Here is a 258,233-nt window from a genome sequence, read left to right as displayed (position 1 = left end):
GGGAGTGGGGCTGGAAGCCTGTTTCCATGAGGAAATGGTGGTTTATTTTTAATATAACCTGGATAAAAGGGGGGGGGCGCGGGCTGCTTCCAGTGTTGTGCTAGGTTTGCTCTAGCTGCTATGAGGATGTGTCCGAGGACATAGGTTTTCTCGCTCGGGAGTTCCTGTGGATATACTTGGAATAGAGCTAGGAGTGGGTCAGGGGCTAGAGTTAGTTGTAATACTACCGAAATGAGTCCAAAAACTTCACTCCAGTATGCCTTGAGTTTATGGCAGGACCAGAAAATGTGGTAGATGGAGCCTATATTTCCGCATTGTCGCCAACACATATTAGAGCACGATGGCCAGAAAGTGTGAAGGCGATCCGGGGTTAAGTAGAGGCGATTTATCAGTTTGATATGCATCTCCGTGTGATTAAGGCAGCGAGACATTGTATAAGAAGATAGGAATATCTTCCGCCATTGAGGGCCAGATAGCTGAATGCCTAAATCAGATTCCCATTTTTTATGGGCCGGAGATTTGGTGAGCTCTGCAGGGGTTATCAGAGAATTATACCAGAAAGAAATGTCCCCTCTGGATAGTGTCTGGGAGGGGCGGGATAGGATCATCTGGTGGCGGGGGTCTGCAGTGGGAGAGTTAGCAAAGTGTGAATTCCACCAGTGTGCCACCTGGAGGTAGTGGAGGTATTCATGTGGGGGGAGGGAGTATACTTCTTGAAGGTAGGGAAACGGTCGGATTGAGTTGGCGTTGACTATATCTCCTAGGGCCGTAATTCCCCTTTGTTTCCAAAGGTTAAGGTTGAGGTTGGGGACTAGTTTCGCCACAGTTGTAATGGGGAGGGTATTGACGAGGGAGGTGGAGGCACGCAAGGTGGACAGTAGTTGGTCCCATGCGAACAAAGTAGCAGACGTTGTAGGGAGAAGGGAAGATAAAGGGGGCCTGGTGTGTTTTGGGATCTTGAGGAGGTCACGGAGGGGGATATCGGGGGAGTGGTGTTGTTCGATATCTACCCATGCCCTATGAGTAGGAGTTTCAGAATAGTGTTTGGAAGGGGCAAGGAGGCAGGCTAATTGGTATTGGGATAGATCTGGGAGGCCCAGCCCCCCATACGCTCTCGGGAGTGTCATTTTGGAGCGGGCCAAAGTAGGGGGCTTGGCCGCCCAGACATACTTTGTCAAAATAGAGGTCGCTTGTTGGAGGGCTTTTTTAGGAAAAACATAGGGGATAGTGCGAAATAGATACATTAGTTTGGGCAGAAGGGACATCTTAAATGCCGCCATCCTGCCCATCCAGGAAATTTCATAAGCCGACCAGGATCTGGATAATAATGTAATGGAGGCAAGGAGGGGGGTAAGGTTAACGTCGAATACTGATGACATATTGGGTGGGATGTGGATACCTAGGTACTTTATGGAGGTAGTTTGCCAGTTATAGGTGTAGGAGGATTTCAATTGGGGGAGCTGGTCTGTGAGGTTAATTGGCAATGCATCAGTCTTGGAAGTATTGAGTTTATAGTAAGATGCGGCGCTGTATGCAGTAAGTGTCTCGTGGACGTGTGGGAGCGTGTGAATGGGGTCTGTCACAAATAATAGCACGTCGTCCGCGAAGAGGCTTAATTTATGCTTGTTGGGGCCCACCTGAAGGCCGGGGATATTGGGGTTATTGCGGATGGCCGTGGCCAAAGGTTCGATAGAAAGGACAAATATTAGGGGTGAGAGTGGGCAACCCTGCCTTGTGCCGTTGGAGATACGGAAGGGGGAGGAGAGAAAGCCATTACTGAACACCCGGGCCGAGGGGGAGCTATATAGTGACATAATTGATGATAGTATACGATCCTTGAAGCCGAAGCGAGACAAGACTTCCTGCATATACCGCCAGTTAAGGCGGTCAAATGCCTTTTCGGCATCTAATGAGACTAGGAGAAGGTCCTGATTAGCTGACAGGGAGTCTATTAGATTAAAGACTCTCCGGGTATTGTCCGGGGCCTGGCGTACCGGGACAAACCCCGTCTGGTCCGGGTGTATCAGCAAGGGTAGGTAGAGGTTGATTCGGGATGCCATTAATTTGGCGAAGATCTTGATATCACTGTTCAAGAGGGCTATTGGGCGATAATTTTGGCACAAGGCAGGGTTCTTACTGGGTTTTGGGATAGTGATAATTCTGGCTTCTAGGAGTTCAGGGGGGGCGCGTCCGAGCGAGGATAGTTCATTGAACAAATCAGTAAGGTAGGGGGAGAGCAGATCGCTGAATGTTTTATAGAATTCTGTAATGAACCCGTCCGGCCCTGGGGCTTTATTGCTAGGGAGTGTCTTTATAATTGACTGGACCTCTAAACGGGACCAGGGGGCATTTAAGGCGTCTAGTTGGTCCTGGGAAATGGTGGGTAGGTGAAGGCTCTCAAGAAAACTGTGGATTGAGGCAGGGGTGGGCTGCGGCGTGGAGGGGTCGTTGGAAAGGTTGTAAAGGTTAGAATAATATTCTGCGAACTGGTTGGCTATGTCTTTGGGGTTTAGTATTTTCTCTTTGTTGGGGGCTGTGATATATTTAATGCGGTTTCTGGCATGCTGGGCGCGTAGCTTCCGAGCTAACATTCTTCCCGATCTGTTGCTGGCTAGATAGAACCTATGTCTTATTCTATTTAAGGCCGCTTGAGTACGGGTGAGGAGTAGTTTCTGTAATTGGCTCCGAACTGAGGCCAACTCTATTTTCAGGGAGTTAGATGGGGTAGTTTTGTTTTTGGCATCTAATTCCGCTAATTTATCTTCTAGGGCCTTTTGGGTTGCGGCAGCATTTCTCTTCAGGGTTGCCCCTGCCTGAATTGCAGCCCCTCTTGTGACCGCTTTAAAAGCGCACCAGTGGTTAATTACTGAGGTGTCTGATATTTTATTGTTGGACATGTATAGATCCATAGATTTTTGGATAGTGCTTTTAGCAGCTGGGTTAGAGAGTAAATGGGGGAACAATCGCCAGGGTCTGGGGGGGATTTTAGAGGGGTGGAAGTTCCATTGCCATACTACTGGGGCGTGGTCAGACCACGTGATTGGGAGAATGTCAACTCCTACGGAGTGCTGGAGGGACCACTTGTCGCAGAGGATATAATCGATTCTCGAGTAGGTGTTGTGGACTTGGGAGTGGAAGGTATATTCACGTCCTGTGGGATATGTTGTTCTCCATGTATCATATAAATCGAACTCAGAGAGAAGATTACGGAAGGCTATCGATTGATTGTCTGTGTAGGATTGGTGGCTAGATGGAAGTTGGGATTTATCCAGGCGAGGGTCTAACGTTAAATTGAAATCCCCCAGTATTATTAAGGCGCCCTTTGTGATTTTTTGTAACAGAGTGAAAAGTTTACGAAGGAAGGCCACTTGATTCGTATTGGGTGCATAGATGCATACTATTGTCATAGGTCTATCCTCCAGAGAGCCGGTCAGAATCAGGTATCTACCGTTCTTATCGGCGGTCTGGGAGCTACAAATGAAGGGGGTATTTCTATTGAACAAAATAGCTACGCCATTACGTTTAAAGGGTCCATTGGCATAGAAGGCGGTCGGGTAGTTGGAATCCTTAAATATGGGAGGTCGGGAGGAGGCAAAGTGAGTCTCCTGGAGGGCTACAATATCGGCCTTCTGTTTGTGAAAATATGTCAATGCCATTCTGCGCTTGTGAGGGGAGTTCAGCCCCTTGACATTCAATGACAGCAACTTAGGCATGGCATGGAGTTAAGTAGCGCGGAGATGTAGCTTCTGTATCTATACCGGTACAGCGCAGTGAGGGAGGGGGTAGGTGGGAATAGCGCAGTCCATGGGAGGGGGGGAGGGGCTTGAGAGGAGTAGTGTATTGACAGGAGGGGGGGAGCAGGGATAGGGAAAAACAAAAGGGTCCAGTACCTAGGACCCGCACAACTACTGCAGGGGAAAAGAAAGACATTTTCATGCAGTAGTATATGGAGAGATTGGGGGTGGTGGCCTGGCGACTCTGGTTATAGAGCTAGGGGAGATATTGGCCACCCCTCCAGGAACGACATAATTAACTAAGCAAACATTTGATATATATTATAAGACATAGCATATAAGTATAACAGTCCACCTGAAAAGGAAAACAAAGCTCAGGGGGAGCAACATACTATAACGGGGGTTGTGTCCCGTCAAGGCTACTTAAAATAGTGGAGTAACAGGACCCCAGCCAGTGGGGCACAATGACCTATGTAGAAAAACGAAGTCTTGAACAGGCTAACAAACTAACATTGGGCTGCTACAACTGTAAGCAGCAAAGTCCCAGTGCACGAGAACCCGCACCATTAGTAATAAATGAAAAAAAAACAATACTTAGCAATGTAGCCTCGACCCGCAGTGGGGAGGTGGTGGAGGTCCTCTGGCATGGGAAGTCCATCATTAGGAAAGGAAGTGGTGACCGACAGCTAGATCTCAAGTATCTGTCCAATCCTTACGAAGTGGTTGTGGGCGCTTCTGCCCCTGCTGGGCGGTGATGGAGATATCCCATTCTAGTAGGAGTTTCACACCAGCGTCTAGGGATGATATGGTGTAGGTGGTGTCTTCATGCATGATGATTAACTTCACCGGGAACCCCCACCTGTACCGAATCTCATGGTTTCGGAGTGCCGTGGTGATAGGGGCGAACGACCGTCTGCTGGCCAGAGTTGCGGGGGAGAGGTCTTGGAACACCTGGAGGCCCCCCAGCGTGTCTGAAAGCTTTGCGTCTCGTGCCGCCTTGAGTATACGTTCTTTAACTGTATAGAAGTGCACTCGGAGCAGAGTGTCCTTGGGTAGGTCGGTAGAGATCGTTTTGGGTCTAGGCAGGCGGTGTATTCGATCAATGAGGAGATCTTTGGGGTCGACTGAGGGGAGGAGCCTACGGAACAGTGCTATTGCATAACCTTCAAGTTCAGCGTTGGTCACCGATTCAGGAATGCCTCTGATTTTAATATTGTTCCTTCTGGATCTGTCTTCCAGATCTGCTAGTTTAGCTTTGTACTGGTCCATCTCAAGTTGCTGGCGGTCATAGGATGATACGAGAGCGTTGTGAGAAGTAACCAGTTCCTCCATCTTCTTTTCCAGATGATCTGTTCTATCACCTATTGCCACCAATTCGGTTTTAACCTCCCGAATGGCCAGTTTAAGGTCTCTGGCCAGTTCGGCCTGGAATGCTGAGAAGACTTGGCATAGTGACTTCACCGTCACTGGTTCGTCTGATTCCGCGTCTATTCCAGCTAATCCAGGAGGGGGGCTGGGCTCTGATGGGGCATTTGGGTGATTATACATTTGTTTCAGAGGACTTGGTTGGTGTTGGGGGGTTTGTGGGGATTTTCTAGCAGACATGTTGATCTTGGTGGGTGCTACTTCTCTAGGCCTCTTTGGAGGCATGGCGGTAGCTGGCACTATTTGAATGTATGTGGGGAAGTAGAGATCGGGCACTGTGGGGGTTCCTTTGGCAGGTGTGCTTTCACATAGGAGTTACCTTGTCGAGGTCGTCACAGAGGGGCCGCCATGCGATCAGTGTGGTCACATTAAGCTCTGGTGGGTGATTTGGTAGGGGGGGGAGTCCAAAGATAGGGAATGGGCGCAAGGTAAGCTTTGTGGAGTCCGGTCCCAGGAGAGATTGAGTAGCCGTGGTGTATATTAGGTCTAAAGCCTTTGGTGATGGCAGACCTAAATAAGAGAATCGGTGGGCCCCCTGTCTGTGAGGGAGGCAGGGTGTATTGGGGCACAGATTGAGGTCTGTTTGTCTGGGCCCTGGGGAGGGAGAAGGTCTAAGTGCCCCCACCTGTGGGAGACCCAGGTTAATGATAGGGGTCTGAGGGGGAAGGTGGCGGGCACCACGTGGGCGCCTGTGCTGGTTGGGGCTGGTAGCTGGTGCCTCCGATTTGTGGACTGGAGGGGAAAGTGTGACCTCTGGTACATGTACCCTTCGGGTGGTGGGGATACAGCGCCTTCGTCTGAGACTCACCGGGGGGATGACGCGTTGATGGCGTCGCGTGAACAGCCTCCGTCCCTGGCTCCGTCGCCCAGGTAAGCTGCGTGTGGGGAGGATGCGGCTATCGGGGCTGGGGTCAAGCGTGCCGCCGGCAGAGGCGTCAGTGGTCGGTAAGGGGGGAGAGCGGGGTTCGCCTGTGGCCGCGTCTCCGTTCGCGCCAACGCGCCGCCTCCGGCTCCAAACTCGAGGCCCCGGCTTCAGATCCCGGACCAGGCCGCAACCTGCGACAGTCCTTAAAAGGACTGCCCGGCTCCGCTGCCGTGGACCGGGGGTTGCGGTGGGTGCCTCCCGCACAGAAGAAGTCGGTGGGAGATTCAGGGGGGCTTTAATGAAGCAGGGCAGGCTATAAGGCTTCAGGTGCTGCAGGAGCTCACAATGGCTGCGTCCTCTCGGCTTGCGTGCCAGGCCACGCCCCCGGTTATCAGCTTTTTCAAAGGTATCAATCCCTCATATGTTGACCTTATTTATACCTAGCCCAATATGGCCGCTGAAAGCTGCAGCTGTTCCTAGTAAGCCACATACACTGTTTGAAATGCTGAAAAACCATTGTATCAATTAAAACAGAAGGCAGACTTGTTTCCTATGGGGATAAAAGCCCAGGGGCTACGGCAGTTAAGGCACCAGGGGTGTTATTCAGAGCTGAACACAAAGCACATTTTTAGCATACGGACTAAACCATGTTGCCCTACAGGTGGGGTAAAGGTAACATGTGCAGAGAGATTTCGATTTGGGCGAGGGGCCTGATTTAGACCAGACCGAATGGCTGCTATTTTGCAGGCCGGGTGATTATCGATAGACTGTGCATGCTAACCACAACACCAAAAAATCAAAACAAAACCTCTCAGGCGCTCCTGTTCTGGAATATCATAGAATTCTCTCTCCCAAGTGATATGGAGATAATATGGAAGGAAGAAAAAAAGTGCAATAGTGAAGCACGTTTATGAACCTCCTTTTCCCCTTTAATACACAATAAAATGCATAATCCACTGATAAAACATAACATCAACAATATCACAATAAAGTGCTATGTGCAGTCACGGTGTGATTCTGGGCAGGACACGAGCCAATAATTACCAGATAAGTTGGGAACTGGTGATCAAACAGTTCCTAATAGCGCATGCAACACAGTTATGTAGTGGTGTTGACACTAAATCCCGTCAGGTATCCGGTCCCGGGTCCTCCGTACTCCGTCTGTCACAAGCTCACAGCAGGTATGCCACACTCTCACCAACGCGTTTCGTCCTGTCCATAGGACTTTTTCAAGGTGTTACCTGTAAGCAATGTTCCTGCTTTTATACCCTGCTCCCGTGTGCCGGCTGGATCCTAATCAATGAAATACTACAAGTCCCATGATCCTTTGCCGGCACACGGGACTTCCGGCTTGCACGTCAATGCAAACTGGGTTACCTAGGAGAAATTGGCGTCCTGACGCAGCAGGACGTCAAACTCCGTCATCTCACTTCCGGTATTTGCCCCGTCACTTCCGGATTCCTTATATTACAGCCGATGGCGTTCCGGTTTCCATGGCAACCGTAACTTCGCTTTATACAGCTTGTACTCCCCGGTGCTTGGCGTCTCAACCGCCGGAACTGGCCTTCCGGTATTGATTTCAGCCAGTCCGGATGGTGGCAGCTGGAGGCTTGTATATACGCACTCGAGTCAGTTGGTTTGTTGTAATTCATCGTATGCACCTCATTATTCTCTATATATATATGGATATATCTAAAAAGTTAATTTTATTAAAATCTTTTTCAAACGTGAATTCAATATTAAAAACATTTGTTTAAATATACGTAAAAATCTTCAAGTAAAACCTCTTCAGATAAAAATCACATTGTCTATATATCTTTTCCAGAGCACCAGGTTTGCCCCAAAGGGACAGTGGTTCCAGATACACTCCTCCTCCCACTGTCCCATGAAGATGTTTGCATAGCTTGGGGCAAACCTGGTGCCCATAGCCGTGCCGATGTTCTGGAGATAAAAATATCATTAAAAAGGAAATAATTATTTTCTAAAATGAACCGAACCCCTTCCAATAAAAATTGACGTAAGGGTACTTCTAGCTCACTGTTTATGAGGGCGCAAGGCTGTCCTGCAATAAAACCCTGCTATTTTTTTGACCGGTGGCCGTACGCAAGGGGATTGATAGAAAGCAGGAGTTTGGGGGGTGGAAACTGCACATTTTCTGGGTCAGGGAAAACGCAGGAGTACCCAAGCGGTGAAAGTGAAGTCGTGTGATGTTAAGGATATAGTGGGTACACACTGAATGTTATGCACGTTCTTAACACAATGGTATAGGGTTTACAGAGCTTAAGGAATCAGAAGCTGATTCAGGTGCCTTAGATCCTGCTAAAATTGGACTTGGAAAGTCAGTAAAGCCAACTTTGAATCGATTTTGCCATCTTTGAAGTCGCATACAATTTCCCTTGAATCACCAGCAGCTGGATCATATAGGATACACGATACCACTCTTAAGGGGTGTACACACGGGGCGATTCTTCTAAGCGATTTTGACTACATTGTCAAAATTGCTTAGGTTTGCCTGAATTGCCCCAAGTGTATACCGAGGGCAATAGTGGCCCGCAGCGTTGCTATTGTGAGATGGGTGTAAGGGCGGTGCGGTGTGGTGCCTGCTGCCGTGCAGGTGTCGTCGGACCACTTACCTGGCGCCGCACCCTCTCACCTTCAGGCCGTGCCAAATCACGGTCCTGGAATTCTCCGGCACCCGGACACGAACACCTAGGAGGAAGGAGAGTAGGTGAGAGCGGTTCCTCCTTGATGAAGACCGATGCGCCCTCCGTCCCGCGACGTCTCTACAGAGGCACCCTCCGGGCTCCGGGAAACATCATCATCGGCGCACTGCCTCAGAGCCCGGAGTGTCACCTATTGGCACTTGCGCACCTAGGTGAGGCCTTGACCTTGCACGGGGTACAAGGTCCGCGTACGCCCTGGATGAAGGAAGGAAGGGAGATAGGCAGGAACACACAAACAAACAAGACGACACTCACCGTCCTCACTCTTGTACTGCGTCCGCACTCTTGTACTCTAACCCACGGTTCTCCTCACAGGTCCCTGTAAGGAGACAAACACCAGACCCGTGCAGAGCCTAACAAACCTAAACGTGGCACGACTACATAACTACAACACAAAGCCCTAGAACTGACTAAGTGTGTGTGGTGCAACACAACTATGCAAATCTAAACAACTTTGCTCTGCACGGACAACATACAATACAGTACAAGACCTTACCAACCAGCTGCTCCTTTAACCTCTGCCTGTATTCAGATGTACTCCCTTCCTGGCTAGAGCTGGCCAGCGTATGCTCACTCTAAATCAGTACCAGTTAGCTACTTCAATCCCTAACTGACGGCTCAGGCCTAGTGCCTGTCTGGGTCCACAGGCCTAGTGCCTGACTGGGGCACAGGCCTAGGGGCCTGATTCAATTAGCCCCCCGAACTATGGAGGGCCTCGGGCCTTACGCCCGGCTACGGTGCAACGGGCCTAATGCCCGGCTAAGTGGGCCACGGGGAGGAGACTCAACACAATACAACAGGGCCAGGAGGGCCCAACAATCACGTGGCCACGGGCCAAGAGGGCCCGACTATAAATCCCACAGGCCGGAGGGGCCTGAATGTACCCACGGGCCTAGTGCCCGACTCCCGGTGGTCAAGGGTAGGGGGTAGGTGGCCTGGGGCCGCCTACCTGGGGTTGGGAGAGGCCGCAGGGGGGAGCTTCCTCAGCTCTGATGCTTTCCACCCCCGCTGGCCTCTCCGTGCGCGGCAGCCATCTTCCTTCTTCTGCCACTGGCCTGTCCTGGCCAGCGGCGGCGCTGCTTCTTCTGTTCTTCCAGGAGTCGCCGGAGATCTCCCTTCTTGATCCCGGCGTCTTCTGGCCTCTTCAGCGGCCGCCGGAACTCTGGTCTCCGCCGCCGCTGTCTGCTGCTCTCTGCGGCGTCTTCTATCTTCAGCCGGGGCGCTCCTGCGCTCCGCCGGCGTGGGACCTTTCTGCTTGTTCGCCTCCCGGCGGCGTCTGACGTCAGACGCCGGGGGCGGGCTTTAGGACGGCGCGGCGAGCGCGGATTGGCTCGCCGCGGCCGTCTGTCATTGGCCGCCGATTCGGGAGCCATGATTGGCTCCCGAACGGCGGGAGATTTAAAGTGACGCGAGCGGCGCTTCGCCGCCCGCACTGTCAGCGCTGGGATCGGTGCATTGATCCCAGCGCTGTTCCTCCTCATCGCTACCTGCACTATTGGCACAGGGATCAGACAGCTGATCCCTGCGCCGGGGGAGGTGGTGTCCCGTGGGGGACCCAGCCCTCCCTCTCCTCGTCCCTGCTGCTGCTCCGGTGCTGGGAGCAGGGGAGCTGTCCCAGCACCGGGGCACACCATCACATTTCCCCCCCCTTTTTCCTTTGTAGTCCCTACAAAGTCCTCCCTCACCAATATCCGGGGGTCAGGGCATTCTGAGGTCCTCTCAGGGAAGTAGCCTTCGGGAGCCCAGTCTGGACCGACTGTGACCCCACTTTCTTCCACTGGCTCCGGACCAATCTCCGTCCCTCCTGACACTACTCTCCGGATCCTCTGGGGAAGTGGCTGCTTGTTATGGCCATTCACCATAGGCCACCAGGGAGAATCCTCTTCAATGGGTGCAGCGTTCACCCATGCTTCTTCCTCCACCTGGTCTGGGTCGTCATCGCGGGCTCCATGGGGTGGAGCTGACCACCAACCTATGGCAAATTCCTCCGGGGCATCTCTTTCCTCCCGGGCAATCGTCACCATCGGACAAGCTTCTTCATGGGGCACTTCCAACGGTTCCATATCTCTGGGAACGGTCCCTCCCATGGCATCACCATCCTCTCCTTCCCCTTCCTCCATCGAAGTCCATCCTTTCAGCAGGGGGTCTTGCGCCAGGATCTTCTCTTCCTCTTCCCCGAGGGCGATCGACTGCGAACACTGCTCCACATCCTGCAAATCTGGTTCTTCAGGCATGGCTAACACTTCAGAGTCTGGATTCTTCTCCCCAGACTCCGGCGCCAGGTGCCGACCTTCTTCCTCAGCGTACTCCCTCTTTTCCGCTGGCACTTCACGATACCCAGGGCACTCCTGTTCCAACCGTCTAGGTTGAGGACTCTGCCAACCTCGGGAACTTCTGGGCTTCTTTGCCACTGGGTCTTCACGCTCTTCCTCAATGCGTGGTTGCTTCACCTCCTGGTCATTCACGTCCGCCTTCAACGGGAACGAATCTTTTCCAGAGGACTTCTTCTCTGGGCACAACATCGCCATGGTATCTTCACAGGTGCACTCATAAGTCCAGCGTCCCTGCCGCCAACATTCCAAGCAGGGGGGCTTCCACGTGAACTCCGCTGGTGTTACCATGACCACCTTCTTCACACGAGCGCCTCTCTTCTTCGGGGCTGGCACCGACGAAATAGGCACCTGTGAACTCGCTTCAAACAGGCTCTTCCGCTCCATTTCTCTGGCTTCTTTCTGTCGTTTCTGGACTCCGCCATCAGGGGTCATCCACTCTTCATCCATCAGGCCCGAGTCCCCGTGTTTCCGTCGTTGCTCGGTCTGTGGCCTCTCTGTCCACTTGGTCTTCGGCGGCCAGTCCCCAAAAGGACAGTCCGGACGCAGATGTCTCGGATCTTCACATAACTCACACCGGCCAATGTCGTCTTCACTATACGGCTCCTCCCATGGGCAGCCATATTCCTTGTGTCCATACTCCCCACAGAGCTTACAACGGGGCTGTTTCTTCACCGGAACCTTCTGTCGACGCCTTGGAACGACATCCTGGACCTTCTGGATTGCCTGCTGGCGGACTTCTTCTAGTCTTGTCAGCCATCTGTCGTAGGGACAATCACTGGTGAGGTGTCCGACCTGTTGGCACGTCCTACAGGGGGTGACAGCAGCCTTCTTGCGCCCCTTCTCCCGGCGCTCTTCTTTGGCTCTCTGTATCGACCGTTCCACCATCATCCTAAATTCTTCTCCTGTCACAGTCGCCCATCCATCGTCGTCAACCACAGGGGCGTGGATCGGTTCCGACGCAATCCGCTGGGGGGTCTTCCTGGGGACGTTCCACATCGTGTCCGCAGTGCGTATCCTGCCGACTACGCCAAATGTGAGATGGGTGTAAGGGCGGTGCGGTGTGGTGCCTGCTGCCGTGCAGGTGTCGTCGGACCACTTACCTGGCGCCGCACCCTCTCACCTTCAGGCCGTGCCAAATCACGGTCCTGGAATTCTCCGGCACCCGGACACGAACACCTAGGAGGAAGGAGAGTAGGTGAGAGCGGTTCCTCCTTGATGAAGACCGATGCGCCCTCCGTCCCGCGACGTCTCTACAGAGGCACCCTCCGGGCTCCGGGAAACATCATCATCGGCGCACTGCCTCAGAGCCCGGAGTGTCACCTATTGGCACTTGCGCACCTAGGTGAGGCCTTGACCTTGCACGGGGTACAAGGTCCGCGTACGCCCTGGATGAAGGAAGGAAGGGAGATAGGCAGGAACACACAAACAAACAAGACGACACTCACCGTCCTCACTCTTGTACTGCGTCCGCACTCTTGTACTCTAACCCACGGTTCTCCTCACAGGTCCCTGTAAGGAGACAAACACCAGACCCGTGCAGAGCCTAACAAACCTAAACGTGGCACGACTACATAACTACAACACAAAGCCCTAGAACTGACTAAGTGTGTGTGGTGCAACACAACTATGCAAATCTAAACAACTTTGCTCTGCACGGACAACATACAATACAGTACAAGACCTTACCAACCAGCTGCTCCTTTAACCTCTGCCTGTATTCAGATGTACTCCCTTCCTGGCTAGAGCTGGCCAGCGTATGCTCACTCTAAATCAGTACCAGTTAGCTACTTCAATCCCTAACTGACGGCTCAGGCCTAGTGCCTGTCTGGGTCCACAGGCCTAGTGCCTGACTGGGGCACAGGCCTAGGGGCCTGATTCAATTAGCCCCCCGAACTATGGAGGGCCTCGGGCCTTACGCCCGGCTACGGTGCAACGGGCCTAATGCCCGGCTAAGTGGGCCACGGGGAGGAGACTCAACACAATACAACAGGGCCAGGAGGGCCCAACAATCACGTGGCCACGGGCCAAGAGGGCCCGACTATAAATCCCACAGGCCGGAGGGGCCTGAATGTACCCACGGGCCTAGTGCCCGACTCCCGGTGGTCAAGGGTAGGGGGTAGGTGGCCTGGGGCCGCCTACCTGGGGTTGGGAGAGGCCGCAGGGGGGAGCTTCCTCAGCTCTGATGCTTTCCACCCCCGCTGGCCTCTCCGTGCGCGGCAGCCATCTTCCTTCTTCTGCCACTGGCCTGTCCTGGCCAGCGGCGGCGCTGCTTCTTCTGTTCTTCCAGGAGTCGCCGGAGATCTCCCTTCTTGATCCCGGCGTCTTCTGGCCTCTTCAGCGGCCGCCGGAACTCTGGTCTCCGCCGCCGCTGTCTGCTGCTCTCTGCGGCGTCTTCTATCTTCAGCCGGGGCGCTCCTGCGCTCCGCCGGCGTGGGACCTTTCTGCTTGTTCGCCTCCCGGCGGCGTCTGACGTCAGACGCCGGGGGCGGGCTTTAGGACGGCGCGGCGAGCGCGGATTGGCTCGCCGCGGCCGTCTGTCATTGGCCGCCGATTCGGGAGCCATGATTGGCTCCCGAACGGCGGGAGATTTAAAGTGACGCGAGCGGCGCTTCGCCGCCCGCACTGTCAGCGCTGGGATCGGTGCATTGATCCCAGCGCTGTTCCTCCTCATCGCTACCTGCACTATTGGCACAGGGATCAGACAGCTGATCCCTGCGCCGGGGGAGGTGGTGTCCCGTGGGGGACCCAGCCCTCCCTCTCCTCGTCCCTGCTGCTGCTCCGGTGCTGGGAGCAGGGGAGCTGTCCCAGCACCGGGGCACACCATCACATTATCGCAGCCCCGCAGACAGTGTAGCTATCGCCCGGCCAAACAGACACTGCATGCAACAATGTTTTAACTAGACACTAGTGTGTAGCGGCATCGCAATAAAAATCATGCAGCCTCCAGCCAGAGTGTACACCTCTGGCCTTAACACTACTAGTAGTGCACTCTCTGGCAGCTGCAAGGGGATGCAGTCAAAATCCCGACGGTAAAAATCCTGAATGGGTCATAATACCGACAAGGACAAAATCCCAACATTTAAAATACCGACAAGGACAAAATCCCGGCATTTAAAATCCTGACAAGGTCAAAATACCCACATATAGGCCCTTATTCTGATTGACGCGGACTTTACCGCATACTTTCGGATCGCGTGTTTACGGCGTCTGCGCATGCGTGGAGAACGCAACGCGCATGTGCCACGCCTTGACTCGGTACCAGTTCGGCCAGATCCCGTCCAGAACTGTTCACCGCTATCATTCGGGAAATAGGGGCGTATTATGGGCGTCATGCGGAATGACACATGGGCGTAGTTTCAAAGTGGGCAAAACGGGGAGGAAACATGGGCGGACACGGGGGAGTACACTTATGTTGGGGGGCGTACATTCGGAAACCACTCCGAATGCACGCGATCAAAAAGGGCAGAAATGTGCGGTGTCCACAAGTGTACTATTGCTTTGCGGACACCACTCGTTCATGCGCTAGGCGAACGTACGCCTAATGACTACAACCATTAACACTTGAACCCAATAGAATCTACTCCTTTACTCATTACTCACTAATAGGCCGCTTGTCAGTGCTTTAATTGAAACCATTGCTGCTTCAAGGAACCCTTCCTAAACACCCACATATCCTGTACTTGTCAGACACTTTCAAACTGCTAACAATGGACATGACAGAATATTAATACTAGCAATACACATGTGTATTTGACATGTACTCATGAAACCACACATTTTGGGTAAAGTAAACACATTTATTTATATTCATGTCACAGTCAATGCCAGTGTGATGCAATGACCATAAAATAATACATACAAACAATAAACAACATGGCAGGAATGCCGCAAAATAAATACCGTATATACTCGAGTATAAGTCGACCCGAATATAAGCCGAGGCACCTAATTTTACAACAAAAAACTGGGAAAACTTATTGACTCATGTGGGACCCTCACTCGAGTATAAGCCGAGGGGGGCTTTTTCAGCATTAAAAATGTTCTGAAAAAGTAGGCTTATACTCGAGTATATATGGTAATAATACAAAACAAATATAATTGCACACAGATGGACTCCAGCACCTCCTATGTGCCACTGCACATGCAGCCAGTGGGAAATGAGGAGGCTGCTGGCCCTTCTACAGCAGGGCAAGCTGCACCTGACCATTCAACAGCAGGGCACCCTACACCTGGCCCTTCTGCAGCAGGCCAACCTGCAGCTGGCTCATATGCACCATCAGCAGAATCATTTGGAACACAACCGGGGACTTCACAAGATAGTACCATGGCCATCACTTTAAGTACAGCTGACAGTAATGGCAGGCAAAAGAGGGCAACAGGGGAACCACAAAGGACATATGAAGCAAGGGCTCAGCTGGTTACCCTCAGCACGTGATTGGACACAAGAAGCTGACACACACAGCACAATGGAAGATTTGGGAACACATAACGGCGGAGATTAATGCAGCCACAAGTTCATTTCCGACCACGTTTGGCCTTGGTAGGCTCCTTGGCCTGTGCAGCAGCTCTTCGGGGACGGCCAGATGCTGGGGCAGGTGGAGCAGATGATGTGGAGGGGTTGGCTGGTCTACCCCTCCTGCGAGCGGAGCACCATCTGCGGCTCCTTCAAGCAGACCTGCAGGACCTCAAAGACCTGCTTATTTAATTTATAATTTTATATTTTTTTATTGATGTTAATTGTCTGGTTAAATAAATTCTTTATGCAAGTTCACAGTTGTTGGTTTTATTTGCACTTTAAATAGTATATGTGTAGATTGGTTATAATCTTTTACACAGGGTGTAATACAAACCATTGCACTTACATTGCTGTAAGGGTTAATGTGTGCAATGCATGTGTTAGGCATGCTTGTAAGGATATATTGGAATCTAATTGATTCCAATTCCAAATAAGCAGTTTTTTATGAGGATAGGTAATTGAATAAGTGGGTCATGTGATGTATTGCAGAAGATACTTCATAGTGGGTTGTTTGGCGTAAATACTCCGCTTACGTGCGGTAGCACCGCTTGGCTCCCGTTCGGATGCGGTATTCCCGAGCATACTCTGTAATACTCTGTAATACCGTGCCGAATCGGAGTGTTTCTCCCGCACACGCATGGTTTGTATGTCGTCCGTAAACACGCCCTGTTCTTAAAGAGTGAGTCCGTCCGAATGCGGAGGACACGTGGGCGTTTCTACGGACGATGGCCGCATGCGGCAAAACACCGTTGCGTGCTGACCGCTCCGTAAGAATGCGGGAATTTCCGCACAGATCAGAATAAGGGCCATAGAATTTACAGGTGAAACTGTCAACATGACTTTGGGTTGACAGTTCAACATGGGTTTTTTCACAGTTTTTTGACCCGACATGTGCCGACAGGCGGTTTTTCATGCCCTACCATCCACTAGGGCATGGTGGGAGAATAAAATAGTGTGCCCGAAGCATTGCGAGCGAAGCGAGGGGCTGCGGTTCACCTCCAACTGTATCCATGTCGACATTCGGGTCAAAAACTGTGAAAAAAACCATGTCGAAACTTGCGACCTGTCGACCCAAAGTCATGTTTGACAGTTTCACCTGCACATTCTATATGTCGGTATTTTCACCATGTCGGGATTTTGTCCTTGTCGGTATTTTAAATGTCAGTATTTTGTCCTTATCGGTATTATAACCCTTTTGGGATTTGGACCCTGTCGGGATTTGGACCGTCAGGATTTCATACCGAATCCGCTGCAAGTGCTACAGTTCTTTAGCTGGCAACCTAGAGTGCTACCAGAACTAGAGCCGGCTCTGAGTATTATGATTGTGGGCAGAGGACATTTCTGCTGCTTTCTGGTTAAGTTGGTCAAATAAAAGCATGCGGATTTGATCAGTGAGTGTACTAATAGGAACACCCTGCGGCTCCCGGGATGGGTAGGTGTGCTGCGGTGTGCAGAGCCCCCCTGGATAAGAGCACAGACGGGTAAACAGCATACACACACTGTAGCCGGGAGAATATAGTGAGGGCATTGCCAGTACTACACAGTTCACTGCAGTGCCTCTGTTCCCAGCAGCACCACGTGCTCGCACTTCCTGGATACGTCACGGCCGTACAGCACTCTCCGATTGGCTCCCCGGACAGTACGTTCTCCGCTGGCAGGATCGCCCCGTGCCACGTGGTGCCCTCCGCGCTCTGTTATTGGCTAGAATACGGATTCCCAGGCGCTGGAGCTGTGAGGCCTGGGCTGGGACACCGGGTGCTGGCGAACTCTGGGCACCGAGTCAGCGCGGAGACATGCTCGCTAGAAACCCCCACAAGGCCACCCGCCCTTCTCCGGCCGCCCATGGTGAGAGCCCCGGGGGCCGGGAGGAGGCGGATGCAGGTGACAACACGGAGGACCTCCATATTGTAAAGTCTCCCAGTGACCCGAAGAAATACCGGTTAGTATAGCAGGCTTTTATCTTGTGCCCTACTTCTGTCGTCAATCTTCTAGCCCCTGTCTACCCCCTGACGTTACTCATGTTCACTTCCCTTTGACAGCACTCTTCTAAGTGTGCCTTCTACCCCTGACGTCACTCTTCTAAGTGTGCCTTCTACCCCTGACGTCACTCTTCCTGCCATGACTTTCTTCCTCTGATGTCACTCATCCCGCCCCTGCCTTCTTCCTCTGATGTCACTCATCCCGCCCCTGCCTTTTTCCTCTGATGTCACTCATCCCGCCCCTGACTTCTTCCTCTGATGTCAATCATCCCGCCCCTGACTTCTTCCTCTGGTGTCACTCATCCCGCCCCTGACTTCTTCCTCTGGTGTCACTCATCCCTCCCCTGACTTCTTCCTCTGATGTCACTCATCCCGCCCCTGACTTCTTCCTCTGATGTCACTCATCCCGCCCCTGACTTCTTCCTCTGATGTCACTCATCCCGCCCCTGACTTCTTCCTCTGATGTCACTCATCCCGCCCCTGACTTCTTCCTCTGATGTCACTCATCCCGCCCCTGACTTCTTCCTCTGATGTCACTCATCCCGCCCCTGACTTCTCCCTCTGATGTCACTCATCCCGCCCCTGACTTCTCCCTCTGATGTCACTCATCCCGCCCCTGACTTCTTCCTCTGATGTCACTCATCCCGCCCCTGACTTCTTCCTCTGATGTCACTCATCCCGCCCCTGACTTCTCCCTCTGATGTCACTCATCCCGCCCCTGACTTCTCCCTCTGATGTCACTCATCCCGCCCCTGAGTTCTCCCTCTGATGTCACTCATCCCGCCCCTGCCTTCTTCCTCTGCTGTCACTCATCCCGCCCCTGCCTTCTTCCTCTGCTGTCACTTTTTCCGCCCCTGACTTCTCCCTCTGATGTCACTCGTACCGCCCCTGCCATGTCCATGATGCCTCTTACTGGCATCACTCATCGCTAAAGGTGCCCATACATGTTGCGATGCACACTCCCACGCACATCCTATCGCACAGATCAAAAAGTATGTGCTGCACATACTTTTTGAACTAGATCCCGATCGCATCGCATCACATGCAAATGCGATCTAGACCAAAATGCATGAAATGATTGCACCGTGTATGGGCTCCTCCACTCTTTGGGTGTGTTTAGCTTTTGTTTCTGTCTATGGGTCTCTCCATCCTGTTGGAGTGTAGTATATACAAGTCTGCAAGGGCAGAGCATGCTACTAGGGATGATCATTGATTGTTTATGACCGATGTTGAATGGTGTTGTCATCGATGGGAGAGAACCAGATGGTTGCCCTTCATCGATGGCACAAAATTTTTTTTTTTTTTTTTTTACAAGGTGCAGGGACACTTACAGTAGCATAGCTCCGCTCCTGACAACTGGGAAGCCCTGCTCCCATGCTGTGATTGGCCCGTGGGCCATTCACTGAAAGAATAGGAATGATCATCGGTGGATGAAACAATCAATGGTCTCCCATGTTTGGTGACTATCGATGGCCCCTCGTCGTTTTGCCATCGATATTGGGCACACCAATGTCCATCCCTCATGCTACCCCTTTTTTTGTAAATGTATTTATAACTCGTTAGTGTTACAGAATAATGCACAAAAAGGTTTCAATCCACTTAATGTATATATAACACTCCTGTAATTCTACATGCCTGTTATAGAATGGGAAATAGTTTAATCTCCGGAACCACAATTAATTTATTTGTATTTTTTTTTCTACCATTTACTTACCTTTATGTTATGCATAAATACAATTTGATTGACAGCTTTGAACAGCCTAGTTTAAAACTAGTTACACACCAGACAGATAAGAGGAATGTTCCATGAATTCACACACCTATTGTTCTTCTCTGAACAATAAATGTTGTTGTGGTGAGTTGTTTGAATGTTCTTTGTTGGGCCGATCTTGCACACACTGCATTTTGTGGTACTCTATGGATTCATCGGGAATGACAAACATTGTGCAGCACTTTTGATGTCGGGTTTGTGAACAACCGTTATCTCCGGTGCTGAGGATATACTGTGCAATGATCCGACCAACCAATGAAGAATTGGCTGATTGGCCCAATTTTTGCACAGGGTTTACCTAGCATAAAGCTGGCCATACATCTGTAATTGATAGGGGCAATTTGACAATGTTGTGATCATTGCTCAAGTCTAAACCATTGCTAATTAATGGGCTTCCCCAATTGATTGTTTTGCGATCAAAAATTGATCACGATTGCAGATTGGCCAACATATTGGTCAGTCTGCAATGGATTGCATGTGTAATTGCTAATGCTTGATGGCGATCGGTTATCATTTTGACAACCGTACAATTGCTTACAATGAGATGCAACCCCCAGTATCCAGTGCGGCGAGCCCCGTGAGGGGCGGCGGTACGCGTCCTCCAACCTATCCACGTCGGCGTGGAGTTGATTTTAGATAGTGTGGCGAGCTGACGCGGATTACTTCACATGTATTCCGCATCCCCTCGCGGGCCTCGCTGCGCTCGCCACGCTTTGGGCTCGGTGGCTCGCTGCACTCACCACACTATTTAATTTCAACTCCATGCTGACGTGGATAGTGGGGGTAAGTATTTGTTAAGTATAAGCGCTGTCTAGGTGTTGCGTGACTGTGTGATGATGTGTCCGAAAGAAATGAAAAGAAGATGAATTTTAATTATTATTTTTGGATAACAATCCAAGTCAAATGTGTTAGATAAATATATGTTCTTAACCTAAAAAATCGATTCATTTAAATTCATCTTCTTTTCATTTCTTTTTGACACCTCATCACACAGTCACGCAAAACACCTAGGCAGCGCTTATATTCAACAAATACTTACTAATGAATCAGCTTTTTTGGTTTCTGACTGTTGGAGGAGACTAATCACATGGAGCAATCCAAAACTAACATGGGGATAACACCTGATGCAACTTAGTATTACTGTAAATGGCTATGTCATGATGACGTATTACTGAAATTCATCTCCTCCATAGAATTTAGTTTGGATGAAGACACTTACAGTGCCTACCTTTTTGATGTTCCCCATTTCTGCTCCTTGTTTCACCAGTGTATTAGGTGTAACATTGACCTTGGTGTTTCTCCTTCTCCTATCACCTAAATCCCTGCAGGTTTATTAAGCTGGACAATGGCCTTGGAGCATTGCTCATCTCTGATATGACATCGCCGGGTAGCGCTGCCACCGAATCCTCGGATGATGAAGACAATGACGATGACGAGCAGTGGGAGACTGAGGATGACAGTGAGGATGAGAGCGAGGATGGTTCTGAAGATGACGATGATGATGAAGAAGAGGGTGACGAGGAAGATGAACATGAGTCGGACAGCCTGTACACCAGACACAAGAAGGGCTGCACTGAAAAGCTGGTACTGTTTATTGGTGATACTTTGCTGATTTCTGATGACGTTCTATGCATGCACTGGAGCACAAATGTGTTTTACATTGGGCATCGCTCATCCTCATTACAGGCTGGTGCGTGCAACCTGAGCAGAGTTTAATAGGACGTGGGGCATCCATGATGACCATTTCACGTGTGTTGGTTCTTCTTTCAGTAGTGTTCATTCTAGCGCTCTGCATCTTCCAAACCCCATGCAGTTCCTCTTCCCTGCATGGGGGGGGGAGGGCTCTCTGCTCTGGTGCTTCTAGTACAAGTCCTGTCTGCGGTATCCGGTCCCTGGGTCAACATTATCTCGGTTGAAAGTCATTAGGTCAACCACTTATGGTCAATAGTGACTAGGTCTACACCTAAGAATGGTGGACAAAGTTTAAGGTCAACATGGACATGGTCAACATGAGTTTTTTTCATGTGTGTGATTTTTTTTTTTTGTTTAGACCAACTAGCCCATGTTGACCTAGACACCAACAAAAATGTGAAAAACTTTTGTCGACCATGTCAACCTTGAACTTGTGTCGACCTAGTCACTGACCTAGCGACAGTTTTAGCATGGTCAAAGGCCAAAACTGTAGCAAGGTGTGCTGGGTTGTGTAGTTCAACAACAGCTGGAGGACCAAAGGTTTCCCAACCCTGACCTAGCAGAAATTGTTCCAACAAAACAAACCCCCTGCACTAATATGTTCTTATTTGCTGGGGCTCGATGTTTCTCTGCGACATGTATAAAGCATTAGGGTATGTGTCTGCTTTATCTACAGTCTGCTGCTGCCCTTTGCATTGGCGTTGGAAGTTTCAGCGATCCGGAGGACCTGCCGGGATTAGCACACTTCTTGGAGCATAGTGAGTGTCACATTTGCACGCCGGTGCTAACTTATGTTCATTAGAAACAGCCACTGTCATAGTTGCCACAGTTTTTTTTTCTCATATTTGGTGTTTTACTAGTTATATGTGTAAGGCAGAATGAGTCCGGAACTCCATGGACTTAGTTATATAAACTATAGGTTTATGTGCAGCACATTCAGGAATGTTTTGGACCTATTCATTCCTTTTTTCACGCTGAGATATTTAGACTTCGCTCCATGTGGAACCTCCTTAAGTGGAGCTGCTGAAACTGCATTCTCTGGAAATTGAAAGTTCTCTTCCCAAAGGATTTCTACGCAAAACTGAACAGACTTCAAAAGTCCTTGTAGTGAGAGGATCTTGTCCTCCTGAGAAGAACACCCATCGCTGGCCATAATTGAACAGAAGAGCCAGGGGAATACTAGGAAGGTGCCAGGTTAGACTGCTTGCTGTTGCCAATCCAAACATGAGATTGTAATGACAGGGAACCTGTAGCAAGGCCTGGATTTTCAGATCATCCATATAAGAAATGATATTAATTCTGCTTCAGGACCAATTCCTACTGTTCTTCTGGGACTGGAACCAGTAACTGGAGATCAAGGACTGAGTGTCTGTTAAGTCTCTAGGATGCAGCAATACTGTCTTGGGTGGGGACTTCAGGAGATGTAGCCCCAGGTGATTTTCACCCAGGTGTGTGAGGTTACATGAAATCACTGGTCCTGGAAGAGAAGCACACAGGATCCCATCACAGCAGTTCCTGAGTAGACAGAATGGCCGTCCTATTGGCTGTTTGTCTTAAGGCTTCCTCCTTGCTGACTTCCAAGAGAGCATGACTTTGCTGAGACAACTGACAGATAAATTATAGATCCAATAAGCTGTTAACGGCGGTGTCCTCCAGGTACTTAGAGGTTTCATGGATATGCTCCACCAGAGTAAGCAAAATCTGAGCAGGGCCTAGCAGTTCACTTAACCTGCAAAAGGCGGTTCTGGTGCCAGTCATGGTACTGGTTGGAGGCATAGGTAGCTCAGTGTATATGTGCGGTGGCAGTAACTGGGTCAGAACACTGGTGTTATATCCCACAGTGGGAGTGGCCTATGGGCCTGAGGGGATTTTCCTTATGCAGTACTGGACAACGGTCTGGCATCCTACATTCCTTGCTGCTGGTGACCCTAGTTTAACCTAATGCTTGGGCTCCATGCTTCTGATCTGTTGGTGCACTTAATGTGCTCGTGCCTTTAAAGGTGTCTAGTTAAGGCCATAAAAAATATGCACGTAATCGCAGGAATAAGCCATCCTAGGTGGGAAGATCCTGTAAGTAATAAGTAGGCTGTTTTGTTGTTGTTTTTTAAACTTAATTTATAGGTTTGGTCATAATACCTTTTTACTGTAATGTGTATACATATTTTTGTATTACAATTTGTAGCTTGCAAAATAAAATCTAGAAAAAGACCATTGTCTAGGACAGTGGTTCCCAACCTGGGGTACTAGTACCCCTGGGGGTACTTGAAAATAATATTGGTAATGGCGGACGATGAAAAGGTCTTTTGATGGCTGAAGAAGGCCCATTGCCATGGAGACAAACCTTGTTGTGTCATATGCCTGACCAGCAATCCACTGGGAGGTTCCCATGCTGCCCTCAGACATCAGCAGTCATCTACCCAGCACTGACATAGGTGGAGGAAGCAGCGGCATTAATCCTACCGGTGTTAGCGAGATAATACACAACCAGTGTCTAGACACAGAAGGGCATGATTCCTTGCTGTATACTACTCCGCTCCTCCTTAATATAAGGACATGCATAAGGATCCGCATGCCGCTAAGTACTGTCCATATTTCAAAATGAGAGGGGGAACTTATCAATGAAAAGCCTAATCAAGGGGTACGGGAGAGAAAAAAGGTTGGGAACCACTGCTCTAGGAGAATTCGTTTTTAATTAATGGTCTAACCGTTTTTGAAACAGAGTTTGTGAGTGCTTTGGGTAGCCAAGGGTATAGAGCGGAGCTCTATAAATCTATGCATTTTCTTGTATTGCTACAGTGGTTTTTATGGGCAGTGAAAAATACCCAGATGAAAATGGCTTTGATGCTTTTCTTAAAAAACATGGGGGCAGTGACAACGCCTCTACAGACACAGAACGCACCATATTCCAGTTTGATGTACAGAGGAAACATTTCAAGGAAGCCTTGGACCGGTGAGTTTCCTTACTCATCCTATTGGGGGTCACTAGAGACATTGGTGTATATTATAGTGTGGATCCAGGAGTGCAGGCATTTAATATCTAAAACATGTTTGTAGCTCCTCCCCAACTATACTGCCCGCAGCATCCTTATTGGTTAAGAGTGCAGGGGCTATTTATTCACTTACCTTAGAATTACTTTATTTTTATTTAGATTGATTTTTCTCAATTACTTTTGATCGTAGAACTTGTGTTTTTTATATTTTTTATCACCCAACCAGCACTTTTTTTGTTTTTTTTTTACTTTTGTGTCTGTTGAGAGTGACAGTGTTTTTGTAGCGATTGCACACTAATACTAGAATTTTGTAGAAGCTTACAGTACAGCTTTTAAACGCAGTAGTGGACAGGAAACCAATGAGTTTTATTTGTCAAAGGTTTGGTTTACTGCACAACCTTGATCATTCTAGTGAAGACACATAGTACTAATGGAATAATTACACATTATACATAAATATCTGACAGCCTTTCATGTTACAGATTATAATTTCTAAATGACACAAAGTGGTATCCATTGCTGTTACTGAGGTTTCTGAAAGCATTAATGAGTATGCTTATACACGTGCGTATAGTGTCATATATCATAGTTATCTGTGAACTGGTGTCTACGCAGATGGGCTCAGTTCTTTATCTCCCCGCTGATGGTCCGTGATGCAATCGAGCGGGAAGTACAGGCTGTGGACAGTGGTAAGATTGCCCTTCCTTCCATCCCTCCTGCCTTCCTTGTGTCCCTCCCATAGAACCACTTAATTATGAATGATCCCTATTTCAGAATTTGAGCTTGCTCGGCCGTGTGATTCTAATCGCAAAGAAATGCTTTTTGGGAGTTTAGCAAAATCCGGTCATCCGATGGGCAAGTTTTTCTGGGGTAAGTACTATTAAATGTATGAATCCCACAATAATCCTTGATAAATTCTTGGAGGCAGAACGTTTGCCATCACCAATCACATTCCTTTTGCCATAAAGCATTATATGCGTACAAGTATTCGGATGCCGCAGGACTTCTGTACGGTTAGTAAATATTTATACAAAGTCTGTTCTTTTTTTTGGGTGCAATATTTAACTAAACTTTACAATTAATTGACTTGGCCGTACTCTATTTATTTATACTAAAAGATCAGTCGCTGTGAGCAATGCTGGCCATTTTTTAGTGACAGCAACGTTGACACAAAGACGGGTATTCAATGCTGCAGCGAGCGGCCGGCGAGGGGGTTAAACAGCGAGGATTGCAGAAAACCAGCGATCCTCGCTGTTTAACCCCCGCGCCGGCCGCTCGCTCTATTCAACGTTCTGGGGAAATCCTCGCCGTCAGAGGACGGCGAGAATTCCCCAAAACAGCGAGACCCGTGGCTACCGCAGAAAACTCACAGTTTTTAGCCGCGAGTTTCGCTGCTTCTCGAGCCGCATACAACAATTCTCCCTCACTCAAAAAACGGAGCGAGGGGGAATTGGCGTATGCGGAGGGTGTGTTGAATACTGTCAGGGTGAGTGGTGACAGCGAGCAGGAAGCCCTGCTCGCTGTCACCACTCGCAAATAGCATTGAATACCTGCCTCAGTGTTAAAGGTGAATTTGTTAAAGAACCACTGTTGGCATGGTACAAAAAAGAAAGGCGCAAATAAATGGAAAATCCTTTTGGTCAGGACAGGCAGCAAAAAATTGGAGGCCAGAAACACAAGACTATGACCCTGATTCAGCTTGGCTCGATAAGCAGCGAAAATCGCTACTTAACAAGCATTGAAACGCCGCCCCGCTGACACATTTTCTTCTACGATCCCCATGGCAGCCATAACACTGGGATGTTCCCTTCCCCCACAGAATTAGACAGGATAATTTTTCTCTAGGACCGCCCACCTTGGGGTATAATAGCCTCCTCTTCCCCCTCCTCCATGTCTTTTTTCCTGTCTCCGTTAGAGTTAGGACAGAGTAGGCTGTTATGTTTTGTTTAAGCAGGGTTACCTCATGCAGCATGGAGCTGAAGGGGTGGCTCCCCGGGGAGAAGAAGTGCCTAACTAGCTTTAGCTAGGTTAGTGCAATGGTTCCTGCCTGTATACGCGAGGTGAATAATAGTGACAGTCCCACGTCTGAGCGGAGGTACCTGTAGTGAGATGAACACAGGACGCCAGCGGGATCCTTGCGGCATGGTGAAGCTGGCGCGCGCTCCACGTGGAGTGGGGCAGACCGGCTGGAAGCCGCGTCTGCACGCTCCGGATACATCAGGCAGAAGGGGCGGAAGTGTGCGCGCGCGTCACTTCCGCCTGAAACGCCGGGGGACGGGCGGTAAATGCTTCCCCACGGAAACAAGGGGAAGCATATTGGTTCCGCTTGGCCATCCTGAATGAAGGTGAACCAGGGAACTGAGGGTTAAGGCGCCATATTTAAAGGCGCAGATGGACAGCGTGCCTTACACTGATCTCAGTGCCTGGCTGTCTGACTGCTGTGTACATCATGGATGAGCCTTCTCCCCATAAGCCGGATAATGCCCCTCAGAGGTAAGCCCTTGGTTTTTGTGGGCATTAGTTGTTTTATTTGTAGCGTTTTACTACAGAATAGTACTTAGTAATTTCTTTTTTGTAGTGTGCCTATAGAAAAAGGATGAGGATGTACCTGCTATTCCTAAGAAGAGAACAGCCAAAAAGAAATTTATACAGACTAATTGCATGTCATGTGACAAGTCATTTGCATCTGCCCAGAAGAAGTCTCTATGTGGAGAATGTGAGACCAGACAGGACAGATTAGAGAAGAAAGAAAAGAAGTCAGATGTTCTTAGAGAACTCATGGACTGGATGAAAGAATCCTTTGTGTCAAAGCAGGAGTTTGCTCAGTCACAGACCCAGAAAAGATCCAGAACCCAGGCAGAGTTTAGCCAGGAGGAGGATACAGCTGAAGAGATAGAGGGTGATAGAAAGGATTCTACAGATGAAGGTGAAGTTGAAGATGTAAGATCTTTTAATTTGGAGTTGGTGGAAAATGTATTAAAAAACATCTATAAAGCAATGAATTATAAGGAAGAACCAGGCACGTCAGAGAAGAACCCCCTATTCGAAGATAGGGAGAAGAAAGGGAGAACGTTCCCGGTTCACAAGATGGTCAGGGAAACCATTTCCAAGGAATGGACGAATATGGATAAGAAACTGACTCTGGGAAATCGTATTGAGAAGATGTATCCGTATAAGGATGATGAGTTCCTGGGATGGTGTTCTATCCCGAAGGTGGACGCTGCTGTAGCAGAGCTGACCTCCAAGTCTACTATCCCGGTGGAGGACGCAGCAGCATTCAAGGACTCAATGGATAGAAAAATTGAGAACGGACTTAGAAAAGTTCATACGGCCTCAGCTGGGTCTCTTAAAGCTACGGTAGCAGTCGCGTCGGTGTCCAGGGCCCTGAGGCTGTGGGCGACTAACCTACAGACAGATATAGAAGAAAGAATATCTAAACATTATATATTGAAAAGTTTGGAGGTGATGCAAAAATCCATAGATTACCTGTGCGAGGCCTCCCTGGATTCAGTGGCCTTTGCGGCGAAGACTATGGCAGCAGGGGTAACCGCTAGGAGGGCCCTGTGGCTAAAACCCTGGAGCGCTGACGCGAATTCCAAGAACAAGCTGACCACTCTGCAGTTTGAAGGGAAATTTCTTTTCGGCTCAAACCTGGACGCAATGATACAGAGACTGTCAGGAGGAAAATCTGTACGTCTCCCGCAGGACAGGAAGAGTCGCTTCCAGTACCCCAGCACGACCAAGCAATCCTATAGGGAATCTAAGAGTTATAGGCCTGGTAGGCCCTACTATAGGAGAGGTGGAGCAAGCACTTCACGGCAGGCCTTCCGCCAGCCCTTTCGAGGACGCTTCCAACCTGACAGAGGAAGATCATGACTATGCCCAAGAGGCAGTGATAGGGGCCAGACTCCTCCAATTCAGAAGCCAATGGGAGAGTACCATATCCGACAGATGGGTACTGAGGATAATCCAACAGGGTTATCATATCGAGTTTATGGAAATTCCACAACAGAACAGATTCCTGACGTCCAGAGTACCTATAGAAAAAGAAAAAAGGTCAGCTTTATGCTCCAAGATAAGTCAACTACTGAAGCAGGGAGCGATCGAGTTGGTACCCAAGATTTACCACAAGAAGGGATTCTACTCCAACCTATTCTTAGTAGAAAAGAGCAGTGGAGGTTTCAGGACGATCCTGGATCTCAGGGACCTGAACTGTTTTATCAAGAAAATAAAGTTTCGCATGGAGTGTCTGTCATCCATAGTGACGGGCATAAGACAGGGCGAGTACTTAGTGTCAATCGATCTCAAAGACGCTTATTACCATATCCCGATTTGTACGGAACACAGAAGGTTCCTAAGATTTTATGTGGCTGGTCAGCATCTCCAATTCACGTGCCTCCCCTTTGGGTTGAGAACATCCCCAAGAGTCTTCACCAAAGTCTTGATTACGCTGGTAGCGGAAATGAGAAAGCAGAAGGTCCAGATCTGGCCATACTTGGACGACTTATTGATAGCTGGGAGCTCAGTGGACGAGCTGAAGCAAAGCCTGAACCTGGTCACAGAGACACTGCAAAGCCACGGATGGGTCATAAACAGAGACAAAAGCCAATTGATACCAACCAGAAATATTCTTTTTTTGGGGGTAAGGATAGATACCAGAAATTATTCTGTAGCCCTATCTCTCGAGAGGTGCATGAAAATAAGGGAGCTAATTCTGGAAATCCTGCAAGGAACGAAAATTCCCCTAATAAAAGCAGTACAGTTATTAGGAATGATGGTCTCCTGTATAAAAGTCATTCCGTGGGCACAGTGGAATTCGAGACCGCTTCAGTGGTTTCTTCTGCCCTTACTAAAAAGAAGACTAAGGGACCAGCATATGATAAAGTTATCGAGCCAGGTGAAGCAATCCCTTGGTTGGTGGATCCAAGACTTGGAAAACAAGACTTCAAGTTTGGAGAACCCACAGTTCCTGGTCCTGACCACGGACGCCAGCTTAGTGGGGTGGGGAGGTCACCTCAAAAATATGTCGGTCCAGGGAACTTGGTCCAAAGAAGAAGCAAGGAACTCTTCCAATCTCAGAGAACTACAGGCAGTCTGGGAAGCTATGTGTCAACTAAAACCCAAGATTCGGGGCACACATCTGAAGATTATGTCCGACAACGTGACTGTAGTCGCTCACATAAACCATCAAGGCGGGACCAGAAGCCTGAAACTGATGAGGATGTCGGAAGAAATTATGAAGTGGTCGGAGAACAACCTAAGGTCAATCTCGGCAACTTATATTCCAGGCAAGAAAAATGTCATAGCAGACTACCTGAGTCGCAAGACTGTATTGCCAGGAGAATGGGAGTTGAACAGCGAGGTCTTTCTGCAGATAACAAGAATCTTTGGAACACCAGAAGTGGACCTGATGGCCACCTATTTGAACAGAAAGGTGAGCGAATTCTACGCAAAGTATTATCATCCACAGGCGAAGACGTTAGACACTTTCTCAATCAAGTGGGTATTCAAACTGGGATACCTGTTTCCGCCATTCCCAATGATATCCAAGGTATTGAAAAAGATCAGGGAAGACCAAGTAATAGTGCTGATAATTCTTCCACATTGGCCAAGAAGAGCCTGGTTTTCCAATGTCTTGAGGATGGCAATACAAGGACCGTGGCAGCTGCCCAGCAGGCGGGACCTTCTTCATCAGGGACCTATGCTGCACCCAGAACCGGCGAGTTTACAACTAGAGGCGTGGAAATTGAGCGGCAGATTCTGAAGAGACACAATTTGTCGCCCCAAGTAATTGAAATGATGCTGAGAGCCAGGAAGAAAGTTTCGTCAGAGGCCTACTATAAAACCTGGTATAAGTTTATCAGTTGGGGACGGTTCAAAGATAACTGTATGGACATTCCTACTGACCAAGTATTACAGTTCTTGTTTGAAGGTTTCCAGATGGGTTTGGCCACAGCGACGATTAAGGCGCAGATATCGGCATTAAGTGTGTTACTGGACAGGCCTCTAGCAGAAGAAAGAATTGTTAAAAGGTTCGGCAGGGCGATGAAGAGGATCAGACCGCCGATTAAATCGATTGTGGCCCCCTGGGACCTAAACCTGCTCCTGACGGTGCTAACAAAAGATCCTTTTGAACCGCTTGAAGATTGCCCGCTAAAATATCTAACTTGGAAAGTGGTATTCCTAGTAGCTGTGACTTCAGCACGACGGGTCAGTGAGCTTCAGGCACTGTGGATGGAGGAGCCATATTTGATAATCTTCCCTAATAGGGTAGTATTACGGACACATCCAGACTTCGTTCCCAAAGTAGTGTCAGCTTTTCATCTGAACCAGGAAATAACCTTACCTGATTTCTATCCTCAGCCTAAAGGTAGAGAAGAAGAGGCGTGGCACACGTTAGACCTGGTGAGAGGGATAACGTTGTATCTGGAGAGAACAAAGCCTTTCAGGTTAACTAAGCACCTGTTTGTGATTCCGGAAGGAATAAAAAAGGGTAAAGCACCTGTGAAGCAGACCATATCTCGGTGGATTAGAGAGACCATCTTATTCGCTTATAAGAAAGAAGGCAAAGCACCACCTTCCATAGTACAGGCACACTCTACCCGGGCAGTGTCTACCTCATGGGCGAATAAGGCGAAGGCGTCAACAGCTGAGATCTGTAAGGCAGCAACATGGTCATCTATTCATACTTTCTCAAACCATTATTCACTCAACGTTTCTACTGCCCACTTTGGGACGCATGTGTTGCAAGAAGCCCTTACGGGTGAATGACTATATATATATATATATATATATATATATATATATATATATATATAAAATATTTCATGCAGTATCTAGCCCTCCCGTGTGTTTACTTGGGTATGTCCCAGTGTTATGGCTGCCATGGGGATCGTAGAAGAAAGAGTCGAATTATACTCACCGATAATTCCTTTTTCTTCCTAGAGATCCCATGGCAGCCACTGGTTTGCCCTCCCTATGTTATATATTTTTCTCCAGGACCTATTCGGAGACAAGAAAAGACATGGAGGAGGGGGAAGAGGAGGCTATTATACCCCAAGGTGGGCGGTCCTAGAGAAAAATTATCCTGTCTAATTCTGTGGGGGAAGGGAACATCCCAGTGTTATGGCTGCCATGGGATCTCTAGGAAGAAAAAGGAATTATCGGTGAGTATAATTCGACTCTTTCAAACAAGGTGCATTCAGTCCGACTACAGGTGGCCTGAAACACATGATCTGTTGGTAGATGTTGAGGACCGGTTTGGCCACCCGAGGCCTCCGATTTGAGCTTGACGCCCCTGTACTGAAAGCTGCAGACACACTCTGTCTAGATGTGTAAATAATGTGCTGGTTTAGATCAGTGGTTGTCAACCTCTGTACTCAAGTACCCCCAACAGTGCACATTTTCCAGGTCACCCGACAGGTGCAATCATTATTCAGACACATTTTAAAAGATCACATGTGGAGCTAATTATGTCACTTGTGATTCTGGCCCTTATTCTGGTTGGTGCGGTAATATCCGCGTGCGTTCGTGCCGCCGATGTTTTGTGTCTGCGTATGTGCAGAGGCGTCTCTGCGCATGTGCGAGCGGGGCGTACGGCCAAATCCCGCATGAAATGTGAACACTCCGAACAGGGGGTGGAGAGGGGCGTGAAGGGCTATTTGGGCTCATTACCATATGCATACGCCCGGCGTTTCATGGGCGTTCCCATGCAAACGCTGGGCGTACGTATGGTAATGCGGCCGTGACGCACGTGTAGGGGACGGACATATGACATTGCCGGATGTCAGCTGCCCGCCCAGATCCCTGCTTTTGCATGGAAAAATGCCAGAGTGGTCTGAGGTTGCGGGAGCTGGTGGAGCACACGGTCCTGCATTCGATGGTCTGCGACCATCGAATGATGGGGGAGGTTCCCTGAGATGGAGGAGGCGTATTCCGTGAAAAATACACGTGCGGTCCGTTCGGCCAGCTTCTTACCGCGTACGGACGGAGTTGGCGATCCGTATGGAAGGCGGGGTTTCGCACGCACGGTCCTGGTCGCATATTCGGATCCGGCCGCACCGATCAGAATAAGGGCCTCTGTGAGGAGATCTGAAAAACGTGAAATATTGGGGGTTTAGATGCTTAGTTTTGGTATTATTTTCCCATCCTTTCTCCTTGGACATGTGTTCTACTACTGCCCACAGTGTTCTGTTCAGATCTTTCACTTCTTCTAACAAGACAAACGCACATAACGTATATTGAGACTCTCAATGTTTCAACAGGAAATGCTCAGACTCTAAAATACAATCCCAAAGAGAAGAATATAGACACCCATGCCCGTCTCCGAGAGTTCTACAAGACCTATTACTCTGCCCACTACATGACGCTGGCTGTGCAGTCTAATGGTACGTGGCACTGGAAATATGGTCCATAAACTGGCCTGTACTCTGTAGGGCTATATGGATAATATGCTCCTATTCTTTATTTTATTTTTTCTCCCCATTAGAAACCCTGGATAAACTGGAAGAATGGGTCCGGGAGATCTTCTGCAATATTCCAAATAAGTACGTCCTGTATTATTGGACCTGTTGTTTGCAGAGTGTTTGCAGAATGGGTCCTGGTTCTTGTTTGCAGTGCTCCCATAGATGACTGCCATGGCTGTGTGGGGCATAGTAGGGAGCAGAGTGGGTACCACTGTACAACTATAGGTGTATTGTCCCTGGTTAGTAGGCATGCAGAAGTCAGGGCACCATACAGGTTTTCCCCATGAGTATGAACACCGGCCATCCAGGTATGGGTCATTAGGTCAACCAAACAAATGTTGACTTGCTTTAGGTCGACAGGGTCATGAAGTTGACACAAGCATTAGGTCGAATTTGGGAAGGTCAAGATGGGTTTTTCACTTTTTTTTTTTTTTTTTTTTTTGTCCTGCATGTTGACACAGTCAACATGGACATCGTATTGGTGCACCGCATCCCCACCCATGAGGACCTTTTGATTGTCGACTTTCCCAATGTCGACCTAAAGCTATGTTGACCTATCGACCTTCATTGGTCGCACCTATTCAACCTAGTGACCGCATACCGGCCATCCTGCGTCACCTGAAGGTTGATGTGTTGGACGATGATGCGCTCTCGGCTGGAGCAGGGGATCACCGAGCTGGCGGGGATATCTATATACACCAGACGTCTCATGCAGCATTTTAAGATTATCACACTTTATTGTATTCATTTTTTAACGGCATTACATTTCCTAAACAAGTAAAGGTTTTACACTGAAATGCTAATTGTAGAGCAATGTCTGCAGCACTAAATCTATCTACTCTTTTGTCTTTCTAGTGGATTGGAAAAACCTGATTTTAGCCACCTGACTGACCCCTTTGACACCCCCAGGTTTAATTCGCTGTACAGAGGTATGGGATGTGCTATCATTTTGGTTGGTATTCTAGGTTCCTGTCCAGTTCATCGTCTCCGGGTGATGAAGACACGTTAATGTTGCATCCTGCATGGAGGCTGTAAGGCCTTTAGTCGGATGGATAACTAAGTTGCCTGCTCGGCCTTATCACAGTGTGGCTGGATATATGTTGGATGTGGCTGGTGCGTTATCACCTTCTACTTTATCTCCACTTTGGCCCTGATTGCAGTACAAATTTGTGCTCAAAATGGGCAAAACCATGTGCACTGCAGGTGGGGCAGATGTAACATGTATAGAGAGAGTTAGATTTGGGTGAGTTATTTGGTTTCTGTGCAGGGTAAATACTGTCTGCATTATTTTTCCACTGCAATTTAGATTTCAGTTTGACCACACCCCACCCAAATGTAAATCTCTCTGCACATGTTACATCTGCCCCACCTGCAGTGCACATGGTTTTGCACATTTTGAGAACAAATTTGTACTGCGATCAGATCTGAATAAAAGCCTTTATCACTTCACCAGGCTTAATACATCTGCCCCGTAATCTGAGTTTGCCAGAGTTTGTGTCAATCATTTACAAGGCCTGGTTCGGCCAGTGGTGCTTTTGGTGGTATGCCTATCCCATAACTCTCCACTAGTGCTTAACTGTAAACCGTCCTTCCCTACCCATAACCCTCCACTGCCCATCCATGCAGAATGTCAACAATATGAACACATTACCTTTTTGCAAATGCTGGCTTGTTAAGTGTCGTCATTTAAGCCTTCAGAATATTATGAATGCCGACATAATGAATACATTCACCCCCGCTAAGACAGTCTAGAGAACCTTGACACTCAGGCGGTTGTTGAACTACACATCCCAGTGAAACCGTTTTAGCATGGCCAAAACACCAAACTGTTGCAGGGCATGCTGGGATGTTTAGTTTTAAAAACCCCAAGTGTTTCCATCACTGGTCTAGAAAAAACAATGTCGTTTACACCGGTGGTCTGGAAGATGCCCGGGCAATTATTATTTCTCTAGTTCTCTGCACCGGACAGCTGATTACATTTACACCAGCAGTGCCCTATGTGCCGACTAGTTCTGGGGAAACCTATTCTTTGTACGTCTCTGTTATGGTGCACAAACATTGACATCTGACATAGTTCAGCCTTTTTCCTTATTCAGTTTGATTTCTTTTTCATTACCTGATTTGATGATGTACCTGTGCTTATATAAGGTTTTCATAACTAAATGTTTATCTTGCGTCCTCTTGTATCTTCTCACTGCAGTTGTCCCTATTAAGAAGGTTCATGCCTTGACTATCACGTGGGCTCTTCCTTCCCAGGAAATGTATTACAAGTAAGACATTTCTTTTGTTGGGTATGGGTCATTGGGTTGACCCTATTTAGGTCGATCACTGAAGGTTGACACCTGAAAGAGGTTAAAAGGTCAAGACAAGCATTAGGTCGACAATGGGAAGGTTGACAATCAAAAGGTCAACATTAGTTTTTCACGGTTCTTTTGTCCCGAATGTCGACATAGTTAACTTGGACCGCGTCCCCTCGCATGGCTTGCTGTGGTCGCCATGCTTCGGGCACACTTTTATTCTCCCACCATGCAGTAGTGGATGGTAAGGTATGTAATACCGCCTGTCGGCACATGTCGGCTTTAAAATAAAGAGTGAAAAATTCACATCGACCGTCCTATTGTCGAACGAATGCTTCTATCGGCCTGAAGATGCTATGCCCCTTTTGTCCTGCTTTCTGTCCATCTGGGCAGTTCAGGATTTTGCCACTGTAGGGATCCTAGAGCATGTTTCTGGCTTGTGTAAAGATACACCATAAAACCAGGGTTAATAATATTACAGCCTTTGTGGTAGGGCTGCATGAACCAGGCCATTCTCTGGGCAGGAGCCATGTGATCTCTGATCCTGGTGAACCTTCTTGTTCATCGCCAGACTCTAGAAAGCCTGCGCCGTGTTTGCGGTATCTCCTGGGCACCTCTTACTGTTTATACAAGGTGCAGGCACGTGGTTCGGCTCCACATCATTGCGAATACCTAATAATAGTGCATTTTTGGGTACTTGTTTCCTAGCACGGCCACACCGATTTGCATCGGGGTGGTCGTGTCGGAAAAATCGACTAAGTCGCATCGCATGCGATGCGATCGACCCGATTTTTACATTGAATCAAATGTGAATAGGGTCCCTGGGACCCTATTTTACATTGGATTCAATGTAAAATATTCCCCAGACCCACAAATTTTACCCACTCAACGCCGCCACCCCACGATTGACGCCAACTCGAAGCGTGGCGAGCGGCGGCGGTGCGCGTCCTCCGACCTTTTCATTCCCCTACTATCCACATCGGCGTGGAGTTGAGAAGATAAAGTGTGGCGAGCCCCGCGAGGGGACGCGTATACCTGTGAAGTTATACGCGTCCCCTCGCCACGCTTCGGGCTCGGTGGCTCGCCACACTTTATATTCTCAACTCCACGCCGACGTGGATAGTAGGGGTATGAAAAGGTCGGAGGACGCGTACCGCCGCCGCTCGCCACGCTTCGGGTTGGCGTCAATCGTGGGGTGGCGGCGTTGAGGGGGTAAAATTGGGGGTCTGGGGAATATTTTACATTAAATTTAATGTAAAATAGGGTCCCAGGGACCCTATTCACATTTGATTCAATGTAAAAATCGGGTCCATCGCATGCGATGCGACTTACGCGATTTTTCCGACACGACCACCCCGATGCAAATCGGTGTGGCCATGCTAGGAAACAAGTACCCAAAAATGCACTATTATTAGGTATTCGCAATGATGTGGAGCCGAACCACGTGCCTGCACCTTGTATAAACAGTAAGAGGTGCCCAGGAGATACCGCAAACACGGCGCAGGCTTTCTAGAGTCTGGCGATGAACAAGAAGGTTCACCAGGATCAGAGATCACATGGCTCCTGCCCAGAGAATGGCCTGGTTCATGCAGCCCTACCACAAAGGCTGTAATATTATTAACCCTGGTTTTATGGTGTATCTTTACACAAGCCAGAAACATGCTCTAGGATCCCTACAGTGGCAAAATCCTGAACTGCCCAGATAAACAGAAAGCAGGACAAAAGGGGCATAGCATCATCAGGCCGATAGAAGCATTGGTTTGACAATAGAATGGTCGATGTGAATTTTTCACTCTCTTTATTTTAGAGCCGACATGTGCTGACAGGCGGTATTACATACCCTACCATCCACTACTGCATGGTGGGAGAATAAAAGTGTGCCCGAAGCATGGCGACCACAGCAAGCCATGCGAGGGGACGCGGTCCAAGTTAACTATGTCGACATTCGGGACAAAATCAAGTCCATCTCATCTTGTGCCATTATAATGGCACAAGACCGACGCGATGCTCCCGATTTTCAATGTTAAAAAATATTTTAACTTTGAAGCCTATGGCAAAATCGCGGGCATCGCGTCGGGGGCCATGTTAATGGCCGCGACCGATGTGATGCCCCCGATTTTGCCTTTGACGGCAAAATGGACCTGATTTCAAAGGAAATCGGGTCCATCGCGGGCATCGTGTACCTTAACTTTAAGGTACACGATGCCCGCGATTGTGGCCGTTCTAGGAAACAAGTACCCATTTTTGTGACACTGTATTCTGTAGGTGAGCATTTAACAAGCTCTAGGTCTCCTTAACATTCCAACTCCTAATGACTTGTGATTTAATTCTAGGGTGAAACCTCTTCACTACATTTCCTGGCTAATAGGACATGAAGGCAAAGGCAGTATCCTCTCTCTCCTGCGTAAGAAGTAAGTGTCATAGGAGTCCCCTATGTGATGTGCCTGCTGTAGTGCTGCGGTTCTTGTACTAGATCAGGCATCAAGGAACAGCAGATCTGTTTCTGGTGGATGCGTGAATTAGTAAGGGTGTTTTATTGTTAAGTTCCTACACTCCGCAGAAGGGCAAGCTATAGATATGAGCAAGGTCCCCCCCATAATTTCCCACCACATGCGCATTGCATATCACACAAGATTTTTAGCAGAACCTTAGTTGAAAGTTCTCCTTTGTGTGACAAGTGACTATATGTATCAGATGGATGTAGATTCTGGACTGAAGCAGTATATTGGATAGGGGATAGGGGTGTTTAGTGAGGAAGTGGTTTGTAGTGAGGGGGAATGTGGGAAAGGGAAGCGGTGGTGGTGGGGGGGATGTGGGAAAGGGAAGTGGTGTTGGTGGGGGGAATGTGGGAAAGGGAAGCTGTTTATTAAACAATGAGAGCAATGCAGCAATTATTGTATGGGGTTGGTGTGTTACGCAGTGTAATCATGGGGTGGGGGGAGAGTGATGATGAGTGAGGACATGAAGGCACTTTGGGTAGGAGGAGGTAAGGAATGGGGAATATAGTACTTTGGGTGGGGGGAGTGGGATGCTAAGTGGGGAATGTACTTTGTGTGGGGGGAGTGGGATGCTGAGTGGGCAATGTACTTATATTGTACTTTAGGTAGGAGGAGAGTGTGATGAGGAATATTGTACTTTGGGTAGGAGGAGAGTGCGGGGAGGAATGGGGAATATTGTACTTGAGGTGGAATGCGGGGTTGGATTATGAGTTGGGAATATTGTACTTTGGGTAGGAGGAGAGTGTGATGAGGAATATTGTACTTGGGGCGGAAGGGGGGTGGGGGTAGTGTGGTGATGAGTGGGAAGCATTGTACTTTGGGTGGGAGGGGGGAAGAGTAATGAGGAATGTTGTACTTGGGGTGGGATTGTGAAATAATCTAAGGGCAGTGGCATTTTGTTAGAGACCTACATGATGGGGAGGGATCAGATAGTAAAATATTTGTATCCATGTTTGGGGTTTGTGTTGGTTATTTTGTTGGGCTGGCAGTTACAGTGGCTGCTTGGGCTACATGTCAGGTACCCTTTGATCAGCAGATGGTCTCGTACTGTGCCCCCTGTGTCAGGATTTCTTGCTCTCCCCCCTCAGGTGTTGGGCGCTGGCTCTGTTTGGAGGTAACAGTGAGACAGGATTTGAGCAGAACACCACCTACTCCGTTTTCAGTATTTCTATCACACTGACTGATGCCGGATATGAAAACTTCTATGAGGTACGCACCAAACCTGCACGGATGCAGCGGTCAGGGGAAATACACTGTGACCTAATCTGTACACAAAAATAAACGGGATCGTTAGTACTTGCCTTAAATACTTGTCCGAAAAGATGTTCGGTAAAAATACCACTAGGTATAGGGCAATTGTGCGCAGATAATGATGTCTGGTATGAAGCCAAGCTTACTGATCAGGAAGACCTGGTGGCAGATATGTACAACATTGCAAATAGGCGAATATACTCCTCTCTGTGCATGCACTCTGGCAGCATTACAGCTGAATTACCTTCATATAATGTAGTTATTGCGACCTTAAAAAATATGGGCAATGTCATATTGCAGGCTGGGACATAGAACCCTGGGACTTTGAGATTCAGAGTTTGTACCTAGCAGTTAACTTTATAGGGTTTTCATTAAGGTGCATAATTAGCACTAAATAATAATTGTTCTTATCTGTTTCCATTGGTTACTTTGCATAGACTTATCTGACCACTGATTGGTTGGTTTGATGCAGTGCAGATTGTGCTCTCCAACACAGTGAGGACAAATGAACCATGCTGAAACAACATGGTGGACTTGCACCCAATATAATAAGACCTACATTTTTTTTTTTTATAACTTTTGAATTAAGATAAATCCTGCGCCTTAAAACAGTATGTGTGTGAAATACGGTCACCCTCTCGCATGCATCTGATATAAGTGAGTCTTCCTTTCTCGATCTGCCTCTTCAATCAGATTTCCCTTTGTCATTTATCCTCTAGGTTACTCACATTGTCTTCCAGTATTTAAAGATGTTGCAGCAGCTGGGCCCACAAGAGAGGTAACCAGCAATTGTCTATGCCTGACAGCCTTCTGCTCTCCTATTCTGTGTTCTGTCTATGTGACGTGCGTGGTCTCCTGCCGGAATACATGTTGTAATGCTGATCTGTTTGCTGTCAAACAAAATAAATGTTTGTATACAAGTTACACCTACCACTTTCTTTGTTTTCAGCCTAACCTCCCCCGCCTGTTTTACAGAAAACCCCAATGTATTAACTTGTATCTACATCCTTAAGTGTTCATGGCCTAAATCTCAGCTTCTGCACTTTTAGGATCTTCCAGGAAATTCAGAAAATCGAGGCCAATGAGTTTTACTATCAGGAGCAGGTACAGTAACGGACGGGGTTGGGGCGCAATGTGTGGGGTGGATGCCGTTCTGGCCTTACACTCCAGGTATTGTTGGCTCCTCCTACTCACCTGTGCCAAGGGCAAGTGACAAAAAGTTGCGCTGCCCAGTTGAAGGGTGGCTTCAACTGGCCAGCGCAATGGTTTGTCACTTGCCCTTGGCACAGGGGGTAGTGGCTCATACTGCAAAGATGTTTTAGTTTAAATTTTTATGTATCTGTGCTGTACAATACTAATGCTGTAATTGTATACAGTGCAGGAGGTGGATGGGGGTAGTATGCTGTATAGTACTAATGCTGTCATTGTATACAGTAGGGGTGGTGGTAGTATGCTGTATAGTACGAATGCTGTCATTGTATACATTAGGTGAGGAGGGTGGGGGTCGTATGCGCTATAGTACTAATGCTGTCATTGTATACAGTAGGGGTGGTGGTAGTATGCTGTATAGTACTAATGCTGTCATTGTATACAGTAGGGGTGGTGGTAGTATGCTGTATAGTACCAATGCTGTCATTGTATACATTAGGTGAGGAGGGTGGGGGTCGTATGCGCTATAGTACCAATGCTGTCATTGCATACAGTAGGGGTGGTGGTAGTATGCTGTATAGTACTAATGCTGTCATTGTATACAGTAGGGGTGGTGGTAGTATGCTGTATAGTACCAATGCTGTCATTGTATACATTAGGTGCGGAGGGTGGGGGTCGTATGCGCTATAGTACTAATGCTGTCATTGTATACAGTAGGGGTGGTGGTAGTATGCTGTATACTACTAATGCTGTCATTGTATACATTAGGTGAGGAGGGTGGTGGTAGTATGCTGTATTTTACTAATGCTGTCATTGTATACAGTAGGGGAGGTGGGTGGGGGTAGTATGCTGTATACTACTAATGCTGTCATTGTATACAGTAGGGGAGGTGGGTGGGGGTAGTATGCTATATAGTACTAATGCTGTCATTGTGTACAGTAGGGATATGGGAGTATGCTGTATACTACTAATGCTGTCATTGTATACAGTAGGGGTGGTGGTAGTATGCTGCATACTACTAATGCTGTCATTGTATACAGTAGGGATATAGTAGTATGCTGTATACTACTAATTCTGTCATTGTATACAGTAGGGGTGGTGGTAGTATGCTGTATACTACTAATGCTGTCATTGTATACAGTAGGGGTGGTGGTAGTATGCTGTATACTACTAATGCTGTCATTGTATACATTAGGTGAGGAGGGTGGTGGTAGTATGCTGTATACTACTAATGCTGTCATTGTATACAGTAGGGGAGGTGGGTGGGGGTAGTATGCTGTATACTACTAATGCTGTCATTGTATACAGTAGGGGAGGTGGGTGGGGGTAGTATGCTATATAGTACTAATGCTGTCATTGTGTACAGTAGGGATATGGGAGTATGCTGTATACTACTAATGCTGTCATTGTATACAGTAGGGGTGGTGGTAGTATGCTGCATACTACTAATGCTGTCATTGTATACAGTAGGGATATGGTAGTATGCTGTATACTACTAATGCTGTCATTGTATACAGTAGGGGTGGTGGTAGTATGCTGTATACTACTAATGCTGTCATTGTATACAGTAGGGGAGGTGGGGGGGGGGGGGTAGTATGCTGTATAGTACTAATGCTGTCATTGTATACAGTAGGGGTGGTGGTAGTATGCTGCATACTACTAATGCTGTCATTGTATACAGTAGGGGTGGTGGTAGTATGCTGTATAGTACTAATGCTGTCATTGTATACAGTAGGGGTGGTGGTAGTATGCTGTATAGTACTAATGCTGTCATTGTATACAGTAGGGGTGGTGGTAGTATGCTGTATAGTACTAATGCTGTCATTGTATACAGTAGGGGTGGTGGTAGTATGCTGTATAGTACTAATGCTGTCATTGTATACAGTAGGGGTGGTGGTAGTATGCTGTATAGTACTAATGCTGTCATTGTATACATTAGGTGCGGAGGGTGGGGGTCATATGCGCTATAGTACTAATGCTGTCATTGTATACAGTAGTATATCTTACTGCATTTGTAGGGTGTTCATATATAGAAATATAATGTATAATTTTGTTTTCTAGACGGACCCTATAGACTATGTGGAGAGTATCTGTGAGAACATGCAGCTGTTTCCCAAAGAAGATTTCCTGACCGGTGACCAGCTCCTCTTTGAGTACAGTCCTGATGTGAGTGTGTGTGTGTGTGTGTGTGTGTGACACAGGAGAAAGCTGAGTGTAATGGCATTTCTGACACTGGTGGTAATAGCATCACATACTATGTTTGCACCTGGTGCTTGTGTTGCTCATGCTTTGTAGATATGAGAAAAAAACAGCACAAACACCCCCCCCCCCCCCCCCCCCCAAAAAAAAAAAAAAAAAAAAGGTTATATACTGTGTAGACAGACTTGGCAGCATTCTATCAGTATAAGAACCGCATACAATTGTCCCTTGTGCTTTGTTATTGCTGGGAATACTTAAGCCCAATAAGGGTCAGTTTCTCCTCAGCGTGGATCTTTAGCGCGTTCGCTCACGGAGGCTTCACCTGTTTGCAGTCTGTGGTTAGGGTCAGCCAGATAATAGGCTCACCACAATAGGCTGACAGATGTGCCGTCAGCAGCTCTCATCTCATTGAATCAGCCCTCAGGTGGGCGTTTCATGTGCGGTAAACTTTAAAGGGTTCGGTACAAAACCCTGGCTGTCTGTGTGCCAACTGCCAGGATGCCGACAGTGGCATCCCATAAATCAAAGCCCTGATGGCTCTTGGTAAGTTTAAACCCTATTCCTCCGCTAGTGCTTAACCCCCTCACTTACCAGCAGAGCCCGGCAGAATTCTGACTGTCGGTATCTGCAGCGCCACTGAAACATGGCCTAAGAAATATAAATGTGTTCGTCCTAATCTGGTTATAATGTTTTTTTTCCTTCCAATTAACCCACATTGTTGAATTAACAACTTCTCACTCCCCACATTCTCCTGTGCTTAGATAATTACAGACGCTCTTAGAGTCCTAACTCCTGAGAAGGCAAATCTGCTGCTGCTTTCTCCAGCCAACGAGGGCAAGTGTGACCTGAAAGAGAAGTGGTTCGGTACCCAATATAGCATCGAAGGTAACTCTTGTAGAAGACTCTGCGAGACCAGAGACCCCGTTACTTATCTCTTTACACATCAGCTGTTCTTATTGTAATGTATGATTTTGTTTTTTTCCGCAGACATCGATACCAAATGGAAAGAACTTTGGACCACTGACTTTCTTTTAAACCCTGACCTTCATCTTCCCGCAGAAAACCGGTACATTGGTGAGTATTACAGGGACTCTGCGGTCTCTCTAAGGCTCCTTCCCCTATGGGGTTTACAGTCCTCTGATGTCTTTTACAGCCACTGACTTTTCCTTGAAGAGCTCGGACTGCCCAGACACGGAGTATCCTGAGAAGATAGCGGACATTGAGCAGGGCTGCCTTTGGTACAAGAAAGACAACAAGTTCAAGATCCCTAAAGGTAAGATTGTGGATAGGTCTATGGCCTGGGGTAGTCAACTCTAGTGCTCGAGAGCTACCAGCAGTTAACGTTTTTTTCCAGGTCTGCTCACAGAATTGCAAGTGAAGTAATTAGTTCCGCCTCTGGATCTTTTGAAATGTGTCAATGAGTAATGAGGGCACCTGTGCTCATGCTAGGTGGTCTGGAAAACGTGATCTGCTGGTAGTTCTTGAGGACTGGAGTCAGGCTACCCCTGTCTTGTGCACCCTGCTGGTACTTGACAGAGGGCCATAGAGGTGTCAGTTTGGTGTATATCTGCTTCCGGCATATAACTGTTCCAGGAACCAGGCGATATTCCGTGCCTTGCACCTACGTGTTGTAAAAGCTGGGTTCCTATCATTGTACAGCTTTCACAGGGTCTCTATGGGACTGTAACCATTCACACACCTGCACGATGCGGACATCAGTGGGGTAGAAACCTGTAGTTTTATATAGAAAGTTCTACATTGAGCGCAGCAGTGACCCACTGCAGTTCTAAAATTGTTTCTTCCTGTTTCTTTCCAGCTTACATCCGATTTCACCTGATTTCCCCGTTAATCCAGCAATCGCCTGAAAAGTGAGTTACGTGTTTTTGCTTTATTAGGGAGAAGTGTTCCGTGACCACAGGATTCACCAGTGACACTGACTTGCTTAGGATACCATTGCTGGAAATCACCCAGGCATTTGGTCACATGTTGTTGGAAGTGTTCCGATGTCTGTGTGGGGACTGTTTGTTTACCAAAAACCATGGGGTTGCTGATCTTTCTAGAGCTTGCAGCACCCCTTATATCACAAAAGACCTACGATTTATGTCCTTATCGGGGCTTATTGTGGGAAATGCCTGGTGTCACATGGGCGCTGTGAACACCGGAACTCTACAAAGGGGTTGAGCGTGGAGGGCACTCTCCTCCCATCACACCGCAGCGGTGAAGCTCTGAATATAACTGCCAAGGGTAGGGAATGCCGACTGACGTTTTTAAAGCACCGCTCACACCGTGCCTTGTAAATGAGTGGTAGATTTATTAAGCTCGATGAAGTGATAGTGTCTGGGTTTTTATCACCGACCAATCAGCTCCTACCTGTCATAGTTCAAACCAAGCCTGTAACTTCAAAGTTAGTAGCTGATTGGCCGGTGAAAAAAACCAGACACTTTGTCACTTCACCGAGCTTAATAAATATGCCCCTGAATAACTATTTTTTTTAAATAAAAAAGTCTGCGTTTGGTCAGCATCCCGCACCTCTGTATCACAGCCCAACGATTATCTGAGATTTGTCAGCATTCCCAATTAGCCAGGTAGGAACATTCTCCATCAGACCCGTCATCCTAGGATTGATGGATATCAAGACTTTTTGTAGCTGGAAAGCAATAAATGCAAAACGCCCAAAAGGCAGCACTCTAATACCAGAACAATAAAGCCACAATCTGTGTGGATGTCAGAGTCTGTCCGTTGAATAGATTTCTACAGTTGAAAAAAATTATTTGTTTTGCGGTTTTATTAAAAGAATTGGAAAACCTACATATTTGTACAAGTTTAATAGATAAACGTTTTTATTATATCCGTGTTACCTGCAGTATTATCATAGGTATGAGAGTTCTATTTGACATATGGGCAACCAATTGGTTACTATCTATGATCTTCTAGAAGGGGCTAAATAAAAAAGTATATATATTTTAGTTTTTAGTTTTGGCAAATAAATAATTTGCTGGTATTGCGTGAAAAGTCCCTGGAAAGTATTTGCCTTATCTCATAGGCTCCTTATCTTGTGTACAGCATCCTCATTACCAGATGTGACTTGGTGCTGTAACTCTCAAAGTGGGTTCCTATTGGTGGCAATTGTCTTGCCTGAGCTTGTTCCTGCTTTTTGTTGTTCCAGCTTGGTCCTGTTTGACCTATTTGTCAATATCCTGGCGCACACGCTGGCAGAGCCGGCCTACGAAGCAGATGTCGCTCAGCTGGAATACAAGTTGGTGGCTGGGGAACATGGCCTAGTCATCAAAGTGAAGGGATTCAACCACAAACTGCCTGTAAGTATGATTTGCCGCATCCTCCTGCCAATCACAGCGGTAGGCCTAGACAGTGGGTACCTGCTCTGACTGGGCAGAAGTCCCTTTGCTGGAAGAGAGTGGGGAAGTCAGTGTTACCCTAGTCTCCTGATATGTATCACCGGAAGCATCACTCCTTCATAATATATGATGCCATATCACCTCTGGTTCTAGCTTCTCTTCGAACTGATCATTGACCACCTGGCTGAGTTCACGGCTTCTCCCGACGTGTTTGACATGATCACCGAGCAACTCAAAAAGACCTACTTCAATCTTCTCATTAAACCAGAGAAGCTGGGCAAGTGAGTGCGGGGTTGTCTGGGCAATATATGTTGTGCAAGTACTGTACTTGATTCAAAAACACTATTGGTTTGGCACACACGTTCCCTGTCTTGTTGATTCCAAATATTCTGTATTAGAACCTAGAACATGTAGCGTGAGTTAAAGGAGAACAGGGATTATATTAAATAGTTCCCCTGGTCTTCACTGTTGCATCCTGCAATATAGGGCTGTATTCAATACCGCCGGCGAGGGGGGTTGTTCCTCACCGTTTAACCCCCTCGACGTATTCTATGTTCCGGGGAAATCCTCACTGTCCTCCCCAGAATGGCGAGGTTCGCAGCAAATGCAGTGAGCACGCTGTATATAGCGGTGAGCCTTGCCATTTTGACAGCCAGCGGTGGTGGAAGTGGCAAGTGAACGGGGTGAGTTGAATATTGAGCCGAGAGCTATCGGCAGATGTAGAGGCTGGACACTTCCCAAATGGTGCATTTCTGAAAGGTGGCCTCTGATTTAGCACTTTATGCAAAAGCCTTAAGAGAGAAAGTGGTGAGAGATAAAGTACCAAACAATCTGCTTTGTATTGTGGAGATATTACCCATAGCAACCAAACACACTTTACTTATCATTGATCTAGCAGCTTCTACAAGTTAATGTCTAGAATCTGGTTGCTATGGGCAACATCTACACTTCTTAACACTTACACTAAATATACCCCTAACGGTACAAGTGAGATGTGTGCTAGGTGCAATTTGACCCTCTTCTGTCCTCACCAGGGATGTGCGACTCCTGATCCTGGAGCGTAATCGCTGGTCCATGGTAGAGAAATACCTGACCATACTGAAGGGCTTACGCCTGGAACAGCTCCTTTCCTTCTTTGACCAGTTTAAATCTCAGCTGTATGTGGAGGGATTAATCCAGGGCAATCTGACCAACAAGGTGAGTGTGCAGCTGCTGCAATGTTTCTAGGGCCACATATTGGTGGCTGCGGGGCAAACTGTTCCCATTAACATCAAAGCTTTAAATGGGTCGTTCTCATTCTCACGTATACTCTGTGTGGATGGAGGATTGGTCCCGGGTAATGGCAGATATCTGATTAGGGCTGAGCCGCTGTTTGTTATCTGCACCACTATCACTATCGTTGCCATTTTGATGTAGCCTGTTCTATTTTTCTCCCCCCACCTAGGATTCGGCTGAGTTCCTGAGCTATGTTGTAAGGTGAGGCTGTATACATGCATGTTACACAGTAGGGTCATACAGCAGTTATGTATTGATTCTCCTGATCAGTCCTATCACAGCAAACCATGTAAAGCGGTGTTGACCGAGCACAATGACTCTAAACAAACAAGTGATACTTATGGTTGTTCATATTATTATTCATGCCGAGACCAGGGGATAAGGTTTAGAAGGTGTAAACCTCATAAAGGCTCCGATTCTACGGAACGCACATCTCAACACAGTGCAAGAAGCTCCCACTCCAAAATCCTGCAAAAACAAACTTAAGACTTTCCGGTTTACTCAGTCATTTCCATAATTCCCTTAAGTATAGTTTATGAAGAGCTTTTCTGTACTTCATTGTTCCTGTACTGTGTTACATTCATTCTATCTGTTAAGCGCCTTGAGTCCTATTGGAGAAAAGAGTGCTATATAAATAAAATTATTATTATATTTACATGTAAGGACAAAAAGCCTGATGCCGACTCCCTGAGCAGGGAATTGGGAAAGACACCTAATTATTAGAAAGGGAACACGAGGGTTTTAGGGCGTAAACCGGTTCAAGGGTTTTCTAGGCTGCCCTATTGGTAATACATAACCTCGTCTAGCATGCACCTACCTTACGGAATTGAACAGGCTGTATAACAAATCTCTTGTATTTTCCTTTGCACTAATTAGTTTCATTCATTAGTAAACTGCAGTTTGTGCCCCTGAAGAGCGCAGTACCGGTGCAGTTCCAGGTGGTGGAGCTGCCGACTGCTCATCACTTGTGTAAAGTAAAGTCGCTGAATAAAGGAGACTCCAATTCCGAGGTCACCGTGTATTACCAGGTGAGACCACGTCCTGCCACCGTCATAGGTGATGTCATGCTCTTGATGGCAAATGGAAGCCTTTGTAACTTTCCTACTATGAGATCTGTGCTTCGCAATGAATTGTCTTGTATTTAACCATGTTTTATATTTTGCAGTCTGGTGCTAGGAATCTGTGGGATTACACACTGATGGAGCTGCTAGTGGTAGGTATCTCAGCCCGCTTCCTTGGACCTACATAAACAGTGGTCAGTGACTGTCGTCAGCCGCTAAGTAGTAGCTGTGATCTCATAGCAATTGCTATAATATAAAAAGTATTATAAGTAACGACTAGTAGTAGTATTAAAAATAAGTACTCATCTCTGAGGTGAAGTACCGCCAGTGACTACTCAATGGACCAAATTACTCCTTAGCAGAAAGTGAAGCAATTTTTGCAGGGACACTCATCTGTTTCAAACTTGCTCGATATGGAGAGAGAGAGCCGTGAAGACGGAGATTGGAGGTAGGAGCAGACCGGGACTGGGAGTGGAGAGTTTGTGGGCTAAAAACTGTCACAGCTCAAAGTGAAAGTACATTGCAGGAGCCGTCATTTTGATGGGTTTTTAACTATGTGTTTCTTAAAACCTGTACCAGATTGCACCAACTTTGTTTTACATTTCTGAGTATTATCAAAAAGGTACAATTAACCCTTTTTGTATGACTACTTCTTCAAGTATTCACAAATGTAAATCAGCCAACAAACAATATTACAGGCATTATACCGATCCTTGTAACATTAATGACGGCAATGACCTCCCATGTTTGCCCCAGGCTCACCAGCTGAAAGAGTTGGGACCTTGTAGTCTTGTCTGACTTGCTTGAAATGGCTCATCTAATACTCTACCTCACAGGTTCTCAAACTCGGTCCTCAGGACCCCACACAGTGCAGGTTTTGCAGGTCTCCTCCAGGAATCACAAGTAAATAATTAGCTCCACCTGTGGATCTTTTAAAATGTGTCAATGGGTAATACATGCACTTGTGCACCTGCCGGGTGACCTGGAAACTGTGCACTGTGTGGGGTCCTGAGGACCGAGTTTGAGAACCCCTGATCTACCTCGCCTAATTGCTTCTGAAATCCAGATGCCTTGACAGAAGTCTCTGCTCCCTTTCAGATGCACATGGAAGAACCTTGTTTTGACTTCCTGCGGACGAAGCAGACTCTCGGGTAAGAGGACTCGGGCGTAAGAGTTGACTGCGTGTAGCGTATGATCTGTGAATACAGAAACACATAGACCTGGCTTCTCTAACCTTTGACCTGAACTATAATTTCCAACATGCCTTATCAGCCTCAGACACACAGGGCATGGTGGGACTTGTACTTCTACAACAGCTGCAGAATAACAACACCAATAATACCTCACATAGGGGCCTGTCTCTGATTGGTCACATGTACATGCAAGTTATATGGAAACTTTCCTCCCTCCTCTCTCTAGGTACCATGTGTATCCCACCTGCAGGAACACTTCTGGGATCCTGGGCTTCTCAGTCACCGTGGAAACACAAGCATCTAAATTCAAGTGAGTGAGATGGATGTAGCCATGATTAGAACCGTATACACAGCTTGCGCTGACAGTGTTGTGTGTGTGTGTGTGTGTGTGTGTGTATGTGTGAGTGTATATAGGCACACTATGGGCCTGATTTGGACATGATCACAGCTGTGGGAATTTATTCATTAAGCCGCCGTGTTCTCTGTCATGCGTATATGCCGATGGTGAAGTCATTCGTATTTGGCTGCCAAGTTTGCCGGCAGCCAAACTATGCCAACTTTGAAGCGATATCAGTCAGATCCATGAGATCTCTCTATTATTCTGATCGGTGCGGATATATCCGCGTGCGTTCGGCCCGCCGATGTTTTGTGTCTGCGCATGTGCAGAGGCGTCTCTGCGCATGTGCGAGCGGGGCGTACGGCCAAATTCCGCATGATATGTGAACACTCCGAACAGGGGGTGGAGAGGGGCGTGAAGGGCTATTTGGGCTCATTACCATATGCATACGCCCCGCGTTTCATGGGAGTTCCCATGAAAACGCTGGGCGTACGTATGGTAATGCGGCCGTGACGCACGTGTAGGGGGCGGACATATGACATCGCCGGATGTCAGCTGCCCGCCCAGATCCCTGCTTTTGCACGGAAAAATGTCCGTGTGGTCTGAGGTTGCGGGTGCTGGTGGAGCACTCGGTCCTGCATTCGATGGTCTGCGACCATCGAATGATGGGGGAGGTTCCCTTAGATGGAGGAGGCGTATTCCGTGAAAAATACACGTGCGGTCCGTTCGGACAGCTTCTTACCGCATACGGACGGAGTTGGCGATCCGTATGGAAGGCGGGGTTTCGCACGCACGGTCCTGGCCGCATAATCGGCTCCGGCCGCACCGATCAGAATAAGGGCCATATATGTGTTAAAAAAATATATATATTCGGCATGGGATTCCCCCTTCCTAAGCATAATCAGTCCCGGTCTCTTTGAGCCGGCCCAGGTTCCAAACATGATATGTAGGGGGTCTCTGTATTTAACAACCTGCACCAGGTCCTGGTTCCAAAATACGGAGGACAGAAGATGCAGGGGTCTTCCCGTATTTTTAAAACCAGCACCGGGCTCCACTAGTCTGTAAAGTAATGCCACATTCGGGGGACATGTTTTATACCGGTTCCTGCAGCCGCGGCATTAACCCCCAACTAGTAAGCCCTGGCTGGGGGTCCCTGGGGGAGTAGGGATACCCCCCTCCCCATAATGAAGGGTCACCCAAGAGCGAGGGCTGAAGCCCGTGGCTATCCCTGGACCCCTGGGAGGTGGGTGCAGAGTGGATAGCATTGAAGTGTAAAAGATAGACTATATATTGTGTTTGACTGTGGAACTATAAGTCCCAGTAACACCCCCCTTGCTGGAGAACCACAAGTACCAGCACCCTTGAACATAAAAGTTTTATTGAACACTCAAACACACTTACACACATACTTACCCTTATTGATATTTACCTCTTTCTTTACTTTTACACATAGAGGGGTAGATGTAGGAAGCAATGATAAGGGAGGAGAAGTGATAAAGTGCCTGGTACTTTTTTTATCACCAACCAATCAGCTCCTAACTTAAGTTGTAGGCTGGGTTTAAAAAGGAACAGTTAAGAGCTGATTGGCCGGTGATAAAGGCACTTTATCACTTCTCCCTTATCACGGCTTCTTACATCTACCCCAGAATCATTGATACATGCCATGCTTCTGCAAACTTGGCTGCCAAAAGGTGGTTTATTTTCCATTCGTATTTTTAACCGATTTATCGGTTGACTTTGCCATATATACGAATGATGGTATACTCCCCTGTTGTCCTGGTGCCTTGTCTATTGATTTGTACTTGTGAGTTCTACTGTGATTATCATTCTAAATTAGCAAAATCGGACAATGTTTTTTGTGTGTTTTAGTAATGTCTGATTGTGGTATCCTCGGCCAAGAATGGCTGATTTGTAGCCATCCAATATTAGTAATTTTCTCCCTTTGTTGTCCAGCACAAAGCAGACTATGACAGTGGGTCTCTAGTCCGTACACTCACTCTCATGAGACCGCTAACACCCCAGCCCAAAACAATCCCATGCTACCAGGGTCAGGGGTCTTGTAAGGATGGCTACAGAGCCAGAAATTCTCTTTCAGCAAATTGATGAAGTGTCCAGACAGCGATCTGAGTACAGAATGTATTCATCTAGGAACAGCGGAATGTTCCGTGTGAAAGCTCCAAAATCCATCAATGATATTGATCTGCCTGTAAATTAGTGGCCGAGCTGTAGAGATACATTATATCTCGGCAGCAGAAGTGCTGGGTCAGTGTGTGGTCACAGACTGAGATGTGCAGCAATAACACAGCGTTCTGTTACTGTGCTGTGCACAGGAGACCCTGACACACTGTGCTTACATGCATATGCTGATAATATAGGTCTACCTTGCCCATAAGGAAGCTCCCTTACATTGTGGTATACCCTGATGAATCCAGTCTGCGGGAACATTAAAGTCCACACAATGTCCCACTTACTTTAGCATTGCCCCATATTTCTCCTCCAGCTTGGCTTAGCCTCTTCTATCAGTGTGGGCCCATCCTGAGCATGTAACATAGAAACATAGAATTTGACGGCAGATAAGAACCACTTGGCCCATCTAGTCTGCCCCTTTTTTTTAAACATGTTACCTCAAACCATATTTGATCCTTATTTTTTTTGTAAGGATATCAATATGCTTATCCCAAGCATGTTTACATTGTACTACTGTACAATTTACACATGCATGTGTTCCTCATGTGTCACTGCTGTTACTTTAGTATAAATACACTTTATATACAGTATGCCGTACACCAGGAATGGCTGCAGATGCTGCTGAAATTGCCATCCCTTCAGCACTCTGCCTGTCCCAGGCTTGTGGCTGTCCATTCCCACACCGTGAGCTGTGCTGCTGCATTTGTCCTCCTGTGCTTCGCCCATTGTCTCTGTCTGGGAAGGGGCAGTATAAAAAGGGCCGAGCTTGGTGGGTGGGCACCCATTGAGACGCCTGAGCCAGCCAGTGCAAACTCTAAGGACCAGATGTAATGCAGGTTCCTGGATAAGCCTTAGGATGCAGAGCAGGGATTCTTCTACTTCCATGGGAATCAGCATTGCTCACCCTGGAGTCCTCCGATCCAGTACTATTGAATCCGCCCTAGTCACTAGGCCTAGCATGGTTGTGTTGCTTTCTGGGGTTCTGCAGGCTCTCTAGGAGTCTCACTGACTCTTCCACCGAGGATGAAGGCAGGATGATGTTAAGCTCTGGTCCTCCAACTGGGAATGGGCAATATATTAGGTTCTGTCCGACATTGTGGGGTCAGTCCAAATGCAAATGGTGCAAGCTGATGTTTCAGCAGTGTGGCAAGGCTGTTTGTTCTGCGCCTCCTTTCTACTCATTCTTACCCCAAATTTGCACCATCAAGCAGAACAGCAAAACCACCTGTCTAAGGTTGTCTACTGTATGTCCCTCACGTGTCACCAAAACATCTCTAACCTGTCGAGGCATGGACTCCACAAGCTGTCAGAATGTGTCTGATTGTATCTGGAACGAATACATTAGCAGCAGGTCCTAGAAGTCCTGTACCTTGTGAGGAGGGGCCTCCATGGTTTACAGCACACCAAGGAGATGCTTATTGTGATTGAGACCCGTGAATGTAGAGGCCAAGTCTACACCTTGAAGGCTTTGTCGTCGTTCCCTACACAATGTTTGACAGGTGGCAGTGGACAATCACCTGCTGGAAGAGGCTCGGGCCATCAGGGAATACATTTGCCATGAAGGGGTGTAATTGGTCTGCTACAATGATTAGGTAGGTTGTACATGTCGGTCACATCCACATTATTGGCAGGACCCAATGTTCTCCAGGAGAACGTTCCCCAAAGCATGACACTGAATTCACCGGCTTGGCTTAGTGCATCCTGGTGCCATCTCTTCCTCGGGTAAACGACACACTGGCATCAGGCCTTCCACATAATGGATAGGAAAGCGTGATTCCTCAGACAAGGCCATCTTCCATAGCTCTGTGGGCCAGTTCTGATGCTCACATGCCCAATGTAGACATTTTCTGCAGTGACGTGGGGTCAGAATGGGCACTCGGACTAGTCTGTGGCTCCATATACCGCAAGCTGTGGTGCTTTGTGTGTTCTGACACCTGGCCATCATAGCCAGCATTCACTTTTTTGCAATTGTCTCTTCTGTGGGATAGGACAGACGGCCTAGCCTTCGCTTCCCTGGCGTGTGCCCACGACACTGTCACTGGCTCACCAGTTGTCCTTTCTTACCACTTTTGGCATATGCTAACCACTGCTTGCTGGGAACATCCCACAAGACCTGCCGCTTGTGAGATGCGGTCAACCAACAGTCTAGCCGTCTCACTTTAGGATCTTGTCCTAGTCGCTCAGTTCTTTACACTGACCCATTGCTCCTGTACCATCTAGAACGGATTGTCTTTACCGGTTGCTTAATCTATCCCACCCCTTGCTGGGCGCCATTGTAACAAAATAATGAATGTTATTAATTTCCTGTCAGTGGTGTTAATGTTATGAATGTGTCTGTGTTCATACAGCTATAATATGGGGGTGATTTATAGTTTACATACTGTATGCAGCCAGAGCAATACTGAATTCTAAGCCTGGACAAGGAAAGAATGAAAGTATATCTCCTAATATATGTAAAACTGGGCAACAGGAGTGGTCCCTGTATTGAACCTGGCATAAGATCCTGTGACTGTTGCAGAAAGTTGCTGCCAATGAAAATGAGAACGCAGCAAATTGGAGCAGGACGGAGCCAGAAGCTCCGGCAGATGATAATGAGCTTATTGATCCCGATGTTATTATAGAACATTTTACCTAAATCTATTTCCTGTACTGCGCGGCCGCCACTTGCAGAGGGCTGGGTTTGTCGCGCAGGACGCTGCAAGTGAGACCTTGTGAGAGTGTAGATAACACCTGGGAACCGCTTACAGGGCATTGTACATTCTGATAGTGGGGGAAAAGATCCAGATATTCTGCTGCACATAAAGCAGGAGTGACTGATATAGGGGCAGATGTACTAAACCCAGCAGCATCCAATCAACTTACAGACTGTTTGAAAAAATGACGGAGCCGATTGGTTGGTAGTTTACCTCTTTACTTTATCTCTCCAATGTTTAGCACAGTACATCTGCCCCCTTATTTTGACTCTTCTTCCCAAACAGTTAATTCTTGTAATGGAACAATAATTAGAAGTGTGCGATAGACTGCACAGAAAGCAATAGCTCTAGTGAGTGGGGGGAGAGGAACGGTCTATTTCAGGGATCCAAATGAAATCCAGTACGCATGTCTTGAGTGATTAACACAGTAGCTGTCCACTTGTTTCAGAGAGGGCAGAATTATCCCAACATTGCTGACGTTCTCGGCTGCACAGCGTAAGAACAGGAGAAACTTGTCCAGCCCTTGTTACCACCCGCAGGGCTTGTGTGTGTGTGTGTGTGTGTCTGCAGAGTGGCATATTTTATGCCACCGCTCACGGCTAAGGAATCTGATGGTTTGGGAGGGGCACTCGTGGGCCTTGTGGCCAGGGCAAGCCTTCAGAGACTCTTCAGCTGGAAAAAAATCAAATCCAGTCTTCTATCCAAATCGGGAATGGAAGATTACTGGGAACCACACTTTACACAGGCAAAAAACACGTGAGAACTAATTTCACAGATATGTTCCATTAACAGGAAGCCACACTGTAGTTCTTGCTGAAGGACACTTTCTTGGACTTAGCAGATCCATCACCAACATTTATATACACGAGTCAGCAAGTTCTAGCAAGAGTTTCAGCAATACCTGTGATGGTCTGACATACACCTTTACCCATAAAGAGACACTGGGAAGATCTGTTAGATTCTGCTTAGTAGGCTTCTGCTACTATACACAGCCTGCCATGTTATTTATCTTCTAGTATTGTGGACCCCTCTGTGCAGGATCACTAGATATTATTCTTGCTAGGTCCCTGTACCTATGTATCCCACCCGCTAAAGCAGAACGTTTTTCAAGTACCCCAAACGTACCCCAGGTGAGGAAAATACACCTGGGGTACTATTAGCCAGGCGGACTTGCCTAACACATAGAGCATTTTCTGTGATAGCTTACCAGCCACCAAAGTGTGTGAAGGCGTCATAATTGTGTCGGCTCTCTCCGAAATCTCCTCAGGATTCCTTCTGGTAAATCTCCAATCCATTGTTTCATGTCAGTCTAGGCCAGAGGTAGCCAACTCCAGTCCTCGAAAGCTACCAACAGTTCACGTATTCCAGCTCACCTCACAGGTGCACTCATTACAGACTGACCTAGTTTAAAAGACCCGCAGGTGGAGCTAATTACTTCACTTGTGATTCTGGGGCAGATGTATGAACCAGCGTTAACTGGGGGGGATTACGATTTCCCTAAAGTATCACTAGCGCACCTGACGTGCGCTAGTGACAGCCCGTCGAGTTACGCTCGGCGGGGCTGTCCCCTGCAATCCCCCCCCCCCCCAGGGATTACCGGCCTGGGTGATGTATTAACAGCCTTCAAGGCGTTAATTCACCCCGGCCGCTTCGCCAGCTCAGGGCTAGCGTTGTCCTATCCCCCACTGTGGGGACAATGCTAGTCCTGTGTCTGGCTTGGGCTGCGCTGGAGATCTCGCGGTTTTAGCGAGATCTCGCGCATGCCCAGAAAGCCGGCCAGGGGGGGGGGGGGGGGACTGCGAGTGCGCATGTGCGGGGCGGCGAGGGAGCCGATAAGGACAGCCGTTCACGCTGGGGATAACGGCTCTCCTTATCTGCCTAATACATCTGCCTAGAACGTTTGCCCGCTTCTCCACGTTATTCTGGAGAAGCGGGACTCGTTATTCGCCAAACGTTCTAGGCAGATTAATACATTTGCCCCTCTGTGAGGTGAGCTGGAAAATGTGAACTGTTGGTAGCTCTCGAGGACTGGAGTTGGCTACCCCAGGTCTAGTCGGAGCAACACAGACCATGCACACTGAAGATATGGATATGCACAATGTGTTTTTTTTATCCTTCCACACACTAGCTTGTGATGACATGTTATCTGAATCTATTGTAATTCTGTCCATTCCGGGGTCCCTGATATTGAGGAATTATGCTATTGCTTCATCTTTTTTTTTGTAAGTGGTGCAGTTTTTCTGATGGAACCATATCAATACAGCTTTAACATACACCATCGAGCCGATGGTCTTCTTGGGTAGATTTGTTGTATATTGGTATTTCAGTAGCTAGTGGTTGGAATAATGTGCCTCAGAGGACTAAGTCCTATAGACTAATCCCCCCATTCTGCAGGAGCTGGTGTGATGTCTCTGGACTAGAGACAAGAGGAGACTGAGTAAGGGTTGTGTGGCCTGTTGATGTTAGGCGAGTAGTTGTGGGTTATGTAACTTCTGTGTTCTTTTAATAAGTGGTGTATTGTTTTAGCTAATACAGTGTACTGCAGACTCTTATGGGAGCTGTATTTTCTTAGATTTCATTGATTGCTTGATTGTTTTTATATAAGTACCTTTAATATTGGTGTCTTGTGCCCTCGAAGCGCTGCTTTTTTTTCCCCACAACATATACAAAAATGTAACTTCTGTGATCTCTCTGCAGCTCCGAATTGGTGGACAAGAAAATAGAAGAATTTCTCTTATGTTTCGGAGAAAAAATTGAGAACTTGTCAGAGGAATCTTTTAAAACTCAGGTAACGTAAGCCGAAACCTTTATACACCGGCCAGTGCGTCACGAAATGCAGCGCGTGTCTGCGCACCACTGTAAAGAGGCTGAGCAGCTGTGCCGGACAGCGCCACAGTCTTCTGTCCACACTTGCCGCGTGTTTTGTAGTTTTGGTTCACAGACGGCGCTGATATTACACCAGTGCAGCCCACCTCACACACAAGACCTTCACCACAGGCCTAAAATACAATTGGTTAAGAAAATGGGGGTTGTGTGTATGGGCGCTTAGGTGATAAAACAATTAGAAAACATGATATGTAAAATACATACACAATATTGAAATCCACCTGTTTGACTCTGGGTCTAATATTCAAGACCTCAACCTAGTGAGACACAAGCCAATGCAAAACATAGTGCAATTCTGTTAGCATAAATGACAATTTATTAGTCTCACAGGACACTTACAAACAAACAGGGTAAATTAGCATGTAACCACCGACTGTGGTAAAAAAGTTCCTCAGATACCGAGATATTACCATCCGCAACAGGTCCCAGATTGGATTTAGGGTGAGTGAGGGAGAGGGTGCCGGCTCCTCTATCCTCCACTGATGCTGTGCTTCTGGAAAAATACCTGGGTTCTAGGCAATACTGTCACCAGCCTGATGCATTTCGGACCCTCCAGTCCTTCGTCAGAGGCTTGGTGACTGGCTGTGAATAACCTCTCTTTATACCCCTTCCGCCATTTAGACTAATTAGATGCAGGTGCCGCCGCCGTTTCTCTCACTCACCCCAATCAAGGAGACATCTGTGGAGCACATTTAACTTAGTAGATGAAATCCGGGATTCGGAAGCGGTTGCGAGTCGTGGAACGCACGCTGCGTTCCACTGAGACAGAGAACATCTTACTTACGGGATTCGGAACTTGAAACGAGGTTTGGAGCGCATCCTCCGTTCCACTTGACGATCTGCAGCTATTCCTCTCATATTTTTGAGATGGGATCTTCTGTTCTTCCTTCTAATGGATGTCCTTCATAATGATAATTTAATAACCTTATTCTGTGGGTCATTCATAATGTTCCACAATGTCCTCAATTATAGCGGGTTATTTAAAATATCAAGGGGGTATATAAAAGAGAGATAAAATATGATTAAAATACAGGGATAAAAATATGAGAGGAATAGCTGCAGATCGTCAAGTGGAACGCAGGATGCGCTCCAAACCTCGTTTCAAGTTCCGAATCCCGTAAGTAAGATGTTCTCTGTCTCAGTGGAACGCAGCGTGCGTTCCATGACTCGCAACCGCTTCCGAATCCCGGAAGTCATCTACTAAGTTGAATGCGCTCCACTGATGTCTCCTTGATTGGGGTGAGTGAGAGAAACGGCGGCGGCACCTGCATCTAATTAGTCTAAATGGTGGAAGGGGTATAAAGAGAGGTTATTCACAGCCATTCACCAAGCCTCTGACGAAGGACTGGAGGGTCCGAAATGCATCAGGCTGGTGACAGTATTGCCTAGAACCCAGGTATTTCTCCAGAAGCACAGCATCAGTGGAGGATAGAGGAGCCGGCACCCTCTCCCTCACTCGCCCTAAATCCAATCTGGGACCTGTTGCGGATGGTAATATCCCGGTATCTGAGGAACTTTTTTACCACAGTCGGTGGTTACATGCTAATTTACCCTGTTTGTTTGTAAGTGTCCTGTGAGACTAATAAATTGTCATTTATGCCTAACAGAATTGCACTATGTTTTGCATTGGCTTGTGTCTCACTAGGTTGAGGTCTTGAAAATTAGACCCAGAGTCAAGCAGGTGGATTTCAATATTGTGTATGTATTTTACATATCATTTTTTCTAATTGTTTTATCACCTAAGCGCCCATACACACAACCCCCATTTTCTTACACACTTGCCACGTCACAGAGTTGCAGCTATAGACGCCAGCTCTGGGCATAAGGTACCGTGCACTGCAACAGTGACATCCTACATAGAGGCCATGCTAAATACTATTCCCTGATGCTACTGGGGACGCTGCCTCCCAGGCTCCAATTGTAGTTTTTCCTTTTTTTTTTAAATTGGACAAAACTCTCTCTCTCTCACTGCAGGTTCAGGCCTTGATCAAACTGAAGGAATGTGAGGACACTCACCTGGGAGAGGAGGTGGACAGGAACTGGAGTGAAGTCCTCACTCAGCAATATCTCTTTGACCGCTTGGAGCGTGAGGTACGGAACTCAGTGCAGTTCTTCATACAGCGCTCTTGGAGGGAGCAGGGAAAGTTGCTCCTTGGCTGCCATCACATAGGGGATGGGGAACCTTCGGCTCTCCAGCTGTTGTTGGAATACACATGCCAGCTTGCCCTGCAACAGATTTAGCATGGTCAAACCGCAAAACTGTTGCAGGGCATGCTGGGATGTGTACTGTATTTCAACAACAGCTGGAGGGCCGGAGGTTTCCTATCCCTGACATAAGGTAACGTATGCAGCCTACAGTCAGGATTTAATAAACATTTGCCCGGTCCCTGAACCAGTTGGCAAACTCTGACCCCCTCAGACAAGTTACATTACATTATAGAACGGTCTCTACATTTCAGGTGGATGCACTGAAGACCTTCAAAAAGACGGACATGGTCAATTGGTTCCAGACCCACAGAGGCTGTGACAGGAAGGTTCTCAGTGTACATGTGAGTTACCCTTGTGTCTCGCTCTCCGTGATGCAAGGAATGGTACTAGCCAAGGCCCTGTGTTTAATCACCTGCAATTGCAGTCTCTGACGTACCGCAGTATTTCCAGGAGTGACTGCAGCCTCAACCATGTACTGCACTGGAATCAGCAGCTTCACACCCCGCCAGACTAACCTAAAACCAGCCAATGGGAGTCTGGGGGCTGGGCTTAGAAGTGTGCGAATCATGCTGCTGTATTCAGTGGTGCTGATCCCTGGGGGCACCCATCTAGCACATATAACATGTATGATCACATGGTGGTCTGTGAGGTAACACACATATGATGACTGGGGGTGATGCTAGTAGGAAGGCAGACAATCTGGCGTCTAGTGCAGGTCATGGTAACAGCCCTGAGGGGCAGATGTATGAAGCAGTGATAAGGAAGGAGAAGTGGCCCATGGCAACCAATCAGCACTGAAGTAACATCTAATTTGCATAATATAAAATTATACAGAGTAGCTGATTGGTTGCTATTGTCCACTTCTCCATTATTACTGCATCATATCTACCCAATTCTGCTGAGCCAACCAGTTTCATATTCGTATCCTCGAGCTGGATTTGCCTTGGGGGCTCCCTATAATAGTGAAACGGACAGTATTAGAAAGTAGTCTTCCTTCACTACATCCTTCTTGTTCCATGATCTGTCTGAACTATAGTTTATGAACACACAATTGGGCATATCAAGTAACTATTTAGGGAGGCTTCAGTTTCAAGCAGTTTTGACTTGAAGCCATGTCACCAGACCCAAGGCATTCCAGAGTTCACAGATGACATGTGAGGTCTGTGGTCACCTTCCAGGAAGTGGGAGGCAGCTCAATGCTGGGCGGTGGAGGCTGCGGTCACATGGGATGTGGCAACAACACCAAATGCTTAATGAGCATAGCTGCCATCTTTCTTCTCAGACTGCAGTTCTTTGGAACTTTGACATAGTCCCTGTGGTTCCTATTCCCACCATGTATACATGACAAAGTATAGTACTTTGTTTGGATGACCTGCAGAGAAGGAGACCCTTGATCATTGCCATAGTGGTATGGTCCATACCTTGTGGTGTAACTAATTAGATCATCAATGGTAATAAAAGCATATCTCTTTGCCTCATGATAATAAGGTAACTGTAATAAGGTAACTAAGGGCCATAGATAAACCCAACAGTACCTTCCACTTGTAATAAGGTAACTAAGGGCCATAGATAAACCCAACAGTACCTTCCACTAGTATCCAACTACCATGCAGCCACACTCACCCTGAAATTCCACTTGTCTCCCCACAGGTGGTTGGATTCGGTGAGAAGGAACCAGACGTTGTAGTCTCTCAGGCACCAGCCGGAGAACCAGAATCTGCTTATGGAACCATCACAAATCTGACGTTCCTCCCACCCTCTCCTCTCCTGGCAGACACGGTGCCAATCTTCGACATCCGCAGCTTTACCTCCACTCTGAAACTGCTACCGTATCACAAAATAATCAAATGAGTGCGCGGGACTCTGGTGTCTGGTGGTGGAGAGTGCAGTTACATCAGACTAATGTGGCTTTGCTGGGTGCTATTCAGTTTCCTGCATTTTCTAGATCATGCAAAACTTAAGAAAAAAAAAAACTACGAAACAAAAAACTTTATCAAAGTAGACAAACGTCTAGAAACCTTTTATGCTGCTGTTGGGCTTAATACTAGTTTGCAGTTATGTGAATGATTGATAAATTCTAGACTGCCTCTGTGTGTATTTGTTACATTCACATACAATGGCTTTCTGAGGCTGTGACTGAACTCTGTGTTTGGGTTATACCATCCAACCCAGGGGTAGGTGAGGTGCTGCATTCCTGCTGAGGAACGAACTATTGCTCTGAGCCTAATTCAGCATGACTCGTAATTTTGTGAGAAATCGCAGAACTACAATGCGGGGGGGACGCACAGTACAGGGCAAGACTGTCCCGCCGCCCAGGGCCCTGTTTGTGATGCTAATCGTTCAATCGCATTACAGAAATGTGAACAGTACAGAGCAAAGTGTTCACCTCTTTAGGGTAGCCCCCTGCTGTGGCGGTTGTTACCGGGCCACCATTTTTCCCAACGCAGCGGGTGACTATGACCTCACTTTGCGTCCTGCACAACTTCCCCGCAGTCATTTTCTTTAATACAACCGCAGTTCAGAAGCTTGTGGAAGCGCAGAAAGTAAAATAGCGATTACTGCAATTTTGTGGGGCTGACTGAATTAGCCCCTCTGTACAGACATGCTTAAACTGTGGCAGGACATGCTGGGATGTGTAGTTCCACAGCAGCTGAAATGTTGGACATTGCCTATTCCTGTCCTAACCTATACAGAACAGCCAAGACGAGGGAATGGTTAACGCCACTATCCTTGTGTCACACTTGTGTGTTTGACTGTCAGTACTAAAGATGCATTTTAAAGCTTTTTCAATTAAAGTGGACAGACGCCATTTTGTGTACTGAACTTTGTGTGTCGGACCTCGTTCATTTCCATTGAACTGACAGACTGCATATGGGTTTAGTAAACAAAATGGCTGCCTCTGGTTCACATTCAAGGTTTATTTATTGATCTTGTGCAGTGTTAGAAGATCATTTACATTTTATTAAAAAGGGGCTGCTGTGTAATATATATATTTTATATAACCCCTGCCACATGGGCTATTTTACAGGAGGCTATGAGTAAGTTATTTTTACTACAGAGCAAAGACATCATGTCATCAATACTGTTACCCATGTGTCGTAATTCAGGAATGTCTTTCTAATATCCATGCTGCAATAAAGTGATGCTTATTTACTATAAGAAGTGACTGCAGTTGATAATGATCTTTATACGGCGTATTTACTTGTGAGTCAGGTTCCTCATTAAACTGCACACAACATGAGAAATAATCACAGGATATTTGGTCCCACAATGTCCCCCTGGGCTGCCGGTGGAATCTGGCTTCAAGCCTCGTTAATTCTACCAAACAACCTGCCCCAGCTCGCTTCTGACTAGAAGTTCCATGAAACACCATTTATAGTATGGAATGATGAAGCAGGAGAGAATACCGCAGGAATTGGTGTATACAGTATCGTTCAGGTATCCAGTAAAACACTGATAGCTCAGCAATGAAGAAAATGCTATTTACTATCTCAATGTAATAATCAGACTGCAAACTAAAAGCTCCATACACACTTATTCAGATCTGATCGCAGTACAAATTTGATCTCAAAATGGGCAAAACCATGTGTGGGGTCCTGAGGACCGAGTTTGAGTACAACTGATCTAGAAAATCAGCAGGTGGTGCGAATTATGTCAGTGAGTGCTTACTGCACCTGTGCGCCAAACAACCCCAACTAAAGCACAGGTGACTGAAGCTATTCAACTGCGAGCATCGTAAACCCAGGACTAGCGGATCTCTGCTAGCACCCTGAGGTGCGCATAGAAATCCCGCGTCTTGGTGGTTAGTCGTCCGACACTTATGTAGGCAAATGCAGTTCACCGAAACGAATGCCAGGGGCTAAGTTGCTGTTAGCAGCATCTACCAACTTAAATATTTTACACAGAACAAGCAAATGAAGTGTTCTGGCACTCATCCCGGGAACTGGATTTCTCCACTGAGTAGATCACACTGCTGTCTAATCATTGACCCTTACATCATGAATAATGCAATAGGCATTGTTGCTTCCTGTGTGTCCAGAATACGGATTGGGCACCAGCAAGCCGCAGGAGTGTGTGTCAGAGCTGTGTATTCAGTCACCTGTAGTTTGATGCAGACGGGACTTGTTATTGTACCCCTGTCAGTCTGATTGTTTGGGCAGTAGCCAATAGCATCATCCCTATGACGTAGCTATACCTGCAGCCATGAGAATATACCCCAATGGTCCCCTGTATCATGCAGCCATAACACAGACTTTGTAGGTTAGTATGTGAAGAGACTATACTCATACAATGCTTTTTCTGGAATAGATTAGATTTTAATTGCAAATCATAAATGCAGATCTAATAAAATAATTTGCTCTAACATTTTATTATGAAATAAATAAATACAAAGGCAAGACCAGTTTTGGGGAGAAAAGAAAATACTATATATAAATGACGGGTTGGGTGGAAGAGACAGATTTACATGTTAAAGGTCTTTTATATAAAAGAAAGAAAAACTTTGGAGGAGCAGATGGCGGCGAGAGTAAAGAAGTTGTACAATTTGCAGAATTAAATGTTCTGTATCTATTAAAACGCCAGATTCGTATTGTATATACAAGAGAGACTGAAAAGATATTGTGAGATAGAATAGCAATTCCGTCCTGTAATCAGAGGAGACAGAATACAGCGCTGGGCAAGGTTTTGCTTTGCGATGCATTTTACATAGTTGCCCAAGCTAATTCTTTACATTAAGGTATACCCGGTGCCTAAGCTGGGGGAAGCGGCATTGTGTGGGCTGAGCCAATATAGGTCTCACTAGAGATGGCACAGAGGACCTCATGCCTCAGTGACGCCACTAGTTCCTTGGGATACCGATGAGAGTGACATCAGTGAGGCATGAGGCCCTCTGAGCTTCTACGGTTACCACTGCCAGCAAAGAGGACCTCCTGCCTTGGTGACATCACTAGCTACTTGGGATACCGATGAGAGTGAGGCATGAGGCCCTCTGAGCTTCTACGGTTACCACTGCCAGCACTGAGGACCTCCTGCCTTGGTGACATCACTAGCTACTTGGGATACCGATGAGAGTGAGGCATGAGGCCCTCTGAGCTTCTCCTACGGTTACCACTGCCAGCAAAGAGGACCTCCTGCCTTGGTGACATCACTAGGTACTTGGGATACTGGTGAGTGACATCAGTGCGGTATGAGGCTCTCTGAGCTTCTCCTAAGGTTACCACTCAATACAGAGGGCCTCATGCCTTACTAATGTCCCTAGTGACATCAGTGTGGCAAGAAACCGGATTCTCTCTTAAGGTTACCACAGCCAGCACAGATGCCTCATTTGTCAGTGAGGTCACTAGATTTCCTAGGGATACCTCTGCCCATGACATAAGCGAGGCATGAGGACCTCTTTGCTATTTCCTAGGGATACCACTAATTGCAGTAAGAGGACACTACTATGTTGTTGGTTCCTAAGAATACCACATAATGCATTAAGCAGCTCAGGTCTCACTGATGTCATTAGTTCCAAGTAAAATTTTAGGCTGCATGTTTTCCTTGTTTTATTGATCAGCCGACACAGCGGCTCCCCCCACTGTAGGCAGACAACATGTACACTTAAACTGGTACAGGGGGAAGTACAGGACCTTTACAGCAGCAAGGGTGGAAGATGTACACGATGCTGTCAGGTCACCAGCCTGAATTGTCACTCCGTAGAAGTCCAGTATCCCTGAGTAAGGAACCTCTGCAGTGTAAGCTCTCAGCACCACAGGGAGAAGCGGATCACCTGGAAATAGGAGAACGCCTTTCCTGTCCCGGCTGCAGATGATACTTATTTGCCCAATTCCAAGAAAAGGTTCTGCTACAATTGTCTTGTAAGTCACTTAGAGCTGGGGGGAAGGCTGGCGTTTCAGCAAGGGCTCATCGTACACCCAGCACTCGCCGTCTTCATGGAACAGCTGAGAGAAGAAGACACAAGTCAGTACTCAGAAGTCCTACTGTACCCTACAATAAGCAGGACACAAACCCTTCAGCTGCTTTCGTTTTCTAATGGGAAGTATTAGGTGCTGTATGAAATCCTACTGTACCCTACAATAGTCAGCACACAAACCCTTCAGCTGCTTCCGTTATCTAATGGGAAGTATTAGGTACTGTACGAAATCCTACTGTACCCTACAATAAGGAGGACACAAACCCTTCAGCTGCTTCTGTTATCTAATGGGAAGTATTAGGTACTGTACGATATCCTACTGTACCCTACAATAGTCAGGACACAAACCCTTCAGCTGCTTCCGTTATCTAATGGGAAGTATTAGGTACTGTACGAAATCCTACTGTACCCTACAATAGTCAGCACACAAACCCTTCAGCTGCTTCCGTTATATAATGGGAAGTATTAGGTACTGTACGAAGTCCTACTGTACCCTACAATAAGCAGGACACAAACCCTTCAGCTGCTTCCGCTATCTAATGGGAAGTATTAGGTACTGTACAAAGTCCTACTGTACCCTACAATAAGCAGGACACAAACCCTTCAGCTACTTCCATTATCTAATGGGAAGTATTAGGTGCTGTACCCTATAATAAGCAGGACACAAACCCTTCAGCTGCTTCCGTTATATAATGGGAAGTATTAGGTACTGTACGAAATCCTACTGTACCCTACAATAAGAAGGACACAAACCCTTCAGCTGCTTCCGTTATCTAATAGGAAATATTAGGTGCTGTACGAAGTCTAAAGCCCCGTACACACAGGGGAGATATATTGCTAGCAATATATGGCTGATCAATATATTGCTCAGTTTCTCCTTTTCATCAGCGACCAGAGATGGTTGCGGTGCCGCAGAGGTAATCAGCTGGCTCCTGCGACCAGCGATTAGAACGGGGCTGAAAACGGGAGCGCGCACCCGTCAATTTATCGCCGGGGCACACTCCCATCACTGGCAATATGGTCGCCTGCGACCATATTTCCAGCGATTTCAGCCCCTATCACCCCCGTGTGTACACAGCTTTACTGTACCCTACAATAAGCAGGACACAAACCCTTCAGCTGCTTCCGTTATCTAATGGGAAGTATTAGGTGCTGTACGAAGTCCTACTGTACCCTATAATAAGCAGGACACAAACCCTTCAGCTGCTTCTGCTATCTAATGGGAAGTGTTAGGTGCTGTACGAAGTCCTACTGTACCCTACAATAGTCAGCACACAAACCCTTCAGCTGCTTCCGTTATCTAATGGGAAGTGTTAGGTGCTGTACGAAGTCCTACTGTACCCTACAATAAGTAGGACACAAACCCTTCAACTGCTTCCGCTTTCTAATGGGAAATATTAGGTGCTGTACGAAGTCCTCAATCTATAAATAGAGTCTGCATGAAAGGTCGCTAATAAATATGACCAGTTTTAGGCCACCAGCCCTGGTTCGGGGACTGGATCAGAGTGACAGAGCTGCATAAGGAATAGGGGAACCTTACTGTACATTTCTTCACCTTCTGTACAAATGGGGATTTATCAAAACTGGGAGAGAGATAAAGCAAAGAGCAATAAAGTACTAGGCAATCAGCTCCCAGATCTATTAGCCGGAACTACAGTAATTACCAGCCTGTCAAAACGATGGAACAGCAAATCGTTAGTCAGCACTGGTGGCTGTGCGCACCCGAATGGAGCAAGACTCAAATTGTTCCGCTTGCCACCATATAGTACAACAGAAAAGAGAAGTCTCACATGTGCTTAAAAGTCCGTATGTATGTAGAAGGTCTTTAAAAGGATTCCAATTATTTTTCTTCTCTCTCGTTCCACACAATTAGGGTATATGGAGAAACCGACAAAGAATATGCACAATTATGTATATAATCACTGGCTATTTTTCTTCCCAGTGAGGTTTAGGAGAACAGAGAGTGTTTCCCAGGACTTCCAAAAAGATCCAAGATAGTTTATAGGGTCACCCCACTCGTGTATATATGGGACTATGCTCACATGTATGCTTACACAAGATAGGGTGTGTGAACTCTCATAGAGGTATCTTTTTCCAGATATGACTCCAACAATCACGATAAAAGCAATATTCTTTTAATCTTTAAAACCACAGCAGGGCAGGGACAATAAGATAACAGCCTTTATACCATATAAGATGTAACCCGGATGTTTGAATATGGTACCAGATGCTGCAAAATACTGCTCCACAAACTCTGCTGCTTTAAGAATTTGACCAGACACCCAAGCCCATCTTTATATATAGAAAGGCGCCCACTGTAAAAGACAGATTGGTATCCAGTGCATTGCATATGGATGGCAAACGCTTCTTACCCAGAAATAAAGGGTTTTATCGATGCGGCGATTGCAGGATGTGCAAGGCATGTAAAAGCTCAACTTCGAAATACACAGATTTTGACATTAATGGAATACCTGTTAAAGTCAGTGGTTTCATTACATGCCATACTAATTATGTCATTTATGTTATCGTATGCACATGCAACTTGGCATACGTAGGAAAAACCAAGCGCCAGGTGAAGATTAGTTGGGCAGAACATATACGAAATATTCTAAATGGGAACCCTAATCATCCTTTCTTTATGCATTTCAAGGAGAAACATCAGTGCAGAACAGATGGTATTAAAATGTTCAGCGCAATTGCATGGATTAAGGATGATTGGCGTACAAAAAATAGGGACATTCGCCTAGCCAAAACTGAAATGAGGTTTATATATGATCTCAAAACCCTAACCCCTAAGGGGCTCAATTGTGATTTTGAGTTGAGATGGTTTTTATGATTATGTTAAAATTATTCTGTATATTATTTTTATCATTATTGTTGTTTATATGTGTATATCTCTTATATATTTGGCTACATCTGTCACTCAAAGTGTGTCTGACTCTCTAACGCTGGGTGGAGCGTCTGACTCACACGTCTGACTCACATGACAGAGAACCAGCCCAGTGAGACACCCTCTGCCTCCCCATGTTACCCAGCAAAGACAAAGCTACTCACCAGACACACCAGGTGAGCGCCCCCCGCCGCCCCCCCTCCCGCGATTCGCGGCACCCCCCCCCCCCCCGCGACCCCCCTCCCACGATTCGCGGCACCCCCCGCGACCCCCCTCCCGCGATTCGTGGCAAAATCCCCCCGACCGCGATTCGCAGCCCCCCCGCGACCACCCCTCCCGCGATACGCGGGGCCCCTCCCACGATTTGCACGCTCCCCGCCCCCGCAAACCCCCCCCTACCGCAATTCGCGGCACCCCCAGGATCAAATGGCACATGCAAAATACTGACACGGCTATGGTCGACGATGAAAAAAGTTAACATGAGTTTTTTAAGATTTTTTTTTTCATTTTAAGATTGTTTTCATATTCATTCTCATTGGTCGACATTTAATGTGTTGACCTTTCTGTGTTGATTTTTTCTTGTGGCGATTTGCGGCACCCCAGCGACCCCCTCCCGCAATTCGCGGTCTTCCCCCCCCCCCCCCCGTGATTCGCGTCACCCACCCCCCGCGACCCCCCCCCTCCCGTAATTCGCGGCACCCCCCGTGACCCCCCCCCCCCCCCGCAATTCGCAGACACTCCCCACCTCCCTCCCCCCCTTCATTCACGGCAACCCCACGATTAAATGGCACATGCAAAACACTGACATGGCTATGGTCGACAATGAAAAAGGTTGACATGAGTTTGAAGATTTATTTTTCACTTTTTGAATGTTTTCATATTCATTCTCATGTGTCGACATGGACACCAATAAAGTGCCACACTTATGTCAACATTTACATGTGTTGACCTTTCTGTGTTGATTTTTTTCTTGTGGCGATTCCCAGCACCCTCCCGCGACCCCCCTCCCGCGATTCGCAGCACACCCCCCGCAATTCGCGGCACCCCCGCGATTCGTGGTCCCACCCCGTGACACACCCCCCGCGCGCGATTCGCGGCACTTCGCAACCCCCCTCCCATGATTCGCACCAACCCCCGGGCCCCCCTCCTGCGGTACCTTTCTGTGTTGATTTTTTCTTGTGGCAATTTTTTTCCAGTGACAACTATGTCCACGTCAACCTAGACATCATCAACCAAGACGTTGTATAATATACAACACCTGTTCTGTTTTACTGTAGGTGTTTTAAGTCAGATCTTTTACTGCTACTATTACTGTTTATGTAAATGCATTCTGAATGACAGCAACATCCTACCATCCTTCTACAAGAATATATAACCAACTAGGTGATTCATCACGCTCCGTGCCCCCCCCCCCCCCTCCCGCAATTCCCGGACCCCCCGCGCACCCCCCCCTCCCGCGATTCACGTCACCCCCTGCGCACCCCCCTCCCGCAATTCGCAACCCCCCCTCACGTGATTCACGCACCCTCCCATGCTTTGCGGACCCCCGCCCTCTCCCGCAATTCGCGGACACCTGCGCCCCCTTCCTCCCTTTATTCACGGCACCCCCCGCAATTCACGGCACCCCTAAGCCCCTCTTTAGTCCCCCTTATGCCCACACACCCCTATCACTACCCAGCCTCCTGTTTTCCTGTGTCGTGACCTCCACCAGTGGGGAGCCGCTGACTCAAAAACACCCTACTATACTATTGCACACACACACACACACACACACAAACATATAAACAACATGCACACACAGCCCCCTCCCCACCCACAAATGTCACTGTACCATCCACACTATCAATGTACATCTTACTCTGTAACCACGTTTTAATTAAACAAAATACACACCCCCTTCCACAAAATACACACCCCCTTCCACATCATATGCTCTCTATTTAACACATTTCACCTATAACTCAAGTTGCAATACAGGCATCTTTCATACAATTCTAACCATCTTTCTCATATACAAACGTTCACAAATTAAGGGGGCGCAGCCCCTTACGACGGTGTGAAGAGCGCCTAGTTATATGTAAATTAGGTGTGATGGGGATTTGACTTTTGGTACCTTGACTGCCAAATACGTTTTTAAACTTAGAACCATCATTTCTTAGCCTTATAGGGCATTTGCCCTTTCATGCGCCCATAACAAATATGGCGTTTGCATTATCAAGTCCGTATATACGGAACAGATAGGGATAGCCCTTTAGAAATATGGCCGTGCCTGATCTTAGGATCTGGAGGCGGACCAGCAGACGCAAGGCATAGTTGCCGGACGTCTGTTTTAGTGGGGACACGTCTATCCCGCAAATGGATATGACTGATACGTACTTCTGGTTCCCTGGGCTTTTATTCCAGGCTGTAAACGCCGGCGTGTTGTGGATCTGTGGACGCAAGCGGAGGGTCCCTACAGGACCGCATTGAATATCCGCCTATCTACTGATCTAAGAACGTCTGGTAAGCCACCATATACTTATGCACTTTAGCCATTGCACAGAATTTTTTTATATGGGAATTTTAATTTTAATATACCCTTGTTAATATGTATGAATTTGTTGGTTGCAGACACATTATCTTGAAAAAAGGCACCGCAGCGTGCCGAAACGCGTAGAACCTAGTGTCTGGTCAAATTCTTAAAGCAGCAGAGTTTGTGGAGCAGTATTTTGCAGCATCTGGTACCATATTCAAACATCCGGGTTACATCTTATATGGTATAAAGGCTGTTATCTTATTGTCCCTGCCCTGCTGTGGTTTTAAAGATTAAAAGAATATTGCTTTTATCGTGATTGTTGGAGTCATATCTGGAAAAAGATACCTTTATGAGAGTTCACACACCCTATCTTGTGTAAGCATACATGTGAGCATAGTCCCATATATACACGAGTGGGGTGACCCTATAAACTATCTTGGATCTTTTTGGAAGTCCTGGGAACACACTCTCTGGCTATTTTTCCCCAGTGAGGTTTAGGAGAACAGTGATTATATACATAATTGTGCATATTCTTTGTCGGTTTCTCCATATACCCTAATTGTGTGGAACGAGAGAGAAGAAAAAGAATTGGAATCCTTTTAAAGACCTTCTACATACATACGGACTTTTAAGCACATGTGAGACTTCTCTTTTCTGTTGTACCATTGTTTTTTGGGGTCCGGTGACCTCTTTCTGAAGTATTGTATGCAGCTCTAAAGTTTGCAGCGCCTGGAGTGGAATTCCCCTTTTTTCGAAAATGCCACCATATAGGCAGGTATTCAATGCTGTTTGTGAGTGGTGACAGCGAGCAGGTCTTCCTGCTCGCTGTCACCACTCACCCTGACAGCATTCAACACAGCCTCCGCCAATTCCCCCTCGCTCCGTTTTTTGAGCGAGGGAGAATTGGCGTATGCGGCTCCAGAAGCAGCGAGACCCGCGGCTAAAAACAGCGAGTTTTCTGCAGCAGCCGCGGGTCTCGCTGTTTTGTGGAATTCTCGCCGTCCTGTGACGGCGAGGATTTCCCCAGTACGTTGAATAGAGCGAGCGGCCGTCGCGGGGGTTAAACAGCGAGGATCGCTGGTTTTCAGCAATCCTCGCTGTTTAACCCCCTTGCCGGCCGCTCGCTGCGGCATTGAATACCCCTTATAGTGTCCACCAGCGTGCATCACACCTGGATTCTCTGCATAGAGCTGAAGCGCAGCATTAACCTTTTATTTTATAGGATAAGGGTTTGCGTAGAAGAGGTTTTTCTGCAATTTGGGGAAGCACCGGGTCACACACAGAGCCCCTGCCATTGCCCTCATTACTAGCACAAGAACAGCAGACATGCCTGTGCTGGCACAAATGTCCCTCCGACCATCAGACTGTTCAGCACGGGCACCACCACATCAGTAACTGTAGGTCTGGGCCTATGCAAACGTATCCCTAAACCATATTATGAATTCTGCACAATACAGCACACGTACAATGGGCTTAAGGCCATAACAGGTACTAACAGCTCAGCAGCTACGGTTCTACAAGGTCTGGTTGTACTCCTCACTGCCCTCTAATGGACACACAAGAACTAGGGCCATGCTCCCATCACTAGTGAAATGAGTGCACTCACCCTGGTCTCCCACTGTTGCTCGTTCTCTTTGCGTTCCCTCGCCTCTGCCCGCTGTTTCTCCTCCAGGCGGTGCTTTGCGTCTGTAGCAGCATCAATGTCTCGGATCTTCAGGTTTAATGTGACATCTTTCCACAACCTGGTAAAGGTTTAAATATATACGTAAATGAGAGGAGAGGATTGTGTCGCCCTCTACAGGTCTCAGGTAAAAACAAGTCTAGAGGTCTGCTACATAAGCTTGGATCACCATTTCCATAATAGGGGAACAGAGTGACACAGGGCACACAGAGTATATGGTTATATACAATATATAAACCAGTGAGATGTTCTCAGTAACATACTTGTGCTACAGTGAGAAGAGTCACAAGACATCCCTGTTGGTGAGGCCAGATCAGAGCGGTCAGGGTGTAGGTTTGGTGTTACTGCAGCAGGTTTATACAAAGACATTACTTGATATACCACAGCTATGTCAGTATAACACCGCAGAGGGCCACCGCCACATAACATCGCTATGTATATACCACAGGTATGTCAGTATAACACAGCAGAGGGCCACCGCCACATAACATCGCTATGTATATACCACAGGTATGTCAGTATAACACAGCAGAGGGCCACCGCCACATAACATCGCTATGTATATACCACAGGTATGTCAGTATAACACAGCAGAGGGCCACCGCCACATAACATCGCTATGTATATACCACAGGTATGTCAGTATAACACAGCAGAGGGCCACCGCCACATAACATCGCTATGTATATACCACAGGTATGTCAGTATAACACAGCAGAGGGCCACCGCCACATAACATCGCTATGTATATACCACAGGTATGTCAGTATAACACAGCAGAGGGCCACCGCCACATAACAGCGCTACTGTATTTATATACCACAGATATGTCAGAATAACACAGCAGAGGGCCACCGCCACATAAAAGCGCTATGTATATACCACAGATGTCAGTACAACACAGCAGAGGGCCACCGCCACATAACATCGCTATGTATATACCACAGGTATGTCAGTATAACACAGCAGAGGGCCACCGCCACATAACATCGCTATGTATATACCACAGGTATGTCAGTATAACACAGCAGAGGGCCACCGCCACATAACATCGCTATGTATATACCACAGGTATGTCAGTATAACACAGCAGAGTGCCACCGCCACATAAAATCGCTATGTATATACCACAGGTATGTCAGTACCACACAGCAGAGGGCCACCGCCACATAACATCGCTATGTATATACCACAGGTATGTCAGTATAACACAGCAGAGGGCCACCGCCACATAACATCGCTATGTATATACCACTGGTATGTCAGTACAACACAGCAGAGGGCCACCGCCACATAACAGCGCTATGTATATACCACAGGTATGTCAGTATAACACAGCAGAGGGCCACCGCCACATAACAGCGCTATGTATATACCACATATATGTCAGTATAACACAGCAGAGGGCCACCGCCACATAACATCGCTATGTATATACCACAGGTATGTCAGTATAACACAGCAGAGGGCCACCGCCACATAACATCGCTATGTATATACCACAGGTATGTCAGTATAACACAGCAGAGGGCCACCGCCACATAACATCGCTATGTATATACCACTGGTATGTCAGTATAACACAGCAGAGGGCCACCGCCACATAACATCGCTATGTATATACCACAGGTATGTCAGTATAACACCGCAGAGGGCCACCACCACATAACATCGCTATGTATATACCACAGCTATGTCAGTATAACACAGCAGAGGGCCACCACCACATAACATCGCTATGTATATACCACTGGTATGTCAGTATAACACCGCAGAGGGCCACCGCCACATAACATCGCTATGTATATACCACTGGTATGTCAGTATAACACCGCAGAGGGCCACCGCCACATAACATCGCTATGTATATACCACTGGTATGTCAGTATAACACAGCAGAGGGCCACCGCCACATAACATCGCTATGTATATACCACTGGTATGTCAGTATAACACCGCAGAGGGCCACCGCCACATAACATCGCTATGTATATACCACTGGTATGTCAGTATAACACAGCAGAGGGCCACCGCCACATAACATCGCTATGTATATACCACAGGTATGTCAGTACAACACAGCAGAGGGCCACCGCCACATAACATCGCTATGTATATACCACTGGTATGTCAGTATAACACAGCAGAGGGCCACCGCCACATAACAGCGCTATGTATATACCACAGGTATGTCAGTATAACACAGCAGAGGGCCACCACCACATAACATCGCTATGTATATACCACTGGTATGTCAGTACAACACAGCAGAGGGCCACCACCACATAACATCGCTATGTATATACCACAGCTATGTCAGTATAACACAGCAGAGGGCCACCGCCACATAACATCGCTATGTATATACCACAGATATGTCAGTATAACACAGCAGAGGGCCACCGCCACATAACATCGCTATGTATATACCACAGGTATGTCAGTATAACACAGCAGAGTGCCACCGCCACATAACATCGCTATGTATATACCACAGGTATGTCAGTATAACACAGCAGAGGGCCAACGCCACATAACATCGCTATGTATATACCACAGGTATGTCAGTATAACACAGCAGAGGGCCACCACCACATAACATCGCTATGTATATACCACAGGTATGTCAGTATAACACAGCAGAGGGCCACCGCCACATAACATCGCTATGTATATACCACAGGTATGTCAGTATAACACAGCAGAGGGCCACCGCCACATAACATCGCTATGTATATACCACAGGTATGTCAGTATAACACCGCAGAGGGCCACCGCCACATAACATCGCTATGTATATACCACTGGTATGTCAGTATAACACCGCAGAGGGCCACCGCCACATAACATCGCTATGTATATACCACTGGTATGTCAGTATAACACCGCAGAGGGCCACCGCCACATAACATCGCTATGTATATACCACAGGTATGTCAGTATAACACCGCAGAGGGCCACCGCCACATAACATCGCTATGTATATACCACAGGTATGTCAGTATAACACAGCAGAGGGCCACCGCCACATAACATCGCTATGTATATACCACAGGTATGTCAGTACAACACAGCAGAGGGCCACCACCACATAACAGCGCTATGTATATACCACTGGTATGTCAGTACAACACAGCAGAGGGCCACCGCCACATAAATGCGCTATGTATATACCACAGATATGTCAGTATAACACAGCAGAGGGCCACCGCCACATAACATCGCTATGTATATACCACAGGTATGTCAGTATAACACAGCAGAGGGCCACCGCCACATAACATCGCTATGTATATACCACAGATATGTCAGTATAACACAGCAGAGGGCCACCGCCACATAACAGCGGTACTGTGTGGCCATGGTACTAAGGAAATAAGTGACTGGCAAGGTCAGTGTATTCTGTCCAATGTCAAAGGTCATTCTATTCCCTTTAACATCTATTTCTACCCGCCTATTAACCAGTCATAAAGCATTACATCCCGGGTAGATACCACATGAGGGTGGTCACAGGAAAATGTACCTTCTAGATTCATAGTCCACCTGATCTTCCAATTTCCGAACCTTCTTCTTTACAGTAGGCATTTTCTTGGTATCTATAAAAACTGCATTCTCCTGTGTGAAAGTAGAATATACACACATGTAAAAAGAAGCATAAAGACAACACACGGAACATATTAATACACATAGCACAGTGCTTAGCAAATGTGTCCCCGGAAATCAGATCAGACCGATGTGCTCCTGCTGTTATTTCCCCACCTCGCCTGTGTAGCCCTGACCAATGGCTGCAGGAATGCTCCTTGGGGGGTATTCAAAGTTGATTCCGAGAGTTGGAACGTTTCAGTCGGAATATTGGCCAATCTGACATTAATTTGTCACGAGAATTCAATCTTCCGACTGTCAGAAATGTTTCCAGAGTAGGAATACAGTGGATTGTCGAATCCACGTGTATTTTGTTGAAAATGGCCACGGATCCAGTGCCCGTTTGACCATGCAGATTTGACTTTTTAAAAAGTAAAATATGCACAGGCTTCAATGAGGTCGGAAATGGTTGCATTGTATAGATGTGTGCTGAGATTTCCGACCGTCGGAAAAATATCGGCACACATCGAGTTCAGGCAGCTTGTATAAAGAAGAACATGTCTGATATGTACCACTTCCCATTCCTAAACCATACGGTATGTGCTCATGGTACCACCATAGCCTAAAACAACATGGCTGCAGTCAGGTCATGCAGGACAATATAGGTCTGCGGTAAGGGCCTTTTTTAAAAAATTATTATTAATTTATTTAAAATATGTATTTCACATCTCTCTCGCTATCATCTATATACTGTATATGTCTAGTGTCCGTGAGTCTCCAAAACCATGGCATCTGCTGGCAGAGAGTGAAACTACATCTCTCTCTCACACATGCACAAACGCAGAAGGTAGCAGACTAGCTTTCGAAGCTTTTGCTTCTAGCCGGCTTACTAGTATTGTATATGAGGGTTGTGATAAACCAGCCATAGTAAGGCATCAAACTATTCTAAAACATAAAAGTAAACGGAATTCTACATTTGTAACAATACAGACTACAGTACAGGTGCAGGTTTGGTGTTAGCACTAAAGGTCACCTGTAACCTATTGTGTCCCCTATGGACAAAAATAAAAAATTATAAAATAATAATACCCCTTTCAGATTTGTCTGAAAATTCCGGCTTTTAGCCGGCATTTGAATGCTGAGTCACTTTGCTGGGTACAGTTCTTTCAACATGGGACCTTTATTTGTTTGAAAGAGTCAACCCGGGTCGACATTCCCAGGTCTTACCCCCATTTTCTTCCCAGGTCTTAGACCTGGGAATGTCGACCCAGGTTGACCCTTTCAAACAAGATCAGGTCCATTGGTGAAAGGCAAATTACTGGGCAACAATGCTTGACCCGGTAATTTGCGTTTCAGTGTGAACGAGATATAATTTCACTTGTGTTCTACTGCAAGCTAATTCCATATCACAGATGTATCTGTGGTCATAGTAGAAGTGAGTGGGCCAGTGAAATAAAGCCATCCTGTTACCTTAGTGGGAAGGGGCCGAGTATCATGGCTGCACCCCTTTGGTAAGCTCCTGTTTGGGCACATGCAGGAACACACAGAATAGACACACCTTATACATAACAAATGTAGTGGACATGTCGGCAATTAGGACGCGCTTCCAGTCTACCTCACGGTATAATTTACATTTACTCCAAAATAAGACTCCTATTACTATCTATTACATTTCTCACCACCCTCATCTCCTCCCGCTCTTTTACTCTCCATCCCTTTATCTGTCTTTTATCCATCTCCTGCTGGATGGCTGGATCAGTCCATGGATGGGTTGACGACTTGTTTAAGAACGGGCGAATGTTTTGTTCTACTGATTGTTTTTCCCTTTTATCCCATGTTATTGTTTTAGCATGCCGCCTCCTCTGGGACTGATCTGGGACTTCTCGTCAGTCCTACAATAATATCTTTCATATCACCACTTAGAAAGTTCTGTCTCTAAACGCTTTCATTTCAAGTTTATTGATATTCGTTTGGAAAAGTTGAAAATTGTGGATTGCTCCTCATTTACTGTTATTGTCTCAAGAATAGACAATGGATTCAGACTAAAATATTGTGCGCTGAATTAGTAGCCCTGGTAACCACTTCCAAAAAGATGAAGAACCACTTCAAAGAAATTTTACCATACAGAGTTTGGCAGGTTTCCAAAGGCGCTTGGAAATATTCAATGAATTTTCAAGATGATCTACTCAAAAAGACAAAAAGACCACAATAGTGTAATATTGTTAACAATAAAATGGCGGCGTAAAATTATATTGATGTTGACTCGTACCAAATTCTTTGGTCTACATAGCAGGTAGACAACAGCACATAATGTGAGGGACGGTACACGTCACTATGGATAAAATCTTCCTTTTAGTCCCCTTCTTGAATAGAGTAGTGTCTCAAAAGGATAAGAGAGACATCATGGTGGAGTATATACACTTCAATAAAACATATTTAACACAGATGCACAGCGATCAGAATCACGGGACTCTCACCATTCAATTTTGTCCACAGGTTAATGTAGACAAAAAAGGCATATGTTGTTAATCCAAACAGGTGTCCCTGGATGCATATGGTAAGGAGTCCCCCGAGTCCTTTCACTGTTTCTCCAAATGACCACGGCCGACCGGATACAATACCTTGCCTTGATAAAGATACCACATATTCCTGATATGTAGACCAAAGAATTTGGTACGAGTCAACATCAATATAATTTTATGCCGCCATTTTATTGTTAACAATATTACACTATTGTGGTCTTTTTTATTTTTGGGTAGATCATCTTGAAAATTCATTGAATATTTCCAAGCGCCTTTGGAAACCTGCCAAACTCTATATGGTACTGTATGTTATGGTCTCAAGTTTTCGCTATTTTTATACTATGTGATTGATGGGGAACAATATAACATATTTTGAAAAAAACAAAACAAAAAATGTAGTGGACATGTATTAGTAAAAGCATATTATACACCAGTGGGTACATTGCTAGTGTTCACTCTAAGCTTGTTTTTCAGGGCGCTGCACCCTGCAATTTTTTTCAATGCACCCTGCCCTTTTGTGTGCAGTACTGTGCGCTCTTTCCCTGCCGCCCCCCCCCCCCCCCCCCTCCCCTCCAGCTGCAGTCTGCTGTGCTGACAGGCCGCAGAGGACTTTGGGCAATGAGCATGAAATCCCCCCCCTCCATGGGCAAAAAGCATGAAATCCCCCATATGTTCCATAATGTGTAATGGGCATACCGGTGTGTGCCATGTGTAATGGGCATACCGGCGTGTAATAGGTAATGGGCGTAATCCTCGTGCAGTGTGCAATTTTTTATATATATTTTTTGTTTCTAACATAAAATTTCTAATGTAGAATGTTCCCTGCTTGGTGGTCAGCACCTGCCCTGAAACAATCCTAGCGTGAACACTACATTGCAATAAACAATTATTATGCAAAGCCATTAGCTGTTGTAATTAAGTTCCATTACCCCATTTGCATATTTCGCATACATTACTCCGTTCCACTCTCCTTCCACTGAACACAGAGACTTCTTGTCGTTAGGCGAGCTGTATAAGAAGGAAGAACACACAGGAAATGACTACACACCTACTGATTGGAACTAGTGCTTAGCCCATAGCACAGTGGACAGGGCTCATGCATAGAATGTAATGTGCACTACAGGTCCAGTGTGACACCCCCTCCATCATGTGTGCTGCTCTGCAGGAACATAGACTCGGATAGCAGATAAGATGGCCAATCCAGGCTGCCCATGAGGGTCTCAGTGCTAGGGATCGGGTCAGGAGTTATGGTATTAGGGTAGGTTTATCATTATGAGTTAGGGGTTATGATTAGGTAGAGGTTTGGGGTTAGGATCAGAGGTTAGTGTATTAGGGCCAGGAATAGTTTACCCTGCTACAGTTAAACACAATGCGTCAGTAAGTCAGTGCTATACAGGGTAGGCTGCTACAGTTACATACAATGCGTCAGTAAGCCAGTGCTTTACAGGGTAGGCTGCTACAGTTACACACAATGCGTCAGTAAGCCAGTGCTATACAGGGTAGGCTGCTACAGTTACACACAATGTGTCAGTAAGCCAGTGCTATACAGGGTAGGCTGCTACAGTTACACACAATGTGTCAGTAAGCCAGTGCTATACAGGGTAGGCTGCTACAGTTACACACAATGCGTCAGTAAGCCAGTGCTATACATGGTAGGCTGCTACAGTTACATACAATGCGTCAGTAAGCTAGTGCTATACAGGGTAGGCTGCTACAGTTACACACAATGCGTCAGTAAGCCAGTGCTATACAGGGTAGGCTGCTACAGTTACATACAATTCGTCAGTAAGCCAGTGCTATACAGGGTAGGCTGCTACAGTTACACACAATGCGTCAGTAAGCCAGTGCTATACAGGGTAGGCTGCTACAGTTACACACAATGCGTAAGTAAGCCAGTGCAATACAGGGTAGGCTGCTACAGTTACACACAATGCGTCAGTAAGCCAGTGCTATACAGGGTAGGCTGCTACAGTTACACACAATGCGTCAGTAAGCTAGTGCTATACAGGGTAGGCTGCTACAGTTACACAAAATGCGTCAGTAAGCCAGTGCTATACAGGGTAGGCTGCTACAGTTAAACACAATGCGTCAGTAAGTCAGTGCTATACAGGGTAGGCTGCTACAGTTACATACAATGCGTCAGTAAGCCAGTGCTATACAGGGTAGGCTGCTACAGTTACATACAATGTGTCAGTAAGCCAGTGCTTTACAGGGTAGGCTGCTACAGTTACACACAATGAGTCAGTAAGCCAGTGCTATACAGGGTAGGCTGCTACAGTTACACACAATGAGTCAGTAAGCCAGTGCTATACAGGGTAGGCTGCTACAGTTACACACAATGCGTCAGTAAGCCAGTGCAATACAGGGTAGGCTGCTACAGTTACACACAATGCTTCAGTAAGCCAGTGCTATACAGGGTAGGCTGCTACAGTTACACACAATGCGTCAGTAAACCAGTGCTATACAGGGTAGGCTGCTACAGTTACACAAAATGCGTCAGTAAGCTAGTGCTATACAGGGTAGGCTGCTACAGTTACACAAAATGCGCCAGTAAGCCAGTGCTATACAGGGTAGGCTGCTACAGTTAAACACAATGCGTCAGTAAGTCAGTGCTATACAGGGTAGGCTGCTACAGTTACATACAATGCGTCAGTAAGCCAGTGCTTAACAGGGTAGGCTGCTACAGTTACACACAATGAGTCAGTAAGCCAGTGCTATACAGGGTAGGCTGCTACAGTTACACACAATGCGTCAGTAAACCAGTGCTATACAGGGTAGGCTGCTAAAGGTGGGCGGCTGGACAGCATGCGGGCACTGGCAGTTAAGCAGTCGCTGAGGACTGGCGGGTGGGCGGCGGCTGCACAATAGACAGCCGCTCCCGCCCGGGTCAAAATTCCCAGGTAAGCGCTTATTCCACAGCTTTTTACCTGGGAAAGACCCGTTAAAAACACTTCTAGTGACCAGGGTAAAAACAGTGGGTCACTTTACCTGGGATTTTAACCTTGTCACCATTTCCACTGACAAAAATCCCAGGCTGGCCCGTTCATGTGCAAAAACCCGGGATTTTTAGTTTGGTGATGAAGGGGTATAGGATGTAAAAGGAGAGGGTGCTGCTTAATTTGATAAAGGACACTTGTATATTGTGTGATGGAGTCTGTATATGGAGGGATGGAACATAGCATAGGAAAAAGCAGTGGGGCATTCCATGTAACTATGGAAATGTGTGGATTTTTTTTTCTCCCAGCAACATTTATTTTGGAAAATTATTATAGTACCAACAACTATGTAACAATGAGGTTTCCCTCCAAAAGTTTTTTTTTAACTAGTAGCATCATTGTTGCTATGGAAACCATCTTGCTTTAGGCTTGCTTCAGAGGGAGAACAACCTCAACTGTGCAACGTGGGTTTCCATTTGTCTATCTTTGTTTTGTAGCATCTTAACTTCCAAATTATAAGTATCTAGTGAGCCTTTTCATAGTAGCAGCTTGGCATTCTGGATAATTGCATCCATCTGTAATAGTATCAGATTACCTTGTCCATAGCAAAGAAACTGTAGTTCCACACATGTACACCTTGTTGCAAGCATTAGCTTCAACAGTTACAAATGTAATTTAGCGGAAGTTATGAAACATTTTGAAAAAAAGACAGAAAAGTGTGGGCAAATGTGAAAAGTACAATGTGGCCTCAGACTTTGTTAAAGTTGTCGATGGACCCTCAAATGTCAAAGTTAATGAACCAAGCTCGCTGACATCAACACCCAACTTGATTTTGAATCCATGACTACAAATGCCAAAACTAGTGTTCATTCTAGCACTCTGCTCCTTGTAAAATCCTTGCAGTTCCTCCTTCCTGCCTGGGGTGTCGCTGTCTGCTGTGGTTCTTCAAGAACAGTCTGGTTTGTATCTCAGTGCTGAGATACAAACCAGACTGTGGTAGAAACACCACAGCAGAGAGTGACACCCCAGGCAGGAAGGAGGAACTGCTATCACTTTACAAGGAGCAGGGTGCTATAATGAACACTACCAAACTAATAGAGGGAATACAGCAACTACACTACCTACTGGCTTTCTAACAAATGAAAAAGCTGAAAGTTCCCTTAAGTTCATATGCCCCTGCCTTCATAGAAACTGATGGATTTGTATATTTTGATTTGTTTAATACATATATTTGTATGAATATAAGCAAAGTGTAAGGTGAGTTACCTTACTGTAACGTGGGTTACCATCATTTTTGTTTTGCTGTTGATTTGTTTTTGTTTTTTTTGGTTATTTTCATATTCCATGCCTTGGAACCTCATCTGTCATATTTTTTATTTATTTACAAAAAACACATATGCTACAGAGGAGAGCGGAGATTTCTTAATTACTGATGTATGTTAAAAACCATGGACAAAACATGTAACGTGAGTTACCAGTAAAAAATCAGTCATTTCTTGAAAACTACTGGAAGGTTTAAAAATATTTTATGCTACATTTAGAGTGTGCCTTAATGTTAAATATAATACAAAATAAAAATAAAATCTTTCATTGTATTTTTTCTGTAACATCCAAATGAGGATACACTTCAGAGCCAATTTGTAATGCGAGTTACCATGGCATGACCCAGCAGCTGCTACATTGTAGCACTTCATATACAGATTCAGAGACTGAGGCTCAGTACACACACGCACACACACGCTTGCCAATCGTTCAATATGTTGCTCAGTGTGTACCCACCTCAGTCGCACACCCTACTCATGTGCCCTGGTGATATCAAATCTGCAGCACAACAGACGTCTGACACTATAAGAGCCCCACGGGACCTGCCACGTTGAGAGGGGCACGGATATAGAAGGAAACATCTGTACACAGGTTGTAATACTGAAGACCAACAAATAACGTTCTATAACTCACTAGATCTCTGCTGTGATTCTGTGTTTCTTGCCGCCATAGAAAGGTTTGGTATGGAACGTAATGGTTGCACTGTAGCCACTTTTGGAACAATTAATGTTGCACTCTCCTCCCAGCTCCACCCAAGGTACTGTCAGTATGGACCTGAACAACGAGGAGAGAGAGAGGTCATCAGCCTGACCGTATACCCCGAGCACTATGAACATCAGTTGTTACATGTACTGCAGTCAGAAAGCAAATTATTGCCTATCTATACAACCCCTTAATAACCCATGAAGAATATAGGGGCATATTTATTAAGCTTGGTGAAGTGATAATGTGCCTGGCACTTTCACCGACCAATCAGTTCCTAACTGTGAAGTTACAGGCTTGGTTTGAAAAATGACAGGTAGGAGCTGATTGGCCAGTGATAAAGACCAGGCACTTTATCACTTCACCGAGCTTAATAAATCTACCCCATAGTCACTGAATTATGTTACCAGCAACACGCTGCCATCAAAATATCAGTTACAGGGTTCAATCCTATCAGCCATAATTAGGCGGCAGCACTTTACGGTGTCCTGAATTTTGCACAAAGCTGCCCCAAAGGTCACTGAGCAATTTTGTGCGAATTCAGGCTGAAGCCAGCCCACGAGCATGGGTGCGGTTACTGGCATTAAAACGCCATGGCAACGGCATATCACAACGTTTGCAGGTAACAGGTTTGACACTTTAATCTATCCTCGAAACTGGTAGCACAGATGGAGAAGATGTGGGGTCATGGCACACACACGTACGTATACACACACACACTCCATTTACAGACTGAGAATATATTTTCCCTCATAAGCAAACACTATAAGCAGCTGTGCAGCAGTGTTCCTGCATACTGTAAGCCAGTGTTTCCCAAGTGTGTACGACCAATAAAGATTCATTCTTCATTGAACAAGTTGGTTAGTGGTAAAGCAAACAACATAAAACTTTATCGTTCAAAATTGTTCAGTGTGTATGCTCATTCTGTAGCTCCGTGGAGTTCAAAAAGGAAATCGTTAACTGTATTGCCGCCTGTCTTTATTGCATAGTGTGTATGTCCAGGTTGTGAAGAAATCCATACTTGAGCACAGGTGGTTAAATCAAACTGACTAGGATAATGAAGGATATTAATTCAAACATGCCCTAACATCCACCATCCCTTACCGCCCCCCTCCGCTGGCTACCGCATCAATGCTCTTACACAGGCATGTCCAACGTTGGCCCTCCAGATGTTTTGAAACTACACATCCCAGCATGCTTTGCCACAGTTTTGCTATTAGAGAATGCTAAAACTATTGCAAAGCATGCTGGGATGTGTAGTTTCAAAACATCTGGAGGGCCAACGTTGGACATGCCTGCTCTAACATATGTGATAAGTATAGTGGGGGTTGCGATAAGAAGCCCATAGGCTTCTATGGGGTATCGCCAGCCCCACCGCAGCGGTAACTTGTGTGCAGGTTTTACTTCATACCAAAATGCAGTAAAAACTCTGATAACATGGGTTTTACGGCATTTTTGCTTTGGTGCATCCCACCCCTGGACTGTTAGGGAGCCATGTGACCAGAGCTTGGGGACCACTCCTGTACGTACGTTTACTGACCTGCCGTAGCCGTTGGGGAAGGTTAGAATGTAGTGTTCATCGTAATCCAAACACGTTACACAACCTGTAGAGATACAAAGGGGATTTCATCAGGTGCTGTGCAGATTCCTCATATTTATGTCGACCTATTTCAGGTGTCGACCTAAGCCCTGTCAACCTTCAGTGGTGGACCGAATGCAGGTCGACCTTCATAGGTTTGACTTAATGACCTTTTTCCGTATTAGATCCTTATTCTAGATGCTTTATTACTACGCAGTATGGGGCAGTACGGATGGTGTAATGGTTAGCATTACTGCCTCACAGCGCTGAGGTTATGGGTTCAATTCCCACCATGGCCCTAACTGTGTGGAGTTTGTATATTCTCCCCGTGCTTGCGTGGGTTTCCTCCGGGTACTCCCGTTTCCTCCCACAATCCAAAAATATACTGGTAGGCTAATTGGCTCCTAACAAATTAACCCCAGAATGTCTGTGTGTGCGTGTACATGTGGTAGGGAATATAGATTGTAAGCTCCACTGGGGCAGGGACTGATGTGAATGTTCATATATTCTCTGTACAGCGCTGCGGAATATGTGTGCGCTATATAACTAACTGGAAATAAATATATAGTCTATGTCTTACCCTGCCCAATATTGTGCACACCAATAGACATTCCCAGAAACTTAGATTTCGTCCAGATGTGGGCATTGAACTGTATCCTCTTGTTGTAACATTCGGCGTAAAAGGCTGAAACTATAGAACATATAAAGCACACACGTGACTCAGTGGCATTCACAAGTAATATATGGGCAATCAATCTGCTCTCACCACCCGCCATGCCCCCATTACATTTCCCTGTGCCAGCTCTGCATATGTTCTTTTGTAGTGTAGGATGCTCAGCCTTCAGACATCTGGGTGGCGCCACCTAGCGGAATACCTCAGTATTGTTACTGAGCAGCACAGCACTAGGGGATGTCCATCCAGAGCTGGCCAGCACATTACACTGCCTAAGCACATCACCGTCCAATACTACCCTGGCCCAGGTACCAGAACACAGTGCAGCAGCTATTTAGGGACACATTAAGCTGTGGCCCTGAGTGCGGACTCTGACTGCTGATGGATCTGCTCTGAGATGTCACCCTAATGAAGATACCTATAATGGGTATACCAGCAGATACCTATAATGGGTTTAAAGAATTTATGAACGGATGAACTAACAGCAAATCCCTGTCCGGCAACATCTACGCCCTCCTCCCTATGTGGCTCCTGTGTAACATCGGTGTATACGGTCTATACACCTGGCTAGTGTCATCATTGGGTTCCTGTGCAACATCGGTATATCTGTGGCTGATTTTGACTAAGCAATTATGCTTAGTCAAAAGCTCCCAGTATGCCATCGGCCATCAGCAGCCTGTTCATACAGCCAAATAGTCACTGCAGTGTCTAGATAGAATATTTTTGCCTGCTGTGTCTATTCAACCGTGTGAAAGTGGCACCGCACATCGCTGTGCTGTGTACACATGGGGCAATTAAGGGAAACATTCTAAGCGATTTTGATCGTGTAGTCCAAAATCGCTTAGAACAGGGGTGGGAAACCTCCGGCCCGTGGGCCGTAAACGGCCCCCGTAGGCAGTTTGTGTGGTATGCCCACCCACCTGTTGGTCTGTACGGGAGACAAGGAAGGAAGTCTTGCGTCACCACCTCCCTTCCTTGTCTCCCGTACAGACCGTCGGGAGCGAGTTCACGCGACAGGCACCTGGCAGCAGGTAATCAGCGGTGGCCGGAGCATGGCACAGGGAGGAATAAAGGTACTTAAAAAGTTGAAAAATTTTGATATGGCCCCCGGAAGGATTTTATCCATTTAAAATGACCCTTGTATAAAAAAAGGTTCCCCACCTCTGGCTTAGAACAATCGCACTGTGTGTTCATGGCTTTAGACAAATGGGATAAAGGGTTAGGGTATTCAGGAGGTGGGACAAGGGGAAGGGAAGTATACTTACCTGATCCGTTGGGATGCTGGCGTCAGTATTCTGACCACAGGTATTCCCAGCCCACATAATGCTATATACTTCCAGGTGATAACACACTCTGGCAAGTGCTTAGATCTGACAGTTACCAGACAAAAAACCCACAATCATTAGCTCTTCCTTATGCAAACCTTCACAGAGCAGACAAATCCGTTCCCTGGAATCACTGCGACAGTGATTATTACTAGTGTAATACTCTGCAGATTATGGCCAGCCAATGTTTTCTAGTACAAATTCCTTTCACTTAAATAGTCTATTTTTATAAAGCAAAAGCCACAAGGGAAGAGAAGGGAAGTGGTAACGTACTTGGCGGATGGTGCGAGACCTGCTCGGACACAAAAGTCACATTATTTTTGGAAGCCCATGGAACTGGCCCTTCGGAAACTAAGTCCTGTGAAGAAATAAAGAAATGATTACAACAGTGCATGAGGGGTTCCCCGTGGGTAAATCCAGAATCTGATGACTAGATGTCACTAGGAAATAATTACTAACGTGAGTAAATAAATGCCTTTTACACAGAGATGTAAATTCAGAGGGCAGTATAATTGTGCGAGATGCTGTAGAAGCCGTGGCACCTTGCAACCAGCAAGCTCACCAGTTTTCCCCTGCACCACATAGATGGGAGATGTTGGGGCACCAAGTCTATGTGCATACACATTTACGAATCGTCTCCCAGTCAGAACCCACTTGTGATGTCATATTCAATCAGCTTGGTTTGCCCCCCCCCCAATCGCCGCAGGCTTACCTGTCTGCGCGTCCCGGCTCCCCTCCTGACTTCAATTAATAATTCTATGCAGACTGACCACGATAAAATGGCCGCCCCCATACCGCAGACAGTTTCAGAGAACGGTCTGCTTTATGGGGCGGCCATTTTATCGTGGTCCGTCTCCATAGAATAGCTTGAAGCCAGGAGGGGAGCCGGGATGCGCAGACAGGTAAGCCTGAGGGGGATGCGGGGGCTGCGGTGCTATAGTTACGCCTCTGTATTCAATGGAATCTGCGACTGATTTATCGTTTTGGTTGGTCAGACGCTGGACACACCGGTAGATGTAATAATAGATCTGTCTGATGTGATATAGGTAGGAAACCCATGGTTTGCAGCTACATCGGGTGTACACGTCACAAACAGTCCAGCCAATTGTTTGATCACAGGTTGTTTGAAGGATATATCGATAAGTGTGTTCAGTTTTTGTATTTAATATCGGAAACGATAAAGATCAGTAAGGTCGCAACATCTGCCTGACATAACCAGTCTGAACGCCATCTGACAGCGCTAATCTACACTTTCCTCATACACAGCAAATAACGGCTACAGCAAGACTGTATAACATAACTCACTGGCTCATCGCTTTCATGTCCCGGTAGATCCCAGTGACACTGGAAGACTTCTCCTAGGATTGGGTTATAAGGCTTCTTAGCAACAGACCCCTTCCTGCCAGCATGGAACGCAGACAGGAACCATCTGACCACCTGAATCATCCTGTCTTTGGGGTCTTTGTGGTCACCGATACTGAAAGAAACGACGTAGAACATCAGTAGCACTCAGCTCCCATACCCACAGACCAGTGTCACAGTTCAATAGGGCAGTGTATGGGTAACAGAACGTTGTATTGATAGAATGAAAGGAATAGGCCCGCCCACCTCCCTTGCACGCTTTACCAGTGCCCGCCCACCTCCCTTGCACGCTTTACCAGTGCCCGCCCACCTCCCTTGCACGCTTTACCAGTGCCCGCCCACCGCCCTTGCACGCTTTACCAGTGCCCGCCCACCTCCCTTGCACGCTTTACCAGTGCCCGCACACCGCCCTTGCACGCTTTACCAGGGCCCGCACACCTCCCTTGCACGCTTTACCAGGGCCCGCACACCTCCCTTGCACGCTTTACCAGGGCCCGCACACCTCCCTTGCACGCTTTACCAGGGCCCGCACACCTCCCTTGCACGCTTTACCAGGGCCCGCACACCTCCCTTGCACGCTTTACCAGGGCCCGCACACCTCCCTTGCACGCTATACCAGGGCCCGCACACCTCCCTTGCACGCTATACCAGGGCCCGCACACCTCCCTTGCACGCTTTACCAGGGCCCGCACACCACCCTTGCACGCTTTACCAGTGCCCGCACACCTCCCTTGCACGCTTTACCAGTGCCCGCACACCTCCCTTGCACGCTTTACCAGTGCCCGCACACCTCCCTTGCACGCTTTACCAGTGCCCGCACACCTCCCTTGCACGCTTTACCAGTGCCCGCACACCTCCCTTGCACGCTTTACCAGTGCCCGCACACCTCCCTTGCACGCTTTACCAGTGCCCGCACACCTCCCTTGCACGCTTTACCAGTGCCCGCACACCTCCCTTGCACGCTTTACCAGTGCCCGCACACCTCCCTTGCACGCTTTACCAGTGCCCGCACACCTCCCTTGCACGCTTTACCAGTGCCCGCACACCTCCCTTGCACGCTTTACCAGTGCCCGCACACCTCCCTTGCACGCTTTACCAGTGCCCGCACACCTCCCTTGCACGCTTTACCAGTGCCCGCACACCTCCCTTGCACGCTTTACCAGTGCCCGCACACCTCCCTTGCACGCTTTACCAGTGCCCGCACACCTCCCTTGCACGCTTTACCAGTGCCCGCACACCTCCCTTGCACGCTTTACCAGTGCCCGCACACCTCCCTTGCACGCTTTACCAGTGCCCGCACACCTCCCTTGCACGCTTTACCAGTGCCCGCACACCTCCCTTGCACGCTTTACCAGTGCCCGCACACCTCCCTTGCACGCTTTACCAGTGCCCGCACACCTCCCTTGCACGCTTTACCAGTGCCCGCACACCTCCCTTGCACGCTTTACCAGTGCCCGCACACCTCCCTTGCACGCTTTACCAGTGCCCGCACACCTCCCTTGCACGCTTTACCAGTGCCCGCACACCTCCCTTGCACGCTTTACCAGTGCCCGCACACCTCCCTTGCACGCTTTACCAGTGCCCGCACACCTCCCTTGCACGCTTTACCAGTGCCCGCACACCTCCCTTGCACGCTTTACCAGTGCCCGCACACCTCCCTTGCACGCTTTACCAGTGCCCGCACACCTCCCTTGCACGCTTTACCAGTGCCCGCACACCTCCGCTGCACGCTTTACCAGTGCCCGCACACCTCCCTTACATGCTTTATAAGTGCCCGCACACATCCCTTACATGCTTTATAAGTGCCCGCACACATCCCTTACATGCTTTACCACTGCCCGCACACATCCCTTACATGCTTTACCAGTGCCCGCACACATCCCTTACATGCTTTACCAGTGCCCGCACACATCCCTTACATGCTTTACCAGTGCCCGCACACATCCCTTACATGCCTTATCAGTACCCGTGCAATGTACCTTACAAACAAGTCGGGGTGTGCAAAGAAATCGGCGTACATCTCCAGCAGCGATCTCCGCTCCAGGATAAATGTGGGGAGCACAACCTGACAAATACATATAAAACGCAGGCATATAAACACTGGGTCTGATTGTTACAGGAGAACAGAAATCATAGCGGTTGCTGCACAGAACATCAACTGGTAATCCCTAAGCATGAACACAGGTGGTTCAATCAAAATAATTGAGGTACCATTAGGTCACCTGTGTAGGCTGTGTTTGAAAATGGAATACTTAAAACTTGAACTGTTAAAATAATTTTTTTTAGTAAACACTGATATAAGAAGTCTCAAAAAAACGTAAACAAATGTTGGCACTGAATAATACTAATGATTTTAATACATGCACTCTGGTAAAAATGGAAAACAATACCAATTTATATAATGTTTGGGAAGATGTCAGACCTACACTGCAACCCGCCAGCAGCAGAGCTGGATCGGCGTTCCACAGCCTAAAAAGGATGAAGCCCTGTTGATGTTCCAATGGCTTTCCGTGGTAACCCCAAAGCACTGAGAGCCCCTTTTCTCAGTTACACGCAATTCATATTATGTAAAAGGGATTTTTTTTTGCCAGATAGAAAAGTCCCTGTAAAAGGCAGGGATGGTTTTATTCCTTAGGCTGACTTAAAAGATGCTAATATAATGCTTGGTTCCAGCAACTAGATAGAAAAAGGGGGGAGACTGGCTCCAGTTGTTGTTGTTGAACTACACATCCCAGCTGTTTCAGGGCATGCTGGGTTGTGTAGTTCAAAAACAGCTTGGGTGCCAAGGTTAGCCATCACGGTGTTCGATCATTGTATGAGATTGTTCTGCTTTTGCAGATTCTGATCACTGTATGGAGGAGTCAGCTCAGCCAATAACTCACATCTCCAGTAAGAAAATACTCCCACAGCGTGTTATTATTCTGTGAAAGCCGAGAGCAGAGCCGGCAGCATTAGCTCCTCCGCTAACAATGTCATCATGAGTGTGTGTTGGCAGTCGTACAAAACTCCACTACCGGACGCAGCAGCCAAACAGGTTTATGGTATATAGTTTTTGTCTGATGGAAACAAGTGGAAAATACACATATCCCTGTAACAAGAAATGCCACCAGAGGCCTCGCCCTTTAGGAATGGTGATCTCACCTTGGTCAGGTCCATGCCCAGGCGGACTTGTGACAAAAGGTGCATGATCACACTCTTGTGCTCTTCCACCGACTCTCCCTCTCCATCGTCATCTCGGTCGTCGTCAAACTGATCTGGAATAAAAGCGACAAGGTTAAACCAATGAGGAAAAGCTCTATTAAGTGGCAGGATATGGATCTAAATCTGGACCCAATCCTAACCATCCCCAACTGTTTACCAAGAGCCTAATATCCACTCCGGTATCCTAACCCTCCCCCTGGTGCCCATCATACCTTCGGGAGTGGTATGATGGCCCGACAGTCGGGATTCCGACGGACAGTATACCGACATCAGAATCCCAACTGCTGGTACTCGGACAGGGGGGCAAGCGCAAAAAAGCCCCTTGTGGGCTCGGTGGCTCGCCACAGGTTCTGTTCACCCTCTATGGGGGTCGTGGATCCCCACTGGGGAAAATAGCCCTGGTCAGTCAGGATCCCGACTGTCGAACGGTCATCAAGCACCGACTTCTCTCTTATCGTTTACCAAGAGCCTAACATCCACAGCAGCAGACTAGGCCTAACCAGCCCACTGGTGCCTATCCATAACCCTCTGCCAAGTGCTTAACTCGGTCTCCTCCTACAGCCTAACTCTAATCCTCCCCCAAGAGCCCAACCCTCCACTTGGTGCCTAACCATCTCCTCTGCAGCCTAACTCTAATCCGCCCCCAAGAGCCCAACCCTCCACTTGGTGCCTAACCATCTCCTCTGCTGCCTAACTCTAATCCTCCCCCAAGAGCCCAACCCTCCACCTGGTGCCTATCCCTAACCATCTCCTCCTGCAGCCTAACTCTAATCCTCCCCCAAGCGCCCAACCCTCCACTTGGTGCCTAACCCTAACCATCTCCTCCTGCAGCCTAACTCTAATCCGCCCCCAAGAGCCCAACCCTCCACCTGGTGCCTAACCCTAACCATCTCCTGCAGACTAACTCTAATCTTCCCCCAAGAGCCCAACCCTCCACTTGGTGCCTAACCCTAACCATCTCCTGCAGACTAACTCTAATCCATCCCCAAGAGCCCAACCCTCCACAAGGTGCCTAACCCTAACCATCTCCTGCAGACTAACTCTAATCTTCCCCCAAGAGCCCAACCCTCCACTTGGTGCCTATCCCTAACCAACACCTCCTGCAGCCTAACTCTAATCCGCCCCCAAGAGCCCAACCCTCCACAAGGTGCCTAACCCTAACCATCTCCTCCTGCAGCCTAACTCTAATCCTCCCCCAAGAGCCCAACCCTCCACCTGGTGCCTAACCCTAACCATCTCCTCCTGCAGCCTAACCTTAATCTGCACCTATGAAAGGCACTGTGTCGACCTTTTGACCCTGTAAACCATCTTGTGTCGACCTACTGCATATCTTCTATTTGGATACCAAGTGACTGGTATGTTCCAGTGGAGATGGCTGCACAGCTCAGAAGAAAATGGTTCATAAGCTACATTGAGACACTGTATTTATTTTATTTTTTTAATCGCCTCATTTTGGAAAACTCTTTCAATAGTTGTTCTTTATTAAACGAATGATAAGGAGAGATTTTGATAGGGGAAGACATTATAAATACATGGCAGTGCGGTGTATATATTATACATTGTAACGTGTATAGCACAATGCATCCCTTACAGAGAACAAATCAGATTTCTCTTGCCCTTTCAGAATTGCACATTGCAGATCATCCCACCAACAACTTGCATTAATTGCTATAGAGGATTGTTTTACAAAGAGCTAAAACCATAATTACACAGATACAGTAATGCCGTGTTCCCCACTACCAGAACAAGTCTGGGGCCAATACTGTGTGTGCCAACCAGGCTGTTTTCATGGTGGCGATGAATGCGGTATAATTACCCTTACTTCCTAAATTGCAGATAGAATCAAGCATTCCGATTGGACAGCTGCCAGGCGCATACACTCAATACTGTCATCATAAGAAACCACACAGGTGTTGGGGTGCTTGACTTTTAAACTACTGTTTGTGCAATTGGACAATGGAACACCTAATCGGCAGTTGGGAGGGGGGGATGCTGAACTCAAAAGCAACAGCTAAACATGTTGATGAAACGACCCGTAGCATGAAATAAGACATTCACCAATGGTAGTCTAGCACAGACCGCAAAGAGGAAAACTACAGTGCACACGCATCAGGCACAATGTTTTGTGAATTTAGCGCACCTGGGGCCAGATGTAATAGCGTCTGAGTTCAGCAGCTGTGTTCATTTTTAAAGCGCCAATCCTTTACAAGGCAAAACCATGCCTTTCAATATGGCCGCCCCTTTAAAACAACATATTACATCCGGCCCCTGGAGTGAGGTACATGCCATGCATAAGCAGACCGGAGTATTTACACCTCACCAGTGGATTATTCACCTGCGTCATTGGTCCCATTGGACATTGAGGAATTGAGGGATTCCGTAGTGTCCGGTCTCTTCAGGCTTGTCCCTGTGCTGCTGTGTGACAGGCCTGCCACAGACTCAGATGAGCTACAGAGAGAGAGAGAGACAGTCATTTTATACCAAACTCAGCATAGCACAGAATAAGCTATAATCAGGCCCCAGCAACATGTGATCCCCAGCCCCACCCCCAGCCGATGCAGAGCACTGTCCTTCCAGTGCCACTGCAGAGCCGCAGGTCAACTTCCACCAATGTACATGTTATACCTGTTGGATGCCAGAATAATACAGTGTTTGCTCTATAGTTCCACACATAGAAGCAATGCTCAGGAGGGAAACTTATACAAAATTGTATATTCTGTTTGATAAAACTGGTGATAAAATAGATAAAAGGAAAGACAGCAGATGAAATGCAACTGAACCAAACCTCCCTATGGACAGTGCGGCACTGCATTACCAGGAATCGGGACAGCCGCTTTGTAAATGGAACATCACACAGTACATTAATGCAGACTTAATATACGTTTCATTATTCATTCATCGGATCACATGGCAAATGCACGTAACACAAAGGGGAAGGACAGCGATGTGCTCAGCTAACATGATCCATTCAGGTCACCAGAAAGATGTGCAGTAACCAATCAGCTATTCACTTTCACCATGACTTAATAAATTACAAAAACACACCAATGTCTAACGGGTCATCATTGGCTCTAAACCGGGGTCATTAAGTCAACAAGCATTCAGTCGACCGCTATTGGTCAACAAGCCATAGGGCAACGCATGTAAAAGTTCAACATGCTTTAGGTCAATAGGGTCAAAAGGTCAACACAAGCAATAGGCCGACTTGTTCATACTTTACCATCCCAGTGGGCATAGAGGGAGAATATAATGGTGTGCCAGTGTTGTGAGACAGCGATAATAACCACTGGGCCACCAAGTAGGCACCCGAGAGGTCATCGTAAGTACTGGCCTAAATCTACACATTGTGCCAAATAAACAGTCACTGTGTAGAAACAGGTCATGCAAACATCCGTGTTCCGCAGAGGAGAGCCACTGAGCACCACATAGGTACCGGATACGTGCTGTCCTTTCAGCCCATAGCAACCCATTGTAACCCATAGCAATGGGAGCACTGCCGCTGCTTAGAAATGAACGGTTCGGGTGTATACAATACCGAGACTATGTTCTCAGGACTTGCTGCAGACTGTAAAAGCCGATATGTCAATGTGTCTGCTAAACAGAATGATTACTAACCATGACATTTAAATGTTTACAGCAGCAGGCCCTGCCTAATTATAAGAGTCATTAGTGAGAGGTCATTGCATCAATATAGACCCAGATGATGGCAGTTCATGTCTGAGCTGAACGTGAATCCTCAGCAGCAAGTAGTACACAGAGATACCAGGTACAGGACATGGCGCAGCCAAGGGCACCACCCTGCAGCTATTTCACCAAACTGGGGCTGACTTGCCAACCGGTAGAACCTGCGCCAGAAGGAACTTTCTAAACTTCAGATTTGTAATGATTTTTAAGGCAGAAAACCATTATACACGGTACGGGTCATTAGTTCGACCCATATTAGGTCAACATGCATTGGATCAACCACTGACGGTCGACATGGCTTAGGTCGAAAGGTTGACACAAGCGTAAGACCGACAATGGGAAGGTTGACAGTGAAAAGGCTGACATGAGTTTTTCATGTTTTTTTGTCTTGAATGTCAAGGTCAACCCATATTAGGCGAAATGGACACCGTCAAAGTGTACCACGTCCCCTCGAAGGGTTGCTGCGCTCGCCATGCCCTAGCGGAAAGTAACTTACACCGACGGCTGATTGGTTGAGGGATGTAGAGGGATGTAGAGGGGGAGGAGCCAATATGTTATACTGGATAAGTATAATCTGCAGTCATAGTACACGCCAAGGTCCAGCATTGTTCCCCAGACAGGATCAAACACTACTATACAGTCACAGCTAGGGCGTGGTGGGTGAGCCAAGAGAAAAAGGGATTTGCTGAATATAATGTTCTTCCTTCTGTACCTAAATTTATAAAATGTTCTAGTCCCGTATTTGCGAATTCAGGATAACAGCATTTGTAGCCGGCCGGTCAGTAGGAATATGACCACATCTGCTCCGTCTACCTCTCCCATGTAGACGCTGCACTCATTAATGTACATAGAAGCCAGAGGAACGGATTCCGCTCATAAATAACACGGCCATTAACCACAGCTAATGTTATCTTCAGCAAATCGGTGTATTAGCATTTCATTAACAAATGCACAGTTTGGATCTATTTCATCTTTATGTGAACAGTCCAATTTCTAGTAAAGAGTCATAAAAAAGAACGATTATTATGTATGTAGAACCTGTACTGCTCAGCCTGCACATACACAGAATGTACACGTGATGTTCTGCTGCCCGGCATGTACTGTATTTACACATCACAGCGTGCTTTCATTCCTACACGGACAAAGGTCAGTTTGAGCAATGGTATTTGTACTTTAGACCAATGTGCAGGAAGAGATTGTTGTTTACAGGGTAATACTGAAACAGAGGGCACACATCTGTTGACATTACAAAGGAGAACGAAACTCAAGGTCCAGACACACTGAGCGGCTTTCCCCCTGCCCGGCGCCGACAACGGGGAGCGGACAGCTTGGCATAGCGCAGCGCTATACAAAGCCACCCTCGAACCCGCTCATCTGCTGTTAATACCAGTAGACGAGCGGCTTTCCAGGAGATAATGCAGCACCGCTCATCGCCAGGGCATACACAGTGGGGCGGCTTTGAGCTGAAAGTCGCCCAGTGTGCATGGGGCTTCATTTAAAATAGACTGCAAGATGCAGGCAGAGGCGTGAGAGGATCATTGGTCCGTGCCAGATGTGACAGTCACATGACCGGCGGTACCCAGAAGACAACACTGGACTGGCGTGCGTAAGTCAATGTTAGGCCAAGATAGATGATATGTTGTCATTTCATTACGGTCTACATTATAAACCTGTCAACATGATGACTGTCGGCACTGTGCATACGCACTGGGTGATTCTGCCCACCACCGATATCGTTAACATTTGGGACAAAAAAAAAGTGAAAAGCCCCACGTCGACCTTTTGACCGTCAACCTTCCCTCATGTCGACCTAATGACCCGGTCGACCTTGTGGTGTCAACCTAATGCTTGTCTAGCCAATGATCCATACCCATGTGCATAACCCAGAAATACTCTGCCGGTGCAACGCTCCCTGTCAATCAACAGTCGTTTGACTATGTGTCAAATTGAACTGCATGCACAGGCGACTGTAGTGGTGGTGGCGGGGGGGGTCGGTCGGGGTTAAAGACCTGCGGGAGCACGCATCATTCCTTTTCTACACCATACACACTGGGTTGTATTTTAATCAATATGGCTCAGAGGGGCAAAAATGAGCGATGTAGGTTTTTTTTTTTAGATGCCCATTGTGTATGAATGCCCATTGTGTATGCACCTTTAGGGTGCAAGGAGGACAGAGTTTGGAAACTAAAAAGTTTAATGTCCTTATGGATGATGGAAAAAAAATGCCAAAGATGGTTTTAAATCTGCAGAGCACCCGGTTTCTACAAAAGCCTTTAAACCGCAGTCAGGTCTTACTCATAGATACTCTTACAGCAGACATGTCCAAACTATGGCCCTCCAGCTGTTGTGAAGCTACAAGTCCCATCATGCATTGCCACAGAATGCTTAAACTATGGCAAGGCATGCTGGGATGTGTAGTTTCACAACAGCTGGAGGGCCACAGTTTGGACAGGTCTGTCTTACAGTATTCCGCCAGTTAGCCAGGTTCCATGTGATCACCATTCTCCTCATGCCCATTGCATTAGCACAATTGCTGATACTAAATATAACAATGACATTTACAGACATACTCTGCCCCTCCTTACGGACCGTGCCAACTAGGTGATGAGAAATAGGAGGGTCGGGTGCTGTTCAGGTGAAGGAAAGAAAATTGGGTGACCCGGACAAATCCGCATAAGAGCAATTGGTCATCTAGGTCACCCTCTGTATGAGGAATCTGGGGATAATGCAGGAGAAAGCAGATGCACACAGGAGATGAGTCAGACCAGGGATAAAGCAGAGTGTTAGGTTATCGGCAGTAGTGCCACTTACTCAATGCAGCGCTTTGGCGATGTGTTGCTCTGGTAAAATTCATCAGCATCGTAGAATTCATCCTCGCTGCTGGAGTAGGAGAAATCTGGGACGGTGTTGGGTGACAGATTGACATGGCTGGGGGACGTCAAACTGCTGCTGGGAACAGACTGACCACTCCCTGTACAGAGGAAGGATCACATCATTAGTCTGTGCAGCTGTAATCCTCACACATCCTATTCCTGGAACAGCTGGCATCCCAGAGGCGGACTACAGCTAATGCTACAAGGATGCTTTGTGCACCCATGTATAGTCTAGCAGTGGGAATTAGTGCCTAGCCGCTCAGTTGGCACAACGCTGCCCAAAAAAAAAAAGCGAGGGTTTAAGTGCAACCTAAAAAATTCCTAATTTATGGAGAACACATTCAAATAGGATTCACAAGTTACAAAGCAAGCTAACCCTCATTGGGAAGGATAGGTCTTACCTGTGCTGTTGGGTGTGGGAGTTTGATGGTTCCCAAGGGTGGGCACTACCGACCCAACAGCCAGCGATGACGGACGTGGTTCTCCTTTACCGACCTGCAGAGATTCTGAAAGATAAAGTCATTTAACATTAGCAGAAAGCATCTAGCACAAACAGGGGGGTAGGTGAGGTCTCTACAATGGAACAGTGAGATCTATTCATTTATTCTATCTATTCATTCCGGAACTATAGATGCTGCAACGCCGGTGACTGTTCATACAAATAGAGGTCATCACAGAGGAACAAACTTAAAACCTCAAAAGGAAAAATATATTTAGTTTCCAGGTCTGTCATGCACAGGAATTATTTATCGCACGATTGGGCAACCTGTGGCGCTCCGGATCTGCACATCCCATCATGCCTTGCCAAAACTGTGGCACAGTGTGCTGGGATGTGTAGCACCACAGCAGCTGTAATGCCACATGTTGCCTAACCCAGGTTTATCACCTGCTTACTATACAGCAGGCTCCCCTGTGTGCGCCACCTAAAGGGGAAGCTACAGACAGCTACAATAAGGCACAGGAGAACATCTATACCTGGCAATGGAACGGTTTGTGTTGGCATGGTGCAAATCACAGAAGGCTCCAATGGACTTGGCTGGTAAATAGAATCCACAGGATTTATGGTGCTCTGTGGAAGATAATAAGCATAGACACACGTGTCAGAGGGATGCTGACCGCACAGGTGAGGGTAATATGAGGCATCAATCTCCAACATACACTGTGGACACAAAGTGGTGTAATAAAAGGTTATGGCAGATCACACTCCAACTAGTCACCAAAAGTAATAACGGTACCTAAAGGCCCCCATACATATACAGCCGTTTGTAGCCCCTGATACCAGCATTGGGGATTCTGGGACAGTCAACAAGTTGATTTTCCATTAAATGCCGATCCAGTCCTAACAAAAAAAATCTTAAGGCATATGTAATAGATGGACAGATGTATTAAGCCTGATGAAGTGATAAAGTGGCTGGTACTTTATCGCCGGCCAATCAGCTCCTATCATTTTTCAAAACCAGCCTGTAACTTGACAATTAGGAGTTGATTGGCTAGTGCTAATGTACCAGGAACTTTATCACTTCCCTAAGCTTAATCAATCTGCCCCAGAGTCAGAGTTCGCCATGTGAGGATGATCTCTGACTTTTACAAGGCAGGACTATCAAAGACCGATATTGGTTCATATACCGCACCTCTAGCGAACTCTGACCCCATTGGATATGGCCCCAAGATCATCAGATCATCAAAATTAGCCGAATGATGGAAGGATATAACAGACAGACTTTAGTTTCTTTAGCCAGCAAGCAAATATAAACTTGGAAAAGAAACCATTCAATATTCAGAGTCATCACACAGAACATAAACACATTACAGAACCCTGATGCTACGAAGACGCGGCTGAGTCACAGCATAATGTCATCACCGTAATAAATAGACAATTGTTCCATTAAAAAAATAACGTCATGTAGATGCAGCGTTGGCTGTTTTCTACAGTTCAGATTTGTATGAATTGGCTTTGATGCATGGCTGTCATTTCACCAAAGACAAGAAGAACCTACAGTAGGCTATTATTCAAAATACATAGCAGGATAATCTGATCCAATATCTGCAGCATACAACTCCTCAGCCTTTCATCCTGACAAACTGAGGCTACAGCGCAAACAGAAAAAACATTTAAAATGCAGAAACTGATGTTGTGTGTGTGGGGAGCTAGCAAGTCTGTCCTGGAGTGGGAGGGCCTGCAAGTTTGTCCTGAAGTGGGAGGGCCTGCAAGTCTGTCCTGGAGTGGGAGGGCCTGCAAGTCTGTCCTGGAGTGGGAGGGCCTGCAAAGCTGTCCTGGAGTGGGAGGGCCTGCAAGTCTGTCCTGGAGTGGGAGGGCCTGCAAAGCTGTCCTGGAGTGGGAGGGCCTGCAAAGCTGTCCTGGAGTGGGAGGGCCTGCAAAGCTGTCCTGGAGTGGGAGGGCCTGCAAAGCTGTCCTGGAGTGGGAGGGCCTGCAAAGCTGTCCTGGAGTGGGAGGGCCTGCAAAGCTGTCCTGGAGTGGGAGGGCCTGCAAAGCTGTCCTGGAGTGGGAGGGCCTGCAAAGCTGTCCTGGAGTGGGAGGGCCTGCAAAGCTGTCCTGGAGTGGGAGGGCCTGCAAAGCTGTCCTGGAGTGGGAGGGCCTGCAAAGCTGTCCTGGAGTGGGAGGGCCTGCAAAGCTGTCCTGGAGTGGAAGGGCCTGCAAAGCTGTCCTGGAGTGTGTGTTTGTGAGAGTGTGTGTGTGTGGGGGGGGGGGGGGACAACCGCTCACTATGCCCTGAAGTGGGGGACCGCCAACTATGCCCTTAAGTGGGGGACCGCCAACTATGCCCTTAAGTGGGGGACCGCCAACTATGCCCTTAAGTGGGGGACCGCCAACTATGCCCTTAAGTGGGGGACCGCCAACTATGCCCTTAAGTGGGGGACCGCCAACTATGCCCTTAAGTGGGGGACCGCCAACTATGCCCTTAAGTGGGGGACCGCCAACTATGCCCTTAAGTGGGGGACCGCCAACTATGCCCTTAAGTGGGGGACCGCCAACTATGCCCTTAAGTGGGGGACCGCCAACTATGCCCTTAAGTGGGGGACCGCCAACTATGCCCTTAAGTGGGGGACCGCCAACTATGCCCTTAAGTGGGGGACCGCCAACTATGCCCTTAAGTGGGGGACCGCCAACTATGCCCTTAAGTGGGGGACCGCCAACTATGCCCTTAAGTGGGGGACCGCCAACTATGCCCTTAAGTGGGGGACCGCCAACTATGCCCTTAAGTGGGGGACCGCCACCTATGCCCTGAAGTGGGGGACCGCCACCTATGCCCTGAAGTGGGGGACCACCACTATGCCCTGAAGTGGGGGACCGCCACCTATGCCCTGAAGTGGGGGACCACCAACTATGCCCTGAAGTGGGGGGACCGCCAACTATGCCCTGAAGTGGGGGACCGCCAACTATGCCCTGAAGTGGGGGACCGCCAACTATGCCCTGAAGTGGGGGACCGCCAACTATGCCCTGAAGTGGGGGACCGCCAACTATGCCCTGAAGTGGGGGACCGCCAACTATGCCCTGAAGTGGGGGACCGCCAACTATGCCCTGAAGTGGGGGACCGCCAACTATGCCCTTAAGTGGGGGACCGCCAACTATGCCCTTAAGTGGGGGACCGCCAACTATGCCCTTAAGTGGGGGACCGCCAACTATGCCCTTAAGTGGGGGACCGCCAACTATGCCCTTAAGTGGGGGACCGCCAACTATGCCCTTAAGTGGGGGACCGCCAACTATGCCCTTAAGTGGGGGACCGCCAACTATGCCCTTAAGTGGGGGACCGCCAACTATGCCCTTAAGTGGGGGACCGCCAACTATGCCCTTAAGTGGGGGACCGCCAACTATGCCCTGAAGTGGGGGACCGCCAACTATGCCCTGAAGTGGGGGACCGCCAACTATGCCCTGAAGTGGGGGACCGCCAACTATGCCCTGAAGTGGGGGACCGCCAACTATGCCCTGAAGTGGGGGACCGCCAACTATGCCCTGAAGTGGGGGACCGCCAACTATGCCCTGAAGTGGGGGACCGCCAACTATGCCCTGAAGTGGGGGACCGGGAACCGGAAAGTCTTTACACAGGTAAAAATAAAGAAGACCAATGTTGTATTTAATTCATGGTGAACAGAGTCACAGAAACACAACTACCCAAGAGGCAGGCTGCATGGAGAGGTGTTAAGGTGGCCATACACACGCAGATTTATCTTCAGATCTGGCTGGTTGGAACAAAATCCTGGTTATGGATGAGAGCAAATGACAGTTGACCATTTGCTTGGAATTGCTGGAAAACTGCCACTCATCCATAACCATGTTTTTGTTCCATCCAGCCAGATCTGAAGATAAATCTTACTAGTGTATGGGCACCTTTATAGTAACACATAGGCCCTTATTCTAAATCGGACGGTACGGCCCGCGTGCGGCCGTACCGCCGATGTTTTTATTCTGCACATGCGCAGAGGTCAATCTGCGCATGTGCAGCCCCCTTCGCCGCAGACGGATTTCGTCCGCCGCAAAGGGGGCGTATAGGGGCGTGAGGGGCTTCATACCCTCATTTCCCTATGTGTACGCCCCGCGTTTCATGGGCGTTCCCATGCAAACGCGGGGCGTATGCATGGTAATGAGGGTATGACGCAACTCATGGGGGCGGAAAGCTGACGTCGCCGGATGTCAGCTCTCAGCCCCCATGCAAGCTATCACACGGACGATTGTCCGTGTGGTCTCAGCTTGCGGGAGCTGCTGGGGCGTGCGGACCTGCCTTCGATGGTCGACGACCATCGAATGCAGGGGGCAGCTCCCACCATGGTGGAGGCGTACGCCTCCACCATTTTTATGCGGATCGCCAGCCGTCCGTGTACGGACGGCCGTGGCGATCCGTCTCGTGGGCGGGGATTGGTTTGTGCGGCCGGAGCACCGTGTGCGGCTCCGGCCGCACCAACCAGAATAAGGGCCATAGATTGGCATCTTATCACCATCTTGTGAACACAGAACACTGCACAGAATACTAATGGACGATTTTTCATTTCACAGATCAAAATATACTTGTTTCCTACCCTAACAATGCTGGTCACTGGACAATAACCTGTAACGAAGTGTTCTTGCGCACTATGTGTTTTTGCTACCGTGGAAATAAAACAATTAGCCGTTGATCAAAAATCTATTATGTTCTACAAGAGCGTAAATCCCCATGTGTCCTATTAGATAAGTGAAGCAGTAAAGTATAGGCACACAAGTGTATTGTACATGATCCGCATCTCTGTAGCTTCCATCTAGGACAAGGGTTTCTGTAATGACTTCTATAGTAATCAGTAACGTACCTATTCCCAGTGCAGCGTACCGACGAGTACTGGAGTGTGAGGATGCGTGTGAACCTTTTATAATGAAATCAAAAGTGAACATGGCCAATATGTGAGGCATGGGAGACCCAACACAATAAATGAAAACGGAATAGCGGCCAATCAAAGTTGACAGAACGTTACAGTAATGACAGTGATAGCGGCTGTGTGCCCCCTAACGGAGCAACTCTTAAACTGCTCTGTCAGGTGCCATCTAGTGGGCGCCAACATGCAAAATGCTTGAATTCCTCCTATAGAGGTGAGGATCAGAGTTAGCCTTTAATTATACAGGCAGTCCGTACAAGGAAGACACAGACGCTTGGTGCCACCCATGTGCGACACAAAGTTGAACAGATTGGATTGTGCAGGAGGAGTGATTGGACCACACTGCGCCAAGTTAGTGACACACGTGGATGTATACTAACGCTGGCAGTTAGCGGTCACTGACCAAACACATTTTATATTACTCCTGATGATATGTTACTGTATGCAGCAACTTGGATAGCCAACTGGGCCTTATACATAGCGCAGGTAGGGACAGAACTAGAGATGACAGTGGTCTTCTAGGTATCTAAACAACAGGGAGCAGATATGGGCCACCGTCTCCCAGCAAGTGGCAACTGCAAAAGCTGTTCCAATGGGTCTAATGAAATCGCCATATATTATCACAAGCAGTGGCGTAACTATGAAAATTGCGTCCCTTCCCAGTAAATATAACAACCCCCCCCCCGCTGCCGCCAACCTTGCCCCCGTGCCTTACCTTATGCTGCGCTGTGGCCGGGACCCGCAGATTTGGTCTGCCCTGCCCTGGCTTCTGCTGGTATGAAAACGGACCATAACAAAATGTCCGCCCCCATACAGCAGACAGTTTTAGAGAACTGTCTGCCGTATGGGGACGGGCATTTTATGATGGTCCATTTTCATTTCAGCACTGCAGAAGCCAGGGCAGGAGTGGAGCTGGGACCGCTGCGCCGACAGGTAAATCTGTGGGTCCCGGCCGCAGCACAGCGGCATTACAATAGCCCCGCAGACCCCCGGCGCCTGCACTTACACAGCGCCTCCCCGCGACTGCGGGGTCTGCTGGACTATTGTTACACCACTGATCACAAGGATAATCCCAAAGGGCTAGGCTCCTGCAATACACAAAAGAGTCAACCGTACAAGTGACCAAGACCAGACTAACAAAAGGCATATGGTACTAAGGGGCCGATTCTGGATCACAAGCAGTTATTCAAATTCGCCCCCTGCCCTGACGGTCGGGTTTTGCGCATGTGCAAACCTCGACATGGAACGGCAGCAGCAAGGTACACACTCACCCACCAGACCATCTGACACAGGGAAGGTGGCGGATGGCATCAGGGATCGCCCAGCCTTTTATAGGCATCCCCATGAAACCAAGAGCGTTCCCATGTGTACGCGGGCGGGTCCACGTCTGCTGCAGGCGGGTGGAGGACGTCAGTCGCCAGCCCCATCTGTGGCCAGGCACACGCAATGAAGAAGACTGAATTATACGACGGTCGGCGACCATTGAATGATTTCTCCTGCAGCGGCGGTGACATGGAAGGGAAGGGGTCTTCATAACACATCCCCCCTGCATGTTACCCAAGGGGAATCGGCGGCGGGAGGGCGGGTATCCGGCAGGGTGGCGTCTCTGGTGCTTGGTGAGCTGCGACGTTTGCAGCTTACAGAGCAAACTAGAATCAAGCACGGTGTCCTCAGGCATCTCTCTAGAAATAGGCCCATCACCCGGAGTGTAAAATGATGACCCGCTGCCTATCTGGTCACACTGTTGGCCATAAATCATAAGTATTATGGTTGTATTTACTAATAAAATTGTGCATTTTCTGCTTTTAGACATTTATGGAGACACTGGAGCTGATCCTGTAGGAGGGAGTACACGCCCACATAACTCTGGCCACACCCATACAGCACTGGCCACGCCCACACAGCACAGGTCATAGGCCCTCCACTTCTCTGAAGATCATTTTATGCCCCAGGTCCATGTGTGATCCAGCAACTAAGATTTGTACTTAAAGGCACAATATTACTATAAATGAAAAATCCCTACAGAAGACTCGTCTAATGGGAGTTATAAATCAATATACACTTCCATATATTGCCATTCAGTACATTCCGTGACAATGCCTGCTACATATAGTATATAATTAATGTCAAGCATGCCCATTGTCCATTGTTATCAATCCACATTTACAAACACAACAAACAAATACAAAACTAAAGAAAAAAAAAAAAAGAGTACAATCAACATACATGCATACTGCATCGCAATGTTTTCATTGTCAAACTTTCCTATGGTGTATATAAATAAAGAGATTTAAAAAAAATAAAAAAAAATAAAACAGAAAGTAGCCATTGTGTTTCATCGAGACAGGTAAAGAACAGGTCGAATTGATTAATGAAAACAACGTAAATCATCAAAAAAAGAACGAAGGCACTCAAAAACATTTGTGACTTTTTTTTTTCCAACAGTCAAATATATGCAGCAGGTAATAGAGCCTTTATACAGCCCTTCTTCCCCCAACTAGTGCACAGGTGGGGCGGGTCACCCGGGACCCCCCCGTTACTGGACTTTGGGCCGCACAGAATATCTGCAGTCTACATAGCAGGAGAGAACTGAAGCCGCCCAGTCTGACTCAACTGCTCAGAATAGAAATTTTCTATTATGTGTCTTTCCACTGGGCAGGTTAACCCCTGTGACATGCAGCTGGTAGCTTTTGGTACAACGCACAGCCAAGCCAGCTCCTGGCTTTAAGTATTTTGCTATACAAGTGAGCGGAAAAACTATCAACCCATTTAAAGACAATACTAGAATGAAACTTTTTGGTTAATAACAGGCTAATATATTTGGTCAGTTACTTGTTCAGAAAATCCCCAAACTTTAACAGGTTTGCCAAATCCTATATAAAGTGAAGAGAAGATGACCATACACTGAAACTCGTAGTAACAACCCAGCACCCCTCTGTTACCTGCCGGATTACTCTAAGAAAAGTTTTAGACTCCAATAAAATAATCAACCAAAATGCTGCTACACATTGCAGCCAGCAGCAGTCAGCATAAGCTTATCAGCTCAGATAAATATCTTGTATCACATGCCGTTCTATGACACCTGAGATCTCAGCCAAATCCACCGACACCTGGCCAAATCTTATATCCGGCTCAGTCTGCTTCAAACCAAGCAGCGAGAACCCTGTGGCCCGTGGATGGCTGTAGGTATTGGGGAGCCACAGTTTACCCATCTGGTTCTAGTCAAGCGATAGTTATCCCTGAAAACATGTTAATGCTCTAAAACGGGGACGGGGAACCTTTGGCTCTCCAGCTGTTGTTGAACTACACATCCCAGCATGCCCTGCTACAAGTTTGCTATTTGGCCATGCTCAAACTGTTGCAGGGCATGCTGGGATGAGCAGTTCAGCAGCAGCTGGAGGGCAAAAGGTTGCCCCAATCCCTGCTCTAAACCAAAGTTGCCCATTAGCCTTCATGAAAGAGACTGAAATAGTATTAGTGTAGGAGGAATGAGCGGAGAAGTAGGAGGGATGTAGAGTAAGGGGGAAGCAGATCAGGACTTTCAGAGGTCAGGTGAGCGCTCTGCAGGGACAAAAAGGGAAGTAATACATTAGGTAGAAACTTACTATGAGTCCATCTGCGTGCTTGTCCTCGTTAGTTTGGTCCTTAAGAAAACAAACGTTAAGATTGTGAACATGCAGGAAAGGACTGGGGCACGTACAACACCTAGCAGCAGCGATCGGCCGCACAGTAAACAATACATAGGACTGGGAACCTAGATTACATTTCTGTGTGTCATACTGAAAGGCTGTAATCCATTTAAAAAAACAGAATCACTCCCCCCTCTCCCCAACCGGGGCCCAGCGTGCCAGATACAGGTTTCTCTGCTCTGCTTACAGTGCTGGGAGAGAACTTCAACATAACTCATTGCATTTGAATTTAAAGGAAAGTGTTCTGAGATAAGAAGAAAGGAAAGGGGCATATAAGTGGCATATCAGCAGTTATACATTAGAGGAGGAAGCGGGACACATCCCCATAATATAGAAAGCATAGGAGTTTCATTATTCTTCCTTAAATCTTTATTAATAAGACAGAATTAGAGTTGTACCTAGTTAAATATTGGGGGAGATATATGAAGCGGTGAAAAAAGTGGAGAAGTGAGCCAGTGCAGGGGTTGCCCATGGCAGCCAATCAGCTTTGAAGTAACATTTATCAAGTGCATTTTATACAATGATAGGTAGCAGCTGATTGGTTTCTACTGTATTGACCACTTCCCCAGTCTTTGCATGCTTCATACATATAACCTATTAGTCCTCTATAAACACCAGGATGAGGTTCAGGCTGAACAATGTGTGCTGTATGTATGAAGTACCTAAAAGCCAACCACATGGTATACGGTCGTTGGGTCGACACACCAAAGGTCGACGTGGCTAAGGTTGACATGCTTAATGTCAACATGGTTGGAAGGTGGACACAAGCATTAGGTCGACAGTCAAAAAGGTAGACATGTGTTTTTCACTTTCTTTTTGAGCCATGTGCCCACAGGCGGTATTACATTTCCAGCCATCCACTAGGGCAGTGATTCTCAACCTCGGTCCTCAGAACTCGACCCCCCCCAACAGTTCACATTTTCCAGGTCACACAGAATCACAAGTGAAGTATTTAGCCCTACATGTGGATCTGTTGGGGGGTCCTGAGGACCGAGGCTGAGAACCACTTCAGTAGGGCGAGGAGGGAGAATAGTGTGCTGAGCATAGCGAGGCACCGCACCCGAAGCATCAAAAAGTTGTCCATGTCAACCATGTTGACATTCGGGAAAAAAAAAAAAAGGAACAACCCATGTCAACCTAGACACTGTCTACCTAATGCTTGTGTCGATATTCCATCCATGTTGACCAATCTGAGGCATCGCCCTAAGTCGTCGACCTTCTGTGGTCCACCCATCGCATGTCAACCTTTGGTGGGTTGACCCAGCCTCATACCTCACACCCAACTTCTCTCGCTGTTCCTGGAGATCGTTAAAGGAATACCATGGAGCAGAGCAGCATTAATCCACTAGTAGGCACAGACCTGTATACTAACCAAGCCAGAGATTTAGGGGGTTATTCTGGTTCACTCCTTCTGGCAAATTCCTTCTTAGATGGACAAAACCATGTGCACTGCAGGGGGGGCAGATGTAACATGTGCAGAGAGAATTAGATTTGGGTGAGTTATTTTGTTTCTGTGCAGGTTAAATACTGGCTGCTTTATTTTTACACTGCAATATAGATCCCACTTTGAAGTAAAACCCCACCCAAATCTAACTCTCTCTGCACAAGTAACATCTACCCCACCTGCAGTGCACATGGTTTTGTCCATCTAAGAAGGAATTTGCCAGAAGGAGTGAACCAGAATAACCCCCTATATTTTTTAGGACTTCTTCCTAAAACAAATTTCCAATATTATTCATGAAGAAAAATGCAGCATGTAATAAAATGGTGCAGGGACATAAAATATGATCAAAAAGATAGAAAAAGTTGATTTAAAAGATGATGAACTATATGAACTGAACCAGAATAAACAATTTTTCCGAAACTTCAGTTCCTAACTTATCTAATGTGCCAGCGTCGCCCTTAATGGCCTGGTGCAACCTGAACACGAAGTTCTACTGAAGTTTTCCCTTCATTATTCCCATATGAGGAACTTGGCAATGGAAGTAAAAAGGTTTCGGCACTGTTTTCTCGGTTCAGCACTCCTACCACTGGAACGTAGGGATAAACGGTGTAAAATCATTAGGGTTACTTGAGACCCTGGGCCACCTTACCAATACGGATGTTCTGAACATGCTGCAGACTTTATCATGGAATTACGCAACAGATTTTAATGACGGAAGTGCAAAGGTCATGCCCTCCCACCAGGAGATTAAGCAAGGTTATAAACAAACAAACAGCATCATAGAAAGATTAAGCAGCATGCACTTTTCCAGTCTCAGCAGGTAGCCAATTTCAGAATATTGTGGAACCAACAGGAAGATACATAATACCATCTTAATTAGGAATAATCCCTTCCTACCATGTAATGGCTACAGCGGATATCTGCTCCTGTCATATTAAGGTTAAAACTTTACCAATCTGACCAAATGTCAGCACTCAACCCTTGATTACAGTCTACAATCTTCTGCACATTGGCCCTTATTCTGGTTTGTGCGGAAATATCCGCGTGCGTTCGTGCCGCCGATGTTTTGTGTCTGCGCATGTGCAGAGGCGTCTCTGCGCATGTGCGAGCGGGGCGTACGGCCAAATCCCGCATGAAATGTGATCACTCCGAACAGGGGGTGGAGAGGGACGTGAAGGGCTATTTGGGCTCATTACCATATGCATACGCCCCGCGTTTCATGGGCGTTCCCACGCAAACGCTGGGCATACGTATGGTAATGCGGCCGTGACGCACGTGTAGGGGGCGGACATATGACATCGCCGGATGTCAGCTGCCCGCCCAGATCCCTGCTTTTGCACGGAAAAATGTCCGTGTGGTCTGAGGTTGCGGGAGCTGGTGGACCACTCGGTCCTGCATTCGATGGTCTGCTACCATCGAATGAAGGGGGAGGTTCCCTGAGATGGAGGATGCATATTCCGCGAAAAATACACGTGCGGTCCGTTCGGCCAGCTTCTTACCGCGTACGGACGGAGTTGGCGATCCGTATGGAAGGCGGGGTTTCGCACGCACGGTCCTGGCCGCATATTCGGATCCGGCCGCACCGATCAGAATAAGGGCCATTGTGAGGTCCCATATCCAAGGACCAATGTCTTCTGAGGAGGTGGCCCTTTCTACATCCAATAGAATCATTCTGATTTAGAAAACCTCTCTTCTGTTGGGCTGATCCAACATTAACCATGATAATTTTCCGTAGGAGAAACCACGTACAATTTTTCCATTTTCTAAGTTTGGTAATGAGCTAGTCCCAAGGAAAACAGAAAAGTGCCAACCTTCGTTTTAGAGGTTTCAAACATGAAGTACAGATCAGTGTCATCTCATCCTTTCTAGAAGGTGTGTGAAAGTATGCAGCGGTATACAACTTACTGGTTGTTCCACAATATAGTACTAACCAAAACATCCCTGCCCAACTGGGTCATCAAGATTGGTGGGATGTGGATACTAAGGGGCCATAAATTGGAGGTCAGGCGTAACCATGGTGATTTCGATGCACACCTTCAGTCAAATACCACCAACAGGCTGTAGCACCTGGGCTTGGCCGAGCTTCATGATCCTGCCTATCAAGCGTGCTATCCTCAATAGCCTAGAACAGGGCTGTTCAACAATGGTTCTTCCTTTGGTTTGCAGCAACATATGCACAAACCTCCACCATTGGATCTCTGTTAAATGTATACCATTGATGCAAAACCCATCACACACATTGCCAGCTGACTATCGTGGTAGCTAACATGTTGAAGAACAAAATCGCTTATTTCCCCAAACTTTTTCTGTAAATGCTAAGATAATAAAAGGATGTATGCAATAATGCAACACTTACGCAATGGCATACCTCCTAACTGTCCCAGTTTTTGGGGACGTTCCTGCATCCCTCCCGCGGCCGGCAGTGTCCCACTGCGGGGGGGGGGGGGGGGGGGGAGTTGGGAGCCCCCCCCCCCCCGAAATCTGACAGAGTAGACGCTGTGCGCATCTATTGGTGTGTGAAAACGGGGGTGCGGCCTAATTTGCATAAGTTGTGCCCTAATTTACATACACCACGCCCCCTTTTCGAGCGCTCGTGTATTTTAATATTGACAAACTTTAGAGGTATGCAATGGAACAGAGGTAGGTAATCTGTGGCTCTCCAATAGATAGATGTATGCCAGTTAGGTTGGTGGCGATACAAAATTATAATTATATTCATCAACAGTAAGGAAGATAAAAGCCCCAGTTTGACCGTTTCACAAAAGGAGAAGATAAATTATCGGACCCCAAAAAGTAGGAATCTGAAATAATCTCTGGATAAAATCAAACATATAACATCTTTACTAATTATAGATACAGATTCACTTTCTTTTAAATTAATGCATGCAATCCATTTTTAAAGATCTATTTTGTGTGTATCCTGTATTTCAGCCAAACAGAATGGTCACAGCAGCAGCAGGAGATGAGAGGGCGTGCATGGTGCGATTACGTTAGTAAGGACAGGGCTGCATGCAACAGAGGGAACAGAGACAGATATATCAGGGTCCCCAACGGTACATATTATGGAAGTCAAGTTGTCCTCTATAAGAGCAGAAATGCATACACCCCACTTGTTTAACTCTGGGAGCAGTATAACCACCTAAAAGTACCACTTTATATTATGAAATCATTTTCCATTTGTTAGCAAATGACTATATCTCCTCTCTGTACGGTCCTGTATTTCTACATATTAAATTTGGACACCTCTAAGGCATATTTATACATCCATAGTAAACAAATCTAGCTTTTCTTACAGTTCTATATAATGTCAACTTTTTTGTTTCTAATGGGTAATAAAATGTGCAGTTCTACAAAATTAGTAAAATTCTAAAAAAAAATTGCTTGCAGCAGGAGGTGCTATTTCCCTCCAATCATGGCTCAGCACACACACTGACCCTTGACCCTACGCCTATGATTGAGCGGAAACCAAGCGAGACGTTGCAGCTACAAAATAAATGGTTTCTTCAAAAAGTAAACTTGATTACCAGTGAAAAAGAACTGAAAAAACAAAACCTGGAGGATTACTTTGTGTAGTTGGTGGTTTTAAGAGATGACTGAGCCAAGAGTATGGATACGTCTCTGCTGTAATGTTATCAACAGTCACATGACATTGCAGCCATTTTAAGAAAGGAAAATTCTCTGACAGTGAAGCCTATCAATTCCTTAGGAAAGTGTGTAGTCCCTGGCTGCCTCTGTGTAGCTGTGTGTAGGAGATTCTAGTGCAACTGAAATTTTGTGGCATTTCCACCTCTGACTGACGTGCATCAAACTACAGGTCGAGTATCCCGTATCCGAATATCCGTTATCCGAATTATTCCGAAATACGGACATTCCAGAAAGTGAAAAAAAAATTTTTTTTTTGCTAAAAACTCACTGGGGACATATGTAACAGCATCACTGGGGACATGATATGTAACTGGCACTATATATGTGCAAGACAATGATTGCTTGGCATTCAAATTCAGTGCTGAGATAGTACACACATTTTGTTTCACGTTTTGAAACCTTGTTTTTTGAACAATTAAAATATGTTTGTGTGTATTTTATGTGGTAATAAAATATATTTGTGTGTATATTATGTGTTTATACAGCATAAATGCAAGATACTTCAAAATACATCATTGAAATATTAAAATATTCCGAAATACGGAATAATCCGTTATCCAAAATTCTCCTGGTCCCGAGCATTTTGGATACGGGATACTCAACCTGTACTACCATGGTACTGCTTAAACTAGCTGAACCCTACATATAACAAACCACATTGCATGGAAAACTGAAGAACAATGTAAGAGTACATTATGCAGAAAAGAAAAAACAATCATGGTGGACAATCTGCAGCACACGGTACAAAAATGGAGGACCCTTTAATTCTTTAACACAATGGTGGGAGGATGGAAAGACTTACCTTTGCAATCTGAAGCAACACAATGCAGTGTTTAATTGATTCTACCATGCTCTATAAAAAAAGACAAAACATACAATTACACTTCATTATTCAAATGCTAGGTGGATATTTATCGACATTCAAAGAGGTAAAATTGTTAGAGATAAAGTACCAGCCAATGTACTAAGCATGTTGAAGTGATAAAGTGCAAGTTGATAATGCACCAGCCAATCAGCTTCAGTCTGTCAGTTTTCAAACCTGTAACTCAACAGTTAGGAACTGCTTGGCTGGTGCATCACCTCCTCCCACTTTATCACTTCACCAGGCCTAATACATCTACCCTTGTATTTAAAAAGAGAGTTAGGAGCCGCTTGATGGGTAATCTCTCACAATTTTATCTCTAACTTTGCAGGCTTTCACAAATATCAATGGATGTGCATATACATTTTAAAACTATATAACAGAATAAAGAGTTGGCTTTAAATATATTTATTATAGAGAGCAGACCATAATTAAATAATACCGGGTATTACTGCATGGCTGGACGGCTAATAAACGAAAGAATGCCCATTAGGAGAACAGTAAATAAACTTACACATGTTGTATCCTTGAGATTTTCAATTTTCTGTGGAGGTAAATTAGTAACGTTAGTCAAATGGGATTATTGTCACAAACTAAACAGTGGTTTATAAAAAATAAAAAATAAAAAGAGAAGAGGATTATGGGAGGAGAGGAGTCTTGTTTAACTAGCTTGCAGTACGCGGAGCACTTTCACCAGAAGCTCATATAGCTGGTAACAAGGACCACATTACTTGTGGCAGGCTATAAATAGAGGAACAGCTGCACATCATTAACCAGCGAAATGGGCTGAGGCCAGCTTAGGTTTTGGGAGGATATACAGACCACTTCGGCATAAATACAGAGGCCCTGCTGCGGACCACCTCTACACACAACTTTTACAAAAATGGGGTCTGTAGAGCCAGGGCCTCACTGACATCACACATTTCTAGTAAATTCACATCACTAGCCCCAGAGAACAGGCTTTACAGCCTACAATATGGCAGCCCACAGAAGTGGGAACGTGCGGACACTTAGCAACGGCAGGTGTAGCCAGCTCTGAGGTAGAGAACAAAGCGTATGAAATGTTTTTAATGAAATGGAAGGGACTTAAAAAAGGGCCTGAAATCATCCTATGAACAAAAGCCGGACCAGGCCAACTTGCGGCTCTTCAGCTGTTGTGAAACTACACATCCCAACATGCTTTGCCACAGTTTAAGCACTCCATAATAGCAAAACTAGAGCAGGGCATGCTGGGACTGGTAGTTTGATAGCCGCTGAAGGACAAAAAAAACCTCATGCTGATCCCTCATGAAAAGTACATTGGTGACCACTTTCTGCACATACCGTATAAAAGCCATTCCTTCCATGAACTGGCAAAAGCACGCCATTGAAGGGTTTCAAAAAAAAGTTACTCCCCAATGCTATAACTACAATACAGAACAATAACGGAACATGTGTGATAATATTATAGGTGATTTTCTGGCATGTTGTTCTCTTCTAGTAGAGACATAAAAAATGATGGAAACGGAACTTCATCTTTCCTAACTATTAATTCCAGGCATAAGCCAGACTGAACATACCTACAGTAACGCAGCGGTTCTACCAGGGCAAGAAAAAGGGATACGGCCACTAGTTCCACCTGATTTAGGTCGACATGCATTGGGTCAACCACTGAAGGCTTGTGAGGTAGACAATGGGATGTCGACTGTCAAAAGACCGACATGCGTTTTTTCACCTTTTTTTTAGCCGGCGGCGGTATTTCATACCCTACCATCCACTACTGCGTGGTGGGAGAATAAAATAGTGTCTTGACCACAGCGTTACCGAAGCATGGCGAGCGCAGCAAGCCATGCGAGGGGACGCGGTACACGTTGAGGGTGTCCATGTCGACTGTGTCGACATCCGGTACAAAAAAAAAAAACATGGAAAAACTCCTGTTGACCGTTTGACTGTCAACTTTATCATTGTCACACCAAATGCGTGTGTCAACCTTCCAAACCTAGCCGTGTTGACCTTCAGTGGTCAACCCAATGCATGTCAACCTAATAGTACAATAGCTAGCCTAGCGGCACAATGCTGCGCTCTGTTTCTGTATATGCACAGCACTTTTCAATTGGATGTGCCAACAAACTGCAGGAGCTACGAGGCACCAGGGAGCAGCATGTGAGCAGACTGCCGGATCGCAGTGTTCCAAACTGCCTGTGCCACAGCTGAAGGGCAGCATGGCCTCATATTGACCCAAAGGGAGATGATGTGGGGCGCGAGTGCTCAGCTTTCTGTGAAATTGGTGACAGGCTGACAGTATGAGCACAGAGGAAGCCTTGTCCTTGCATCAAAACTTCTCAAGTGTATAGAAAAAAAAGGACACATAACCCTAACAATCTAGAACCCAAAGCCTGAGCGTGTGCAATAGATACTGACCTTCCTCTGTTCATCATCCTTGCAGTTTTGGATTTTCTCATCAAATGCCTAAAAGAAACACGTTTATATTACAGGTTTGCCGCTGAGCTCGGACGCAGAATGACAGAATCACGAACACATAAAAAAGCCTAAAAGGAAAACTAAACTAGGAAGAACAAACAGTCTGTTTGACAGAGTTAATGCTTAAGGTGTTGTCAGCCGCAGTGTACAGAGCCTTACACTGCATCGCCCTAAGACAACAGAAGGCTGCGGTGCGATAGATTATCGTTTAGCGGCCGACAGGAGACCAATCGTTAAACATACAGAGATTTTATACAAATAATCATTTTATTGGCAATCCTCACACAGGAATCTGCAGCATAGAACGATTGCACATACAAGTCACAACCAGGGCAGACCGCCTACAGTAAGCTGTTTAGGCAGCTCATTAAACACTGCCCTGTGCTCTCAAGCCCTTGGCTGAGTGCAGAGACGTCAAGTCACAAACTCATCTGCTACAGAATTCTGCAAATCGCTGCTGCGGACTCCGACGCTCTCAGCGCGACGGACAGCTGTCAGACCTAACGGCATCAGGAACATGACTAATTACTTAGCTGAGGAAATTGCTGCAGCCCAACCTCTCAGCATTCTGCTCCCAGTGTTATTGGTCTTACACCTGGAATCTGACCTTGCAACGCAAACAGGGGAAGTACTGCAGGGGGTTATAAGCGGTCAGACTCAAGGTCCTTAACCCACAAGGTAAGGTAACGAGTGTGTGTGTGCATGCGTGTCCTCATAAATAACATAGAAGAGGGTTTGCGTATAAAAAAAAATGATCAAAGCTTCCAGTGAATAGAATTAAGTTCTATAGTCTTGTTGAGTCGGGATCAAAGCCAGGCAATCATTTGCTATTGCAGTGCCTGTTACAGGTGCAGCTGTGTGTTGGAAGTGAAGGTAGAGTGGAGGATAAGCTTGGTGAATTACAGCTGCAAACCATTGCATCTAATACTATTAGTTGCACACTACAATGCACCCACTGACTTTACCGATCACAGATGACAGAGCCGATACACCGGGGAGGAAGCATTTCTGTGTGCGCCCAGGTGCCTTTCAGGCTGTTTGGGGACGAATGGCATAACAGGACAAATAGGCACGAACGCCACAGAAAGGTGGGTGGAAGGGGTCATACAGTAGGTACTTAGCTATACATCATCACATCCTGGTGTGAAGGTAATAAAAGGTTTGTGACCTAAAGTGGACCATGATTTTAAAAACATTTGTGCGCTACACAGAAATTCACACTTCCACCCAGTCTGCTCCCACCTCTAATAACCCCGGTGTCATATCTTACGCCCTATCACCTGCTGTTCCGTCACTCCCTCGCAGACAAGTTGTACTTCTATGGGGTAGTACGGGCGGTGTAATGGTTAGCATTACTGCCTCACAGCACTGAGGTCATGGGTTCTATCCCCACCATGGCCCTAACTGCGGAGTTTGTATATTCTCCCCATACCTGCTTGGGTTTCCTCCGGGTACTCCGGTTTCCCCCCACAATCCAAAAATATACTGGTAGGCTAATTGGCTCCCAACAAAATTAACCCTAGAAGGTCTGTGTGTGCATGTACATGTGGTAGGGAATATAGATTGTAAGCTCCACTGGGGCAGGGACTGATGTGAACGTTCAGATATTCTCTGTAATAGCGCTGCGTAATGTGTGTTTTTTATAAGAAACGGTTAATAAATAAATACAATTCTATCCGCTAGCTCCCTCCATGGATGTGGTATTGTGCGTATTTGTAATTCATGTTATGTTTATTATCGGTGTACGTCCTATATGCAGCGCTAGGGAATCTCTGGCCCCCTATAAATAAGCAATGAGGACGAAGAAGAACACAGGAAAGGTCAGGGCTGGCATTGTATCAGCCTTATGGCGGAGACCATATTCCTCACCATATTAATTATTAGTGCATGAATATGTTCCCCCCTAAGCAACACTTAAGGGATGCTTATCTATTATATACAATGTTTTTAAAATATTTAAAAACAGAAGTGCCGGCCTGGAAGGGGAACGAAAGCTAGCTATAATCTCATGTACGTGCATGTGCCCACATGGCACGACTGCATGCCCCAGGCAATTCCTGGCCTTTCCTAAATGTAGTCTCTTACGCACATCCTAGCTGCTGGGGCTTCTAGGGTATTTAGTATGACCATCTTTGTCACAAAGGTATCAGTAGAAAGAACGACGATATGCAGCGCGAGTCATGGTGCGGTTCACTTGCATCGGTCCCCCGTCCTTAGCAAAGGTGGAGCATCCTCTGCCAGCGCTACTGTCCGAGGCACAGCTACAGATGTGTCCTCTAACGGTGTTGTCCATGTAGGTCGCGGGATAGAGGGCGCATGCGTATGCTAGAAATCTGCTATCTACCCATTTTACAAGCAAGCTCTGCAGGAGCGGCTGTGCGCAGTATATCACTACGGTGATGTGTACACAACGGCAAAAACAATACAAGTGGACACGTATGTTCCCCATCATTGTGCTGCTTTAGCCATGTGACCAGATTTCCTATTTTGCCTGGTGTAATGGAGATTGCCATAAAGCTGCACCACGATCCCACCAAAAATCTGTGATTGGAGAATAGGTGTATATGGAAACAACTATATTTCCAACTATGCATAAACCAGCAGCAGATATATATATATATATTTTTTAATTCTCAATTTGGTGTAACCAGGCTACCGACATACCTTTATCTGATCTATTAAAATCTGAAGATAAGCGTCCGACTCGGCAAGCTTCTTATCAAAATCTTGAACGCTTGGAACATACCCAGAGTCCACACCCTGCAATCATAAAAAAGCAGAAAACCACAGAGTTTAACAAGTGCCTGGAAATAAGACGAGTCTCTGCTAGCTGTGGTCAGTAACATTACACGTGTTGATTTAAAGGGTTCCCACTTCTACAGATCAGTCATTGCTCACAAACGGACCTGCAACCTCTCCTTAGAACAACGCACCTGGGTTGTGGAACGTAACACAAGATCACAGCTAGGTCACGAACAAATCCGTAAAGGAGAAGGGGATGCTGGATGATACTGAAATGGTACCGCAATACCGATCATCAGTAGAAATCATGTAACCAGAAGAGAATATAAATGACTGGGAGTCCATGTGGTAGCGTACAAGCCCCAGCTGGGGATGTGCAGACACAGGATACTGGAAAACAGATCAATGCCAGACGGGGAAACAAGCCATTTGCTTGCAGCAGAGAAGTTAAAGTGTACAGGAGTCTCGTACAGGGTGTAACCGCATGTTCGCTGATACAAATGTAATTACGGACGTGCCTTATTAGGAAATACAGTAAGTGTCATCTCTGTGCAGTGTCAAATTCTCTCCAGGCAGAGATAAAAAGGTTCATCTATTCAGGACAATGACAGCAAAATGTCGAATATGGGTCATTGGGTAGTTCAAATTTAGGTCGACATGTATTGGGTTGACCACTGATGATCAACACATGAAAAAAGGTAGACATGGCTAAGGTCGACACAATTTTTATTCTCCCACCATGCCAAAGTGGATGGTAGAGCATGAAATACCGCCTGTCGGCACAAACAAAGTGTGAAAAACTCACATTGCCCTTCCCATCGTCAACGTAATGTCAATGTAATGTGTCGGCCTTCCAACCATGTCGACCTAAGCTCTGTCAACCTCCAGTGGTCGACCTAGTGACTGTATTCGAAAATGTGTATAATATAGGTTTGGTGGGTTGGCACTCCCGAGAATGAACACAGACCACAATGGGTTCAGACTGAACATATACAAGAATAATCACACAGTTCCTGCCTTGCTGATGAACCACACACACACACACACACACACACACAGCAGCTTTTCCTGCGTGGCTGTATATGCCACATGTTTCACAACAGGAGTAAGGGGGGGGGGGGGGGACTCAAGGAAGCTGTGCCAGTTCTTGGATGGAACAGAGCGTTATATTCTTCCACTTCGCAGCTAATTACACTGTAACTGTGAGAGCGCGCATAGCCAAACACACATATATGCCAGTAGTAACATCTAGCTCTGCGGCAGAACAAACTGCATCAGGAAGGTTTACAAATCCTATTATACACCGCACCCATTGCAGACGTGGGTCATAGCAGTCTGAGGTTTCCCCAAGCACCGAGGTGGCTCCATAGTAGTCCTCTTAATAAGAACCGGACACCATGAGTGTGACCACTGGCATCCACCCGCTTATGGCAGCAGTGACATGTAAAGGCATAAATATGATGCGGTAAGAAAAGGCCCAGAGTCTCACTTCATTAAGGATCATTATACACCAGACAAATCACATGTCTCTAGGTTACATGTTTAGGTCAGCCCTAATCTCTGATTTTCCGCTTCTTCCAGAGATCCGGGGATACCAGTTGGAAACCAATAAGGGGGAGAATTAGTCAATGTGCTGTTTTGTTTCTGAATTTTGTAAAAGAGGTCTACAAAATAGTTATAAAGACGACTCCAGCATTTTATATAACATATTTACTAAGCAGAGCTAGAATGTGCTATATGGGGGTTGCAGGGAGAAATATTCTACTGTACGCTATGAACACAATGCACCATTCCGGAACGGCACATAGCACCCCCCCCCCCCGCTACTGCCAGTAATACAATCTGCACTGCCGTAACTGGCCGCTGTGTATGCAGCTGAAAATCTACGCCAGCGGTTCCCAACCTGGGTTACTAGTACCCCCCTGGAGGTACTCTGCAGATCAGTTGGGGTACTTGAAAATAATATTGGTAATGACGGAAGAAGTATCCCATTGCCATGGAGACCAAACTTCTGGTTCTGTCACTTCTGGTTCCGTCTACAGTGTCATCAGCGTCTCATGCTTTTGCCTACCCATCCTGCCCTCAGACATCAGCAATCATCTGCCCTGCGCTGTGACGGTGGAGGAAGCAGCAGCATTAATCCTACAGGAATTAGCGGGTACCCCGGAGACAGTACAAAGCCGGCACAGTCTTGGAGGGACCCGATTCCTGACCGCACACTACTCCTCCGCTACTCCTTAATATAAGGACGTTCATACCGCTCACTTCCACTCCACGTGTAAGTACTGTGAATTTTTTAAAATTAAGAGGAGGGGTTACTCATAAATAAAAAGCCTAATCCAGGGGTACGGTAGAGAAAAAAGTTGTGTACCGCTTCTCTACACTAAGCACTCCTGCACATCTCATTCAACATAAATCCCACCCACCCACCAAGTGCTTTCTGATTGAGATGTGGCTGGATGAGCTATGGCTGCTGCGGCTTACATGGACGAATGCGTCCTGCATGCAACACTGATCTGAGCTGCATCCTAGGACGCTGCATTGGATCAACTGCAACACCACTGGCCGGCGGTGAGACCCATGGGGTAATGCAAGCCAGCCACCATGGGTCCACACAAGGGTTTCCGGTGGATACATCTACAGTGTCTACATAAACAATCAAGGTCTAAAAATCAACATGCAACAGGCTGACAGGGTCAAAAGGTCAACATGAAAAATGCCAACACATGACAAGGCCAATATGCGTTTTCATGAATTTAGTTTTTTTTAAACCAGCTTGTTCTTACTGCACCTTCCATTCTGGCATAGAGGGAGAACACAGTAGTGTGCCGAGCGTCGCTCGCTATGCGCTAGACTAACTAGAGGCCATGTCAACATAGACACAGCAAAGTAAAAAACTCATGTTGACCATTTCATGTGTAATACCCTGGTACTGCAAGAGTTAATACTATTTAGTTTTATCATGCATAGCTAGGGCTATTTCCTGTGCACGGATTGGGAGAAGTTTGGGGATCAGGCAGTGATCACATACAAGTCCCCTGCAGAGGGGGAAGACAGGAAGTGTAGTTAGAAAGTAAAGTAGCAGATTCAGCACAAGTTTGGAGTGAAGGAGAAGGTGCATGGATGGTTGCTGGGGCCATGGAATGGCTAACTGTCATTTCCATGGTCCCCAGCTTTGGAAACAGCAGTCATGAGTTGCGCCCCTTCTATGGAGAGAGCAGCAGCATCTGTGGGTGCTTTTCTGCAGAGTAACATGAGGAGAATGCAGCCCCGTACAGCACATGTGGGGAGTGCTGCCAGTCCCAGCAAGGCACCTGACAGAGAGAGAGAGAGAGAGATCGCAGTGTGAGAGCAGCAGTACACTGAGTCCAGTGAGAGGGTGACGCCCACCTGTAGAGGTGCACTAGAAGAGTGCCAGGTGTGAGTCTCAGGAGAGGACGTATCTGGGTGAGTGGTCGAAGTCACGCGGCATGCTGAGTAGCCCCCCATTGACAAGAGTCCTTGTTATGTATGAGAGACAGTAACCTGTGATGTGTAGAACTACTGGTCCCAGGATGCCCTGGTATGAACTGCTGTTCGCCATATTTATGCCGCTGCAATTAAGTGATGTGCTGGAGGAGGTGCCTTGATGTAACTGATGGAACCGATATGATTAATGTGCTGGAGGAGATGGAATGATAAGTGACCTGATGTAACCATTATGCTTTGTGCTGGAGGAGAGTGTTCAGGAGTTTTCCCTGCTTCATCCCTGCTGCAGTATATGTTAAATAAACAGTTTATTGCTGTTTTATCAGATGGCCTGGCGCCCAATTCTTACTGCGCTGCACTGACACCTGTAGTCCACTCCCACAATGCAACTGTAATTAAACTCCTGATTATTCAGGGGACCCCCTGGTACCTGTGCCTTACCCACGACCAGCCGGAGGAAAGTAAGTGTGATGCACCATAGCCAGTGACTGCAGGTATGCCATACCTAGTGCCAGTGGGGTTTTACACATGTGTCTACCTTATTCAGGTCAACATTTTCACCCGGTTGACATTTGCATCTGGACGACCTTTTGACCCGGTCGACCTTCCGGAATCCACCTGTTAACAGTCCATCTAATTATTTTATATATTACCAGTTTCTTATATAGCACAGCATATCCCGTTGCACTTTACACACACCCCCCTGTCTGGGGTATAGGTATTCCCTGCTCAATGTCAGTACCAGTCTGTTGCAGATTCCTCCCAGTATGCCATAGGCAGGTAAAGCACTGCCAACACCAGGGGGAAGACATTGTGGAAACGATGGTTTTTGGAATCAATTGGATAAGAGATACTATATACATTCACAAAAAAAAAATATATATATATTTTTCTGATTGACAGACAGATACACAGAGAGAACGTGACAGACTCTTTCTCTTGTTGCGCATTAGGAGAACAGATACGATCGTTCCGTCTTCCAGCTGTCATATTCTACATGTCACGTACTGAGGGAATAGCCAGAGTCAGTGCATCATCACACAGCAGTCTCTTGCTCATCAGTGATCTGTTGATGCCTGTTTTTAGGTCGGCTTAACCTTGCAATTAAAGCAGCACGAAATCATCATAAGCATCAGAAGGCAGCCACCGCACCAGAGCTTAGGCACCGTCTGCATTTTCTGTGCTAGATACACTGGGGTTGAAGCCACGATAGAAGTTTCAGCTGCTACCCTGTCTAATTAGAGCACTTTGGCTGTATGCAATGTCATTAGATGAAATGCTCTTCACACGGGTGTCTCGGGGAATCATCACCCTCCGTATAACGGAACACGTCTAACCACAAGTTTATAGCTGGCAAAACAAACAACTGATTTTCAAAAGTGGTATAAAAGGAAACTCACCACATGTATCATGGATTACATGCAGGGCAAACGCATAGAAACAAGACACGACGCACTTATAGCATCCATCGGCCTGTATTCCAATCTCTGCTGCAAATGACGTAGCTAGAAATTCTGGGACCCGCTCATTTCATATGCGCTGCGCTGGGTCCCAGCTCATTAGATATGTACAGGGCGGGACCAGCTCAGTGCTCATTGCTACCTGGGTCACCTGTCTGTTCAGCCAGCGGCGTCCACCACAGGCCCTGCTAACACCACTCTCCCAAGCCGTCGCAGGGCCTGCCACATATGTAGCTATGCCACGGTCTGCTCCGCTGCATACATGCAGTACAATATGGTGCTCCAACATTAACCATTACGTGACGCAAGGGAAAATTGGTAGCTGCAAAGTGCAGCCACTGCGGCTGTCCCGATGTAAGTGTACAGCCATAACACACTGCAATGTAACTCACTGTAAATGGCACTAAGGATAAGAGAAAAGGCTGCATGGCTGGAGTGACATTTGCTGTATGCAAAAAAAATAAAAAAAAAAACACAGAAATGGGCAAAACCATGTTGCACTGCAGGTGCAGGGACGAGAGCATAGTTGCGTACCCTCCTGCATTCTACATGAGACCCCCTGAAATAGCAGCAATCTCCCTCTCTCCCTCATTCGTATAGAAATCTCCCTCATTACACTGTTACATTTTTGGGGAAAAGAGGAACGAGAGACAGATACATTTACATTGAATCATCAGCACCATTTCGAAGCACGTTACCAAGTATAGTATCTCTTACTAACGGTTTTGGGGCTCATCTACATTTGCATTTAAGTCATTTTTAAAGATCCCTTTCAGATGTAGCAGTACACACCCACACTTCTAGGTGAAGCATTCACAATCTCTTTTTTCCCAATCTCTCCATATATGGAACTAGAAACGCCCTTTGGGTGGAGCATGACACGCCCCCTCAATGGGGTGCTGTGTAAAATTCTACTACCAACTAGAATCTCCCTGAAACTAGTTTTCAAAAGTAGGCAGGTATGAGAGAGAGTTCGATTTGGGCAAGTTATTTTGTTTCTGTGCAGGGTAAATACTGGCTGCTTTATTTTTACACTGCAATTTAGATTTCAGTTTGAACACACCTCATCCAAATTAAAAAGCCAGTACACACATTGGGCGGTATTCAATGAGCCTGATTCGCCATGTTTTTATGGCGAATTTGTGCTGTTTGGCGAATTTTTGACTAAAACGGTGAATCACCCTATTCAATGACCACATGGCGAATACATTTGAAGGTTTTTTTCGCCATGATTCACCGAGTAGCAATCGCTATCTTTTTATGGAGAAGTGGAATGTGAACTTTTAAAATAAAGTGTTTTGTTTTTTACATTTGGTGTCAAAAAAATCAGGAATTTTATTCTGAGGAGGGGCAATCTACTTTTATTCATGTGCTGTAAGCACATGAATATATATTTAATTTAAAAAAAAATATTTTTATTTTATTTTATTTTTTTACACAGCAGCCAGCAGGGGGCGCCGGAGCCGAGCCGCTCATTACATATTCATATATTCACTGCACCCGATCGTTACGATCGGGTATAGTGAATATAGGTCCCCTGCTGGCACCCCCAGGGGGCAGCCTGTGCTGCCTGGCACCCGGGGAGCCCACCTTACCCCCGCAAACGTTCTGGGCTAGGCAGAGAGACTTCCATCTCTCTGCCTGGCACCGTCCTCAGGCTCCCTGCGGCATACGCCGCAGGAGCTCATATTCGCCAGTCAGGGGCAGCGAGCCCCTGACACGTTGAATACCGGAGCCCGCCGGCTCCGGAACGTGGCGAATGTGCAGCAAATCCTAAAAAGGATTCGCTGCACCTCGCAGGTATTCTCATTGAATACCGCCCTATGTGATATTGGACAATTTCACCCGATACCACGGAACGGGCCAAGAAAATGGGTGAAACCTAACCATGTTACGTGTCTGTCATTGGATCAGATACACTGTCCCATGTGCATCATGTACACAGTGCCATCCTCCCGCACACTCCCCTCCCTACTGCATCATGTACACAGTGCTATCCTCCCGCACAATCCACTCCTTGCTGTATCCTGTACACAGTGCCATCCTCCCACACACTCCCCTCCCTAGTGCATCATGTACACAGTGCCATCCTCCCGCACACTCCCCTTGCTACTGCATCCTGTACAGTGCCATCCTCCCGCACACTCCCCTTCCTACTGCATCCTGTACACCGTGCCATCCTCCCGCACACTCCCCTTCCTACTGCATCATGTACACAGTGCCAACCTCCCGCACACTTCCCTCCCTACTGCATCATGTACACAGTGCCATCCTCCCGCACACCCCCCTCCCTACTGCATCATGTACACAGCGCCATCCTCCCGCACACTCCCCTCCCTACTGCATCCTGTACACAGCGCCATCCTCCCGCACACTCCACTCCCTACTGCATCATGTACACAGCGCCATCCTCCCGCACACTCCACTCCCTACTGCATCATGTACACAGCGCCATCCTCCCGCACACTCCACTCCCTACTGCATCATGTACACAGCGCCATCCTCCCGCACACTCCACTCCCTACTGCATCATGTACACAGCGCCATCCTCAGGCACCCCCCCCTTCCTACTGCATCCTGTACACAGCGCCATCCTCCCGCACACCCCCCTCCCTACTGCATCATGTACACAGCGCCATCCTCCCGCACACCCCCCTCCCTACTGCATCATGTACACAGAGCCATCCTCCCGCACACCCCCCTCCCTACTGCATCATGTACACAGCGCCATCCTCCTGCACACCCCCCTCCCTACTGCATCCTGTACACAGCGCCATCCTCCCGCACACTCCCCTCCCTACTGCATCCTGTACAGTGCCATCCTCCGGCATACTCGCCTCCCTACTGCATCCTGTACACAGTGCCATCCTCATGCACACTCCCCTCCCTACTGCATCCTGTACACCGTGCCATCCTCCCGCACACACCCCTCCCTACTGCATCATGTACACAGTGCCATCCTCCAGCACACTCCCCTTCCTAATGCATCCTGTACACAGTGCCATCCTCCAGCACACTCCCCTTCCTACTGCATCCTGTACACCGTACCATCCTCCAGCACACTCCCCTTCCTACTGCATCCTGTACACCGTGCTATCCTCCGGCACCCGTCCTTAATACAGCATACTGTGCCATCCTTGTGCACACTCTCTTTACTACTACTTTACGAACAATCCATTAGAACCCCAATACCAACCTTAGACATGTACCAACCATCCCATCCATCAGATTATATCAGTGTCCTTAACCCCTTCCCGACATTTGACGTACATTTACGTCATGGCCGGGATGTACTTCCCGACACATGGCATAAATGTACGTCATGCCATTTAACTGTCACCGCGTCTATAGACGCGGTGACAGTTTAAACATGTCTGCTGTCCCTGACAGCAGACATGTCCCTGCATGCCCAGGGGGGGTGGCGATGCCTCCCCCCCGTCGGCGATCGCTGTGATTGGCTGTTCAAATGTGAACAGCCAATTACAGCGTTTTCTGTGTACCGGCGAATAACGTTCGCCGGTGACACAGGGATCGGTGGTGATTGGTGCTGTAAAGTACAGCACCAATCACCACGGGGTGTAAGGGTGACACTGGTGTCACCCCACCTCACCCCACCCGCCCCCAAAGGCCGTGATTGGTTCGCCGGACCGACGGACCAATCACAGCCATGGAGAGTGATTTAAACTAACGGTGACTGCACTGCAGACGCCATTCCGGTCTGGAATTGCGTGCAGTGCGGTCACCGTACCTATCTGCCGTGATATACTGACCTGATCCTTGCAAAATACTTACCTGATCACCTTATCACCTGATCACTGCTTGTAGCGTGCTGGATGCTTCCTGGATCTGACTTCTTGTGACTTCCTGCTGCTGCTGCAGTGTGATAGAGTTATAGATAGATAGATAGATAGATAGATAGAGAGAGATAGAGAGAGATAGTGACAGAGTGTGCTATATTTTGTGTCTGCTACCCCCCCTTTTTGGGGGTGCAGGGTTTTTTTTTATATATATAACTGTCAGTGCTGCTGCTGCAGTGTCATAGAGTGATAGATAGTGATAGATAGTGAGAGATAGAGAGAGATAGTGATAGAGAGTGCTATATTTTGTGTCTGCTACCCCCCCTTTTTGGGGGTGCAGGTTTTTATATATATATATATATATATATATATATATATATATATATATATATATATATATATATATATATATATATATATAAATAACTGTCAGTGCTGCTGCTGCTGCAGTGTCATAGAGTGATAGATAGTGAGAGATAGAGAGAGATAGTGACAGAGAGTGATAGAGAGTGCTATATTTTGTGTCTGCTACCCCCCCCTTTTTGGGGGTGCAGGTTTTTTTTTTAATATATATATAACTGTCAGTGCTGCTGCTGCAGTGTCATAGAGTGATAGATAGTGATAGATAGTGAGAGATAGAGAGAGATAGTGACAGAGAGTGATAGAGAGTGCTATATTTTGTGTCTGCTACCCCCCCCCCTTTTGTGCTGATCAGTATATCTGTGCTGATCAGCAACTTTTTGGGGGTGCAGGGTTTTTTTTTTTATATATACCTGTCAGTTGCTGCCAGTTGCACTGTCAGTTGCACCAAAGGTTGTGCACCTGCTGCCCCTCACTGGTAATCAGTGTTGCATCACTGATCACCTTTTTTTTTTTTTTTTTGAGGGTGCTGTGGGGTCTTTTTTTAATTTTTTTTTTTACACACACTGTGATTTTGTGGGTGTCCTGTGGCCACTGTGCGCTGATCAGTGACGTACATCACTGATCAGCTTTTTCGGCACAGGGTTGATCTATTTTTTTTTTTTTTATCAAATTCCTGTTGCCTTTGAGCGCTGTTCAGTGACGGACGTTACTGACCAACATCTGTGCTCAATTTTTGGCGCAGGACCTTTTTTTTTTTTTTCTGCACTACATACACACTACACACTACATACCCCCCCGGGTTGAAATAAAGTTTGTACCCCCCCTACACTATACACGTGTTGAAACATTTCACTACCAGAAACACAAAAATAAAAATGGCATCCCAAATGTCATCCCAGTCATCCAGAAGAATGTATTCAGCGGAGGAGGCATATGCCATGCTTGCCTCTGACTCTGACACAGCCAGTGAGGCAAGCGGGGAATTTGAAGGATTCATCTTAAGCTCCTCTTCCTCCTCTAGTGATGAGGGACCCCCTCAAAGACGCCCCCGTAGAGCAGCTGAGACCCCCCCCCAATAATTGATCTCGTATGGACCCCACCACCAGACAATTTTGAGCCCCAGGTTCCTGAGTTTTTGGCCATCCCAGGAATCCAATTTGATTCCACAGGTCTCAGAGAAATTGACTTTTTCAAATTATTTTTCTCTGATGATTTTATAAATTTAATGGTGGACCAAACTAAATTTATATGCCCAGCAGTTTATTGCTCAAAACCCCACGTCATCATTTGCTAGGTGGACCCCTGTAGATGCAGTAGAGATGATGACGTTTTGGGGTCTGGTGTTTCATATGGGCATAGTAAAAAAGCCAGAAATTAGGCAATATTGGAGTACAGATGTTCTGTACAGCACCCCACTTTACCGTATGGCCATGACCCGGACTCGTTTTGAGTTAATCCTTAAATTTTTGCATTACAACGATAATGCACAGTGCCCACCCAGAGATGATCCCACCTTTGACCGGCTATTCAAAGTCAGGCCGGTCATTGATCATTTCAGTGCCAAATTTCCAGAGATGTACATCCCAGATAAATTCATTTGCATAGACGAGTCCCTTATACATTTTAAAGGAAGGGTTAAATTCCGCCAGTACCTTCCCAGTAAGAGGGCAAGGTATGGCATAAAAATGTATAAGCTGTGTGAAAGCACCTCAGGGTACACTCACAGGTTTAGGGTATATGAAGGGAAGGATTCAAGAATTGAACCGCCAGAATGCCCCCCCTCCCTCGTAGGTGTTAGTGGAAAAATTGTCTGGGATTTAGTGCACCCCTTCCTGGATAAAGGTTATCACCTCTATGTGGATAACTTTTACACCAGCATCCCCCTGTTTAAGGCCCTTGGTTCAAGAGGTACAGCAGCTTGCGGTACTGTGCGCAAGAACCAAAGAGGCCTCCCAAAAACGCACATTGCCCAAGTAATGAGAAGGGGTGAAAGCAGGGCACAATCCACCGAAAATATGTTGTTGGTCAAATATAACGACAAGAGGGATGTCCTTATACTGACAACAATTCACGGAGACAGTACCACCTCCGTCCCTGTACGAGGTACCAGTACCCACACCTCAAAACCTAATTGTATCCTGGATTACAATAAGTACATGGGCGGAGTGGATCTTTCAGATCAGGTACTGAAGCCGTACAGTGCCCTGCGGAAAACAAAAATCTGGTACAAGAAGCTGGCCGTGTATATCATCCAGATGGCACTGTATAACGCTTACGTGCTATTCCGTTCTACCAGCCAGAGGGGGATATTTATGCACTTTCAAGAGGAAGTCATAAAGAGCCTAATATTTGGGAACCAGCAGGCAGAGGGCCCCAGTACTTCTAGTACTGGCCCCCGTATTGTACCAGGGCAGCATTTTCCTGATGAAATCCCCTCCACTGGAAAAAAGGGCAGGACACAAAAAAGGTGCAAAGTTTGCTATAAAAAGGGAATAAGAAAGCAAACTATTTTCCAGTGTGACACTTGCCCCGACAAACTCGGCCTATGTATAAAGGAGGGTTTTAAAATATACCACACATCTATGGATTATTAGGTTCATCATTTCACCGTGCTTCGGGGGTCTTGCTAATGCCACATAGCACCCACCATTCATTCCACCAGAATCTGAGCCGCAAAATCCAAAAATCACTCCTTCCCTTCTGAGACCTGCCATGCACCCAACTGGTATTTTTTGGTCACGTGAGGCATTGCCGTACTCGGGAGAAATTGGGGCACAGATTTTGGGGTGCTTTTTCTCCTTCATACCTTATAAAAATGAAAAATTTTGAGCCAGAACTGCATTTTTGTGTAAAAAAATGTAATTTTTCATTTGCACAGCCCAGTTGTATCAAAATTGGTGAAACCCCTGGGGGTTTGAAATGTACACTATACCCCTAGATGAATTCCCTGAGGGGTGTAGTTTGCAAAATGGGGTCACTTGTGGGGGGGGTTCCACTGTATTGGTGCTTTGGGTGTCTTGCTTATGCGACATAGCACCCACCAACATTCCACCAGAATCTGTGCTGCAAAATCCAAATATCACTCCTTCCCTTCTGAGTCCTGCCATTTTTTGGTCACACATGAAGCATTGCCGTACTCGGGAGAAATTGGGGCACAGATTTTGGGGTGCTTTGTCTCCTTCATTCCTTGTGAAAATGAAAAATTTTGAGCCAGAACTGCATTTTTGTGTAAAAAAATGTAATTTTTCATTTGCACAGCCCAGTTGTATCAAAATTGGTGAAACCCCTGGGGGTTTGAAATGTACACTATACCCCTAGATGAATTCCCTGAGGGGTGTAGTTTGCAAAATGGGGTCACTTGTGGGGGGGTTCCACTGTATTGGTGCTTTGGGGGTCTTGCTACGGCGACATAGCACCCACCAACATTCCACCAGAATCTGTGCTGCAAAATCCAAATATCACTCCTTCCCTTCTGAGTCCTGCCATTTTTTGGTCACACATGAAGCATTGCCGTACTCGGGAGAAATTGGGGCACAGATTTTGGGGTGCTTGGTCTCCTTCATTCCTTGTGAAAATGAAAAATTTTGAGCCAGAACTGCATTTTTGTGTAAAAAATGTAATTTTTCATTTTCACTGCCCAGTTGTACCACAATTGGTGAAACCCCTGGGGGTTTGAAATGTACATTATACCCCTAGATGAATTCCCTGAGGGGTGTAGTTTGCAAAATGGGGTCACTTGTGGGGGGGTTCCTAACTTTTAGCATCTTATGGTGCCTAGAATCCTACATGGTGCCTAAAAAATAATCTCATAAAAAGGAGGCTCCAAAATCAAGTAGGTGCTCCTTCTATTATGAAGCCTGTGGTTTGGTCAACGTGCACACTAGGGCCACATATAGGATATTTATGAAAACAAAAGAATTGGGGGAATCAATTTTTAGTCACATTTCTCTAGTAAAATCTACTGTGTTCCTTAGAAAAATGTATTAAAATTGCAAATCTGCAAAAAAAATGAAATTTTTAAATTTCACCTACACTTTGTTTTAATTCCTGTGAAACACCTAAAGGGTTAACAAACTTCCAAAATGCTGTTTTGAATACTGTGAGGGGGCAGTTTTTGAAATGGCATCATTTATGGGGGTGTCTCACATACAAGTCCCTCAAAGTCACATCAGAACTGAACTGGTCCCTAAAAAAATCAGTGTTTGAAATTTTCTTGAAAATTTGAGAATTTGCTATTCATATTTTAAGCCTCCTAGTGTCCAAAAAAATTAAAAGGAGGTTGAACTAATGATGGCAACATAAAGTAGACATATGGTCTATGTTAGTTATTAACTATTTTGAGTGGTAAGATTATTTGTCTCACAAGCAGAAAATTTAACATTTTGAAAATTGCAAAATTTTCCAATTTTTTACGACATTTTGGTATTTTTCACAAAAAAAACACAGACTGTATCGACGAAAATTTACCACTAACTTGAAGTACAATGTGTCACGAGAAAACAATCTCAAAATCACTGGGATAAGTAAAAGCAAAAAAAAGTTATCCCCACTTAAGTGATACCTGTCAGATTTGAAAAAAAGGGCTCTGTCAGGAAGGCAAAAACTGGCTGCGGCGGGAAGGGGTTAAACAGTTCTACAATCGGCAATGGCCATTTGATGAAGTCTGGTATTTCTCTGATGTTTGGTTACCCAGCAATCTGTTCCACCTCTCTGATGAAAGCCGACATTGTGGCATACCCCAGCAGCCCCAATATCAATGCCCGCATTGCCCAGTACACTTACCCTCACCAAAAGTGACCAGATGTAAATGAGAAAGCAAGAACGTCTGCGACTGATATAGTCGGAGATACATGATTCTGCATGTCTGTACATGTGGGATCACGTAAACATATTATGGTAGTGATTATGTGGCAGATGCTGCTATGATGAAATGGTAGAACACCTGTTCCATCCCAGAGAACACATCTTGTGGGCTGGGCACGTATAATGTACTGTAGGGATGCTTCAGGTAACAGGCCAAGCACATAGCACCAGCACACAAAAAGCAAAATGCACAAAAGCTGGAGAGAGTATTTTGATCTGACCATCAACACAACACACACACACACACTTAGTGGTGTCTGGCACGCACAAAACTATGTCATATTATATCCAACCACTCCTCTCCTCTATTAGGTGAAGTACCGCCAGTGACCACTCAATGGACCAAATTACTCCTTTGTGTGCTAAAAGATGTCATAACAGAAAGTGAAAGCAATTTTTGCAGGGAGACTGATCTGTTTCAGGCTTTCTGGATATGGAGAGAGGGAGCTGTGAAGACAGATCGGAGGAAGGAGCAGATGGGGACTGGGGGGGGGGGGAGTTTGTCAGCTAAAAATAGTCACAGCTCAAAGTGAAAGGACATTGCAGAAGCATCATTTTGACAGGCTTTTAACTAGTATTACATAATTGGACACCAATAATATATGAAATGTATCCGTCCTGCCCCTCTTATCTAGCGCAGAGTAAATCAGTTCTGCTGCTGCCCTCGTTAGGGCTTGCAAATGATGAAATCCATCCATTCAGGGATTTACCGGCACAAAGCTGATCCTGTACAACTGGGCAGGATCCATTAGTCAGAATGGTTTGATGATCAAATAGTAATGTCAGAAACCTTTAAACAGAGGATGTGATTCTGTTCTCCGGGCCAGGATGTAAACCTTATTCCATATATATATATACACTGTACAAACAAAAAAGAGCGGAAGAGTTGAAGTTTGTAGGATGCACAAATAGTACATCAAGATGTGTTTGTTTACACCCAAAACAGGTAATTCTATTTTGTATGGAGAAATGTCAATCAAATGTAGATCACAACAACTCGCTTGGAATCTCACAATGCAAATGCTCAACTGACATACTGCAGGTAACGGAAACAGTCTTTTAGATCCCCCTAACACACCAGGCGTATCAACAGTTACCATATAAAAGTCCGGATTCAGACCCTTAAGCAAAGCAAAAAAGCACATGAATGGGCAAGTCCATGCTGCACTGCAGGGGGGGGGGGGGGGGGGGGGGGCTGCTGATGTGCGGTGTCAACATAAAGCAGCCAGGAAACAATATAACTCACCCTGCACATGTTACATCTGCCAACAAAGCTGAATCAGACCCAATATTCTGTTTTCTATTCACCTTACTGCAGGATAAAGGTCGATGGGGTGAAAATGTCAACATGAAAAAGGTAGACAGTCAAAGGTTTTTCACCTTTTTTTGGTGTCAATGTCGACAACTGTCAAAAATGGACTCCCAGATAATGTAGCGCATACCCTCACATGGCTCGCTTCACTCGCCGTGCTTCGGGCTTGTTGCATCACTACACGCGGCACACTATTCTATTATCCTATGCCGATATGAATGGTTAAAAAAAAAAAAAAAAATCACAAAAAAACTTTTTCATGTTGACCTTTTGGGGTAGACCTATTGACTGTATATAGACACTGTAGATCCATCATCTGGAATCAATATAAAGTGCCAAATTGCAGTGTCTGTGGCTTTTTCCATGTCAATCTACTTTGGGCTTCATACCCAGATATACAAGACGCAGGTGCACACAGGTGTGTAATGTCGCATATAAAAATGAATCAGCACAATCTCTCAGTGCATCCTAGTTTAGCATTTTTTGGCATAAGGGATGCTCAGTGTTGGCAGAGATGCAGGGGACCTGGAAGCTTGCTCCCACCAGGCACCTCATGCTTCATCGTGTATTGACGATTTACAGTATGTAAAAAACTATTTTGTATCCCAATTGCACACTGAGGGGTAGATTTATTAAGCTAGATGAAGTGATAAAGTGTCTGGTCTTCATCACCGGCCAATCAGCTCCTACCTGTTATTTTTCAAACCAAGCCTGTAAGTTAACAGTCAGGAGCTGATTGGCCAGTGATAAAATACCAGCCACATTATCACTTCACTGAGCTGAATAAATCTGCCCCTGAGTGAGAAATATCTACATAATAATCAGATAATACAGAGATCTTGGTTGCATATTTCTGCAGATATAGGGCTAACCCCCCAGGCTGTACGTCAAGGTGTCTGTCACTGGGGGGTCCCTAATACACCCAGTATTAAGGACCCCCAGTGACACAGAGATGCCTTGACGTAAGGCCTGATCTCATGCTCTCAGCCCTGCCCTCTTCCTCGAGACCAGGTCTGGCCATCCTGTGGCGGGTATGGATCAATAGGTCGACCAAATTAAGGTTGACATACATTTGTCGACCACTGAAGGTGGACAGGACTTAGGTCAACACAGACAAAAGGTTGACACACCTATGGTCAACATGCCCATAAGGTTGGCACGTGCATTATGTCGACATTGGGAAGGCCAACAGTCAAAAGATCGGCATGGGTTTTTCAAGGTTTTTTTGTCCTGAATGTCGACACAGTTGAGATGGACACTGTATTGGTGCGTCATGCTTTGGGCAAGCCCTGTTGGCGCAAAAATAAGTGAAAAACATATGTTGACCGAATGCATGTGTCGACCAAATGACATGCCGAAATTTTGTCTGTGTCGACCTTCAGTGGTCGAGTAAATGTATGTGACGGCCTAACGACCGTGTCCCACTGTGGCTCTCCAGCTTATGTAAAACTACAAGTCCCAGCATGCCTTGCAACATTTTTTCCGCTAAACCTGTGGCAAGGCATGCTGGGATGTGAAGTTTCACAACAACTGGAGAGACACAGGTTGGCCAGACCTGCCCTAGAACATCCCCGATTTGTCACCTTCATAAGTAATTGATATGCATTTATAGATTGCAGATTTTTTTGTACAATGACGCCACAGCTGTCCAGCAACGTTCAGACATGGAAATAGATGACAGAGTCAAATAGCATTCATTTTTCTTAAGAAAACATTTCCTAGAGTGTTTTGATAACGGTAGAAATCTAGTAGCCAGTACAACCTTAACGGGAACAATGGGGGGTGATATCCTGCACAGGACAAAAAAGGGGTAGTGGTCAGCAGTGACAAAACCAACTTGAAAGACAGTATAGTTTATGAAGTATAACAATAATGTATTGTTGGAGGTGCCCCCAGGAATCAAGTATCAATATACTTAGAAATAGAGAGACGGTGATCCACAAGACGTGGACAACCGTTCGCAGAAAGGATTCCTTGGTGGAGGCACACTTTTGAAATATCAAATGAGTAGTGTAATGATTATATTAAAACTTAACTTTTAATTCCAAGTAGTTTAAAATAATTATAACTCTTATAGAAAAATAGGAAGCATAATTAGCCTTTAAATGGCAGCAAAGAGTTTTTGATAAGAATTATTGCTAGAGTGAACAAAGAATAATGTGTATTGCCACTAACATGGTGGCAATGAGTGGTGTTATTTTAGACACATTTAAAGCATTAATATGCATTTACAATTTTTTGGTCCTTAGATAGGACAGCTGAAGACATCCAGAAAAAAGTGATTGACAAGTCTGTATAGATCTTAATAAATAGGATACATTACAGTTCTGTATTAAAGAATAAATAATATACAGATAATCACTTTAGTACACCCGTGGATGGTAATTAGCCGTTAATTACAATAGATGTCTGTAATGTATAATACCGCAGGTATCCTGGAGGGGGTGGGGGGGAAAAGGCGTCAGTACAGTGTGTTGGAATCAGCTCTTTCTGCTGCCAGCCGTCTTCATAAAGATATGAGCGGACGGGCGGTGAGAGAAGAGACTGATACACTGATAGAGAAAAATAGCAGATGTAGCGAGGACACTTCTGTAAGTGGTGTTAGGTCAGCCCTGATAACTGCGCATTGCAGGGCCGAAATTCGCCACCAGAAAGTCTCTCTTACATGGAAAAAAGGCAAGGGAAGGAAAATAGGCAGAAAGTTTATAGATCTGAAAGCATATGTTATTATGCCAATCACTGTGATTAATTAAACATCGTACCAGACATGTGTAAGCATACTCAGATTCAATTTACTGGTCCTTGGTGCAAATTACCTTAGGATGAGGAGTAGCAGCGTTTTTTTATATCACAGGATTGGCTGGCACAATGTGGAAAAACCTACACAAAAGGTATGTCGTGCGGCTAGATATATTACTGATAATTGATATCAATCATAGATTAGCACATAATCGTAATGTTATCAAAACAGGATAGGAAAAAGATCTATATTGTAGGTTACACATTGGTAACTAGTACCAGACACGTGTCTGCCAATGAATCACTTCAGCAAAAACAAGATCTAAATGAAACTGAAGGTATAAATATGATTATATATTGTATGTTACACATTGATAAATAGTATCAGACACATATCTGCCAATGTATTGCTTCAGCATAAACAAAATCTAAATGTATCTAGATGTATATATATATATGATTAAACATATGGCCAGGAGAGGGAGGGTAAGGAAAACAGCAGTACTGAATTCCCGTCTTCAATGAGTGGACGGGAAATATGAGTGACTGAATCGGCGTGCTGCTGGAGAAAAGGTAAGGAGAGAGGTGCGGGGACAGCGCTGTGTGCGGTGTTAGGTCTGTCCTGATACGATGGGTAGCGCAGGACAGATGCGCCGCCAGCGTGTCACACTCACCCAGAGAAGGAAGCCGGGACCAGACGGAAACCTGCGGCGGCTACGGGAGGCTGGAGCTGTGTTCAAGGCTTGCAGTTCCCCATGAGACCAGGGAGCTGCTGAAGCCTATGCAGCGTCAGAACGCGTTTCACCACGTGGGCTTGATCACCTGAAGCCTAACGTGGTGTGCGCGATATCAGGTATATATGTGCGGCTGATTGGATGTCAGCTGCAGCTGGGACTAGTTGACGGTACAACCTTATAAGTAGCAAGGAAAAGACGCACACAAAGATCTTATTAGAAAAGTTTCCTAAATTAGACTCTAATGAAGCCAGAAGCAGGGCCGGCGCTACCCACTCAGCAGCTCCATGCTAAAAAGACGCTGTCTCCCTCTCTGCTATGCTATAGCTGCCTCAGCCCTCACTGTCACTGCCTCCTGTACGCTGCCCGCAGCGCTGGTCTGACAGCAGGCGGCAGCAGTGTTCCCTCTAAGCTGTGCGCGCGCACACAACTCGATGAGCGTGCGCACAGACATTACAACAGAGCGCACAAAGCAGCATTGGTCCCTTTTTGCAGTTGTGGACTCAATTAATGTGTGTTTCACCCATTAACTACATTGTGTGCTGTGTTTTGAATGTTTATTATCATTTTGAAGTAAAGTTAACACAAATGCTGAACGTCATTTTCCAGTTATATATAAGTGGCGCGCAAAATTTTAATTTCCTTTCAAAGTTGCACAGCCAAAATCTTTTGCCGCACACAGCCTTCGTAAAATTAGAGGGAACATTGGGCGGCAGTATGGAGAGGCTGAGCAGCTTCCTGCACCGCGCACACACTGTCCTCCTCCTGCGACCTGCCCCCTCAGGCATGTAGCGCTGTCTGTGAATGCCTGGATCCGCCCCCTACCCATTGCTCCCTGCGCCTGTAAGCTGTCAATCAAATGACGAACAGGCAGCAGCGCCGCCTCGCCTTCCTTCCCTCTTCTCAGTGTGCTGTGCCAGTGCCGCTGCCAGTCCTCAACACTCCGCCCCCTCTATCTCCTCCCCTCTTCTTCCATCTCCCCTCTTTTCCCCCTCAGACACGAGAGGGGTGTAATGTGCTGCACATACTTTTTGTACTGCTTTCGGATCGCATCGCACACACATTGCATGCATGCCGTGAGATGCAATGTGATCTAGCCCATAACGTATGCGATTCCCTCAGTGTATATCGGCTCCTTTAGTGCCTGCAACATTTTGCGGGCACAGCAATGAGATGGTGTATGCATACATGTACATGCACCCGAGATCCTCCATAGGATCGCATGTTGCATACGCTCCCACAATTGGGCTGCAGCTTGTTGCAATGGCAATGTGAAAGGGTGCAAAATGTATGGTTTGCAGGAGGGCGCCAGACACACTAGCACCGGCCCTGGCCAGAAGAGGACACGTGATCATCTATCAGATTATCAAGCTGCTGTATCGGGACGAGTTTTACAAAGCACAGGTCATTGACAATGTAAAAATAATTAAAGATCTTGGACAGCGGCACCAACACTCAATTACATAGTCATCTCCACACCCTACAACAGAAATAGACAATGCTACTTCCGCTGTAGACAGATAAATCAGAGAACAACAAGGAAAAAGCAAAGGTCACGCTTCAGAGAACAACAAGGAAAAAGCACAAAGGTCACGCTAATGTGTGTGTGTGTGTGTGTGTGTGTGTGTGTGTGTGTGTGTGTGTGTGTGTGTGTTGTTCAGAAAACACTAAATAAAAAGGAAGTTATGTGACAAAAAAAAACAAAAAACTATATGGATGAAATTTAAGATGAGCAAATCAGAAATTGAGAAATTTGGTAAGAAATCTCCAGTTCTTTAAAGCAGCAATCATTTACACTGCAAAACCAGTTTGATTTTGCAGTGTAAATGATCGCCGCTTTAAAAAACTGGAGATTTCTTTCCAAATCTCTCACTTTCTAATTCGCTCATCCTATTACATTTCCCCCATTGTGTTTCTCTACAAGGAAAACAAATAATTAACAATAATATAAAAAACGTGGGAGAACGTGTTCCTTATCCCTGATCTGAATGTCTAATAAGGTTGTCTGACTGCTACAGAGCAATGAACGGGGATACGGTCATTAGCTCAATAGTGTCTAGGTCACGGGTGTCAAACACAAGGCCCGCGGGCCAAATCCGGCCCGCCAGACCTCGTCATGTGGCCCGCGCGAGGAGATAGCACGCAGGGCAGTGTGTCCCAGCTCCTGCCTAGGCCACCTCCCCTCACCCACCCCACCGCGGCCGCCTTACCTGTTCCTCCACTGTCGGCGGCCATGTTCCTGTAGGCACATATGTATGCGGCTACAGAAACATGGCCGCCGGCCTCCACGGCTACGTGGAGGAGGGCCCGGCCGCCTGTTCCCTCTGATGCCCGGCAGTGACAGACACTGGGTGGGGACGTCATGACGATGACGCCGCCCGCCCATGCGTCTGTAGAGAAGTAGGAGCAGGCAGGGAAGCTGGACCGGGAGTTGGGGACAGTGTGGCCGCAGCAAGCAGTGAAGAAAAGCTGGAAGCCGCAGCAGCTGCAGGACAGACGGAGAAACAGTAAGTGAGGATGAGGATCACACTCACAATAAAAAAAATATATCTGCTGTTTCCTGAGGTGTCCCCGTGTATAATAATAATAATAATAATAATGCCATGACACCACAGGCTGCTCCTCCTGTATAATCATTTATGTGTCATGGCATTACTTTTATTATATTATACAGGGGGAGCAGTCTGTGGTGTCATGGCATTGTTATTATACAGGGGGAGCAGCCTGTGGTGTCATGGCATTCATTTTATATTATACAGGGGGAGCAGCCTGTGGTGTCATGGCATTATAATTATACAGGGGGACCTACAGATACAACCGGCCCTTTGAGGGTGACCAAACTGCTGATGTGGCCCCCGATGAATAGGAGTTAGAGACCCCTGGTCTAGGTTGACACTCAGAAGTCGACCCCTACTGGTAGACATTAATAAAGGTCGACACATGAAAAAGGTGCATTGGGTCAACATGTTCAAACGGTCGACAAAAAACAAAAAAAGTTGATATGAAAAAGTGACTTGTACACACTTTATCATCCCAGCGGACATAGAGGGAGAATATAATAGTACCCGAAGAACAGCGAGTGCAGCAAGCCATGCAAGGTGTCCATGTTGACTTATGCCGACAGACTAGTGTCGACCTTTTGACCTAATGCACGTTGACTTTTTTATCCAAGTGTCGACCTTTTGTCTGTTGATCAATAGCGGTCAACCAACTGACTGTTGACCTTAATTGTATCGACCCTATGACCCATGCCCACTATGGACAACAGTGGAAGTAGGACAGAGCAGTGCAGATTAGAGAGGGATGCGCGGAGTAGGGGGTAACATAAGTACGGTCTATGCATGGGGCTGGGGGTAATGGGGGAGGGGGAGGAGAACAGTAGCTTAAAGTAGTTTTTATATCTGTGGAAGGATTGAAATGCCATCATAGGGATAACTACAAACAACAGAGACCTGACAGGGACAAACAAAGCAGCACAATCACAATACTGCTGATTACAGGGAGGCCGGTGAGAGCTACGCTGTAATGATGTAACAAATACAGAACACCACTCAGCCACGCCTTATTCTATAGGGCATAATGCTGTGTTTTCCATACACTGACCTTAAATAAACCATTATATCTCCAGCATCTAGTGTTTCCTGGCTTGTGGCAGAGCATCTCCTGAAACACAACCTCCCAGCAGGAGTAAACACTCGAGCGCAGATCAATAGATTTCCTATAGTGCTGAATATCTGACTGTGCTTTGTGGAGTATGGGGGTTATTCAGGTTGGATCAGATAAGCAATCCAACCCGCATGTTGATGTTCCCGATTGGGGCAGGAGTGGCCCGCATTCTGGAAAACCGGGGTGTGTCTACCCATTTTTTTCGGGCGTGCGAGGACACGGACTGCATCACGCAGTTTCCTTGTTCTCGCAATATCTGTGGTGACTGTAAGCCTGGGTATAAGGGTCAGATTTACTCCGGTTTGCAGCAGCAGATGAACATCTCAATGTTCATCCTAAACGGCGATTGCAGTTTTAGTAATCGCAAATACAGACAGGAGGTGGTATGCAGGCACGGGGGTGGGGTATGCAGGCACGGGGGTGGGGTATGCAGGCACGGGGGTGGGGTATGCAGGCAGGGGCGGTAGCATATGCAAGCATGAGGAAGTCTGCCTGTAGGGGGTGGGGTATGCAGGCAGGGGCGGTATGCAGGCACGGGGGTGAGGTATGCAGGCAGACAGGGGAGGTGGCATATACAAGTAGGAGGAGGTCTACCTGCAGGGGGTGGTGTATGCAGGCAGTATGAGGTATGAAGGCAGGGGCGGTGGCATATGAAAACATGAGGAAGTCTGCCTGTAGGGGGTGGGGTATGCAGGCAGGAGGAGGTATGAAGGCAGGGGCGGTGGCATATGAAAACATGAGGAAGTCTGCCTGTAGGGGGTGGGGTATGCAGGCAGGCAGGGGAGGTGGCATATGCAAGTAGGAGGAGGTCTGTCTGCAGGGGGTGGTGTATGCAGGCAGGATGAGGTATGAAGGCAGGGGCGGTGGCATATGAAAACATGAGGAAGTCTGCCTGTAGGGGGTGGGGTATGCAGGCAGGGGCGGTTTGCAGGCGCAAGCATGAGGAAGTCTGCCTGTAGGGGGTGGAGTATGCAGGCAGGGGCGGTATGCAGGCACGTGGGTTGGTGGGGTATGCAGGCAGGGGCGGTGGCATATGCAAGCATGAGGAAGTCTGCCTGTAGGGGGTGGGGTATGCAGGCAGGAGGTGGTATGCAGGCAGGGGGGGGGGGGCATGCATTTGTATTGCTAAGGATCACATATGCTAAACTGCAGCAAACAGTTTAGCATACATGATCCCTGCTGAATGACAGGCAATAACTCTTAGCAGTGAGTGATTCCTGATCTTTACAGATAAAGCAAACTGTACCCCTCCTGCTGATAATACTGTGTGTGCATTATTCATCCCATGATAGATAGACATAGATATAATCCTAAACAATACAGACTTGGGCTTGTGGATAATGCCATAATGGACATGGGGGGGGGGAGCTCTTCAGCTTGATGCGCTACTGCTGAATTCGGCTACATCAATCACTCATTCCAATGGATCGCTATGGAAGGTGAGAGAAAATTAGCAATGCTGCTGGCTGCAAAGTGCCTTCACCCAGGTATTCCGGAGGCATTTTGCAGAATGCATTTCCCCAAACAGTCTGCTGAGGAAGGATGTGCTTAATGCTCAGGATAAATCCTCGACATGATGCGATGCACGCAACACTCGGAAACTGAGACTGGAACCACTGGAACATACTACCCATATGGAACATACCATCTCGTTTTAGAAATCCCAGTGTTAAGTAGGTTTTATTATTAATGTTAATCTGGGTACACAACTTCCAACAGTGCGAGCAAAGTGCACCGCACTACCGCACACACTAGGAGTGTACGGTATTGTTACATGCTGCATGTAACTATACTGCATTGGCTGTATACGGACCATTGGATGTGTAGCATATTCAATAGGATGATTCAATAAACTATGGATGGGAACAAGGGATCAGGTGTACAAACTATGCAATGTGTGCAATATATATTGCAGGATATATTGTATAGTGCGTACACAGCTCTAGGGGCACATTCAATTCCCAGTGGTACATTTGAAGAACCCTGCAACACCGTTTTGTTCCCGCAGGTGTAAATTTTGGGAATTCAAATAGGCGACTGAAAAAACGGGATGCAATGATCTCTGTAGCAATATCGCTTCTTTTTCACACATCCCAAGAGCAGGACTGATTTTTAATTATCTGAAAAATCCCACGGACTTGCTCTGGGATCGCGGCAGCACTCTCCCTGAAGACTTATTAAGCAATTGGAAATTTCCAATTAACTTAATTAGGCAGTCATTTCTCACCTTCGAAGTGGTGTCTTATGCAATAAGGTGACTATAAAAGTGTGTGAGTGTACAGTATATGAGTGACTGTAAGTGTGTGTGGGTATAAGTGTGTGTACAAGTGATCCCAGTGTGTGCGATTCTCGACCCCCCTGTGTAGTGTCATCCCCACCCCAGAACCAGCCACTTGAAGAACTATATCTCCCAGCAGTGCTAATACTGTAGTATAAACCAGGGGGTTCCCAAACTTTTTTGAGTCACAGCACCCTAGAGCATCAGAATTGTTTTCATTGAACCCTGAGGCCAAAGTTTAATTTATTAATTTTTTCCAAAAAGTATATTGTGTTTCTACGTCACCCTTAGGATCAGTTATGTGGTGAAGAAGAAGATTTGATTCTGTTTGTCCATATATGTAGTGTTCCTTCTAGGAACCAGGGCGGGCAGGGTGCCGCTGCACGGGGGCAGCTTAAGGGGGCGGGCCCGGGCCGCCAACGCCACATAAGGGGCAGGCCCTGCCGCCACAGTTACTGAAGGGGTGGGCCCGGCCCCTCCGAATGCTTTACACCACAAGGGAAGCCCTGAGCATCGCCATCTACGGGCGGCGCCGGGCTTCCCCGGTCACACCGGCGGGGACGGAGGCAGGCTGTTTTAGCAGAAAACAGCCTAGCGGGAACACTATATAGGTTATGAATGGAAGCCCCCAGCACTGATTTTATTAACATTAACCTTAATTTGATTGGTCCTGTATCACCTGTTCAAGTGATCCTAGGAACACCAGGTACATATTGGTGGGAAAGACACTACAATTACAAAAGAAAAAAAACACACACTAAATAAAAGCTGGTGCTTTTCCTATTCAGGGAAACATTTCTAAAAAAAAAATAAAAAAAAAAAATCAAACAAATTAGCCAAAGGCAGTTATTTAGGTGCAGGGCATTTTACCCATTGTACTCCTGCATTAGGACACACGGATTCCTCACTCATTTAGCTCCTTACAGAATATTGAAATCACAGGGTGTTAAAGCACAAGGAGGAATGGTGTTGTATACTTTTCCATATCCTGTTTAGTGGATCAGCTGATTCAGAGCTTCCTCAAAAGGGTGCAAGCAAGCAGACAAAACACATCCTGTACATCTACAGAAACATACACACTGGTTCTGAAGACAGATTCGGTATGTGTGACCGGCAGAACACTGACAGCAACATCCCGATGAACAGAATAGGCCCTTCATGGCTAACCTTGACACTCCAACTGTTGTTGAACTACACCTCCCAGCATGCTCTGCTTCAGTTTTGCTAATGGCCATGCTAAATCTGATGCAGAGCATGTTGGGATGTGTAGTTCAACAACAGCTGGAGTGTCAAGATTGGCCATCAAGGAATAGGCGCTGGGTATACTTACCCTAACCCGCCTTACCTGCAGGACGCTATGGAAAGCCATGCCGTTAGTAAGAGATACTATACTGTACTTGCTAAAGAAGTCACTGGTACATGTCAGGGATTGTCCATCTATTGTACAGATGGAGCCAGTCCTGTGCTTGCATGGACTGGCAATTCTATCACCAGCCCCCGCCAGCCGTTGGAAGAGGGCACGCGCCTCCCCGGTCCCCATTGCCACCCCGAACCCACCCAATCCCTGCCCATCTCCCTGAAGCGGAGATGGGTAGGGTCACACCGCCGAGTGACTGGGACGCGTGTTTGTGTGAGACGTAAACAGACGTGTCCCAATCTGATGTAGTCCCTCTCCACCAGCGGGGATGTTCTGGTGAGCTCCGGCAATGAAAGAGGTGAATTGAGGGAGATTGCTAGACTAATCAGGGAGAGAGGGAGATTTCTGCTATTTCAGGGAGCCTCCTGCAGAATGCAGGAGGGTAGGTAGCTATAGTATGGGCCTGTGCCGAGTGATCTAAGCAATGTAGATATCGGCCCCAACATACGGAGTGATGTAGGGTCAGATCGCTTAGAAAATGGGCTGAAAAATGATCAAAGAAAAGGTTATGCATATCGTTTAAAATATCGTCTAGTGTGTACACAGCTGAGCAATGACGCCTGCAGAAATTTTAGTTTCTAAAATGATTTTTATTTTTTTTATTAGTCATATTTCATTGTTTAATGCACAGACTGGAGCGTGAGCTTTAAAATTAGCAGCATTAAGAATGTGGTTCAGGTCACCGAATTCGGCCCATGAATAAAACTAGTATAATTCTAGACGAGTCAAAACTTAAAGAGCGGATTAATACAGGATTAATGTAATGTCACCAGAGTTGGGCGGCAATGCAGGAGGCAGATGTTTCTTTTAAAAGGGGCAATCACAAGGCAAAATCCCGCACTGCTGCCCAACTTGGGATACATCCAAGGATACTAAAAGAGCTTAAAGGGGAGCTGGTAAAACCAATAACAGAATTATTCAACCAGTCACTAGCTACTGGAGTAATCCCAGAGGACTGGAAAACAGCGAATGTAGTCCCACTGGACAAAAGTGGAAGCAAGGAAGAGGTAAACAACTAGTGAGCCTTACATCAGTAATAGGGAAATTGATGGAAACACTCTTAAAACAAGTTGTAGAATATCTCAAAACCAGCAATTTACAGGATCCAAAACAGCATGGGTTTACTGGGGGAAGATCATGTCAAACAAATCTTATTAACTTTTTTGACTGGGTGACTAAAGTAATAGATCAAGGTGGGGCTGTAGATGTAGCTTATCTAGACTTTAGTAAAGCTTTTGATACTGTCCCACATCGCAGACTGTTAAATAAACTTGAAAGCTTGGGATTGGATTCTAAGATAGTTGAATGTATAAGAGCGTGGTTGCAGGACAGAAAACAGAGTTGTAGTAAACGGAGTACAGTCAAAGGAGGGAAAGGTTACAAGTGGAGTACCCCAGGGATCTGTACTTGGACCGGTGCTTTTTAATATCTTTATTGGTGATATTGCAAATGGAATTGAGGGTAGAATGTGCCTTTTTGCAGTAGACACATCAGGAGGGGTAAAACAAATGATTGAGGATCTAGGTAGATTAGAGAAATGGTCAAGAGAATGGCAACTACAGTTTAATGCCAAAAAATGCAAAATCATGCACTTGGGTCTCAGAAATCCAAAGACTCAATATAGTATAAATGGCACTATAATGGAAACTACAGAGGAAGAGAGGGATCTAGGTGTCACTATTTCAGGGGACTTAAAAGCAGGTAGGCAATGTAACAAAGCAATGAAGAAGGCAAGTCAGATGCTTGGTTGCATAGGGAGAGGTATCAGCAGTAGAAAGGAAGAAGTAATAATACCACTGTATAGGTCATTGGTACGACCTCACCTAGAGTATTGTGTTCAGTTCTGGAGGCCATATCTCCAGAAGCATATAAATACATTAGAGACTGTACAAAGAAGAGCAACTAAAATGGTGCATGGCCTACATCACAAAACGTACCAGGAAAGACTAAAAGATCTTAATATGTATACTTTAGAGCAGAGAAGGGAAAGGGGGGACATGATAGAAACTTTCAATATATCAAGGGTTTTAACAAGATACAGGTGGGAGACATTCTTTACAGGAAGAGGAGCAACAGAACACGAGGACATGCACTGACACTAGAGGGAGGAAGATTCAGGGGAAATGTGAGGAAGAATTACTTCACAGAAAGAGTAGTAGATAAGTGGAATAGCCTACCATCAGAGGTGGTAGATGCAAATACAGTAGTACAATTTAAACATGCTTGGGATAAGCATATTGATATCCTTACAAAAAAATAAGGATCAAATATGGTTTGAGGTAACATGTTTAAAAAAAGGGGCAGACTAGATGGGTCAAGTGGTTCTTATCTGCCGTCAAATTCTATGTTTATGTTTCTAGGTTTCTAACTCAAAGCGACAAAGCCAAATCGATAAATTAGCTACAATACATTCCCGCAGATAATGGATTCACCCAGGGCTATTCAATAATGATCATCGGTCATATATTGTGCCATCAGCCTTGTTTTGTTTTAGGACAGGCATGTCCAAACTATGTCCCTCCAGCTGTCATGAAACTACAAGTCCCATCATTCCTTGCCACAGTTTTGCTATTAGGGAATGCTAAAACTATGGCAAGGCATGCTGGGATGTGTAGTTTCACAACAGCTGGAGGGCCACAGTTTGGATATACCTCAGGGTTGCCGACTTTAAGAATCTCCTCTCCGGGAGAAGCCCGGAGAGGAGAGTTTCAGCAGCCGCTCAGGGGGCGGGGCATACAAGCGACATCACTAAGCCCCGCCCCCATGCTGTTACATCAGCAAATTCATGGATCTCCGTGGAGGGGGCGTGGCTAAAATGACGCGATTTTGCCGTTTTAGCTCCGCCCCCTCCTCTGAGACCCGAGGATTGCGGCATTTTAATGCCGCGATCCGGGGGTCAGCAGGGGTCCCCCCTGAATCCGGGAGGGTTGCCCACCCTTCCGGGGCCGGGAGGGGGTACCCGATTTTCGGGAGACTCCCGGAAATTCCGGGAGGGTCGGCAACCCTGATATACCTGTTTTAGGAGTTCAAAAAAATTGGGGCAAACTAGATACACCTGTTGAGTTTTAGGAATCATATATCTCTCTTATCCCAATAATAATATATGGTAACACACCTCTGTATCTGTACAAAGTGCTACAATGCAGTGGCCATGGATTTTACTCACGACAAATTGCAGTGCGCATTATCTAAGACTATCCCTTCTCTAGAAAAGGGTACTAGTGATCATGCAACCCTCTTGCTGCTGTGGAAAACCCCTGCTCTAGAACAGGGTAATGGACATGCAGCCCTATTGCTGCTGTGGATCACCACATCCCAGTGCGGGACACCCCCTGTTCTAGAACAGGGTAATGAGCATGCAGCCCCTCTTGCTGCTGTGGATCACTACATCCCAGTGCGGGACAACCCTGCTCTAGAACAGGGTAATGAGCATGCAGCCCTCTTGCTGCCGTGGATCACCACATCCCAGTGCGGGACACCCCCTGTTCTAGAACAGGGTAATGAGCATGCAGCCCTCTCGCTGCCATGGAACACCACATCCCAGTGCGGGACACCCCCTGCTCTAGAACAGGGTAATGAGCATGCAGCCCTCTTGCTGCCGTGGAACGCCACATCCCAGTGCGGGACACCCCTGCTCTAGAACAGGGTAATGAGCATGCAGCCCTCTTGCTGCCGTGGAACGCCACATCCCAGTGCGGGACACCCCTGCTCTAGAATAATGACTCATTAGCTGAAACCATGTAGAATCTGGATTCTGCTGTGAAACACAACAAAACCTACAGCACGTACATATAAAAATGAGATGTACAATATGTTGTGAGGCTGCTACTCTCTGCGGTGGGTGTACAAGCCCCAGCACGATAGCCCTTAAACAAAATATGTAGGATAACACAGAAGACAGGCAACCATCTACGCAGCCTGCATTTGAATTACACCCCTTTACCCAAATAAATAACACCCCCTGTCCCATCCCCAATATATAAATGCTGGAGGCATTTTGTATCCTGTACCCCCCTGTGCTTCCAGAAAACATAATCGAATAACTGCACACACAGAAACCATGTTTCTGCCTTGTTCCCCAGATGACATAACAATGAGAGGACAATGACGGCTGATATTACTTACACTGCTGCATCCTTCCACAGCCATAGTGATCACACTGCCCTGAGCCCAGACAGCGAGACAATCCTCAGAAGCGACATGCTTGCTATTCACTTACAAACTGAAAGCATCATCCAGCTACTTCCTCTGCTCCCCCACCGACCAGCAGCTGCTCACCCCATGCTGACCAGCTATTGGTTGAGTGCAGGCAACATAGCAAAAAGCCCTGCGCTCATTGGCTTCTCGTGTCACATGACTGTGTACGGGTTTTACACTGGGGAACATGCCAGGTCTGATTCACATCAGTCTCAGTTTAGTAATCAGTGTATCATAGAGTTTCAGACATTATTAACCCCATTGTACATAGCAGGGGGGGGGGAGGGCGAATGATTATCTACCTTTACAGACTACTGTACCTTCATAATGAGATACAGCAGGCAAAATCACAAGACACAAGGAGGGTGACAGGGGCCAAGGTTTAATGTACAAATGATAGCAATAGATAATCTGTTTATGACTCATTATGGAGGCCGTGACTCCTGAACTCGGTGACCTAAAACAGTTTGTACAGATAGGAACAATTACAGGGATGTCCCTTTGCTGTGAAAATTATCAAGCAGCGTCAGTCTGTAATGACGATCTCTAATACTGGTACTTGGGTTCCAGTTTTTTGCTTTTAAATCCTAATATCCTTATAGTATTATAGCGGGGGCTAATTCGGGTTGGATCGTTAACCTGAGGCATTATAATGGACTGCGAGTTAAAAAACAACTCCCCCAGTCTGAAAGGTAATCCTCCCAGAGAAAGTTTGCAAATGCATCGCAGATCTATACGTAAATTCCGGAACTTCGGAGAGTCTTTGCCGTCTGAGCAAATGTGAGTTGGTTTGAGGCTATCTGCGACTAAAAAAAGGACGAAAGTGGTCATGGTCATGTGTTAAAAATACCCAGGAAATGCCATGTTTCCACCTCCAAATGCCGACATCCTGTTAGTCAAACTACTGACTGCGTCGTCATTACGATCAGATTGCATTTCCGTCCCTAATTTCCCTCATACATGCGCAATGTGAACGCTGCAGCCGTTTCATAACTGCTTGAGTTGCTAATTCTTTATTTAGCGACCCGTGCTAAATAACCCGCCCAAGGTATTAATAAAATATATTAACGTATATGGGTCTGACTAGATCGGTCCTCCGCGCGTTCGCACGGGGGATGGATGGTTTGCCACCCCGCTTGCACCTAGCAGTGGGGGGACCCATCTGTGATCTCAACGAAGAACAAAGGTCCTAATTCAGACTTGATCGCAGGGCAAAATTGTTCTCACAATGGCCAAAACCATGCTGCACTGCAGATGGGGCAAATGTAAAATGTGCAGCCAGTATTTACCCTGCACATAAACAAAAAAACTCACCCAAATCAAAAGGGCCATCCACACTTGCCGATGCCTGCTCCGATGTGAGTGATAGCAGGGGGGCGACTGAGGGACGGCGGCCGTGCTGCCCGTCGTTAACGATGACCTCCCTCGCTCCCTAGACATGCTTGGACAAGGGAGAGGGTCATTAACGATGCGGGGTAGTGTACACACTAGGTGATATTGTCCACAATATCACTCAGAAAGCTCTTTCTGAGCAATATTGGGACCAATATAGCAGGCATTCCCAACCACGGTCCTCAAGGCACACCAACAGTGCAGGTTTTATGCTGTGTACACACTTGTACAATCTGCATGAGATCCAGATGCGATTACAATTTAGACTATATGCGATTAGACTATCTGCATACAATTTAGACTATATAGTGCAGACCTGCACGATATAGACAGGGCAGCCAAGACTTTCTGGCTGCGATACGGGAGCGAACATCGGGATCGCATCTGGATCGCTTGGGATAAAACTATATAGTCAAAATCTCATCTGGATCTCATGCAGATTGTACAAGTGTGTACACAGCATTAGTGATATCCAGGTTTCAGCACAGATGGATTCATCAGAATCACTCAGGTACTAATTAAGTAACCTGTGCTCAAGCCTGGATAGTTACAAAACCTGCACTGTTGGTGTGCCTTGAGGACCGTGGTTGGGAAAGCCTGGCCTAGTGTTTATGGGCCTTTACTCTTTGCACAGTTACATCTGCCCCACCTGCAGCGCAGCATCGTTTTGCCCATTTTGGGAACAAAGTTGTTCTGCGTGCGAGTGATGAGGTGATATTGTTCTAGTATATTAAACCGGTTTTGTTTTAACAACAACAACGCCGCTCACCCTTGTGTCAGAAATAAAACAATGCAAATAAACAATTTGTAGTAAAGTGGAAAAAAATGGTAGATTTATTGAGATTGGAGCTATAAAAGTCATACAGCACAAACTCTAAAAGGTCCATACACACTGGGCGACTATGCCCAGCGATGATCGCGGTCATCGCTGGAGGGTAAGCCGCTTAGTGCATACACACTGAGTGGCTTTCCCCCTTCCGGCGCCATCAGTGGGGGGGAGGGTGGCTTTGCATAGCGCAGTGCTATGAAAACCAGTCCTCAAGGCCGCTCATCTGCTGGTAATACCAGCAGATAAATGGCTATCCTGGCAATGATGCAGCAGCTCTCATCGCTGGGCATACACACTGGGTGGCTTTGAGCTGAAAGTCTCTGAAACACATATATATCGTGTATGGGCACCTTTAGATATCGGTACTACCCAACAGCTCTACTAGGAGATAGAGCGATAGATAGGATAGATTTGTATGGCAGCTGTCACCACAGTGGAGAGATGGCAGCAGCATTGAAATCGCTGGGTCCAGATTCCCAAAAACCACCCTGCCCTTGGTGTGGTGACTCCTGAGCACTAATCTGTCATTTTCATTGATTTCCCAAATGTTTTACTGTGTAATATCAGTGGGAAGATGATGTGAGGCATGGGACAGAGAGACCAACTGCCATTTCCAACTGCCGCCCGCATGCCACATGGGCCAGGTGTAAAACCTCAGTGTGCTAGCCTCTCACTGGCATTTCTTGAGCAGGAGCAGAGGTGAGCGCAAGAGAAAAATACCCCCCTAGAGAGAGCCAGCTTTTACAGCGAGTTTACTCCAGGTGATATCAGTGATCAGAGAGATCAGCGCACATTAACATCTGTGTTATCTTTTTTTTTTTTTTTTTTACCATCAACAATGAGCCGGAGGGAACTGGCCCAGTTGTTTGGAACTGGACCATATCCGGACACCTCCTGGCTACGATCTGGCCGCCGCAGACCATCTTCAGGCGTACCATCTGCAGCAGACCAACCAGCAGTGGCACCGTCCTCAGGAGCACCAGCAGCGGCAGCACCATCCTTGGGAGTACGGAGACCAGCTGTCCTCCTTGCCCGCCTTCCATCCTACAGGAGATGCACCTTTACAGAAGGAGGCGCTGTAGAGTCCTGCACCATCTGCATCTCCCAGTTTCAGATCGGAGAGGAAGTGGCGGTCACATCCTGCAGGCATGTTTTCCACATCTCATGCCTGACACAGTGGCTGGACATTAACACCATCTGCCCCCTGTGCCGCACCCGATGCCTGAGCAGACTTTTCCTGCGTCGTCTTTAAAGGAAATCCGAGGACGTAAGTACTGTTACAGCTGGTCGTGTCCTTGTTATCTTGTCTCCCCCTGTCTACCCTACTCGGGGATTAGCTACTTGCTGCTGTTGTCAGCAGAAGTCTTGAGGGATTTTACCTTTTACCTGAACTGACGGACTTCATTTGGCTCATTGAAATTTGGCTAATTGGCAACAATTCAAATTCTTCAGTCCCTCAGCAGGGTTTTGGTTTCACCTCTTGCTGAGTTCTACTTGTGTTACCCTTGCTCTTTCCCAACCCCTATCCCCTCCTCTCTTTTTCTCTCTCACCTGATTCCTAGTTGACCCTCATGTGTCTTCATATTGCTTCTAATTGGCACTGAAGCTTGTCCTAATTCGGCTAATTGGTATTCAATTAAACAGATTTTTTATTTTTTTTATTTTTGGCAGATAGATTTTTTTAAAATTGTATTTCTTTGGGAGCTACTCATGAAGCAGTGAAAGGAGGGGCGACGTGATTGGTTGCCATGGGTAACATCTCCACTGGCTCACCCTTCCACTCTTTTCCGTGCTTCACAAATAGGCCCCTTTGCCACCATGCTTTATGCAATTTAAACATATTTTAATATTCTTAATGTGTTTTAAATAAAAAATTAGTTTTATTCTGCCAAATACAGGTCTCCGTGTCTTTATTGATATTATGGTTTACTTATGAGTGCGTGAATTATATGGTATTCACATGGGACACCCCTCAGATTGGGGGGGGCTTCGTGGGTGGAGCTATGCTCCGTGTCCCGTCACTTTGGAAAAAAAAACCATCATTTTACTGTTCCATCGATGGAGGGAAACCATCTGGTTCTTCCCCATCGATGGCAAAAGTATTTGATTTGATATCGGCCATGAATCAACCTTCGATGATTTCAAATCATCGATGGCCATCCCTATCTGGTATGCATGCACAGTATGGAAATAGCATATATTTTGCCATACATGGGGCTATATGGGATAGTTTACATTGCCGGGGAGGGAGACCATGCCAAACTAGTGTTCCCGCTAGGCTGTTTTAGCGGGACGCTGCGCCCTGCCCGATTTTTAAAGGGCAAAAATGCGCCCTGCCCGTCTCGCAGCGCTCCGCTAAAACAGCCTCACGGGGAAGCCCAGTGTCGTGTATTCGGAGGGGCCGGGCCCGCCCCCTTTGATGACTGTGGCGGCCGGGCCCGGCCCCTTTGATGACAATGGCGGCCCAAGCACGCCTCTTTCATTATGGCAGAGGCCCGGGCACGCCCCCAGCTGTGACGTCGGTGTGCCCGGTCCACCCCCCAGCGCCCTGCCCGGTGTCACTCCTAGAGTGAACTCTATGCCAGACAGGTACGTGACTCACAAAACCGGCAGCATATCTATATGTATTACTGTAATACTATCCACAATATTCCACCAGTGTATGGTATTGATAAATAAAGCCCAAAATAACCTAGTAAAAGAACATATACTGATGCCCGTCCATGGCCCTGTGTAGAGTATCTTAGTATTCTTAGGGGTCGATCCTATTACACGCGGGTTGTAGTTCTGCAAGGATTCGCAAAATTACAATCCAGTCTGAATTAGGCCTTATGTACACGGTGCCCTACCTGTGGGATAGAGGCCTTTTGGACTGGTAATGCAGGAGCAGTATATAATGCCTTCCTAACGTCAGTACAGGAAGCCGCAAGAAAAGAGTCCTCACTTCTTAACCTACTGTAACGTCAGTTCCTCCTGAGCGGACCATAAATGCCACACACACACGTATCCACCGCAAGCTGATAATGATCGCTCATCACACTCAACAGTTGTCCAATCAGGTAGAATGCACAGAACATTGGCAAACATGGTGGTGGAAATAGAATGTCACCACCTAGTGAGGCGTCAGCCTCCATTCACCTCTGGTAGATTAAAGGCTCCATGTACAAACAAGGTCATAACCCCTCTGGTAGGTAGGAAAGAGCTATGACAGGTTTTCTGTATTAAGCAGATAACTGAGCTTAGCTTGTGGTCATCTCGGACTGTACCTATCAACATCTATAGATGGCAGAAGTTTTACGGCCTCATTTGTTCTCAAAATGGTCAAAACCATGTGCACTGCAGGTGGGGCAGATGTAACATGTGCAGAGAATTACATTTGGGTGAGTTATTTTGTTTCTGTGCAGGGTAAATACTGGCTGCATTATTTTTTCACTGCAATTTAGATTTCAGTTTCAACACACCCCACCCAAATCTAACGCGCTCTGCACATGTTATATCAGTCCCCCCTGCAGTGCACATGGTTTTGACCATTTTGAGAACAAATTTGTACTGCGATCAGATCTGAATAAGGGCCATTGGTGAACTGCCAACAGCTCAGCAGAAGACACCGGTGGGACTTAGCTGACCTGACACAGAGGTGGGAGAATTGGAGATGGTCACTAGGTCAACAGAAGCATTAGGTCAACACAAGCATTAGGTCAACACAAGCATTAGGTCAACACAAGCATTAGGTCAACACAAGCATTAGGTCAACACAAGCATTAGGTCAACACAAGCATTAGGTCAACACAAGCATTAGGTCATCATGGGGAAGGTCGACAGTCAAAAAGGTCAACATGGGGTTTTCCACTTTTGAGCCGACATGTGCCGACAGGCGGTATTTCATGCCCTACCATCCACTAGGGCGTGGTGGGAAAATAAACTAGTGGGCCGAACCATGCGGTGCACTTTTTGTGTGTGTCCATGTCGACTGTTGACATTCGGGACAAAAAAAAAAAGAGGTAAAAACACCATGTCAACCTTTTGACTGTCGACTTCCCCCATGTCGACCCAATGACGTGTCAACCGTCAATCACTTGTGTCAACCTAGTTGCTGTCTATCCAATGATCCATACCCGGGAGAAGATAAAGGCAGTATAAGAAGGACAAATGATAGACACCAAAATTCATCACTTATCTACAGTATATAACAAGTCACATATATTTCAGGGTTGCCGACCCTCCCGGAATTCCCGGGAGTCTCCCGAAAATTGGGTCCCCCTCCTGGCCCCCCGGAAGGGTGGGCAACCCTCCCGGAATCTGGGGGACCCCCCTGAACCCACCGAATCGCGGCATGTAAATGCCGCAATCCGCGGGTCTCAGAGGAGGGGGCGGAGCTAAAATGGCACAATCGCGTCATTTTAGCTCCGCCCCCTCCATGGATATCAGTAATTTCTACTATTTCCCTAGTGGGGGCGGGGCTTAATGAGGTCACCGTCAAGCCCCGCCCCCCGATCGGGTAAGGAAAGTCTCCTCTCCGGGCTTCTCCCGGAGAGGAGCATTAAAAAGTCGGCAACCCTGCATATATTACAGCAAATGGTTAATAAAGTACTGTACTTGCTCTTAGTTAACAACTCAAGTGACATCTTAGAAGGAATATACTAGCTGCACTGCATGACCAGACCTACATTTATTCTACAGCCAGGTGATTTGGGCCATGTCTAATACCCCTTTCACACTGCAGCGCTTAACCGGTATATTGACGATTTTTTTAGCCTTTTAAAAACGGTTAGAGCTGCAGTGTGAAAGCGCCAATCCAGCTGCTTTCACACCGGAAACCTGCTTGAGACCCGGTATTTATGTGCGGTGTGAAAGGGGTTTTATAGGTGCTTAGAGACATACCAGCAGCTTATTAATAAAAGCGTTCCCAGTGCCATCTGTGCAGGTGACTAACACTGCTGTATATGCCTATATACACATATTGGCCCTTATTCGGATCTGATCGCAGTACAAATTTGTTCTCAAAATGGGCAAAACCATGTGCACTGCAGGTGGGGCAGATGTAACATGTATATAGAGAGATAGAATTGCGTGAGTTATTTTGTTTCTGTGCAGGGTAAATACTGGCTGCTTTATTTTTACATTGCTATTTAGATTTCAGTTTTAACACACCCCACCAAAAATTGAACTCTCTCTGCACATGTTACATCTGCCCCACCTGCAGTGCACATGGTTTTGCCCATTTTCCAAACAAATTTGTACTGCGATCAGATCTGAATAAGGCCCAGTGTGACAGAGACAGCTTCCATGCCAATGAGCATCTAACATATAAACTAAGTTCAATGCACGAATACAAGTTGCATATTTACCAGGGCTGTGCTGTCATACAGGTCCCCCCCCCCCACCCCTCCTGATTAGCGGTGGGCAAAACTAGGGATGGTGCCTTGTTCTTCGGAGTCCCCCAGGATAATGCCCCCATACAATCCTGTAGAGTAGAGGGAACAGAATGCTCCAAGCACAACTTAAATGCAAGTATATTATAAAGACTTAAAACGGAATGAGTCCTTACCTGTATCTGCAGTGTGTGACGTAGGATGGTCTCCTCTAATGCATGAATCCACTTCTCTCGCTCATCTGCATCGCGGGCTGTTAGCAGGGAATAAAAGGAATCTGAGTGTGACGATCACCGAATATATAATCACCCCAGAAATCTGGCAACGTCAGAGCTTTAACACGACGCAGAGAGAATCTCGCACTCACAGGACTGCAGACTCCAAATGACCGTTTTGTATGTTACAAAGTTGCGTAAAGGGAAACAAGGCAGAAATCAGGCTAATGCAACATGTACCCAGTCTGTGTGCTGCAACATATATTATGTATCCTGAAACGCACCGTCAAGGTTCCTTATGGCCTGATAATAGTATTAACGTTTATGGCTAACGATTCTCTAATACACGTACTCAGACATGTTATGAACATCTGCACTAAGTGATTTCATTGCTAATCGTATTAAACTAAGTAAGGGATGCAAAATTGCTATTTATATACAGACACAATTGTTGGCTGGAGAGAACCTACAGAAACCAACAATTCAGCCCTTTACGAGTATTTTTGCTGTAATATTCTCCTTCTATACATCAGCATCATGTATGTCCCATCCACTGTAGTCTGAATTGGTTGACACCAAAATGTCAACATGAAAAAGGTTGACACCTTTTTTTTTTTGGACCTTTTTCATACTTTAACACATCTGACTGGGAACGGGAAACTGTGCTGGGTGCAGTGGTAGCAAAGTGAGACACCATGCCCGATGCATGGGAAGAGAAGACAGCCATGCGAGGGTACAAGCTACAATAATTTGGGGTCCATGTCTACAGGTGTCAACATTGACACACAAAAAACCTGGGGGGGGGGGGGGACGACACACACACAAAAAAAAAAATCATCTCAGGTCGATCTTTTGCTTCTGTCGACCTTTAGACGATGTCAACATTTTGCATGTCGAGCTATTGATTGTTTATCTAGAAACTGTAGACCGGGCCTGACCAAGCTGTTGCTCTACAGTTTTTAGAAAAGTACATATCCCAGCATGCATTGCCCCAGTTTTAACATTACCTAATAGCAAAAAAAGTGTGGCAAGGCATGCTGGGGCTTGTAGTTTTACAACAGCTGGAGAGCCACAGGTTGGCCGGGCATGCTGCTGACCTTTCCATCCACACCCGTCTGAATCAGTACTGTGCACAGGTAGCAGAGAGCATTGGCAGTGCATGCAATTCTGTGCAGTAAGGCCAGTCACACCTGTAGCTCCCCCATCAGGCTTCCTAGGAACTCACAAGTGTACTTGATCCAGAGCAGAGAGTCCCTCTCTTTGGGGACAGACCAATATATTCAGATCGGTCACAAAAATACACAATACAATTATCAGGCCAGTCTGTTAAAGTGTCTGCCAATTGCCAGGCAGATCATATACAGCCCACAGGCAGTATATAGAGAGAACGGTACTTGTTTCCTAGCACGGGGCCCCCGATTTTCATCGTAGTGTATCTTATACAATCGCATCGCATACAATATAGCGGCATGCAATGTGATTTTTAATTGTACAAGCACCCAGATGGGTGCTTCCAATGTTAATTGCACCCCCATTGTCAACGCCAACCCGAAGCGTGGCGAGTGCAGTGAGCCTGCAAGGGGCGGTGGTACGCATCCTTCGACCTTATCATACCCCCACTATCCACGTCGCCGTGGAGTTGATCTTAGATAGTGTGGCGAGTGCAGCGAGCCCCCGAGCCCGAAGCGTGGCGAGCCCTACGAGGGGACACGAATTACTTTACATGTATTCCGCGTCCGCTCGCCATGCTTCGGGCTCGGTGGCTCGCTGCACTCGCCACACTATCTAAAATCAACTCCACGCCGACGTGGATAGTGGGGTTATGAAAAGGTCGGAGGACGCGTACCGCCGCCCCTCGCGGGCTCACTGCACTCGCCATGCTTCGGGTTGTCGTCGATAGTGGGGGTGGCGTTGACAATGGGGTGCATTTAACATTGTAAGCACCCATCAGGGTGCTTGTACAATTTAAAAAAAAAAAATTGCATCGTATGCCATTTGCTGGCATGCAATGCTATGCGATATTTCATTGTACAAGCACTCCTGTTAATTTAACGGGAATATCGCATCGAATCGCACACCACTAAGTACGGTATACGATGGGCGTCGTGCTAGGAAACAAGTACCGAGAGCACATATTCAGCAGTGTTTACAGACTAGTCATTTACCCCTCCTTATTATCGGTATTCCCTGACACGGACACCTAATACACAAACTCCACTTGCGTGCATACTGTAGGTCAGGAACCGAACATTGAACTCCTGTCCTCAGGTCTGGTCGACGGTAATGCCAACCACTACACCAAGCATGCTGTCATTGCCCAGCAATCCAGCATTAAAAAGTGTAATACATCGCAATACTGATATATGTCCCATAAGCGGTTACGGTATCAAAGATCGGCGATGTCTAGTTTCAAAATTACTCGGTCGACCACTATTCAACCGCGACTGGTTAGACGCCTTAAAATAGATGGCAACATAAAATATCGACACAAGCAAAAGGTTGCCATGAATGTCGTCACCAATGCAAAAGTCGACACATTTTTCACATTTCTTTGGTTGACATGGACACTGTATAAGGGCTATTTCACACGCTCCGGCTCCTGCCGGACGGCAAAACCACGCACGGCCGAGAAGTAGTACCGCACAAGGAAGTTTAGAATGGTGGGGATAACCACAGCCCGGCAGCCATCCCTTCCAGTGGTGGGATCCGGCTGCAACCGGACGGCTGGGCCATGGCTATCCCATGTGAATGGACAAATAGTGTCCATTATTCACTACTGTGTGCGGCGCCGCATTTGGCCGTGCAGGGTTTCGCCGCCCAGCAGGAGCCGGAGCGTGTGAAACATCCCAGAGTGTATCGCGTCACCTTGCATGCTTCGGGCTTTCCACATCCCTGTTCGGTGGACATCCCCTCTATGTCCACCGGGATGGTAAATTCGATTAAACAATAAAATAAAAACAAATAGTGAAAAACACGTGCCGACCATGTTCATGTTGACCTTTTTGCTTGTGTCTACCTTCAGTAAATGTCGATCTAGTTTATTCTGACCATTTTTTGGGCGTCCAGCTAGTCGCGATTGACCAAGTCATTGCCTATATAGATTGTCCATCCATCCACCGGATACATCACAAGCCCATACACAGGTCAAGCTCAAACTCATGGTTGGATCAACTATTGGATCTCATTTCTTGGTTCCATAGGTTGACTACTGAAGATATCAAATTATCATCCCACATGACTATTCCTAGCAGACGTATTACTACAAGCTTCTAATGGCTTCCAATAAAACATTTTACTCTGTACATTTAGGGGTAAGTGAACTAAAGCTTCTAAAAATAAAGGACGTTTCCCATAGCAACCAAAAAGGGATTTTTGTAAGAACTTACCGTTCGAATCCCTTTCTCTGATATGGTCCTGGTGACACAGCTCAACACTGGGATGTAGGAGGGTCCGAAGGAGCCAGGCACCTATCCTAAAGCTTTAGAGGGTAGGCTCCTCCCCTACTGCATCCCTGGACTCTTTCAGTTCAATCTTTCAAAGCCACTGGAATACATTAACTCAGTACAAACGCCTGCACATATTATATGCACATTTTATAACAGAAACTGTTAACTTTTAACCATTTTAACATGAACATCATGAACTTCTGGCATACTTACTGAGCGTAAGGGAGGGATCGCTGTGTCACCAGGACCATATCAGAGAAAGGGATTCGAAAGGTAAGTTCTTACAAAAATCCCTTTTTCTCTTTCAATGGTCCTGGTGACACAGCTCAACACTGGGACGTTCCAGAGCCGGTCCTTTGGGAGGGTACGCTCAGGTCTGCAGCTCTCAGCACTGCTCGCCCGAATGATGCGTCCTCCGACGCGAACTCGTGGAATCTATAGAATTTGGCAAATGTGTGAACAGATGACCAAGTGGCAGCTCTGCAAACCTGCTCAGCTGTGGCCCCATGTCGAACCGCCCAAGAGGTGGCAACTGACCTGGTGGTATGCGCATTAATTCTGGCCAGCACAGGCCTACCCACTTTAGTGTATGCAAAAGCTATCACAGATCGCAACCACCTAGCAATAGTCTGCTTAGAAGCAGGCCAACCAATTTTGTGTACGTCATACAGTACCAATAATGTGTCAGTCTTTCTGACACTCTTCACTCTGTCCACATACTGTATATGCGTAAAGCACGCACAACATCCAAAGTTTTCAACTTGTCCCTTTTCTGAGAACCCTCTGGGGGTTGAAACACAGGTAGAACTATCTCCTGATTTAAATGGAAGGCAGAAACTACCTTCGGTAAAAATTGAGGTACTGTTCTCAGAACAGCCCTGTCATCATGAAAAACTAAGAAGGGAGATTTGCATGACAAGGCTCCCAACTCTGACACTCTTAGCTGATGCTACTGCTAACAAAAACACTAGTTTCCACGTGAGAAACTTAAAGTCAGCCGACCTTAAAGGTTCAAAAGGTGCCTTCTGAAGGCAATCCAAAACCAGTGACAGATCCCAAGGCGCTACTGGTTGCTTGTAAGGGGGTTTTAGTCTGGATACCCCTTGTAAAAAAGTTTGAATCTCCGGCAAAATGGCTACTCTTTTTTGGAAATAGATGGATAAGGCCGAAATCTGCACCTTCAATGATTGAAGGCTTAGGCCCGATGAAAACCCATCTTGCAAGAATTCCAACATTCTTGCTAACTTGAAGTGAGATGTGTGAACCTTTCTCCTCTCACACCATCTAATGTAAGTCTTCCAGACTCTATAATAATTCGCAGAGGAAACAGCTTTCCTGGCTTTTATCATAGTCTGCACTACTGCGTCAGAAAACCCTTTCCTTTTCAAAATGGCGGCTTCAATAGCCATGCCGTCAAAATCAATCGATCGGAATCCAGGTGACTGAATGGGCCTTGTCTTAGTAGATCTGGTCTCGGAGGTAGACGCCATGAGTCCACAGACAACCTCTGAAGCCTCGAGTACCAGGACCTCCTAGGCCAATCTGGGGCCACAAGAATCACCGGAACCGACTGGTCCTGTATCCTTTTCAAAAGTCTCGCTAACATTGGAACCGGAGGGAATGCATAAAGAAGATCTCCCTGCCACTGAGTAGTCATGGCATCCACTGCCTCTGCTAGCGGATCTCTCGTTCTGGCATAAAACCTGGGCACCTGATGGTTGAACCTGGATGCCATCAGGTCCACATCCGGAGTACCCCACATCACAGTGATCTGATGAAACACCTGAGGGTGTTAGCTCCATTCTCCTTCCTTGAGCTCCTCCCTGCTCAGGAAGTCTGCTTCTATATTTTCCACTCCTGGAATGAATATAGCCGATACCGCAGGCACATTCTGTTCCGCCCATAGGAAGATTCTGGACACCTCCCACATGGCCAATCTGCTGCGTGTACCTCCCTGGTGATTCAGATACGCCACAGCTGTGGCATTGTCGGTCTGAATCCTCAAAGGGAGGTTCCGTAACCTGTCTCCCGCCAAGGAAATCACTTTCCAGACAGCCCTCAGCTCCAAGATGTTGATTGGTAATGCTGATTCCTCTGCCGTCCACAGGCCCTGCAGCCTGAGATCCAGGACTACTGCCCCCCAGCCCCTGAGACTGGCGTCGGTAGTTACTACCAACCAATCCCAGGTCTGTAATGACCGACCCCACTGAAGGGAATCTACTTCTGTCCACCATTTCAAGGAGACTCGAGTGTCCGAAGACAGCACTATCAGCTCCGACTTCATGGTCTGTGTGTTTCCTGACCAAGCCGACAAAATGTTCCATTGGAACACCCGAGAGTGGAACCTGGCAAATTGAAGCGTCTCGAATGACGCCACCATTTTCCCCAGGAGCTTGAGGCACCTCCATACTGACAAGCTCGGAGCTCTGAGAATCTCCTGCACTAGAGTGACCAGGTCCCTGGCCTTTACCTCTGGGAGAAAAACCCGATGGAGATGGGTATCCAGTATGACTCCCAAGAATTGAAGCCTCTGTGATGGTACCAACTGAGATTTTTGTAAATTTAAAATCCAGCCGTGAGCCTGCAAAAAACTGATGGCCTCTGCCAAGTGACTCTGAAGCATGGCTGCTGACCCTGCTTTGAACAGGAGATCGTCCAAATAGGGTATTACTGTGATTCCTCTGAGCCTCAGCACCACCGCCATCACTGACATTATCTTTGTGAATACCCTTGGCGCGGTCGCTAGCCCAAAGGGTAACGCCCGGAATTGTAAATGCAGGTTTCCTATAGCAAACCTCAACAGGGTCTGATGTTCCGGGTGGATGGGAACGTGCAGATATGCGTCCTGGACATCCATGGACGCCAAAAATTCTCCCTGGTCCAGACTCAGGAGTACTGACCTTAAAGACTCCATCTTGAAATGGTCTACCCATAGATGGACATTTAAGGATTTCAAGTTTAGTATTGGTCTGAAAGACCCGTCTGGTTTGGGCACCAGGAACAGCGTGGAGTAAAAGCCTTTCTTCCACTCTGCCCTGGGAACCGGAATAACCACCCCTTTTTCCAAAAGGGAATGAGCCGCTCTCATAAGAGCTGTGCGAAGGAGCGCCTGTTTCGGCACGGGTGTGGGTATGAACCTCTTCGGAGGCAACCCTCTGAAAGGGATTTTGTAACCCTGGGTAATAATCTCTAAGACCCAGGAATCCTGGTCTAGAGAAGCCCATGCGTCCCTGAAATGTGTGAGACGCCCCCCCACCTTTATCACTGTCGGGCCTATCCCCTGACAGTCATGCGGAGGGTTTGTCCTCTCCTTTGGAGGCAGGCTTCTTATGGAAGGAGCCAAACTTGGACTTTTGAGTTTTGCCCCTAGAGGCCTGAAACTTTCCCCTGAAGGACTGTCCTCGAAAGGACGCACCACCTCTAGGGGAGGGCCGAAAGGACGGCCTAAAAGCAGAAAATCTGGACGTCTGCTTTGCTGAGGAGGCCGGCAGAAATGTACTTTTGCCGCCCGTGGCCTGTTTTATAATCTCCTCTAATTCAGTACCAAAGAGTACCTTTCCTTTGAAGGCTAATGTTTCCAGAGCCTTCTTGGACTCATTGTCTGCTTCCCAGGCTTTAAGCCAAAGCACTCTCCTGGCATTAATGGAGACTGTGGACACTCTGGTCGCCATTTTAATAGCTTCCTCCTCTGCTTCCACTGCATATTCTGCAGCCGCCTTAATCTTTTCTGCAAGCAGCAACGCACCAGGATCAGCCTGCAGCATGGTGCATAAATCACCAGCCCACTCTATCATGGCCTTAGAGACCCAGGCTGAAGCAATAAGGGGCCGTAAGGTAAACCCCACCCCTTCAAAGATAGCCTTGAGGTTACCCTCCAGCTTTTTATCCACAGAATCTTTGAAAGCTGCACCGCCCTGTACTGGTAACACAGTAGCCTTGGACAAGCGTGCCACTGAAGCGTCCACAACTGGGACCTTTTCCCAGAGCTCCGCATGAGACTCTGGCATGGGGTACAGACTAAGGAATCGCTTAGGCATCTGTAGCCTCTTATCAGGAGTCTTCCAAGCCCCTTCTAACAATTCCTGTAACCCCTCATCTGAAGGAAAAGTAACAGCCTCCTTCCGCTGTCGCTTAAAAACACCTTTCACAGGAGTCTTATCCTCCACAGACAGCTTTAAAGCCTGCTTCACAGCTACAATGAGATCCTCTATACCAGCAGCAGGGGATGTCAGTATATTCTCCCTCCTCCTCATCTACCACAGTAGTCATAGCATAGGACCTTCTAGGGGTCCCTGCAACATCATCCATTTTGTCCAGCATTTCGCTGAACCTGTTAATCCCTTTTGCAGTATCCTGCATCACCTGAATCAGCGCAGGATCTGCCTGGGTAAGAGGTAAGGAGCCAGACGACTGCTGAGATGATGGCATAGGTCTCTGTGATTCTACCAGCCCATCACTCTGCCTGTCCAGAAGCTGCACCAAAGCGTTTACTGACCTGCCTAGGGCCCTGGCCCACGCAGGTTCCATCTGCTCTGCCCTATGGGGTTCACTGCCCATGGGTCTCACATCAGCGCAAGTAATACATAAGCCCCCCTTGGCCATCTGCTCAGGGACAAACTTTTGTGTGCAAACATTGCACGCGCTCAGTGCACTAAGGGCTCCCTCCCCCAAAACCACAGCTTGATGCTCAGACATGATGCAAGTGATAAATGTATATCTATCAGTATACACAGTGCAAACAATGTACAAGCGTTTATACAGAGGCAATGCACCCAGTCACTTAGCTGTCTGTTGGTTTCAACTGCGGGGAAGCGATGCCCAGGAAATCCAAGTCACTCTGCCAGGATCAGTAAGCCAGCTCAGCTCCGCTGCAAGCGTTCTGAAAGGCGCCAAAGTCAGAGTGAAGGAAGAGACCACAAGTCCCTGCTGCTGCGGGGTCCGTGACCTCTTGGCGCCAACCACCCCCAGCCAGCCGCTCCTTAGGTAGGATTTCCTAGTTCCAGTGTCTCCCCCTCGACTGGGGATCACTTGGAACATGCCTGTCACAACGCTGCTGTCCTCTCATATAGGAGCTCAGCGTGTAAGCTCCGCATAAAATGGCCGCCGCCATCACGGAGCGCCTGTCCCCCATGATCCCCACCTAAATGTGGAGCCGGTTTCAGGATACTCCGGAGCCCAGGCAGCCTCTTAGAAGAGGCTGTAAGCGCTGCACAGGGAGACCAGACAGTGTCTCCCCTGTGCACAGTGAGCTGACAGGACGCGCTTCTGTCAGCTCCTGCTGCGCTAGCAGTGTGAGGATTCCCTAAGAGAATCCTCACACTGTGCCTACCTAGCTAGGGTAAAAATTAATAAAACAATAAAAATTCCCTAACTACTCTAATTCTTCGGCTGCTCCTGCAGCCCTTTAGAATAGCACCCACTCCAGTGGGCACCTAACACGAACTGAAGAGTCCAGGGATGCAGTAGGGGAGGAGCCTACCCTCTAAAGCTTTAGGATAGGTGCCTGGCTCCTTCGGACCCTCCTACATCCCAGTGTTGAGCTGTGTCACCAGGACCATTGAAAGAGAAATGGTTTCTGTCCATCCTTTCAATATTGCAACCTAGAAAATGATAGACATCTTCTGGGAAGACTATTGTTTCTGTTTCTATAGATCATACCTCCCAACTTGTCGGGAGACCAAGGAGGGACACAGTGAGGTGAAAATTTCAGGGGTGTGGCCTATACTCGCGGCTCTCCCGTGAGGCCACGCCCCTGTTTTGCCGCTATGGGGGCATGACCCAGAGGCTCTGTGAGCCTCTAGCCCAGTGGTCAGGGAACTCGTCCTCATTTCCCCACACAGTGCATGTTTTGCTGGTAACCCAGCAGGTGCACATGTGTTCTAATTACTCAGACACATTTTATAAGGTCCGCAAGTGGAGTTAATTATTTCACTGGTGATTCTGTGAGGAGACCTGCAAAACATGGACTGCGTGGGGTAATGAGGACCGGGTTCCCTGACCACTGCTCTAGCCATACCCACAGCGCATGCGCACAGCGTTTATTCCCCGCTGCTCAGCAGCCGACAGGGGGGACTTCCAACAGCCCCCCCCCCCTCGCCGTGGGACACTGCCTGCCGCGGGAGGGACGCGGGAATGTCCCTGAAAACCGGGACATTCCCGCGGTAATCGGGACTGTTGGGAGGTATGATATATCGTCTGCATCTGTACCAATAGATACCATTATGTGCACACAAAATAAATATATCTGTACACCCAAGTATGCCATTGTGATCTTTCAACGTCTCACCAAAGAGGAGAATGAACCGAAAATACAATGCCTGGCTATTCATCACAAATTAACTCTCCAGCGACTCTAAAGGGTAGGCCTCGACAGCCGACCCTATCAAAGGGTCTATTAGATGTAACGGGTTTGGCATCGGTTCTAAAGAAATGGTCAGGATCGTCTTTTGCGCCTGTAATTTCATGCTCATTGCGGTTTATGAAGAATGTCAGCCGTCGCTGGAAGTATGAAGGTGTCCCTTATTACCACTTTAATGAATTCCTTAAGATCTGCAAAATATGAAAAGCTCTATTTCTCTATAGAGCTGCAATTTGCTGAACAATGTTGTATTGTTCTGCTTCTTACACCGCTTTAACCCTTTGAGTGCCAAGTGAATTTGTCAAAACAGGTGTGAAAATTGCCAAGGAAAACATTATTATTCATTGTAATGACCTGTAATGATTACCTTATGTAGGAAATGTGTTTTCATGCACAATATTTTTTATTTGAATTGATATAACAAATGGGAGCAACTGGCATTTTAAGTCGATAGGTTGAGCATGTCTAACAGGGATACTGTCACTAGGACTACAAGCATTAGGTTGACATGCAGGAAGGTAGACAGAAGCGATAGGTGGAAATGGGTCAATTTTGACAGTCAAAAAGGTGGACATGGGGGTTTTCACTTAATTTTTTAGCCGACATGTGACGACAGGCGGTATTTCATGCCCTACCATCCACTTGGGCGTGGTGGGAGAATAAAATAGTGCCTGAAGCATGGCGAGTGCAGTGACATGGACAGTGTTCATGTCGACTGTGTCAAAATTCAGGACAAAAAAAAAAAGAAAACGAAAAACCTTGATGACTTTTTTGACTGTCGACCTTCCCCATGTTGACCCAACACTTGTGCCTACCTAATGACCTGTCGACGTAACCCATGTTGACCTTCCTGCATGTCGACTTTCATTCCTGTCGACTTAGTTGCTGTCTATCCAATGATCCATACCAGTCTCACAGAGATGTTGGCACGCAAGGGGTTAAATAAAATAACTCTCTGCAGCAAGGGACAACAATCAGGTGAAATGCAACAGGGTTTTTGTTTTGCGAGCTCGTAAGTATCACCCTCTTCGTGCCCAAATGCATCAGGGTAAGATGGTTAACCCATGCTAAGTACTGGGCAGCACCTCCACTAACTGTTTTATTGGAAACCCAAAGGTCTGACTTCACAGATTTATGTTGGTCACAAGCATCATTAGTGCTCCATCAAGTGCACATTGTTTAAAGGGCATTAAAGCAACAATTAGGTTATCTGTATGGATGACAGCCATGGTTACCCTATATAGTATGGAAACCTATAGGTTTAAAGCTGCCCATACACGCTGCTAAGCCGATGTGTGCTTTGAGGTGCGAGCTCCCGCGCACTTCATCGCACAGTACAAAAAGTATGTGCTTGCACGTACTTTAGGTTTCATCAAATTGCATCGCATTGCATGCACATGCAATGCAATGAAATGTGATCCCTGCTATTGCAGCCCACAACGCACGCCCGCAACGGGACGTGTATGGGCTGCTTAATGCTTTAAAGTTAGATCATTTCTAAAGGGGTGCATAAACACGGGAGATTTGGGCAGGAGATTTTGACTAGACAGTCAAAATCTTCTAGAAGGTTAGCCAAAAACTCCTATTTTTTTCTCCTTCTATCTAGTGTCCGTGAGTCTCTGAAACACTGCCATCTGCTGGCAGAGAGTGAAACTACATCTCTTTCTCACACACGCACAAACACAGAAGGTAGCAGACTAGCTTTCTAAGCTTCTGCTTGGCGTGGGATTATTCGTTCTTTCATACATACATATGCACTGTAACCTGAGGGTCTGACCCTTCTACACTGCTTTAGAAACACATTTAAAATGCACTAGTTAACATCCACTCACAACTTGTATCTTATGTGGTTATCTCTTGAACGTCTTGCAGTAGATGCACCAAGCTTCAAAAAGTGATAAAAAGGGAGAGTGATAATAGGCCAGCCAATCAGCTCCTACCTGCCATGTCACCGAATGGGGTTGAAAAATGTCAGGCAGAAGCTGATTGGTTGATCTCATGCCTTAAGTTTATGGTACTTAAGGCATGTGATCGACACGATGGACCCGATTTTCTGTCAATCACCAGTTTATTTGCCGGTAAAAGAGAAAATCGCGTTGATTGCGCCCATTATAATGGGCCGCGATGCTACCGACGCGATCAACGCAATTTTCCCATAGAGAATAATGTTAAATGATTTTTAAAGTTAAAATCGCGTTGATCACGTCGGTCACGGGCCATTATAATGGCCCGCGATGCGATCGACGTGATCAATGCGATTTTACATAGGGAACAATAAGAAATGGGCCAATATGGCTAATTTCTCATTGTATATGGTTATAAAGTATGGTTAATGCGCCCCCCCCCCCCTATTGTTAATGCCACCCCACTATTGACGCCAACCCGAAGCGTGGCGAGCGCAGCGAGCCCGCGAGGGGCAGCGGTACGCGTCCTCCGACCTTTACATACCCCCACTATCCATGTCGGCGTGGAGTTGAATTTATAAAGTGTGGCGAGCGCAGCAAACCACTGAGCCCGTGGCGAGCCCCACGAGGGGACGCGTATACCTGTGTAGTTATGCGCTGCGCTCACCACACTTTATAAAATAAACTCCACAGCGACGTTGATAGTGGGGGTATGAAAAGGTCGGAGGAGGTGTACCGCCGCCCCTCGCGGGCTTGCCACGCTTCGGGTTGGCGTCATTAGTGGGGTGGCGTTAACAATGGAGGGCCATTTCACCCATCAGAGGGGGTTTGCTATTAAAATTGGGGGGGGGGGGGGGGGGAGGGGTTGGGGCTTTTTACATTGAAATCAATGTAAAATTGGGTCGCAGGGACCATTTTACATTGATTCCAATGCAAAAATCGTGTTGGCGATTTTTCCGACCTGATCAATACAATCAAAATTGCGGGCGCCGTGCTAGGAAACAAGTACCGTTTTTCACTCTTAATTTTAACACTTTTGAAGCTTAGTGCATGTGGCCCTTTAAAAGGCTGATCTAATGTTACATCAGTCTACAGGTGCCGATCTGTGTGCTGTGCATTTGGTACTTCATTTGTGCCGTGTGTTTTTGGCACTTGTAGGGGAAATGTGATGCCATCTACTGTACTGTGCGGGTGCAATGCGATTTTAGGTGTTTTTTTTTTTTAGTTACCTAATGGACATCGCATGTACTACAAATACTGCCTGCAGATACTTTTTGTGCTATACAATATTGTACCCGCATCGCAGTGCATCCCTGCAGGTACACAGTATTTTAACCGACCCAAAAGAGTTCAAAACGCGGGTTAAAATCGCAACGTGTATGGGCACCTTACCCGAGAATCAATATCAACATCCACAACTGGCCGTGGGGATGTAGTCTGGCTCTCCATGCAGGTTCAGTTATATGTGCAATAGTGTGTGGTCACTACTGTAATACTGTATTGCCCCATTCTGATACTGCGCGATACTGCAAGATGTCCTACGTTGTCTTCCCTCGCTGGACAGCATCGCTGTGTGTCGTAACTCCGCTCAGGTCTCGTACAAGTGCTAGAAATTACTACGCTCTGCTTTGACAAAACTGAGAAGGAGGAATACACTTTATGTGGGTGCTGCGGTCCGCTTGGCAGTAGTAACCAGGATAATAGGAGCGCTTATTCTTGTTTTTAGTAACTTTGGACTTTTGAGTTCTTTTTTACATTTTTAACTCCCTCAATTCTAGCTAAACCTGGTCTCACAGAGACTTCTCTATACAACTGGATATTGTTTCCTCATACAGTTCCAGCATAATATGGAATGCTGTTTTTACGGGTATGGGTCATTATGTCAACCAGTCTCAGGTGGACATGCATTGGGTCGACCATTGAAGGTCGACATGGCTAAGGCCAGCACAAGCATTAGGTTGACAATGTAAAAAGGTCGACATGTGATATTTTTTTTACAGTTTTTTTATTGTCCCAAATGTCGACATGGACACTGTGAAAGTGTGCTGTGCTCGCCATGCTTCGGGCACGGTGCCTCGCTGTGCTTAGCACAGTGGATGGTAGAGCATGAAATACTGCCCGTCGGCACGTCGGCTTAGAAAAAAAAAAAAGAGAAAAAAAAACAACCACTGGGCGTTTTCATGCTAATAGCCGATGACGTGGGTGCAGGGGGCGGGCAGCTGACATCACAGACCATCGACTGAAGGGGGGGGTTCCCCCTCGGGGAGCCAGTGCGTGCGAACACACGCTGCGAATGAGTTGCGGCAAGGCCACCAGTCGCAAGGTGGGGTTTGGTGGACTCGCAAGGATGCGAATTCGCATCCAAACAAACCAACCAGAATAACCACCATATTGTGAGCGGTGTCACCCGGCCCCCTTACATTTCCATTTGCTGATGGAAGGTTTGCACATTAAACCAGCAGGAAAAAATAAATATATTATAGATTTATAACAAATCAATGAAACAAATCCAAAAATGCACGCCATGCACATCTGATGAGGAAACGCACTTATAATAAGCACGAGCTGCATTTAGGTAGGGAGAGCCCATTAAAGGTATTAATTAGCAATCTCTGAATGATGGCGCAGCGTTCAGACCGGCTGAGTTTTGTTACCCAGATACCGGAGATCGAAAACAGTAAAGAAGTCACATTCTAATAAACACAAGATCGATAACGCTGAATTCTTACGGTGAGATGTGCATAACATGAGCAGATGCTGCCGAGAGGATAAGATACACGGGCTCCATTATGCTCCGATCATTGCAGGAAATTGGTAAATACTAAAATGGAAAGTATAAAGGATAATGGACCCCTGCTGTGAAATGAGGATGTATGAAGGGGATGTGTTCTGCATCCTGGCGGTCAGGACGTCAAAATACCAATGCTGGCATGCCAACTACTGCCAGGAGACTATGACAGTATGGGCATTGTGGTAGGGGGGTTGGTTTAGGCCAGGCATTCCCAAGCACGGTCCTCCTCAAGGCATTCCCAACAGTACAGGTTTTAGTGATATCCAGGCTTTAGCACAGGTGACTTAATTAGTACCCGAGTGATTCTGATTAAACCATCTGTGCTGAAGCCTGGATATCTACAAAACCTGCACTGTTGTTGTGCCTTGAGGACCGTGCTTGGGAAAGCCTGGTTTAGGCACTAGTAGGGAACTTGGGGAGCTGTGGTGAGGGGTGTTAGGCACTAGCAGTGAGGGAGAGTAGGGTTTTGCTGCAGGGATGGAGAGTGAGTACAGGGAAATGGGGGGCAAGTATACTTAGCCGACCCGGTCAGTGTTCCCTCCACCAGAATGCCAGCATTGGTAGTCTGAACACCGGGCATCCCTACTGCCAAGCGTTCCCATTGGTTCCAGGCTCTCCTAGCTCTGTGAATATAGCAATGTTCTCATTGGTTAGAGGGAAGCCTATGTCTGGGAACATTTTAATGCACTCATCAGCTACAGGCTCTGTGAAAACAGTAAAGTGCTCAGATCTATAAAGATCTTATATTTATTTATTTACAGTTTCTTATATAGCGCACATAGATTCCGCAGCGCTTTACAGAGAATATTTGCACAGTCACATCAGTCCCTGCCCCAGTGGAGCTTGCAATCTATATTCCCTACCAAATGTACACGCACACACAGACATTCCTGGGTTAATTTTGCTGGAAGCCAATTAACCTGCCTGTATATTTTTGGATTGTGGGAGGAAACCGGAGTACCCAGAGGAAACCCACGCAAGCACGGGGAGAATATACAAACTCATATTCAAACAAACAAAAACAGAGATTCACGAGTCAATACAATCACATATTACCAATAACTAACACAACCTAATGTGAGACCAGGTCAGTATTGTAATGTGATGGTGCAGCTAAGCCGCATCCCTTAGATATTCTGCAGAAAGGCAATTAGTATTCTACAGCAGTTGTCAGCTTGTTCCGTTCCTGGCTTACTGACATCACCAGAAGCCGCTTCCTAGATCTGCCTTCTATGAATGTGTCATCTGTTGTGTATCCCAAAAATGTAATAAATAATAGTATTATATTTATATAAACCACGATAGATAGATAGATAGATAGATAGATAGATAGATAGATAGATAGATAGATAGATAGATAGATAGATCTGTGCCCCAAACGGATCATCGCCTAGAGGTGGTCTCTCACATGTAAGTACCCTGTAGTTTGGCAGAGAACATGTGGATTCTCAGTATAAAGCGTCAGAAAGGCTCGGATAGCTGTATTACATAATGAGTCAGAGAGCTCTAGGGCTTCTAATTCTACCAAGCTAAACATGATTAAACGTCTCACTAACGACAAGCCATTTTTGGTACGCTCATTAAAAGGAAAACGGCCCACCCTCCTACAGGAAGACATGGACACCACTAAAGACACACAGGGAAAGGCAATAAACGTGGCATGACATTGTAAAACACATGACCTGGAACCACAGAAGGCAGGAAGATAAGGTAATGTAGTTAGTAAGGCATGCAGGAGGGCAGCCATATGCCCATTAACCAGAAAACAAAACTTTTGCCAACCACTCATCATATCTTCTTATGCCCAAATGTGGAGCACTAATCCATCGAAGGATAACTAAACTCAGACACAGTCCGCGCATTTACAAACCGCACGTAAGAAACATCCGGTCTGCCATTTAGAAAATGAGGGCTAAACTACTTTATCTAAACCACAGGTCTTCAACCTGTGGTCTTTTAGATGTTGTGGAACTACATGTCCCAGCATGCCCTGACTGTTTTGGCATGCTCTTATAGGAAAAAATGTGGCAATGCATGATGGAACATGTAGTTTCACAACATCTGGAGGGCCATAGGTTGAAGACCCATGATCTAAACTTTCAGCTGCACAGTACAGTATGGAGTAGACTGTCCTGCCGGGTGCTGGACACGGTCCAGACAGTCATTTAACCGACGTCGGGATCCCGACTGTCAAAACGCCGACAGCCGGGTGCCCGACGGCCACCCGCTATTTTTCCTCGTGGGGGTCCACAACCCCCATAGAGGGAGAATAGAATAGGTGGCTTGCGTAAAGAGCCACCGTACCCGCAGCGTAGCGAGCCCGCAAGGGGCTTTGTTGCGCTCGCCATGCTGTCTGAGTCCGGGCAGTCGGGATCCCGACGTCAGGCTAATGATGGTCGGGATCCCAACTGTCGGAACCCCATACCACACCCGCCCTGCCAGTATAGCCCAGAATATAAAACCCTTTCCAAGACCATCTAGCTGGGGCACAGGTGTAGTCATTACGATCACGTCTCCCAGACCACCTAGTTGGTACACAGGTGTAGTCATTACTGTCACGTCTCCCAGACCACCTAGTTGGTACACGGGTGTAGTCACTAACGTCACATCTCGCAGACCACCTAGCTGGTGCACAAGTGTAATAATTACTCTCACATTTCCAAGACCACCTAGCTGGGACACAGGTGTAGTCATTACGGTCACATTGCCCAGACCACCTAGCTGGTACACAGGTGTAGTCATTACTGTCATGTCTCCCAGACCACCTAGCTGGTACACAGGTGTAGTCATTACTGTCACGTCTCCCAGACCACCTAGCTGGTACACAGGTGTAGTCATTACTGTCACGTCTCCCAGACCACCTAGCTGGTGCACAAGTGTAATAATTACTCTCACATTTCCAAGACCACCTAGCTGGGACACAGGTGTAGTCATTACGGTCACATTTCCCAGAACACCCAGCTGGTGCACAGGTGTAGTCATTTCTGACTCTCATATTCCAGACCAACAAGCTGTTGCACAGGTGTAATCATTACTGTCACAACATGTGCTGCATTCATTCTGAACCAACACATTCTATAGATCCCCAGGTGGTCTGGAAAACATGGACTGTTGGTAGATGTTATGGTCTGATTTGGCCACCGCTGCTTTACAAGCCAACTGGTATTGATGTTACTGAAAATGACTCCAGTGTAATAAACGGCTGGCTATAAGCTATTTCATACAATGATCCAAGTTATGGAATATAGAATGGGCTTGCAGGGAAATGTGGCAGCGTGCAAGGACACGCTTAAGTTGGAATATTCAGGCAGGCAAACACAATCCCCGAAAGCAGCCCTGTTGCTGTGGCTGGTAAAAGGAATAGGTTACACTGGACCTGTATGTTTGTACCTAAATAAACACCCCAATTTCACCATTAGGAGATCCATGTATGAGCACAGGTGGTTTAATTACTACCTCAATTTGATTTAACCATCTGAATGCAAGTACAGCTATCCTTCAAACCTGCACTGTAATGTTAGAGTTTGTGCCTTGTACATATGTTATTTTTAAGAAATGAAAAACCTGAGTTCTCAAAGCCTATTAATGTGCTTTGTTATCGATATTCTAAAATATAGTAAGAATAAACGGACCTGTGCACATATGCACAGGGACGCCATGAGGCATAGGAAGGGGCATCTAAGGCTCAGGGTGGGGGGACACTAAGGGCCTTATTTTGGTTCATTCTTTCTGACAAAATCCTTCTTAGATGGACAAAACCATGTGCACTGCAGGTGGGGCAGATGTAACATGTGCAGAGAGAATTAGATTTGGGTGAGTAATTTTGTTTCTGTGCAGGGAAAATACTGACTGCTTTATTTTTACACTGCAATATAGATCTCACTTTGAAGTAAAACCCCACCCAAATCTAATTCTCTCTGCACAAGTAACACCTGCCCCACCTGCAGTGCACATGGTTTTGCCCATCTAAGAAGGATTTTGTCAGAAAGAATGAACCAAAATAAGGCCCTTAGTAACATCCACACTCAACTATTTGTTTTCAATGCCAGTGGGTATAGACATTACTAGTGGCACTTCCAGTAAATGAAATACAGGAAAAAGGATGATCCAGCAGGACATTTTTGGGCCTGCACCCACTGTGCCATCTCCAAATTTTTGAACGTCTGGCTTCATCTCAAAGTTTAGGCTATTCTACCCAATTACCACCCGCTACACACCTCACACAAGCCTTAACTGTTCTTACTACACCAGGGATGGGGAACCTACGGCCCTCCAGCTGTTGTTGAACTACACATCCCAGCATTCCCTGCAACAGTTTTAGTATGGCCAAAAAGCAAAACTGTAGCACGGCATGCTGGGATGTGCAGTTCAACAACAGCTGGAGGGCTGAAGGTTCTCCATCCCTGTACTACACTCATGCAACCCTATGACCCCAGACCAAAATTGCTGCTGGATGGAGTCATACAGACCACCAAGCTCTCAGTAGCCTTTAACTGGATTGATATGCGTGATACAAGGCTCTTATCCTTTACACTGCAGGGCCTGACTGTTAAAACTCAGGTCTGATTTATTACCAATGGTAAAGAGCCATAGAAATGTTAATAAATTATAATAAATAGTAGTTTCAAAAGCGAATGCTGAGCATACGCCATACGCATCCAATTATCTGTCTAATATGAAGAAAATAGTCTGAGCAGCTCGATAACTGACCGGTGTATTTAGTGTTACCTCTAAGCTTCTTTTGCAGGGTGCTGCACCCTGTTCATTTTTAAAACCTCAAAATGCACCCTGGCCTTTTTGTATGTGGCACTGTGCGCCCTTACGCTGCCCCCACTGCGCTGACATGCCGCTGAGAACTTTTGGTGTATGCCATCATGTGTAATGGGCATCATGGTGTGTGGTATAATGTGTAAGAGGCATGCCATAATGTGTAATTGTCATTAGGACAGAACATGGCATGGGCATAGCAGAGTATGACAATGTTTAATGGGTGTAATCCTAGTGCAGTGTGCAATTTTTTTAATATAGGTTTGGTTTCCAATGTAAATTTCTAACATAAAAAGTGCCCTGCTCGATGGTCAGCGCTTTGACTGGTGGTCAGCATCCTGTCCTAAAAAGAATCCTAAAGTGAGCACTATTATTGTCATGACCAATCATTAATTATCTGTCTGACGAACATGCAAAATCGTACAGCACGTCTGACAGATTCGATAATTACTTGTCCACAACTGGCACTGTATCCGCTGTTACTTCACAGGGGAAGGGTGTGGCCGTATATCTCACTGCGTATGGCCACGATAACCGATGGGTTTCAGCTTGGCAGATAAAATGTCTGTAGGTCTGACAGGCATGTTCTGTCACGGTGTGCACCCAGAACTAGGAGTGCCACTGTAGTTCTAGTAACAGACAGAGGAGACGCAACAATGGGCCTCATTCCTAGATACTTTCTGTGAGATTGTTAGCGGTGCCTTGGATGCCGCAGCCTGACTGACATGCTGATGCCGTTTGGCGGCTGAGCAGGGGCATTTGTCAGCCACATTTTCTGGGAGGACTGAAGCCAGTGACCGTGTCCTCAAACAGCTGCACTGGCTTCAGCGCGTGCAAACTCCTCGGTCAATCCTGACTAATGAGAGTATCATGCATCTGATCCGATGAGGTGTCTTCAGACGCAGCCTCGGATCAGAGAAGCTGGCAGGAGGTGGTGATTTACTGCGGTATTAGCATATTAACACACAGCAACTGTGTATAAAGACGCAGCAGCTGCACTATAGCGTCAATCTATGAATTAGGCCCAAAGTACGGGTTTATTTTATACATTTTGTAAGGCTCACTAAGAAGAAACTCAAGTGTTACTATGGGAAGGAGGGATTAAATTGCTGGAGATGATCTAACTCGGCCAAATTCGCACAATACCTGCCGCATTTTCTGGAGGCGGGATCTCACTTAAAAATATTTTCTATGCCATAGCGAGCAATTTGGAGTGAATAGAGGCGAATTGGCTGTACAAAGGGTGTGCATCAGGCTGCCTTTGACTGCGTTTAAATGCATCATCAACAGAAATTCACCCCCTTCACCCACAATTGAATCCCCCCCCCTAAATCTAAGTATTACCATATCAAAGACGATAGCACACCCTGACACCAACGTAAAAGTTTGTCATCTGATTTTCAATTGAGATATCATCTTGGAATGGGACAGATTCCTCTACAAAAAGTGACATTTAGGTGCAAAAAAAAAATAATTAAACTGCTCCCAGCAGGCAATAATGAGAATCATTAAGCTAGGCCAGGGATGAAAACCTTTTGCTCCCAGCTGTTGTTGAACTACACATCCCAGCATGCCTTGCAACAGTTTCAGCATAACCAAATAGCAAAACTGTAGCAGGGGATGCTGGGAAGTGTAGTTCAACAACCGCTGATGGGCTAAAGCAGGCATGTCCTACCTGCGGCCCTCCAGCTGTTGTGAAACTACACATCCCAGCATGCCTTGCCAAAGTTGTAGCATTCCCGAAAATCAAAACTGTGGCAATGCCTTCTGGGATGTGTAGTTTCAAAACAGCTGGAGGACCGCAGGTTGGACATGCCTGGGCTAAAGGTTCCCTGTCCCTGAGCTAGACAGATCATATACAGTATATACATACTGGCAAACATGTCAAATACCATTATGGCAAAGTGGACATTTCATATTTCTGAATTTTACCGACCACTTTTTAATGATAAGCTGTGTATATTTTAGGTCCAGTGACATTTATATGCGGTGCCTGTGCACACCTGATCAGCCGCACCCCGTAAAACATTAACGCAATAAAACCTGGTTACATATTCAAACACTAGGGCCCATTAAGCAGAGAGCATTATTAGAAAGGAATGCGCCCTTACGTCAGCTCACACAAGTATAATTGATGGTGCTATTACTTACACGTCAAACACTGTAACCCTAGAAAGCCAGATATACACAACGTACAAGCAGTCAGGACAGTTTTATTATTACCGACATGCAGCTGAATTTTAATAAGCAGGGAGATTATACAGGCTGTAATGCTGCGAGTGGTGCGGAACCACCACACAGGCAGATCAAAGCAAGAATACTTTTACCTACCCAAAACGGACATGAACAGAAGAGAAATGGACTGAATCATTCCAATAACCCCAGACCGCTACACCAATAAAGAGCGGATCCTCAGACAACGCGGACTGGAGTATGGGTTAACCATTCGCAGTCCAAATTTTATTTAAAAAGCCTGGTTTAAATTTTTTATATATATATATATATATATATATATATATATATATATATATATATTCAAAAATGGTCTACATTGAATGATGTTAATGTTCTTATTTTAATGTGGCTCACCACTGGGGGGGGGGGGGGGGGGGGGGGAGATTCACTAAGGTGTATTCTACTTCACATGTGATGTTGCTATGAGTAACCAATCAGATCCGGTCTACTATCTTCTAGAGGGTGCTAATAAATAAAGAGAAGTACATTCTGACTGGTTGCCCATAGCAACATCACATGTGAAGTAGAATACACAGCTTAGTAAATCCCCCCTGGATCTGCTACCAGCGCTAGGACTGTTGAGCCTGACTAGGCGTTGGACTTGAAAGGGTTCAGCCCCGATGTTGTACAGTGTTGGATCGGGACCAAGGACCAAGGCGCAACATGCAGCACAGTTTTACATGCAGTTCCCATTCACAGTATACAAAGCATTGTGTGCATCCTTTGATAGCATTCCCTGGCACTGCCCTCCGATGCCCGGTGCGGATGTGGCTCAGGCGCTGCGTGCATTACAGTAGGAGTTCCGCCTTACCCTTTCTACGGTGGAGCCACAGCATGCAATGCCGAAACATAGCAGTGACGGACGGCATTGATTTGTGAAGTTATGATCGGATATGGTAAGGAAAGCAGAGAGATGGTGACGAGAGTGCGGATGGAAGCGAGAGAGAGACAAACTTGGGAGTCTTCAAGCAAAACTCCACCTTAAACAAAAGGCAATAACAGCAGAGGCACGGAGAACGGGATCATTAGCCGGTTACTGGCTTTATTCACACACAAAGGCTTCCTCTCCGACAGACTCCTCATCTCAGGGCCACGGGGAGAGAGGAGGCAGAAGTCTGACAACACGCAGCTCGCACAATGGTAAATGCCTTCAGTCTTCTGGACTTCTTCATGTCTAGCACGTACAGTATATCTCTATGCACTGCAGAACAATCTATCCCATCCCGGCACACCGTGTCCACGCAGTGCTCCGGCAGATCCGTGCCAGACCGCAGCAGCAACATAAACAACAAGAGGTAGGTTATGCTCACCCTGGAAATGAAAGGTTTTCTGATCGACCGTTATAGTAAAGGTGCTGTCGTCCTCGTCGTCAATTCCAATCACAGCCCCCTGTGGAACAAAGCGGAGAATGCTGAGCGGAGTAGCAGTGACCTCAGCAGTACATACATTATTACTACAGCACTGCAGTACAGCAGCCAGGAGGGGGGATCCTGTAGTAAGAAGGAGTTTTCAAGCTTCCTCACACACCCCCATCTAGGAAATCTAGGTGGGCGAGGACAAGACCGCCGTCCTGGCATGGCTGCACAGGGTTATGCGATTGCCATGCACACCGCACTTAAAACAACCACTAACTTTAAAAAGGACAAGCTGATCGGAAATGGATTTATGTAACATCTTCAGTTCACATACAGGATCCCACTGATGGGAGCTATGATGGTGAGCAGTGTGCAACATCACTGATCTACACTTTCAGGGGGATTCAATGGATTTACACAACCGCAGCACCATCTAAAATGACCGGGAGCTATTCAATTGTTTTTTGCATTACTTGTCACGAGCAAACACCCACCCAACGTTTGGGCACCTTAACCGTCACTTTATGCCAGGCATTTCCAAACTATGGCCCTCCAGCTGTTGTGAAACTACAAGTCCCATCATTCCTTGCCACAATTTTGCTATTAGGGAATGCTAAAACTATTGCAAGGCATGCTGGGATGTGTAGTTTCACAATAGCTGGAGGGCCATAGTTTGGCCACGCCTGCACTATGCAGATAATATGGGAGAGTGAGCTCTGCGACAAGTGATGGGCGACCCCCCAAAAAACTGTAATTGCTACCGTGCACTTTAGACTGGAGCTAGAACCATATAAAACAATTGAATTCCCCCCTTTATTTTTTATTGCAGGCTTCATAAGAAGAGTGTAAGCCGGGATTGTTAGTAAGTATATAAAGGCTCTGTGCGGTGGAATGACATAGGAGGGTGCAAAGGCATGTTACTGCGGTCAGGGAACAGTGACAATCTTTCAAAAAACAAACAATAACAAATAATATTAATGACAACAAACATAATAACCATGCCACAGACCTCATCATGGCCAATCTGTAGCCACCTTCCCCCAGTACGAAACCGTATAAGACATAGGGGTGTATTCAATGCGGATGGCGAGGGGGGCTTTATGGCAAGGATGGTTTGTTTTTGGCGATATTCGCCATTTAACCCCCTCGCTCTATTCTATGTTCTGGGGAAATACTTGCAGTCCTCGGATTCCCCAGAACGGCATTGAATATACCCCATAGTCTTACCAGGAGAGATCTTTAACATCTCATTATAATCCCTCATTATAATCCAATCAAGAAATGTATGCTGATCATTAAGAGTGTTTCCATGTTCCATAACCCCTGAAGCTGCCATGTCTGTCCTATTTAGAGTGACCCCGGCCACAACAAGCAGCTCTAATGCCTTCTAGAACCTGTGTCCGTTGTCTCCTAGTTCTGAGGGTGCACGAGAATGAGCCCAGTTCTGTCTAAAGTGACAGGAGATATTCCATTGTTTCTGCCAAATCCACCACCCAGAAGTAGAGTTATTTGGGTGCCTTTACCGAATTGCGCAACGCTTCCCATTGCGGGCTGGCTACGTTACTGGCCCGGTGCCTTGCTAAGCTCAGCACACTAATTTATTCTCCCTCTATGGGTGTCATTATCCCTCCACAGCGGGAGAATGTCGGGATTGTGGCGGTCGGGATCCCGGCGTCTGTATTTCGACCACCGGGATCTTCTTGACCGTATCGCCCAATAACGCCTCCATTTAAAAGTAACAGCACATTTGGGGGAGCAGAACAATGAAGGGAATAACAATAAGGGCCTGATGTATGAAGCTTCAAAAGTTATACAATGTAGAGTGATGAACAGCCAGCCAATCAGCTCCTACCTGTCATGTTACAGGCAGGGTGTGGAAAAAAAGGACAGGTAGAAGCCGATTGGCTGGTTGTTTATCAGTCTAATGTTTATGACTTTTTGAAGCTCTGTACATCTGGCCCTAAACCAAACAAGGCAAAATAGTTTTAGGCTCTAGGTACAGTAAGTTTAATGTCCTTTGAAGTAATCACAATCGTTAGAAATTCCATGAGATTTTTTTTTTAAATTGCAAATAAATCTATACAAAAAGGTAAGGGTAGTTTGTGTGAGGTATAATGAACAAACACAGCCAGGTATGCTGCCAAACTGCTCCCTACCTTTCCAGTGCTCATCCCAGGAACATAATTCAACTATATACAGAGGTATCTACTAAAACATGCTGGGTAAGCAGTTATAACAATCAATAAAGTTTTCTGCGCAAATAACCCCTTAAATATTTTCTAGAATAAAAATGTGAACGCTAAATATTAACTTTATATAAACGCTGCACAACTGCATTTGGTCTTTATTTGTATTTTGTATGTAATCTCTGCATCCTTTTGCGGTTGTACAGCGGTGTGTGAAATGGAACGTTAATGCATACTCCTAATCTGACTGAACAGTTTAAAGTGCAAAGAACAGAGCTCTGCTGCCACCTTCAGACCACTCCAGCAAAGTGCATCCACCACATTGGGCAGTATATAACGCTCTTTAGCGAGCTGTGATGACGACCAGTGCTGATTGCTCGCCGTCACAGCTCGCAAGTCAGTATGCAACTGCCCCCCCCCCCCACCCTCCCTGCACCTGTCATTTCCACAGGTGGAAACGGCGTGTGCGGCCGTCAAAATGGCGAGGCTCGCAGCTAAACGCAGCGGGCTCCCTGCATTACCCGCAAACCTTACCGTTTGGGAGAATCCTCGCCATCCTCTTCACAGCGAGGATTCCCCTGGAACGTTGAATAGGGTGAGTGGCCGGCGCAGGGGTTAAACAGTGAGGGTCAGCGATTCTCACCATTTAACCCCCCCGTTGGCAGCATTGAATACCACCCATTACATTATCTCCTGAAACTAAATCTCTCTTTCACACATGCACAAATACAGAATGTGGTAGACTAGCTTTCGAAGCTTTAGCTTCGAGCGGGCTTACTAGCCATCATTGTACAAAGTGTATTATTATGTTTACATGCACTGTACATTTTAGGTAATGTGTTGGTATTATTAATATCTCATATGTGACACTAGCAATATTCATTCAGAACTGCACACCTGCTTAAGTATCAATATCTGTAAGCTTTTGGGTCTATTTCTACTGTAAATAAAGTGTAGCTGTCATCTACTACCTTATTAATGCTCCTTTCCCACTGCAGCTAAAAAACGGTAAATTGCCGATTTTCAGCGCAATTTACCGTTTTAAGGCTGCAGTGGGAAAGTGCCAGAGTTGAAATACCATGGTATTTCAACCCATTTTTAAAGCAGAGTCCTACACGTTAAAATAACGTTTAAGAGGCAGTGGGAATGCCTCTTAAACGTTATTTAGCCTCCAGGCAGTCCCAGTGCCTGATGAGACCTAGTAGTTCTCACTTTGTGCATGTGTAATGAGTGCACGTGCATAATAAAGAGCCGCTCATTACATATGCACATATGTAATGAGCGGCTCATTAGTATGCACTTGCACTCATTACATATGCGCAAAGTGAGAACTACTAGTTCTCATCAGGCATTGGGACTGCCTGTAGCCTGCATGAACCCCCGCTGCCTCCCCACTGCCCTGCATCCCCTGCAGGTAAGTACAAGGGGAGGGGAGGTGGGGGCACAGGGTAGGTATGGGGGTTAGGCACTCTTTACACTGGGGGGGTGGGGGGGTTAGGCACTCTACATTTTACACGGTTCACAATGGGAATGGTACTTAAATGGTATTTAAAACGGTAATCTGCTGCAGTGGGAATGCTAATACCGTTTTAAATACCATTTAAGATTACCAGTACTTTAAACTGGTCTGCAGTGGGAAAGCAGCATTATTCTAAAGGAAAGTCTGTTTTTCTCATGTACTATACGGTTACACCTCAGCATATGTAGGAGCCAATATCACAACTTCAGTAACCGTGAGGGAATTGTCAGAGTCCCATTCAAATGTGGGTTAATGACTGTCGGAACCCCGTCCGGCACCCCCTCTGGGACAGAAAGGTGACCTGTTGTATACAGACAGTTACTATACAGGTTTATACAAGAATTCTGCTCATGGGACTTGTGTCTGCTCCATGATCCTCAGTGATTGGCTGCCTCTCAGTCCTGTTTCAGGATCACTACGCCATGGTGCCACCCATCCCACATAACAACCTGGCTGTCACTGGTTGGCACATAGGAGGATTCCCTTCCTGACCGCCTCCAGCGTGACTCCTGTGATAGTGTTTGTACATACCAGCACTGGACATGTGAAGTCTCAGCAACAGTGATAAGCACGCCTTGTTAGGTTAATATGAGCTAATGTTTTTGTCATCTCAAGCAAAAAGTGGGAAATGTCCATTAGTAAAAGTGTATGTCGGAAGGTAGTTTCCTGCTCGCTAGAAGTGTACTAACACAATGGGGGTGTACACTAATACTGGAACCTAGGTCACACTAATGCACAGGTTCTCAAAGTCGGTCCTCAGGACCCTACACAGTGCATGTTTTGCAGGTCTCCTCACAGAATCAAGTGAAATAATTATCTCCACCTGTGGATCTTTTAAAATGTGTCTGAGTAATTAGTACACCTGTGCACCTGCTGGGTTACCAGTCCGTAATGAGTGCCCGTCGGGTGACCTTGAAAACACGAATGGTGTATGGTCCTGTGGACCGAATTTGAGAACCACTGATACTAATGTATTCAAATGAAGAAGCAAGTAAGAAGTCAACACCCTAGTAACTAAAACTGCTGGGTAATGAACGGCATCCAGCCAAAGACAAAAGGATCATGGGAGTTTGGACAACTGCCTGTGATACATTAACCTAATGAGTCGCCTTCAATCAGACTTCTCAGCAATGTGCTTTCTATATTTACTGCATTATTTCTAAGCACTGGCTGAATAACAAAAAAAAAAATAGAACAAGCTTTATTTGGTGCCATTTGAGAAACCAAGAAACACAACAGTAAGGACAGCCCAATTCTCATTATGAACAGATCACTATTTATAATTTACTCATATTACATGCACCTACCACCACCCCACCCAGGGCCGGCTCTACCACTAGGCAGCTTTAGGCATCTGCCTAGGGCGCCGGGATCTGGGGGGGGGGGGGGGAAGGGGAGGCGCCACCAAGTCTGCAAATCAAAAAAATCAAGGATGTCTATGAGGATCCTTATTGTACTTAATGCAGGTGGCGGCTGTGGAACTTCTAAGACCTCACCTCTATACTTTCCCTTAAGTCATACTTCCTACATTGCTGGCCCACCCTCCTTGTACTCTGTTGTGGGTGGCAAGGGGGAGGGTGCAGAGGGCCTCCAGGAAAAGCAGGGGACTTGGCCACCTTCCCGGGGGGGGTCACGGGGATTGGATGGCCACATGATCTAAAAACAATTTAGAGGGGGTGGGGGGATTTGGGGGGGCGGGAGATTGAAGTTTTGCCTAGGGTGCTGAGAAGCCTTGCACCGGCCCGAGTCCCCACCCCCAGGAAAGTTCTCCAAGGTCAAATGCACAATTACTTCTGAGTATAGGGCATAATAATCGGCATGCAGGCAATTTACTGACAGTAAAAATAACGACCGCTATTGACAACAGTAAAAATGTTGACACAATCAAAATGCCAACATGAATTATTCGTGATTTAAAAAAAAAAAAAAGGAACGGCATAGAATTAGATTATGATAGTGTGCGAGCGCCGAGATTTAACAAACTTCAACTGATAAATCTTTTTAGAGCAAGCATGTCTAAAGTGCCGCCACCTTCAGATGGCTTAGAAGAGGATCTGGTGCATTTCCTGTACACCTGTTCTGCCCCTTCTTGACACCGGACAGGCAGAGCAGGAGCAGTGCCTGGAGCCAGGGTCTGTGATGGGCATGTGTCCGATAGGACAGACCACACGCAGAAAGAAGAGAAGGGTTTATAAAAGGTAACAAACTAAACTAAAACATACCTGCACACAGAGTTCTCCGACTAGTGAGCCGCTGTTGTAACCCGATCAGTTGAAGCTATGGGGTCAGAAAAGCTGCAGTGAAAGTCCTGACAGGAGTGGACAACACAGTTCGGCGAATCACTATTTCAGGAGTCACTATTTCAAGTGACTTAAAGGCAGGAAAGCAATGTAGCAAAGCATTGAGGAAGGCAAGTCAGATGCTTGGTTGCATAGGGAGAGGTATCAGTAGCAGAAAAAAAAAGAATAATGCCACTGTATAGGTCATTGGTACAACCTCATCTAGAGTACTGTGTTCAGTTCTGGAGGGATGCAGTTTAAATCCCGGCGGTCGGGATCCCGGCGCCAAAATCCCGACACTTTCTCCCCCCGTGGGTGTCCACGACACCCTCGGAGGGAGAATAAATTAGTGTGCCAAGCGTATCGAGGCACCGGGCCCGCAAGGGGGGGCGATCCACGTCCCCCCCTTGTCGGGATTTCGGCGTTCGGGATTCCGGCGTCGGGATTTTGAACGCCGGGATCCCAACCGCCGGCTTTTCATGCCGAATCCGTTCTGGAGGCCATATCTCCAGAAGGATATAAATACATTAGAGACTGTACAAAGAAGGGCAACTAAAATGGTTCATGGCCTACATCACAAAACTTACCTGGAAAGACTAAAAGAGGTACTTGTGAGTTATCCGGGCGTCCGATTTTTTGATTGTATGCCTTAAGTTAAGGCATACAATCAGATGCGATGCGATGCGATATCGCATCGCATCGCATGCGACCATCGGATGCGATGACCCGATTTTTCCATAGGAATCAATGTTAAAATGATTCCTATGGAAAAAGGGGTCCTTTTCATACCCCTACTATCCAAGTGGGCATGGAGTTGGATATAAACCTGTGGCGAGCGTAGCGAGCCACCGAGCCCGAAGCGTGGCGAGCGAAGCGAGCCCCGCGAGGGGACGGTATTCCGTGTCCCCTCGCGGGGCTCGCTACGCTCGCCACGCTTCGGGCTCGGTGGCTCGCTACGCTCGCCACAGGTTTATATCCAACTCCATGCCCACTTGGATAGTAGGGGTATGAAAAGGACCCTTTTTCCCATTGAATTCCATGTTAAAATGGACTCAGTCCATTTTAACATTGATTCCTATGGAAAAATCGGGTCATCGCATCGCATCGCATCCGATGGTCGCATGCGATGCGATGCGATGTCCCGATCCGACCCGATTTAAAAATCGGACGCCCGGATAACTCACAAGTACCCTAAAAGATCTTAACATGTATAGTTTGGAGCAGAGAAGGGAAAGGGGGGACATGATAGAAACTTTCTAATATATGAAGGGTTTTAACAAGGTACAGGTGGGAGACATTCTTCACAGGAAGAGGAGCAACAGAACACGAGGACATGCACTGAAACTGGAGGGAGGAAGGTTCAGGGCAAATGTTAGCAAGAATTACTTCACAGAAAGGGTAGTGGATAAGTGGAATAGCCTACCATCAGAGGTGGTAGAGGCTAAGACAGTAGAACAATTTAAACATGCTTGGGATAGGCATATGACTATGCTTACAAAGAAATAAGGATTAAAAAGGGTTGAGATTACCTGAAGGGTAAAAAAAGGGGCAGACTAGATGGGCCAAATGGTTCTTATCTGCCGTCACATTCTATGTTTCTATGAATCAGGTTACAACAGAAGCCTACCAGTCAGAGATACCTGGGTGCAGCCAGGGACCCATGTATTTAATTAAATTCCCGGGTGGAACTGCTTCACCCGGGAATTTCATTTTCTGTGTGAAAGGGGTATGAGAGAAATTTCCCAAAAACGGCTTTGAGGTGCACACCACCGGGTCCAGAGGTACCTTGTTGCCGAATTTGGCAGCTCTGAGTGACACTGTGTCTGCAATGCGACAGACATACAAACGCACACTCTACAACTTATTATATAGAGAAGCAGTTTTAAACTAAACCTAATCAAAACATGCAAAAGACATTTTCAGGAAAACACACAAACACAAAACATGAAGGAGTTAAGCATTAGTACTGCATAGGTCATGGGCATTAAACATTTTGAATAAATATACTAGTTTAAATGCTTCTTCAGTTCCCTGTCTGTTTCAAAGCTTCGAATCAACTAACCCAAAAGAAAAAAATTCTACACAAGCTGAAGATGATTTAGCAGCCAAAAGTTGTTCAATAATGACAAATACATTAGGATTAAGGAATGTTGGGGTAGAAGCTTGATGCTTGGCAGACTTCGCACCTCTCTTATCTGAATCACCTGGAGAAAGGTTCAAGAGAAATTAGAGACTGAGCCAGCAGAACAATTTATTCACGCATGGGATAGACTTAAGAAAAGCCTTACACAGAAATAAGGATCAAATAGGGTTTGTGGTAACAATACGGTTAAAAAAGGGGTAGACTGGATGGCCCGAATGGTTCTGATCTGACATCACATTCTATATTTAAATCACCCCCACTGAGCCTGGTATAGGTCATCGGTTTAACACACTGGTGAGTGATCAGCTATATAAATGGATACAGCCCTGCTCATTGTCAGAAGCTATTTAATGCTTGGTAACACAGTGCATGAGAAACAGTTACATACACATTAGAAGAAAACCACATGACCAACAGCAAACAATATCTGGCACAGAGTGTAAACAGCTGGCAGCGGAACTTACTCTTAGCCGGACACAGCCACGCCGCGACCCTCTCATCATTTTGTCCTTTGACTGAAAGAGAAGAAGAAGACTGTTATTAAAGTAAATATACTCCCAAACCAAAATAATATATATTATGAGGTATAAATCTGTCTGCATACAATCAGTCTTCGAGATCGACAGCATTATATTTATATTATTCTGAAAATAGAAATATGACAATGGCACCAATTCAGCAGGGATGGCTCATGAAACCCCCCTCACAGTTTCCTTTTGGAGGGGCAGAGGAGTTTGCTGGGAGGGACCAGAGCGGGGGGATGGTTAGCAAGGGGGGGGGGGGTCAATGGGGGCATGTCAACCCCATTTCCTGGATCGAGGTCAAAGGACTGAGCCATGAATGCAGTTTCCTTGCCTTGCAATGCCCCCTGCGACTGGAAGTCTGAGTAAGGTCGCAGAGAAACATCGTTGCTGATGGTTAATGCTTTCCTGTAGAACTGTGTTGCAAGCGATGAACCGCATATGCCAAGCTGCTGCAACAATTTTATCATACGCCATCCATGCTGAATCAGACCCAACGTCAGCTACTGGGCATCAATGCAGTATTATGGGCATGCACAACCAAGGTTAAGCCTGTTCCATTTAAAATTCTACACACAATACCCCATAATGACAAGTTTTTGGGAGATTTTTGGAAAGTTGTTAAAAATAAAAACCTAAGAAATCACAATTACATAAGTATTCACAGCCTTTGTCAGGAAGCTCAAAATGGAGTTCAGCTGCACCCTGTTTCTACTGATCATCCTTGAGCTGTTCCTACAGCTTAATTGGAGTCCACCTGTGGTAAATTCAGTTGATTGGACATGATTTGGAAAGGCGCACACCTGTCTATATAAAGGTCCCACACCTGACAGTGCACGCCAGAGCACAAACCAAGCATGAAGCCAAAAGGAATTGTCTGTAGACCTCAGACACAGGGGAAGCGGTCATCTATTAGAATGAACTTAGGTCTACAGTCATTAGGTCGACCCCACTAGGTCGACTGGCAGGAAGGTCGACCTGACTTAAGGTCGAATTTGCATAAAGGTCGACATGAGGAAGGTCGACTGGTCATAAGGTCGACATGGGTTTTTCACTGTTTTTTTAGCCGACAGGCGGTATTTCATGTCCTACCATCCACTAGGGCGTGGAGGAGGTTATTAAAGCTGTGGCGAGCGAAGCGAGCAATGCGAGGGTCCGATTCTCATTGCCAACTGTGTCCATGTCGACTGTGTCGACATTCGGGTCAAAAAAATTTGAAAAACCCATGTCGACCTTATGGCCAGTCGACCTTCCTCATGTCGACCTTTATGCAAATTCGACCTTAAGTCATGTCGACCTTGGCCCATGTCGACCTTAAGTCAGGTCGACCTTCCTGCCAGTCGACCTAATGACTGTAGACCTAAGTGTGGTCTGACAGATGTACCGATTCCAGACACAGGATTGTCTAGATGCACAACTCTTGGGAAGGGTACAGAATAGTATCTGCTGCTTTGAAGGTCTGAATAAGCACAGTGGCCTTTATCATCTGTAAATGGAAAAAGTTTGGAACCATCAGGACTCTTCCTAGAGCTGGCCGACCGTATAAACCGAGTGATCAGGGGAGAAGCGCCTTAGTCAGGGAGGTGACCAAGTACCCCATAAACTGGGGTACTTGGTCATATAACTTCGAAAAGAGCACAAAATCGCTCCGTGTGTATGCTTCTCTCTCTCTGCACATGTTACATCTGCCCCACCTGCAGTGCAGCATGGATTTGTCCACCTGTAAAAACTGCAGCCTTGCCAATAGGTCTGAATCAAGCCCTTAGGCACAATTATGGAAAAGGTACATAATCTAGGGTTCATTCTAGCACCCGCTACCTTTGAAAACCCATGCAGTTCCTCTACCCTGCCTGGGGTGTCGCTGTCTGCTGTGGTGTTTCTAGCACAGGTCTGGCTTGCATGTCAGTGCTGATATACAGACCACACTGTGCTAGAAGCACTACACAGACAGCAACACCCCAGGCAGGAAAGAGGAACTGCATGGGTTTAAAAAGATAGCGGGTGCTAGAATGAACACGAATAATCAGAGTAAAAAAATAAACAGACAGATGTCCTACACTAGGGACCAGTACAACACATCATTATGCTTAATCTGCTGCTTTATAACAATTCCATTGCAACAAAAAAAATACTAATCCTAAATACAATGCATACTACGCTAGAAATATTTTGGTGGAAGAACTCAAGAATGGAAGTCATCATGGCGAAGAGCCTAACAATTTGCCAACAGTATAAATTAATTTTTCAGAGATGCATTATCAAATACTTTAATTAAGTCCACAGAAAAACCTGCATGTTGTGTTACCGACAAATAATACCCACTATTCACTAATGCAGGGTACACACCAAAACGATTTTGGCACAATCCCATCAATCTGGATCCAATTCAGACTGATTGGATGCAGATTGGATGCAGATTTGGTCAAAATCGTTTGATTGGATCTGAATTGGATCCGAATCCGATCCTACCTGCTGCAGGTAGGATCTGTAAAAGATCCATTCATCTGAATACAGAGGGGATCAAATCGTATGCAAATCGTATGCAAATCGTACGATCTGATTTGCATCCAATCCAAATAGTTTTGGTGTGTACCCAGCATAACACTAACAATCTGACCAAAATACCTCCAATCGATCTGACATCGGATCCTATAATTGCCAAATATATATATATATATATAGTGGCAATATGGGATACCTCTGAAATTAACAGATCAAAGCCGGCCGGCTGCTATAAAGATGCGGAAAGCGACTACCTAGTCACTTTGCCGTATCTGTCCCTAGTCACCCTGTCCGCGTACCCTGTCTTTATAGTGGTCCATCTATATATTTTGTTTAGGTTCTGTAATCACGCCCCTTTGTTTTGGTATGCCCTTAACCCAGCCCATTATGATAATTATGTTTATATATATCGTGACAAAAGCCCAAATCGGGAGTGTGTACGGTGGTACAATCTTTTTCTTGCGACTGTTTGGACGGGAGTACATCGGACGTCGCAAGTAAAACAGGGGTACTTGTTTCCTAGCACGGCCACAATCTTATGGATCGTGTACCTTTAAGTTAAGGTACACGATCCATACGATGGACCCGATTTCCTTTGAAATCAGGTCCATTTTGCCGGCTAGGACACAATATCGGGGGCATCGCGTCGGTCGGGACCATTAACATTGGTCCCGACCGACGCGATGCCCCAGATTTTTACATAGGCTTCAATGTTAAAAAATATTTTAACATTGAAATCGTGTCGGGAAAGGTAAAATATCGGGGGCATCGCGTCGGTCGGGACCATTAACATTGGTCCCGACGCGATGCCCCCGATTTTTCCATAGGCTTCAATGTTAAAATATTTTTTAACATTGAAATCGTGAGAAAATGTGAAAAATGTGAAATGGGCCAATATGACCCATTTCACATTATAGATGTCCCCGTCGTCACCCCACGATAGACGCCAACCCGAAGCGTGGCGGCGGTGCGCGTCCTACGACCTTTTCATTCCCCTACTATCCACGTCGGCGTGGAGTTGAGAATAGAATAGTGTGGCGAGCGCAGCGAGCGACCGAGCCCGAAGCGCCGCGTATAACTTCACAGGTATACGCGTCCGCTCGCCATGCTTCGGGCTCGGTGGCTCGCTGCGCTCGCCACACTATTCTATTCTCAACTCCACGCCGACGTGGATAGTAGGGGAATGAAAAGGTCGGAGGACGCGCACCGCCGCCGCTCGCCACGCTTCGGGTTGGTGTCTATCGTGGGGTGGTGGTTTACACCGTTAAATTTGGGGGGGTTGGGAATATTTTACATTGAATCCAATGTAAAATCGGGTCCCAGGGACCCGATTTACATTTCATTCAATGAAAAAATCGGGTCGAAAATCGGTCGGTCGCATCGCATGCGACCAAATCGCATGCGATGCGATCGACCCGATTTTTCAGACACGACCACCCCGATGTAAATTGGTGTGGCCGTGCTAGGAAACAAGTACCAAAACAGGTATGTAAGCGCGTATCGGCTGTTTGTGGACAGTCCGACGGGTCTACGGTCAGTCGAACAGTCGCAAGAAAACAGGGATTGTATAGATGTGTACCCAGCTTAAGTCAGCACCATATGGAGCTAAAAGAATAATTGCAAGAGGTCCCCCCATTATACCCAATAACCTCCTCTGCTCCCTCAGTTCTGTTGCCTGTACAAATATTTTGCTTTCTTCTCTACATTCAAATATGCCCTTGTGCCCCCTGTACTTAAACTCCTCCCATTGATCCCAACACTCACTTTAACTACCGCCCCATTTCTCTGCTCCCTTTTGTCCAAACCCCTAGAGCAAAGGTCTACAACCACCTCGTCACCTTTCTTTTCTCCTACTCTCTCTGCTTGACCACACTTCACTCTGGCTTCCATCGTCTCCACTCCACAGAAACTGTCCTCACTTAGGAGGTTATTCTGATTTGATCGTTCGCACTTGGGGGAGCGATGTTTAGCTTCTGCGCATAAGCATTCATGCGCATGTTCAGCCGCTTGGTGCTGGCGGGCATGGCAAATTGCTTATTCGCCATCCTGTTTGCACCCTGCAATAAGGGCTGGGGGGGGGCAGCGACGGGCATTCCCATGGTAATTGGACGATGACGTGGGTATGCGGGGGGGGGGGGGGGGGGGGGGGAGTGGCGGCGGCGGCCAGCTGTTGTCACCAGATGTCAACTGCCCGCCCTCTTCCCGTACAAGGTAGCCACAAATTTAAGACACCAGAGATTGCCTTAGATTTACGCGCACCTTAGAAATCATTCGATGTTTGGCGACCATCGAATGATTTCCTCCCCGCATGCAAGCTGCGAATGGATGTTTATGCTAAACATCCATTTGCAAGTGTGCAGGGGAACTTGTAGTGCGAGGGGGGGGGGGGGTGTTCATGCGGGCGGCGTTTAAAGCACACTCGAAGCTGCGAAGCGTGAACTAGAATGACCTCCTTAAATTCAACAATGACCTCCTTGCAGTCAAATCCAATGGCCCCTACTCTCTGCTGCTTTTGATGCTGTGGCCACAACCCCACATCCACCACCAGTAGGTGTCCCCCCTCTAGATTCTGCTGTGGAATATCTCTGAAGCCCTGTACACACGAGTGGATAGAAGCCAGTATCGCTGAGCGACCATATCGCCCGTGTTTATTGTGTGTGCAGGGCGATCAATCACAAGGAGCGCGCTCCTGCAGCCAGCCCTTAATGGTCGTTGGTGACTGACTTTTCAGTGGTGAGTTGTCAGTCAAATCTGAAAAGTCGCTGAGAGAAACGGTGCGATATGGTCACAGTGATATATCGCTGAGCAATCATAAGCAAAAATCGCTCAGCGACCATATTACACCGGTGTACACACCTTTATTCTCCCATCTACACATCCTCCGACGGGGAGCTCAGATCCCCCTTTGTACATGTGAACGCTAGCTGCGGCTGCTTATCACCCACCATTTCACTCTTATTCCTGGGGTAAGCTTTTACCACCGGACTACTCTAAAGCAATTACGAAAAGACCTCTGTTTCCTTTAGATTACAGCAGAGCTGGAGCAGTCAGCAGAAACCACAGGATCTCCGCATTCTCCCCAAGTGGCCGGGTGATGGCTTCACAAATAAAATGATTAAACAGTGCCCAGATACTGTCTGATTGTTTATGGGATGCAAACATTTGTTTACACCAGTCATGGCTAACTTTGCCACTCCAGCTGTTGTTGAACTACACATCCCAGCATGCTCTGCTACAGTTTTACTATTTGGCCATGCTAAAACTGATGCAGGGCACGCTGGGATGTGTAGTTCAACAACAGCTGGAGTGTCAAGGTTAGCCATCATTGGTTTATACTGTACGTTTCCCAGATACTGCCCTATTGTTCTGCGGACACAAATAACCCGATCTCAGATACTGCCCTAATGCTTCGTGGGTGCTAAGAATTATTTGGATTCATAATGTTTTTATTGTGCAGTAACAGAATATAGGGCAATAACATTGGCGCTAGTACAACAAAATATACATATAAACTAACAAAAGAAACCCTAAACCTAAACAGAACGTCGGACATCTCAGAGCCGTATAGAGCTGCTCCCAGTCACTGTCCCCACATGACTTCGGTCAACACATGAAATAGTTTGACATTTCTGAAGTCAACAAGGTTGGAAGGTTGAAATAAGCATTAGGTCGACAATGAAAAGGTTGACATTAGTTTTATTTTAAAAAATTTGTCCCGTCAAAGTGTCCCGCTTCCGCTCGTCATGCTTCGGGCACTATTATATGCTGCCCACACGCCATAGTGGGTGGTAGGGCATTAAGTACTACCTGGCGGCCCATGTCAGCTAAAAGAAAAAAAAAAAAAGTGTGAAAACCTCATATCGACCTTCCCATTGTTGACCTACATAGTGTCGACCTAATGACCATATCCCAAGCAGGAGGTCCACTCTATGTACACAGCAGGCACTGTGCCATTTCTTTTCATACAGGGGAGGGATCTCTGCCCTGCAGCCAAGAATGGGTCATTAGGACATCAGAATGTCAACACATGAAAAAGGTTGACATGATCATAGGCAAAAGCAGGTGGGGTTTCTGGTTGCCTGGAAACCCCCCTCCTCTTGGCAAGTGCCTTACATTATGACAATAGCAATGGTATATAATATGATCAATAGAGCTGCCGCCACATCATGCAGTGTAAGGGACAGAGCAGAGCTGCTGCACATGCCCAGTGTACCAGCTTCTTCTACCACATTTACTGTATGCGTGGATCTGAGCCCTCAAACATTGCAATGGACCAGAGAGCAGCAGTCAGGAGGAAGAGACCGAAGTCTTACCATGAAGTGGGAGATTGTGAGCTTAGAAAGTGCAGTACTGGTTCTATTATGTCTGTGTATTTATTTATATGATTAACCTTTTCCTGACCACTTATCTTATTTAAATGTTTGAAACAGCCTGTACTATAGACTATCTGTACTGTTACATATTAATACTGTATTCCATACTTACTCCAATTCGCTGCAGAGTGGGAGATTTTGGATTATATTTGGAAACAAACCTCCTCCTCCCCCCCCCCCCCCCCCCCCAATCTAAAAATTTGTCACTGATGATTAGGCCTGCATGGTCAAAAGGTCGGAATGAAAAACGTATGGCTCACCATGCATTTGGGCATGGTCCCCGAGCGCATTATTCTCCCTCTATGCACACTGGGATGGTAAAGTCAGACCAAGTCGGTTAAAAACTAGAAAATCATGAAAAATTCATGTCGACCCTTTTCATGTTTCTACCTTTTGACTGTCGACCTAGACACCTAATGACCGCATACACTGCAACCTGACTCCTCCCGTTACTGTGATAACCCATACAAGTCACTACGCTGACCCCAGTGATGGTCACTGGTCCGGGAGGATAAAGTGCCGGTGCCAGGCAACAGAGGATTGAAGAGGCGGCAAGGTGTAAATAAGATGAAACAAGATTTCTATTTTGGATATTCAGAGTGTGTATTTGATGGAATTAATATGTAGTGTTCATTCTAGCACCCGCTAGCTTTGAAAACCCATGTAGTTCCTCTTCCCTGCCAGGGGTGTCACTGTCTGCCGTGGTGTTTCTAGCACATGTCTGGTTTGCATATCAGTGCTGATATAAAGACCACACTGGGATAAAAGCACTACAGCAGACAGCGACACCCCAGGCACGGAAGAGGAACTGCATGGGTTTTCAAAGCTAGCGGGTGCTAGAATGAACACTAAATATGTTTACATAATAGTGGAGACTAGATGCTTGTTCAGTTTTACATGCAATACATACTTAGTGTTCATTCTAGCACCCGCCATATTTGAAAACCCATGCAGTTCCTCTTCTGTGCCTGGGGTGTCGCTGTCTGCTGTAGTGCTTCTAACACAATGTGGTCTGTATATCAGCACTGATATGCAAGCCAGACATGTGCTAGAAACACCACAGCAGACAGCGACACCCCAGGCAGGGAAGAGGAACTGCATGGGTTTTCAAATATGGCGGGTGCTAGAATGAACACTACATATTAAATCAGGCATGTCCAACGTTGGCCCTCCAGATGATTTGAAACTACACATCCTAGCATGCTTTAGCATTTTCTAATGGCAAAACTGTGGCAAAGCATGCTGGGATGTGTAGTTTCACAACATCTGGAGGGCCAACCTTGGACATGCCTGTATTAAATGGACAAAATATGTCCTATACACAGCACAGGGCTCTCCAGGTGTTGTGGAATCACCAGGTCCAGCATTATGAGAGTATTAAGCTAGGTACACATATAAACAATCGTCGGGCCGTTCTTCCAATCTGGGGGCAAACGGCCGTTCGATTGTATAGGTGTGTACGCTGTCCCAATTGCTGCTGTGCGATCGATAAACGGCCAAAAACGCTCTTGGCCGTCCACGGTCGGTCGGTCGAAGGTTCTTTGCTGCTTAATATTTCATCCGACAGGACGGCTCCATATCGGAACAAAAGTGAAGTGTGTACGCATGTTCGATCGATATGCTTGACAGTTTGACAAAGCACGGTGGTATGCTGCATTATGAGAGACCCTGTAACCCTTTGCCTGCTGTTTTAACTAATGTGTGTTTAATGCCTCACTGCCCAACACTTTAGAGGCATCACTTTAAGACATTAATCAATGTTGAAGTTTTAATAGAGTGTGCTGGAAGCTCCTTGCAGGGCACCATAACACACTATTAAAACTTCAACATTGATTAATGTCTTAAAGTGATGCCTCTAAAGTGTTGGGCAGTGAGGCATTAAACACACATTAGTTAAAACAGCAGGCAAAGGGTTACAGGGTCTCTCATACTTCTTCTTGCGATTGTTTGGACGGGAGTACATGGGACGTCGCAAGTAAAATTGTACATATGTGTACGCGCAGAATGGTCGTATGTATTGGACGGTCGAACGTGTATTCGGTCGAACGAACGGTCGCAAGAAAAATGAAATTGTACATATGTGTACCCAGCTTTAGTTGAACAGCAAGAGAGCGTCAGGTTGCCAACTTTGGATTTGCCATGTAAATGATTGCCATTTATAAAAGAAAAGGGGAGGAGTCGCACAAAGTCTCGCACTTCCAGCTTCCCGCAGCCCTTATATTCGTCTCGTTATCTGCTATTGAAGAGAAATAAAGCTACATTCTAACATAAAACGCACGTGACAATGGTGCCGATCACCAGATGTGACACATGCAGCGGAAATGATTTTTAGAATTCATTCGGCTAAACTGATATTAATAATATATGAAAAGTTATCTGTCTGGAAACAATCAGATTCTGACTTTAGAAACGAGAGGATTTACAGTCTCCCAAGGTTCTTGCTATTGTAGAGCCCGCAACATAAGGCTTTTCTGTAATCAGAGAGAAGCCATAAAATATTTATTATATTGCACACATATTCCACTGCGCTGTACAGAGAATATTTTCAGTCACATCAGTCCCTGGTCCTTACCACAGACATTCTAGGGTTAACTTGTTGGGAGCCAAATAACCTACCATTATATTTTTGGATTGTGGGAGGAAACCGGAGTACCCAGAGTAAACCCACGCAAGCACGGGGAGAATATACAAACTCTGCACAGTTAGGGCCATGGTGGGAATCTAACCCATGACCTCAGTGCTGTGAGGCAGTAATGCTAACCATTACACCGTCCGTACTGCGCCATTACTTTCTTCTTGGCTGATGGCTATTTCTCTAAGGCCCCTTTCAAATGCTCTGGCTCCTTCAGGGCGGCAAAATCCCGCATGGCCAAGAAGCACATTGTACTTTACAGTGGAGGGGATGGCCACAGCCCGGCAGCCGTCCCTTCCAGTGGTGGGATCCGGCTGCAACCGGGCGGCCGGGCCGTGGCCGCCCCGTGTGAATGGACACATTTGTGTCCATTATTAACTGCTGCGTGCTTCCTGGCCGTGTGGGGTTTCGCTGCTCCGGCAGGAGCGTGTGAAATAGCCCTATAGGCGAAATTATACATTAAACAAACATTTGCTTGACATAAATCTCTGTAAACAAACATACAAACATAATGCAACACTTAATTAAAATAGATAGAAACTCAACAAACTTTTTCTCAGATAAGAACAATAACAGATGTGCTGTAGATTCTATTAGGTGTGCTATGGTAATGTGGCGTTACAACAGCGTGGAAAGGTGCCAGACATGTGGAATGTCACTCACTCACCCCTTACCTGCTCTATGAGAGATGACCCTTGCTCCTAACAGTCATCAAGCTACAGTTAGCTTTGAAATCCAGCCAATATAACCACTTTAATTATAACGCGCATTATTCAACTCAACAATACTTCTACAACGTAATGATTGAATTAACTGTTCTATAACTAAACAGAAAACAATAGATTTCTTCAGGTAAAGGTGCCCATAGGGCGGTTTCACACGCTACGGCTGACGCCAGGCGGCGAAAACCCGCATGGCCAAAAGCCGTGCCGTACACAGTGACAGTAGTCAATAATGGACAGGATTGTGTCCATTCACACGGTATGGTCACGGCCCAGCCGCCCGGTTGCAGCTGGCTGTCACCACTGGAAGGGATGGCTGCCGGGCTGTGGCCATCCCAACCATTGTAAACTTCTATGCACGGCACGGCTTCCTGGCCGTGCAGGGTTTTGCCGCCCAGCATCAGCCGGTGTGTGAGAAAGGGGCCATACATGGTGTGTTAGTACTAGATTGCATAGCACATAGTACAAAAAGGATACAATGTGTTACAGCACCATACTTTTTGTACTAGATATGATTCAATCTAGTACTAAAAGCACGGGCTGCGATGGCATGCCCACGGGAGCACTCATCGCACCGTGTATGGGCACCTTTACATCAAAGGAGTGTGTCAACACAGGATAAACATCCTAAATGGCAATGGGCGGGTGAGATCACCAGTCTCAGGACTTTGTGTGTGATTTTACTGATCCTAAAGAGTGTGAACATTACCCAAGACACTGCAAGATAGTCAACTAGACGGGATACGGTCTTTTGGTCTACAGCATGATGGTTGACAGTCATTAAGTCGACATGGGGAAGGTCGAAAGGTCATTAATTCAACAGTGTTTAGGTCAAAAGGTCAACATGGGGTTTTTCACAGTTTTTTGAGCCGACAGGCGGTATTTCATGCCCTACCATCCACTAGGGCGTGGTGGGAGAATAAAATGCCGAGTGCAGAGAGGGGATTCGGAAGACTTGAAACTGTGTCTATGTCGACTGTGTTGACATTCAAGTAAAAAAAAAATGTCGACCTTTTGATTGTCGAACTAACGACCTGTCGATCTAATGGTGTAGACCAAATGATCCGAACCTAACTAGACTGCAATCTCCAAAACCACAAAGCAATGCACGATTAAACAGATCTGCGATTATAAGCAGAGAATAAACGACTTCTGCTCTCAGCAGGGATGGACCAGCGACCCGACATGCAATATGTACTATTTTAGGCAAGTGCAGATAATTCATACAGATAATCACGTCTCAGAAACAAATAAATGAAATAATGACACGCATGCGACCTATACGGATGTTGACACAACTAATTGCATAGCTGATGAAACACTACTTGTGTCGGCCATTTCCGTGTTGATCTTTTGCTCGCGTCGACTTTGTGCAATGTGGACCTTTTGGGGAGACCTAGACACTGACAACGTTTTTATACCAGACCCATTTATTACACTGGTAAACCACAATGCTTCTAAAAACCTTGATGGAGGCTGCGGATTTTAAAAAACAGAAAAAAAACGCACGCACCAATCGGAACTTCTAAAAGTTCTCATACGATTTGCTGATTATCACACTTACAGCAGAGCAGACAGAAGTCAGGCCACCAATTACCACCTATGTTTCAGCCAAAAACAACAAAAAAGTTACAACAGTATTTAGTACAAAAAACTAAAAATATTGATAAAGAGGAGCAAACGTCAAGGGTGAAATGTAATAGGATGAGAGATTCAGAAAGTGAGAGATTTGGTAAGAAATCTCCAGGTTTTTTTTAAAGCGGCAATCATTTAGACTTCAAAATCAAACTGGTTTTTGCAGTGTAAATGATTGCTGCTTTAAAAAAACTGGAGATTTCTTACCAAATCTCTCACTTTCTGAATCTCTCATCCTATTACATTTCACCCCTAGTGTAAGTGGCCTAAAATGTGTTGTGCCTCATGTTACATTTTTGCTTAGCAAAAAAAAAAAAAAGTTTATTTCAGTCGAACTATCGTTTCCACTGCACCTCAACCAGAACTATGTCAGCACAAAACAGGACATGTAACCTGCAAACCTGCTGAATATTTTCTAACTAAAGCAAACCTGCTTTAGTTAGAAAATACTCAGCATTATTTACTATTAAACACCAGAGATACAATATATGTGGAACCACTTCATTTAAATCCTAAACAGATAATCTTTAAACCGCATTAATCAGTATGGGCAGTGCGGATGGTGTAATGGTTAGCATTACTGCCTCACAGCAGTGAGGTCATGGGTTCTAACCCCACCATGTGTTATATATACGGGGCAGTACGGATGGTGTAATGGTTATAGCATTACTGCCTCACAGCAGTGAGGTCATGGGTTCAATTCCCAACATGGCCCTAACTGTGCGGAGTTTGTATATTCTACCCGTACTTGCGCGGGTTTACTCCAGTTTCCACCCACAATCCAAAAATATACTGGTTGGCTAATTGGCTCCTAACAAATTAACCCTATGTGTGTGTGTATGTGTGTGTACATGTGGTAGGGAATATAGATTGTAAGCTCCACTGGGGCAGGGACTGATGTGACTGTTCAATTATACTCTGTAAAGCGCTGTGGAATATGTGCGCTATATAAGAAACTAAATAACCTACAGGGATCAATTCGGGAAGCTAACCCATCTGGTATGCGATCACTGGGTAGACAATGTCTGAGTCAAGAGTGACTAGGTCAACTGCATGACATGGTCGACATTGACAAGAGGCTGACACAAGCTTATGGACGACATAGACATGGTCAACATGAAAAAGGTTGTCATGAGTTTTTTTCAGTTTTTACATATTTTACTATTTAAATGGAAATAGAGTGGAAGTATAATAGTGTGCCGAGTGCAGTGAGGCACCGTGGTGCACTTAAGGTCCATACACACTGGGGGATTGTGCCCAGTGTGTATGGACAGCGATGATCACCATCATCGCTGGGGGGAAAGCCGCTCAGTGCATACACTGGGGGATAGTGCCCCGCATGTATGGACAGCGATGATCGCCATCATCGCTGGGGGGAAAGCCGCTCAGTGCATACACAATGAGCAGCTTTCCCCCTGCCCGGCGCCGTCAGCGAGGGGGCGGACGGCTTTGCAAAGCTGTCCTAAAGCCGCTCATCTGCTGGTATCACCAGCGAATGAGAAGCTTTCCTGGCAATGATGCGGGAGCTTTGAGCTGAAAACCGCTCAAACTTGCAGTTTTGAGCGGCTTTCAGCTCAAAGTCACCCAGTGTGTATGGGCCTTTATAGGGTGTCCATCTCAACATAGCACCGTGAAAAACTCATTTATTAACAGTTTCTTATATAGCGCACATATATTCCGCAGTGCTGTACACAGAGTATTAGTCACTGCCCCATTCACATCAGTCGCTGCCCCAGTGGAGCTTGCAATCTATATTTCCCACAACATGTACACACAGACATTCTTGGGTTAATTTTGTTGGAAGCCAATTAGCCTACCAGTATATTTTTGGTATGTGGGAGGAAACCCCAAACAAGTACAGGGAGAATATACAAACGCTGTACAGTTAGGGCCATGGTGAGTATCTAACCCATATCCCCAGTGCTGTGAGACAGTAATGCTAATCTTTACACCATCCGTAATGCCCAACTCATGTCGACTTTATTCATGTTGTGTTGTAAGTGTTGACCATTTCAAAGTGTTGACCTAGTCAAGGTCAACCATTATTGGAAAACCCTACTCCCCCCACCCTCCCCCCGTAGTTTGCATGGGACTTTAAACAAGTTAAAAAAAAAAACAATACACAAACTAAAAACTTTGAAATAAACAACCGACTTTGTTAATATGTACATTTGTTATTTTAATCCCCCCCCCCCCCCCCCAAAAAAATAATAATAAAAGAAACAGCGTAACTCTAAAGTAGTTACTGGTCCATATTGGTTTCCAAATAGATAGTGTTTCACATAGATCACATCAGCCGATAAAATTACTTTTCCTAACGATTATTGATCAGTGTATGGATATTAACAATAACCATTGACAGCTTTATAAAAACAATGGTCTGGATATAATTTGATTTAGATATCACACCTGTGCGATAAACGCAACAGTCATTCGACCGACTACGGACAGTGAATGCAGCTCATCTCCACACTCCATACATTGAGGCGCTTCAGTTATCAGCCAGACGCCGCTTTCCTCGTCTGTGCTGGTGGAACCATCACGCAGTATATGCCCAGTTCAGTTGAAGTCAATTCATACGTTGGAATTAAGCTAAAGTTGTGTACACACTAGATAAATTGTTAACCGATTTGTGATGTTGAGACAAATTACAACAACAAACCGTCCACGTTGTCTAGAGTGTATGCACTATAGCACACTCTAGTGCGCCATTCATCCCATTTTTCAGATACGAATGCAGTGGACCGATGGAACAGGATGATGGTCCATTGTTTATTACATTGGCTAGCATGTGCCGGCAATCTTGCATGGTCTGAACCGAAGGTAAGATCACCCCGCCCATCGGCAACATTGTACGTTTAGTAATAGTTAGTACCCAGCTTAAGTGGCCAGCAGTTCTTAAATTAATCCCCGCAACCAGACCCATGTATCCCCAACGGCAAACCGCATACATAACGCAGAGCATGATAAGAGCATGATAAATGGTAAAAATCTTAACATGGCTAATTAATTGACTAGGACCCAAGAGCTAAATTCCGGCTAAAGAATTGACTCGCCCTTTTAGGACGTTATTTTGGTGAGTGATGGATTTTAAGTTATAACAAAGTATAAAGTTGCACTGAAGGCATGTACTAAGCAGAGATACTGGCCCCCACAATCTGTAGGACTATGTAACCAGCAGCTGACCCTACACAGGCAACATACTAAACAACATACTATATATACACACATCAATGTAGATAGACAGCAGTGCCCCGAGGGATTGTGGGACGGCCAGTGCTTGGAGGAGTCAGCCGCTTAGGTGTGTGTCGCCCCCACGTGCCACTGGGTGCGGCCAACAGGACACAAGACTCTCAGGCGTGTGCCAAACCTCCCCGCCCTTATTGGCCGCGCCACCGGGGATTCAGCGCGCTGATTGGCTGTAGCCACAACTTCCCCGCAACTCCATTGGCCGGAGCCGGGCAGCTCCGCGACTGTTTGCATGGATCTATCCACATAGCGACAGGGTCAGGGGCTGGATAAGTAAACCCACCGCGCTAACCCCGGTGCAGTGCTCTCACCGTGTAGTAAGACAGCAGGCCGGCGTTGTAGTCTAACACAAACCAGCGATACTGCCAGCCCTTCATCACGTTCGTCCACTTACTGAGAGGACCCTCCATGATGGACGCCATCTTGGGATCGGTCGTGGAATAACACACAACATACGCGACGTCGTGCGTCACGGCGCGGGTGGGCGGGGAACAGCGCGTGGCTAGGGGCGCGGCCGCCTGGGAGCCGGGCGTGGCTCGGGACGTTACGCGCTGGTCCAGGCCGTTGCTAGGCGACGCAAGGATGCTGCGGGGACAGGAGGCGCTGGGGAATACCTGCGCATCCTTCTGACACCACACAGCAGTCTGTGCATAGACCGTAAGCTGTTGGCGGAGCTCCTTGTCCTCTAACTAGACATTGTATGCAGTGCTTACAAAGCATATTGTTCCTTGCTGGAATGCTGAGACTTGTAGTTGCACAGCAACTATAGAGCCCCAAGTTGCCTATACCTGCTTTATATTGACCATACACTAAGCACAGAAGTGTCACTAAGTAGAGAATGCCAAGAATAATAATTGACGCCTGTCTTCACTGCTTGGGGAAACCTATGACACTTTTGTGACATGCTGGGACTTGTAGTTCAATAGCAAAAGGAGAGCCAGATTGCTCATACTTGCTTTACGGTGATCATACACTAACTACAGATGTCCTCACTACCTGGAGAATGTCGATAATAATAAATGTTGCTTGTATGCAGTTTTTAGGAACACGTGTCGCCCACCTGTTTTTCTCTTTTTTTTTGGGGGGGGGGGGGGGGGGTTTGTGTGGGGTGCTGGGACTTGGAGTTTCACAATACCCTGGGAGGCCAGCGCATCTCTGGGACTGGTGATATTCACATCATAAAATAAGTTTCTGCTACAGCAAATCATGGTTATCATTAGTACACATGTGTATGTGACTGCCTTCTGTCTGCAATACAGTATGGCTGGTGAGCTGTACGGCCAGAGAAAATAATGCTAGTTTATTACAACTTTTAAAGAGTGTTTACGTTGCCCATAGCAACCAATTCAGCCAACATCTATTAATTATCAGTTACATTATATAACTGGGGTAGGCAACTTGTCAATACAGCTGCTGTGGAACTACACTTCTCACCATGCCCTACCGCTATTCATCATGCATTAACAGCAAAACTATGGCAGGACATTCTAGGCTGTGTAGTTCCACAGCATCTGCAGTGTCACAGGTTGCCTACTCCTGTTCTATAAAATGACAGGTAGAAGCTAAGTGGATGCTGTGGGCAACATTTTTACATCTCTCCCTGCATCACCTGCAATGATACTTACTTCTTCTCCCCATCACATCTTGTCATCCAAGCATGTGGTCTGCTCTGATTGGCTGTTGGAATCCCCATCTGTCCAATAGCAGAAAGACATCTGTTTGAGAACTAGTTTGAGGAGTAGGATCTGTTTGCAGGTAGTGTCACCTGGATCCTGCACATCACCTGCCTGATAACCTGGGGCTTTCTCTGTTCTGTCTGGTACATCCATACAAGTAAGTCATCCTCCCTGCTAAATGGGAAAGAATGTTTGCTCTATAAACTCAACACTATCTCTAAATTCTTGTGCACCATAATTCTTTGTATATAATTTTACCTCTATATAATACATATTTCTTTACGTACTGTATAGTGTACACTGCTGCCTATAATGTATTTTGCATTCTCTAAATATAATGAAGAAGCTTTATGTTAGCAGTAAAATAATACTTTTTCTCTCTCTATAGATACACACACACACACACACACACACACACACATATACTAATTGCCATTGTTGCTTTAGCAAACCTATGTGCAGTTTATTTCTGCAATGTGGTTCCTTTATATTGTGCACTTTACCATTAAATTGATCATATCTTATTCTATCAACATACAGTACTGCCTAGGATTTTCATAGCACAAATTAATTTCCATGCTACACTATGTCAAGGGTGGTCAAGATGTACTACCAACAGTCCATGTTTTCCAGGCCATCTGTGGATCTGTAGAATGTGTTAGTAAAGCCCCGTACACACGGGGGAGATATATTGCTCAGTTTCTCCTTTTCATCAGCGACCAGAGATGGTCACTGATGAAAGGGAACCTTTGCCTGGGGGAGCCGCAGAGGTAAACCAGCTGGTCGCAGGAGCAAGCTCCTGCGACCAGCGATTAGAACGGGGCTGAAAACAGGAGCGCGCACCCGGCGATTTATCGCCGGGGCACACTCCCATCACTGGCAATATGGTCACCAGCGACCATATATCCAGCGATTTCAGCCCCTATCACCCCCGTGTGTACACAGCTTTAGGAATGAATGCAGAAAATTTGAAAGTTAGTAATGGCTTCACCTGTGCAGCAGCTAGGTGTTCTGAAGACTGTGAACTGTTGGTAGATCATCTTTATGAGCAATTTGGCCATTCCTGGTCTATATAATTGTAACCCTGACTAAGGGTTCATTGTAAACCCTTACCAGGGTTACATAATACTCATATACCTCTATATTGTATGAATTATCTCTATAATGTTATATTATCCCCTATTTTTTTATAATTCGGTAATCCTTTCATAAAAGCAAATTCTCTCTCTAATGGACAAAACCATGTGCACTGCGGGGGGGGGGGGGAAGTAACATGCTGAGAGAGTTATTTTGGGTGGGGTTTGTACTTCAAATTGATATCTATATTGCAAACATAAAGAAACCAGTATTTACCCTGCACAGAAACAAAATAACTCCCCCAAATCTAACTCTCTCTGCACATTACATCTGATAGAAAAATCAGTATACCTATTATTTTGACATGCTTATATAGCACAACATACTCTGCAATACAGTAATAAAACAAGACTGGTTACAAGCAAACTAGCAGAGGTTTGCAATATTTTAATCAATATAAGAGAATATCTGTAGAAAATACATTACCAGATTATTATTTGGACAGGTAACTTGGGGAGGGAGGTTGGGGATTCATATAGAACCACAAATTGAGAAACTCTTAGAAATATTTTAATAGTGTCCAAATTAAGGAATGCATAAACCAAAAATGCAAATTAATTAAATAGTTATTGATGCTATTTACAAGTGTATACATAAACATTAAGGCCCTTATTCTGGTTCACTCGCAAAGGCAAATTCCTTCTCAAATGGACAAAACCATGTGCACTGCAGGTGGGGCAGATGTAACATGTGCAGAGAGCTGTAGATTTGGGTGAGTTCTTTTGTTTCTGTGCAGGGAAAATACTGACTGCTTTATTTTTACACTGCAATATAAATCTCACTTTGAAGTAATACCACACCCAAATCGAATTCTCTCTGCCCGTGTTACATCTGCCCCCCTTGCAGTGCACATGGTTTTTCCATTTGAGAAGGAATTTGCCTTTGCAAGTGAACCAGAATATGGGCCTAAATGTGTATACTCTTCGGAGTAGGGATGCTAATCCTGAGGCATTTTTTTTTTTAAATTCTGGAATTCGGGATTAAAAATGCCCGATCCTGGAATTGGCTTCCCTAATTAAAAAAAAATGACTTGCATATTTACCTTTATGGTGCGGGCGGCGGCTGGGAGCCAGGCCGAGGAACTGGAGGCACGTCTGGGAGCTGGGCAGTATCTACTTCTTCACTGCTTTCATCAGGAGTTTAGTATTTTAACCTATAATTTATTTTTTTGTTGGAATGGAGGCAGCCATTTTGTAAGCATGACCAGTATTCACCCTGTTAATACAATAGTAACTATTGACTTCACTAAGGCATGATGCACAAAATGTCTGCTTCCATTGTGTGAGGGATGCGGCTACACTCTAACCCCCAATTTATTTTGTCTCCTAACAGCACCGTTTGCTAACATCTGGAACCCAGAACACTCCTTTCCAGAGATGAGGTGGCTGTTATTGGCAGCTGCTGTCCTGGTGGTGTCTGCAGACCCCATTATATATTTTCGCGAACAGTTTGAAGATGGGGGTAAGAGACTTTATTCATTATTCCTTCTCTGCCTCTAAATAAAAGCTGAAACGAGCCGCCTTCAAGTAAAAATGTTGGACATTTTGCCAATTAGTCAGTCTGATACTCCCTCCCCCCTCATTTACACACACCCAGGTATGTCTATATGCACTACATGCATGTAATAAGAGGTGGTGAGCATTTGCAACAGGCTTGCCTACCCTCCTGGAATGGCCGGGAGCCTCCCGGAAATCGTGTCCTACTCCCGGTCCACCGGGAAGGTGGGCAAGTCTCCCGCTTTCTAGAGATAGCCCCCGCTCCCCCTTGCCCGCTGGTTTAATTACCTGAAATCGCGGGTAGGGATGGCCATCGACCATCGATGATTCAAAATCAGCGATGGTTCATGGCTGATGTCGAATACGTTTGCCATCGATGGGGGAGAACCAGATGGTTTCCCTCCATCGATGGAATAGCAAAACGACGATTTGCTTTTTTTTTTTCAAAGTGCCTGGACACGGAGCATAGCTCTGCCCTCCAACACCCGAGAAGCCCCGCCCCCGTGTTATGATTGGCCCACAAGCCAGTCAAACACAATGGATGACCATCGATATGTAACAATATCGATGGACATCCATTGCATAGTTAAGCACTATCGATGGCCAGTTGCAGAATTGCCATCGATGGCAATGGCAACGATGCCATCCCTAATCGTGGGTCTGTGGAGAGGGGCAGGGCTAAAATTACGCTGTATTTCGCGTCATTTAAGCCCCGCCCCCTCTCAGCGGCCCGCGAATCACATCGTTTTCTGGCATGGGGCGGGGCCAAGTGATGTCAGTCTTGCTCCCGCCCCCCCCCCTGACGTGTTGCCTCTCCGGGCTTCTCCCGGAGAGGTGAAATTGAAAGTAGGCAAGTATGATTTTCAAAGAAATGCAAAACTTTTTGTAAATTTTTATATTCTGTTAATCATTATTGATCTATTATACCCAAACTATATTTGCAATGATTTTGTAAAAGATGAATGCGTATATATGTGGTCATTTTTGTATTCTACCCTTGGGCAGTCAATAGGTGCTCTCAGAAAAAAATAATGTACAGTATGGAGCCAACAAATGCCCCCACTTTTACATCCTGTATGCTGTTCTGGCGTTATGCAGTAGTGCAGAACATTTAACAAACCAATAACTATAATTGTTCCGATCCCATATGTATCAGGTGTTCCCTACACCTTACTGCATCAGATATTTATCCTTTATAAATAAAGGCTGATAATATTAGGGCAGCACAGTACCATCAGCCTATAACCACGCTGCCTTATTGTGCTCTGCGTGAATCTTTAGAATATACATCTGATGATCACATGACCGCCCTAGGTGAATGTACTGTAATATGCTGGTTCATTACGTTAAAAGGGAGAATATCATTGATCTAGGAGGCTGAAGGTAAATCTTAAGGCCCCCAATTTCCCTCCCTTGATCTATACATCATCAGAGAAGGGTTGATATGGCCACTAGGTCAACACATTTAGGTCAACATGCATTGGGTCGACCACTGAAGGTCCACAGGGCTTAGGTTGACACCTGAAATGTCGAATTGGCCAAGGTCGACATGGTTGGAAGGTCAACGCAAGCATTATGTCGACAATGGCAAGGTTGACAGTCAAAAGGTCGACGAGTTTTTCACTTTTTTTAGCCAACAGGCGGTATTTCATGCCCTGCCATCCACTATGGCAGGGGCGGGCTGGGCCGGGGGGCAGGGTGCAATGTGCCCCCCCGGGCCGCTTACCCAGTTACTGTCTGCGGGCCGCGATGCATTAATGTCCACCTCCTCCAGCGCTGGCTGCGGCTTCCAGAAAACGGCCGCGGCTACAGGAAGATGGCCACCGGCTCCCTGCACTGAGGACATGTCCTCAGTGCAGGGGGCCGGCGCCCATTTTTCTGTAGCCACGGCCGTGTTCTGGAACTTCTCGAAGCCGCGGCCAGCGCAGGAGGGCATGTGTTGGGTGACTGTCATGGAGCCCTGCACTGTCAGGAGCCCTGCACTGAGGACATGACATTGTATAGGGGGGTTGAAATGCGCACTCTATGAAGGTGACCCACTGTGAGGAGGTCCCTCCTGTCAGAACCCTGTCAGTACCCAAAATATGATAATGACACTTGTGTATGTGAAGCACACAAATACATTTATTGTACACAAGGATATACAATAGTGCTCAGCTAGACAGAGGTGCACTGCGGTGGGGACGGGACGCCAGGTACTGTTCCATTGGTACAGTCACCACAGTGACTACACCAACCCTGGTCTCCCCCTGCCCTGCACAGACCCCCGACACCCAGGTCGCAACACCATGACCCACAACACCCCCCCCCCCCCATCACCATATCCCCACCCACCCACTAGCAATACAGGACTTTGATGGCAAAGCACTATTGTATATCCTTGTGTGCAATAAATGTATTTGTGTGCATCACATATACAAGTGTCATTATCATATTTTGGGTACAGACAGGATTCTGACAAGAGGGACCTCCTCACAATGGGTCACCTTCACAGAGTGCGCATTTCAACCCCCCTATACCCCCCCAACCCACTTGCGGCAGTATTCTATTTTTCCCGGGGGGGGGGGGGGTTGTTATGGGCCAGTGCTCTGGACTTGCCCCCTAGGCTAAAAGTTGCCAGCCAGCCCTTGCACTATGGCATGGTGGGAGAATAGAATAGTGTGCCGAGCACAGCGTGGCACTGTGCCCAGTGAGGGGACGCGGTACATTTAGACGGTGTCCATGTTGACTTTGTCGGCATTCGTGACAAAAAAGTGAAGAACTCACGTGTCGACATTTTGTTTGTTGCCACTGTCGACATAATGCTTCTGTCGACCTTCCAACCCTGTCGTTCTTAACCATGTCGACCTATTTCAGGCGTCGAACTAAGTACGGTCGACCTTCAGTGTCCAGCAGCAAATACTGTACTGAATTGGGAACCCCCTGTTGTACTCACAGGTCAGCAGCGAAGACAAATATAACGTGTGTGTATATATATATATATATATATATATATATATATATCGTACAATATCTCTAGAATTTGCGCTGAATCCCCTACTAGAGGGACACCAACACCAATATCACAGACAATAGTGTTATATAGCGCCCTTATACAATTTACTAGGTGATTCCTGTCTTTCCATAACTTTATAAGACCATAATCGACATAAGTATTTTTCAAATAAAAAACATTTATTTAAAACATTTAAAACAAATCAAACTTTGTCTTGAGATTGAATCTTGTATCAGAATTTCTTTAGATTATGGATCACAATAGAAACCCGACGCGTTTCGTCTCTTTATGAGACTTCATCAGGGATGTTTATATACAATAGATCTTTAAGGATCTTTTTTTATCACAAAGCTGTACTGAAATTTCAATATTTCATTTGTGACTGGTCCACATAGGGGCCTTAAATCCTTTTACTACAAGATGAAATGCATAGACATAAATATATGGATCTGAGTATATTTTTAATCAAAATAAGTAAAGATTGGAAATACCTGTAGTTGGTACTTTAGGGCTACCCGTGTTTAAATAGGTGCCTTATTTTTCTTATGACTCCATATATACCTATTGGCATGTGAGATTGTAAATTACTTAGTATAACAGTTTCCATAACCTCATAGGTTTTTATTGATTTAAATATTTGAATTATGTACATACCTTTAATAGATATGCTGTAATCTACAATACTTTAATTTGATGATGTATTTACACTTAAAATGATTTTCACATGTAGAAACATAGGGGTAAACTAAAAAAATGTTTCAGTGTCCGGCAGCAAATATATATATGCCATATATAACGTACTCTCTACAATTAACTAGGGTTATTTTGCTTATGTGTGTCAGCACTTATATTTACACCTTTATTTCTGTTCTAAATGCTTTCTTATTCCTACTACTGATACTATATTATGGTTTGCAGCAAAACCATATCTATTCAGAGTCAGGCTAGTCACGCTATAAACATCCATCTGTTCCTGTAGTAATGTTATGTTGTTTGTAGATGAATGGCAGAAAAGGTGGGTGGAATCCAAGAACAAATCTGATTATGGCAAGTGGCAGCTGACAGCGGGGAACTTCTTTGGTGATCCAGAGAAAGACAAAGGTAAGGCCCTTATGGTACATTGGAAAATACTCATATTTCTAGGAAGGAATCTCACAGTTTTAGGACATTTAGGACACAAGAGGTTGTGCTCCCCTCTCACACCCATAACTTATGTCCACTATCCTCAATCCTCATCTCTTTTTGTTTCCTCTCACGGTTACCAGTCCCCTAGACTGTAAGCTGTCATGAGCAGGACCCTCCATCCTCCAGTCTATCCCCCTGCACTATCCTTGTCTCCACTGATTGTTTCCTGCTGTCTGCTTCCCCGGCACAGGGCCACTGATTACTTCTGTTAATTAAAGTGTAAACACACTAGTTCGATTGAATGCCCGATATATAAACAGACCATCGACCAGTGCGTACCATCGCCATCATTCTGTGTGTACGGGCTATTCGCCAACTGCCCATACAGCTGCTGAAGGAGCTGCCAGCGATTGACAGCTCAATGGGTTTTGATGCAACTCACGATGGATCGGGCAGTGTGTAAGTAGAACGTGCTGCCTGATCCGTCTGTAGATATATCTATAGATCAGTTGATCTGCAGATAAATCTACTAGTGTGTGCGCATCTTTACTATATCTAATTTTATTGTGTAATTAGTTCACAGTGTCATTTTTGGCCTTGTACTCAGCATGTATAAAGGGTGCAGGGTGTCTGCTACACACGGGATGGTGGCCCACACCGCACACCAGAACCGTAGAGGGACACTGGGCTGAAGGCCAGGACCCCATTATTCTAGGGACCCTCAAGTAGAGGGTGGGCTGGCCTAGGGTGCATGGGCTCTTGCTTCAGGAACTTCTTGGGAGACAGTTAAAGAATGCTGCCTGGCTGCTTTGATTGCACACAATCAGAAAGGCCAGGTAGGATTCTCTACCTATCCCAACCAGGGCCGGCTCTACCATTAGCAGGGCCTGAGCAATGGTTCCAGGTGCACTAGGCTAATGGTTCCAGGTGCCTAGTGCGTGTGACCGCAGATTAGGTAAGTTTTGTTTTGTTATCTAATTTATTCATATGAATGGGTGGGTAGGTGCCCCAGAAAATTGATTTGCCCAGTACCATTATTGGCCCTGTTAAGACAGCTGTGCCACACACCTTGAACCCGCGTTCTTTAATATTTATGTACAATAGCATCCACCTCTGAATCAGCCCCATAGTGGATGGTACTTTTTATTTATACAATTGCAGTCATAAATAATACCCCTTTTACACCAAAAAACCCGGATCCGACCCGGCATTCGGAAGAAGGATCCAAGCCGGGTCGGATCCAGGATTTACTCCATTTACACTGCGGTGCCCACCCGCAGTGTAGACGGAGGCGGCGCTTGGAGATGACATCATCTCCAAGAGCCGGGACCGCAGTCATCCCCGCCGGATACACTGATCGCCGTGCTGGGGGCAGCCCAGCACCAAGGTAAGCTGCTGGGCTACCTCCAGCCGTCATCCCGGAGGTGAACGGATGCCGCACACAGGCATCCCATTCACCTCCTCCGCTGCTGCTGTCTGCAGGGCATAGCAGACAGCAGCGCAGGCTGTATGTGCCCCACCCCCCGTCCAACCTGCGGATGCTGCGGTCCGCAGGTTGTACATCCCCCATTGATGTAAATGGGAGCCGGGTCATCCGACCCGGCGTAGCCATTTACACCACCCACTACCCAGGTCCTAGCCGTGTTCTACCCAGGTCAGGACCTGGGTAGAAGTCCCGTGTAAAGGGACACGGCGTGACACATTTACACCTCCTCCGACCCGCCGAAGACCCGGGGTTTTGAGGCGGTGTAAAAGGGGTATAATTCATTCCTTTCTAACGCCTGAAAGTGAACACCTCTATCTATGCAGGGCTGTCATCACAACCAGGGCATATGGGAGAGGCATAATCAATCCCCCTCTGAAAACATTGAGGGGGCGCTGTGAAGGTGCATTTGTTCCTCTCAACAGCTGGCCCAGTACCGCGCCAGGCCCTTCAAACATGCCCGGACCCAGGTAATTATTACCTGCTCCACCCCTTATTGTGGAGCCACGCATCGCTATCACTAAGGCCCCTACACAAGGAGCGATGTAGGGGCATTGTCTAAGAGATCTAGGGGGAGATTCTCTAAGAATCTCCGCCCCCCATCGCATTTATAATTATCGCATATGTTGTAACCTATGCGATAATTAAGGCAAAGGACAGCTCTTGCGTTAAGAGCTGTCCTTTGCGGTGAGAGTCGCCGGGTCCCAGCAGGTCCCGGCGGCTCCCCCCTCCCTCACACACCCGGCGCTGCTGCTGCTGCGCCGGGCTCTCCTCTTCCCTGCACCCGGAAGAGGATCAGTGCAGGGAGGAGGTCACAGGTCCGGGCAGCACAGCTCTGTGCTGCCCAGACACAGGTGAGGGGGCGATGCGGGGCGGCGGGGGGGTCGGCGCAGGGCGGCGGAGGGTTGCGGTAGAAGCCCATTGGCTTCTATGGGGCATCGCCAGATTTTTCTGGCGATGCCCCCCGCCGCAGTAACCCGGCGGGGGATGCTTACAGCATCCCAAAATGCAGTAAAAACCCCGATAACGGGGTTTTTACCACATTTTTCGCTTAGAGAATCTCCCCCCTAGTGAGATTGCATAGAAAATGCCCCTAAATCACTACGTGTGTAGGCCCCATCTCCGATTGTTACAAGGACCTGACACTTAATGGAAATAGATATATGCAAGACACATATTTTGCGCTAATTATACACATATGAGATCAGACAATGGCAATGGCTTCGGGAGACAGGATGTGGGAGTTTATAATAAGCTAAAGACAATGTTGCCATGTTCTTGTAATATTTACTTATGAAGTCTTTAATGCTCAGTGGTATTCCCCCAGGTATACAGACCACCCAGGGATGGAAATATTACGCGCTGTCTGCTCGGTTTGATCCAATCAGCAATGAGAATCAGTCATTAGTCATTCAGTTCACCGTGAAACACGAGCAGGCAATTGACTGTGGTGGAGGCTACGTGAAGTTATATCCTGCAGACATAAACCAAGAACAGCTCCATGGGGAATCCGAATATTGTATCATGTTTGGTAAGACTCCTCCCATTTCAGATGTAGCTTTATCAATCGATTGACAATGTGATCAGGTGAAATATCTCATTCTATAGTGCTGGAAATGTGTTTTTTAGAAGCATGTCTATTCTAGTCAGTGGGGTATCCATAATGGGCACACATCGCACACCCTGCACCATTTCAATACTTACCCTTCTGGAGACCCACGTTGGTGGCAGAAGTGCTGCACAAATCACAAAAGGAATGACAAGTGGTGTTATTTTGTTTCTGTGCAGGGTAAATACTGGCTCCTTTATGTTTACACTGCAATATAGGTATTAGTTTGAAGTACAAACCCCACCCAAATCTAACTCTCTCTGCACATGTTACCATGGCTTCCCTAGCGCTGTGCAGCTTGGTGGGTATCTGTTCCCTGCGTCTATATCCCCCAGGGTACTTCTAGCCTATACCTGTATGTGTTCGCATATCTGTCACTGTTTAACTGTACCTAACTGGCTGTTGCACAGCAATCCAAGTCAAATTCCTAGTATGCGCATGTATACATGGCCAATAAAGTTGATTCTGATTCTGATCTGCCCCACCTAGAGTGCACATGGTTTTGTCCATTAGAGAGAGAATTTGCTTTTGAAAGTGAACCAGAATCAGGCCCCTAATCCTAACCCACCCCATCCACAGAGTAGTCTGACTCCAAACTACCCCTCCCTCAGCGAAAAACAAATAAATCTGCTCCTACTGCGCAGCCTAACCCTAACCTAACCCTACCTTAACATCCAGACACTAACCCTGCCCCGAGTGTCTAATCCTAACCACGGTATTTACCTACAGGATGTGTCTGGTTTCTAACTGTAGGGATCCTGACGGTCAGTATTTGAACTGCATCCCACTCCCACGTAAATCTTCTGTAACAAGTGAAAGCTGATGGGCACTGATGATAATTAGTAGCAAACAACTGCAGTAACTTTGCTGTTTTCCCGCTGAAAAAAAACAGTCAGGCAGCCTCCTTGTCACTCACAAAATGGCCGTCGCCTCTAGCATCCATAATAACTGTCTCCTGTGAGGTGGAGACCATTTTGGGAGGGACATTTTCAATGAGGGCATTTTTTTTGAATTGCAAAAAAATGCAAGTATCTTGTCTGCGGTCCAGGCTGTGTTAGCAATAACTCCCGCAGACCCATTGTGCCCACAAGCCACCCAGGACCTCTAAGAAATACACGTGTCCTCATACACCAATGAGGCGTGACTGCTTTTGCTGCGCGTCTTTTTCTTACAAGACAATGTGACTAATACGCAGGAGGAAACAATAGCAATTTGGTATGTGACGTGTTCATCTGGTTTTAACTGTGACAACTTTGCATGGAGTATAGCAATGCCCACCGCACTGTGGCACTGCATAGACAGATACATCTGCACCTGACAGAAGACTGCTGGCATGGGAGCTATCTCGGGTGGTAGATTGGGCATTACCCACCAACGCATGCTAAATATTCATAATTCGCAAAATACATTTGCTTAAATATTTGTCAACACTGCATTAAATTGAAAACTAAAATTTAAAATCTTTCTAAAGTTCTATTTTGATTTTTAAAAAAACATGTATTATAGACCTTATTAACACTGTATAGGTGGGAATTCACTTGGGAGTAAGGTCTTCGAACACCCAATATCTGAATATAAAGAAAGTGATCACATGTTTTTTTTTTTTTTATCCAAAATAAATAAATAAAAAAGATCCTCACCCCTCTGATGGTCTTCGTGGCTCCCGGTGGTCAACCCTCCATCCTGTATTCCCCAGTGGGGAGTACACTACAGGGAGGTGGGGTAGATAATAAAAACCCACTCATACTACACAGACCCGGCTCCTGAGGCTAGAAGCAGAAGACACCACTTTGGAAGGTGAGTAATTACAGAATAATTAAGCTAATCCGAAACGTTCAATTTGCTTAATTAGCCCTTCAATGGGGGAAGGGTGTCACCAGTGTTCCAAAGCACATCCTAGTTAATTTCCTAAAATTGACGATGTTAAGTAAAAATCCAACTTGCTCAGTGTCGCCCAGTGTATATGCCTTTACCGACAGACAATGCACGCCATCCGTAGTCTGTGCGGCGATATCGGTGGCATCCGCAATCATACAGTGTGTACGGTCCTTAACCCTTTCAAGTCCAACGTCTAGTCAGGCTCAACATCCCTAGCGCTAGTAGCAGATCCAATGGTGAGCCATTTTAAAATAAGAACATTAACATCGTTCAACATTCAATGTAGAGCATTTGTAATAATTAAAAAAACAATAGTATACAAATAATTTAAACCAGACAGTTTGAATTGCAAAAAAATTTTTTTTGGACTGTCAAGGGTTAAAACTCAAAGATTACCACAGAAAAACACTCATGAAGCTGAATTCAAAACACTAGTCCACATTAGTACTGTTTACAATATATGTACACACAAAACAATAAAGATAAAGAACATATGGACCAAATAAAAAATACGTTTAGAAAAGCGCAATGCAAACATACAGTACATAACTACATACATATGTACATACATACATACATACATGCTTAACTTTCTTTGGTCCAGATTTTTTTTTTACAAAAACAACTGCCTTAAAAAGGTAAAAGTAGGGCTTAAAGTAAAAAATAACTAAGTATAACTATACTGATAAAAGAAAAGGTGCCCATACACGGTACGATGCGCACCATTGATGCAATCTAGTTAAAAAAAAGTAGGGGCAGCACATACTTTATGTGCTGTGCAATGGGATGTGCGCAGGAGTGCGCATCTCTTTGCAACCATACATTGCGCTGTGTATAGTCAGCAAAAGAAACAAAAAAAAAGGAAGAAAAGGATTAAAAAAAAAAACAAGGTTCAGGGGACCGTTGAGGAAAAATGACATTACAGAAAGGGTAGCGGATAAGTGGAATAGCTTCCTGTAAAAGGTGGTAGAGGATAATTCAGTTCAGCAATTTAAACATGCTTAGGATAGACATAAGGTTACCTTTACATAAAGGATCAAATAAGGCTTATGGTTACTAAAAGGTTAACCCCTTCCTGACACAGCCAGTTTTTGCCTTCCTGACAGAGCCCTTTTTTTCAAATCTGACATGTATCACTTAAGTGGGGATAACTTTTTTTTGCTTTTACTTATCCCAGTGATTTTGAGATTGTTTTCTCGTGACACATTGTACTTCAAATTAGTGGTAAATTTGGGTCGATACAGTCTGTGTTTTTTTGTGAAAAATACCAAAATGTCGTAAAAAAATGGAAAATTTAGCAATTTGCAAAATGTTAAATTTTTTGCTTGTGAGACAAATAATCATACCACTCAAAATAGTTAATAACTAACATAGACCATATGTCTACTTTATGTTTCCATCATTATTTCAACTTCCTTTTAATTTTTTTGGACACTAGGAGGCTTACAATATGAATAGCAAATTCTCAAATTTTCAAGAAAATTTCAAACACTGATTTTTTTAGGGACCAGTTCAGTTCTGATGTGACTTTGAGGGACTTGTATGTGAGACACCCCCATAAATGATGCCATTTCAAAAACTGCACCCCTCACAGTATTCAAAACAGCATTTTGGAAGTTTGTTAACCCTTTAGGTGTTTCACAGGAATTAAAACAAAGTGTAGGTGAAATTTCAAAATTTCATTTTTTTTGCAGATTTGCAATTTTAATACATTTTTCTAAGGAACACAGTAGATTTTACTAGAGAAATGTGACTAAAAATTGATTCCCCCAATTCTTTTGTTTTCATAAATATCCTATATGTGGCCCTAGTGTGCACGTTGACCAAACCACAGGCTTCATAATAGAAGGAGCACCTACTTGATTTTGGAGCCTCCTTTTTATGAGGTTATTTTTTAGGCACCATGTAGGTTTCTAGGCACCATAAGATGCTAAAATTTAGGAACCCCCCCACAAGTGACCCCATTTTGCAAACTACACCCCTCAGGGAATTCATCTAGGGGTATAGTGTACATTTTAAACCCCCAGGGGTTTCACCAATTGTGGTACAACTGGGCAGTGAAAATGAAAAATTAAATATTTTACTCAAAAATGCAGTTCTGGCTCAAAATTTTTCATTTTCACAAGGAATGAAGGAGACAAAGCACCCCAAAATCTGTGCCCCAATTTCTCCCGAGTACGGCAATGCCTCACATGTGACCAAAAAATACCATTTGGGTGCATGGCAGGACTCAGAAGGGAAGGAGTGATTTTTGGATTTTGCAGCTCAGATTCTGGTGGAATGTTGGTGGGTGCTATGTCGCATTAGCAAGACCCCCCAAGCACCAATACAGTGGAACCCCCCCACAAGTGACCCCATTTTGCAAACTACACCCCTCAGGGAATTCATCTAGGGGTATAGTGTACATTTCAAACCCCCAGGGGTTTCACCAATTTTGATACAACTGGGCTGTGCAAATGAAAAATTACATTTTTTACACAAAAATGCAGTTCTGGCTCAAAATTTTTCATTTTCACAAGGAATGAAGGAGACAAAGCACCCCAAAATCTGTGCCCCAATTTCTCCCGAGTACGGCAATGCCTCACATGTGACCAAAAAATACCATTTGGGTGCATGGCAGGACTCAGAAGGGAAGGAGTGATTTTTGGATTTTGCAGCTCAGATTCTGGTGGAATGTTGGTGGGTGCTATGTCGCATTAGCAAGACCCCCCAAGCACCAATACAGTGGAACCCCCCCACAAGTGACCCCATTTTGCAAACTACACCCCTCAGGGAATTCATCTAGGGGTATAGTGTACATTTCAAACCCCCAGGGGTTTCACCAATTTTGATACAACTGGGCAGTGAAAATGAAAAATTAAATTTTTTTACACAAAAATGCAGTTCTGGCTCAAAATTATTCATTTTCAGAAGGTATGAAGGAGAAAAAGCACCCCAAAATCTGTGCCCCAATTTCTCCCGAGTACGGCAATGCCTCACATGTGACCAAAAAATACCATTTGGGTGCATGGCAGGACTCAGAAGGGAAGGAGTGATTTTTGGATTTTGCAGCTCAGATTCTGGTGGAATGTTGGTGGGTGCTATGTCGCATTAGCAAGACCCCCCAAGCACCAATACAGTGGAACCCCCCCACAAGTGACCCCATTTTGCAAACTACACCCCTCAGGGAATTCATCTAGGGGTATAGTGTACATTTCAAACCCCCAGGGGTTTCACCAATTTTGATACAACTGGGCTGTGCAAATGAAAAATTACATTTTTTACACAAAAATGCAGTTCTGGCTCAAAATTTTTCATTTTCACAAGGAATGAAGGAGACAAAGCACCCCAAAATCTGTGCCCCAATTTCTCCCGAGTACGGCAATGCCTCACATGTGACCAAAAAATACCATTTGGGTGCATGGCAGGACTCAGAAGGGAAGGAGTGATTTTTGGATTTTGCAGCTCAGATTCTGGTGGAATGTTGGTGGGTGCTATGTCGCATTAGCAAGACCCCCCAAGCACCAATACAGTGGAACCCCCCCACAAGTGACCCCATTTTGCAAACTACACCCCTCAGGGAATTCATCTAGGGGTATAGTGTACATTTCAAACCCCCAGGGGTTTCACCAATTGTGGTACAACTGGGCAGTGAAAATGAAAAATTAAATTTTTTACAAAAAAAAATGCAGTTCTGGCTCAAAATTTTTCATTTTCCCAAGGAAGGAAGGAGACAAAGCACCCCAAAATCTGTGCCCCAATTTCTCCCGAGTACGGCAATGCCTCATGTGTGACCAAAAAGTGGCAGGACTCAGAAGGGAAGGAGTGATATTTGGATTTTGCAGCACAGATTCTGGTGGAATGTTGGTGGGTGCTATGTCGCATTAGCAAGACCCCCAAAGTACCAATACAGTGGAACCCCCCCCCACAAGTGACCCCATTTTGCAAACTACACCCCTCAGGGAATTCATCTAGGGGTATAGTGTACATTTCAAACCCCCAGGGGTTTCACCAATTTTGATACAACTGGGCAGTGAAAATGAAAAATTACATTTTTTTACACAAAAATGCAGTTCTGGCTCAAAATTTTTCATTTTCAGAAGGTATGAAGGAGAAAAAGCACCCCAAAATCTGTGCCCCAATTTCTCCCGAGTATGGCAATGCCTCATATGTGACCAAAAAATACCAGTTGGGTGCATGGCAGGACTCAGAAGGGAAGGAGTGATTTTTGGATTTTGCAGCTCAGATTCTGGTGGAATGAATGGTGGGTGCTTTGTGGCATTAGCAAGACCCCCGAAGCACGGTGAAATGATGAACCTAATAATCCATAGATGTGTGGTATATTTTAAAACACTCCTTTATACATAGGCCGGGTTTGTCGGGGCAAGTTTCACAGTGGAAAATAGTTTCCTTTCTTATTCCCTTTTTATAGCAAACTTTGCACCTTTTTTGTGTCCTGCCCTTTTTTGCAGTGGAGGGGATTTCGTTAGGAAAATGCTGCCCTGGTACAATACGGGGGCCAGTACTAGAAGTACTGGGGCCCTCTGCCTGCTGGTTCCCAAATATTAGGCCCTTTATGACTTCCTCTTGAAAGTGCATAAATGTCCCCCTCTGGCTGGTAGAACGGAATAGCACGTAAGCGTTATACAGTGCCATCTGGATGATATACACGGCCAGCTTCTTGTACCAGATTTTTGTTTTCCGCAGGGCACTGTACGGCTTCAGTACCTGATCTGAAAGATCCACTCCGCCCATGTACCTATTGTAATCTAGGATACAATTAGGTTTTGAGGTGTGGGTACTGGTACCTCGTACAGGGATGGAGGTGGTACTGTCTCCATGAATTGTTGTCAGTATAAGGACATCCCTCTTGTCCTTATATTTGACCAACAACATATTTTCGGTGCATATTCCCCTGCTTTCACCCCTTCTCATTACTTGGGCAATGTGCGTTTTTGGGAGGCCTCTTTGGTTCTTACGCACAGTACCGCAAGCTGCTGTACCTCTTGAACCAAGGGCCTTAAACAGGGGGATGCTAGTGTAAAAGTTATCCACATAGAGGTGATAACCTTTATCCAGGAAGGGGTGCACTAAATCCCAGACAATTTTTCCACTAACACCTAAGAGGGAGGGGGGGCATTCTGGCGGTTCAATTCTTGAATCCTTCCCTTTATATACCCTAAACCTGTGGGTGTACCCTGAGGTGCTTTCACACAGCTTATACATTTTTATGCCATACCTTGCCCTCTTACTGGGAAGGTACTGGCGGAATTTAACCCTTCCTTTAAAATGTATAAGGGACTTGTCAATACAAATAAATTTTTCAGGGATGTACATCTCTGCAAATTTGGCACTGAAATGATCAATGACCGGCCTGACTTTGAATAGCCGGTCAAAGGTGGGATCATCTCTGGGTGGGCACAGTGTATTATCGGTGTAATGTAAAAATTTAAGGATTATCTCAAAACGAGTCCGGGTCATGGCCATACGGTAAAGTGGGGTGCTGTACAGAACATTTGTACTCCAATATTGCCTAATTTCTGGCTTTTTTACTATGCCCATATGAAACACCAGACCCCAAAACGTCATCATCTCTACTGTATCTACAGGGGTCCACCTAGCAAATGATGACGTGGGGTTTTGAGCAATAAACTGCTGGGCATATAAATTAGTTTGGTCCACCATTAAATTTATAAAATCATCAGAGAAAAATAATTTGAAAAAGTCAATTTCTCTGAGACCTGTGGAATCAAATTGGATTCCTGGGATGGCCAAAAACTCAGGAACCTGGGGCTCAAAATTGTCTGGTGGTGGGGTCCATACGGGATCAATCATTTGGGGGGGGTCTCAGCTGCTCTACGGGGGCGTCTTTGAGGGGGTCCCTCATCAGCAGAGGAGGAAGATGAGGTTAAGACGAATCCTTCAAATTCCCCGCTTGCATCACTGGCTGCGTCAGAGTCAGAGTCAGAGGCAAGCATGGCATATGCCTCCTCCGCTGAATACATTCTTCTGGATGACTGGGATGACATTTGGGATGCCATTTTTATTTTTGTGTTTCTGTAAGTGTAATGTTTCAACACGTGTATAGTGTAGGGGGGGTACAAACTTTATTTCAACACGGGGGGTATGTAGTGTGTAGTGTGTATGTAGTGCAGAAAAAAAAAATACTTTATACAGGAATTTGATCCCAATAAAAAAAAAAAAAAATTGAAGGGGTAAAAAAAAAAAAAAAAAGGTCCTGCGCCAAAAATTGAGCACAGATGTTGGTCAGTAACGTCCGTCACTGAACAGCGCTCAAAGGCAACAGGACACCCACAAAAACAACGTGGGTGTAAAAACAAAAAAAAAACAATTAAAAAAAAACTGCAGAAAAAAAAATGATATCAACCTGTGCCAAAAATGCTGTTCAGTGATTGTACGTCACTGATCAGCGGCCACAGGACACCCACAAAAGCAACGTGGGTGTAAAAACAATTTAAAAAAAATTTCCACAGCACTCTCCAAAAAAAAAACAATTTAAAAAAACTGCAGAAAAAAAAATGATATCAACCCTGTGCCAAAAATGCTGTTCAGTGATTGTACGTCACTGATCAGCGCTCAGCGGCCACAGGACACCCACACAAGCAACGTGGGTGTAAAAACAAAACCCCACTGCACTCTCCAAAAAAAAAAAAACTGCAGATCAGTGATGCAACACTGATTAGCAGTGAGGGGCAGCAGACACACAACCTGACAGGGTATATATATATAAAAAAAAAAACTGGACCCCCAAAAAGTTGCTGATTAATTAATTTAAACTGACCAGCACAAAAGGGGGGGCAGCAGTCAGTTGCACACGCAGCACAACCTTTGGTGCAACTGACAGGTATATATATAAAAAAAAAAAACCCTGGACCCCCAAAAAGTTGCTGATCAGTTAATTAATCAGCACAATCAGCACAAAAGGGGGGGCAGCAGGGGGGGGGCAGCAGTCAGTTGCACAGGCAGCACAACCTTTGCTGCAACTGACAGGTATATATATATATATATAAAAAAAAACCTCTGCACCCCCAAAAAGTTGCTGATCACCTCAGATATAGTGATCAGCACAAAAGGGGGTGCAGCAGACACAAAATATAGCACTCTCTATCACTCTCTATCACTCTCTATCACTCTCTGTCACTATCTGTCCCTATCTCTCACGATCTGTGACTCTATGACACTGCAGCAGCAGCACACACAGAAGTCACAAGATCCAGGAAGTATCCAGCTGCTGGCAGCACGCTACCAGCGGTGATCAGCGGTGATCAGGTAAGTTTCAGGCAAGGATCAGGTATGTATCACGACAGATTGGCACGGTGACCGCTCTGCACGCAATTCCAGACCGGAATGGCGTCTGCAGTGCAGTCACCGTTAGTTTAAATCACGCGCCTTGGCTGTGATTGGTCCGTGGGTCCCACGGACCAATCACAGCCTTGGGGGCAGGTGGGGTGAGGTGTCGTCGTCACCGATGACCCCCTCATGCCCCCTGACGCCCGGCGGTGATTGACACCTGTGTTACCGAGCGTCTGATTCGCCGGTAACACAGGAAAACGCTGTGAATGGCTGTTCACACTGAACAGCCAATCACAGCGATCGCCGACGGGGGGGCGGCATCGCAGCCCCCCCTGGGCATGCAGGGACATGTCTGCTGTCAGGGACAGCAGACATCGTCCCTCTGTCCCCGCGTCTATAGACGCGGGGACAGTTTAAAGTCATGACGTATATATACGTCATGTGTCGGGAAGTACATCCCGGCCATGACGTATATATACACGTCAAATGTCGGGAAGGGGTTAAATAAGGGTCAGAATTAAAAGGCCAAGTTTGGTGGTCAATGAAAACATGCCTACAGAAGAAAGTGCAATATAAAGAGACACTTACCTACTTTCAAAAAGTAAAAGTAATGGGGCCTGATTTAGACTTTTTTTGCTAGGCTGCAGGACCCATGCCAGGAGGGACAAAATATTCTGCTCCTGGATTTTCCTCTTAATGTATGATTGCCATCACCTGTTCTGAACAGGTTAAATAATGAGAGTTGAATAATGAGAGTTGTTTCACCACAGGTAATTGTAATAATAAATGATCAGGAAAGTCCAGGCGCAGAGCATTGTGTTCCTCCTGGACTGGAGAGGAACATGTTGGGAGGTATGCCATAAGCTGTGTACGCACGGGCAAAAATCGCTGGTAATATGGTCGCTGAGCGACCATATTGCCAGCGATTGGAGTGTGCACCGGCGATAAATCGCCGGGAGCGCGCTCCTGTTTTTAGCCCCCTTATGATCACTGGTCACAGGAGCTCATTCCTCCCAACATTACCCTCTCCAGGAGGGACACAATGCTCTGCTCCTGGACTTCCCTCTTAATGTATGATTACCTCCATCTGTGTTGAACAGGTTAATGGATAAGAAAGGTGCTTCAACATAGGTGATGGCAATCATACATTAAGAGGAAAGTGCAGGAACAGAGCAAGGTGTCCCTCCTGGAGGGGGGTCATGTTGGGAGGTATGGGAGCTTGCTCCTGCGACCAGCTGATTCCCTCTGTGGCTAACCCCGGCGGAGGTTCCCTTTTATCAGCGACCATCTCTGGTCACTTGGAAGATTTGGAAGTTTTTGTCTTATTTTGAAACTTTTCACCAACCAGACCTAGAGCCGCGTGACTTGCTGATGAACTTGTTTCTTTGGACCACTGCTTGACCCACCCACTGACCCGCTCCCCAGCCCCCGCCATATCATGTTTTGTTTTTACTGTTGCCTCAATTCTGTTATTGATTTTACACACTGTAATGCCACTTACATGTTACATCATACACTGTACTGCCCATTACTTGTTATGCCACACACCGTGATGCCCATTACACATTATGCCACACACCTTGATGCCCATTACACATTATGCCACACATTGTGATGTCCATTACACATTATGCCACACACCATGATGCCCATTACATATTTATAACACATAAGTACCACTTACCTACATGTTAATTGCTAGGGACTTCATGAGAATTAGGACTCACTCAGAACAAATGGAACTGGGGTCTGTCGTCAGTCTGCCCTGTCGAGAACAAAGAGTAGGTGGGCCCTACTAGGACAGGGGCGGGCCACCTCAGCTGACAGAAGTGGAGTCACAGCCAACCACAGGCCCACACAGGGCTGGAGCACTGCGGTAGCAGAGCCTAGGGCTCAGGTCACTGGGACTGGGACACACTGGCAGCCAGCCTGGTGCGGTGTCAGTGGGGGTGAACAGGGAGTAGGAGGCACTGAATTCACATATACTGGAGTGCTGCCCCTGCCTCCCCCTTCCAGCCACTGGATCTAAGATAAGCAGCAGCACCCAGAGGGAGTTCCAAGGCAGCAGCTGCAATACCTGCCTACCCCCCCCATCATCATCATTATTAGCAAATATTATTACCCTAAACACTTGCTCCTTGCCTCCCTTCTCCCTCCAGGCGTCACTGCTTTTATATAGATATATACAGAGAGAGATGCAATCTTTCTCTATCTCTCTCCAATAACTCACTAGAGTGGATTATAGCAGTGTTCCTCAACCTCGGTCCTCAGGACACACTAATAGTCCTAGCTTTAGGGCTAGCTATACCTTTGCACAGGTGACTTAATTAGTACCTCAGTTATTTTGATTTATCCATCTGTGTTCAAGCTTAAATATCACTAAAATCAGGACTGTTTGTGTGCTGTGAGGACTGGCTGAGCAACACTGGTATATAGGGAACTGCAGAAAGTCCTCTGAGAGGCAGAAGCTCCTCCCAATGAGTAACAGCCTTGTGCAGCTGCCGGTATAAAGGTCCCATACGCCAATCCTCCTACACCCCATGCAAAATGTTACCTGCAGCATTTTTTGACAGTAACAGTGCAATCCAGCGTTCTGCAGAAGCAAAAAGGGCTCAGGATGCTCAGCCACCACCCAATCCGGGTCAGGCAAACCAAGTATCCAGCACTATGGCAGGGAAAGTCATAGAAAATCAAGGACGAAGCCAAGAAACAAGCCAGAGTCTACCAAAGAGTGGCCAGAGGAAACAATGGCAGCCACTTTTCACTCAAAAGGAAGATGATCTAATTGTCACTAAAACATTGCATAAAATCCGTATGGGCCCTGCCAATCTGAAGGCCGCAGCAAAGGAAAAAATCTGGGAAGACATCACTGCTGCTGTAAACCGAGTGGCACCTGCTGTACGCACAACTGCTGAAGTGAAAAGACGGTAAGAGATGTTTCACGTTTTCAGACAGGGATGTCTTTTACTTGTAGGTCTCAAGCTGTTGTGAAACTACACATCCCAGCATGCCTTGTGACAGTTTCAGCATTCCCTAATAGCAAATTAGTGGCAGGGCATGCTGGGTCTTGTAGTTTCACAACAGCGAGAAAGCCACCGGTTGGCTGGGCCTAGTCAAGTGTATGGCCAGCATAACGTAAACAATGAAAAGTGTTATGTTATTATCTAGCATAAGATACAGCATAACAATACTTTACATTATTGTATGTGCCGTCTAATTTAAAAAATCATCAAGTTAAGTCTACAACAGTGGTTCCCCAAACTGGGATTCTTCAATGACTTCCAACTGTGTATTTTTTTTTTTTTTTCCCCCAGATGAAATAATTCGCTCCACCTGTGGATCCTTTAACACAGGGGTTCTCCAACACAGTTCACGTTTTCCAGGTCACCCGGCAGGTGCACAGGTGCATTTATCACTCACTTATACGGTTTAAAAGCTCCACGTGTGGAGCTAATTATTTCACTTGTGATTCTGTGGTGAGACCTGCAAAACCTGCACTGCGTGGAGTCCTGAGGACAGAGTTTGAGAACCTGTGCATTGTCTGTGAGTAATGGATGCACCTGTTAAATGACCTGGCAAATGTAAACTGTTGGGGGACCTTGATGACTGTTTGAAGATCACTAGACTAGAGGTTCCTAAACATGGTTTTCAAGGCACTCAAATGGACCAGGTTAGAAGTATATCCATGCTTAGCCACAGGTGACTCAATTAGTACGGTCAACTTGATTTAACCATTATTGATAAACCATGGGTATACTCTTGGTTGCCTACCTGACCCTCTTCTTCAGGGAGAGAATGGTCTGTTCCTGGACTTCCCTGGTACTGTGTGATTGCCATCACCTGTGAGGAGCTGGGTAATTGATAAGAAAGGTGTTTCACCACAGGTGATGGTTATCATACATTACCAGGGAAGTGCAGGAACAGAGCATTTTCTCCCTGAAGGAGAGGGTCAGGTAGGCAACCAAGGGTATACTTGAACCCTAAACCAGGCATTCCCTACCATAGCCCTCAAGTCACACCAACAGTGCAGGTTAAAAGCTGGGTACACACAAAAATCTAGAAATGTATATGAGCAAATTAAAATCAACATTTGCTCCCAAATGCTGAAAAACTAGCACAAATGATTGCTTGAAAAAATTTACATAGTCTGTTTTCCAGTGTTTGGGAGCAAATATTAAATTTTTTCCACCAGATTGAACAGATAGATCTGTAGGTGTGTATCCAGCTTTAGTGATGATCAGGCTTCTGCAGAGATGGTTAAATCAAAATAATCCAGGTACTAATTAAGTCGCCTGGATATCGCTAAAGGTGCATACACACTGTACAATTTTTTTGAACCATTTCGGTCGATCTCAACGAAATTGGTCAAAATATCTTTCAGTGCGTTTGCGATGAATGATGATGCGCATACCTGCCAGTTCATCAAGATTGTGCGTCAACTGTGCACGCAGCTCAATTTGGATATCTTTCAAAAAGAGCCTATAAATTGTCTTTCGTCTGACGTCAACATCTTTCGTCCAAGACACTGGATTCAAGGGAAATGTCGGTACTTGTTTCCTAGCACGGCGCCACCAATTTTAATTGTATCGGGTCTATCAGATCGGGTTGGATCGCATCGCATGCGACCAGATCGCATGCGATGCAATTAGACCCTATTTTTATTTTTTTTTATTTTATTGTACAGGCACCCTGATGGCTGATTACTATGTTAAATGCACCCCCAGACCGGATTTTTAATTGTACATCGGGTGCAATCGCGTTGCATCGCATGCCATTGTAATGGCATGCGATGCGATTTTAAAATTGTATATGAAGCTCTTAAAACCTGAATATCGGGTCCCATCGCATACCTTAAGTAATGTTATGCGATGGGACCCGACGGGCGCCGTGCTAGGAAACAAGTACCGAAATGTCTTTCAAAGAAATTGGTCAAAAACAATTGTACAGTGAGGCGAGCGCACGCGTATACCTGTGAAGTTATGCGCGGGGCTCGCTGCGCTCGCCACACTTTATAAAATTAACTCCACGCCGTCGTGGATAGTGGGAGTATGAAAAGGTCGGAGGACGTGTACTGCCGGCCCTCGTGGGCTCGCTGCGCTCGCCACGCTTCGGGTTGGCGTCAATAGTGGGGTGGCGTTAACAATGGGGGGCCATTTCACCCATGAGGGGGGGTTTGCAATGAAAATGGGGGTTTTGGGGGCTTTTTACATTGGAAGCAATGTTAAATTTGGTCTCAGGGACCATTTTACATTGATTCCAATGAAAAAATCGCGTCCATTGCATGCGATTAGGTTGGCATGCAATGCGATCGACGCGATTTTTTGCGGCCGCGATCAATACAATCAAAACCGCGGGCGCCGTGCTAGGAAACAAGTACCACCTGCACTGTAAAGCTAGGTACACACATAAAGATTATCTGTCTGGTGGAAACTACAATCTGGTAATGTATGGAAGCATAGGACAATCAACCATATGCTGGAAAATAGACTAAACAATTGTTTGTTTAACTTTATTAAATCAAACAGACTTAACTAATTTGTCTTAGCGACCACTGTCCATTTTACAGAATTTGAGGCAAATAGTTGATTGTCCTTTGCTCACATATATTACCAGATTTTTGTCTGGTATATAACCATGGTTTGCAAACTCTGCACTCAGGATCCTAAACAGTTGGTTTCCAGGTCACCCAACATATGCACAGGTGTGTAATTATCCCTCACTGACAAGTTTTTAAAGATCCACAGGTGGCCCTAATTTACTTGTGATTCTGGGAGGAGACCTAGAAAACATGACCTGTATGAGGCACTGGGAACCTATAGTCTATAACAGTATTTGCCCAAAGTTGATCTGTAAGGCTGGTTTCACACACTCCGGCTCCTGCCGGACTGCGAAAACCCGTCAGCCGTCCCTTCCAGTGGCGGGATCAGGCTGCAGCCGTGCGGCCGGGCCGTACACAATAGTGTCCATTCACAACAAATGTGTGCGGCACGGCTCCCAGGCCGTGCGGAATTTCACCGTCCGGCAGGAGCCGGAGTGTGTGAAACCGGCCTCTGGCACATTTAAGCCCCGTATGTACAGGGTGACCCGGCTTTGTGGCTGAGCTACGTGCTTCAGCACATATCGTGGGTGTTCCGCAATGCTTTATGCTAATTGAGGCTTTGTCTATTTTTAATAGGCAAAGCCCCAAGATCAGCGATGGATTGGGCTCCTGAATCGTCCTTGGCATTTGTGCCCACGCATAACCTTTGTCGCGCATGTGTACACGTTGGGTGAGCATGCACCGTGCATGTGTACACTGCCTCTCCTGGCTTGCAGGAGAGAGCAGAGTAGAGGTAAATGATGCCCCCACCCCCCTCTTTCCTGGACCAATGCGGCACTCAGAGAGAACCGTGAGTCCAGCAGCTCTCTCTGTGTGCCGATCAGGAGGTGGAGCATCAACCTTGCGACAAGATATCGACCCACCTGGCCATCGGGCCCCTCTGGCGTTTGTCAGATGGCCAGTCCATCCCTGCCCATGATCTAGGGAAAGCCAGTGCAAGCCCTGGCTTTCCCTGCGGGTGATAGCGTTGCGTGGGACCGCGCATTGTCATTGCTGTAAGGGTGGCCAAACCGGTCCTCGAGATCTACCAACGGTCCACGTTTTCCAGGTTACCTAGCAGGGGAACAGCTGTAGTCAGTACTAACTGTCACAATTTAAAACCTGCTGCATTCATTCCTACTATAGATCCACAGGCTGCCTGGAAAACATGCACCGTTGGTAGATCTTGAGGACAGGTTTGGCCACCCCTGCTGTAGGGCATACACATGGATCAATCAGTGCTCCTTTTTCTAGTGATCAAGTCAAATCGCTTAGAAAAGAGGCTGAAATCTTCCCATGTGTATGACCCTGAACAGTCCATGTTTTAGTGATATCTATTCTTGAGCACAAATAATTGAATCCCAAAATCTGAAGTGTTAAGTCACTTATTCCCAAGATGCCAATATCTTCTAGTGTGTATGGGGCTTTATGTAGATGACTGCTTATGTCCATTGTCCCGCGTTTGGGAGCAAAGGATCAATTGTAATTTGTTCACAGAAATATCCAGATTTTCATTCCAACCAACCAGATTGGAAAGATAATCTTCTAGTGTGTATGGGCCTTTTAGATCTGTTCATTCTGACTGGAATGAAAATCTGATCATTTCTGGGTGTAAAAGACGACAATTGAATGTTTGCTCCCAAATATGGAAAACAGTCAAAAGTCAAATTGGTTAAATCCCCTTTTTTTTTTAATTAAAATTATTTATGCAAATTATTATTATTATTATTATTATTATTTTTTTTTTTTTTTTTTGCTGCAACTTTATGAAACTCTTCCTCGCACAGTGTGAGAAGCCCCCACTGTAGAATCCTTTAAAAATAGACTAAAGACGTACTTATTTACTTAAGCATTTCACTGACATCTATTGTTAAGCTTGGTAAAGACAATGGTGAAGCACTTGGTGTCCTATTGAGAGAAGTGTTATATAAATATTATTATTTTTATTATTCCATGACCAAAATCGCCTAGCTGGTGCACAGATGTAGTCATTACTAACTCACATTCCCCAGATCACCTAGTTGGTGCACAGCTGTAGTCATTACTAACTGTCACATTCCCCAGATCACCTAGCTGGTGTACAGCTGTAGTCATTACTAACTGTCACATTCCCCAGATCACCTAGCTGGTGCACAGCTGTAGTCATTTCCAAACACGCTGCAGTCATTCCTGCTATAGATCCACAGGTTGCATAAAATACATGAACTGTTGGTAGATGTTGAGGACAGGTTTGGCCACCCCTGCCATAGAACCTTGACACCAATATGATCCTCCCTCCCTTCTTTTTTATTTTTTATTTTATTTTTTTCAGATGGTCTGATTTTGAGCTCGGCTTGAAGCAGAAACTTCTGGTTCAAGGGCATTATTCTAGAAACCAGATCCCTAAATCCTCGAAGTTGACCCCTCTGGAAAATTATGCAATGGGGTTTGGAGTAGTGCCGGAGATGATCTATGTTCCTGTTATAGATTCAGACCAGCGTTCCTCTGCCCCGCGTGCTATGGCTGGTATTTTATTTGTGTGAAAATTGTTTGTTTGCCGAAATGGTTGTGGATGGTTATTTGTCTGTCTATGGATCACCCCTACTTTTTGGGGTTTCACCTGCATCCCTTCCCTTTCACTGCTACAGTACACTCTGGCACCTATGGTTCAGTGACACACTTTTCCGCAGCACCTTATGGTTCAAGGTGGAGACTGCCATGTCGATCGCTATGTACTTTTAATGCTTTGTTCTATTTGCTCTTCATCCCAAAGCACGATGGGCAATGCCACTGTGTAGCCTATCGTGGTAGGTCCAGGGGCGTAGCTAAGGGTTCATGGGCCCTGGTGCGGGAGAGGGAGGGGAGCATGACTCAGACTCACCTTGTACGTAAACGCGCCACAGAATAAGTTCAAATATAGGGGGTGTGCTCTTTTGTGTGGAGGGCGGGGCTCAGAGACGGCCGTTGCACGGCGGAGGGGGCGGAAACATGTAGTACGCACTCGCAGCGGCCGTTGCCTAGCAAACATACTGGGCTCCGTGCAGTGACGTTGCTGCGCAAAGGAGCGTGCTTCTGTACAGTTACGTCGCCGCGCACAGGGGCGTCGTTTAGTAGTGACGTCTTTGGTGAGAAGCGTGTTTACGCTTGGCTGCCCTATTATAGTGGCGGGGGTTACAGTGGCGGGGGTTGGGTCCCCCTGGCTTAGGGGCCCGGTCGCAGGTGCGACCGCTGCGACCCCTGTAGCTACGCCACTGGGTAGGTCCCATGCTGCTGTGCATTTCCTACCTTCTTAACCTGGTCAATTGACCCAAGTGCAGGCTGCTATGCCTTATTGATGTATTTTATTCTATATCTCCATGGGCCAGATTCACTAAGCTTCAGAAAATGATAAAGTGGAGAGTGATAAGCTACAAGCCAATCAGCTCGTACCTTTCACCCTTCAAATCCAGCCTGTAACATGGCAGTTAGAAGCTGGTTGTGCAACACTCTCCACTGTATTACTTTTTGAAGTTCAGTGCATCTGGACCCATGCCTTCATGCATTAACTAGCTGCTACAGGGACACCGCTGTGTACCTGCAGTATTCCAGCTGAGACATCCTTTTTGCGGCTGCGCTTTGTCTAAATATTAAGTATTTTGCACTTCAGCACAATGGGCGGTATTCAATTGTTTTTCACCAACATTTGAGCTCAAATGTGTGGCTAACCTGACTATAGTGAGTGAAATATGTGCATAAAAAAATAGATCAATTGAATACCACCCTATATGATGCATTTTTCTGAACCACTATTTCACAGTACTTCTATGCAATGACAGAGAGATGCCTTGTGATCAGTGCTGTTAAGGCAGACAGACCTGGGGAATCCCTTCTCTATTAATGGGAATTCTCATGCCCAGGGCCTGATTTAACCAATAGGCTGATTAGGCTGCAGCCTAGGGCACCAGGACTGGGGACAGGGTGCCTTGCAGGTGACGGCTGAAGAATAGAGTTCAGGCCTTAATTATTCCATGCTACTTACCTGTCACCCGACCCTATGCACTGTGTGGGTACAGTTCTTAAGGTGACTGCCAGATGGCTGTGCCAATGTACCTTACTGATGGAACCCAGTGCCATCTTTCCCAATGGGCAGTAGCCCAGGGGCCCTAGGACTGTAGGGGCCCACCCCAATGGGAAAGACGGCACTGCTGGTGCCGGACGGGTGATGAGCCTGACACCTGCTCCAGGCAGCAGCACTAGTAGTAGTGAGCGCAGGGCTCAGGAGCCGGAGTGTGGCAGCTACACGTTGGGGGCTCCGTCCCAATCCCTGTTACCCCATAGCACGGGACCTGGACTGGTGTGTGCAAGCCCGGTCTCTCTGGGTCCCCAGTAGAGGTTAATGTAGCCCATCAAGAGCCCCCTGAGTGACCGGCAGAGCCGGGGTCCTGCGAAGCATCTCTGGAGCGGGGGTGTGCAGCCCCCACTCCTGGCATCCTGGATGTACCGTGTGTGCGAGCAGCGGGTCTCAGTCTGGGGGAGGGGAGATCACCAGACATCCTGGGTTCCACTGCCACAGCCGGCACAGGTGCTCTGTGCATCACCCATGGCTGTGTTCCAATGTCACCAACAGCAGCTCCTCACCCTCCTGCAGCAGAGCGTCCACGAGCAGCAGCACCTGACCGGGAGGGGTCCCAGGGGCACTGGGACAACTACCCCACAGTGTCCAGCCCGCTGTCCCCGCTCAGCGGCTGGGAGCCTGTAGCGCTATTAGCCACCGGGTGGGAAGTGTTGCTGAATTTGAAAATACATGCCGGACGCTAATTGGCTGAGAGATTTCAGCATCCGGCCAGTCTATTAAAGTTCAGCAGCGCTTCCCGCCTGATTGCAAATAGCGCTACAAGCTGAAGATCCCCGCTGCTGGTGGTGGAGGGGACCGGGGGGGGCAGTGAATTAGTTTGCCCAGGGGCCCTCACTAATCTTAAGATGGCCCTGATGGAACCATTACTTTATGTACATTGTGCTACAGCGCCAGCTGGGCAGCCTAAAGCCAAAATCTCCTTCACCCGCCACATGCATTAGATCCTACATGCCAGTTGTATGACCTTCATTACATGGGCAGTATGACTGGGAGTCTCTGAGTACATGTGTTTCACAAGGGGAACAACATGTGTATTAGCCTAGGGCAGGGCTAGCCAACGCCATTCCTTGAGAGCTATCAACAGTTAACGTTTCCCAGATTTACAAGTGAATTCATTAAAATGTCAGTGAGTAATGAATACACCTGTGCACCAGCTAGGTTTTCTGGAAACCGTGAACTGTTGGTAGCTCGCTTTTAATCAGGCCCTGATCACACCGCATCCAGCTGGTGCAGTCACTCTGGATCAGCACCACACTTTTACACAGTCCAAATGGGCTGAACCTGTGGAAGGGTTGGAGGCCTTTTGCATGTGATTTTTATATCTGTCTGTTGTTACATCTTACCGCTGAAGAATACTGGCAGTTTGCCGCTTGAAATCGCTATCTGGCCCATTACCAGCGCTAGTCTGTTATGCTGCTGGATTAAACCACCTGAGTGCTGATCCTTTACTAATGCTTATCAAGGGGAGGTGAGTGCTTTAAACTATCATTTATGGACCTGGGTAGCTGTACTGAATAGCTTGTTTGATGTGCCATTCTGTCTTTGTATTTTTATTAATACTTTTTTTTTTTTTCTTCCAAATGTGGTTCTCTGCTCTTCTAAAGAGAAAGGGACGCAAACAACCCCACCCCAAACACCACCAGTGCCGCTTCTCGCCTCCGGTGACCCCATTCTCTCTCAAATCCTCACGAAGATTGTGGAGTCACTGGCGCAAGGAAATGCGCTCTTGGAGAGGCAGAATGAGATACTACACAGTGACTTGCGGGAGATCTCCACTTCAATCCAAGGACTGAATAATACTGTTGCCAGGTTGCCTCTGCCTGGTCCATTAACGGCAACATCATCTGCCGGAGACCCCACAATGACGGATTTGCATTCCATCCATCGCCAGGGCCTAAGAAGATCACTTCGTTTGCAAGCACCTTGTGATGCTCGGCTCACACGGAAGCGGACCCGAAAAAAGTGACGGCAGTAGTGGTGTCTGTAGCAGCTGAAGCCCCCAAAATCACGATGGATATTACTCCATTGTCACAAAGATGTCCGTCTCCTGGAGACGGAAATGTGTGGTTTTTGTTTGTCCTATTTCATCCCTACATGACTTGTAAGGTTGATTGATCCTGGATTATTATTTTACTTAATATCTATAGCACTGGCTCTTGCTTTTGTTTCTCTTGAAGTGCTCGGCTTCTGAGCATTCCGGGATCTGTTTTGTTTGTTCTATTCTAAATTAAATGTGACCAATGATTACCTTTTTTTTTTTTTTTTTTTTCACCCCAGGTTACCGAGCAGGTGTTCTCATTACTCACTGACACCTCTTAAAAGATTCCAAGGTTTTGCAAAGCAATTAACTTGAGATTCTTGGGCTTCTATCTATCCTTATCTATATATTTTAGCAAAAATCGTAATCACATTGTATTTTCCATAGTTGTAATGGGAAATGTGATCTGGTTGAATTAACTAAAAAATATTCCTGTGGTGATGATGCTATTCTGACACCTGCTCAGTTGCTGGGATCAGTGCTCTTCTCCGTGGTATAGGGATGGCTATTGGTGCTATCCCTTGATGGCAAAAGTGCAACTGGTCATCGATCGTGTAAAACTATTCCATGGGTGACCATTGATAGATTTATAGATCGATGGTCTTTTATTATGTTTGAGTGATTTGGCCTGTGGGCCAATCAAAACACGTGGCTGTTGGGGGTATGCTCTGTGTCCCGGCACTTTGAAGGAAAAAAAAAAAAGGAAAAACATCGGTTTTGCTGTGCCATCGATGTAAGGAAACCATCTGGTTCTCCCCCATCGATGGCAAAAGTATTTGACATTGGCTATAAACCATCGATGATTTTTAATCTTCGATTGCTATCCCTAGCGTGGTCCTGGTCATGTGATGGCCGGCTCTTGCACTGTGACCCAATTATTTACAGTAAACCGCTATTTACAGCTTAAAAACAGTCTCCTTGGTAATCTAGCGCATAATAAATATAACCACGTTCTGTATGCAGTGTTTGTGCACTGCTGTTATTCCCAGTCATGTGTGGTCAGGGAAGGCAGAGCTTCACCTGTCCTAATACTTCAATATACTTCAGAGATTTCACTTGTATAATGCTCATATCACTCATGGTCTAGATCAATGGTAGCCAACCCTAGCCCTCGAGAGCTACCAACAGTTCACATTTTCCAGACAACCTAGCTGCTGCACTCATTAATCACTGACACATTTTAAAAGATCCACAGGTGGAGATGATTAGCTCACTTGTGATTCTGTGAGGAGACCTGCAAAACATGCACTGTTGGTAGCTCTCGAGGACTAGGGTTGGCTACCCCAGGTCTAGATCAACATTGTCGAAAGATCCACATGTCAATGGTTGACACCAGGGGTGCCGACAGGTTGGCCGCGCCCCAGAAAATTGAAGGTGCATGACCACTGGATGAGGGTGTGGCCTCTGGGAGGGGAAAAACCTTCTTGTGCGCACACACACAGAGCAGTGTGCGCTGAATTGAGGAGAGAGGCTGTGCTGGGTTCTTGAAAAAAGTTTCAGAGAGGAAATTGTTAGGAAACAGTCCATACGGTACCGTATCTGAGTAAATCTGTTTATAATCCAGGTTTGTGCCTCATGGGGAAATGGGAATCCAGTGAAACCTTTTTGTAGATCCCAGGGGCGGAATGGGAACTAAATCTAACCCGGGCAAAATCTTGAAGCAGCCGGGAGGTGGTAATGCCACTTACCCGGCACCGGTGAGTCCGCCCACCACCACGCTACAGTCGCGCAGTCCCGGGTGTTCGGGTGGGCGCACACGATGACGCCACCTAAGATCGACCCACAGCCATCTTTAAAGTTATTTGAGCAGGAGTCGGTCCCTACGGCGGCTGCCACTAATCGCTGTGGTAGTGTGATCCACGGCCCAGCCAGGGCTGAAAGCGGTCAGATCTGGACCGGCCCACTGGAAAATGGCCCAGTTTCCCACCAGGCCAATCCGCTCCTGGTAGATCCTCTACCAATGAATGAGGAAGAAAACTTTCCACCAAATGCGGGGGTCCCGGTAGCTTGATTGGGTTCCCTTGGGATTGCATTCCCTGGCTCATGTGAATAACATTAGAAGTAGGGTGTGGGATGTCCCGTATGCATTGGCTGCAAATCTCACAGTTCAGGGGAATCCTTGCCGGAGTCTCCTGAAAAGTTGAATCGGGCGAGTGGCCGGTCCAGGGGTTAAACGGCGAGGATGGCTTGTCTTCATCTAAACAAGCCACCCTTGCCGTAGACGCCCTCACGCCGGCGTCATTGAATACTGCCCTTAGTGTGAAAGGGTCTATCTGGGTTCAAATGGCCAGGGCCTTGGTCCTGATTGCTACCAGGTTCCTCCCACGTAACCTCCAATGTGAAATACATGACCTGGATTATGCCGACAAGGATCTGATTGGCGGGCTCACTAGCACTTAGAGTTGACATCATCCCTAAGTGCCCACTGTAAGATGCTGGCCCATCTTCTGGTGTAAAGGGATCAGTAACCTGAAACACAGCTGCTTCCTGTGATAGATCTACAGGTCTATCCCAAAAAGTCAACATGCAGTAGGTCAACAGGGTCAAAAGGTCAGCATGCAGTAGGTTAATAGGGTCAAAATGTTGACATGGAAACGATAGACACATGACAAGACTGACGTGATGGTTTCATGAATTAATTTATTTTAAACTGGCTTCTTCTTACTTCATGTCAGCAATGAGGGAGAATATACCGGTGCCCAAAGCATGCGGCCATTTGGGGAGGAGAGGGGAGCAGTTGTGGGCAAGGCCTGTGTCTGCATCCTCTGTCCCTGAAAGCCTGAACAGCCCAGCCATCCTGAGTAACCCGAGGGTAACTTGTATGACCCATGTCCATGCACGTGATCTGGTGCTGCGTCATTGGCCAGAGCAGCAGATCGCACAAGCATGCAGGGGGCTCCTATATACACAAGACTTCTCCATCATTAGCATATTTTAGCACCGCAGCTGCATCCATCTCCAAATCAGCCCTTCTGAGTATATCCTCGGCTAATCTAGAAAACCGTCTCGCATATACTAATGTCTGCATGTATATGCACTGTAATAGCAGTATTTCCATAATGCACGCTCGTGATCACAGAATTACTGTCAGGGGTGCCGACAGGTCGCCCAAGCCTCTGTAAAATGGAGGGGGTGGGGGAAAAAAAGGAGAGGGATGACTGGCTGCTGCTGTCTCTATCCCCAGCTCAACATAAGGCACTGAGCAGCGTGTGCTGAGTTGGGGAGAGAGGCTCTGCTGCGGTGGCATCATATCATCTCTCACTGCCTGGCTCCATGCAATGGGGGAGCAGGACCCGGGCCCCTCCAGCAGACTCGGGCCTGAGTAGTACACGTCCCCCCTCTCGATGCCACTGGTGACTCTCCGCCATATGCACTCACTCCCCCCACCCCACACACACTCCAACCCTTTAACCACTTTCCTGCTGTATGTATGGTCCATTGCCCGTTCCTTGCTTGCCACATGTGCACAGTTTGTAGTTTATCGCTCCTAACGCGGTTTCCCTCTATCATGTACATCTCTGAAACAAGCCCTCTGTTCACAGGATTTTGCATAGCCCTTTACACGTTCTGTTTTTTTACCACTTTAATGCTTTTAGTTGTACTAACAACAAGCCATTCATTCATACATTTGTTAGTTTAGTTTATTTATTCGTTCAATGACTGCGTTAAGCAAAACAGGATATTCACTTTGTCTTTCCACATCTTTTCCAGGGCCTGACATATGTGGCACAATCCATGAAAAAGTCCATGTTATACTGAATTATAAGGAGAAAAATCATTTAATTAAGAAGGACATAAAGTGCAAGGTACCGTGATTCATTGCCTGGATCCATGAGCCAAGGAAAGTTCAGAACCGACCACTTGTAATCTTAGGCCCAATCAGGGCTGGATTACCTCACCAGGGTACAGGGGAAACCCCCGGCAATCCCCACTGTCTGTTCTAGGGAACAGGTTCCAGACCGTACACTTGAATTATACATTATTTAATTAATATATTATACTGCACAGGACTGTGGTGTATTTTCTTCAGTACATGGCTGGTAAATGATCACACATGTATAAGCAGTATTTTCTGTATATGTTAATCACGGGGCCCAGACCATGCATTTTCTAATGGTTAGTAAAACCTCTGTGGTATCTAACCACACCCTGTAGAGTATGGCCACACCCCTATGCAGGGATCCTTACCTTTGCATTCCCCCCAGGTGGGCTCTTCATGTCCCAGTCCGACACCGGGACCAATTCACCCATAGCAAAGAAAGTTATGGATCTGCCAAACTGCTCCCATCAGCTGGACTACATCTTCCTCTGTAGATGCTGTCATACTTGTCCAAACATCAATGCTATTACTGGAAAAACTGGGGTATATGCTCAAAAACATGCAAAGATGATAAAAGGCCAATTGCACTGCAAACTTTGTCTTTGCCAAGCTGAGAAATGAGCCCTATTGTTAATCTCACCCTATTGTTGGTATCATTAGATGGACTTTATAGTCAGCCACATGATCAGATTCCTTAGGATAGTCCCCATTTTTAGATACGTAACACAAATACAAGTCATACCCAGAAGGGTTTTGCTTAATTATCCACCAATGTGGGAGCATGGTTTCACAGGACACCAGTAAGAGATGGGACGTATCAGGACACTACATTGTCAGGTGTGTAAAGGTGTGGTTAGGTAATAGGGATAAGTAGCATAGCTGGCCTTGGTCATAGGCAATTTGGGCAAGGGTCTAGTGTGCAAAAGCTCCAGGGGCATTATGCAGGCAACATAATGCTTGGTGGAATTTAAATCTCTCCTAGGGCACCAAATTGTTCAGGGCCAACTGGATGAAGTAATCTGATCCTGATAAACAAAATGTTCTATGTCTCATTTCCCCTCCAAGCTTGTTCCTCTTTTTTTTTTCTTCAAAATAATATATATATATATATATATATATATATATATATATATATATATATATATATATATATATATATATATATAATTTGCATATCACTTTTGCAAATACAAAAACAGGTTTTAATCATGATTCATTGGAAACGACATATAAATCCATGGTAATAATTAAGATTTACATAGTATCATGTTCTAAAATCAGTATATGATTTCACATCAACATAATGTTTACATGGATACAAGGTAACATTCAAAAATGGTCCCATATCACAGAACTGCATGGATGCATAGACGTGTGGGATTTTCTAAATATTTTTATTGATTGCAATGCAAAATAATCAGTATGCATATAACATCTTCATCAGTCTCACATACAGAGAGCATAGAACTTATAATTGGTCTAGTCAAGTAGCACCAAATCAGGTATAGCTTGTTCCTCTTACCATTGGTTGAAAGCTGTTATGCTGACAATCGGATCTTCCTCACTATGGGCTAGATGTATTAAGCCTTAACAAGAGATAAATCCAAGGGTGATAAGGAGAGATAAACGTCCAGCCAATCACCTGCTAACTGCCATGTTACAGGCTGTGTTTGAAAAAAGTCAGTAAGGAGCTGATTGGCTGGACGTTTCAGTAGCGCACGCAGGGGGGGGGTTTCTGAGTACCCAGAAACCCCCCCAGGAGTCTAAGGGCCCTAGGCTGAAAGCTGAGGGTCCCCTCTTTCCATCGGTATAAGAAAAATCGGCCCTTGGGAACCGAAGATATCTGACTTCAAAACAGTGGTCCCCATCCAAGCCTGTTAATTGCTCTTCCCAGTCAGATATTTCAGGCTCTGTCTGACTTAGAGTTTTCCTGAGGATATATTCCAAAAGCTGGGACTCTCCCCCTTTGAGGGACACTAGTAGCTTGTCTCTACTGTTCCCAGAACCAGAGATATCAGCCTTCCAGCAGCTGGTTACTGCTCCAGCTTCACACACCTGGTATGTAGTTTTATATTCTCGTTGGCAGATTGCTCTGCCTCCTGAACTCTGATCCCCTAGTGCCATTTGGTAGGTGGGATTCTCTAGTTTTTAATTCCATTAAAATCTAAGAAATCTATTTCTGGGAACTGGAGATATCTGCAGTCAAGCAAGCTGTCCTCCCACCAGAAAATTATGAATAATAAGCCCACTCCACTATACACCCCTCCTCTGCATATTAAACATCCTCTACCACCCTGGAAGTTATGTATCAGGGCCCCTTCATTCAGCCCAATGCCCCCTTCTCCCACCCCATCTCCCACCATCTGTGCAGTATAGGGATAATTAGAGGAAATTTCTGAGCCAGGCCCTACATGCTGAGCGGTTGATATAACACCCCCTACCACCTGCGGGACATCAAAGCTTTCCCCACCCCTACCGCTGGAGGATCGGTAGGGGCCCCAATACATTGCTATGCCCAGGGGTCTACACTGCTGTTATGTATATGTATATATATATGTGTGTGTGTATATATTATTATTATTATTATTATTATTATTATTTCTATACATTTGGCCTATCTATAATACTTTAACTGACCCGGCATATACTGGGTCACCTTAGTGTCCAACTCCGTGCTTTGCTCCGCCCCTCTGGAAACCCCCTTCTGAAAATCCTGCGTTTGCCACTGCGTTTATCTCTCTTTATCACCCTTGCATTTATCTCTTGTTAAGGCTAAATACATCTGCTCCTATGTTTAATGCCATGTACAGATTCATAATGACCACTGGGTATCAGGTTTAACAGACCATGAGGTACACTTCCTAAGTTCGGGGCTGAGCCAAAATATTTATGGTTCTGTTCCAACAGGGCAGCGTACTAGATGGCTTATGCTCTTTGTTTCAACAGCACGATGAAGTCACCCACTTGTATACCCTGGTTATTCGTCCAAACAACACATATGCGGTGAAGATTGACAATGAGGTGGTGGCCAACGGGACCCTGGAGGATGACTGGGAATTCTTACTGCCACGCAAAATCCAAGACCTAAATGCCACAAAGCCGGATGACTGGGATGACCGTGAGAAGATAGAGGATCCCAATCATATAAGGCCAGAAGTAAGGGCGCACGGAATATTAGATTTCACTATTTAACCCTTTGAGTGCCAACATCTCTGTGAGAGATGCGCAAAATATCCGCTAAAGATGCCGGCGTCGCTCACATTTGTTATATAAATTCAAATTCAAAAATATTGTGTAAAAAAGATTATATTTCCCATATAAGGTGAGCATTACAGGTCATTATAATGAATAAAAATGTTTGCTTAGCAATTTTTACGCCAAATTTGACAAATTCACTTGGCACTCAAAGGGTTAAGAAAAAAGAATATCTGAGTGCCCGTTGGGCCTGATTCAAGGATGTACGTATACCCTAGGTTACGGTATCTGATTCCCGGTAAAGCTTTACATGTTTTACAGGACTGGGAAGAGAATGAGTTGATGGTAGATCCAGATTCTAAGCAGCCTCATGACTGGGACTCCAGTATGGATGGGGACTGGGAGCCTCCCATGATTCCTAATCCAAAATACAAGGTAAGTTCAAGGGAGGGGTCACCTTGAACAAAGAAGAGCGCACTCGGTTGCCACCGGCACACCGTGTGATATCAGTAACCAGATTTAACTCTACATGATAATATAATTCAGAGATCTTGGTTATATATATTTGCAAATACATGGGAAGCTCCCAAACCGACTCAGGGGTCAGGGAACTTTTTTAGCTTTTGTTCCAAAATATATTTAGATACTCCGACGTTACCCCCTTGATAGGAAACATATAATTGTAAGACTGTACCCCCAGAAATTGATGATATATCCTGCTAGTACAGTACACAGCCTGGCAGCCATTGATGATGATGATGATGATTACCATGTATGGCTGTGTGTGGTACAACATTTGTATCAGTCATACATGGTAATCATCATCATCATCATCATCAATGGCTGCCAGGCTGTGTGTGGTATAGCCACTGATAATGTGACTATTAGTGTCAGTATTTCAAGATGATATAGGGGGTTATTCTGATTCACTCGGAAAGGCACAATCACTCTGTAATGGACAAAACCATGTGCACTGCAGGTGGGGCAGATGTAACATGTGCAGAGAGAGTTAGATATGGGTGGGGGGCAGTTCCAGATTAAGGTCTAAATGGGCCTGAAGCTTAAAATGAGCAAGGGCCCATTATGCGCAATAATAGGGGCTGTGGCCAGCACCTAATAATGTGGGGGGCGTGACCAGTGTTCTGTTTGGGTAGTCTGCTCATGGGTGTGTCTCTATTTGTGTAAATACTTTCGGTACTTGTGTAGTATCACGGCGCCAGTAGGGTGCCGTGCCCCTGAGTCCCCTTGCCATGCTGGCGCCGTGAAACTACACAATTACCATACTTTCAACTAATTATATATGCCTGGAAAAGGCAGGGGGGTGGTATAGGAAAAATGCAGGGAGATATATTGGCAAGTGCCTTCCAAGGAGCACCCGCAGGACGCTGATGTCCTAAGATACGTGCGGGGTGAGGCGGCACTCCAGTCATAAAAAAAATACTGAAAGCCAAAACTTGGTAGACAACATTTCAGCACCTTTTATGTGGTCACATAAGTTTACCACGCCATATACCCCTTATACAAATCATGCAACACAATAATAACCCCCTCTTGCCTCTTACACATTATGCCACATGGAATGAGCCAAAATTCACACTATGGCACATGGATTGAGTCAAAATTCAAGTTATGCCACAATAGATTAAGGCAAAATTCACATTTTGCCACATGGATTGACCAAAATACACACTTTATCAAACGGATTGAGCAATAATGCACAATATGCTTCACAAACAGGGACATTGCACGCCAAAGGCGCACATTAAAAGTTTACACCACAATGCCCATTACATGTTAAGCCACACACCATAATGTACATTATGTATTATGCCAAACACCATAATGCCTATTAAAAATTATGCTACATAAGTGCTGCTTGCCTACATGCTCATTACCAGGGGTTCTATGCTTGTTGCTATGTGGGATTACATGCTCATTGCCAAGGGGGAATACATGCTCTCGGTAACTGGGGGACAGCAGCCGCGGGGCAGAAATAACAGCCATTGACAGCCAGGCAGAGAGCAGGGGGCTGCCCAGTTGTATTCAGAGCACTGCAGGCCCCGGTTATTTGAAATAATACCCCTTTCACACCAGAAAATGCAGGGATTTACCCAGGAATATGGTCACAGGATAATGCAGGCTGGCCTCTTTTACACTGCATTTTCTGGTGTGAGGGGGAGAGAAACCCCCCCCCCCCCCCCCCCTTTAACCAACCAGCTATATATTCAGAACCAACTAACCCATTTTTTTTTTATTTAAAATTCTTAATTTGATTTTGTGTAAAAAATAACAAAAATAGTAAACACAGACATGAAAATACAATTCCCAGTACATACATTTACATGACTAACTTACATTTAACCAGTAAACCATTACACAGGGCCGAAACTAGGGTTTCTGGCGCCCGGGGCAAGGCAGTCATTTGGTGCCCCCCCCCCCTTTTGTGAAAGCATACCTCCCAACTTTTGAAGCTTCGTAGTAGTGATGCTGCTGCGCGCCGGAGGCGCACCGAATTTTTCGGGGGTGTGGCCTAATTTGGGGGTGTGGCCTATAATCGTGGCTCTCCTGCGAGGCCACGCCCCCATTTTGCCGCTATGGGGGCATGACCCAGAGGCTCTGTGCGCCTCTAGCCATGCCCCCAGCACAGCGCACAGCGTTTATTCCCCGCTGCTTAGCAGCTGACAGGGGGGACCGGACCAAATGACGCCTTGTCCCTGCCGCCGGAGACCCCCCCTCCCCGCACAGTCCTCTCACCGCCACGGCTGCTCCCCTTCTCCTCCTCATCCCATGCTGCTGCTGTCCGGGCTGGGTCACGTGGGGCGGCGGCGGACAGCTGGGTGTGGCTCTCCGGGCTTCCTAACTCAGCCTCCTCTCCTCCGTTGAAGCCGCAGCATGTGAGGCAAGAATGGTGTAGCCGCATCTTACTTTGACTTCGTCCGTCTCCTACTAGCGCTGCGGCGGGAAGCGCTGATGACTTCAAAAAGACTTGCCGGACGCTGATTGGCTGAATTCAGCCAATCAGCGTCCGGCAAGTCTTTTCGAAGTAATCAGCGCTTCCTGCAGCCGCACTAGTAGGAGATGGACGGAGTCAAAGTAACATGCCGCTACAGCGTGTACACCTGTCACCGGACCTCACAGCGCCCCTCACCTCCAGCGCCCGGTGCGCGTGACCCCCCAGCCCCCCCCTAGTTACGGCCCTGCATTACAAGTCATTAATCAGTTACAGGTCATTATTTTACAATGCATAACCCCTCCTGATGTTCCTTATTGGTGCAATCCTCTATTTGCCATTATTCCCAGATTACTTTTATTTTCCTGTTTTATTAGGCATTGATCTGTGCAACGTCTTACTATTAAATCCACTTCTAACCCCTTATGTGCCAGGATTTATTGTGTTATATTCAAATATGTGTACTTGTGATTTTTTTTTTTCTTATGCCATTTTACATTAGTGTTTTCTCATATATAAATTCATATCTATTTATTAATCTATACCTTTAGTGTACAAGGATCATCATTTCCCATATTATACATATTTTCTATATATGACTTTTGTGCATTCTTTTTGTGCATTCTTTAATATAGTTTTGTGGACTAATGTGTTATTTTCCCATTTCCCGCTTCCTCCCCCCTCCCGCTTTTCTTACCCATTTTCTTATGTTGAATGGATCAATGCCCATCATTCAGCTGCTCTTCTTCTTCATCATTTATTTTATGTAATCTGGAGTTACACCATCTGTCCCATTTACCGTGAAACTTAGGCAGCGTATTTTTTGTGTGGTGCATGTGTTTCTCATGCTTAATCACATCTCTCACCAGAGCTCTCCTTCTCGCTATGTCTGGTTGATTCACTGCAAACCAGGTGCGTGCTATGATCACCTTTGCCAGGGTCGTCAAAGTGATGATATATTGGTATAGCTGTATTGCATTACTGCCCCCTAACTCTAACCCGAATAGACATACCCTGGGGCCACACTGTACTATATCTGGGGCAGTAAGTCTGACATCATTCCACACTTCCTCCCGGAACATTTGTACCCTGGGGCATGCCCATATCAGGTGCCAGAACCCTGCTCCTTCCATCATGCATTTTGGACATCTAGTATTGTCCCTTATACCTGCCTTATGTAGTAGCATTGGAGTACAGCAGTGGCGGAACTACCGTGGGTGCAGGGGGTGCAGCTGCTATGGGGCCCGGCGGGTGGGGGGCCCGGGCCCCATGGACAGCAAGCAAGCACTCCCCTGCACACCGCCGTGACTGTCAATATAGAGTTCCGCCATTAGAGCTGCCGCTTCTGGCATTGTGCTCAGTGCTGGACTGGCCGGGGGAGAACTTGAGAAGCCAGGCAGGGGGGAGGACGCTGCCGCCGTCTGCTGCTACTGGTACCCGCCATGTGCTAGTAGCTGCTAGTGCTACTGCCGCACTGCTGTTTTGTACTGAGCGTACCTGCCGCCCTGAGATGGTGCCGACTCCCATCCCATTGCGGCTGTGCCCCCCCCCAGCCTCCCTCAGTTTGCCCCCTGTAATTACCCCTTTCTGCTGTTCAGGTCGCCGATGACAGCAGTGTTTTATACAAACTGCCAGTCCACCCCCTACTCGCACAGACATCAAGTGGCTGCGCTCCCTGCCAAACACCCGCCGCTTTGGCACATGAAGGCTGGCCCTCCCCAGCGGCTGTGTTCTTCGGCAACTCCCCAACCCCCCTGCTGAGGCACCCGGCGCATATCTCCCTACAAGCGCAGGCACCCAGGGGCCCCCCTGCACTCTTCTCATCAGTCAACTATATGCCAGGCATCCGACAGCTTTGGCCAACCGTGTGATGATGAAAAATGGTAAGTGTCTGTGTCAGCGTTCCTCCATGTGTCTGTATGTCACTGCCTGTCTGTTTCAGCATCAGTGTGTCAACATCTTTCTGTGTGTCATCATCTGTCCATGTGTTTTATATGTGTTAGCATCTATCTTGGTGTCTGTGTCAGCATTTGTGTCAGTGCCAAGTGTCAGCATTTGTGTGTCAGCTTCTATGTATGTGTCAGTGGTATATGGCTATGTGCTAGCATCATGTGTGTGTGTGTGGGGGGGGGGGGGGGGGGGCAGAAACTTTTTTGGCAGGGGGTGCAAAATTTTTAGTTACGCCACTGGGCCCGTCGCCGTGCACTATGACCCGCGGGATGTAGCGTCATCATCCCGCAGGTCTGCAGCAGCAGCTGCTGCTAGTATTAGCCGTGGCCCGACCACTTGTTCTGTTGTGAGCCTGAGGGAGAGACAGAGACTCTCCATGTTGTGCTGCCGCTGCATGCTCTGATGTTAGAGTTAGGACCCCTGAAAAAGCATAATATAATATATCTGGTGAGTTGGGCAATATATTATATTTTATTACTGTATTTTTCTGCATGTGTGGGTCGAATAATGTGTAATGGTGGGCACTGAAGTGGGTCGTATAATGTGTAATGGTGGGCACTGAGGTGGGTCGCATAATGTGTAATGGCCACTGTGTTGTGTTGCATAATGTGTAATGGTGGGCACTAAGGTCTGTTGCATAATGTGTAATGGCCACTGCGTTGTGTTGCGTAATGGGCATTGCATTGTGTTGCGTAATGTGGAATGGCGGGCACTGAGGTGGGTCGCATAATGTGGGAGGGGGGGGGGGCCCATTATAAATTTTGCTATGGGGCCCACAAAGTTCTAGTTACGCCTCTGGAGTACAGTATACCCTATGGAGAATGTAGAAATGTATCTGCTGATATCTAATGCTAGATGTAGCATGTTTAATTAACCCCAATATGCTTTTCCAGTTTTCTGTTGATAAATGACCTATATCCGTTTCCCATTTATTTTTTAACCGTTCTAGTAACTCAGGATATTGATTTGAGGTAATATTAGTGTATAATTTTGATACCTGCGACCTCCTGTTCATAGTTTGTAGCATTTTTTTTAATTGGAGATGTAAAGATCTCTAAAGTGTATCCTCCGAACTGCTTATATATAGCATGTCACAGCTGGGGGTATCTATAGAAATTATTATTTGGTATATCAAAATCAATACTTAATTGACTAAATGACTTAAATTGATCATTATCATAAAGATGTCCTATTTCCACTTTTTTTTTCCATATGTTGGGCCTTATTTTGGTTCATTCTTTCTGACAAAATCCTTCTTAGATGGGCAAAACCATGTGCACTGCAGGTGGGGCAGATGTTACTTGTGCAGAGAGAATTAGATTTGGGTGGGGTTTTACTTCAAAGTGAGATCTATATTGCAGTGTAAAAAGAAAGCAGTCAGTATTTTCCCTGCACAGAAACAAAATTACTCACCCAAATCTAATTCTCTCTGCACATTTTACATCTGCCCCCCCCCTGCAGTGCACATGGTTTTGTCCATCTAAGAAGGATTTTGTCAGAAAGAATGAACCAAAATAAGGCCCATTGTCTACCGATAATTTTTCCATCTCACTATATTTCCTATTGAACCATATGGAGCATTGGGCTTCTGTTCCCGTCCATTCCCACATTCCGTGCGCCTGTCTCCAAATTAATGCTAGTTGTCGAAACAGTGGATGGCTCTCACTCAGGGGGCATCCAGATAGCAAGAAGTGTACTGGGGATTCACACTGACCCATCTGTTCATCAAAGAGGACTTGGGTAGTTTGATCTAGATCATTATTAACCCACCCTTGTGCATGTGCCAATTGTGAGGCCATGTAGTCATTCCTGAGATTTGGAAGGGCTAAGCCTCCCTTTTCTTTTGATTTATATAGGGTTTTAATGGCAACTCAGGCTTGTTTATCTTTCCAGATAAAGGACAGTATGTTTTTTTTCTATATATGTAAATACTGCCATGGGAACGTATACAGGTGAATTTTGCCAAACATTTAAATATTTTGGCTGCACTGCTAACTTAATCATATTTATACGTCCAGTGACCGTAATTGGTAGTCTTTTCCATATATGTGCTTTTTCCTTGAGCCAGGCTGTAATTGGTTCCACATTTAGCTCAACAAACTTATGCATTTTTGGAGTTATCCAAATGCCCAAATACTTGAATGTTAGGGTCCATTTTAACTGGTACAAGTCGCGGTGCCCCTCAGGTATCCTCCCCGATATTGGGAGCATACTCGACTTGTCCCAGTTAATACGTAGTTCTGATACTCTCCCAAAGCCATTCACTTGATCTAACATAGTTTGAAGAGACTTCCCTGGTTCTTGTAAGAAGATTAGCATGTCATCGGCATAAAGTGCTATAACATCTACCACTTTACCTATCGAAATTCCCTTAATATCTGGGTCTGAACGTATTTTACATGCCAATGGCTCAATTGCCATGGCAAACAGGGCGGGGGATAGTGGGCATCCCTGGCGAGTTCCTCTCCTAAGTTCAAGGGATTCTGAAATATATCCATTTACTGATATCCTTGCATGTGGGGAGGTATATAGCATCTGGATATATTTGATGAATCGTGGCCCAAAGCCTAATTTCTGTAGGACTGCCCATAGATATTCCCAATCCACAGTGTCGAAGGCCTTGGCCGCGTCCAGAGACACATCCAAGCGACATAATAGCGATATTGGCCTATACGAATCTGGAGAGAGGGGGTCTTTTTCCTTCTTCAGTATCAGAATGATAACTGCTTCCATTTTGGAGTTATCCAAATGCCCAAATACTTGAATTTAAGGGTCCATTTTAACTGGTACAAGTCGCGAATGCCACTTTGTGATTGTCATACATGACTATACCCTTCTCTCGTGCCAGTCTCATGATAGTGTCCCTATCTTTATAATGCAATAATCTGGCTATTAGGGTTCTTGCCGGGACTCCCGGGGGTAGTGGTCTCAGTGGTATCCTGTGCGCTCTTTCTATGGCAAATTGCTGAGTGAACGCTTCCTTTGGAAATATTTGCGTGAGCCACTGTTCGATGAATTTTTCTGGGTCTGACCCCTCCGTCCTCTCCGGGAGTCCGACAATGCGAATATTATTTCGCCTGGCTCTCCCCTCCATGTCCGACATCTTAGACTGGATGTTCACCATTTGTTGGGCAAGGCTCTCTACCTTTTTTATTAAAGGGGCGGTGGTGTCTTCTAATTGTGAGATTCGGTGTTCTGTTTCTTGCACCCTTGCCCTGATGTTTTGCATGTCTTGCCTCAATAAAGAGACATCCACTTGGACCTGGCCGATCTTTTCTGTTACCCGTTGCTCAGAGGTATTTATTGCTTGTAAAATCTGTTGTGATGACTGTGCTGACTCTATAATTGAGGTATCCATCTCTGTGCGGGAGGAGGGAGAGCTAGGTACACACTGGGACGCCATTTTGGAGGTCTGGGTGGTGCGCGCATATTTTTCTAATTTAGCTGCCGCTGTGGCTGCGGAGGTTTTCCCCATAGTTCAAAATACACTGGGTAATTTTCACTGAGTGAAAATCAAGATGCTGGTCAGATCTGTTTGGCTTTTTCTGAGGTATACTGTCACTGTATTAACACACTTTCCTTTTACTTGTGTAGAGTTTGTGCTTACTCTCTTGGGATAAATGGGGTGGAGGTGGGGGTATACAACTAATAGTGTCCACTTTACTCTCTTCCTCAGTACTGAGGTTTAGTCCACTCTCCCACAATTCCCCCAGATCTTCCCTTGCAGTTCTTGGTCAGTTATTTATTTAACATACACATCATGTCCGGTTTTTCATGTGCTGGAACGCACATGTCATTAGAAGGCGCCGCAAGTTACCAGCATTGCGTGCGCCTCCTATTAGCCGGGGCCAGACTCCGTGAACGCAGCATGTAGGTTTCCGGCCGAGTGACGCGCGGAGGTGGGTGCAGTGGAACGCACCGTACTTCCGGTATCGCGTCTCTCTTTTCTTTTGAGACGCCAGCCACTTACAGCACTTTACATATAGGACATCTGACCATGGGCTTATCTTATGAGCTGTTTTTTAAGGTACCGTGCACTGTAAAACATTGTTGATGTATTTTTTTAAATGTGAATGTACGAGCAACAGGAAACAGGAAGTCCTGTTACTTCCTGTATATGGGGTATATTAACCCCATCCGATTCAATCCTCTATACACTTGAAAAAGATCCCAGAGTGGATCGAAACGCGTTGTGTGTTACTAGAGGAAGGTGATCCCTTTATGACTGCTGCAATCTTGGACCTTGACTGACCTACTCCCTGGCTGGATCATCCGGAAGACCTCTCAGGTTGTAAATTCCACGGTTTCACCATTGTTCCATTTTGTACAAGCAGTCACAGTGATTACTCTGTCTTATCTGATTTTATCTTGTATATGATGTGTACTTCTGGATGTGGAAGTCATTAAAGCACTTTTATGATTCATCTGCTGAGTGGCCTGAAAGATACCTTGATGCGAACAAGCGCTAGAGGGTTTCCACTTATAAATTTGTGCGGTGTATATATGTTTGGAGGAGTGTTGTCTCCTCATTAAGTGGTTGAAACCTACGAGCAGCTGTGCCCACGGTTGATCCATTCACCATTTTTTGTATTGTACTAGACATATATAGATGATAGTGTCCTATAAATCATTGTTACTTTTACTTATTTCTGTTTCATTCAACAGGGAATTTGGCAACCTCAAATAATAGATAATCCAAACTATCAAGGGGTGTGGGTACAACCTGACATTGATAATCCGGATTATGTCCCAGATCCGACCCTTTACAGATATGATGAGCTGGGGGTCATTGGCCTAGATCTCTGGCAGGTAAGTAAAATATTTTTGAAGGGCAAAATGTAATATAATGAGAAACATAACCCTTAAACATGTATTGTATAAGCCAACTGCACATCTGTCTCCTGGGGTAGATGGCAGCCCACAGTCAGACAGGTGACAGTCACAGTCTAGCAGCTTAGGTTTACCTACCTTGTAATTACAGCAGTTTATTTCAAACCAGTACATACAGGAGTAATACAAAGCTCATAAATAGAAACCATTTGCCTATCTGACTTTAGCCAGACTTGCCTACTTTAAGCATCTCCTCTCTGGGAGAAGCCAGACAAGGAGACTCTCTGCAGCTTTTCTTTGGGGCAGGGGTGGGGCTTGTCATCATTAAGCCATGCCCCCATTCTAGTAAATGCTGTGATTTGCGGCTAATCGAGGATGGGGTGGTACTAAAAGACAAGATTTACGTCATTTTAGCCCCTGGTGTGGGGGTCCTGCTAAATGCGGGAGGCTTGCCCACCCTTCCAGGGGGCCAAGGGGGGACCTGATTTTCCCTGACAATTCTGGGAGAGTAGGTAAGTATGGTCACTTTAGCTAAAATTTTATATAGAATGGCCAGGAGGCTCCTGAATCTCAAGGATGCCCATAAGCTCCCCTCCACGCTGGTATCAGCAAGTGTGTAGGCACTTGCTGATGCTGGCACCCAGCCAGGTCCCCTCTGCCATCAGTATAGGCGTTGGTGTGCATTGGCAAATGTGTATGGGGCTTTAAAAAGGATTGGGGGAACAGGGTTTTTCCAAGTTTGGACAATGACTGGTTACATATCTACAGTGTAAATGGAGAGAGGGAGGGTAACGGTGGAGTAGGGCTGTGTCAGGTTGTACTGGGAGTGTGAGTCCTGAAGCTTTAGAGGTGATATCAAAAACATCTAACCAAATCTTCTGAGGTTTTGGCAAGACTAAAAGATATGCAGCAGGAGGAATCCCATAGTGAGGCTGCCATCCTTGAGCAGTGTGCTGCATGGAGAAGCTGCGCTACAGAGTAAGGCTGACATCTATAGGCAATGTTCTGCATAGAGAAGCTGCGCTGCAGAGCAATGCTGCCATCCATAAACAGTGTTCTGCATGTAGAAGCTGCACTGCAGTATTAAGCTCTCATCCTTAAACAGTGTGCTGTCTGGAGAAGTTGCACTGCAGAGTAAGGCTGCTCTAATTAGGCAGTGTGCTGCAGAGAGAGGCTGCTGAAATTGGGGATCCTCTCTAAGATGCGGCTGTATTTATGTAGGAAATGGTACTTCAATTGTAAATCTTCATATAATTCTCTGGAGGTGTCCCAGTCCGTGAGGACCAAGGTGGAATGGGGATCCTCTCCAAAGTGCAGTAGTGCTTGAGGGATGTCTCCCAATATAAGGGGATGAAGTGCAAGTCCAGATAATTAGGCAGGATGATAGTAACAGGTCACAGACAGGTCCCTGGAAACACACCAACGCGTTTCGCTGTCACTTCAAGGACAGCTTTTTCAATTTAAATTATTTTTAAGTAATTTTTTAGTAATTTAAATATTTTTTTTGTTCTGCTGCAGAGAGAGGCTGCTATAAATAGTCAGTGTGCTGCAGAGAGATGCTGCTATAATTAGGCAGTGTGCTGCAGAGAGGCTGCTATAATTAGACAGTGTGCTTCAGAGAGATGCTGCTATAATTAGGCAGTGTGCTGCAGAGAGATGCTACTATAATTAAGCAGTGTGCTGCAGGGAGAGGCTGCTATAATTAGGCAGTGTGCTGCAGAGAGAGGCTGCTATAATTAGGCAGTGTGCTGCAGAGAGAGGCTGCTATAATTAGGCAGTGTGCTGCAGAGAGATGCTGCTATAATTAGGCAGTGAGCTGCAGGGAGAGGCTGCTATAATTAGGCAGTGCTGCTGCAGGGAGAGGCTGCTATAATTAGGCAGTGTGCTGCAGAGAGAGGCTGCTATAATTAGGCAGTGTGCTGCAGAGAGAGGCTGCTATAATTAGGCAGTGTGCTGCAGAGAGAGGCTGCTATAATTAGACAGTGTGCTGCAGAGAGATGCTGCTATAATTAGTCCGTGTGCTTTATTGTGCCACAAGTTGAGTTTTATATATAATTCTGATTTCTTCTATTATTTTCCTTAGGTGAAGTCTGGCACAATCTTTGATAACTTCCTCATTACAAATGATGAATTTTTAGCTGAGGAAATTGGAAATGAGACGTGGGGTGAGACCAGGGTAAGAAACCACAAGCAGTGACGTCACTAGCCGGGTGCAAGGTGGACATGAAGTTTTCATATTCGGGGGTAGATTTATTAACAGGTGAAGTGGGGTATATGCGCTATCCCCGTGCGCTAAAGCAGGGGATAGCACATCCCCTGATCTATCAAACCCGTTGTGCGGGTACTTTAACGGCAGCGGTTCGGGGGCGGGGACTTAGCGCATGTACTAGTTTTAGTACAGAGCGCATTAGCCATACCTAATTTATGATTCTTCTTTATGTGCCCTTCGTGCGTCTCTGGGGTGCTGTCCTTATCGACAGAATTTTCTGGCGCTGCGGGTCTCCTCTATGAAGTTACGCGACACTTGCTGGTCTCCGGCGTCTTCAAATTCAAACTGCGCATGCGCCGGGTACTACAGCATCCCTGGCAAACATTACCCGGCGCATGCGCAGTTTGAATTTGAAGACGCCGGAGACCAGCAAGCGGAAAACTGCGCATGCGCCGGGTACACAACGCAAGCCCAAGGTATCCGGCGCATGCGCAGAAGACGCCGCCGGACGCCTACAGCATTCGTTATGGGAGGAAACGTATCCCCGACAGCAGGGGATAACGCACTCCCATAACGTGCACACAAACATTAATAGATTCGGGCGAAAGTCAGGTTCTCTTCACCACGATAAAGTGGTGAAGCGAACCTGCGCCCATAAGGTTCCTTAAAGCAGGATTAATAAATCTACCCCTGTGTGTGGCATGGGGATATATGTAGTGCACATGTACATCCACCTTGTATACTGTATATGTATTATTAGAACTGGGTTTGCGGGGCCCATGCCGCACATCCTGCACCCATAAAATTACAGTACAAAAGGGCAGGCAATTACAATGGAAGCAGTAGAGAGATGGAGAATATAGAAAGAGGAAAGTGGGGAGTAAATATGCCCATACACCAGGGTGATTTGGTCACTTTTTTATGCAAAAGGATCTGAGCTGGGCCAAGTACATTAGTACTGGTTGTACCTCCTTGAAAAAGGCCACAAGCTTGTCATCTGCCCTCCTATGTTGGGAGTTACAACCATGACCTCTTCTAACGCTTTGCTTTGATCTTCCTTAGGAACCAGAACTGAAGATGAAGACGATACAGGATGAGGAGAGAGACGCAAAAGATGAAAAAAAGCAAAGATGGAAAAAGCTAGAGAAGGAGTTTGCACAAATCGATGAGATGGAAAGGGAGGAAAAGAAGAGGAAGGAAAAACTAAGAAAAGAGTTACGAAAACAGTATGGATTAGAGGACCCGGCACCTATACCAGCACCAGAACCGGCTCAGCTGCCGCAACCCCCAGAGCCTAAGGATGAATTGTAAAACCCATCATAATATCAAAGACCTGAAGAAGAGATAGAACTGTCTACATAAATATGGGGGACAAAGATGGCCGTTGTGACGCAATAACTTTATTAGTTGGCTGTCCAACATGGTTGAACATCAGTAAAGAATTTGTGATACCACTTACTCATTATTTGCTCCCTGATTATATAGTTGGCATTAATTCCAAATAATTTACAGAAACAAGTGCGTCACACGTATTACTGTCTATGTGGATGTCGTGTTACTACAATCCCCATCAATGTGTTTGCAGAACCTGCCTGTCATGCCTTGTACACATAAGGGCTTATTGTGAGCATAGTAAACATTATACATAATGTGCTGAGAGCTGGTTAGTAAGGAAATATACACAATGACCTATGTGACTAGTCTGTTACAGAGAACCTTAACTATTAGTCACCCATATATGACATACAGATGTTTGTAATGTACACATCAATGTCAAAGATTCCATTTAATTATCCATAAATGTAAATAGTTCTCTGCACAACAAGTGAAATAGAATGTTGCCCCTGCTGGGCTTATTTGGAGGTGGATGTAAGCAGCACAGCCGCTGTGTCCTTGTATGTCATATGTAAATAGTGCCCCATCCAGCTTTTCTGATCTGCTGCTGTGTCCGAGCCTCAGGTAAAGGGGCCCACACCCCAGCAGTTGGGATCTCCCGATCCACGGGAACTGCTGTTCTGCTGACTGCGTGCTCCAATCAGCGGCCAGCGATGATTGGTGATCCATCGGGGATCAAGAAATGAAGCATGTAAAAAAGTCCTGATTCTGCAATCCCTGCTGAGATCAAGTGATCTGGATTTTTACTTGTTTAATATGCCTGATCCCCGCCCTGACTGCCAGTGTATCGGGAGATTGCCCTAATGGTGTATGAGCCCCTTTAGTCAGGATTAAGGAGGCCAATACCAGGGCATTTTTTCAGTCCCAAGATTTGGGATTGAAAAATGCTTGATTCCCGGGATTGAGTTAACCCCCCCCCCAACCGTCCACTCACAGTTTCAGTTATGCGGAGCTGGCTGGGATTGCCCACCCTAGTCAGGCTGTCTGGTGAGATCACCAAGACCAAGTATACAGTCTCTCGCTTAGTCATGCCAAGGAACATAGGGGCAGATTTATTAAGCTTTGTGAAGTGATAAAGTGTCTGGATTTTATCACCGGCTAATCAGCTCCTAGCTGTGAAGTTACAGGCTTGGTTTGAAAATGACAGGTAGGAGCTGATTGGCCGGTGATAAAAAAAACAGACATTTTATCACTTCACCGAGCTTAATAAATCTGCCCCATAGTCCTTTGTTGTCCTACAATATATGCCAGCAACACCACATTCATGCAACTTTTTGGGCACTGCAATCGATATCCCAATCTCAGGTCAGGTCTGTCACTGTAGCTTCCACGCATGCACAGATATAATAACATTGCAGATGTATGTAAATACATCTTAACATATAGGCACACTGGGTAGATTTGAAGGCAACAAGATAATGCTGCCCACCACCATTATTGTGAATTACACACATTCAGAGCAGCAAGGCAGCATTTAATACCTGCTTCCCACCAGGGCCAGCTCTACCACTAGGCAACTGCCTAGGGTGCCATGATGGGGCATGGGGGGGGGGGGACGACGACGACGACACAATGACTAGGTCGACACCTTGAAATGGTGGACATTACCATGGTTGAAATTAACTAAAGGTCGAGACCAGGTTATGGTCAACCGACATGGTCGGAATGAGTAAGATTTAAAAAAAATATTATTTTATTTGTTACTTGATGTTATTATTTTATTGGCCCTAGCTTCCATCCTGCAGCGAGACATTGATGGCTGTCACCATGCTGATTGGCTGACAGCCATTCACTATATGGAAGCACGTGAAGAGACGAAGCTGGACTGCACGGGTGAATTTTTTATTTATTCCCATAAAAGAGTGGCTAGGGTTCCAGCGCTTAGAATGCTGTTACGATGGCCCTGAATATCTGATTATGTTCATTTTGCAATCAGGCCCTTATACGTACGATTTAGAATATCTTATTTTATTTCAAGCTATGGATGTTTTGCGTGTTTATGTATAAATTTGGTGAATTGTATGGAATGTTTTGTAGGTTTTTTTTTAATATGCTATCATCATCATCATCATCATCATCATCATCATCATCATCATCATCATCAGTCAAGAGGAGAATGTTTGTAGCCAAGAAAGCATTATGGATATAACATATTTGCTCACATACAGGCCCTTATTCTAGTTGACTCGGAGGGATACGTATTTTCGGACGTCCGCCGAGTGTTCTCTACCATACGGATCGCTCACACTGTCCGAATGCGGTAAGATGCCGAGCGAACGGACCGCGAGTGGATGTTTCATGTGAACAACCCCCCAATCTGTGGGAACCTCCCCCATCCTCCAATGGCCGCCGACCATCGAATGATGGACCAAGCGGTCAGACCACTCGGACATTTTTCCGTGTGAAAGCAGGGATATGGGCTGGCAGCTGGCATCCGGCTATGTCCGCTGTCCGCCCCCCACACGTGCATCACGCCCGGGTTACCATACGTACACCCATCGGTTTCTTGGGAACGCCCATGAAATGTGGGGCGTATGCATATGGTAATGATCCCAAACAGACCTTCACGCCCCTCTCCACCCCCTGCCCGGATTGTTCCGACCGATTGTTTTCTATACGGAATTCACGCCGTATTCGGGTCCGTTTGCACAGATGGCCTGCCTTACAGCATTGTAGGCCTAGGGCAAAGCAATGCACTGGGGCCCCTACCCGTCCCTTC

General features: G+C 46.4%; 3 protein-coding genes across 13 annotated transcripts; 2 read left to right on the top strand and 1 right to left on the bottom strand.

The window, feature by feature from the left end:
- The first annotated feature begins 17,151 nt into the window (after nt 1-17,151).
- Nucleotides 17,152-62,252, top strand: NRDC (nardilysin convertase). The gene is made up of 31 exons (XM_083157399.1): nt 17,152-17,535; nt 20,675-20,930; nt 21,715-21,796; nt 23,835-23,988; nt 24,644-24,717; nt 24,803-24,898; nt 32,293-32,415; nt 32,517-32,574; nt 33,349-33,422; nt 34,694-34,763; nt 37,124-37,201; nt 38,377-38,497; nt 39,259-39,317; nt 39,589-39,643; nt 41,750-41,854; nt 42,649-42,772; nt 42,875-42,961; nt 43,041-43,160; nt 43,704-43,755; nt 45,054-45,204; nt 45,397-45,524; nt 46,278-46,440; nt 46,688-46,719; nt 47,408-47,546; nt 47,684-47,731; nt 48,678-48,730; nt 48,999-49,082; nt 56,687-56,777; nt 58,850-58,966; nt 59,335-59,424; nt 60,734-62,252. Exons 1-31 carry the CDS (start codon nt 17,390-17,392, stop codon nt 60,932-60,934), a joined length of 3,231 nt encoding a protein of 1,076 aa, XP_083013525.1. The 5' UTR covers nt 17,152-17,389; the 3' UTR covers nt 60,935-62,252.
- A 1,125-nt stretch (nt 62,253-63,377) lies between these two features.
- OSBPL9 (oxysterol binding protein like 9) lies at nt 63,378-203,233 on the bottom strand. 5 transcript variants are annotated; one of them, XM_083157388.1, is made up of 24 exons: nt 203,159-203,233; nt 187,595-187,645; nt 178,959-179,037; nt 156,109-156,185; nt 117,968-118,063; nt 115,244-115,291; nt 113,358-113,387; nt 112,784-112,834; nt 106,809-106,847; nt 98,818-98,911; nt 98,244-98,348; nt 97,781-97,940; nt 93,621-93,733; nt 91,226-91,338; nt 90,064-90,149; nt 88,028-88,199; nt 86,996-87,080; nt 85,305-85,415; nt 84,686-84,749; nt 83,077-83,217; nt 79,114-79,192; nt 75,604-75,695; nt 72,006-72,141; nt 63,378-65,022 (listed from the first exon to the last, which is right to left on the bottom strand). In XM_083157388.1, the coding sequence occupies exons 1-24, from the start codon at nt 203,216-203,218 to the stop codon at nt 64,948-64,950; spliced, it is 2,157 nt and encodes a 718-aa protein (XP_083013514.1). In that variant the 5' UTR covers nt 203,219-203,233; the 3' UTR covers nt 63,378-64,947. The 5 variants fall into 5 exon arrangements, with proteins under 5 accessions (XP_083013514.1, XP_083013512.1, XP_083013513.1 ...); XM_083157386.1 differs by having other exon boundaries at nt 203,076-203,229; XM_083157387.1 differs by lacking the exon at nt 106,809-106,847 and having other exon boundaries at nt 203,076-203,229.
- Nucleotides 178,389-256,032, top strand: LOC146026592 (calreticulin-like). 7 transcript variants are annotated; one of them, XM_083157395.1, is made up of 11 exons: nt 202,964-203,021; nt 204,421-204,597; nt 206,910-207,038; nt 211,068-211,169; nt 214,004-214,207; nt 238,877-238,971; nt 241,932-242,141; nt 242,502-242,615; nt 251,746-251,889; nt 253,994-254,086; nt 255,182-256,032. In XM_083157395.1, exons 3-11 carry the CDS (start codon nt 206,954-206,956, stop codon nt 255,428-255,430), a joined length of 1,296 nt encoding a protein of 431 aa, XP_083013521.1. In that variant the 5' UTR covers nt 202,964-203,021; nt 204,421-204,597; nt 206,910-206,953; the 3' UTR covers nt 255,431-256,032. The 7 variants fall into 7 exon arrangements, with proteins under 7 accessions (XP_083013524.1, XP_083013521.1, XP_083013520.1 ...); XM_083157394.1 differs by having other exon boundaries at nt 203,001-203,060; XM_083157393.1 differs by lacking the exon at nt 202,964-203,021 and adding an exon at nt 203,307-203,421.
- The last annotated feature ends 2,201 nt before the right edge of the window (nt 256,033-258,233 follow it).

This window comes from Crinia signifera, chromosome 8 (assembly GCF_055691185.1).
Source record: "Crinia signifera chromosome 8, ASM5569118v1, whole genome shotgun sequence".
Lineage (NCBI taxonomy): Eukaryota > Metazoa > Chordata > Amphibia > Anura > Myobatrachidae > Crinia > Crinia signifera.
Note: the sequence above shows the minus strand (reverse complement) of the source record. Positions and strands in the feature narration are given on the sequence as shown.

Coding starts and splice junctions, on each gene's coding strand:
- LOC146026592 (XM_083157391.1), top strand. CDS start 226,004: ATGTTACCTGCAGCATTTTTTGACAGTAACAGTGCAATCCAGCGTTCT. Junction 238,972..241,931: donor AGAAGGACATAAAGTGCAAG/GTACCGTGATTC, acceptor TTGTTTCAACAG/CACGATGAAGTCACCCACTT. Junction 242,616..251,745: donor TTCCTAATCCAAAATACAAG/GTAAGTTCAAGG, acceptor TTCATTCAACAG/GGAATTTGGCAACCTCAAAT.
- NRDC (XM_083157399.1), top strand. CDS start 17,390: ATGCTCGCTAGAAACCCCCACAAGGCCACCCGCCCTTCTCCGGCCGCC. Junction 24,899..32,292: donor GATGGGCAAGTTTTTCTGGG/GTAAGTACTATT, acceptor ATGTTTCAACAG/GAAATGCTCAGACTCTAAAA. Junction 42,962..43,040: donor CGCAGAAAACCGGTACATTG/GTGAGTATTACA, acceptor TGTCTTTTACAG/CCACTGACTTTTCCTTGAAG.
- OSBPL9 (XM_083157386.1), bottom strand. CDS start 203,186: ATGGCGTCCATCATGGAGGGTCCTCTCAGTAAGTGGACGAACGTGATG. Junction 106,848..112,783: donor TGTTGCTTCAGATTGCAAAG/GTAAGTCTTTCC, acceptor TGTTTTCTTAAG/GACCAAACTAACGAGGACAA. Junction 93,734..97,780: donor TCGCCAAAGCGCTGCATTGA/GTAAGTGGCACT, acceptor CTCTCTCTGTAG/CTCATCTGAGTCTGTGGCAG.